The sequence below is a fragment of the Podarcis liolepis genome (assembly GCF_965112155.1).
Source record: "Podarcis liolepis genome assembly, chromosome: 7".
NCBI lineage: Eukaryota > Metazoa > Chordata > Lepidosauria > Squamata > Lacertidae > Podarcis > Podarcis liolepis.
In genome coordinates this window covers 46,647,192-46,930,625 of record NC_139561.1, presented here as the reverse complement: position 1 = coordinate 46,930,625, position 283,434 = coordinate 46,647,192, and the positions used below count along the sequence as shown (strand labels likewise).

General features: G+C 45.4%; 14 protein-coding genes and 1 long non-coding RNA gene across 32 annotated transcripts; 3 read left to right on the top strand and 12 right to left on the bottom strand.

Moving 5' to 3' along the window:
* Positions 1-6,654: 6,654 nt before the first annotated feature.
* On the bottom strand, positions 6,655-14,527 carry RRAD (RRAD, Ras related glycolysis inhibitor and calcium channel regulator). The gene is made up of 5 exons (XM_083515127.1): positions 14,398-14,527; positions 13,123-13,515; positions 10,251-10,324; positions 8,640-8,844; positions 6,655-7,571 (listed from the first exon to the last, which is right to left on the bottom strand). Exons 2-5 carry the CDS (start codon positions 13,505-13,507, stop codon positions 7,294-7,296), a joined length of 942 nt encoding a protein of 313 aa, XP_083371253.1. The 5' UTR covers positions 13,508-13,515; positions 14,398-14,527; the 3' UTR covers positions 6,655-7,293.
* An 18,732-nt stretch (positions 14,528-33,259) lies between these two features.
* Positions 33,260-48,582, bottom strand: TPPP3 (tubulin polymerization promoting protein family member 3). Of its 2 annotated transcripts, none has more exons than XM_083515153.1 (5): positions 48,466-48,582; positions 45,867-45,947; positions 39,362-39,555; positions 35,727-35,880; positions 33,260-34,018 (listed from the first exon to the last, which is right to left on the bottom strand). In XM_083515153.1, the coding sequence occupies exons 3-5, from the start codon at positions 39,547-39,549 to the stop codon at positions 33,830-33,832; spliced, it is 531 nt and encodes a 176-aa protein (XP_083371279.1). In that variant the 5' UTR covers positions 39,550-39,555; positions 45,867-45,947; positions 48,466-48,582; the 3' UTR covers positions 33,260-33,829. The 2 variants fall into 2 exon arrangements, with proteins under 2 accessions (XP_083371279.1, XP_083371278.1); XM_083515152.1 differs by lacking the exon at positions 48,466-48,582 and adding an exon at positions 47,299-47,358.
* A 16,393-nt stretch (positions 48,583-64,975) lies between these two features.
* ZDHHC1 (zDHHC palmitoyltransferase 1) lies at positions 64,976-81,194 on the bottom strand. Of its 3 annotated transcripts, none has more exons than XM_083515014.1 (12): positions 80,903-81,194; positions 76,089-76,187; positions 74,412-74,630; positions 73,776-73,951; positions 72,849-72,950; positions 71,763-71,887; positions 71,281-71,439; positions 70,091-70,203; positions 68,615-68,700; positions 67,669-67,762; positions 66,555-66,669; positions 64,976-65,588 (listed from the first exon to the last, which is right to left on the bottom strand). In XM_083515014.1, exons 3-12 carry the CDS (start codon positions 74,628-74,630, stop codon positions 65,053-65,055), a joined length of 1,725 nt encoding a protein of 574 aa, XP_083371140.1. In that variant the 5' UTR covers positions 76,089-76,187; positions 80,903-81,194; the 3' UTR covers positions 64,976-65,052. The 3 variants fall into 3 exon arrangements, with proteins under 3 accessions (XP_083371140.1, XP_083371139.1, XP_083371141.1); XM_083515013.1 differs by lacking the exon at positions 80,903-81,194 and adding an exon at positions 78,323-78,495 and having other exon boundaries at positions 76,089-76,185; XM_083515015.1 differs by lacking the exon at positions 80,903-81,194 and adding an exon at positions 78,323-78,495 and having other exon boundaries at positions 67,669-67,738; positions 76,089-76,185.
* Positions 81,195-83,455: 2,261 nt separating this feature from the next.
* On the bottom strand, positions 83,456-90,996 carry TMEM208 (transmembrane protein 208). Its single transcript, XM_083515156.1, has 6 exons — positions 90,840-90,996; positions 89,540-89,635; positions 87,090-87,149; positions 85,914-86,050; positions 84,848-84,932; positions 83,456-84,074 (listed from the first exon to the last, which is right to left on the bottom strand). Exons 1-6 carry the CDS (start codon positions 90,843-90,845, stop codon positions 83,937-83,939), a joined length of 522 nt encoding a protein of 173 aa, XP_083371282.1. The 5' UTR covers positions 90,846-90,996; the 3' UTR covers positions 83,456-83,936.
* Positions 90,997-91,036: 40 nt separating this feature from the next.
* Positions 91,037-104,761, top strand: LOC310712177 (putative RNA-binding protein EEED8.10). Of its 3 annotated transcripts, none has more exons than XM_083515003.1 (7): positions 91,037-91,182; positions 97,583-97,684; positions 98,531-99,514; positions 99,869-100,081; positions 101,915-102,127; positions 103,475-103,692; positions 103,854-104,761. In XM_083515003.1, exons 1-7 carry the CDS (start codon positions 91,156-91,158, stop codon positions 104,026-104,028), a joined length of 1,932 nt encoding a protein of 643 aa, XP_083371129.1. In that variant the 5' UTR covers positions 91,037-91,155; the 3' UTR covers positions 104,029-104,761. The 3 variants fall into 3 exon arrangements, with proteins under 3 accessions (XP_083371129.1, XP_083371131.1, XP_083371130.1); XM_083515005.1 differs by having other exon boundaries at positions 91,063-91,182; positions 101,981-102,127; XM_083515004.1 differs by having other exon boundaries at positions 91,063-91,182; positions 101,918-102,127.
* A 1,107-nt stretch (positions 104,762-105,868) lies between these two features.
* On the bottom strand, positions 105,869-129,302 carry ELMO3 (engulfment and cell motility 3). Of its 7 annotated transcripts, XM_083514978.1 has the most exons (23): positions 128,918-129,301; positions 128,435-128,485; positions 127,133-127,217; positions 126,809-126,909; positions 126,568-126,608; positions 124,957-125,029; positions 124,792-124,842; positions 123,557-123,726; positions 121,282-121,381; positions 120,270-120,421; positions 119,750-119,828; positions 117,232-117,282; positions 116,489-116,611; positions 115,725-115,856; positions 114,716-114,820; positions 114,167-114,275; positions 112,847-112,983; positions 111,838-112,001; positions 111,211-111,323; positions 110,911-111,015; positions 109,764-109,846; positions 109,020-109,097; positions 105,869-108,078 (listed from the first exon to the last, which is right to left on the bottom strand). In XM_083514978.1, exons 4-23 carry the CDS (start codon positions 126,884-126,886, stop codon positions 107,866-107,868), a joined length of 2,157 nt encoding a protein of 718 aa, XP_083371104.1. In that variant the 5' UTR covers positions 126,887-126,909; positions 127,133-127,217; positions 128,435-128,485; positions 128,918-129,301; the 3' UTR covers positions 105,869-107,865. The 7 variants fall into 7 exon arrangements, with proteins under 7 accessions (XP_083371104.1, XP_083371106.1, XP_083371103.1 ...); XM_083514980.1 differs by lacking the exon at positions 128,435-128,485 and having other exon boundaries at positions 127,087-127,216; positions 128,918-129,302; XM_083514977.1 differs by lacking the exon at positions 128,435-128,485 and having other exon boundaries at positions 127,133-127,777; positions 128,577-129,301.
* A 1,488-nt stretch (positions 129,303-130,790) lies between these two features.
* E2F4 (E2F transcription factor 4) lies at positions 130,791-147,641 on the bottom strand. Its single transcript, XM_083515092.1, has 10 exons — positions 147,307-147,641; positions 143,211-143,320; positions 141,994-142,155; positions 140,680-140,723; positions 139,814-139,875; positions 138,967-139,255; positions 135,999-136,190; positions 134,758-134,805; positions 134,035-134,079; positions 130,791-133,042 (listed from the first exon to the last, which is right to left on the bottom strand). Exons 1-10 carry the CDS (start codon positions 147,433-147,435, stop codon positions 132,927-132,929), a joined length of 1,197 nt encoding a protein of 398 aa, XP_083371218.1. The 5' UTR covers positions 147,436-147,641; the 3' UTR covers positions 130,791-132,926.
* A 118-nt stretch (positions 147,642-147,759) lies between these two features.
* On the top strand, positions 147,760-165,484 carry EXOC3L1 (exocyst complex component 3 like 1). 4 transcript variants are annotated; one of them, XM_083514939.1, is made up of 13 exons: positions 147,760-149,937; positions 152,592-152,849; positions 154,197-154,416; positions 154,962-155,640; positions 156,283-156,400; positions 158,343-158,468; positions 158,607-158,707; positions 160,126-160,236; positions 160,353-160,494; positions 161,417-161,542; positions 162,154-162,309; positions 163,561-163,685; positions 164,394-165,484. In XM_083514939.1, the coding sequence occupies exons 1-13, from the start codon at positions 149,386-149,388 to the stop codon at positions 164,485-164,487; spliced, it is 2,808 nt and encodes a 935-aa protein (XP_083371065.1). In that variant the 5' UTR covers positions 147,760-149,385; the 3' UTR covers positions 164,488-165,484. The 4 variants fall into 4 exon arrangements, with proteins under 4 accessions (XP_083371065.1, XP_083371064.1, XP_083371066.1 ...); XM_083514938.1 differs by having other exon boundaries at positions 148,073-149,937; positions 164,251-165,484; XM_083514940.1 differs by having other exon boundaries at positions 148,074-149,937; positions 152,694-152,849; positions 164,251-165,484.
* On the bottom strand, positions 163,392-171,912 carry LOC310712218 (leukotriene B4 receptor 1-like). 2 transcript variants are annotated; one of them, XR_014528800.1, is made up of 3 exons: positions 170,023-171,912; positions 168,272-168,395; positions 163,392-163,563 (listed from the first exon to the last, which is right to left on the bottom strand). XR_014528800.1 is itself a non-coding variant. In XM_083515110.1 (2 exons), exons 1-2 carry the CDS (start codon positions 171,018-171,020, stop codon positions 168,329-168,331), a joined length of 1,065 nt encoding a protein of 354 aa, XP_083371236.1. In that variant the 5' UTR covers positions 171,021-171,912; the 3' UTR covers positions 168,262-168,328. The 2 variants fall into 2 exon arrangements, 1 of the variants encoding a protein (XP_083371236.1); XM_083515110.1 differs by lacking the exon at positions 163,392-163,563 and having other exon boundaries at positions 168,262-168,395.
* Positions 171,913-173,834: 1,922 nt separating this feature from the next.
* On the bottom strand, positions 173,835-176,593 carry LOC310711745 (leukotriene B4 receptor 1-like). Its single transcript, XM_083513980.1, has one exon. The coding sequence runs from the start codon at positions 176,576-176,578 to the stop codon at positions 175,604-175,606; it is 975 nt and encodes a 324-aa protein (XP_083370106.1). The 5' UTR covers positions 176,579-176,593; the 3' UTR covers positions 173,835-175,603.
* Positions 176,594-177,141: 548 nt separating this feature from the next.
* On the bottom strand, positions 177,142-179,982 carry LOC310711744 (leukotriene B4 receptor 1-like). Its single transcript, XM_083513979.1, has one exon. The coding sequence runs from the start codon at positions 178,155-178,157 to the stop codon at positions 177,159-177,161; it is 999 nt and encodes a 332-aa protein (XP_083370105.1). The 5' UTR covers positions 178,158-179,982; the 3' UTR covers positions 177,142-177,158.
* Positions 179,983-180,518: 536 nt separating this feature from the next.
* Positions 180,519-214,334, bottom strand: PSKH1 (protein serine kinase H1). Of its 2 annotated transcripts, none has more exons than XM_083515080.1 (3): positions 214,208-214,334; positions 207,935-208,953; positions 180,519-187,611 (listed from the first exon to the last, which is right to left on the bottom strand). In XM_083515080.1, exons 2-3 carry the CDS (start codon positions 208,853-208,855, stop codon positions 187,294-187,296), a joined length of 1,239 nt encoding a protein of 412 aa, XP_083371206.1. In that variant the 5' UTR covers positions 208,856-208,953; positions 214,208-214,334; the 3' UTR covers positions 180,519-187,293. The 2 variants fall into 2 exon arrangements, with proteins under 2 accessions (XP_083371206.1, XP_083371207.1); XM_083515081.1 differs by lacking the exon at positions 214,208-214,334 and adding an exon at positions 213,732-214,059.
* Positions 214,335-229,166: 14,832 nt separating this feature from the next.
* Positions 229,167-244,326, bottom strand: NRN1L (neuritin 1 like). Its single transcript, XM_083515157.1, has 3 exons — positions 244,245-244,326; positions 232,174-232,345; positions 229,167-231,007 (listed from the first exon to the last, which is right to left on the bottom strand). The coding sequence occupies exons 1-3, from the start codon at positions 244,297-244,299 to the stop codon at positions 230,722-230,724; spliced, it is 513 nt and encodes a 170-aa protein (XP_083371283.1). The 5' UTR covers positions 244,300-244,326; the 3' UTR covers positions 229,167-230,721.
* A 126-nt stretch (positions 244,327-244,452) lies between these two features.
* Positions 244,453-247,776, top strand: LOC310712259. The gene is made up of 2 exons (XR_014528816.1): positions 244,453-244,607; positions 247,556-247,776. It is a non-coding gene; the product is annotated as an uncharacterized lncRNA (long non-coding RNA).
* Positions 247,777-248,522: 746 nt separating this feature from the next.
* Positions 248,523-280,335, bottom strand: EDC4 (enhancer of mRNA decapping 4). 2 transcript variants are annotated; one of them, XM_083514911.1, is made up of 29 exons: positions 280,157-280,335; positions 275,088-275,244; positions 274,464-274,575; positions 273,367-273,466; positions 273,019-273,208; positions 272,083-272,230; positions 271,582-271,686; positions 270,094-270,203; positions 269,636-269,719; positions 268,125-268,220; positions 267,645-267,747; positions 267,075-267,255; positions 265,773-265,845; positions 265,041-265,132; positions 264,217-264,413; positions 263,445-263,533; positions 262,497-262,650; positions 261,189-261,652; positions 259,378-259,476; positions 258,741-258,893; positions 258,032-258,068; positions 257,007-257,187; positions 255,399-255,554; positions 254,843-254,958; positions 254,430-254,595; positions 252,806-252,992; positions 252,165-252,384; positions 249,830-249,993; positions 248,523-249,366 (listed from the first exon to the last, which is right to left on the bottom strand). In XM_083514911.1, exons 1-29 carry the CDS (start codon positions 280,230-280,232, stop codon positions 249,174-249,176), a joined length of 4,203 nt encoding a protein of 1,400 aa, XP_083371037.1. In that variant the 5' UTR covers positions 280,233-280,335; the 3' UTR covers positions 248,523-249,173. The 2 variants fall into 2 exon arrangements, with proteins under 2 accessions (XP_083371037.1, XP_083371038.1); XM_083514912.1 differs by having other exon boundaries at positions 265,773-265,842; positions 280,157-280,332.
* Between the last annotated feature and the right edge of the window lie 3,099 nt (positions 280,336-283,434).

Here is a 283,434-nt window from a genome sequence, read left to right as displayed (position 1 = left end):
CTTGCCCTTCATTCACATGTCACCATATGACAACGTTAATGGTTAATAGCCTGCCAACATAGAACACCTCTGCTCAGAGATGGCACGGGGAACCCATTAGTATATAAAGCCCTTAGCATATTGAGACCAGCTAATGTGTGGGATTGTATTACCCCACTGCTACAGGTGCCAGATAATAATATTTTTGGGTGGCAGCACCTATGGAACTCCCTGCTTAGGCAGACCCCTTCACTGTTCTCTTTTCCGCTCTTGCTTAAAACATTTTTATTTAAGCAAACCCATACAGACATGCAGAAATTGCATGTGTCTTATTTCTTTTTACATGGTGTTGATTTTAAGCATCTTTTGATATATATATATATATTTAATACCAGTTTTCACCTCTTTTATTAGTCAATCATTTTAATGTTTTATTTTATATTTTGGTAAACTGCTTAGCAGTTTTCTTGCAATCAAGTGGTATATCAATGTCGTTAAATAAAATTAAAATAGAGGGAATTTTGAGGTGGCCATGAGAGACTTAAGCTGTCAAACCATCCCAAATGTGCTCCATGTTGCAGCTGGGGGTTAAAAGTGTGTCTGAAAACACTGAAGATAGTGGTTTCAGCTGGTAGGTGTTCTCAAAGGGGGAAATGGGGCAATTTTTTAAAAAAGAGAGAACAGCTACATGCAGCAGTTAATTAAAGCACCAGTATACCAGCAATGGAAACAGCCAATACTTCACTATCAGTCTTCTTTTATCTTTACAGCTGTCTGTATTGACGTTATAAAAGCCTAGTTAGTTACTGGGGTGGGGGTGCCAGAGAGAGAATGGAAGCCATATAATGGCAATGTTCTAAGCCCATGCTGGAAATTGATTCATGAGTCACAGAAAATACTTATTAAGTAACAGATGACAACTGCAACTGCCAATGGGGGGGAAATATTTGTCATTTTAACAGAAAACAATGAAGTCTATGTGGTTATTAGGAACTGAATTCATTTTTAAAATTTTTTTACCAGGAGTGTGCCTTATGCAATATAGTCTCTTGGCAGGGAACAGAACATTTTAAACATTTATTTGTTTATTGTTTCTTCTAAGTGCTGCATACCAGCAATATTTCTCTGTAGCTATTCACAATACAATTGCAGGACCTGCCCTACCATTAGGCATAGTGAGGTGACCGCCTCAGGCGGCAGTTTCTGGAGAATTGGGGTGATAGCTTCTCCCCGCCCTCAGTTATTCCTTCTGAGGAATACCCTCTGGAGTTATACCCTCTGGATGACAGAGCTGGCAGAACCTGAGACCTTTTGCATGGAGAGCACATGCTCAACACATGAGCTACAGCCGCCCCCCCCCAAAGTCCCCATGGTGATCTGCCACAAGGTGAGTATAATGCTCCTCCATGCAGTGGCATATAAGAAGCTACCTTGTACCGAATCAGACCAGTGGTCAGGCTAGCTCAGTATTGTCCACACTGAGTGGCAGCACTGAGTGGTAGCAGCTCTCTGGGGTTTCAAGCTGAGGTCTAGAGATGTCATGGACTGAACTTGGGACCTTCTGCATGCAAAGCAGATGCTTCACCACTGAGCTACGACCCTTCCCCAAAATTAAGTAAAGTTCTTTTTTAATGAGCAGCATCTTGTTGAAACCTGAATCAAAACCACAAGAAGCACTGAAGGTGATTCACAGAACAGCATCAGCTGTACACACAACAAAAGCCACTCATTTAGGTTTTTAACTAATGGGAGGCAAAGAAGAAGTGACAGAAGTAGTTGCGATGTCTGTTGTTGAAACAAAGGTTTTAATCATTGTAACCTGTGAGCAAACACACACACACACACACACACACACACACACCTCTAAGTGGGTCAATGGAATACAATAGTGATTTAATGACTGTTCTTTCACTGGGGAGGAAGGAGTGAGAGTTCTGACTGTGTGCCTGTGCTATCATCGGAGAGCCCTGCATGTGTCAACGCGTGTAGGCTGGTGTTTTGTAAGAGTGTTCAAGTGTTCCTGGGTGGGTTATGTGGGGAAAAGATTCCCCCCCCCGCGCAATATACACTTCATAAGCTTGTAATCAATAACTTCCTATTAAGTTACCTGCTTGCTTTTTCACTTTTACTTGGAAAGGGATTTTATGCAGTCCGTTGTCAATATATTGTTGTATTTCTATCTGCCAGGGCTGTGGTTTTGGCCCTGAGGCTTTGGGGTCATTTTCAGGGGCCCCAGGAGACATCAAGATGGCTTCCCCTAAGGGCACAGATGTGCTAGACCAGCAGTGTCACATGCCTACCTGTCACACATGGAACTTGCACGTGCAGCACCAACAGTGATATAAATAAGCTGTGCTTGGGAACAGAGGAGTGTTCTGGCCTCATTGTTCCGGACTGGCTGGACAGAGCAGCACACGGAGGCTGGAAACGTGCTTTGAACATGCTTTTGAAGACATATTTTTTTGTTGAAGAAGGCTTTCCCTGAATAAATGACAACAACAATGACAGGATAGTAATTGCATAACTCACAGAAGCCAACTCCAGGATGCTGTAGGTGCTTAGGCACCCAGAATAATATAAAGTCCATGAAAAAAGCCAACAGGAGGCAGAGAGAAGCAGTTTAGCTCCACCCTCTGCAGCAAGCAAGGGAGGCACCCTTTGGGGGGGGGGGCTTGGATGTGGAGGTATAGTCTCTCTGCCTCAAGTCCAAGCCCCTCCCACAGACAAGGGTGCCTCACTGGCTGTGGAGAGGAGGAAGAGCAGCTGCTGCTGGCCATTGTAACACGGACATGCGACGTCACACATACACGCCTGCATGTGATGCGTGTGACGTCCCATGCACTACATACAGGTGTGTGCGTGTGATGTTGCATGTCTTTGTTGCAGTGTCAGGCACCCACAATCCTGAGGATGAGATGGCACCCCTGGCATAACTATAGAACTGGTTTTCCTTTCTTTAATTCACTGTGTATGTACTCCTTTCAGTTTTATCTTACCTTATTGCGCCCCACTTCTGTAACTTTTTTTGCCATGAAGGAGATTATGAATCTGCATACAAGAAGAGGTCTTCAATTTTCTGCCCCAGAAAAAGAAAAAGAAAATAATGGAGGAAGAAGAAGCTTGATTGTCTTCATCCCATTTCCCAAATGAGATTTTCCTATATAAATTACCCTGATTTCTTCTTTTTAATTATAAGTGTGATGCCACTGTACAATAATTTGTGTAATCAGCCTGTTTTTTAAATATTTTACTTTATTAGTACTGAAGTGTTGTGAAGCTATAGCTTGCCTTTGAAACTAGCTCCCCCTTTTTTGCTATATGCAGTAACATTAATCCACCCTATCATATATTTGTAATGTCTTTGTTTTGCTCCCTGAATTTGAGAAAATGTCTTAGCTGAGTCATTATGACAAATTTCCATAATTTGTCAGCCCATTCTTGAATAGATGGTATTGTAGACAGTGTCTACTTTACAAAAAAAAAAAAAAGTTCTGGCAGCAGCCACTTAGTATGACAAACTGACTAGATATAAATAAGCTTTCCTGAATCTGACATGCTATAAAGTGCCATGTACAGTGATAGCCATATATAAACAACAGCAACAACAACACCACCACCACCGGGTGGCATTCAACTAAGTAGAAATTAATGGACATAACTTGGTCATGTCCATTAATTTCAGTGAGTCTGCTCTGAGAAATACTATCGAGAGCAGGGCAACAAAAATGGTGAAGAACCTGGAGATGGTCCCAACAGAAAATGTTGAAGGTTGACAGATTACAGTGGTACCTCGGGTTAAGAACTTAATTCATTCCAGAGGTCCGTTCTTAACTTGAAACTGTTCTTAACCTGAAGCACCACTTTAGCTAATGGGGCCTCCCGCTGCTGCTGTGCCGCCACTGGTAGATTTCTGTTCTCATCCTGAAGCAAAGTTCTTAACCTGAGATACTATTTCTGGGTTAGTGGAGTCTGTAGCCTGCAGTGTATGTAACTTGAAGTGCCTGTAACTTGAGGTACCACTGTACTTTGCCTGGAGAGGAGATGATGAAGAGATAGCAATCTTCCAGTGTTTGAAGGGCTGTCTCATAAATGATGAAACAAATTTGTTTTCTGCCACTCCAGAAGGTAGGAGCTGAAGAAAGGGGATTTCAACTACCCCTTTTGATTTAGGAAGAACCTCCTGCTTTGAGGGTCAAACAGATTGTCTTGAAAGGTGGTGAGTCATCCTTCATTAGAGATTCCTAAGTGGAGGGAGAATGGCCACCTCTCAGGGCGGGTGTGGCAGCAGGTCTCCTGCACTGGAAGAGGATTAAACTAGATGGCTTTTGGGGTTCCTTCCAATCCTATGATTCTGTAATCAGTTGTAAAGTACTTTGACCACCTGAAAGGTGCAACACTTGTATTGTTTGATTTCCATAGGAATATTTAGCTGATGACAGCCTCTGTTCCTGACAAATATTTTCAGCTCAAGAGAGTTTTTCAAGAGGCCTATCCATAAAAACCGAGTGTGATTTACAATGAGATGTATTCATGAGCGCAACCATTAACTGTGTCCTTGAGGAGATCCTGCGGTCACACGTGCTCTGCTGCATTATTGCAACTGACGCATCGTAATATATTGCACCATGAGAACAGCTGAGCTTTAAATAGTGGCTTTGCAGCATATGCTGCCTTATACTTATTTTTAAAATGCATTTTCAACTTATCACTTTGGAGGTGGTGGGAGCAGCTGGAGCTGGCTGTGTCTCCAAGAAGAACATAATCATGGCCTCCCCATTTTGCTCCCAAAAGCTTAACGGGAATGTAAAAGAGAGAGGGTTATAGCAGCTGAAACTTTATTTTCTAATCCTACCAATAGCTGAAATGAAAGAACAGGTTGAAATTGTGTGTAATAAATAAGAGTGAATGTCCAAAAAAATGTCAGGAGTATCATTTCTGTACAATCCATTGAGAGTCTCTGCTACATGGATGAGGCGGGCTAACTTGTTCCTTTTGCCTGAATTCATTTGAACATCAACAATGGCCATTAGGCTACCTGTGTAGGGCTAAATTCAGAAGGCCTCCCTGCCACTGCTGTATTTTACAGAGACATTCTATACATGCCAAGTCAGACGTAAGCCCTATAACTGGTCTAGAATTGTAAATGGAGGCTGCATACACACTAACCTGTTTGGATAGCAAAAGTGTAGTTTTTCTCCACCTGGAATTATTCGTTTTCACCCTCAACATGCCGCTTTCAATTGAGATTGATTCTAGTTCTTGCTAGTTGATTCTAGTTCTTGCTGCCTGCAGGGGTGGGTGTGGTTACTTGGAAAACTTTTAGAAACCCTCACTAGGTTAGATTAGGTTAGGTTAGAGAAAAGGCAAGTAAAAAAAAATTCTGCATGATATGGAGAAAATGATAGAGAAAAGCATTTCTCCTTCTCTCATAATGCTAGAGCTCATGGGCCCCCATTGAAGCCGAGTGTTGGAAGATTCAGGGCAGGGAAAAGAAAGGACTTCTTCATGCAGCACATAGTGAAAATATGGAACTCGTTCCCACTAGAGGATTAGACAAATTCATGGAGGAGAGGGCTATCGACTGGCTACTGGCCATGATGGCTGTGCTCTGCCTCCAGTCAGAGGCTTCTGAATACCTTGCTGGACCCACAGAAGGAGAGAGTTCTCTTGGGCTTACAGCTTTCCCACAGGCATCTGGTTGGCCTCTGTTGGCAGGATGCTGGACTAGATGGAGCGTTGGTCTGATCCAGCAGGATCTTATGTTCATATGTAATCCACGCTTCTCCCACCTTGTACATGCCCCAGGTGAATGAAGGAAGTGGTGGTTGTGATCTTGGTATGTGATCTTGGATGCCTCCTACATCACCAGGATCACTTAGGTCTGTTTGCAAATGGACACATTGCAGGATAACACAGACTCAATCTGCAATGAGTGTTCATTTTCAGAATGAAACTACTTTCTCAAGATGCGCTTTTCATGGGCAAAAAAAAATAGGTGCAATAGATCTTCTAGACTGTTCGTGAACTACGTGGGGAAAAACCAGTACTACTCTGTTTCTACTCAGTTTAAAGAGGAAAGCATCCTTAGGAAGCTGCAGTTTTGAATGGAAGAGTGGGAGAAAGAAATGAGAGTGCAACCCATACCTTGCCAACTTGCTGTTAATTTTCAGGCTCTTCCCTTGCTATCTCAGAGTTCCAAAGCTTGAGTACTGAATATCAGGCCCAGCATCACCATAGAACATCTGAGGCCCAAGCACCACAGCAGGTTCCACTACAGTGCTGGTGCCTGCTCACTCAAACTTGGAGTCAGCCTTGTTTGCAATCATATCTATCCATAGCCTTATTATGGGAGGAAGGCTGCTTGGGAAACCAATGGAGTATGAAGAAAATCAGCAGGGAAAGATTGCAATGGAGAGAGAGAGAGAGAGAGAGAGAGAGAGAGAGAGAGATCCTCTGTTCAAAATAGCAATTTATCAAGGTGTGCTTCGTTTAAAATCAACAATAATCCCTCTGAGGCTTACATGTATTTGCATACAACTGCTGGAGCTCCCCTAATTTAGGGGGCAAGCTACTGCATAAAGATTTGAATGCTATGATATGCTTTTTGGACACTTTTAAAATACCACTAGCTCTCCCAATGCCTTTACTATAAGAAAAAAGAAACATGATAACAGATTATAACCAGAAATACTTTATTATAAAATCTGCATGTAAACAATTTAACAAATTAAACAGTTAATGAAAGTGCAAATTAAAACTTCAAAAAACTATATTTATTCTGCATTTTTTCCCTTTCACTCATCCAAATGCGCTTTGAATGGCCTTATACCAGCCCACATTTAGTTTTTAAAAGATGATTGCTTTTTAATATATTTACCAAAGAGAAGAGTGTACGAGCCTGCGTACATGTATTCAAGTTTTGCTCTGCAAAGGAGACAAGTTGATGGTGATACATTTTGCATTTTGTGTGTGTGTACCATTGTCCATTCTTATCTTTGCATCCCTGGTGTCCACAGGGCAGCTGGCAAATATACACAGTGAGAATGCAGGCATACAAAGCCGCTGAATGAAAATTAGTTCAGTAGCTTGCACACACTGAAGCTTATAAACCGTTTTACCCATGAAGACACAGTATTCTTACTTCCGAGTCTTGCTTCGGAACTGTAAGGCATCAAGGAGCATATTTTTCCTCCCAACTGTGCAGCTTTGTGTTTTCAAAGTCCTTTCCCCCCCACACACACTTTCAACAGTCAAAGGCATGTTCACAACCCACGCTAAACACACACAGCATCTGGTCCTGCTGAAAGCCATTTTTTAAAGGACTGACAAGTCGTGGCAGGATTTGGATTTGGCCTTGAATGCCATCTTCTTGTTATTCTTGGCTACAATTCTCCCAAGGAATCGCTTGGCCTTCTTGCTGATGCTCTCCCGCCTTTTGGTGTTAGCCATCCGCCTGGCATTGTCTTCTTTGCTGTCTTTACGTAGCCGGATTTGCCGGATGATCCCCTCAAACAGGTCCTTGACGTTGTGATGCAAAGCAGCTGAAGTCTCGATGAATTTGCAGTCAAACACAACAGCGCAGGCACGTCCCTCTGGAGGGCAGAAGGAGGACATCGAATTATTTAAAACTGTGACGTGCCAGCAAAGCACATGCTCTCCTCCCAAATATTGGTGGAAAGGGTTGAAAATCATAGGGTGGGAGATTATCATTATTCAATTTGTTATCCACCAGTCCTAGGTTATGGCAAACTAAAATTCAATATTAAAAACAGTTAAAATGAATTACAGTCACTCACAGGAATAAGATACTAGAAACACTTATCTCAAGTGTCAAATGTTGGTGCAAGTGTGGGCACATACATACATAGGAAACTGCCTTATACTGAATCAGACAATTTAGCCATCTAGCTCAATACTGGTAAGCATGTCTTGTAGTGTTTCAGGAATCCGCTTGGTTAGATACATGGGTATGGGCTGTAGCTTAGTGATAGAGCATTTGCTTTGCATGCAGAAGGTCCCAGGTTCAATCCCCGACATCTCCATATAGGCCTGGGGATGTTCCCCCATCTGAAATATTGAGAGCCTCTGCCATTCAGTGTAGATTGTACTGAGCTAGATGGACCAATGGACTGAGTCAGTATAAGGCATTTTCCTATGTTCAAACTTGTAGTCAACCTCTATAGGGTCAGGCTGCCAGGATTACAGTGCCTAGGTTTAGACAACTTACTTCAGTGACAAATGGCTGGTTCACACACAAACACAAGCATCATTTGACTTCTTTACACTGGATTGGCACCAGAGTATGTGAACCGGCTCCATTTCCTAGATCTATATTGCTATATTTGCTATATATTGCTATGTTTTCAGGGATCCTGCTTGGGATTAGATCTACAGTGGTCCATTGGCACATGGAAGTCATCATTTGTATCTTGCAGTCAAACAGTAAACATGCATATGTGAAACCAGCCCCCACAAACGCAGTGTTGGGGCTTTCACATCTCCTGCATTCTGCCCCCCACCTCTCTGCAGCAGTGCAAGTTGAATTCTTGGTGAGCTCAGCGATTTAGGAAACTCTTCCCAAGAATCACTGTTAGAACTCCACCAACTCCCAACAACAAAGTGCCCAACACTTGAGTTTATATTAGAAGAAGGTAACTTACCATCTACGGAAACTTCTCGTGATCGGACCAGGTCACTTTTGTTTCCTACGAGAATTATCGGAATGTCCTCCGTTTGTCTTGCTCTTCGTAGCTGAATTCTCAGCTCAGAGGCCTTCTCAAAGCTAACTTTGTCTGTCACTGAGTAGACGATGATGTAAGCGTCCCCCATTTTCATACAGTGGTTCTGGAGCCATTGACTATCATCCTGCAGTTAAAAATAGGAATAGAGATGTTTGTACTGAACAAAGTAAACATTAGGTTAGACATTTTTTACTTGGTAACTATTTTAGTAACTTGAGTTAGGGGAGGAATCATCCCACTGTGGATCAAATTTTTAAAGTAAGCCACTAGACCTCATGGCCAGGGAAATGGATGTTGGACAATCAAAACACTTTTAAAAAATTAAACCTCTTCCAGAAAATCCCCACAAAAGGGCACTCCTATACCTGCCTGGTATATATGAGCCTTGGCCAAATCAAGGTGGCTATATGCCAGGGGTAGGCAACCTAAGGCCCAGGGGCTGGATACAGCCCAATTGCCTTCTCACTCCAGCCCGTGGACGGTCCAGGAATCAGTGTGTTTTTACATGAGTAGAATGTGTGCTTTTATTTAAAATGCATCTCTGGGTTATTTGTGGGGCCTGCCTGGTGTTTTTACATGAGTAGAATGTGTGTTTTTATTTAATCTGGGTTATTTGTGGGGCATAGGAATTTGTTCATATTTTTTTTTTATAATATAGTCCAGCCCACCACATGGTCTGAGGGACGGTGGACGAGCCCACGGCTGGACAAGGTTGCTGACCCTTGCATATGTTAAAGCTCTAAGTAAGAATGGTTACCGTACTTGGATTTAACGAACAAGCCAGCAGAATATGGGTGGAGAGTTTTTGGCCCTCCACATGTTGCTGAACTACAACTCCCATCAGCCCCAGGAAGCATAGCCAATGGTGATGGTCTTATAGTTCAGAAATATGCAGCAGCTCAAAGATTCCCCAGACCTGCACTGGAGGCAAGATATGGAAGGGACCAAGAAGGGGTAAGAAGGCACAGCAATGCAAGCATTTATAGTACTGTAGTATGGCAGGGTGCACACTGTGCCTTTAAAGTACATTCAAAACATATTCCCTCCCCAAATAACTCTGGACACTCTAGTTTGCTTTGAGTTGCTGGGAATTGTAACTCTGAGGGATAAACTACAGTGCCCATAATTTGTTGAGAGAAAGTGTGTTTTGAATGTGCTTTAAAGATATACAGTAGTGTACACACAGACTTAAGTTTGCTACATCCAGATCTTTGTGCTTTACTGCTTTATGAACTGGTTATCTGTTTAAAGATATTACTAATTTACACAGAATGCTGCTTAACTTGTTGCAAGCAAGCACTAGAACACATGAAAATAATTTGGGCCACAAAATGGGATACAAATCTATGCAGTGCTTTTTTTCTTCAAAAATGTTTAGGGGTACTCTCATTTTCCTACTCATATTGAAATACTGCCCCTCAATGAGGCCAAACTTAGATTCACAAAATGTTTAGGGGTATGCGTACCCCTGCCTCCCCCCAGGAAAAAAGCCCTGAATCTATGCAACATTTAAAGTAAATAAGACATTACCTGCTCCCAAATGTCGAACACCACCAGAGAAGCTTCCTCACCATCAACTATGATAGATCTGTCATATGTGTTGCCTATAAAGGAAATTAAAAAGACATTAGGATAACATAATCCCCCCCTCAAGATTCATAGAATTGTAGAGTTGGAAGGGACCACAAAATGTTTATTGTAAGATATTTGTTGGATTAAGAGCACCAGAGAGTCAGATCCAAAATCCAGTTAAGACAACTCCATGGGACTGTAACTCTTAAAATGCTTTTCAGCAAACATGCTTAATATTACATCTAGTGCAACATTACGCATGTTTACTGCAAAGTAAGACTACCAGGAGAGTAGCCATAGGGTGGTAGGATTTGGGAATTTAGCTCCATTTGAAAATCCTGGGACTCTAGTCAAAGCAGATGTGTTTTAAGACTGAGGTGCCAAATCAGTTGAAATATAAAACAGCAGCTTAACTGTGCAGTTAAGCTTAAGCACCTGAACAAACTAGATGGTGATACAACTCCTTATCTGGTGCATAAACAAAGCAGCCTCTGCCATCCTTGTACTGCTTCCAATTATCATCCCTTCTAAATTTATTGTTGTACAAACAGTTCCAGCACAGCACTTGATGGGAAAAGGACATTGAATGAATGCAATGCAAGCCATGTTTTAACATTTATTTTGCTTTATTCAGGTTTGATTGGGAAGAAGTGGTGGAGGTGGCTATTCAACTATTCAAGCAACAACAACCAAAGTATGGAAGATAAAACACACACAAGGCATATTTTTCAAATAACAAAATGCAACAGGCAGAATTTGAGCTTCCTTCAATCTACTTTTTTCAGTCAAACAACAGACACACCTGCCATAGCCACAGGTGTGATTATTTTTTTTAATCTGACTATATCCTTATGGTGTTAATTTAAAAAACCCTCTGGAATTTAGTCAATGCAGAACAAAAATAACACTCAAGCGACAGGAAGATCCAGATCATTTCTCTTCAGTATAGTGGGATTTTATTTCCTATAGTTTAATTTCAGGTTTACAAGCATCTCTGCCCATGCCATTCAGAGAAATATGGTAGTCATTATTTTAGACTGGGTGTTGTTAGTTAATATGCTTAGGTTTTGTATGTTTTGTCTTTAGTTGGATACAGTATTTTGGTTTGGTTGGTTACTTGTCTCTGTGGTTCCATAATAATTTGAAAACTAATAAAAATAAATTTCTAAAAGGCAACAGTTTTAATACAAAACTTTCTAAGTAATTCCAAGTTACTTTCACAGTAATTATACATGAATCCAACCCCCCTGAATATTCTCCAACAAGTTCCCCCTCCCCACCAAAGAATCATTTTAACTTATTCTACAGCAGGCATGGGGGATCAGTGACCCTCCAAAAGTTGCTGGCCTTCAATTGCCATCAGCCACAGCCAGCATGCCCAATGGTCAGGGTTGAAGGGAACTGAAATATCATAAAATCTTAGGGGGGGGGTCAAAGCTTCCTAGAAGCTGTGCCCCTTCAGTGTCCTCAGCACCATTGCTAGGGAAGCCCACAAGTATTGTACGGATGTCTGATGTTGTCAATGCTAGAGTTCTGTGTTGCCAAATGAAACAGAGTTGGCCTGAACGCAACTCTGTTTTACACACAAAGAGAATGGGGTGGAGACAGGAATTTGACATTTGATTTCTTTACACTGCACATGCTTCCCCCATTTTTCTGTTCTCTTTTTATTACTTCTCCCCAACTAAACCAGGGAGAAACCCCACTAGTGCATATCAAAATAAAACAAGGGACTAAGATCAGGTGTTTCACATGACACACATGTATGGACATTTCAGCATACTTGTAAACTTTGTGTCATTTTGAAAAACATTTTTTTTTTTTTGCAGTTTAATACTCTTTTTCTTCTGAATTACATATGGTGGAACCATAATCTTTGCAGTGCTTTGGGTCTCTAAAGATCTTAATCCACCCCCACACATAGTACAGTATTACCATGGGGAATTTGCTACTACAAAAGGGGAAGTGGCCACCAGCAGAGATGGCTTTAAAGAGAGGCAATAAAAAAACCATGATGAATGAAGAAAGCCTATCAGCTTGTGGGCTTTCCAGAGGCGCAATCTGGTTAGCCACTGTGGGGAAAAGGATGCTGAGCTCTGTGGACTACTGGACTGATCCAGGAGGGCTCTGCATGCAGAAGGTCCCAGGTTCAGTCTCTGGCCTCTCCTGGTAGGGCTGGGAGATACTCCCTATCTGAAACTCTCAGGAAGCACTGCCAGTCTGTGCAGACAATACTGAGCTAAATGGACCTATAGCTCTGGTGATTCTGTATGCTGCCATTCCCCATGCTCCTAATTCTTTGAGGAAGTTCCATCCCAGCACTGATGCTCAGCATCTCCTGGGAGGGCTGGGGAAGACTTCCTGCATGAAAACCCTGGAGAGCTGCTGTCAGTCAGTGTGGACAATAATAAGCCAGTAGGTGGTCAGGCTCAGTATAAAGCAGCTTCCTGTGTTCCTTGATTCGTGGACAGGCAGTGGTGGACTGATCCATACATTGCTCAGGCATACAGCCCTCTGCAGATCCAATTCCCCAGCAGATCTCCAGATCTGCTAGCTTTTGAATTTATTTATTATTAAACTATTTCTATCCTGTCTTTCCCCCAAGGAGCTGGACCTGGCACACAGGATTCTCCACTAACTTTTGATTTTGTCATCACAACAACCCTGTGAGGTCGGTGAGGCTGGCCCAAGGTGACCCAGGGAGCTCCATGGCTGAGTGGGGATTTGAACCCTGCGCTCCTGGGTCCTAGTCCAACACTCTAACCATTGCACCACGCTGTCCCCCGTCTGCGCCCCACCCCCGGAGTCTGCCCCTTTCCGCCGCACTCACCAGCTTCCTCGGCATCCGGGCAGTCTTCCACCCCTCCGAAGATCCTGGCCAGGCTGGTCTTGCCCACGCCGTGCTCGCCCAGCAGGATGACTTTGTAGAGGTTGCTGTCCGAGTCGCTGCCGGAGGAGATGACGGAGTCGGAGGAGTCGGACGCCCAGCCCTGGCGGTGCGCCTCCTCGTCGTCGGCGGGGCTGTAGGAGGTGCAGCGCATCAGCTGCGAGAGCTCGCCTCGAGGGGACGGCGGCAGCGACGCCTGCAGCTCGCGCTCGTCCACGGGCATGCTGCGCCGGTGCAGGTGCTGCTGCTGCAGGTGGTGCGCCGCGAAGGGCGTGCTGCCCCGCCGCTTGTCCAGGTACCTCAGCTTGTCGCCGCGGTTCAGGGTCATGGGGGCGCCTAGGCAGAGCGGAGGAAAGACGTTTCAGGGCGTTTACACGGCACTTGCACTAATCCGGTATAAGCGCGCGCCCACCCCCCTTCTTGGCTACGGTGCGCCTGCCTTCCACACTGGGCGAGAGGCACGCTTTTAACAGGAAAGAGGCAGGGGCGGACATCACAGCAACACTCTCTCTAGCTCCGAACTCAATCCGGAGTAAGCGGGAAACTCCAAATCCACACACTCACTGTCGCGAACAATGCATTGAGAGAGAGTGAAAGAAGCGACTTCTTGCTCGCTCTCTCCCCCAAAGGATATCAAGGGATACTAGTCACTATGTTCCGCCTCGCCGTCGGTGGCCCGAGGCGATGCCTCAGTGCTGGACGGGGCGAGAGAAGGGCTGCGCTCCTGCCCTCCTTGCGGGCTTCCCAGAGGCGTCTGGCTGGCCACTTTGAGATCAGGATGCTGGACTAGACGGACCACGTTAGCCTGATCCAGCAAGGGCTCCTTGTCCACAGGAGAACGAACGCCCCTTCCTGCGCGGTTCCATCCCTAATCCGGAGCAGAGTTGCCGACCCATGCATGACAGAGACGCAGAGCAAAGAAACGAGGAGAAAGTAGCTCTTCCACGACTCTCGCAACTGCCTGGTGTGATCGTCTCTCGAACGCACAACTGGGTGGGAGTCTCTGCCATGTCCAGCTCGGGACAGAGGCAGCAAAGCGGATTCCGCCCCCACCAAGTCCTCGCTCGACCCCTTCCGAAAGATCCTGGTGAGCTTGATCGCGGGATGCCGCCCCCCCCAATCCTCTGCCCAAATGCAGCGGGACTCTGCCGTCGAACAACCGCCCCCCGATTCCCCCCCCACGCCAAAAGTTACCCCGCCTTAACAGCCAGTCCTTACCTTGGAAGTGATGTAGCTAAGGGAACTGGGTCCGGAAAAGCGCCTTTCTCTCGTGCTCCCTGTCCCCACTTGCCGCTGCGTCCCCTCAGTCCTTCCCAGCACTGAGCGATGCTCCGCTTCGGTTCCCTTTCGGGGCTTCTTGGCGCCCATTTATGCAGCTCCCGAGAGCTCAGCCCCGCCCCGCGAGTGACGTCGCCACCAGCTAGACCCCAACCAGGTTCTGAATTAGAATTCCAGCGCGGCGTCTCCTTCCCGCCCCCGACGGCCCGGAGGGGGCGCGCAGAGGTGCCAGACGGGAGCTGGGTGAGTCACCGCCGTTTTTACCCCCAGCGGAATTGGGGATCGTCCCTGCTATTTTTAAAAAATGGATCGAAAGAAGCATATGCCCAACCATAAGCCGGCAGCAAGCAGCAACGAAATATTATTATTATTATTATTATTATTATTATTATTATTATTATTATTGAATATACAACCTTTCTGAGTTACACAGCTTGCTTGGCAGACAGAGTAGGTACCTACGATGTCCCTTGCAACTCTGTAATTCTTTTGTTGCTATGTTTAACTGCACAGAGCCCATTGGCAAGCAGATATAAATGACACTATTTTTTAGTTTTTTTTTAATTGGAAAACAAATATAAAATCTAAGGATGCAACAAAGTGTGTCGAATTCCATGACAAACAGCTTCTAAACAACAACATGTTAGGAATTCTGCCACTTAACCATTCATACCAGATAATATTTCCGATATTCCCTTAATTTCATTATAATTGCAATAACTGAGAATGAGGTAGCTTTAAAAGGCTGATGAAATCATAAGTCTTAATCACCATTTCATATTTATAAGGTGACTAGAAGTCTTTAGTCAGCATAGACAGATCACAAGATGCAAACCAGGTTAAGAATATATAACTGCTTCACCCTGGTGCCCAGCAACTGTTTAGGACTCCAACTCCCATCAGTCCTAGCAAGCATTGGGGCTGGTGGTAGTTGTAGTCCAAAGCAGCTGGAGGGCACTCGATTTGGGGGAAGCTGCAGGAGAGGAAGGAAGGCTGGCCCTTTATTTGTACCTGTCCTACTGCTGCAGATTGACCCCAGAATGAGAGAATACAAGTTGCGTTGCATACACACAAAGTAGTGTTTCTCAGCTGCCAGTGCAATCTCCTGTGAGTTTACTCAGAAGTAAGTCCCACTGTGTCCAAGCAAGGGGAGTCTGTGCATAGGATCGCAGCCTGAGCTTTTACAGCTCAGTTTTTCTCCCCCACTCATAATACTCAAACTCAGCTGAATTTTGGAAGATTCAGGACAGACAATAAGGTACTTCTTCACATACAGTGCATAGTTAAACTATGGAATTTGCTCCCACAAGATGTAGTGACGGAAACCAACTTGGATGACTTTAAAAGAGGAACAGAGGAGCAAAGGATGCTATTTTATATTGAGCCAGACCATTGGTCCACCTATCTCAATATTGTCTACCCTGTCAACAGTGGCTCTCCAGAATTTCAGACAGGATTCTCTCCTAGCTGCCTCCTCCCCCCCCCCGCCCCCCAAGTTGAGGATTGGGCCTGGAACCGGCATGCTCTGCCACTGAGCAATGGCCCTTGCCAGTTGGGATGGTACACATTCATTGAGATTAAGGCTATCAGTGGCTGGTAGTCGTGATGGTGATGTTCTCCCTCCACTGTGGAAGGCAGTGTTGAAGGGCTTCTGAATATCATTTGCTGGGAATCAGGTAGAGAAAGGACATAAGTCCTGCTTGTGGCCTTCCCAAATGCATCTGGCTTCCCAGTGTGACAGCAGGATGCTGGACTGGACGGGCCTTTGGCCTTGACCCAGCAGAGCTCTTCACATACGTGGCATGACTTGAGCATGACTTATAGTTATTTTTTAATCATCATAGGGTACTTTTGAATTGATTAGGAGAGTCAGTCTTATTTCCGTCTCAATGCAGGGTAAGAGCTAGAGACTTGGTCAGGGACACAGAAAGAATCTGATGGAGCAGTTTACCTTTAAGGAAACTCTAGGAAAAAGCGTTCCGATTTCCTTGACAGTTAGCTTGCAACATCACCATCTTTTTGCAACTTGACAACTAGCTGCTGTTGCTGAAGTCATTGACTCATCCCTGGTGCTGTTGATTCCAGAATACATCAGGCTGGAGCTGTTGTCGGGGACATTGCTCAGGGGCACAGCACCTGCTTGGCTTGCAGAAGGAACCAGGTTCAATCCCTGGCATTTCCAGGTGCGGCTGGGAGAGACTTCCTGTCTGAAACCCTGGAAAGCCACTGCCAGCCGGCATGGACAGTACTGAGGAAGATGGACCAATAGGCTTGACTCCATATAAGGCAGCTTCCCATGCCCCTATGTCAGGGCTTTGCAATCAGCTGGTTGTTGGCACTTCTGGTGCCACCCATCAGCTGATCAACAGTGCTTGCATAGCACCACCCCCTTTGGCCCGACTGCATCCAAGCCTGCCCCTGATGTCAGGTGTAGGACAGGTGGGTGCAGCTTGGCCAAAATGGCCTTGTGGGCTAAATAGGGAGGCCTGTGGGCCAAAGGTTCCCAGCCCCTACATTAGGACAAAGCAGCCCTGTGCCAACCCAAATGGTGGCACTCCACTGCTCTTTGACACAGGGTGGAACTAGGATAGCAGCAATGGTACAGGTGGGTGATTTAGTCTCTGGACTTAATGTTTCATGGGGAGATGGGGACTCTTTCAGCCCTGCTGTGTTTGGGGGCCCTGATGACACCTGTAGTTTCCACAGCCTTAAAAGAATGACTAGAGTGAGCCAGTGTGGTGTAGTGGTTAAGAGCGGTAGACTCCTAATCTGGGGAACCGGGTTCGCGTCTCCGCTCCTCCACATGCAGGTGCTGGGTGACCTTGGGCCAGTCACACTTCTCTGAAGTCTCTCAGCCCCACTCACCTCACAGAGTGTTTGTTGTGGGGGAGGAAGGGAAAGGAGAATGTTAGCCGCTTTGAGACTCCTTAAGGGGAGTGAAAGGCGGGATATCAAATCCAAACTCTTCTTCTTCTTCTAGATCTGGATCCAAACCTACATGCTCACATATTTACAGTATGGTATCTTCTAGCTATAACTGGAGTGGAGGACTACACCTTGGTAACCATCCACAAGCCCCTTTGACAGGTGGGCAGACATATGACACCAGGGGAACGTAACTTCAGTCTCTGGCTGCAAGTGCACTCTCAATTCCTGGCCCAGCCCACCCATGAGGCAGGGTAAAGCTGCCACCTTGGTCAGCGGAAGCCCTGAAGCAGCTTCATGCCCACCTCTGATGCCTCCGCTGGTGGTAGAGATGGCGCAGTGGGATGGCACTTTGTTCCGCCTCAAAAGCAGGGAAATGTGATGCTCTGACCCTGCCTGATTCTTTCTTCACAGCAGCTGCGGCTAAAACAGGCATGGGAAAGGTGGGCATGGCTCACAAAAATAGCCTGGTGGGCCAACCTTCTAGGCCTAGGAGGCCTAACTAAGCCTGTGGGCCAGAGGTTCCTCACCACAGATCTATAATAAGATCCCAGCTGCCTGAGAGACTGTCTGATTGCCCAGTGTCTTTACTGGCATGGAAGGGAGAGACAGTCTGAAAGCTGCATATACATTAACATATGCAATTTTTTATGCAAATGCACACCCCTTTGTTCTCCTTGCTGGCAACGCATTTCCTCTTATTTGGCAGTGCACAAGTAGCCATCTTGCCACAGCTACTCTCTGGGGAAACAGCTGAGCGCTGGACTATGAGGGCAAGGACACACTCTGCTAGGCCTGGGGCAGACAAACGCTTCTCATTTTTCAAGGACTCACCCACCTCTAGGCTACCTTTTCACCATTTGGTGGGCATGTTGCTATTTACTAGTATTTATTGCTTTGCTCCTTAGCTGCCTTATCGCAAACACTCCTACGAGGAGATTATAAATTGGCCCAGTGTGCCACGGTGGGATCATTTCAGTCCCGTTCGCCTGACTGATTACGGCGAGGAGTGTTAATGTGACAAGGAAAGGTCACAGGCTGCTCTCAGCAAGAGCCCCTCGGCCTATCTCTCAACAAAGAGATGGTCTTGTCAGTTAGAATTAGTCGGAGCCACTGGTAAAGTAGGTGAAGACGGCATTCGCTCCACTGAATCAACCAGGGATGTCACCTTGCCAAGCTGTTCACTTTTAACAGGCAGGGTAAATTTCACATGAACCAGCATACCTCCACATGTGCTTCTAACAGGGCCGTCCTACCCATAGGCGCTAGGGGTGCAGGGCACCTGGATGCTGGGCTCTCGGGGACGGCAGGCCGAGAGTCCGGGGCCCGAGAGTTGAGTTCGGGGAAGAGCCCGTCCGTCGGTCGGAGTGCCGCGTCGGGCTCTTCTGCTGTGGGCAGCTCTGTGCCGCGAGTTCGGGAGCGATGGAGCCAGTGAGACTCTGAGGCGGCTGGGCGGTCAGCTCCACCGTCCTGTGCACCTGGGACTGGGCAACCTGGGGGAGGGGGCACCAGGTGGATCTTTGTACCCTGGCGCTGCATAAACATACCCAGCCCTGGCTTCTAAACATACCCAGGATTCCCAGTTGGCTGCCAAGCGCGATTCAAGGTGCTGGATTGGTGGAGGGGGTGGGGCTTAGGTTTCTTAGGCAATGCCTCTTACCAAAGAACCTCCCTGCCTCGTGAGATCACCAGTTACAAATTCAAGTATAGCTTCATGGGCAGCAAGTTCAGGAATGTATGGAAGAAGTGGGACTTGCAAGAAAATATGGCAACAGTTCTTGTTTCTTGTTTATGGTGCCAGTCAGCCTGTCATGCCCTCCATTGAGCTACTCTGTTACATTCTTCCACCTTCCTGTTTTTCTGTTTTTATTCTTAACAATTAGCATTCTGGGCCCACTCTGCATGTTCATTCCAAATTAGGCTGCCTTGCAGATGTTCTCTTCCCACTCCATTAGGGTCATTTATCCCCACCCCTTTTTGGGGTACTTCTGCAAGCTTCAGGCCTAACTGATTCCTATGTGCACGCAATGCAGTTTGTCTAGATAAACATCAGAACTTATGAGTCTGCACCAGAAATCTATCATAACATACAGCACTGAGGGTTCAAATCCCCCCCTCCTGCCGCAGTTGATTAAGCAACTACAGCTTGTAGGTGGAGGTTTTTTAAAAAGTAATTTTTAAAATGGCATTAAATTAGGAGGTTGCCATTTGTGGGGGAGGGGGACTGTACCGAGGCAAGAGCTGAGATAATAAAGGCTGGAATTATTGGTTAAATGGGGAACATGAAAACAGAAAAGCATAAATTAGTCTTTCTTTTTAGCAATTACTGCTTTTGATTATTAAATTGTATTTTTGAATGTCTCCTAAAAGGCACATTTGTTACATTTTTACGAATGTGCAAATTTATTACATTTAGTCAGTGACTTATACCTTCAGTTAAAAAGAAGTGAATGAGTCAACCAACAAGAAGTCAATAATTTGTTCCCAGTTTTTCAAATTCCTAATGTTCTACATTTAAAAAAAAAAAAGACGCATGAAGTTCAATCACATGCATCATTATTCAGAAATAAATCACATTCAGGTTGCATAAAAATATACATGCAAACAAATCAGGATTTGTTGAAGATCTTTCTCCCATGAATTAAAATTAGCTTCTCCCTGCATTTGCAATACATTTTGCAGACTGATAAGTGAATCAAACATTCATTCAGTAGTTTATGTCACTCATTGCACATGAAGTATGCAGGTTATCCAGTTCTTTGTTTTTTAAATGATTCATGTATGTTTCTTCAACTAAATGTGCAACTTAGTATCCCATCTTAAAATATGTTGAAATGCTGCCTTGGAGAAGAAGGGGGGTGCAGGTTAGTGACAGCATCACTTCAAGCAAATCAGTGCTGTGCACAACCATCATCTGCTATAAATATGCCGTTTTAGGCAGCAGAGAAACTGTATATCTAAACTTAAGCTGGGGAGTGCACTTCCACTTCTGTATCTGTACATAGGCTGCATGTTATGATCTCTGTCCCAAGTCAGTGTGCTTAAGACTGCAGTCAGGGTGCTCTGTTTTAACAATGGATGCACTAACAAGGAGTGGGAGAAACTAAAATTGGAAGGAGTCTTCAGTTTGAACAGCTGTTCTCTTCAAGTCTGGTTTTACAGATGAAGGACCATAAGAAGGAAGAGCAGAGATCTTGCAGTTGCCCATCTGCAGTTAGCACCCGGACAGCAAACTGAGCAGGCACACTCATCGCCTGGTCACAGTCTTCTCCACCATACTGAGTTTTATTATACTTTCATTCAAATCACACTAATAATGTCTAAGCCTGCATCTATATATAGAAGTGAGCATATGCACAGGCATGTCCCCTTTTATCATTAGCCAACCAGATGCCCATGAGACGCCCACAACAAGGAGCAGAACGGCACTCTCTGCTCCTGCAACTGGTATTCAGAAGCCTCTGACTATGGAGGCAGAGACTAGACTCCAGAGCTCTGGTGGAAGCAACTGCTACCTGCCTCACCTTGCTGCTGCCTGTCCTGGTTGAGTAGCAGCAGTCATGGCTCCTGCAAAGGGAGATTGGGGCTGCCTTAAAGGGAAAGTCACAGCAAAAACTGTCCTGCCCAGAGTGATATAACTGCACAGTTTGAAGTGACTGAAAGCATAGGAACTGACTCCTTTTGGAAGAAACCATTGTCCAGACCCATAAAAATATTACGCAAAGTTAAATGCAGAGCTTTCTTCAATAACATAACAAAGTACATCAAATGATACATACAAACATCCAGACAATGTCTTGTGCAGTCCAGCACAGGCTCAGCATCTTAGAAATAAAAGATAACTCCCAAAATCAAAACGGTGTCTCCCCCATTCAAACCTTCCTTAGCCTGCCTAAGGCCTTGCAGCTTCTAGGAGAACTTCATTCACTCTCAGAAAGCTTTGAAAGCAAGAGAATTTAGACAACTCCCTTCAAAAGGGAGAGTTGCAACCAAATACCTTTGTCACCTTATCTAGCTGCTAGAGAACAATAACCAGTTAATTATCACCTAGTTAAAGCTCAGAGAGAGCTCTCCTTGCTGTTCTTCAATGGAATCTCCCTGTGTTAAACCTTTTCACCAACACACTTTTAGCCATTCCCACTTCAGTGTCAATTAAATAATTTATACTTAACAAGCAATCCCAGCAGCTCTTCACTGTGATATGCCAGTGGCCACCCTCTATTGTGTGCTCAGAACATGCAATGCCTTGCAACAGACTCACCACCTGGAATACACCTGCATGGACCTTCTGCCTTAAGGGTGGCAATTATGCAGTTGTTATTAAGCTCCCCCAAAGGCACTTATTTACCATTTCTGTTCCTCTAGCATGAATTGGCCTAGTATTTTCTTTATTAATTGCTTGTTTGTGCATCGGCCCCATTGTGAGATTTAACATAAGCTATTGGTTACACATTTCCTTGGAAACCAAGAGTTATATAACTGTTCATTTCTATAGATGGATCCTGCATCTTGAACCACTATGATGTAGCACCACATCATTCTCAGTGCAGTTGGACTTGCACTACAAGCAGTGGTGGCTGGTAACTGCCCCTGGTGGGACAGACAAGAGGGGGTCACTGGAGGCAGGACCACAGGGGCCACCAGAGGTGAGGTCAATTTGTTCTGGTTTTATCCCCATCCTCTTCCCTTGCGAAGGTAAAAAGGTAAAGGTAAAGGTACCCCTGACCATTAGGTGACCGACTGGGGTTGCGGCGCTCATCTCACTCTATGGGCCGAGGGAGCCAGCATTTGTCCGCAGACAGCTTCCGGGTCATGTGGCCAGCATGACTAAACCGCTTCTAGTGAACCAGAGCAGCGCACGGAAACGCTGTTTACCTTCCCGTCGGAGCGGTTCCTATTTATCTACTTGCACTTTGACGTGCTTTCGAACTGCTAGGTTGGCAGAAGCAGGGACCGAGCAACGGGAGCTCACCCTGTCTCAGGGATTAGAACCGCCGACCTTCTGATCAGCAAGTCCTAGGCTCTGTGGTTTAACCCACAGCGCCACCCGCGTCCCGTACAGTGCCACCCGCGTCCTGTTGCGAAGGTACCTTGCGAAGGTACTGGTGGCTATGTTCTGCCAATGGAGGCAGTAATGCTTCTGAATACCAGTGACTAGAAATCACAGAATTGCTCTAATGCTTGTTTCCTGCTTGAGGGTTTTTCATTGTAGTTTCTAGTTGGCCACTGAGAGAACAGGATGCTGGACTAAATGGGTCCATTGGTTTGATTCAATAAGCTATTCTTGTCTTGTTAGGTACCATGGGCATTGTCATAGAACAATTGCTTATCATCTAACTAAACTCAATCATGTGAAGGAGGCTAGGCTGACTCTGTTTTGACAAGACACCAGTTTTTTAATATTCCATTTGGTAGCAGAAAATAGCTTTACAAAAATCATTCAAAAAATAAACTTGCAGAAGCTGCCTCCCCACTCCCAAATGAGGATTGAGCACACTCCGTACCTGTTAGGGATGTGGAAGAAATTCTATTCAGTTCACATTTAAAAGCAAATCCATCATATTTACATTTCACGGAATGATATGAAAACTGAAACATAGCCACCCTTTGAAATTTTCACTTATTTGAATTTTGCAATTTGGTTCCCCAACCATAATAAAGTGTGAAAATAACTTACAAGCACGCATTAAACTTGGGGAAACTGCTTGCAAAAATATGTACATTATTCAAAAATTAGGAGACTTTCATACTAAAAGGCTGATGAATTCTCCTGAGGATTTTATTTTTAAAAGATCAGAAATTGCTGCAAAAATTGGAGAACTGAATTTAAGATTGGAAAAATTAGAAACCAAGAGAACTGTAACTGACAGAACTTTGTATGTCTAGTAGCCATGGAATGTTGAATGTCTGTTAGAAAAGAAAAATTAGGATAGGTTGGAGAGAGAAGGGAGTATCCAGAAGAAGAAGGCGGCAGACTGGAACTTTAAACAGGAGCCCTCTTATTAGGAGGTGATGATCTTCCAACATTTTGTTGCTGCTCCTTCTCCTTCTTTCTATTTACTACTCAAACACTTGCCTTGGGGGGCAGTGGTGGTGGTGATGGTGGGAACTGGATGCAAGCAATTGGCAAATTGCTTGGCTTCCAAAGTGTTTAAGAGGCGAGTGTGTCATAGTCTAATTTCAGATATCTGTTATTTTTAGCCTTTAGTCTGATTTATTTCTATTTGTTTATTCTGGCACATTGATCCTGATGAGATGCCGTGGTGTCAGAATTTGGGAAGCCTCTTGGTGCCGTGGAATTTGAGCAGCTGATTCATGAGCAATACTGGATGTGGTCATCCATCTGCTCCTATTAGATTTCACGTTTGGAATAAATTCAGAGCATGAGCTCAGGGTTGGGGTGGTTTTTCTCCCTGGCCCCTCCTCCATTACTTTCTCCTATACCATTTCAGGGTCAGGGCAAAGAGTGCAGCGTTCCTCATCAGTACTTTACGTATGGGTGGCATGCTAAGAATATTGTTGCAGTTACGTAAGGGTTGCATTCTGGATTGCGTGGACTGGGTGTGAAGACTGTGTTAGGGGATGTGCATCGGAATTGTACCTTTGAGGCCTGCTTGAAATCATGGGAGTCTGCATCATACCAAGTCAGACCCTTTTGGCCATCTAGCTCAGCACTTCCAGTCCAAGGGGAGCCCCATTGCACATCCCCTTGTGCGCAACCTCAGAGGGATGACATGCCAGTGGTGGGGGGGGGGCAGTGATAAAGGTGGACAGAGCAATGGATGTGACTCTTAACTTTGTACAGTTGGATAGATTTCAGCTGTACGAAGGTAGAGCTTTCTACACACTTATATCCATCACATGCACACATTGTCCATCCAGACAAGTAGGAGGTGGCATCAAAGTTCAAGGACACTTTGCAGCCATGCAAAAGCACTTCAGGAGGGTGTGGAGCAGGGCTAAGGAGCCATGTGGTCTGCAGAGGGTCTTCAGGGCCAGAAAGAAATGCCTGAAGGGCAACATTTGGCCTCCGAGCGTGAGGCTCTCCACTGATGAGCTACATGACCAGGAAGCAGCTCTTCAGGGTCTCAGAGGGGGTTTTTACTCAGATCTAGATGGAAATGCAGGTGATGGGATTTGGGACCTTATCATAGGTACCAACTCCCTGGGGCCCTGGGTGTCTGAGCACCCACAAAATCTCTTGTGAAGGGGCCAGGCACCCACAAATTTTGGCGCCAGGGCCATGCACACTGCATGGCACCCACGGCCCCAGGCATGCATGGTTGCGGGACCAAACTGGCACTCCTGGACCTTATTTCTCTTAGCTTAAACTCACATAATTGGTTCTGTGCCATCAAGGGAGAATTGGGCTCCGTTTTCTCAAACTGTAGCTGCTCCTGCTCCACTTTCTGAAAAGGAAGGGATCTGTGACAGTAGTTTGGTGGTGTTCGCTGTTCAAAGAAAGAAAAAGGCAGGATTGCCAATGAGCAAGCCCAAATCTTTAGTTCTGCCTTTTGGAGTCCTTTTGGTCCCAACCATTATTTTATTATATTTATTGGAATAATTATCCTCTCTGACCTTTTCAACTAGCTAATCCAGGGAGGGCTCTTAGCAACAATTCAGATTGTCCAGTGGTTTAAAATGAAACACTCTGTAGACATGTTCTGTGAACACATAGATTGGGGCAGAAGCTACAGCCACAACGATTTATTTATTGTTTTATTAGTTGCCTAATGCAGGGCAGCTTCTAAAAAAAAAAAATTAAATTCCAAATTTAAAATATCAAATCTCTCTCTCTCTCTCTCTCTCTCTCTCTCTCTCTCTGTGTGTGTGTGTGTGTGTGTGTGTGTGTGAATGATTCCATTTATGGCTTCCCATAAAATGTCTCAAAGCAATTTTGCTGTAAAAGCATCAACAATAAAATCAACTTAAAACAATTCCAGCTAGAGATGCTCCAGATACAGATTTGTAACAAATATGTTTATTAATTTGTGCATTGGCCCAGCTAAACAATTTCTAGACCTCATAATGAACATGAGGAGGCTGCCTTAGACAAAGTCAGACCAGTTGCTGATGTAACTCAGTACTGTCTACACTGACTGGCAGTATCCCTCCAGAGTTTCAGGTGGGAGCTATTCCCAGCCCTACCTGGAGATACCAGGGACTGAATCTTGAAGCTTCTGTATACAAGGAAGATGCTCTACTACTCAGCTGTGGTCCCCCACAAATCCCAGCAAGGATCTCAAATCCCATTCAGCAAAGTTCATGGTCAATGCGGAACCAAAACTTGAGTTCTCAAGCTTTAAACAAAATGTTAAGTTTGGGGTGTCACGGCTTATGTCAACCTCCAGAAACAAGGCATCGCCGTGAGTCAGCCCAGGGGGACTGATATTCTTTTTCCAATCAGCCTTCTGTGCTGTCAATCAAAAATGATTCCCAGATTCCAGAGGCATATGCCATTATGATCCAATGGAATCTTTCCCGCGGAGGTTTTTATTATCCTCGGTCAGGTGGGTGCCGCAGGAAATTCTTGTTCAGCATTCTCATGCGCTGCCTCCATTTGTCGTCCAGCTTGATGAGAGGGGCTTTCCAGCTGCTGCCCGCATTTTTAAAATACAGCAACATGTAAGCGCCTAGATATTTATACAGAGTTTTAGGGGGGAAATGAGGTGGTTGCAAGTGGGACATGAGAGCCCTTTATGGTTGCAAAAAGAATTACACTTCAAGATTGGAAGGCAGTGGCGTAGCGTGGGTTCTCAGCACCCGGGGCAAGGCAAGTAATTTGCGCCCCCTAACCCGTGGATTTTAGCACTCGAGTCTCTTCCGCGCCCCCCCCCAGATGTTGCACCAGGTGCGGCAGGCCCCCCCTGCACCCCCCACGCTACGCCACTGCTCCCACCACAAGTCTTCAGGACAGCCATCCAAAGGCTGGCGCGGGGAGAAGGTCTCTCCGCCCCACCGCCAGGCTTCGGAGCAGCCTTCCAAAGGCTGGCGGTGGGGTGGAGAGCCCTCCTCCCGCCGCCAGGCTTCGGAGCAGCCTTCCGAAGGCTGGCGGTGGGGCGGAGAGCCCTCCTCCCGCCGCCAGGCTTCGGAGCAGCCTTCCTAAGGATGGCGGCGGGAGGAGGGCTCTCCGCCCCACCGCCAGGCTTCGGAGCAGCCTTCCGAAGGCTGGCGGTGGGGCGGAGAGCCCTCCTCCCGCCGCCAGGCTTCGGAGCAGCCTTCCGAAGGCTGGCGGTGGGGCGGAGAGCCCTCCTCCCGCCGCCAGGCTTCGGAGCAGCCTTCCGAAGCCTGGCGGCGGGAGGAGGTCTCTCTGCCCCACCGCCAGGCTTCGGAGGAGGTCCGAGGACAGTGGGGAAGACGCGCTGCGCTTCCCTGCTGTCCCGGAGATTTCCCTATGGACTTTTGTCTTGCGAAGGGCCGGCCAAACGCGCCCCCCCCCCCAATGTTGCGCCCGGTGCGGCCGGCACCCCTGGCACCCCCCACGCTACGCCACTGTTGGAAGGATAAGCAGCCACCATCCATTATGCAATTTGAATGTATGGTATATCATATTGCTGTCAATCAAGCTTAGATATCTATCTGGACATCTGGATTGCCTATTTTAATGTTTATATTTATATCAGCAGGGAGTGCCTGGCACTGCCCAGGAATTTAAAACATAAAATGAACGCCCAAAATATTGTGATTTTAAAATAGATATTGTAATTTGTGGGTTTTAGGGCTCTGCACACATATGTACACATGCACAAACACCAACTCAGGGCTCTGACCTGACCTGGGGAACAATTTGTGTGTGGGGGGGAGCTAATTAGGGTTAATTTGGTCCACCATCTCGATTAAAAATGGCACCCAACATGCAAACATAGATGAAGACCGCCATCCCCACAGTGGGGAACCTTGTGCCGAGTTTGGCAGCGATATCCCCAGAAGCATCCAAATTGGCGCAGGTTAGAACCACCACGCCACATTTGGCAAAGAACCACCAAATGGGGCAACAGTGCCTTCAGGGGTGTTCCAGTTGGTGTGGTTTGGACTGAATATCATCAAGCAGGGATGAGAACGTCAGGCCCAGAGGCAAAATGTGGCCCTCTAGGCCTCTTTCTCTGGACTTTGAAGTCTCCCCATGTCGTAGCCCTTCTTGGCCCTGCTTTCTCCTAGCTGGAATGTGTTCTTGAACCCTGATCCTGCTTCTCATTTAACTGGATGGAGGATAGAGTGCCTGTAGAAACTAGCCAACTGTAGAAAGTTAAAATTCACATGTATTGTTCCCCCTACTTTTGCCACTAGCTCCGCCCACCACTGTCATGTGGACCCCAGGAGGTTGCCCAGAAGGCAATGTGGCCCTTGGGCTGGAACAGATTCCCAGCTACTATCATAAAGCAATGCTCTAGTTTGTAGTTTTAGGATCTATGTGCAGGGAGTGTGCAGCAGCTACTTTAGTCATAAATGTCTAAATAATTGCCTACAAAATAAGCACAGATTTTTTAAATTTTATATTAATGTGACTGCTCACATTCTACGTATTTGCTCCTGCTGTGAAATTTATGAGTAAAAGTTATTCAGAGGCAAGAGCGGCTATTGAATTCTGTGCATTCCCCGCCCCCCTTGTATTCAAGACAATTAACAGCTGAGCAACATGTCACCTGATTTTCTAGCCTTCTAAGGGTGATGGATGTCAGTATCTAGGCAACAACAAATAATGCCAGCTTTTGCCAGACAAGGCTGTTTGAACTGATCATGCTCACACACAGAGGACATGCCTTTGCCCATATAAGAGCATGCTCACGGAAATACGAAGATATCAGAATGACAACATTTGTCTTCACATTGCCTTTGGAAGAGACGGTTCATTTTAATGGTTGAGTTCTGGACCATACCATTTCAGGCTGAAGGTGCCTGACTGAGCTTTTAGAGTTCTTTTTAAGAGTGTCAAATAGCATGCAGCCTCCGTAGCACTTGGGAGTGATCTACCTAATTCATACTTTCCAAACAATACACAAATGGAAAACAGTCCTTCAAAATTCAGACTTCTCCGAATTTTGTAGTGCAGTTCTCTAGCCAAGTAACATGTACAAAAATGTATATACTAGGGTAAAGTGTTCATAGACATGCATATATTTTTATATATAAGCACACACACACACACACACACACACACACTGCATTGTATTCAGGTAAATTGCATTTCAAAAATGTGTGAATTAGGCGAAAATGTATATGTCTGGGGAAATTTGTATTTAAAAGCTGGTGAATTTTCACATCTTTTTTTTTAAAAAAATCACAAGCTGATGTGACAATGTGGAGAACTGAAGATGGAAAAATGAGAAACTGAGAGGAACACAACTGATGGCTTTGTCCATCCCCAGTCACAGATCTGGACTTGCATTGTTCTGTTTTTCTCCCTCTATAAGCAGAAAGGCTTATTTTTCCCCTGGCCCCTTTAGATTCTTTCACAGTCCCTCTGTTGTGCATAATGACAGAAATGAACATTAATTCTGATTCACATAAACCTCCAGCGCCATCTGTTGGTGGGAGAATCTGATAGGAATGGTAGGTTTCTTTCTACATGACCAGCTTATCCCTGCGCAAATTCTGCAGGGAGCACAGACAACACCAACTATTTACTGAGCATTCATTCTAGTTTGTTTAGAGGGAGGTCAGATGCTGTTTCATCAAGCCAATGTTAACCCACACCTTCCAGTGCATTTCCCCATCACTTTTCTGATCACAAAAAAGTCACATTTGGGGTGGGCCTCTTGTGAAAGAGCTCCAGATCAGCTGAATGCCTAAGACTCCACCAGCAGGCTTCCCTTCGTTTAGAGTTTGACCACCAGCCTCTTTTCCCCACTGACCTCCATCCTGCTGGGTCCAGTTGACCAGTCTGAAGGCTACTCACCTTGGTCAGGTAGTTTGCCTTTTTTTTTTTTAAAGGCTCAGACTGGTTTTGCTTCCTATGAACCAGAATCTCATGGTTCACTGAAACAGCAATTACAGGAGAGGGAGCCATTCTAGGCCAGAGCAAAGGCGGAGATTGCCTTTCCAAAGCTGTTTTTTTGCACCATACAATTATTACAGGGATAACAGTGGATGAATCTATTTCTCTCATTTTCTGATGAGCATATGGGATGGGTGTTAGGAGAGGAGTAGTCCCCCTGGTGAGGAATACATCGTGCTCTTTCTGGAGTAGTTTGTCCCAACGTTCATGGGGCATTAAACCTTTAACCCAGCAGGTGGTGCTGTTGTCTGTTCTGCTCCTTTGGCTGTATCCTCAATCTGCATCACACTTTTTCGCTAACAGATGAAAGTGCTATTCTCACTTTTTCAGCCTCTCTGCTTATGCAATTTAAAAAGCATGTTTTCCAGGCTGCTTGTATAAAAGAGGCAGGATAGCTCCCACCAAACTGGAACTGCCAGTAGCTGTCTCTCCCATATAATGCCGGCTGCAGGATATTGAAGAAGGGTGCTCTGATGTAGTATCCTTAATATCCTCAGGGCCTCCGTCAGCCAGGAAGACGCAGGACATTAAAACACAGGATTGTATTTGGCAGTATCCAGTCTTCTTTGATACACTGTCCCAAACCTGCCATCCTCAGACAATGACCCTTTTCTCACAAGGACCCTTAGAAATGCAGATGAGGCCTCCTTTTGCTATCTTGAAGGTCAGCAACCTTGTATGCAAGCGCTTCCTGAAAAGGGGCATCTCTCCCAACCAGCCATGAACGGTGGCAGCACCAGCCCTACTGTTAGGTATAGAGTGCAGCTGAGACATCAGGCAAAGATGGGAATGGAGGCAGATGTTGGATGATGGAGTAGTAGTGTGTGTGTGTGTGTGTAGGATGGTCATGTGTCCTACTTCACAGAGAACGGTCTTCTGTTTTCAAGCGTCATCAGGGGGCAGTCCTCTGCTTGAAGCTGTTCTCTGTTTGAGGGCTGTCCAGCCCAAGTCTGGTTTAAAGGTAAGAAAAGGGCAGCAGGAACACCTGGCTGGCAGTTAACAGCACCTGGCCAGCAGACTGAACCCACCTGTCAACTGGTACCTCCCCCATGCAAACTTTGTGCAAAGCGGTATCTTTTTTTGGTGATGCTATCCTCTTTTTTAGCAATGCATAACTGGCCCCCTTATCTGGCTGCAACATGGCTCAGAAGCTACCCTATTGCCCTCATATGTGTTGGTAAACACTACTCTGTTACCAGAAGTAGGATTCAAATCTGATTAGTTCTGTACATGGAATGGCAGAATGCCATCTAGGCCACCCTAGGCAGTCATGTATCTTGAGCCTGTCCTGAATTGTGTACTATCGAGTGCCTGAAACAAACCCACCCATTTTGTTTCTGCAATCCTAGGCAGGCAGCCTATGTGGGCAGTCATAGGTAGCCAGGAGGTCTACATTCAGATGCTAGTTCCCAAGTTTGCAACAAACTCTTATTCAAATTCTGTGTCCAAATTTGCTTCTGAAGGGGAGGCAGCAGCTAGCAAACAACTTAATTCCCTCTGGGAAAGGGGGTCTGGGCTGCTTGAGATGGGGCCATAGCTCTGCGGAAGAGGACCAGCTTGGCACACGAAAGCTCCTGCGTTCAATCCCCACCACCCCCAGGTATGTCTTGGAAAGATTCCCTTCCTGGAACCCTAGAGAGCTGCTGCCGGTCTGTGCAGACAACACTGAGCTCAATGTACCATGAACGGTCTGACAGCTTCTTATTTCATGTTGAACTGAGCAGGGATGGTGGGTCAGCCATCGCCTGACATTCCTCTCAGGAGCCTGCACTGGGAAAACTGATAAAGAGAGACAAATGTGAGGGAGAAAATAGCAGCAAGGCCATAAAAATCAGCGGCTGAGATATTGGCCCACACAGGCTCCAAGAGGCCTGGCAGGAAGCCATTTCCGTCGCAGGCAGAGAATTCCATGCTGGCTGTAAAACAACATCGCTACTCAGCTGGTGCGACTCTCCCAGCCCACAGAAATATCTGGACTCTGGGAGAGTGGGTGCCTGCAACACTCTTCCTGAAGAGACAGGACACTTAGGGGGGCTGTTTGCTTTCTCCCCCACCTCAAGGTGAGAGCACTGGGACCACTGGTCCATCTGGCTCCGTATTGTCTACTATAGTGGTTGGCAGAAGTTCTCCAGGATTTCAGACCAAGGGACATTCACAGGCCTCTCTTGAGATGCTGCAGATTGAACTCAAGGCCTTCTGCATCGTGCAGAGCAGATGCTCCAACACTGAGCCCAGTCAGACTGGGTTAAAGAATACGCATAGTGGAGCTACATTCTGGAGCCCAGCATAGGAAGAACATAGGAAGGTAGCTTTTACCAGTTCAGATAATTGGTCCATCTGGCTCAGTATTGTCTGCACTGACTGGCAGCAGCTCTCCAGGGTTTTAGCCACAGGTTCTTCCAGCCCCCATAAGGAGATGGAACCTAGGACTTTCTGCGTAGCCAAAGAATGTGTTCCACCATTGAGTAAAGATGCAGGATCTCTGGCCTTCGTGCCACTTTCCTCCCCCACCCTTACACGACCCCCAATTCTCTAACAGATGGGGCTGGGGGCTTTGGCACCCGACGGAAAAGGAGCCACTGAACACATACCTGGTCTAGCCTACAGCAGCTGGGAAGCCCCTCCCCAGATGCAAACTCAAAAGGAGGGATAGGGATGGGGTTCAATTCACACTGTAATGTGCACCAACCTAATTCACACTTCCTGAAGTGAAGCACAAACCAAAATACAACTCTCCTGTGACATTTTCAGGTCTCCAACCAAAGAACGGGAAGGAAAATTCATATATTTGAGGAATTTACGCACAATAATGCATGTACTGTATGAGCCAGCTTACAAAAATGCATTCTCTTAAGAAAAAATCGCTTACAAAGGATGCATGTATATTAGGCTGAATTGTGGACAAATTAAGAAAAATGTGCACTAAAATGCTTAAGAATTATTAAGGTGGCTTTAAAAAAAAATCCCAAAGGGATGCAGGAATGTGGCGAAACTTGGAAAAAGGAGAAAATAGGAGACATCAGAATTGACAGATTGGCCTATCCCTATCCAAGAGACAGGCATGAGGCAGCCTCCTTCAGCGGCTTGCCATCCTTGCTTCAACTGCAGGAGAAGACAACAAAAACCGTTCTATTGTGGTCTGGATCACATGCAATGGTATTCCAACACAGTTGGGATCCCAAGGGCATTATTTTATGTTGAGAAGCTCTGACTCAGTAGTCTCTTTACCCAGACCAAGAAGATCTCATACCACCACATCAGTTTGTGATATTTTTTTTAAGTCCACATGAAAATGCATTAACATTTTAGTGGAAATTTCTCCTGATACACTTTTGCAAGCACTTATGAAAGCTTGTGGCCAATGTTAATTCTACTCAGAGTAGACCCATTGAAATTAATGACTATCAACTAACTTTGTTGGAGGCAAATACATGCATTTTCCCATTAGTGCAAATTTCTCCTAATATAATGCATGTATGCCGTTTATCCTAATATGCAAATTTCTGCTGGGCAGTTTTCTCTAATACAATGCATTTTTAACATTATTTTCATGAATATATGCATTTATAGACATACTTCACAGCAGTGTATGTATTTATTGGCTGGAGAACTGCAAAATTCAGACAGGTGTGAAGTTTGAAGGACAGTTACTATTCAGTGTGGTATTAAACAGATTTGCCTTTACATGTTAAATGAATCAAACTTCCTCCCTGTCCTTCCTGCCCTTTCCTCCTGGGTTTAGCTGTGCCCACCAATGGCATGGTGCCCCCAGCAGATATCCCCCTGAGGGAATGTGATCCTCCACGGGGTGAGGAGTTTCCCCACACCTGCGTGCAGTGTTTAAAAGGGATCAGCTACCTTGTCAGTTGAGAAGCAAGATGATTGTGAGTAGTACTTTTATTTTATATACTGCTTTTCTGATACAATCAAAAGCGGTGAAATGATGCCGTCGGAAGCACTGGGGTCCCCTGCAAACAGGAAGTAGACATCATCATGGGTTGGAAGAGCAAGGGCTATGAGGAAATGCTGTTAGAAGCCTGGGAAGCCATCTTGTTGCCCTGACAGAAGCTTTGTGGCCCTAGAAGCTGCATGACAAATGAAGCTTTCCTTTTATTTTCTCTACGGTGCAGAAGACTCCCATTATTAGCACTAGTGAGGAAAGCAGTGGGGAGGGGGCTGGTTAGAGTGAGGTAAGGGAGACATTTGAGGTGTAGAGGCCTTTGGTAGGCTGCGCAGGCGGGTGCCGCAGATAAAAGTCTGAGTTTGTGTAACTTTGGGAAGCGAGGTGCGTGGCCGGGTCACACTGCAGCTGCGTAAACCATTCAAGGACAGGCACCCCTTCCAGCTATTGCTCTGGGGCTGGAGTGAGGCTGGGCAGAGCCAAACCCCCATAAGAGCAAGGGGGCGTGTCATTAGGGTGGCCCTTCCTTCAAACGGGTGCGGCAGCCACTCCTATTTCTTCACTTTGGCATCGTAAGTGCCGGCGTGCTTGTAGGCCGACACGTAGCCACTGTTGTCCACAATGTTCTCCCGTCCGCTCTTGCCTTTGCCCTTCCCGCTCTCGTCAAAACGTTCCTTGTGGGAGCCTGTGTACTTGGACGTGTCGGTGAGCCTCTCCACCGCGCCCACAGCCTTGGCTTTCTGCCAATCACAAAAACAAGGGAGGGGAGTCAGAACCATTCTTTGTTCAGCAACAACTACCATCACCCCTACTTCGGAACATGGCCTCCACATCACCTCCACCTTCTTTACTATCTACTGTGCAATAATATGAGGAGCTGCTTTGTACCAAGTCCAACCACTGGCACATAGAGTAAAGGTAAAGGGACCCCTGACCATTAGGTCCAGTCGTGACCGACTCTGGGGTTAAGGTGCTCATCTCGCTTTATTGGCTGAGGGAGCCAGCGTACAGCTTCCGGGTCATGTGGCCAGCATGACTAAGCCGCTTCTGTCGAACCTGAGCAGCGCACGGAAACGCCATTTACCTTCCCACCAAAGCGGTACCTATTTATCTACTTGCACTTTGACGTGCTTTCGAACTGCTAGGTTGGCAGGAGCAGGGACCGAGCAACGGGAGCTCACCCCGTCGCGGGGATTCAAACCGCCAACCTTCTGATCGGCAAGTCCTAGGCTCTGTGGTTTAACCCACAGCACCACCCGTGTCCCTGGCACATAGAGTACCACTGGCTTTACCAACAGCTCTCCAGCATTGCAGGTAGCGGTCTTCCCCAGTCTTGCTATTTGGAGGCTCCTTCAAGTGGCACATAAGAGCCCTCCAGGATCAGACCAAAGGCCTATCCAGCTCAGAGCCCTCTACTCACAATGGCCAACGTTATTTCTGTAGGAAGCCCACAAGCAGGACATGAGCCCAGTAGTGCTCTACTGGAGACTGGCCTTCAGAGGCACACTGGCTCTGATACCTGAGGGAACATAGCCATCATCATTGATAAGTCTTATTCTCAATGATTTTGTCAATCCTCCATGAGGGCTGCAGGTATTAAACCTGGGGCCTCCCATAGGAAAAAAGGAGGTGTATTGGATGTGGGGTGCTTACGGAATTCAATTTCTATGAGTTCCAAAGCAGACTGACTGGATCCATACCTGCTGTACTATCATAAAGACTGGATCATAGTTATCCACCCTATTTTACACTTCACTGAATTTTGTGATAAAGTTCCCGGCTCAGAAAACAAAACAAAATGCATTAAAATGCATATTAAAATGTGTACAATACTTTTCTTCTAGAAAAAAGGTGCTGGTACTGCATTCCCTTGAGTAACCCTCAGAAAAAAGCACTGGACTGTACATAAATACATACAGTGAGATAAAAGATGTATATAAATGTACAATTTATGATAAATTGTGTATTGAAATATTATTTATAAACAAAATTCCATACTGCTTTCTTTTTTGTTAGTTAATGGGATAGAAGAGGTTCATAAACGATCACTTGTGGAATTGGAAAAGGACTGATCTGTCCAGAAGTACTGAGAGTGAGTTAAGCCCTACCATACGAGAAAGCTGCAATTCACTACCAGAATGCACACTTTGAATACAGACATTTCCTGGTACAATTCACAGAATCTCCAGGAAAGGCTTGGGAAACCCTGGAGAGCTGCTCCTAGTCAGTGGAGTTCAGGTGGGGAACCTGTGGTCTTCAGATATTACTGGTTTACAACACACACCATCCCAGGCCATGCTGGCTGGCACTGATGGGAGTTGGAGTTCAGCAACACCTGGAAGGCCACAGGCTCCCCCATCCCTGTCCTAGGCCCAACCTGGCCTGCTTCTGGATTCCCACCAGGAGTCTGTTCTGCTTCTTCCTCCAGCACTGGCAGCAGCTACTCACAGTGACGCCCACGTTAGTCGGTTCTTTGCCTGCCACCAGCTGGCAGATGGATTCATACGCTTCCTCTTTGCTTTTGTCCTTAAACCTCTTTGGGGCCAGCTCCTCCAAGGCCTTCTTGAACTCCTCATAGTTTATGACTCTGGCCGTCTTCCCTCTGGAACAGAAAAGGCACAAGGGCCTCAGGAGCCAAATCGCAACCACCTTTGCCCCTCTGACTCATACACCGGGAGTGGGGAACCTTCTTCAGTCTGAGGGCCACATTTCCTTCTAGGCAACTTCTAAGGGGCCATAGGTTAGTGATAAGTGGGGCCAGACACAAAAGAGGGTAGGGAATGAATACAAATTCTACCTTCGTACAGTAGGCTTCTTTCAATACACATTCACACCCCTTAACCACCTCCTTCCAGGCAACCCCAAAGCATTATCAGAGTTCAAGAACACATTCCTGCCAAGCAAAAGCATGCAAGAAGGGTGTCCTGGCTCCCAGTTGTAGAAGGACAAGAACTTGCAAGTTCCTCCCATTGTTTAGCTGGGATTTGGTTCCGGGCAATTTCTACCACTCAATCTATTCCTGCTCTCTGAAGCAATAGAGCACAAGTCCGCTTCATCTTTTACATGACCTCCCTTCAGATATTTGAAGACTGCTATCATGTCTCCTCTTAATCTCCTCTTATCTGGGCTAAACATACCCAGCTCTATCCTGGGTGTCAACTTCTGGACAAGCTCTAGCTTGTCAACGTCCTTCTTAAGTTGTGCCATACAGAAGTGGACATGGTACTCCAGATGTGCTGTGACCATTGCAGACTAGAGTCCACTTCATCCGATGTAGTCAGGCCAGGCCAGACTGTAGTCCACAAAAGCTTATGCCATAATGAAACTGTTAGTCTTTAAGGTGCCACAAGAATCTTTGTTGCTTTTAAAGAAAGAGACTGTGTACACATTACCAGCTTAAAACACAGCTAGGTCATTCTCAATTCAGACTGAAGTTGGTTTGGCGTGTGTACACAACTTAAACATGGCTACATCTCTGAAAATCTTGCTATATACCAGCTAACTAGCTAGAATAACTGAAACATTTGTTTAAAAGTCCTAGAGACTGGGTAGCTGGTGGCAACACCTATTGGTGCTGAATGCTAACAGCTTCTGCAGCAAACTGGTAGAAATTGTCAAAAAGACCTCAACCCCCCAGAGAGGAAAGGTATGTTTGGAAGGACCACAACAAAGGTGCTTCCAAACCAGGCCCACTATCCTACAAGTACCTGTCTTCACTCTGATTTTTTACATGCAGGGAAATATTGGGTGTGTGAGAGAGCACTCAGATATGCAATTCCTCATTTGTGGCTTGAGGTGACGCCATCCAGAAAATAGCTTTACTTATTGATTCTGTTGCCTGCATAAACCAGAGGCAGGGGAACTTTTTCAAGCTGGAAGTCTACATTCCCTCCTAGGCAGCTTTTTGGGGGCCACATGCCAGTGGTGGCCAGAAGCAGAAGCAAAAGAGGGTGGAGCAACGGAGATTGATTTTACTTTTTGTACAACAGGCTTGTTTCTACACAGACTCACACACACAGTTCCCTGCCTCCATCCCCCATCCAGACAAGCATGAGTCGTCATCTGAGTTGCAGGACACATTCTAGACAAGCAAAAGCAGTCCAGGAGAGTGCAAAGCAAGGCTGGAGAGGGGTGTGGCCTGAGGAGAGTCCTGTGAGCCAGAGAGACTTGGAGGCCACATTCAACTTCCCCATCCCTGGTATAAGCTGAGTTTTGACCAGACTCAAGTTCAGAACAGGTGACACACATGCCAAGAGCTTTCCCCAAACCACTAACTGCAACCAGTCCACACACCTCTGAGATATGGGGCTTCTGGTGGTTAAGTCACATGTTAAGCTGAATGCACAGCAGGCATCTATGTCTCAGTTTCCTTCAGAAGCTGGGCCTGTCCTGGGGTCACAAGTCTACATATTACACTTGTGTGCCACTATGACTGTTGGTTTTTTTGTTGTTGTTGTTGTTAAATTAATTTATAGCTGCAGAGGGCCTTACTTGCTGTTGAGATCACTGCAAGCCCAGAAGTTAGGTCTATCACTTCTCTCCCCAACTGTGATCCCACCAATAATTTTTTTAAAAAAATCCCCTTCCCGGCATTGCTACAAAGAGGGAAAAGATATACCTGGTGGGCTGGCCCAGCTCATCTCTCTCTTTCTCTCTCCCCACATTAAACTGTAGCTGTCGCTGCTGCAGCCAAAGTGCTTTCCATTACAAGAGAGTTACACTAGCAGCAGTCAATAGCTGTTTGTTTTTTTTATTTTTGCCAGCACCAAAGGCTTAATTTCTCAAACAGCAGCTGACATGGAGCAGTTCAACAGTACAAACAAAAGTGTTCCTGCCAATATTGCTGAATCAAACCGGGACAGCACCATTGAGCAATGCATGCTCAGTCTCCCCAGAAGCACAGATGTGAAACACAACAATGCCAAACTGAAGCTGGCATTGAGCCAAAGAAGCTGTGTGTGTGTATCTTTTTAAGCTGGTGCTTGGCATTGACACAGAAAGCTAAGCCTCTTTTTTGTGGGTTGGACTGTTTTCTGCTAGGTTTGTAGTCTGGCTACAGACATGGTTTTTGAACATGTGCAGAGTTTCTGTCCCTTGTCACCAGTAATGCAAGTCATCTGGAAAATTATGTACTGGAGTAAAGAAAAAAAATTCACTGCCCTTAATCAGTTGAGATCTGGTTTATCTATTTTACTTATATTTAGTAAACAGATAAACATGTGCTGTGTTATTTTTACAAATGTGTTATAAAAATATCTCAAACATTTTTTCCAGAAGTCAAAAAATAGATTAGGAAGGTATTTGGTTAAAGTTGTAAATCTAAGCATGTTACCACTAGGGAATAAGCACCATTGAGCACAGTGGGATTTCCTTCCTAGTCAACATGCATAAAATTGTGCTGTAAGTATTTGACTTGAGGGGAGCGGGGTTCAACAGGGCATAAGAAGTTGCCTTATAACAAGTTAGACTATTGGTACACCTAGCTCAGTGTTGTCTATGAATTTTCCAGGGTGGGGGTGGTAATGCTCTTAAACTTGGCAAAAGCTTATATAGACACAGACACACACACACACACACAAAACAACATATCTATGCACATTCTGTATAGTATACATAGGATGTATATTTCTTTCTGGAGGTGGTTGAAATGACCACAATGGTTGTAACAGCAAATAAAATTGAAATTGACATAGCTTAGGGCCTCAGCGTGTCTTAATGAGGCCTTGCTTGGTAGGCATTTTTTGTGCCCTATATTAAAACAGAAAATATGAATGGAAGTCTGAGGAAGGGCTGTAGCTCTGTGGAAGAGCATCTGCTTTGAATGCAGAAGGTCGCAGGTTCAATCCCCAACATCTGAGGCAGGTATGGGAGGGAAACCTGCCTGTTAGGGTACCAAGGATCTGATTTAGTAGACTGTTCCTATGAATTAGTTCATTGGGCTCTTGCTTCCAGGGTCAGGACTTCAGCGCTGTGGCAAAGACTTGCCCACGGGTTTCCGTCCCATCCAAGTCTCCTCGTTTTTGTAAATTAAGAACTAACACGAAGCAGAAGCAGAAGGAAGTGAGATGGAAGCAGGCACTTACTTCACCTTGCTGAAGACAATGTCCACATCTGTGCTGGTGACCCCTTTGCCATCAGTTACTTTGCAATCCTTACACAGTTTGGCCCAGTTCTTGCCATTCATTTCTTGCCCTGTAGCTTTGGTGTCGCCGTAGATGGCAAACTTTCGGAAGCTCTCCTCCAATGAAGCCATGTCTGTGCTCTCAGCCATGATGTTCTGTAAAACACACAGGGGGCTGCTCAGATCCAAGTAACAGGCATTACGTGTGCCATCATGTACACCTTTCCTAAACCTCCTCTAGACATTTCCCCCTACCTAGGGATGGTGGAATCTGTCAGTTTCATTTTCCCCTCATTTATCATTTTTTCCCAAATTTTCACAGCAACAGTATGCAATTTTTGTTAAAAGTGGGGGCGGGAGGGGGAAGAGTCCTTAAGACAATTCATCAGCATCTTAGGGCAACTTTCTCCTTATACACATTTTTGCAAAGCAAATTCCCCATATATAATGCATTTTTATATCTTGCTTTCAGTAATGTATGTGTATATATGAACACTTTACTCTAGTATATGTATTATAGTACACAGTAATTGACTAGAGAGGTGTATGGGGTGCTAGGGGTGGGGCAGTGCCTCTGGTGGGGGATATATTGCACTCCTTTTGGAGTCGTTTGTTCACTTTTGGTCCCCTGTCTGCACTCAGCTCTAACCTGTGGCTCCTAAAAACTGTTAGCATGTAACAGCAGCCACACCCCAGGAAACGACTTTGACTGGCTGGCTAAACTAAGTGAGGGTAGCTGTCAAATGTTGCTGTGGTTGCTTGAGAGTAACCAGGCAGGACTCCGACCTGTCTTTTACAGGCTTTATTCTTGGTGCAAACTATTTACAGTGAAGAGCGTCGTAAGTTCATATCTGGCTCAATCGCTAGCAGAATCCGGGAGTGGTCTGTTTTTGTACCTCCCCCAGCATAAAGGTCGCGTCACCCCCAGCCTTTTCCGCCTCTCCCTGCGCCGAAGACTACTGTGCAGAATGGGCGCTGGCAAGGACGCGCTTCCCACCTCTCCAGCTTGCTCAGGCTCAGTGTTAAGGCTCTCCCTAGCATCCTCTGGCCCCTGCACTTCTTCTCCACTGGAGATGGGGCTTCCCCCCTCGCCGGAAGAGGAACTGCTTCGCAAGATTTTCGGAGGCTCCCTGTAACACAGCTGCCCTTCCATCTCTTGCCTCTGAGCTGATGGCAGTTCCCTGACAGTAGCCAATGTATCTCAAGCCCTTGGTGAGTTAGGGACTTTCCCTGCAAGTGAAGACAAGACTCCGGTAGATTGCGTGGATGAAACCAATACTGGGTCAAACAGTTAAGAAGCCAGTTTCTGCACATGCTGTAGAAGGAAGAGAGGGGCAGATGGGGCTTGTCAACCTAGGAAGATAACCTTTCTAGGAGAAGGAAAATCCTGGTCCTAAACCTCCACTTCCTTGTGGGATATCTTTGGGAGAAGAAAAGGCTAAGGAGTAAACCCTACACAAACCCAGAGTGGAGTCTCTAATACGGTTGGATGGCACCATGTACACCTCCTTCTGGAAACTGCTGCAGCCAAGCTGGTGCCAAACATATTCCTCTGCTTTCCTTTGGACCATATCAGTGAGGCTGAGAGGGGGGTCTTGTCATCTGGGTAGCCCAGGACCTCCATACACACTGCCCAGGCTTGTGCCCCAAGGAGGTCACTTCAGTGCTGCTAACTCAGCGGTTTGCCTTCATCCCTGGAGGCATGATCCATTGTCTCTCAAGACAGACAGATGCCAACCACTTGGCTAGAGAACTACATTGTAAAATCTGGATAACTGCAAATTCCCAAAGGATTGGCTGTGTTTCAGTTCACAAATTGTTTTAGAAAGTGTGAATTAGAAAAATCCACATTTAAATGCAAAGTAAATTGGATTTCTCCCTGAGCTCCATTGTTGGTCTTAGTGCACTGTCTGAACAGATTTCTTGGTTCCTGAGATAAATCAGGGCATCATAGATAGAGCACTTTTCTCAAACCTTCTGTAGAAGCTACTGGCTTTTTCAGATTTATCATAAACTTTCCCCCTACTTCTGAAGTTCAGTATGCGAACACCATTGTTGTCATAATCAAAAAAACCAGCACATGGACAAGAGGAAAGTGCAGTATGTTAAGGAAAATTGCTTTGCAAAAGTTGTGTGTTGTAGGCAAAAAGGTGTCTATTAGCAGAGATCTTCACAAAAACGCTGATGGATTTTCATGAGATTTTTTCCCAAGTTTTAAAATTTATTTTTGCAATCATCTATGCAAATGTGGAGAACTAAACTTAAGATTAGAAAAATGAGGAAACAAGGGAAACCAAAATGGACAGATCTGCCCATGCCTAGCAAGAGCAGACGTACCTTCCCAGCAAATGCCCTGGCTTGCCCTGTGTCAATGCCAGCACTAACTGGAATTTCCCTGCACAATTATGAACTCAATCCACTGCTGCTTTGGGGAAACACTGTCCATTTCTCACGGACATTTACCCTCAGCTATCCCCTTGCTCGGGCTCCCTGCCAAGATCCACCCATGCCCGGGGCAGGCTATTAGGGCACTAGCCAGCCTGGGGGGCCTGCCAGGTCCAGGATCTTAGTTACGGCCTGACATTAAACAAAAACAGGCATGTGGGCTTGGCTGCTGGGGCGGCCACAGTTTGTGTTGCCTGGCGATGGTTGCTAAGGGCGGGTTGTGCTACTTGGACGTGGTTGCTCTGGGGAGGATAGTGTGGATTAGCATATGTACTTAACTCCACACTAACGGACATAGACATGCGTGTGAACTTTTTTCCCTTTCTCTCTCTCTCCTTAAAATTTCTCCTCTGCTGGATGAAGGTATCTCCTGGAAAGGAGCAGTGGAGCTGCAGGCCCTACCCAACAGAAGTCACAGCCACACTTGGATGTACATGAATCTGCATGCACAGAAATATAGTGGTACCTCAGGTTAAGTACTTAATTCGTTCTGGAGGTCCATACTTAACCTGAAACTGTTCTTAACCTAAAGCACCACTTTAGCTAATGGGGCCTCCTGCTGCTGCCGTGCCGCCGGAGCACGATTTCTGTTCTTATCCTGAAGCAAAGTTCTTAACCTGAAGCACTTTTTCTGGGTTAGCGGAGTGTGTAACCTGAAGCGTATGTAACCTGAGGTACACTGTACACAGCAGCAGGTGTACTGGGTGCACAACTGCAAAAAAAAATAATGGGCACAAATTATGCAGGTTTGGCCATTTGGAAAACTGCAATAACATGTAGGCATATTAAACTATGGCTTTTTAAACTATGGCTTTTTTAAACAGATGAAGGGCAGTATAGAAATTTAATAAATAATAAATTAAAGAATGACGATAATGTACAGCTGTGTACTTATCCAATTGCAGAATCCTTGACTTTGCAAATGTGGAGAACTAAACTCAGTTAGTGTACCTTGGTCAGTGTGCTTTACCCCTCAGGCACACATGCGGTAACCCATGTGAATTTAACTTTTTAAAATTATTTGCTGCAGCCCTCATCCAAGAAGCTTGAAGCTCAAACCTACAGTGGTGCCCCGCAAGACGAATGCCTCGCAAGACGAAAAACTCGCTAGACGAAAGGGTTTTCCGGTTTTGCGTTGCTTCACTAGACGAATTTCCCTATGGGCTTGCTTCGCAAGACGAAAACGTCTTGCGCTTTTTTTTTAAAGCCGCTTGAAGAGGCGCAGTTGCGACGGACTGTGCTTTGCAAGACGAAAAACATCGCAAGACGAAAAGACTCGCAGAACGAATTCTTTTCGTCTTGCAAGGCACCACTGTATATGTGTTTTCCCCAAATGTGCATCATTTTATACTTTACTTACATTGAACCTTACACTCCTCAAAAAGATGGTTTAAAGGCTCCCTCTCCAGCAGAAGCTTTATGCATGTCTTACATTTTAATGTTGTAAATTTATTTTATGTTGTAAACGGCTACATTGTATGACTGAAAGTTTTCCTTTCATTCTCTGTTGTCCTTTGTAAAGGCCTTTGGCTATATACAGTAAAACTGACTGACAGACTTGCGGCATGTTCTATAACAGATGCCCCTTTGACTGAGATTTAGGTTGACCGCAACCTGTGGGCCCCACAATTTGCCTCCCTGGCATGCAAAGGTAGAGATATTTGCACAGGTGAGCAAGCAAACTGCAGGTTTTCTCACTTTTCACACAAAAATTGAGACGCATGCACCTAAGATTGGCTGAGACTCCCTTACTCACATAGGAGCCCTGATTGGTTGTGAGTCACAGTCGCAGCCAATCAGGGATCTTCTGCTAGACAGGGAGTCACAGCCTATCAGGACTCCCTGGTACACGTCCCTGTGTGTTTAGGGATAAATGCTCTATCTGCAGTTTGCTCTCAGAGGGCATCTGTCTACCCCCACAGTCAGAGACATAGCACACAAAGAGCTGCACTTTAGGGACACTCACTTGCCCTTCACACTTTACATGTTTACTATGGGTAACGTCAGTTGTAGCCACAGCAAACATGATTGACACATAAATCGTGAAGCACCCAGGTAGAGGGCAGCAGCTCTTAATCCTTGTATTTATTTAATGTATTTATTTAAAACCAACCCTGCCTTTCTACAGTTGCTCAAGGTATGTATGGATTCTTTCACCATTTGGCCAACGCCTAACTAAGTCAGTCATTATGCTTGGCTTGCTAGTTGCGTCTTCTTCAGAGATCTTAGCTACACAAATACACACATACACAACTTACGTGGGCAACACAGAACAACAATCTGGTTCAATTCAGACAAGATATCACATCCATAGTTTGTGCTGACTGTAGTTTAGAACCTAAACCACCATTTCTACTTCCAAAGCTACAACAATTAAACTATGGTTTAGAGCTGCTTGTCTGCTTTCATTTCAAGCATTCAATCCTGCCCAGAAGCTCCAGCAGACTCTCAAGGCAAGGCAAAGGATCAGGGATGATGGGAGTTGGTGTCTAATAATATCTGGAAAGCAAGAGCTTCCCCATCCCTGCTATAAAGTTCCTGGCACAGGAAGTACCTGGTACTACTCGAAGTGAAACCCTAAAGAAATTGCAACCTTTGGGGAAAAGGAAATATCTGTCATAGCAAAGCCCACCACTGATTCTTCTTCTGCATGGCTGCAAACTTAAGTGGCATCAACAGTCGGCATGATAGGGTCAGTTCAAGTTAAAGAAAGGACCCCACAGGGGCTGCAAAAGTCAAAGGTATATCAGAGCTCAACCAGTGAACATCTAACTCCTCAGCTGGGATGCTCAAGAATTTTATCCCGTCTGCATTTTTAAGGAAATTGGCCTGGCCTGCACTTCTTAGACAGAGGGTTCCTCCAAACTGGTGTTTTTCCCAGAGTGTATTTGCAACATGTCATTGATGCAGAAATAGTGCTGGCTTTATACTGGAATATCCAAACATTGTTCCTCTTATTTAGTTGCTCTGTGAATATTCCCCAATGTTAGCACATAGTGCATTGAAGGGCCTCTCCGTTGGGCCCTTGGAACTCTTGCCTGGCGCACCCCCTCCTCAACCACACCTCTGTCTCCAGGTCACACTCCTCACTAGTCCTACTTCACACCCTCCTTAACTTTCTGCCTGCCTGGAATGTGTACTTGACTGCCTCTTGCATGCCTGGATGGAAGTTAGAGGTGGCTGAGTAAGTGTGTTTAAAATTAGCCTAATGTACAAAGGTAAAGGGACGCGGATGGCACTGTGGGTTAAACCACAGAGCCTAGGGCTTGCCGATCAGAAGGTCGGTGGTTCAAATCCCCGTGACAGGGTGAGCTCCTGCTGCCTGGTCCCAGCTCCTGCCAACCTAGCAGTTCGAAAGCACACCAGTGCAAGTAGATAAATAGGAACTGCTCCGGCGGGAAGGTAAACGGCGTTTCCGTGTGCTGCTCTGGTTCACCAGAAGCGGCATAGTCATGCTGCCACATGACCCGGAAGCTGTACGCCGGCTCCCTCAGCCAATAAAGCGAGATGAGCGTCGCAACCCCAGAGTCATCCGCAACTGGACCTCACGGTCAGGGGTCCCTTTACCTTTACAAAGGTAAAATGCACATTCATTGCTCCATCCACATTTGCTTCTGGCCCCTCCCACCACTGGAATGGAACCTTCAGAAGGTTGCCCAGGTGAACATGTGGTCCTTGGTCTGAAAAAGATTCCCCATGCACCCTTTAACCCCTGCTGTGGTCGCAGCTGGAATCAGACCCCCGGCAGCTGCTATTTGCAATAGGAAGAAAGCTCCCACTGACTGAAACAGGAGTTTTCCTCTCATTCCAAACAACAGGGGATGCAGACAGAGGGTTAAAACTCGCTTCCCTCCACACCGTGGTTCCGATTTGGCTCCCTCTGCTCCGACCCCACACTGGGTACTTAGTGTAAAGCAGCCATCCCCAACCTGGTGCCCTTCAGATGTTTTGGACTACAATCCTTGTCCATTGGTGGGGATTGGGGAGAAATTTGATTTAGACTGTATTTAAAGCATACTTACCAAATCGCTTCAAAGCACTACGTGAACACAGCTATCCTTCAAAATTCACACTTCTACAAATTTCACAATGCAATTCTCCACCTATGTAATGTGTACAAAATGCATATACTGTAGTAAGCATGCATATAAATGCAAAGATCAGTGGAAATAGCAATCATAAAGGCATGTTAGGCAAAATTACGAACAAAAATGAGCATATTAGAATAAATTTGCACTAAAATGCTGATAAGCTGTTGCGGAAATGTGGAAAACTTGACTGTAAAAACGAGAAACCAAGAAAAACAGAAACTGACAAATTCACCCATCTCTCGGGGGTCTTCCCAAAGGGCACAGAAGATGGAGCAGCCTTGTGCACTGCTGCTTCAGAGTGCAGAGCACAAACTAATGGGTGGAAATTGCAGGAAAGCATATTCCCGATAAACCTCCGAGAAAGAGCTGTCCAGCAATGGGACAGGCTGCCTTGGGAGGTGATAGGCTCTCCTTTGCTGGGATCCATCCATCTCAGTGCTGTCTACACTGACTGGCAGTGGCTGTCTTTGGCTTCAGACCAGTCACTCCCTGTCCTACCTGGAGATACCAGGGAATGACCCAAAGACCTTCTGCATGCAAGATTCTATCACTGAACTACAGCCAGCTTGCCTGGTGCAGTTTTCTATTCTGCCAGTTCAGCTGAACTGCTAGAAGCAGAAGCCTGAGAAATGATATCACCAAGCCAGAACAATGCCAGCGGCACTCAAAGGAGAGCATCTTGCTGGCCGCTTTTCTGCAAGCACGTAAATCCAGACATACGCAAGAACAGAGGGCTAAAGGCACAGTTGTGCATGATGCCAAAAGCACCTCTGTAAAACATCTCTCAGGCTTTTTGCGTGCATATGTGCATTCTCAACATCCGAAACAAAAATCAGAAGAGTCGCTTTTAGAAGCTGTATACCAAGTCAGACAATTTGTCCATCCCGCCCACTATTGTTTACTACTTTGACTGGCAGGGGCTCTGCAGGATCTCAAGAGCTGTTTTTAAGTAAATTAATTTCATAATTTGAATGTTTTATATTTTTTTGGTAAACCACCTAGAGGTTTTTGTACAATCAAGCATTGCAGAAATGTTTTTAAATAAATAAATAAAATCCATGCAACCTGAACCTTTAACTGGAGACACCAGGGATTGATCCTGGGAAGCTGCTGGATGCATCCATTTGTGATTATCTCTAACGTTTAAACTGCACAGACGTTACAGTCCAAGATGAACAACTTGCCATTTTGTGCCTATTGGTCTGTGCTGGGATTCTCCCAGAGGTTACTGAACTAGATGAGGATCCAGTTTTAATCATGCTTAAAGAAGACCCATTGATTTTGATGTGTCTGCTCTAAGCACAACTAAGTCTGGATCCAACTCTGCATTTCTAAGCAAGAATGCACACACAAGATTCCTTACCACAGGTTAGTTATGTTTCAACAGTTAAGAGGTCCCGGGTTGCAAATTTTAAAATTCATCAGCAGATGATGGGCGAAGATTCTAGAAAAGAACAGAGCAAAAGGTAGACAAAGCAATGTCAACTCATCCATGTTCTATGCAAAAAGAGATGGGAGGGGGAATCAATTTAAAGCATGAGGTGGGGGGGGGGATCAAAAAGAAAAAAAGGCTGCAGTTCAAACACACTTTTCCAGGAATAAGTCCCACTGAACTCAGTGCAGCTTATTTCTGACATGCAAAATTATGTTATGCAAATAAATAAATTCCACTGGGGGGAAATAAACAGAGAGCGCTATCTTCTGCTTTCTATTCCACAATGCTATTAACAACATGCATACCCTGGAACAAATAAAGAGCACCTAAAAGAAGCTTTATAGAGAGTCATGGGTGGATCTGCCGACTCAGGGTATGTGGTGCAGATCTAGTGAGTCAAATATTCATCAAAGCACAGCTGATGCCAAGCTAATTCCTCCATTTCCAGGTTTGCAGACACAACACAAGGATTCCTAACAGAGATTGCTCCAGTTGACAAGCTGCCCATTATCACAATCTGGTTAGTTAAACAAGCAGGGGAAAGAGGGTGTACCCGGTATTTATATTATACATGCATAGGGAACTAGGGAAGAGAAGGAATTATTCCGAATTAGTTAGTCTGGAGCCAAGTGACATCATCGCCTCGGGTGCAATGAAGAAAAACAGAGGGAGACCCCTCCACAAACACCCGCCTGGAAGCGGCACCCCCTGATGACCCTGCGACCGCAAACATCAAGCAACAGCCTCGCGGCTGTTGTTTACGTGGAAGTAAATAAATCCCATTGAAGTCACTGGGACTCCCTCCCGAATATGCATGTAGAGAATCGGGATTGCAACCTTAGCATAGTGATGGGAATAAACGAAGAGATCGTCGGAGGTACATTGACTGAGAGGAAGGGAAGGAGCGGAATGCAAAGGTTTGGTCAGCATGCCTAGTGGGTGGATGCAGGGGGAACGGAGAGACAGGGGTTCCCCAAGCCTCCGGCTGCAAGAAGCCTGCATTGTCCACGGGGATGGGGATACCCCGGTTCCTCCTTACCCCACTCCGGATCCCCCTCGCCTGGCTACGCCTTACCCCCCGCGCGCGCTCCTTACCCGGCTTGCCTTCCACAACGCTGCGCCTTGCAAAAAAAAGGGGGGAGAAAACCACCCCTCTGGCTCTTGGAGACGCGCCGCTGCCGGCGGGGCGAGGCTCGGCTGTTGATTCCCGTCTCCATAGAGACCCCAGTGACACAGCGCGGGGAGGGAATAGGAAGCGGCGGGGGGGGGGGCGTGCAAAAGCGAGGAAGAGCCAAGACACCTCCCTCCGGGGAAGAGGGAGGCGCAGGCGCGCTGGGCAGCCCCTCCGCCCGCCCCAACGTGGGCCTGGCGCCAAATGGGCCATTAGTGCGACGGTGGATGATGCTGAGACCTTGGGATTGCTGCTGCTGCTGCTGCCTCCGGAACATTAGCGGGGAATAAATGGATGGCATCGCGGGAGGGGGGGGCAGCAGGAGAGAGAGATGCTTATGTCATCCTGAAGTTCTCAGCAACCTTTTCCTGCGCGCCCTTCTCTTTCCCCAAAGCGAGAGGCTTAGCCCAAAGACCGCCGCCCCCCGCCTGTGCCAAGACTCTGAGCCCTTGAATTGTAGAGTTGGAAGGGACCCCAAGGGTCATCTAGTCCAACCCCCTGCAATGCAGGAATCTCAACTAAAGCATCCGGGACAGAAAGCCACCCAACCTCTGCTTGAAATCCACCAAGGAAGGAGAGAGTTCACTTCGTGTGGGAGTCTGTTCCACTGTCAAACAGCTCTTACTGGCAGAAACCTCTTCCTCGTTTCTTGTAATTTGAAACCATTGGTTTGGGTCTTAGATTCCGGAGCAGGAGAAATCAAGTTTGCTCCATCTTCCATGTGACAGCCCTTTAAGATATTTGAAGATGGCTATCCTATCTCCTCTCAGTCTCCTCTTTACCAGGCGAAACATACCCAACTCCCTCTCATCTGGCTTGGTTTCCAGATTCTTGGTCATCTAACTCGGTGACTGACAGTGACCCTCCAGGGTTTCAGGTGGGAGAGACATTCCCAGGCCTACCTGGCGATGCTTGGGTTTCAACCTGGAGCCATGCTCTGCCACTGAGCTCTTAGGAGCTCTAAGCTCCTCTAAGGAAAGCAAGTGATTGCATGCATATCCTGCCCCCTCACCCAGCCATTTCGGTGCTTAGAAGTCACAGGGCAAGGTTTATAATGCAGTGGTAGAGCATCTCCTTTGCAGGCAAGAGGTCCGAGGTTTCATCCCAGGTAAGGCTGGCAGAGATCCCTGCTTGAAATCATGAAGAGCCACTACCAGTCTTGAGTGGATAAAACTGAGCTAAATAGACCAAAGCTCTGGATGAGCAAAGGACAGCTTTCTATGACATACAATTAAAGCCCATGGCTTCCAGTGACAAAGCACACACATACACCCCACTGTGACTAGTTGTAAGGGGGCAGGCAGGTGGGGGCAGGCTGAAGACAGGCAATATGCCACGTTTGCCCTGGTAGTGGGTCAGCCTCCATTAGACTTCGATGAGATTTTGACTCATCTGCCATTGTAAGCAGGAGACCTCTTTCAACCCAAGGGTTGCCCAGTAAGCAACCTCCTAGGGGCCATATACCAGTGGTGGGTGGGTGGGGCCAGGTAGAGCGACAGGTGTGGCTTCTTTGTTCAACAGTCACATTATAAAGTATAATAATAATTTATTACTTATACCCTGCCCATCTGGCCGGGCCTCCCCAGCCACTCTGGGTGGCTCCCAACAAAATATTAAAAACACGATAAAACATCAAACATTGAAAACATCCCTGAACAGGGCTGCCTTCAGATATCTTCTAAAAGTCAGGTAGTTGTTTATTTCTTTGACATCTGATGGGAGGGCATTCCACAGGGCGGGCGCCACTACTGAGAAAGCCCTCTGCTTCATTCCCTGTAACCTCACTTCTTGCAGTGAGGGAACCACCAGAAGGCCTTCGGCGCTGGACCTCAGTGTCCGGGCTGAACAATGGGGGTGGAGATGCTCCTTCAGGACAGACCCTGTGGCAGCAGAAGAGAACAGGGAACTCCAGAGGAACTGGTGGGGGGTTGTTGCTGCTGCCCCCTGGGGTGTTTGCTTCACTCTGCTTAATGGTAGGACCAGCTCTCAAAACAAAGACTTTAACAAAAATTGAAGTACTTTTGAGTCTAAGTACTTCAACAGCACAAGGCTTTTTACATGTCCAAATGAGTTCGGTGAGATTTATTTCCAGGTAAGTGTGCACAGGATAGCAGCCAAAGAGAAGACGTTTCCATCAACAGGAGATGTTTATCTTTGGCTCCCACAAAATGTGTTCTTGTCCCATTACAAATCCCACACAGGACTATTAAATCAACTGTGCCATCTAGCAATCAGAAATTAGACCAAATGGAGCAAACAGCACGCAAACCTAGTGGTGGGAGGAAAAAATCCTTAAATAAGAGGCACGGGGGAATGAGTAATGGACTTCAATGTCTATACACTAATGCGCAAAGCATGGGGAATAAACAAGATGAGCTTGAGCTCTTGGTACAGCAAACTAAATATGACATAATAGGCATCACTGAAACCTGGTGGGATAAGTCCCACGATTGGAATGTAATAATGCAGGGATACAATCTATTTCAGAGAAGCAGACCAGACAAGAAAGGAGGAGGAGTGGCGTTATATGTCAGGGATGTGTATACCTGTGAAGAGATCCAAGATTTAGAACCTCAAAGCCAAAGTGAGAGCATTTGGGTCAAAATTAAGGGAGAGAAGAATAACAGAGACCTCATTGTGGGAGTTTACTATAGATCCCCAAGCCAAACGGAGGACATAGATGATGCCTTCCTGGAACAGATGGCCAAGCATGCAAAAGGAAGGGAGATAGTAGTAATGGGGGACTTCAATTACCCGGATATTTGTTGGATGTCAAACTCAGCCAAGAGCATAAGGTCAAACAGATTCCTCACTGGCCTTGCAGACAACTTCATTGTCCAGAAAGTGGGAGAAGCAACAAGAGGAACAGCCATTTTAGATCTGGTCCTAACCAATGTTGATGACCTGGTTAGTGGGGTAGAAGTGGAAGGATCATTAGGCGCGAGTGATCATGCTCTTCTGAAGTTTACTATACAACGGAAAGGAGCAGCCAAGCATACTAGGACTCAATTTCTTGACTTTAAGAAAGCCGACTTCATAAAACTTAGGGAAGTGCTGGGTGAGATGCCATGGACAGTAATACTAAAAGGAAAGGGAGTTCATGATGGCTGGGAGTTTGTTAAGAGGGAGATAGTAAAAGCACAACGTCAGGCAATACCAATGAGACGGAAACATGGAAGGTGCCTAAAGAAGCCAGGGTGACTATCTAAAGAACTTTTAACTGAGTTAAGATTAAAAAAGGATGTGTACAAAAAATAGAAAAGGGGGGAAACCACCAAAGAGGAATTCAAACAAATAGCCAGCACATGTAGACACAAAGTCAGAAAAGCTAAAGCACAGAATGAACTCAGGCTTGCTAGAGAGGTTAAAAGCAACAAAAAAGGCTTTTATGGGTATGTCCGTAGCAAAAGGAAGAACAAAGAAACAGTGGGGTCACTCAGAGGAGAAGATGGTGAAATGCAAACAGGGGACACATTAAGGGCTGAACTCCTCAATGCCTTCTTTGCCTCAGTCTTCTCCGATAAAGAAAACAATGCCCGACCTGAAGAATTTGGAGCAAATGATTCAGCAGAGGAAACACAGCCCAGAATAACTAAGGAGATAGTACAAGAATACTTGGCTAGTTTAGATGTATTCAAGTCTCCAGGGCCAGACGAACTGCATCCAAGAATATTAAAAGAACTGGCAGATGTGATCTCAGAACCACTGGCAGTCATCTTTGAGAATTCCTGGAGAACAGGCGAAGTCCCGGCATACTGGAGGAGGGCAAATGTTGTCCCTATTTTCAAAAGGGGGAAAAGAGAGGACCCAAATAATTATCGCCCAGTCAGTCTGACATCAATACCAGGGAAGATTCTGGAGCAGATCATTAAGCAAACAGTCTGTGAGCACCTAGAAAGGAATGCTGTGATCACCAATAGTCAGCATGGATTTCTGAAAAATAAGTCATGTCAGACTAACCTGATCTCGTTTTTTGACAGAATTACAAGCCTGGTAGATGAAGGGAACGCAGTGGATGTAGCCTACGTTGATTTCAGCAAGGCATTCGACAAGGTGCCCCATGATATTCTTGTAAAGAAGCTGGTAAAATGCGGTCTTGACTATGCTACCACTCAGTGGATTTGTAACTGGCTGACTGACCGAACCCAAAGGGTGCTCATCAATGGTTCCTCTTCATCCTGGAGAAGAGTGACTAGTGGGGTGCCACAGGGTTCTGTCTTGGGCCCGGTCTTATTCAACATCTTTATCAACGACTTGGATGATGGACTCAAGGGCATCCTGATCAAATTTGCAGATGACACCAAACTGGGAGGGGTGGCTAACACCCCAGAGGACAGGATCACACTTCAAAACGACCTTGACAGATTAGAGAACTGGGCCAAAACAAACAGGATGAACTTTAACAGGGAGAAATGAAAAGTATTGCACTTGGGCAAAAAAAATGAGAGGCACAAATACAAGATGGGTGACACCTGGCTTGAGAGCAGTACATGTGAAAAGGATCTAGGAGTCTTGGTTGACCACAAACTTGACATGAGCCAACAGTGTGACGCGGCAGCTAAAAAAGCCAATGCAATTCTGGGCTGCATCAATAGGAGTATAGCATCTAGATCAAGGGAAGTAATAGTGCCACTGTATTCTGCTCTGGTCAGACCTCACCTGGAGTACTGTGTCCAGTTCTGGGCACCACAGTTCAAGAAGGACACTGACAAACTGGAACGTGTCCAGAGGAGGGCAACCAAAATGGTCAAAGGCCTGGAAACGATGCCTTATGAGGAACGGCTAAGGGAGCAGGGCATGTTTAGCCTGGAGAAGAGGAGGTTAAGGGGTGATATGATAGCCATGTTCAAATATATAAAAGGATGTCATATAGAGGAGGGAGAAAGGTTATTTTCTGCTGCTCCAGAGAAGCGGACACGGAGCAACGGATCCAAACTACAAGAAAGAAGATTCCACCTAAACATTAGGAAGAACTTCCTGACAGTAAGAGCTGTTTGACAGTGGAATTTGCTGCCAAGGAGTGTGGTGGAGTCTCCTACTTTGGAGGTCTTTAAGCAGAGGCTTGACAACCATATGTCAGGAGTGCTCTGATGGTGTTTCCTGCTTGGCAGGGGGTTGGACTCGATGGCCCTTGTGGTCTATTCCAACTCTATGATTCTATGATTCTAAAAGCACTGTGTTACAAGGAGAGAGCACTTTCTTTGAACAGTCAGGATCTATTCATTAGCTGGGCTATTTTTTATCTGTACATCAAGCTTTTAAATGTGTGATTTATGCCATCTTAAATAAAAACATTAGGTGAGTAAGCTATAGATCGTATCCAGGACTGTTTCTATTCCTCAAGTACAGAAAACATGCTACTGCTGACAATTCAGAATATGAATAACCTTAGATTCCTAAACATAACAAAAAACAGTCTTCCAGTCCTAAAAGTTCTGAAAATTACCTGCACATTTTTCAAGGCTGGTGAGCACATCAGAAATGTAGGGGGATTTTGAACAGGATTTCTAGTGTTGCAGTTACCTGCTTGGGACTCGGCAGTCAAACCACTGGCTATATGCCTGTTCCCCCACACACTGGGATCCAGTTCCCATTTGCCTATGCAGAGCAGACGTTCCAGTTGCCCTCCCACATATAACACAGAGAAAGAAAGCACTAAAAGAGGATGCCTAGGGTTCACCCCTTAAGAGGTTTGCCTTTGCATCCCAGAGAAAGAGAAGCTTGTTCAGAGTAGTAGAGGATCTAAGGGTGTCACACTGGATTTTGCAAAGAAAAATAATGGGGTACAACTAGAACTGAGAGAAGCAAAAGAAGGAAGATTTTGGCCTCCAAGTGGTTCTAAAAATCAAATGGCAGGCTTGTAAAATACCAAGAAACATATGCTCCAATGCATTTGGTTCAAAACTACCTTCAAGGGCACTGATTGCAAGTTAGGTTCTCTTCTCAAGCCAATACGATCTTTATTTTCAGTCACAGTTTCTGAAGAAGGTTGTTTTCAATCAAAACACATTTTATTATTATTATTATTATTTTACAAATACTGCCATTTATAATGGTCACTTCCATACAACCTGTTTATTGAACTTTCATCTTGATTTGTTTGTGGAAAATTAGATGAAGCTGTGTCAAACAAGTGTTATCCACACCTTTCATTGCATTTTCCTATACTTTCCTTATTGCAAAAAGCACAATATTTGGGGGAAGTGGGCTTGTTTTGCAAGAGCTCCAAATCAGCTCTAATGAAGCAGCCTGGGGGTGTTGTATGACAGGGTCACCAACCAGCACCCTCAGGTGCTATAGCACCCATGAAGTGTGTTGTGTGTGTGATCTCCATAATGAGGACATAGCTGATTTCCCATGGTAAGCACAAGGTTGTCCAGCGGTAGCTGTTGCTCTTTTAAAGCCATCCAGTTTGTTGGCCATCACTGCCTCTTTGTTGGCCATCACGGCAAGTTCCATAGTTTTAAATGTAAAGATGTGCTTTCTTTTTGTCTCTCCTGAATCTTCCAGCATTGGAAGGCCCTGAATTCTAGTACAGTGGTACCTTGGTTCTCAAATGAAATCCATTCTGGAAGCCCGTTCAGCTTCCAAAACATTTGAAAACCAAGGCACAGCTTCCCATTGGTTGCAAGAGCTTCTTGCACTCAGTGGAAGCTGCATCACACGTTCAGGTTCCAAAAAATGTTTGAAAACAGAAGCATTTACTTCCGGGTTTTTGGTGTTCAAGAACCGAAACGTACGACAACAGAGGCATTTGGGAACCAAGGGTCCACTGTATTATGAGAGAGAGATCTGGTTGACCTGTGTGGGAGCAGGATGCTGGCCTGATGGGCCTTTGGTCTGATCCAGCTGGGCTCTTTTGCGATGCAGTTTGAAAACTAAGGGAGGGGCCTAGTTGAAAATAGCACAGGCGGTTCTCACACTGCAAAGCTCAGATGAGCTGAGAAAGCGAACAGAAGTCAAAGGCTGCACACTGCCATTGCCATGGCTGGTTGACCACTGGGAGTGGTGGCCTGGCCTGGTTTCCAAACCCATGTGAGAGTTTTAACAGCTTCTATGCTATCCACAGAAGCACCCTAACTGAAGTCAAGGCTGCAGCTAAGTTCACAAGGGGCTGTGCTTAGGTGTTATGCCTCTGGCTACCCATTGTGTAACTGTTTTGTTTAGGGCACGACACCGTTGTTAGGCAAAACCTGCACAACAATCAGCAACTGAGGCTGAGGCAGAGGGAGATGAGGACACAGACCTCTCCATCAGGCCAGCTAGGGCCAATGGAGGCTGTTCCATTTGGGCAAATGGGGCTCTGCCCTCAGTCTGCCTCCACCTGCCTGCCTGCCTGCCTGCCTGCCTTTACACTTGCATCTAGTCCAGGGGGTGGCCCAGCCTATCAGCTTCCTCTTCCTCAGTGTTGCCCCTTGTAGAACTCAGCAGGGAGGTGGATGGGGACAAAACTAGAAAGAGCTGTCTCTACCTAACCTTGGCACTGACTTTACCTGCTGTTAGGCTCCCTCTCTCCTGACCCACTAGTCCAAATGGTGACCAACCACCAATTGATAGGACTTACTGCCATCTGGCTGCTCACTTAGAACTGTCTCCTCCTGGGCTGTTTGACCAAGTCATTCTGCAAGTAGAACATTTTTGGGTACCTGAATGTTCTGGTTTTCCTCTTCCCTCCTCACCCTCTTTTTCTCTTCTGCTGTTGGGAACCTGAGGGCAGGGCGTGTGTCATAATTTGCTCTTTCTGCCTGGAAAAAATGATTGTGCCTGGCAAATCTTTATGTTTCTCCTTTACAAACAACCTAATAAAGGAGTGCAGCACGTTTTATAGCCCTGTTCCCTTCTAAATGAGCACCCAAGAAGCAGAGGACTGGAACATTGACCAGAGGCGTTGGGAGTCTTTGTGATAGTGGCTGATGTCAGCAAGGAACAAAATGCACATTGGCTCATTCTTCTGTTCCCACAGTCAGGCAGAGGCTGAGCTGATGTGGCCGGAACTCCTAGTTCTGTGACCTCCTCAATTCCAGCTAATGGGATTCAGTCTCGAGCTTCAAGTCTGATGGTGTCGCATGAAGGCAGCTGAACAATTCCCAACTGTGGCTCTCTACTACTCTGGGACTTACAACACAACTTCTTCTTTCTCCTTGCCTTCTCTCCCTTGCTTATTCAGCCATGCAAGGGAAGAAGCTGCCCGCCCTCCTAGCCAGGCCTCCAAGCAGTTGTGGGAGCAGGGCAGGTCACTTGTGTGACACACACCATCAGGAATCCAGAGGCTCCTGCAGCGGGAGACCAAAAGGGACCAGAGATATCTGTTTGGCCCCCATAGAAGGGATCTCCATGGTGTCAGGGAACATCTAGATCAAAGCGTTGTTGCTGCTGCTGCTTCCGCTGTGGCCTCGCCTCTTGGACTGTGGGGGAGGGAAGCAAGCAGTAAGCTGGGGATGGGGTGGGAGAGGTCAATGGACGGTACAAGCCGTCACTGCCTTTCACATGCGGTATTGTTTCGCTCTGAATAGAGAGGATGCCAAGAACAGAACAAACAGGCTGCACAACAGAGGAGAGGAGAAATGTTTTCGGCTGTAGTGAAAGCAAAGGCGTCTCCACGGCAGCAGGCCCTGTGCAGCTAGCAACCGGGCAGGGCTGAGCCAACCCGCCCCAGCCCATCAGCTGCATCCCAGGGTCCCAGAGGTGTCACCTATGACTCTCAGCAGGAAGGGAAAGCAGGCATTCCCCATGCAAAAGGGCTCCCTTGGGAAATGACTCTCCAAGCTCATTCCCAGCTTAGAAATGGGCTGGCTCTGACCCTTAGGTGAACTCCCTAAGGCAGATCCATCTCGGCAGGACTGAAGGTTTTCTAATTGCCTAGTTCTGATCAGGGCTGTAGGGTCTCCTGTGAACCCCCACCATCAGATTAAGAAGGGATGCAAACGAACTCCATGTTGCGTGTTTAGCTTCGTGTCGTGTATACCAGTTACTGTATGTCATCCATTTAGAGCAAAAGAGGAAGAGTTTTCCTAAAGATTGAAGTTAGGTTGGAGAGTCAGAGAGGAATTTTCACGAAGTGAGGCAAAGGGGAGCTGTGCTAATGCCCCTTTCATCATTTGGACTGCCCACATCAACTAGCTTTCTGAGCTTTTCACTAGTTGCTGCCAAAAATATGTCTAAAGATGTGGACTAGTCACTTGCTTTTGAATAAAGAAAAGTTGAGAGGATCAGGTTGCCAACTATAGCACTAGAAATCCACAAAGACACAGACTCTCCAAGGCATTTGCCATGCGATTGGCAGACAGCAGTAACTTTGTTTAACCATTTTTGAGGTTCAAGTCACTGTTCACCCCTCTCAGACCCTGATTTTTCAAACGTGGAAGGAGTGGCAGGTAAATAAAAGATGTTGAGATTCTCAAATCAGCAAGACCTATGGTTCTTATTTTACAGAGGGCAATTTAAAGGTCTGTAAGTTGGCAGCATCCTATTTGAAAGACAGCTCTGTTTCAGGAGTGGGGGACCTGTGGCCCTCCAGATATTGTCGGATTCTATGTCCCATCAGCCTCAGGCAGCCGGTAAAATGGTCAGGAATGATGTGAGTTGTAGGCCAGCAATACTGGGAGTGCTCCATGTTCCCACCTCTGTTCTATTTGAAGGGCTGTCCAGCCCAACTCCAGTTTAAAGATGAACAACCCTATGAAGGGAGACCAGGCATCCTTGAAGGCGCTCATCAAAAGTTAGCACCTAGACAGCTATCTGTGCTGCCACACAGGTCACCTGGTCACAGTCTTCTCCCACTGTGGTGAGATGTGTTGCATTTGTCTTTAAAATGGTGACCTTTTTTAAAAAAATGCATCTATACATATAAATTAGCATGTGCCCATTTTATGCAAATCCATGCTCTCTTTCGTGACACTATATTCCCTCTTTTTTTGGCAGTGCATAAAGGTCCACCTTCCTTGCTGCACCTACCAGAATGAACCTCCCAAACCTCTCCTGCCTGAAAAGAACTGGTTGTGCAAGTCTAGGGAAGATTTGCTAGCTGCCCAGAGACCTTAGTAAATGCAGCCTTATGCAAACCACCCATCCAGGACTCAGATTCTGTACCCTAACTCAGCGGTGCCATCAAGTCCATACTTTCAAGCAGAAGTCCAGAGTCCCACTCCACACCAGAAGGAGCAAGAGGGTTGGGCAGACACAGTAAGGCTTGCACACCACATTTTGGATGAATACACATTACAGAGCCCCCTTGTAAGAGCATAGAATCTTAAACCTGAAGTTACCTAACTGCGCCTCTATCCTAACTGCACACCCACATATCATCAGAGGCAGCCCCCATATCCCTCAAGCTTGCCTCCTCCCAAACTGGTGGGTAGCTAAGCCAAGCCCACTTTCAGGGAGCTGGGCAGATCTTCCACTCCTGTCCTTGGCTGACAGCATAGCACTCTAAAGCAAAGCTTGCTGGTTTACACCGCCCTACAAACCAATTGCCTTAATTAGATTTCCCAGCAATGCCTTGGGCTTTGAGCCAGCCTGCGTCGATCGATCTGATGGCAGGGGAGGCCGGAAACAGGCAGATCTTAGGAGCTGCACTCAAAAGGTAGAACATACTGATGAGCAGATCAACAACCACAGCAGCATAGCTGGCTGGGGCTGATGGGAGCTGTAGCCCAGACAGCTGGAGGGCACCTGGTTGACAAAGGCTGATCCATGGGGTGCACATCTGTCCTTCCACACCCTGTTCTCTGGTGCTTGGCGTAGTGTGGCCAAGTCACTCCCTTCCTCCTGGCTTGCTCAGCACAAAATCTAAGAGAGGTCTGCAGTCCTTGGGTGTGGTCTGTCAGCTAGCATCATGTTATATCTGGGCTAATGGAGATTCTATTATTATGCAGCTCTGATCCTATTCATCATACTGGAACACCACGACTTTTGTTTCAGCAGCGGCAAAGGGAGGCTAATGCCAGAAGCCATCTGGAGAGCATGCCCTGCAACATTTGTGGAATGGAAATAGGGCCATGCTTGTAAACACCCTGCTTCTCATGCCGAAGATTGCTTTGCGGGCTCACCCCACCCACTGCTGTTACACCTTGTCAAAGGACTCCTCGCTGTATGTCCTTGCTCTTTGCAGTGGTCCCTCCTGCACAGATTTAAAAGAGGGGAGATTTTTCTGTGCATAGGTTTTCAAGGGTACAAAATGCTATAAGAGCAGCTGAAATGCATCCCGTTTGTATGCATGCACAACTGCATAACATTGCAAGCAGGGCCAGCTCTATCATTAGGCAAAGTGAGGTAATGGCCTGAGATTACAGATGCTGGGGGCAGCAGGCCCCTTGGTGTTCCTCCTAAGCTGTGTATGTTACATGACCTGTCCTACCCCCAGCCCCCCACTCTGCAACTAGCCTGCTGCCACAAATGTAGCGGAGGATGCTATCTCATCTTCGGTGGTGAAGTTGTATGTATCTTGCATTGCAGATCCTGGATTGAGCAGGTATTCGACTAAATGACCCTGAAGTTGTATTCTCACTCAATGATTCAGAATCTAAGTGTTTTGTAGGATTGCAGCCTTAACATCTATAGCCCTGTGGGAGAGCCTGCAACTTAAATAACGGCAAATTTAGCAATTCACGTTGAGAAAATAGGAACAAGGAACCACAAAGGAAACAAAAATAAGGACAGGGGCCAGAAAACGGACTTTTACCTGAGTAAATAGGGACCTTTGGAATTTACAAGCGTGTAAACAACATTTAATCTCTTTTTCTGGAAGCACTTCCCCCTTTTTAATATAGGTATGCATTTCTCCATAGCATTTTTAGCCCCCTCTTAAAACAACAATCTCCCAGAGCAACTTGCATAAGATATATGAAAAATGAATAGTATTATGAATAATGTATAATTAAATTAGTAAAAACAGGCCATTTAGAGACAGTCGGTGACAGCTGGCTCCATGTTCCTCTCTAGCTCACAGGGCAGCTGGTTCTAGAACTGGTTGAAATTATTCAATGGTAAAGGAAGGGCATTCTGCACATCCTCAGATGCTTTCTCTGGCATTCAAGTAAGTTCTGCTCATAGTGCCAGTAGGGAACCTTATTTTGCAGGGGAGGGAAGACATGAATTTGTGCAGGAAGCCCAGAGGGAGATGATTATTACACAGCACGCCTTCTATAACACCAGTTGCTACAAAACACTAGCACTGTCTACTGGGCTCTTATGCAATATATATACCTGGTATCCACAGCAACTCCACATGTAACATTGCAACATATATGGGGGAAGAGCTGCACCCCACCACCAGGAGGCAACATAACATTGCTTGGCTAAACCTAGTCATTACCTGAAGCCAGGTTCACTGTTGTGATGGAATGGTGAAAAGGGAGTGGTACAGAAGCAGCATCTTCCTGCAACCATAGCTGAGCATGCAGTTCCCTTCAACACACAGTGGTGTCATTCCTTTTATTTCCAATGTTCAGGCTACGAGTGCTGTTGCTTAAATTGCCAAAACAGCACTGCCCATGTAGAAGAGAGAGCTGGTAGCAGAGTTGGGAAAGGATCCTAAGATTTGCACAAATAAGCTGGTGAAAAACCCAGAACACAAAATGATGGCTGACTGTTGGGGAGGAAATGGGGAGGAAGTGGTGGTGGTTATGGTTGGAATTCTGAACGGGAAATGCTTTGTCCTACAAGAATTTCTTGGCAATCCCACTTGTGAATTCTGTTCTACCCCAGCTCAGAAGAGAATCAGTACAGTACAGTGGTTAATTTCAACCCAGGAGCAGCAGCTCACTGAGTAACTTTGGAGCAGTCACCATCTCGCAGTCTAATTGACCTCAAAGGGTTATTCTGAGGATAAAAATTAAAGTGGAAAGGAGCCATGATGGCTGCCTTGAACTCCTCAGCAGGAAAAGGATAGGGGTGCACTGATTAGGGTGGCAAACTTGCATATCACAAAGAGGAAATACATCACACACCCAAAAGAGGATGAAAGGAGAAACAGAATTGCATGTGCTATTTTAGACATGTAAATTGAAAAATAATTAGTACAATTTAATACTGTACCTCTCACCACCATAGATTGTGACTAGGCGACCTACATGCATGCACAGTGTGCTGTCCAGACACTAAATATGGATGGGCAAATTAAAGGCCCCTGATCTTCCTTCTTAGGATTCATCTTTAAACTAAACAGCAGCCCTTCAAACAGAGGAGTGTAAAGTGGAACACAAAGCAACCCCATTAATGACTAAATATTCTCATTGTTCCATGGGAATTAAGAATAAAGAGACTTCTACTTCCTTTTCAGCCTTTAAAAAAAATGGCCATGGAGTTCCCAAGGCTGTTCCACATTTAAATGTTCATTACTCAACAACTTGCTGCAGTTTCCATTAAGCTCAGTTGCCCCGTGGAGACCTACAATTGTGCCTGTGTAGTGGGGTGGATGGTCTTGAAAGGCCACAGGAGCAAGTAACTGCCAATATCTTCCTAAGGATGGCAGGAGGCCAGCAGGTAGTTTCTGCAAGCACCCACAACAGCCAAAGAGGGAGCATAAGCCCGGTTAAGTGTCACGGAAGAGAGTCACTGGAGCCAAGGTGGAGGGGGGCACCCTAGGGAGATCTGAAAGGAAATGAGCCGATACAAGTTAGACGGCAGGCATCCTGCAACCTTGTGGGGCAGCTGCTGGATTCCTCTTGGCAGCTGAGCACAGCAGGGGGAAGGAAATGAGACACTGAGCTGGCTGGCTGAGAGCAACTGCTCTCCAGGGGCAAGCCAAGGGCACACAGCAGGAGGGCAACCAGCAAACTCTAGCTAGGCCCCTGGCTTTCAGTGGGCACTTGCCCTGCTGTTTCATCCACACAGCACATTTTACAGGCTTCAAACAAGCTCTTTCCCCTTGATGCAAGGGATAGGACACCTCACTCCCATTGCGCTCATCTGCTTTGGTCAGCATGGCTAAGCCTGCTGCAGTGTGCAGCCTTTGTGAAGCTGGTGCCTTCCATGTTTTGAACTACAACTACAGTGGCTGTGCAGTCCAAAACATCTGGAGGCACCAGCTTCGCAAAGGCTGCCCTGTAGCGATGTTGGCAGAAATATAGGTGCTGCCACCACCTCCAGCATCAGAACAAGAGGAAGGGCACAGCCTCAAACGGATTTCTCCAAAGGGAGGGGGAAAGGAGGAATCTGGAGAACAAGAAGTCGTAACACACTGAAAGGTGGACGGGAAACCATCTCTGCTCTGGTCTTGGCTGTAGATGTTCCTATGAAGCCACCTGCACACAGCACATCTCAGGGAGAGATTGGCCAAGCAATCCACACACTACACAATCTGGCAGCAGCAACATGCAGTTTTTCATTCCAAACCCAGAAAGGACCACTTGCTTTTGTCTTAAATGTCTTCCAGATGCCTCTTAGGCGATTAGAGAAAGGGAAGAGTGCTGTGGCTGTCAGGTTTAATACATCAAGCAACCCAGCACACAGCAGCAGCAGATGTAGATGCAAGTCGTGTTCTGGGCTCTGGTGCACTTCTGTTCAGATTCTGCCCTCTAGAGGCCATTAGAGGTTTCGTTTTGTAAGAGCCAACAATGCACAACTAGATCTGACAGTGGGAGATCTGGGATTGTGAGGGAAAGGGAATCTGGCTGGGACTAAGGCATTGTGGGAGGAGGTTAAAAGTTCCCTTCCCTTCCATTTTCCAGATGAAAATCATCACCCAAATCACTTTAAAGCTGCTGTTTGGTCCTTAGAGACCACCTGATTAGAGAGCATGTAGGATTGGTAAAGATTACTCTAGATTCGTAATCCCTCAGTTTTGACTGCTGCAAGTATTGGCTGCTGTAGGACTTACAAGCCTACTCTGTGGATTACTTTAATTTGCAGATTTTGAAGACTGGTTATTCTTCAACACATCTAGAACCAGGACTTAGGTTGGATGTTGTGAGTTATTTCTAATATGCTGAGCATATAAAGATGCCTTATACCAACACAGACCATTAATCCATCTAGCTCAGCACTAACTCTGACTGGCAGTTCTCCAGAAACTCAGGCAAAGCAGAATCACTCCCATCCCTGACATTGATATCCTTTTATTCAAGATGCTAGGAACTGACCCCCAAGAGCTTGTGAATTGAAACAAATGTGCTATCCTACTTGAGCTGTCCTTTCAGAAGACAAATCTGATTTTCTTTCTACTGATAATAATTCCCAAATGTTCTCAGTAGAGATAAAAACAGATTTGTCATCTTAGTATTTAACCAGTTGAAAAGTGCAGCTATTTGAAGAGGTACTGAAGGGCTGACTGCACCCCCACCCAAAAAAAGGTTACAACATTTTCAGAGCGGAGGGGTGCTGCATTCAGGATCCAACCGAATCTGCACTGAAACATTTTGGGCCTCTAAAGAGGTAAAACTGCTGCTCATCCTCACCAAAGGCACAAAAGTCGAGGTGGTGGTGGAGAAAAATATTTAGCAAAGAGCATAGAATTTTTTTTTATTGTAAACAGAGCTGTTCAAGGAGCCCGAGAATATTGCTGCGTGAACATCAGAAGCTGCTTTGCAAGAGGCCAACCTATTCGTCACTCTAGACCAGTGTTGTCTTTCCTGGCTGGCAGTGGTTCTCCAGGGTCACAGGCACAGTCTCACGTACTGTTTACCTGTGCCTTTATAAACTAAAGATGCCAGGGATGGAACACGAGACTTCTAGGGCAGAAGTGGGGAAACTGCAGCCCACCACCTGGAAGGGATGACAGGTTCCCTGCCCTGCTCGAGTTGCAGAGCATGTGCTCCATCATGGTCCCTCTCCATAGCAAGCAGTGAAACACTGAGGAGGTTCACAAGCACCCAGGGACCTCGTCCTAGGACTTTATCTCCTTGCACGCCTTGCAAAGAGCCTTATTTTCCCCAGACAGCATTTTCAAGGGAAGCCACCCACTCAAAGTCCCTGGTTCTGGTCCTTGGGCATCGATGCAAGTCCTCCACTGTGAATCTGCATTACAAGGCAAGAATAAGCCATCACAGAAAGAGAAAACCCTTTCAGACAGAGAGATAGAAAAACAGGGAGCAGTTTCCAGAGGAGAGTGTAATCCATGCCACTGTAGGACGAGTGACTTTCCCACCCTGCTCCTTGCACTGTTGTGGTAGCTGCTTTTGGCACCCCATAGGAATATGCTGCGTTAAGCAAAGGGCACAGGCTTGCTTCTGTGGGATCTGTAAGAGAGCTTGAAATAAGATTCCAACCACCTATAAGGCTTAGCCTTAAACCTTCAAACCTCCTGGTACCCATCAGTGAGGAAAGACTGTTGCCCAGGCGCAGATTTCTACAATTCTGTTGGCCTTCAAAGGCAAAATGACTTCCCTGCAAAAGCTACAAAAATGATGGAATAAGCCCTCTCCCCTATCCACAAAAGGCAGGTTAACAAGGAGCCATGACCAGCCAGCTCCAGAGAGCAAGACAGATGACTCAAGATTAAATCCTTGAACATGAATATATTTGGAGAGTGAGCAGCCCACACATCCCTTCTTCTGCCTTGGCTCTTAGGATGTCTAAGCTGCAGTTGAACTGGTGGTTGAGTCCCATACGTGGCAGTCCTGATCATCCACGTGCCGTTTACTGGAGCATTTTCTGTGGGGGGGTTCAAATGATGTTTCACCAGACCAGGGTTTGGGGACAGGTGGCTCCCCACTGCTTTTGCTCACAAAGATGGTTGGGATCTTAGGAGACAGTTCCAGCTCTTCCACCCGCCGCCCTGCAGGTGGCTGAGAGTTCTTGTCTTTTGGGTTGTGCGTGGTGTTCTGGTGCTTCTCTCCTCCCCCTCTGGAGTGGACGGTGGGGAAGGGGAGATGCCGAGCGTTGCTCTGGGAAGCTGCATTTGGGGCACTGCTCCCCAGACGCGTCTGAGCCACGGGGATCTCATCCATGGACTCGGCTGACTCGGAATGGTAGTCAGCTGGAGGACCTGCGGCCTGGACGGGACCGTTGCTGCCTGTGGGTGTGACTATTTTGGGAGGGGCAGCCGGCATGGGAAGGCGAAGGCTGGAGGACGAGGATGTTGAGGAGGTGGCACCTGTGATGGAAAGTTCTGCAAACATAAGAGGAGGAAGAGGGTGTTAGGAAATGATATTTCCCTCCTTCAGCAGCAACGGCAGGGAACCTCCAGACCACAGACCAAATTAAGTCTGGAAGGGCTCCTAATATGCCCTGTGAAGACATCTTCCACAAACCACACATGACCTTATATGTGGTATCAGATGTGGGCAGGTAGAGATGTGGCTGCAAATCAATAATTGGAAACCTTAAAGTGTGCCCCTGATTGTTCCTTGGCAAGTGAGGCTTGCCATCAGCATCAATCACCTGATTGGTGGTGACAACAAGCCTTGCAGGGATTGGCTGTGCTTCTGAATTCCCAGCTGGCATGTTTCAATTAGGAACTCTACAGTGCAGCCAATCCCCACACAAAGAGGGGTTTGCTTTAAGTACTGACCAGCATTTACACTAGTAAGTTCTGCTGCATCATCTGATGACTGACAGGAACTGACAGGTAGGCCACCTTGCCCACCTAGCATACTCAGGGGAACTCAGGATCAGGCCCAGCAGCTGGATCCTATCCACCACCCCTGTTCCACAAGAAAGGCCAAGAGGCAAACAGAACAGAGCTCCAGTACATGTATGTTAGAGCATGTAGAAAGAAGTGATCAGGCCCAGCAGCTGGATCCTATCCACCACCCCTGTTCCACAAGAAAGGCCAAGAGGCAAACAGAACAGAGCTCCAGTACATGTATGTTAGAGCATGTAGAAAGAAGTGATCTAGAGAAAGGAGAGGTGGCAGCTCTGCAGTTAAATCTGGAATCTACTGATTGGTCAGCTAGTGGTCACATGTGATAATAAGAGTTATATGGTTTGTGCTGCTGAGAAGAAATGCTCCAATGTTTAGAGGCTGTGCAATGATGAAGGAAGAGAAAATGCCTGCCTTCATACACCATTCATGACCCCAAAAACTCTATTCAAATACTTTCTACTTCTGACTCTCTCCACCTTTTCCTTTTACCTGGTTGTAAAGCTGGAAGAGAGGACCATGGGCCATCAGCCATCTTGGATCTTTCTTCTGACACAGAAGAGGGGACCTTATGCAACTTCTTTCTCCTTTTCTTCTTCTTCTTTTTCTGAAGTTACACAACAAGACAAATCTGCTTAAAATCATTGCAATTTTAATGGTTAGAGGAGGGGTGGCTAATCTTTTAGTGGCCTGAAGCCCAGATTCACCCTTGGCCAGCCCACTGGGGTTGAATGCCAGTGGTGTGGCCAAAATACACTCTCATGCTACACTCATGGGAATAATCACACAGCCTCCTGCTTCAGCTGATCTGTGCCGATCAAATGAAGAGGGAGTGTTATCACTCCCTTCCTGCTCATAAAATGATTAATCTGATGACCAGGGAGGAAGTGAGTTGTGTTTCCAATAGGGAGTGGGCTGAGCAGAGAGAAACAAAAAACAACAATGGCTTTGCAACTGCCACAACAGATGGGGACTTGGAGGCAGGGAAAAATGCTTTGGGTGGTTAGCCAATCCCGGATTAGAGTGACAAAGAAGGACCTGGATGACCAGAGTTAAAATTCCCACTGAGCCTTGAAGCTTGCAGGGTGGCCTAGGAGCAATCTTGGGCCAGTCACTATTTTTCAGCCTCTCTCTCTCTCTCTCTGTGTGTGCGTGTGCGTGTGTGTGTGTGTGTGAACTGCCTAGAGGAGGGTTATTGTTTTTTACAGTTAAGTGGTATACTATTTTAAAAATAAAATAATAAATACCCTCAGAATGAGAGAGATGATTTTTCCATGAAAACATGGAAAAGAAGGAGAAAGTGCACATCTGATCCTTTTCATATTTAGCCTCAGTACAACAATGCTTTCAGTTTAAGAGCATTCAGAACCCCATTCCTCATACTACCATCAAAGTATGAACTTTGTAATTTTGCTTCAATGGAAGGATACAAGCAGATAAAGGGCCACTAACCACAGAAGGGTAGATGTCAAGGATACAAGTTCAGCTGTGAATGATAACAGCTGCAGATGAAAGAGGAAGTGTGGCATGATGTCTTATGCCCCAAGATCAGGCGCAGCAGCACAGCCCCAGCACAAAAGCTAGAATTCACAGCTCTATCTCTCACCTGTGGCTGGTCTCCATCTTGCACCTCTGATTGCTCAGGGGTGAGGATGAGCTTGGTGTCTGAGCCATCGCTGCGAATGCAGAACTTGGTTAGGCTGAAAACAGAACAGGCAGTGCTGATTTCTTACATACCAATCCATCTACATTGCAACAGATAAAAGCTTCACCTCCTTTGTCAGCCCATCAAGCCTTTGCTACTGGAGTTCTAGTCTGACCTCCCAGAATTTCTTCAGAAAGAAGAAATGCCTTCAGTTTTTGCTTTTTTAAAAATACAAAAACAAGTAACAAAATAAAAATGTTACAACATGTAAATTATACAGTGGTGCCCCGCAAGACGAATGCCTCGCAAGACAAAAAACTCGCTAGACGAAAGGTTTTTTCATTCGCGATTTGCCTCGCAAGACGAATTCCCCTATGGGCTTGCTTCGCAAGACGAAAACATCTTGCGACTTTGTTAAACCGTTTAAACCGTGCTTCGCAAGAAGAAAAATTCGTTAGACGGCAAAAATTGCGGAACGAATTAATTTCGTCTTGCGGGGCACCACTGTAATAGGTTAACATAATTTTCCTCTTCATGTGAAATCCATTTGCAACGTGGATAATTTCTGTATATTTCATCTTAATATTATGATTTGTATTTAATCTCTTTTCCATAATTTGAGGAAATGCTTTGATAAAAGTTGCTCCATGTGTCCCTTTAGTAACATTTATACACAGGGAAGCTTCTCTTATAGCCCATTCACACAAACAGCTAATCTCTCTACTTACACCTATGAGATTATGTACATTGAGAATGGTGTTATGACACCTCAGATGCCTGGAAAAACTGGAAGTGCTAATTTTTCCTCCCCTCAGAGTGACTTCATTAAATTACCTGCTGTGACTCTAGAACAGCTTCTAGATAAGCTCAGTTATATGAAAAGAAACTTGGCATCAGTTTTACTCACTCTTTCCCAGATGCTAATCCTGTAGAGTCTTCCACCTGGATCTCAGGATTGGTATATCCAAGGCTTCCTACATAAAACTGCATTTCCTGAAACGTGCAAGAGTTATTTTAAAACAGAGGCAAGTGAACAACCCAGGCATCCTGGCAAGTTAGTTTCCCTCTCTTTATTGTAAGTAAAAATTACTGTAAAGCCCTGTTTCTACAAATGCCTCCATACTGTGGGGCAAGGAAGGAACATTTGGTTATTTAGCTCAGGTACCTGTAGATTTCAACATCATCAATACTTTTTAAAAGCTTGGTCCTATATTTTCCCAGAAGGAGGTCCCAGTATGTTCCATGGGGTTTGTTCCCAAGTAAACATGCATAGATTGCAACATCTTAAAAAATCTCAACCAAAATAAAAATGAGAGCCACTTGCATATAGTTCATTTTTTCTAGTTGTATTTTAGATGATAAAAAGATGAAAGGCTTGGGCAATAGTTTATGAACTATATAAAATTATGCTGTGTTTAGTTGAGCACCAACACTATCAATCACTTCATTTAAATGTCACTAGCTCCCTATTAATGCCATGTTCAAATCATGGCTTGCACCTCCCTTTGACAGCTTGGTTTTAGTCTGCACAAGTTTCTGCATAAGTTTCTTGCATATCTGAAATTCAGCTCAAAGCTAGATTCGAGTATACAAGCTAAACTGTCTCTCACCATGCAGCACTGAGAGACTATGGAAGATCACTTTGTACCCAAAGTGAACAAAATCCACTTGGAATGGATGATTCCTTTAAATTGTACAACTGAATTTATTGTCAATATGAATACTGTCTATACATTCCAAGACAGGATTGATCAGGCATATGCTGCATGAGAATCATTTTTTTAAATTCTTTTTAAAATTCTTTTTAAAATTATTCTTTTTTAAAAAGTTGTAAATGCTGTGTTTCTCTTAAAAGAATAATTTGGTCAGTATTAAATGATCCAAATATAAGGATCATTTATATAAACCAAATCAATGCCCTCTGCTAGAAACATTGAGTTAAAGGAGATATGTCTATCTATATCAGGGTTGGGAAATCCCAGGACTATGGGTGCAACTTGGCTTGGCATGGGTCCCAATTGGGCCCACAAGGTCATTTCATCCAAACCTGATGCCAGGTGTGGGGCATCAATTGGATCAGCTGCCCAACTGATTTCCCCGATCCCTGCAGAAAGCAGCTTTGCCAGCTCTTGAGAGAAAGACCTTTTATGCTAAGATTTTAAATACATTCCCAGTGTAGGTTTTAAAACACCACCACCACCACAGTGCTGCCTTTTACACTTCACCTCTAAAGAGCAGGCAGAGCATTTTGACTCTCAATCTCAGTAATGGGTGCTACCATGCTGAGACTGGAAGATAAGCTGCAGGAGCCAGCAAACTACTCTGTGTGCCTTGTCAGGTCAGATCCAGCCCATAGGTCACAGGTTGGTCACCCCTGCAATACCTGAATAGGCCTCACTTGAGGAGGACAGGATTCTAGCTGCTTGACAGGATCCTTCATCTCATGAGGGGGGCGTTGCTGCACAATGTATTCGTAGGTGGTCAATCGATGCCACACTAATGAAACAGAAAAGAGAAGAATTAAATGATAGAAAATCTGCCAGCTCAGGCACTGCATGAATAAAGGTGGAAAAGCTCAAAATTATTAACTAACATTCTCCTTATTGGTTCTCAATAAATAATACATTTTTCATTGTTAAATCAAAGAGTTAAGTAAACACTGCATGCAAAATACTCCAATCCAAACAAAACAATCATGGGTGGTCCTTGGATAACTGTGTTGGGAGAGTACTATGAACTCCACTGTCTATCCAGACTTATCCAGATCATAAGTGAATGTATGCCCCAGCCACCTTCACCTTCAGCTGCATTCACACTTTAGAAAGATATTTGAATGGGAAGGTACAATTGCCATTCTGCTTATTACTACCCCACCATTTGAAATTCAGGATAGACACACACTCAACCACTGGGGAGTGGAAGCAGACAACTGCTGGAATAAAAATGCTAAGAAGAGTAAGATGGATCTGAGCAGAGAGAAGAGAGACCAACTATATCAGCTTAGCTGGGACCAACTGCTATTTAGCTTCTCTTCTCCCAAAACTGCCTCCTCAGTGGCCAGTTCAGCTGGTCACTTATAAGGGGAATTATGTAACTTTAAGAGCCAGTGTGGTGTAGTGGTTCAGAGCGGTAGTCTCGTAATCTGGTGAACCGGGTTCGAGTCTCCACTCCTCCACATGCAGCTGCTGGGTGACCTTGGGCCAGTCACATTTCTTTGAAGTCTCTCAGCCCCACTCACCTCACAGAGTGTTTGTTGTGGGGGAGGAAGGGAAAAGGAGATTGTTAGCCGCTTTGAGACTCCTGAAGGGGAGTGAAAGGCGGGATATCAAATCCAAACTCTTCTTCTAAGACTTAGTATCTGAATTTGCTTGTCTTTTCTCTTCTCTCATTTCCTTTTCCTTTTGTATTGTGCCTTAGATTGGAAGCCCGTGTGCAAATACTTACTTCTTTTTATAGTCTTGGCAGAGTATTTATATAGACAATAGAAAACATATCCCAGTTGCTCCTTACACAGCATGTGCACAGCGGGGGTTCCCAATTAACATGAACTGCAGGATAAAAAGTGATACCTACTGAGGTAAATGTGGAAGATCAGCAGGTGACCCAACAGGAACAGAGTCAGCAGGCCCAGGAGAATGAGAACCCCAGTCAAACCCAAAATGGCAGGTCCTTGTGTCTCAATGGGAGCAGCAGGAAGGAACACAAACCACACATCTGTCTGGTTCTTCAGGCCTAGAAAACAGAATTATGCAAATAAGGAAACTGAAGCCAAGTCTGGAGCCATGGAACATCTGAAGGGGAGTGATACTGAGAAAGTGCAAAATACCTTTGCTGCTCAGATCAAAGGGAACAATTTCTAAGAAACTTTGAGCTTGAGCATCTCTTTATAGATGTTAACTATTTAAGAAATTGCATCATGCCGCTCTTGATCATAGAATGCTGTAATAGCGTATGATAATTGGGATACTTAATCATTAGAGGTGCTCCGTGAGGGAACCTAGTTGAACAAAGTGTTCACATTGAGACAGTTCCTCATGCAGAGTGTGGGTTGATACCTTCAAAGTGCTGGTCTGTGCGCAGTCTCATGGGGTTAAGGAAGAACTCCACAAAAACGTAGCAAGCAATGAGTAGGATTAGGAGAAGGCCTAGGATGGCAGATATCACGCTGTTCAGAAAAAGCCTGCCAAGGAAATAGAAGGTCAGTTAGCACTACTCTGTCTGTTGAATGATCCGGGTTCTAGCATTATGAGAGGAAGAAGGTTCTTCCCATCTACTTTCTCCATACCATTCATAATTTTATACAACTTGCTTTTCTTTCTAAACTAAAAAGCCCCCAATGTTATGGTCTTTCCTCATAAGAGAGTTGCTCATGCAACTTTTTCCTGCTCTACAACATCCTTTTTGAAAGTCCATTCCCAGAACATGGCACTCCGAGAGGTCACACCATAGATTTGTATAACAGCATTATGATATGGCAGTTTTGTTTTCAATTCTGTTCCTAATGACCCCAAACATGGAATTTGTATTTTTATAGCTAATGCACACTGGGTTTGTGTTTTTATTGAACTATCCACCATGACCCTTAGATCCCTTTCCTGGTCAATCATTGTCTGCTCAGACCACATCAGTGTATAAGCGAAGTTGGGAATTTTTTTTTTTGCCTCAAAGGCCAGAGGGATGTGCATGTACTGTGGCACACACTACAGAACTCTATCCTAATTTAAGTTTGACTTGTGACACACATGCCAAAAAAGGTTGGCATCACCTACTTCAGAGCTACTAAAAGAGGACAAAGCTTAACCTTCAGTAGCCAGAAGGAACAGAGCAAGAAAGTGAGCTCTATGTCCAGCTGTTTGAGTTAGGATTCAAAATAAGCATTTGGACAGAGATCCCTAATATTTGGCTAAATAAGTTCTAATCTGTGCTCCCTTTTAAAAGCTACTGAAGAAGTAGGCATGCAATTCTGGCTGCAAACTTAAGGGTGCTCTCTGATTTGTATGGAGTATGCTGTAATTTTGAAAAGGAGAGAAACTAGGTATTTGGACAATAGTGGCTGAAGCACAAGGCACAGGGATGATTCAACAGTCTTGCACAGTAGCTTTGCTTGTGTGGATTAATGCTGTGAAAGACATGACCCATACCAATAGTTCCTCTCTCCCACACAGTTGTTGAGCCACATGCAGTGATGATCAAATCCACACACACACTTGTTGCAGGTCCCACAGTGCTTTGATCTGGAGCTCCTAACAATAAGAAAGGAATGTTCATGTTAGAGTGGATAAAACCTGCAAAACAGAACTAATTACAGTTTGTTGCTCATGCCTCTCACAGTCTGGGGTGCTACGTTAGATGCCTAAAACACAAAGAAAAGGGGAAGAATAGCACACCTAAGTCTACTAAAGACAACATTACACACTCTCTTTCTCCTCCTGTTTCTTTCTCTCAGGCTACAAACCCAATTGAGCCTACTTATATATTTTGCAACAATGCAACTCCCACTTAAATGCAATGAAGCAGCACGAGACCATTGCTCTTTTCTTAATTGCTGTTGACTTTTATGCTTCCTGCCAGCACACCTGAGCAAGATCATTCTAGCCTCTCTCTTAATGCTACAATAAAAATACTGAAAGACAAGTATGTTGGGCAAGCCAAAATCCCTACCTAACCACTGTGTCCAACACACAAACACAATGGTGCTGGTGGTTATTGCACTGTCCATGACTTCCTGCCACCAATGTAGCAGAGCCACTGGCTTCCAGTGAAATGAAGCAACAACAAAAACACAGGACCCTACCAACAGGAAAAATCATTGCCCTGGCAGTATTTGTTTCCATAACTTGAACTGAGGAAAAATTAAGGACTGAACTGCTTCTGGAACCACAAATGGGTATTTAGTTGACAGCCTTGTGCTCAATAAATCTCCAGTTCTCCAATGAAGGTAGAATATAACTCCACAACTATTACACATATGCTTCATCTGATATTTCCAATACTTGACTGCTGTCTGTGAGAGGATTCAATGCAATAAACTTACAGAAAACACAAGGAAGAGAAAGACTATTACTTACACATTGACATCACAGATGTGACAGTGGCGGTTTTCAATGACGTGAGCATGCTGGCTTCGATTGAAAGTAGTGAGTGGCCCCTGGTAATTCTTCTCTCGCACACCGTCATCAGCTGGGTCAATAGAAACTGCTGTAAGATGAACTACTAGATGGCAGAGAAAAAACACTCCGGGACACTGAAGTGGACACAGTTAAGGGTTGTCTCTACAAATATACTTCTCATTTCCAGGGTCCCATTTAAGCAGGCAAAATATCAGTTTTTAGTCTCTTCAGTTAAGAAAAAGGTCTCTTTTGTCACCAAGTGAGTCAAAGGGTTCAAATTACCATTCATTCACAAAGGCACAGGAGAAGTAAAATTAACAAGGGATGTGGGCAGCTTTGAGAGCAAAAGGACACAGCAAAAGGGCACGAGCCATTAGTGTACAGAAAATTGCATTTATTCTTTCAGAAAGCGGAAGATATTACTCAAATGCAACAATCCTACAAATTGCAGTAAAGTAAGGGTATAGTCTGAACGAGAGGAACACTCAGTGATTTTGCTCACTAAAGGTTTTCTACCATTCCTAAATAACCTCACCAGTAATTGTGACAGCTGTATTTGCTATACTATGCTGAAACATCAACATGTAAGGATACAATATACCCAGCAGGAACCCAGTGCGCAGGCAGGAGTGGCACAAGGACACCAAAGCCAACCACTGCAAAGAAGAGGTAGAGCAGCCAAGCAACAAACTGGAATGGATGTGGAGGCCAGCTCCAGCCATTTCTCCGGGCATGCTGGGACTGGACCTCATGAGCTGCTTCATCACTCTTCTCCGGTGCTGTCTTGTTAGGTGGTTTATTGCAGATGTTCATCTACCAGAAGCAGAAAAGAAAAATGAGAAAATGCTTTCTTTCTTTTTTTAAAGATTTTTATTGAAGTTTCACAGATTATATAATAACAAGACAAAACATTAATACAAACAAACAAAGAAACAAAAACAAGTATAATTTCAATCCCTTATTTTCTTGTAACTTACTTCCCTGACTTCCTCATACCTCCCCTTTCTGTATTCCAATTTCCAATTATTAATTCAGCAAATCCTCTCCCTTATTGTCCGTTTAAATTTTTAGCCTTTCTTTTCTTTTTACTTAGTCATTACAGCTAGAAACCACATAATTTCTAAACCGACGTCATTCTAACACCGACGTCATTCTAACAGAGAAAATGCTTTCTTGAAAGAGGCCCAGAAGACAAATTTTACAGGGATAAAACCTCTCTCAGTCAAAGCTTACTGTGCAGAAAAGGCCTGTCTAAACACCAGAGAGGTGGCAACATAATGTGCCACAGCTTGTGTAGCTTTATTTATCTGAAAGATCAATTGCATTGCCCAAATATACCCACTTGACTACTTTGATCTGCGGAACTGGCACTGTTGCAGGTGCCACATAATATAATTTGTTCTACATTTGTAGAAAATGGATCTTTAAGTCTGGCAGGACCCACACTTTGGAACCTCCTGCCTATTGACATCAGGCAGACATCTTCACTGTCCTCTTTTCAGTGCCTGCTAAACACAGTTTTCTTCAGACAAGCCCAACCTGATTTGTAGAATGTTCATGTGTTTTAATCTGGTTAGTTTATTGCTGATTTTTTTTAAAAAAAACACATTTCAAACAGTTGCTTTTAAAGGTTTCTACTGATAACGTTATTGTTCTGTAAACTACTTGGAGGTTTTTAAAAAGCAAGCAGTGTATAAAAATTATGAAATAAATAAATAATAAAAAGGCCACCCCATAAGACAATACTGCAGCTTGCCTTGTCTCTTTGGAGGTTTGCTTAGACCAGGTCTAAAGGTTACATCTGTTATACTGCTAGGCGTTGAGATAGGTGCAATGTTGCCAAGTGTGCTATTGCTCTAGGTGAGCACTGTGTAATGCTTTGCATCCCAACTCCCGTAGCTGAATGGGTATGTGTGTTTTAGTGCACTGTGGAAACATATCTCACCAAACATAAGTAGTTCTGAAGCAAAGTTTTCCCTCCCCTGTCCATATGTCTGCCTTTAACCAGTATGTATGTCTAATGACTTTCTGCACTTATGCTAAGTACTTTGGCAAGCAAACAGAGGGAAGAGGAGGACTGGATTATCTCCACAAGTTCAGCTACTTTGTCTTCTGCACAAATTTAATACAAGCACCCTTACTTGATATTTATTACAAACAAGCAAAGACATCACATGAAAACTCTAAGCTTCACAAGGGGTGTGTAACCTGGAGTAGGCCAAGGCCATGGAAGACTATAAAAGTTGCAGAAGTCATGGAGGCTTCCCTTACCCCAGCCGCAAGATGGTGGCCTCAGTTTCTCAGTGCAGGCTCCTTTAATCTGATCATGTAGCTCTTAAAATGTTCTCATAAGGCCCACAGTCCTTTTCTCTGTAGATAGTCAGAGTAAATTAGAAGGATTAAATAATATCAAAAACAATCTTTTGAAAAAATACGATACATAAAGGCTTCTGTGCCAAAGCCTTCAATACAAAAATGATACTTTACATTTTAAGTAATACTGTTTTTAAAAACAATTTTGTATCTTTTGCTGGGTACTTTTTGACCCATTTCAACTCTATCCAGTGAAGACAGGTGTGATGGAAAAGCCCACCAAATAGGTCATCCTTTATTGCAAAGCAAAGCCCACTTCATTCTCCAATATATGAAACTAGCTGAACTACAAAAGCTAAAAAGAGGCAAACTATCCACTGTCTGCTTTGGCTGGTGAAACTGGAACAAAACAGACACTTCTACAAGAGGTGAAAATTCATGATTCTCCTTTAACAGAGGTTTTTTGTTTTTTTTAAGCAGAGGCTAAAGCAACTGATTTTATGCATTGGCAGAGGAGTGAATTTTGATGCCACTCCCTAGGGAACACAACACTAGTGTATTGCCAGGTCTCCTAGACACTTTCTTATAAATACACACTACAACACAAGGACTGCACATGTGTGCTCACAATACTCAAATACACAACACCCAAATTTTCGTAGTCAGGGACTGCAAAAATTTTTTGAAAGAGAAAGAGTCTCAAGTGGCAACCACAGAAAGCTTGTGTAGTATGTAGTATTGTCTGGATGTCTCTAGTTAAAATCTGATCTCAATCATGTACGCACTAGATGGGTTTAGAGAAGCTATTTTTTTTCCTGATCCAGACTTCTTCATTTGGAAAACAGAGATAGTAATATTAGACTGTTTTACAGGATTGTTGTGAGGATTAAAAGAAAGTGTTGTAAACATTCATATTATTATGAATCACAGCAGATGATTAAGGAGACAAAAATATATAAATCTATAGCTCTGCTAGACAGCACTTAACAGAAGCACAGGTAGTAGTACTGTGCCCAGAGCTCAGAAACTGCTCACACTAATGAAATTCCCTGTCGCAAAATGTGCCTAGAACAATGAGAGTTTTGAACACTGTCTACCACCTTAGTAAGAACTAGCTGGTAAGTGGGTGTTTAAAAGTTATCAAAGGCTAATTGAGGAAGGAAATATAGTGATCTGGTTGGTTGGAACTGGAAGCAAACATATTGTCTCCAAGCTGGGAAGAAGGGGAGTTATTTTTCCACATGCCTTTCCGAGTTCTGAAAAGTGAAAACTGAGGCACCTTTCAGAGACACAGCAGCCCATGCCTTAGAAAATTAGGTGTAGTATATCAAGAGATGTTCAGAGGCTACTAGTATGGAGAAATTAAAGTGTCAGTTCATAAATCACAACTGTCCAAATGCCTCAAATAGGATTTAGGAAAAAGCCAGTCAGTGGAAGGAAAGCACAAATAATGGAAAACTTGCATTTTCAGTTCTCAACATGCTACGCGGTCCAGCCGTGCCCAGGAAGCTCAGTTAAACATCAAGAGAGCCGTGGACTCAAAAAGGTTGAAAACCTCTGGTCGAAAGTGTCTAGCCTCCTTGAAAATAAATCTGGATGTCTGAACACTGAATAATAAACAGGTTGTCTTGAAGCACCCAGTGTATAACTATACCTGTAACACAGGGTAACTAAGACTTCATCCATCTGATGAAGTGGACTGTAGTCCATGAAGGCTTATGGCCATAATAAATTTGTTAAGTCTTCAAAGTCCCACAAGCATTAAAAAAAATACTTATACTACTGTGTGTCCCAATCAAAGGGGCTCACTCCTAGGAAAGTGTGCACAGATAACTGCCTGCATAACTTCCGAGTAAACGTGTACAGGATCGTGCTTGCTATTCACTTCCGTAGAACTTTTATTATAATTCTAGCACTAATTAAACAGAAGTAGATTTTTAAAAAATTAAAATAGATTTAAACTCGACAGCCAGAGAGAGAGAGACCAGCTCTTCTCAAGCCAAGACGCCGGTGATGGCAGAGTCCCTTCCTCCATCCCAAAACATACTTCCATAGAGGTTCGTGGAAAACTACGAGCACCCCATAAGTCCACGATCCCCCCTCCCCCGGCCGGGAAAGGCCCCACTCCGGCGGCTGTATAAGTCCAACCCCTACCCACCGGGGGAAGAGGGGCCCGAGTCCGTCCTCCTCACCTTCCCCCCCCCCAGCTCAGTGGCGGTTCCGGCGGCCACGCACCCGCCTCATGCCCGGGATCGGGAGGGCGCTGAGGGGCCCCCTTCCTCAGGGCAGGCCCTGCTGGACCAAAGGCTCCTCGGCGCGGGTCAGGCCGCGGGGCCCGTCTCCATGGCGACAGCAAGAGCAGCGGCCCGACTCCTCCCCCATCCTTCCAAGCCCCGCCCCGCCTCTCTCTCCCTGCCGCTCGCAGTTTCCTCAGCTATCCCCCAGATAGCCCGCCCCCTCCTGGCAGGCACAGGGTACTGCAGCTCTCGCCGCGAAAACACGGGCGTATCCGGCGGCTTCATTTTTTTTGGCACCCGAAATGCTCGTCGAAGGACAACGGGCTCCTTATCACGCTGCTCGCTTCGAAAGAAGACTCGTTCGTTCCTCACAGCCCCTCACAAATCTCGTTTCAAATACAGAGGGGACCAACGCCTCCATCTTGAAGCAAGAGGCACACCAATTCCGGACCAAAAGTGCCAAAAGAGAAAAGTTTCTTCTCCTGCTCATAATATTAGAACTCCTGGACATGCAATAAAGCCGAGTGTCTGAAGATTCAGGAGAACCAAACGAAAATGCTTCCTCACACAGCACGTAGTTGTCAGTGGGGTGGGGGTTTTTTAAGTTGGAATGTATACTTTTGTTTATATTTTGTGTTATTATTTATTGCATTTGTATCCCACGTCTTCCTTCAAGGAGCTGAAGGTGGAATACAGTTTTCCTCCTCCAATTCCCACAACCCTGTGGGGTAGGTGAGGATGAGAGTGAGTGACTGGCCCAAGGTCACTCAGTGAGCTTCATGGTCAAGGACGGATTTGGTCTCCCAGGTCCTACTCTGACACTCAAACCCAGGCATCCCCAAACTTGGCCCTCAGCTGTTTTGGGACTATAACTCCCATCATCCCTAGCTAACAGGACCAGTGGTCAGGGATGATGGGAACTGTAGTCCCAAAACATCTGGAGGGCCGAGTTTGGGGGTGCCTGCTCTAACCACAATATTGCACTGATTGCCTACAAGGGAACTTCCATTTGTACTATTTCATTTCCTCATCTTTTAAGATTACTTTATTTGCTTTCTGCGTTGGCTGCGATTTCTCCTTGCACTTTTGTTGCTCCTTTTATGTTTATTTTGATACTAAAAAGAAAACGCTATTCAGTTGTTAATGGTGTTTTACAGAAAATGGTCTCTCTTTTTTGTATTTGCTATTTTATAAAGATGTTTTAACCCATGTTGAAAACTGTTTATTTTGTTTAGCTGGTATAGAAATTGATTAAATAAATGGGATTCACTAGCACAAGTTGTAGTGATGGTCTCCAACTTGGTTGGTTTAGAAGATAAGTCAAATTTATAGAGAATAATGGATACTAGCCACACAATGGTTGTGGTCTACCTCCATAATATTGGAGGCAGTATTTTGTTGGAGATATCAGTTGCTGGGAATCACAAGCAGACTTGCTTATGTCCTGCTTATGGCTTCCCATAGGGAACTAGTTAGCCACTGTGAGAACAAGATGCTGGAGTAGAGGGCCCATTGGCCTGATCCGGCAGGACTCTTGTTACGTAGTGACACTTTTTCTTCCATGTCACTCGTGTATCTCAGAATATCAAAGACACAGTTGCCTCTGAACTTATGTAGAAAGTCTTGCACCCTCTACAACCACCCACCTGAAATTAAATGACAGGACTTCTGTGGTCTAGCACAGGGGTGGTCAGCTTTAGAGTAACTCCCTAAGGGGGTTGCATCGGCAGTGGGCAAAGCCAGAGACAAAGAGTCTTCTGGATTAAGTAATCTGGAATAGAGATTCCTGATTCAGCTTTCACCAGATTAAAGTCCCAGTCTTGTGCTAGTCTACTCAGATGTAAGCCACACTGAGTTTGATGGTATTACTCTCAAATAGATATACAGAATATATTTGTTTGTTTGTTACAGCTATTGTTCTGGAAAGAAAGTGAAAGCTATTTCTTTTTTACTTTAGTGTGCTATACAAACAGGTATGGCAGAAGCATACCAGCTTGTTTTCAGATAGCTAAGGAAAATCATCTCTTCCCTACAACCAGGGGAAAAGTTGTTTAAAAAAATCAATTTATGTTTATCAAATAAAATGATGCAATTGTTCTCAAACTACATAGAAAAAAAAGGAGAGGGAACTCACTTAAACAAGAAAAATGAGGAACAGAACAGGAAGGAACTCTGATGAAGCAGAAGAATAGGGTAGTTTCAGGTGATGGACGCTGAATAAAATGAGATTGGGGGCCACTTGGAGTGCTGGTTGCTGACCTGTGCTCTAGCACTTCTTTTCTTACAAACTGAATACTTATTTGGTAAGAGTAGATATATGAATGTTATCCACATGTACACAACATGTGTGAATACTGTCTCAAAATACTTGTTTCTGTTCCTTTTGTACAAAATCAGAAAATGAGTTCAAAAACCTGGTATCTACAAACATGTTGAATTTAAACTTCTTTTTTAAAGAGCAATTTCCCTAGGCAATAAAAGTGGCTTTTAGAGTTCCATATTATCTCAACAATTTATTCTGAAAGTTGTACTTACATTAAATGACTAAAAAGCTTCCATTGTGGCTCCAGTAAGGCTATACACACAGACGCTTCGTTTTTGCCTGAAAACCAGGACACTCTGTCAAATGCAAAAGCTTGCATACCTTCACCAGAAAAGGCCCCAAATGAAGAAAAAACCCAACAACTTCCCTCTTGGATTACTGCATTTCTTTCACTTAGGCTGTACTGGACTCCATTCTCTCTCTTGAGGCAGCAGCACTGATGGAAACTGACTGGCTGGGAAACATGAAGAAATCTCTAAATAGAGCTACTGGAGTAAATCCAAAACACTGGAAGAAACCTAATGTGCAAAATATTTAAAAACAAGTGGGTTGCCACTCCCTTTCTGGCCTATGACGATGTGGAAGCAGTGCAAGACCACACCCTATCCAGCCTTCAAAATAAAAACCCCATTTAAAAGTTGAAATACACAGAGAGAAATAATGGAGTACGTATTTTCCTTGAAGAAGGGGAGGGTACCAAAGGGAAGACATTGAACGGGGCTAGCAAGCTTTAATCAGACGACAGACAAGGGAAGTTGTATTTTAAGGAACAGACGTCATCCTTCCTTTCTTCTTTATCTTCAATGTTCCCCTTTCCTTCTCTAACTAGATGCTACTTCCAATTTGGGTCATGGGGTGGATTAACCCCATTCCTAGTTTGTTTGTTTTTTAAGAGTGTTTCTAGCATATGTAAGATATGAGACAAAATGTTCAGGCAGTATTCTCATGTTTTGTGAGAAATCAGGCCACTCTCCCCTTTTCATTGTTTTACTTCTGCTCCACCACAACCCCAGAAAAATTCCTGTAGACCCCCATAATGTGAGAATGCACCCTCCCCAAATCTCTTCCTATTCCTTCTGATCATATTTTCAGGGTAATGGTGCACCTCAATGCTTTTCTCCCTCCTGTTCTCAGCATCTTATTTATTTATTTAACTAAATTGCATCCTGCCCTTCGGGATACAAATCTGTCCAAGGCCAAGGAATATTAAAAAGTCACCAGGATATTTCTCACAGGGCGGTTGATCATAGATCTTATTTGGCCGAGGATGGAAAAAGTTCAGTAAGAGCAGGCCATGAGGTGGTCTTTGCTGCCTCTCCTGAAATCCTTCCTGCAGGACAGCTGATGGAGATCACCTTGGGGAATGTCCAGCAGTTTGGCTGAGCGCAGGAAGCATCTGATGTCTCCAATGCCCTCAAGCAACTTGGCCTCACACTCCAGTCAACTGGGGCTGGGGGTGGAGCAGTGAGCTGGGGAGAGTGGGTCAACATGCCCTAGCATGGTTACTTCCAGTTGTTGTCTTCCAGATGCAGGGCTATGTGCTAATATTTCTGCTGTAGGAAGGCAGGGTGCTACTTAGAATCATAGAATCATAGAATCATAGAGTTGGAAGAGACCACAAGGGCCATCGAGTCCAACCCCCTGCCAAGCAGGAAACACCATCAGAGCACTCCTGACATATGGTTGTCAAGCCTCTGCTTAAAGACCTCCAAAGTAGGAGACGCCACCACACTCCTTGGCAGCAAATTCCACTGTCGAACAGCTCTTACTGTCAGGAAGTTCTTCCTAATGTTTAGGTGGAATCTTCTTTCTTGTAGTTTGGATCTTCTTTCTTGTAGTTTGGACTTCTGTGATGCTTTCACCCATCCTGCCCATGTCCTCTTGCAAAACAGCTCCCCTCACCACTCTGCCCTGAATTGGGGGCTAGATGCCACCAGTAAGGTATACTAAGCGCCTCTCCCTAAGCAAAGCCCCCTGAAGACATTCCTATGAAGCCAAAGTGGAGAACCAGCAGGAGGTCACCTCCACCTTCTGTTGTTGCTGGTTTATTTTAAGGGGGAGGCTGTCAGGCCCTCTGTCCCCTCCCACTGCAGGAAGCAGCTTCAACCCCAGGCCCAATCTTGCTCCCTCCAACCATCCTTCTTCTTCCTTGCTTGGAGATACCGCTGGTCCTTACCATTAGTTTAACTTGCCCCCCTGTCCCTGCTTCCAAGGAGGCTCTAATAGCGTTGTGCCAAAGAATAAATACATTTCCAGGAGTGCTACAAATCCACAACGCACAAAGATTTGAAAAAGGGATTTCCAGCTCCTTCATCAGATTCACAAGAAGCCAGTGCAGGGTCTTTCAGGTAGTGGTGCTAGGTTTCAGAAATTCACTACAAAGGGAGGCCCATCTAACCTCATCAATTCAGCTTTGTTGTTATAGAGGACAGGGAGGCATACAATTGTGTATGAAATACTTACACACCACCTTTCGGCCAGAGGTTCCTACCTGCCAGTTTAAAAATAAAAATACACCAGGATTTAAATGAGAGCGTCTTTCAAACACCTCAACTAGCCTCTTATTCTCTTTGCCTTAAATGGGATGCGATCTTCTCTGAACTCTGGCTTTAATTATTGTTTTGACTGTTGGAAGTTTATTGCTTGTTTTGTATTTTGGTTTTATTTACTGTGCCCACTTAGAAATGGGTCAACAAATGTGAAAGGTACAAGTTGTGATGATATAAAATCAACTTCAGCCACAAGCACTCTCATAGACTCTTACAGCCTTTTGGGTTTTTTTAATGAACCATTTCTTAAAACTCTGCAGTGCCTCCACCCTTAGATTCATATTACAGCATCACTTTATAAAGATATTTACACACCTCCAACATCCAAGAGGTCCCCTTCCCACTTGCCACAAAGCAGATGAAGGCCAAGTATCTGCCTGGCGACAGTTCCCCTGAAACAATTGAGCTTTACAGCGCAGATGGAGAACCTGTGACCCTCCAGGTGCTGTGAGACTCCAAAAACCATCAACCCCAGGGAGCAGCTGGCCGATGGTCAGGAATATGGGGAGATGGAGTTTGGCAGCAACTGGGGGAGACACAGATTCACTGCCTTATAGTGAACTGCTGTCACAGAAGGGGAGGGTCAGCAGAGAGAAGAAACCCCTGACGTTTCTGATTGGTTAAAAAGAAATCACATCCCTGATAAGCAGCCACATGGAGACAACAGGTGGCATCATATCTATTTCCATGAGCACAGCTAAAAACGCTTCATCTGACGGCGTTCCTGCCGACGCTGCTTCTTTTCGTTGGGCTCCTGGTTGGCGGCTGAAGAATCTGCAGTGAGCCAAGGCCCTAGGATGTTAACCCAGAGGAGATAGAGTGCTCGACCTGGAGCCTGCAAAAAAAGAGAGAGGAATTTATTTATTTTTTTACAGATCCTTCAGGTATGCAGCAACCCAAGTTACAAAAAATATATATACCAATAACTATTTTCATACCAGCATAGTATTCTATTAGTTGCTATAAATAATAGGTGGTCTGAAGCCATGTTCCTTTGTCATTGCATGCAAAAGGAAGTCTGACCAAACAAAGTAAAAGTTATTTATCGTTGTGTTTTTTCTTCTCACTCTTATTTCATAACCCAATTTTTCCATAAGCGTGAACTTCCAGGCCTGAACTTCTTTAACAAGATTGAGAAGCCTGACACCAATTCTCATTTCTCAAAGCTACCCCTTAATCTCTATAGGACAGCATTAGAAGGGCAGTTGATTCAACATTTCTCCTTGCACCTGGAATCTGGAGAAAAACTATGACTTTTATTCAAACATCATAAGATGTTGGATCAAGCCAAAGGCCCATCTAGTCCAGCATGCTGATCTCACAGGTGAACCAGACACCTGCACCAAAAATTCCCAGCAAACTGGTATTCTGAGCTTTATTGCCTCCAACAGCAGACATGGTATTTACAGACTACCTCTTTGCAGAAATGACCTTTTACAGTCCTCTCCCAGTTATTCGTTTCCAAAAAAGAAGAATAAAACGTTGTTTTGAACACAGATAAGAGTATAAGGTTGATCCAGGCAGGTAGTGGCTGGGATCTGCAGACACAGTGGAAAAGGAAAGTTAGAAGTTCATTATGTACCAAACAATGGAGCTAGAAAGACTCACCAAGAGCCAGAAGTACCACACATAGAGGGAAAAACAGCTGAGGACTTGGATTATGGCTGTAAGCAAGATCACATCCTTCAGATGCCTGAGGATAAACAAGAAGAAGCTGGTGTTTACGGGTTCAGAGCATAAAAGCCTTGCCTAGGCCTGTGGTCCCAAAACCTTTCACTAGCAGGAAGAGCTACAGAAAACCATCTCTGCCATAGAGTCTGGAGACTGGAGGAGAGGGGCTGCAGGCAGGGATGGCATGGGAGTGGTGTGGTCTCTGTGTGTGTGTTCCAGAAATAGCCTGGTTAAAAACAACAAGAAATATGACTGCTAGTTGATGCTGGCGCATAAGGTTCACTCGCCTAATCTATAGGGATAACAATTCAAAAACCTTATTGCTCACTAGGGAGCAAAATGCTGCTCCTCTTGGCTTCACCTCCCTAAACACAGCAAGATCCCTTAAGCGGCCACTGTGCTTTGCTGTCTTTCTCAGTCGCCTCTAGCGATGCCACTGATGCTGGAAGTACCAGAGCAACAAAGGCATCCGGTATAATATTTTCTGAGAACAGCCAAGGAAAATGTGAACTTTGAATCTGAATAAATCTATTATCCCACAGCTCATAAATCCCAGTTCCAAACGCATAACTGAGCTCCTTGGAGGAAATTCAAATCTTCATTGTTACAATCAATGACCATCATATACTTTTTAATCTATATTAAGCATTATCAAGTCCATTCAGATTTCTAAAGTTATTTGTAATTTGTTTGCACCAACTGGGATGACAAATGGCAGAAAGGACAAGGAGTGAGAACAGCAACGTGTTTTAGGGGACAGTGAGAAGGAAGGACTTAGGAACTTCATTCTTCTTAACCACTGGGTGTACACAAGGAGGAAGGGTCCCGTCCCCCCGCAGTTTCTCAGTGAAGGAGCTGGAGAACAAAGCTCTGAGAAGCAGCCAATGGCTCCCCAAAGACACCAGTACCTTTATATGCTTCCTGCTCAGGGGTGAAGGAGATCTGTGTATGCACTCAGGCAGCAGATCCTGCTCACCTGGACTTGTGTAGTGTAGACACTCACTCTGCCATCCCCTGCTCCATATTCAGGTCAATTCCACCATCTGCAAGGCTGCCGTCATCCGCAAAAGAAGGCTTTGCCATGGAGCTCATTGAGCGGTAACTGGCCCCGTAGATCATCAAACTGAACACAAATGCAATCTACAAGGAGAAGACAAAAATCAACAAGGTAAAGATACCCAGATGGTACTGGGCTCCAACTTTCATCATCCCTGACACCACTGGCTATGCTTGGTGTGACCGCTGGGAATTGGGAGTCCAAAAACATCTGTAGCCATTCCTGGACTAAAGCACTTGGAGCCTTTTAAAGTCATAGAACCACAGAATTGTAGAGACAAAAGGGACATTGTAGCACTCTTTCAACTATAGCACCTGTCCAGCTTTTGCTCAACTTAGGAATGTAGGACATGGTAGGGTGAGGAGAAGAGAATTATACACAGCATGGAGAAAGTGAAAAAACTGAATGGCAGAAGATTCTGGACAAACGGCCTCCTCACACATGCACACTTAACTTGCATCAGTGTCAAAAGATGCAGTGATTGCCACTGGCTTAAATGGCTTTTTATGGTCAAGAAGGTGGTTTGTGCACATGATGTAGTAGAGGGAAGTGAGGGGCAGATGGGGCTAGTCAACCTGGGAAGGTAGTCCATCTAAGTGAAGGAAAACTGATCCTAAACTTCTGCTGCCTTGTGGGGTATCTTTGGGAGAAGAAAAGGCTAAGGAGTAAACACTACACAAATCCAGAAGGAAGTCCCTAAGATGGTTGGATGGTGCCTTGTATGCCTCCTTCTGGCAACTCTTGCAGCCAAGCAGGCACCAAATGCATTGCTCTGCTTTCCTTTGGACCACATCAGCAAGGCTTGAGGTGGGGGTCTTGTCATCTGGGCAGCCGAAGCCCTCAATACACACTGACCAGGCTTGTAACTCAGAGAGGTCACATAGGTGCTGCTAACACAATACTGAGCTAGATGGGCTCAATATTCTAACTCAGTATATGGCTACATATGGTAATGATACAGTATTTTTACTGTTGGTATAAATGCCATTATTTTCAGGGATAAATGAAGGGGCTGGGAGACAACATGGTTTTGGATTGCACTTCCCTCAGGAGATGACAATTTACACCATCAGAGTATACCACCTTCACCAACACAGTTCCCGCCAGACGTTTTGGACTCACCCAACTCCAGGCAGTGGCTGTTGCATAGAAGACCACAAAGTTAACAATTCCATAAATTGCCTGAAATTAAGAGATGACACAAAGAATAGTTTTGAATCTTCTTGCATCAAAAACATGAATGTAGTATAAATAAGTTCTGGAGGCAAGTGCCATTGTAGCCCAAACAACACTGTGGACACACAAGAGAGAGGAGGCAGCAGACTAGGGGGGAACCCCAACTATTTCAGAAGCACACAAAAACCATTAGAAAAAAAAGCTGGGGTGGAAGGGAAACCCACAGAACACCCCAATGAGTGCTGTGTGAGCTATGGAATACTTTCTGACTGTTTGGGACAGGGAGGGAAAAACTGGGGTGGGGGAGTGGGAAAGGAGGGGGAATGAACTGGGAACACTCCACACTACAAAGTTTTATTGCAGGTTCCACTTGTGTGATCTAAATCTGAATGAAGCCACACTGGTGAAACCCAAACCCACCGTTCCATCTTCAGGCACAGCAGTTTATGAAGTGACAACTTCATACTAAGTTCCTTCCCTCCCAGACAGATATGGACACAGGCTGTCTTGTTGCTATTGATAGCTAAGGGTTGTTTTTGTTTTTTTAGAAAGAATGACGAGCAAAGGCCTATGGAGTAGCTACTTTAGAAGAACAGAATAGTTAAGACAGGATCTGAAAGGCCTCAGGACAGTGTATATCCATTCCACCTTCCTCTCCCTGGTTATTCCAATAAAAAGCAAACCAACCCTGTGAGATGGGCAAAGCATCATCTCCAACCTCCCCTCTGATCAGCCCAGTAATTAACTGTGTTAAAAACAAATGGTTTGGACATAATGTGCATTTTAAAAAGACTAATGTAAACAGCAGCTGCAGGATCGGGACTGTGGCATAAAAAAGCTTTTGGTTTCTGGTTTGCTTTTATTATTTACCCTTGTGCCATAGTCCCACCACAAGCCACCCTTCCAATGCTGTCCTTGCTCTGGCAGAAGATCTCCTATTGACACCAACAGCATGTGTAGTTTAATGAACTGAATAGAGTGAAAGATTATGAGTCATGGGGTGTGCAGTATGTGTATATGAAGTTAACAATGCCTAGCTTATCATTTTTAGTTGCTATTTTGTTAATGTTGTTAATATTGTTTTATAGATTCTAAATGCCATACTGATTTGTTAATCATATAACATGACTTTTGCTGCAATCATGATGTTTATCTTTTTAGTTCCGTCTGGTTAATAGTGTTTTACAGGTGGTAATTGTTTTATTAATGATTTGCTAATTAATATGATTTATGCTGTATTTGTGATGTTCTATTACAAAGGTCAGCAAACTTTTTCAACAGGGGGCTGGTCCACTGTCCCTCAGACTTTGTGGGGAGCCGGACTATATATTTGGGGGGTGGAATTGAACAAATTCCTATGCCCCACAAATAACCCAGGGATGCATTTTAAATAAAAGCACACATTCTACTCATGTAAAAACACGCTGACTCCCAGACCATCCGCTGGCCAGATTTAGAAGGTGTTTGGGCCAGATCCTGCCCCCGAGCCTTAGTTTGCCTATCCATGCTCTATTATGTTATTGTTATTTATTGTTTGTAAGGCGCTTTGAGATTCATTTGAATGAAAAGCAGGATAGAAATGCAACAAATCAAATATTCAACAGCTTCATTTCCATGGCAAACAGCAGCTTCAGGGCAGAGGGTAAGGTGGGGGGCAGAGAGGCAGTGACAGGAGGCTGGTTTGTTTGGACTGGAGCCTAAGACAAAATAGTTAAACCCCGTTGTCCCACAGTTCTGATCATGCACATCCCCTGCCCTCTGACTGCTTTTTGCAGTAATAAAAAGCTGCATGCTGAACATGTTGCTTGGCTCAGTTCAGGGATTGAATTCTGAATTTCCTAGGTTCTGGCCCTGATTATCACTAAATCACACTGCCTCCAACCATCACCTAGTCTCAAGCACCCCAGGTAGGCAGGATCTGCCGCATGCAAGCTTCACTAATGAATGGCTCACACTCAGACCAGAAGGGTTTTTTCGGGGGGGGGGGGCAGGCTGATAATCCTTTCCATGAAGAAACTGAACTGTCAATCAAAAAGAAAAGGAGACTGGCTTTTCAGCAGCAATGCAAGCTCTTGAACTCCATGTTACCTAGGGCAAGGATGGGCAGTAGTCCAAATCCAGTGCTCACCCATATAATATCTGTTCCCCTTATCTCTCCCACCCTGACATTTTAGTCTTAGAAGTGGTATCTCACAGCTTGCAGCATGCGAGGTATCAGTTCTTACTTCTTTGGGCCTTGCACAAAGTAAAAAGGGAGGGAAAGACACCCAGTAAGTAAGCTATTCAGAACTAAAGGTTGTTTGTTTTTTAGAACTGCAAATACTTTCTGCCCAAAATATCCAGGCTGGCCTTGTCCACTGTATAGAATCTATACACACAGAGCATCACACACTTACATTAGCTCCCAAGATGATCCGCAGGTAGAACTTGAGGGTATCCTTGTTTTCTTCAAATATCTGCTTTTTACCTTTGGTTCCCACCTTTCCCTTCGGCTGAAAAAATAGAAAAATGGTGATTGAGTCAAATGCTAAATGTGCTGAATAAGCCAGTATCAAGGAAGTTCATTAAAAAAAAAAAAGAATTACCCTTATTTTCTGATCTTTCACAAGAGCCTGTGTGAGTTATTTTCTCTCTTGCACAACAAGGTTGTGAAATAGTTCAATCTGTCCAGTTCATCTGAGATTTGAATCCAGGTGACTCCTACCCAAACCCAACACTCTGGACTTCTGAATTGCAGAGTAGAGTAGAACCAGCACAAAAGCTAAAACTGAAGTGGCAGTGTTCCGAAATGGAGACGGGGTAAACAAACGAAGAATATGCAATTATTACTGTTATGTATTGAAGTTCTCACCCTGGCCACCAGGAGTATCATGTATATAGTTTTCACTCAGGTCCACGTCAGTTACTTTAGGCGGGAAACCCTGGGTTGTTGTTGCTACAATGTTGACAGCCGGCTGCCTATAAAAGCAGGCCGGCTGAGCTGTTAGCTGTTCAGTTCAGTTCTATTCCAGTTTATGAATAAAGAGCTGCTTTGAAGAATCGCTGTGTCGTCTGATATGTTCACCCACAACTTAACAATTACAATTTACAGAATTGTAATATTAAAGTGGGAGAGAGTATTTACCTTAAGTAGTCTAGGTTCCAACAATTCCAAAAGGTTTCTCAGCAGCTTTATTTACTACACCTTGCTGCCCAGTTACAACCTTAAGCCCATTAAATTACTGTACATATAACAGGAGTAATCACATATTCTTCCTCTTCCTACTTATACCTCTATTCCCCCCCACCCCGTCTTCACTTGTTTCCATGTGTCTTTTAAAATTGCATGCAAATTTGGGGGCGGGCCTGTCACGCCAGTTCTTTGTGAAGTGCCACATAGCTGGCACCACGTTAAAAAATAAAAATAAAATAAAACTGCACAGGAAAGGGGGAAATATGCAGAGATGAAAGCTGATCCTGAATGGGGGTGTAAAAATATCGAGGGCTGCATCCGAATACGTCGCACATGACATACACCAGCTGACATAAATGGAGTCAACTCCATTGATTCCAACGGGTCTCCTCTAAGTATGATTTAGCCAGAGAGAACCCACAACCTTCTTCCGGCCCCGATCCGTGCCAGGCTTGGCCCCCCGCGCACAAAAATCCCCACCCCACACGCTCGAAAGCTTTCCACGCTCGGGCCCCTTCACTCACCGCCATGGTGGCTCTACGGCGAGTCCCAACGACAGGCAGGCAGAAAACCCACCAAGTCAGCACAGCAAGACTTCCGGCACAGGGATTACTACGTCATGGCTCGCGCCAGACGCGGACAACAAACGTCTGTCCTTGGAAGACTACAACTCCCGAAAAGCATCGCGCCGTCGTCATGGAGAGACGAGGAAGCTGAGGAGGGGGAAAGGGGCGTGGCTGAGAGAAGGGATGGGGGCGTGGCCTGGCCGTTGACCTGCCGGCTTTACTGTACAGTACTTTTGTTTTCTGCTTTTCCCGCAAGGTCGAGCTCCGGGGAGCTATGGAGGCATGCGAGCTGCCTATAGAGGTAAGGAGCAGGGGAAGAAAAGAGGCTGCTACTAACGATCGCCCCAGCTTTGCAAGGGGATTGGAGGGGGGCACAGGTCCTAACTCAACACGCGTTGGTGCGCGCAGACATGTCTACAAACACGTGTCGGCGGGTAATTGTTTTCCTCCTGCCTGGTACTCGGCTTCACACACGCCCTCTCATTTGTCATATGGAATACTTGCCTCTTTAATAGCTTCCCCTTTGCCCTGCGGTTTTATTTATTAGTGATCTGGGAGGCTGCCTTACGCCGAGTCAGAGAACTGCTCTCCAATACTGAGAACTGCTCAGTATTGTCTGCACAGACTGGCAGTAGTTCCCTAGGAGCAGAGGCGGATCTTTCCCAGCCCTCTCTGATGATGCCTGGACGTTAATCTGGCATCTTCTGCATGTTGTTCTTGTTGCTCTTCAGGTACCTAGCCCGCAGCTTATCTGTTGTAAACCTTTCTTCAGAAGCTTTAAAAGATACCACATGATTGTTTGATTTTTAATTAACGTAGAAAAGCTGCTCCAAGGAAGTGGTTTCAGGATGGTCACAAGTACCAGCCACTCAGTGCTGTGCAGGGTGCTGCAAAAGGAAAGAATTTGTTTCCCCCCTGAATTTTCCACTTGAACAGTATTCAAATAATGTGGTTCTGTGTGCGTGAGATACAGCCTGAATAAGGAACCAAAATTCCCCCAAAGTAAGATTTGAACCATCCTGAGTCATACATCCCTGCCACTTGGAGACTATTACCTCTGGGATACTCTAGTATTCTGCCTGGGCCACAAATTGCAGCACAGTACTCTCAACTATGATGCTCCTTTTCATGTCTTATCACAGGAGATATATGGCCTAGGGTGTCGCCCCATGGTTATTTTGAGGTGCAAATCCCACTTCATTTGTAGTGGCAAGAAAATAATTTACTTGGCATGGGGGCATCATATATTAATAACACAATGTGTGCAAGCAAAGCTTTGGACCGGGTTTGATGCTCCAGTATTTCCTACAGGTAGATTATGGTTGTGGAAGTGCATGATAGGGAATACACCCCACCCCCAGTCCTTTATTCATAGGTGTGGCTGCAAGAAAGACTGACTATTTTAACACACACCCCTTCTCAAATTCAATGTACTGTACATACCATATTTTTCGCTCTATAGGACGCACTTTTCCTCCTCCAAAAATTAAGGGGAAATGTGTGTGCGTCCTATAGAGTGAATGCAGGCTGCGCAGCTAAGCCCAAAGCCAGAACAGGGAGAAGGAGCGCTGCACAGCGCTCCGTCTCGCTGTTCTAGCTTGGGGTTAGCTGCGCAAAGCCTCCACAGGGCAGCGGGGCGAAGGCACCCTGCTGTCCTGCGGAGGCTTCAAAGGCCATCCCCGAAGCCAGAACAGCGAGGCAGAGCGCTGCGCAGTGCTCTGTCTCACTGTTCTAGCTTGGGGATGGCTGCGCAAAGCCTCCGCAGGGCAGCGGGGTGAAGGCACCCTGCTGCCCTGCGGAGGCTTCAAAGGCCGTCCCCAAAGCCAGAACAGCGAGGCGGAGCGCTGCGCAGTGCTCCGTCTCACTGTTCTAGCTTGGGGATGGCTGCGCAAAGCCTCCACAGGGCAGCGTGGTGCCTTCACCCCGCTGCTCTGTGGAGACTTCAAAGGCTGCACTCTGTTGGCTTCAGGCAGCTATCTGCAAGCTTTCGGAGCACAGCAGGAGTTCCCGCTGCGCTCCAAAGGCTTGCGGATAGCCGCCTGAAGCCTGAAGAGTGAGAGGGGTCAGTGCACACCGATCCCCTTTGCTCTCCAGGCTACGCTTCTCTGGAGAGGCGCTGCACAGTTTTCCCTCTCTGCGCAGCGCCCCTTCAGCAAAGCGGGAGGAGAAATGGAAGGGGCTCCGTTTCTCCTGCTGCTTCACTGAAGGGACACTGAGCAGAGAGGGGGAGAATTTTTTCCCCTCTGTTCTCCCCCTCCTATGGTCTGGTGCGTCCTATAGAGCGAAAAATACAGTACTTTTAGTAGACTGGGTTTGCCACCGATAGTAAAAAGCAGAAGCCCTTATCACCTATGCAAATTAGACGTGCTCCAGCAATTGGTATTCATAGTGAAAAACTAGTACCTAAACTTATTAAATGCCTATTAAATCAGTGTGGTTGGAAAGGGGAGGCGAATGATTGCCAGAGTCAGTTTTGTAGGGATCCTTGGTTTTAAGAAAATGAATTGTAGTGAACTGAGCTTAGATCAGGGAAAGGTTGTCAGATCAGTAGAGAGACTGAGAGACTCTAAAAGTAAGGGACAGCAAACCTAACTTAGGACAAGTTCATGCATTTGAGCAAGTCACTTATTTCTTACCCGCACTCCCTCCTGCATGTGAACTCATTTGGAAAAGCCTGGACAAGAAGATACAGATTGTATATAGATATAGCTCTCAATATCAAGGAGCCATTTCTGGGATAAATTCCAGAGGGGTAGTAATGCTATTCTGCTAGAAGCACAAAAAGGTGTCTTTGTGTGCCAGTTCTGGAACAAGATTAAAAGAGGTCTAAATCAGCAATCTCAAGGATACCTGGTGTCAAATGCTCACCACCTATTTGAGTACCGGGTACCTTGCCCAAGAAGGAGGTCCGTATTAGGGACTGGCTTATAGTTACTGCAGCCCTCAGGACCCAAGGATGACTTTTGCAGTAATATCCTCACAGCCACTTATTTCAAGGCGACTGGGGCTGCCCTTTCTTGAAAAAGCAATTCACCACTAGATGTTATTAGCCATAATGGGGAAGGAACCAGCCAACCAGCAGCTGTTCTATGTCTCACAGCACCATGTCCACAGCATGAGGTCTTAGTAACCAAAACTCATCCAATAAAACATGACCAGCTTCCCTAGATTCTACTACAGAATTAGCCGTGCTCAAGTAGAGAAATTTATGAGAAATTCTTTCCTTTAAATGTTTAGCAAACATGTCACGGCATGCGTTCAAGGGTTCCTTCCATATTGTCAAATACTCCATGAAACTATTACGAGAATTATAACATCTAAGATATAAAATAAATGTTCATAAATGTACCAGGCAAACACATACATAAATATATAAACCACATGTCTGAAACAGTACAGGAAAACAGTCCTAAAGCCATTTTGTCTCTTTCAGTGACCTCAAATATTCCTCTGCAGTTTGGATGGAAATGGGAAAAGCCTCCCCATTGTCTCTGTACTCACAAATCCTGCTTTAAGGGCACATTTGTGTATGAATAGGGTGAGTCTGTGACCTGGACTCAGGAATTAAGTATTTACAGTATCATCACAAAATAATGGCCAGGTAAACCCATTAACAGGTTTCCTGCCAGACATGATTCAGCTGTAGACTGCCCCTTCTGTGATAGGCTGCCCCTTCTGTGATGTATGTATGATGTATTGAGGGGGGTGGTCTTGAGCTACAGGGCTTGCACACCATTGCTCTGGGTTCCTCCTCCCTCCTGCATTGAGGGGTGAGCACCCTGTTGCAACCGTTTAATAAAGATCAGGCTTACTAGCTGCTTTGCTTCTCAATATTCTCTGGTTGGCCTCTGTTATTTTCTCCTACCAATAGAGAACCTACATAAGGACTCTATACGGGCTCTTGGGTACCCCATAAGGGGAAAGGAGCAGTTTTTCTTAAAATACAATGATGATGTTTGAAGGGCTGGCCTGTATGGTTTCCTTTAAAAACTGACTTAAGTGGGAGTTCACTTTTCCAGTGTGGTAAAAAATTTGAATGGTGGAAGTCGCTCTAAAGGGGATAGAAAGAGATGATGAAGAAAATAGCTCAAATAATAGGTAAAGACCCAAAATGGTGTCTTTTATCAATTTTTGATGAGTTGAATACAGACTTAATATGGGAACTACTTATATTTTTTCTGTTTGTAACTTCTCATTTGACCATATCCCAGGGCTGGAAGGAATCCTCACGTTTTTCATTAAATATTTGGTTTAGTAAAGTAATATTTACCCTTATTTCTGGAAAATTAGCTCATAAATTAAGGGTATTTCAGGATGTAACTAAACCTACTGATTTCACCTCCATTTGGTGGCCAGTTGGTATTTATATGACAAGTCAGTTAGGGGAAGGCAAGTCCGTATGAAATATGGTTTTATTTGGTATCCATAACTTTCATTTTGTATTATCTTTGCATCAGGCCAGTTTTTGTTTTAACATCTAATATATTGTGTAGTCTTTTGAGAATGTACATTATTTTACGTTATTACGGCTATGAACCCAGGGGTTCTTATGTACAGTTTTTCTTTTTGTTATTTTACTTTATTTTACATTTTTTACTGGACTATTATTTTAACTTCATTAAAAAGTTTTACTTTTAGTTTTTTAAATGCTGTCTAGAGGGCAATTACAATTGTTTAAAAAACATAATCTCTGTATACAAAAGCATACCAACAACACAGTTTCAAGGTGGAACAGGTTTTTAAAACACAGATTATAGCTTGGGTGGTTTTTCAGTTTGTTGTTGTTTCCACCTAGGAATCCTTTTGGGTCCAAACAAGCTTTGTCCAAGCAAATCTTGTGGTTGGAGGGAGAAGAGGGGCATGAACGAGAGACAAAAAGACAGACTGATAAAAACACAGAATAGTTTGGCTGCTTTAACATCTCTGTTTATCAGAGAAACCACCATGTCTCAGAAGTTGATTTTTCAATTTCCACCTCATTAAAGAGATTTTACTCCCTGGTCTGAAAATTATAAATCTTTTCTAAAAAGAAAAGGAGGGCAACCACAGCAACATCCAGAGAAGGGCAAAATATATGTTGGCTTCTCACTGGTACATAAAAGAGAATTTATAGACTCAAAAAGCCCAATGCATCCAGTCAAAATGCCTTCTTCAGGGATGGCAATTACAAGTTTTCCTGTTTCAATTTTGTACAATCAACTCCAAGTCAATCATTGACTGCTTTAATAGCCTTATAATATGCGACCTTGACAAGGGTCAGTAATGCCTGGGTTTTTATAGACGAGTTGAACTGAAAAAGCAGACATTGCCACTTGCAGAATACTTCCTTCACCCAAGCAGGCAAAAGAGTCTGCTCTTTCATGAGGAATACCTGCCCTCCTTCCCTTCTTCTTCTTTGGCGATCACTTGTAGCCCTTAACAGTGTGCCTGTAAGTGACTGTGGAGGCCTATTCTGGATCCACATGTCCTTCCACAGTGGGGAAATAGGTTTACGGATGGGAGTTGATCACAGTGAGGATTTGCCAAACGTGCCTTCCTCTTAGCTCGTTTCTCCCTTTTGCATCTTCAAAGTCCATGTCGGCTTTGTTAAAGGCTATTCTTGAATTGGAGCACTCGCAGGCCAGTGTTTCCCAATTATCAGTGCTTATACTTCATTTTTTAAGATTTACCTTGAGAGTGTCTTTAAACCTCTTTTGTGGTCCACTGGTATTCCGCTTTCCATTCTTAAGTTGGGAAGAGAGTAGTTGCTTTGGAAGACAATAATCAGGCATCCAAACAACATGACCAGTCCAACAAAGTTGATGTTGAAGAATCATTGCTCTGACACTGGTGATCTTTGCTTCTTCCACTGACATTAGTTCACCCGTCTTCCCAAGTGATACATAAACATTTTACTTTACCTACTAACTTTACCTCCCAACCTCTTCCTCAACTCAGTTTACCTCAGACTTCCCATATTCCTTAAGCCAATGAAATGATGTAATGCTTCATTTTCTGTGGTAAAAACACTGCTCATTTATCTCGCATATTGGAAGAAGGAGTAAGCTTGTTTTCTCCTACTCTGGAGGGTAGGACTCAAACTGAAGTTACAAGAAAGGAGATTCTGACTAAACACCAGGAAGAACTTTCTGACAGTATGAGCTGTTTGACAATGGAACGGCCTCCCCCAGGAGGTTGTGGACTCTCCTTCCTTGGAGGCTGGATGGCCATCTGTCATGGATGTTTTAGCTGAGATTTCTACACTGCAGAGGGTTGGACTAGATGACCCTTGGGATCCCTTCCAACTCTATGATTCTATGATTCTATCAGCCAAACAGCACAGATATTTTCTTCCCACATATTGTAGAAATGTTTTTGTTCCGCCCAGTAATTTGCCAGATCTTGCTCCATTAATTTCACAATTACATCCCCATTTCTTCTCTCTAATCAGATATAATTATGTTGCACAGAAAGGATATGAGCTGGATGGCCAGATATTTTTAATTAAGGTACTGGGGAGGCCAAAGGCTGCAAACCCATCTTAACCGTTTCAGTAGCTGAATTAGTATCCTCACGTGTCCACAAAAACACATGGGAATCTTGATTAAAATTGGCCTTTCTTATTCCTTGCAATTTAAATTGCCTTTTTAAAATTGGCGTGCCCTTTTGCTGAAAAACAAGCTTGCACTCATTGTCAAAGCTTTTCTCTTTCTTCCTTGCAGATTATCACTTATATCCTAAGCTTCCTGCCCATCGCAGATAGGAAAGAAGCCTCTCTAGTGAATCAAACATGGTATTTCGCAGCCCAGGACACCTTACGCCAGGTAACACCTTCTTGCTTTGGTGTCTTACCCATACTTCCTCTATTCTTACAGGGCTGCCCTGCGGGAGAGTCATAGCCCCATTTCAGACATAATGCTAAGCCACAAGTCACCTCCAGACTGTCGGTATTTTGCGGGAAGGATTCAAGCGCAATACCGGAAATTTAGGTTTGCGTCATTAAAGTGGATTCAAGCATTCTGTCACTGTACTGTAACTGATCCACTTTTAAAAAACAATGGCAGCAGACTTTTGTAGTTAGGAAGTGATGGAGAATTGCACGGAAAAGTGTAGGGTAAACAAATAATACACGCCGGGGGGGGGGGGGATGCTGTTGTGCTCAGGTTCTGCTTTCAGACTTCCCAGAGGAATCTGGCTGGCCTCTGTGAGAACAGGATGCTGGACCAGATGGACCTCAGGCCTAATCCAGCAGGGCTCTTCTTATGTTCTTAGGACATTGGGACTTTCTATATGCAAAGCAGGTGCTCTGCCACTAAGCCATGCTCCTTCCTCAAAGGCAGGCTCATCCATCCACAAGTCCCCTCAAGAGCAATATACACAACACAGGCTACACTGGAGCTGCTACAACAAAAGAACACAAACAAAAATAGATTGAGAGAGATTTGTCACTCTTTCTTTCCTCTGACCCTTACTCTAAGGAGCTCAGGGCAGTGAATGTTGGGTTTTTTTACCCTCACAATAGTCCTGCAAAGTAGATTAGGCCAAGAAAGAGCAGGTGTGTCTTGCCCTGGCCATCCCAGGGTACTTCTTTTGCTAACTGAAAAAAAAATGAAGCCATGTCTCTTGGTCCATATCTAAAAACTCACCATGTAGTCCCTCTCAAATTCCAGGAAAGCATATTGTATAACATCCCGGCTACCTCTGCCTCGCTCCGGACAATCCAGAATCTGTCCCGAAGGCACGTGTGCAGCGTCAGGATGACCAACTTGGACGGCTCCACCACTTCCCGGGACGTCATCAAGTCCGTTGCCAGCTTCCTTGGGCCTCACCTGCGCAGCTTGTGCCTGCACGGGAGCAGCCTTACGGAGGCCAACTTCAGTGAGCTCCTTCTTGCTTGCCCCCGCCTCACAGCCCTGGATCTGAGCGGCTGCAACAGCCTTTTCATGTCCGGGACCCTGCTCTCCAAAGAGGAGACCTTCCTGCAAGCCCAAGAAACATTGATCAACCTGCAGGAGCTGAACCTGTCCGGTGTGCGATACTTGTCTGACCTCACCTTCAACCGCTTGGCCAGCTGCTGTCCATCCCTGGCCAAGCTCTCCCTCGCCCGCTGCCACATTACCTTCGAGGTGGACACTTACTACGGCTCTAGTAACTACAACTCTTCGGCTTTGCTGTCTTTCCGCAACCTCCTGCACTTCGTCCGGGAGCGAGCCAGCAGCATGAAGGCCTTGAACTTGAGTGGCACCAGTATCTCAAGCCAGGCGATGAAGTCCCTGGTGCAGGTAGAGAACCTTTGCCTGCAGGAGATGGTGCTGCAGGCCTGTCGGGATCTAACCAATGAGGCTGTGAGCATCCTGTGTCAGCACCAGCCCCACCTGACCGTGCTGGACCTGAGTGGCTGCTCTGAGCTGTCTGACCGGGCTGTCCTTGTCATCACCTCCCGGCTCCTGTCCCTTCAGCACCTGTGTCTGGGAAAGCTGCCACGTGTCACCGATGCCGGCTTCCAGGGCATTTCACACCTGAAGCAGCTCCAAAGCTTGGATGTTTCTGAATGCAGCCTCATGAGGTGCAGTGAGCTGGTGAGAGCATTTGGGACTATGAAGGGACAGCCCAAATTGGTCTCGCTGAATGTTGCCTTCTGCTCTTTACTACGGGTAAGTTCTAAGGTGTTTGTTTGTTATTTAGCAGCCTTTTACCAGATGTTGCTCAATTCTCTACGATTCTCAGTGGTTTCACAATCAATTCCTCTTCCGGGGAACTCTGGGATGGGAACGAAGGGTCTCTTAATAACTCTCAGTACCTTTAACAAACCGCAGTTCCCAGGATTCTTTGGGGGAAGCCATGACTGTTTAAAGTGGTATGATACTGCTTTAAGAGTATAGTGCAAATGGAGCCTCTGTGAGGGGTAAACTAGTTCCCAGAATTCCTGGCTGGAAGTGGGGAGGTGCTTTAAACGTGTGGTGTGCATGCAGCCTTCAACTAAACATTTCCCACCCCCTCTTCCGCAGGACAACTTGGTCATTTCACTGGCTGAAGGCCTAAAGAGCCTTCGGGTTTTGGATCTCTCTTCCTGCGTGTCCATCACTAACAGAAGCATCCAAGCAATCACTTCACACCTCTTGCTTTTGAGAGTCCTGCGTTTGGCTTGGTGCAAGGAGCTGACGGATTGGGGCCTGCTGGGGGTTGAGGAGCCCAGAGAGGAGCGTGAACGTGCCAGAGAGGTTTGAGTAGACATTTTTCTGGTTATGTGACCTGGGAGTGGGGGAAAGGAGAAATATTGTGCAATGACAGTATCTTTGATACTCCGATTATTGGTGATGTGGTTTCCCTCCCTTTTTTCCCCAAAGAGGCCCATAATAAGAAGCTGTTTCCTCTTAATCCAGTGCTTAATTTGTTCTTTTAGCTGGGAGAAGGGCAGGGAAACTGGTCAGATCTGCTTCTTGCTGCCTCTCTGGAGGCCAGGAGCCCAACTTGTAACTCTCTTGTCTTTACTGGACTAATAAAGAGATAGCTGAGGTTGGGCATACTGGCAGGGGCAACCTTCTGTCCTGGAATAGGGGAGCACATTGTCTGTGGTGAACAGGGCTTCAGAGAAGAGACTGGTAGCTTGTCCAGAAGTTGCTCCTTTCCAGGGTGAAACCTTTGCCACAGTCCAGATGCTGCAGTCTACATACCCTGCCCTGTGCTGAGCTGCACAGCTTGCAGTGACTAGAAGCGACCCTGCAGTTTTATCTTCCTGTCATCACGGCAGGAGCCTTCCAAAGGAAAAGGTACCTGCTTTCTCAAAACCAGCATGGAAAACTTTGCCCAGTTCAGATGCGGAAAGTACTGGTGGCTGTAGTACTCAGCTGTTCCTAGGTATTGGCACTATTTTGGTTTAATCCCAAGAACAGCGATTCTGGCATGCTGGCTAGTTATGTGGCCACTGGGTACTCAGTGTCTGGTTTTGCAGAGGTGACAAGTGACACTCACTCACCCAAGATTAATCAAAAGTCTGTGATCTATTATTCATTTTGAATTTTTTTTATGGTCCCACGGCAACTGAAGCAGAGTGTTCTTTCTGGCAGGGAGGGCAGATAGAGATTCCTGCTGCTGCCACTTCTCTGGCCAATAGGTGGGGCCAGACTGATCTTCCAGATGGCCAGGATCCTGTTTCTGCAGAGCAGGGGATATAACCTCCCAGTGGCCAGGTAGTTTTTCCCTTGTGCTTTGCTGTCTCGGGGGCAATTCAAGGCAAAGAGAAGGAAGCCTTTCACAGAATGCAAAATATACAGTGTTCAGTGAAACTATTTACAGTGATGCCCACAATGATAGATTGCATTGGGGTGGGGTGAGTTTATCTGTCAAGGATTCAGTGGAGGCTGGTTCATCAGGGCAAAAGGGGGCACTGCCCCCCCCAACTCAATCTGCTCTCAGCCTTCAGTTCAGGTTTGTCAGCCTCCTCCTCCTTAGTCTCATTGTTGCCGTTATAGAGCTCTGCAGGCAAAACGAGAATTACTTGACTCTGCCTCCACCTATAGTTTGTTTATTTTTATTTAAGGCATTTATATACCACTTATTATCCGTTAGCATTTCTAAGTGGTGTTGGCCTTTCTGCCTTCCTCCCAACCAGCCACACTAGAAGGGCTATTAACTAGGACAGTAGAAATGGATTCCCCCAGGTTTGAAAGTAGTTTGCCTCTTATTCTTAGACAAACAGGAAATGACCTTCAGATTCATATCAAGCTTGTGTGCCTCCTTGGTGAATTATCGTAAGCAGAATGCTGGGATTAGTTGGCTCTTTGGTTCCTGTTGTCTCGTGGCCCCCTGCTGCTTATTGTGAATTACAGCACACAAGAAACTACAGGCGGCATGAGCCTTGGGAGGCTGTTTAAACAGAGGGGTCAGGAGCTACTTTCACACCACAGCCTTAGTCTTCACTGTGTAACATCTGTTGCATCTTAGTTTACTCAAATCCACAGCATTGGTTCTCACCTGTGTCACCCAGATAGGAAACAGAGAGTCTCAAGATGGTCCCAGCTTCCTTTTAATCCCTCATTCTGTTGCCTTGACAGAAGGATGCTGGCCCAAAGTTCAGCAGGAACTTTGGCAACATGGGATTTTTCCAACCACCTCCACAGGATTTGGAGCAGGACACCCAGATTCTTATTGACCTCAGCAAGCAGGATGCTCAGCAGAAGCACAAAGCCTCCTTGAATGCCCTGACTCGTCTTCAGGAACTTGACCTGACAGCCTGCACGAAACTCACAGATGCAAGCATAGCTAAGGTTTGGACACTGCAGCTTGCAAATACAGACAGCTATGGGGAGACCATTGCTTAGTGGCAGAGTAGGTGCTTTGTTAGATGGGACACATGATCCGGCCATAGACAAATTCCTATGAACCAGAGTGTTCTTGCAAAAGAAACCATCTACAGCCTTGGCTTCAGGGTAGCAGGAGTACCACCATAAAAACGTCAAAAGCCGCCTTACGCAAGAGTCAGACCATTTGTCCTTCTTGGTCAGTGTGGGGTGGGGAACTTGTGGTTCTTCAGATGTTCTTGGGCTACAAACTCCCATCAGCTCCAGCCAGCACACCATTTGGAGGGCCACAGGTTCCCATCCCTGGTCCACACTGACTGGCAGCAGCTCTCCAAGATTTCAGGCATGAGTCTTTCCCATCTCGAGAGTCTTTCTTATCTGACATAAGATTGTCAATGATTGCATCTGGGACCTTTGGAATGCAAAACAGATGCCCTAGTACTACTGAGCTGTGTGTCCTGCCCTTTCAGTGGCACCTGTTTAAATTAAACATCTATGGAGCACCAACAGCACAGCCATGGGAGGGATATAATGCTTCCAAGGTAGACTGACGTTAGACAAGCAAGAGCAAAATGTGTGGGTAGTGAGACGTCAGTGTGTAGAGGGACCGGCTACACAACCATGGAGAGAATGAGAGGCTTTAGAGAAGAGGGTTTAGAAAAGTGGGTCACGGAGGAAGAGGAAGTGGTTTGATACACAGATGGAGAGAAACTTGTCAAGGCATAAAAAAAGTGGGAGGATTAAACGGGTTGGCAACAGGTCACGTTCTGCAGAAAATCCAAAAAGGAATGCAAGGAACGTCACAGGATATGTAATCAATTTGCTTGGAGGGAGAGCTTTAAAGTTCAAGCTCCTACTTCCTTCTCTTATATGAGACCTGACCAAGCTACCCAAAACTCCCTGCCCATTAAAAACTAGCGTGTCAGGGAGAAGGGTTCCAAACAGTCGCCATCTTTCTGATGTGGTTGTTTTCTACACATAGAGAGGGCTTTGACCTGGGAGAGCATTTGTACACATGTGGTCCCATCCGCAGCTGCACTTTGAAGCGGTACACTCCAAGAAGCCTTTCTAAGCATCTTGTTCAGCCCCCAGAATGGCTCTGAAAGAAGCTCTCTTCCTCAGTTGCTACACACTGCAGTCCCCATGTTCACTTTCTTGGTGTGGCGCTCCACCCTGAATGGTTTTGGGCATGGCCAATGGCAGAGCAAAAGCTTTTACAGCCATTGGGCAAGGATGGTCTTTTGGGCACCCTTCATCACAGTGCCCAGGCAGGGCCACCCAACTTCCTGTCCTTGTTCTGTTATTCCTCCTCAGGTCATCGGCTTTCCTGAGCTGCAGCGCCTGTCCCTCAGCCTTGTGACCAACATCACAGACACCAGCCTCACAGCCATCGCTCAAAACTGCCGGAGCTTGGAGCACCTCACGCTAAGTCACTGCACAAACCTTACCGACAAAGGTTTCATGGAAGCAGCTGGCTCCCTGCACCGACTTCAGCATCTCATCCTTTCTGGTTGCAACCAGCTGACTCCCAGGTGAGTAGTGCTGCAGAGTGCAAAGATCACTGGCAGGTGGAGAGGAGAGGTAAAGGCAAGCCAGAGGCAGGCCTTTGAAAGCTCCTTCAAGGCCAGGTTGGCTGGGAGGAACCAAAAGAGAGGCAGAGACAAATCAACAACTGGTGAACTCTCCCTTGCAGGACGTTGAAGGCCATTGGGCAGGAGTGCCAGCAACTGAAGAGCTTGGACGTCTCCATGTGCAGCAAGATCAGCATGACAGACGTTGAGCATTTCCAGTCACAACTCCCGCTGCAGAGTCAGACTAGCATCCAGTCACGGTTTGTGGGTGGAGCAGACCTTTCCATCACTCTCTGATGGAAGCTTTGTAGGTTGAGTTTCCAGAGATAAATGGTGGTCCAGCTGGCTCTGCCTCCCCACGCTGCCTCAATGGCAATAGGGGACTTGTCTTGGGAAAGAGCTCCTGTCTTGGTAGTCCCACTGCCCCAGTGCAGCTGTGCCACTGCCGCTGCGTGTCCATAAAATGGACCGATTCTTCCTATAGAGGGTGCATCCTCACCCAAGCCTGCCTCAGTGGAGGAGCTGGCTGTTGCACAAGCCTTCCATCACCCCCATCCCGCAAGTAGAATGGGGAAGTGCACCTTGGGCTTTGGGAAGGATTGCCTGGAGCACGGCAGATCCCGCGCTAGCCAAGCACTTACTTTGCACCTTTGCTTTCAGCAGCTGCAACATCCCTGTCAGTGAAAGGGATTTTTTAAAAAATCAGCTGGGAAATTGCTCCTAGGGAGGCTTCTTCTTTCCAGATCCCCCTGGTACACAGCTGCTAGTTTTAGAGGCACACATGGAGACGGTGGGAGGTTACTCCCACAAAAGCAGTCCATGGCATATTCAGGCAGCAGTGAAGAGATGAGTCCGTAACCTGAACTTTTCCTCTTGCACATTCCTGCAAGCAATATAAAGGTGTGAAAGCCAGTGCCCTGCCAGCCTCCCACTCATCTTTTCAAAAAATGCACTATGCTTATGCACCAGGGTTTTTCCATAAACATTGCCAAAGCCACTGCACTAGTAAAGGACTTTAGTATCTGTTTTACACACTTTGGATCATAAATGAAGGGAGACAGCAGCCTGTAAAACTTTGACTTGCCCTCCTTGACTGAGACGGAGAAGGAAGAAGCTGCCAAGACAGTGCCACCCCCTGGACTGACTACAGGTAGGAAGGCAGGCAGGCAGGGGCTCACAGAGGTCAAACTCTGTTTGGTGGGCCATTTGCTCTAATGCATCAATCTCCATTGCCAGCACACAGTTTAGGATCTATAATGGCACTGAGTTCCAATCAGGACTCTAAAACCTATTGGGTGCTCCTTTTAATAGGTTGCACCTCCAGCTAAGCGTTGTGTGACAATGTTCTGCGATACAGTCACACACACCTTGCCCACAAGGCATTTCCTGCACCTCCACAGCGAGCAAAGCTGTTCTCTGTTCTACACATGTGCAAGTGTTGAATAACCTATTTTTGAAAGATTTAAATCTAGGCCCTCTGACCTCTTGAAAACCACTTCATGCTTTCGTGCAGACAGCCACGGCTGCAGTTTCCTTTCAGGGCTGAGCCCTCCTATTTTGAGCTTCAGACTGTGAGCCCCAAACCAGAGAAAGCTGAGTCATGCTCATGGCTCATCCCAATTAGAGCCCTACTGGGCTCTGGCTGCTGCCCAGGGATGCCACCATGCTGATACCAGGCCTGAAGAGAACCCACAACCAGGCCCACCATAAGGCAGCTGCATAATGTTCACTCACTTCCACGTACGCCATTAGGCTTCTCATGCAGGGGTTCCTCTGCAGAGTACTTCAGAAAAGCAGCTGCTGGTGTGGCCTGAAGAGTGCAGCTCACTTGCTTTAAAAGGGAGACAGGGAATCTATGGTCCTCTAGATGTTGCTGGACTACAGGTCTCATAATCCCTGACCATGGGCCATAATAGCTGGGGCTGATGGGAGCTGGAGTCCAACAACAACATGAGGGCCACAGGTTGGGCCATCCATTCACTGGGCTTTTTTTAATCCCAGTCACGACCTCCAAAGCATCACACAACAAGAGGAACGGCCTGCTTTCTCAATGGCAAGCAGAGAAACCAATTCCTCTGGTTTGTGCACAGTCATCGCAAAGCTTCAATCACTCACAGCAGTTACAAAAAAAACTCCATAAAGATAATTCCCTTTATTATTATTAATAATAATAATATTAAGGCCTCTGTGCCAGAGGCAGTACCACAGTGAACATGTTACAGTAGAAGCACCTGAGCAGGAAGGAATTCAAGGAATCTGGGAAGTCCTTTACAGGAGATACTGAATGTGGAAATTTTTCCTATGATAGTGGGCAGCTACAGTGCTGCAAGATTGATGAATAACACAGACAGGTAAGGGGGTCGGAGGCCAGGAAATAGCCGCTCCAGTGCAATTGGACTCAGTGTTTCTAAAGAGGCATAGTGCTGTGAAAATACATATATATGTGTATGTGTGTGTGTGTGACATCTAGAAAATTTCACAAGAAAACCAAATTCACATTTACTTACAAAATGACTTAACAGAAGAACAAAGGAATTGGCTGCCCATGGGAATGCCACCTGAGTGTCAGCTTCCTGGCCTTAGCCAACCTTTGGGGAAACTTTGGCTCTCCACATGTTGCTGAACTACAACTTCCCACCATCCCTGCCATTGGCGATGAATGCTGGGGCTCATGGGATATGTAGTTCAGCAACATCTGGAGGGCCAAAATTTCCCCACCATGGGACTTTAGTGTCTGCATAGGTATCTCCCTTTACCCCACCGCCACTGGGAGGCTAGCAAAAGAAAAAGAAAGAAAAAAGTATGTGGAATGGTAAGAAGCGCAAAATAAGAAGTTACTTAAAGCTGCTTAATTTGCATGATTGACATTGGCCATTGAATCCATCTTTTGTCAGTGCATAATTGAGGGAGATAGTTCAAAAGCAACAGATACACACACACCCCTGGCTTAACAAGTACCATGTCACATCTTGAAAATATTTTCAAGAAAACTTTGGATGCATTTTAAGAGCTTTTCTCTGAAACAGGCACTGATTCAAGAGCCTATGAAGAAAGGAAGCATTCTGGAAAGAGGGGATAAAGAAAGAAGAAACACCTCTCTCCACATGTTCCTCCCTTGCTACAGCTATGGGGAAAAGGTCCCTGAAAAGATAGTTATGCTACAGTTTTAGGCAGAGTGCCTCACCCTGTCACAGCTCTCCTGTTGCTCAGGCAGGTGACAAAACATACCTGATGCTGTTCTCATAGAGCAAGGGAGCCAGTTTTGTAAAGTGCTTGTTTCTGCCTTTCAAAATGTGGCAAAGAGAGATCCCGTAGGCAGTATTTAGCTAAACAGAGCTAGGAAAGAGGTGGCATTGCCACTCTCTGTGGAAGGAGTCAAAGTTTCTTAAGGTGGGAGATCTATTTATGTATTCCTCAGAAAAGCGAGGGAGGGGAGGACACTGTCCTCCCCCGATCATATTTCCCCAACTCCTTTAATTTTGCATAATATAGGTCATCTGCATAATTGAGGCAACCTCACTGTATAGCAAGGCTAAATGTGAAATACAATCCATTGGTAAAGCAGCAGTTTTGCTGACAGAATCAACGCCTCTGTGCGGTGGATTATCATCACATAGGAAAGTCTAAAATGGGATATCTAAAAATACAAGCCAGGATCCACAGAAGGCAAGCCTCTCTCTTCTTTCTTTTAAAGCAACTTTCTAGCACTCATTGTTGCAGGTGTTGGCTATAAAGACAAGAGAGCCCCGTGGGTGGGAATCAGTGGCTCATCCCCATTTCCCTTTCATAGTGTTCAGTTTTCAATCTTTAAGACCTGTTTCGTCCTCCAATACGTTCCCAAGTCCCTGGCAAAACAACCTGGAGGAAATTATTCAAAATTCTGAGAGGTCTCAAATGCTGTAGCTGGAAGAAAGCAAGTTAGGTCAGGTTGCATTAAGCTTAGTGTGTGTTTTTTTCAGTTTCAGCATCATGGGAAACAATGGTTACAGCAAACATGACATGGGGAAGTGAACTGGTACCTAAGCAGGGGTTGGGGGAGGGAAAATCTGCAGCGTGTTCCTGATCTGGTTTGGAGGATCATCCAAAACGAGCCAGCGGCTATGAGAAGCAGAGCATGCTAGGAAGAGGTAGCCTTTACTGTTCTATATGGGTGAAATCATAGCAGAAGTTTAAGTTGCTGGGGGGCTTTGGGATGGCTGGTGGAGCATCTGGGATGGGGATGTTCTCCAGATCCAGCAACCGCAGTTTGAGCTCCATAGACAGCAAGATGTCCAGGTCACTCTGCGTCCGTTCGCTCGCCATCTCTCGGCCCAGGAGCACATTCAAACCATCGGTCCATAAGCAGAACTGAAGAACAAGGAAAAGGGGGTTTGCTCGTCCCATCATCCATTAACTCCTAAGCTCCAGCCTGTGCGCTGAAGGAGGGGTTCACACAAGCACTTTCCGACAGGAAGCTGGTGTGATCCAGCAGAGCACTAATATTCTCACTGTGTTATTTTCACGTTGCTGCAAAAGGGCAAAGCAAGGATCAGAGGGTTGTAGCCAATGCTAGCCCTTCTCGAAGTAAACCCATGGGTATGACTGGCTTAGGTTCATTAATGGGCATACTCTGAGTAAAGCTTAGTTGGAGACAACCCACTGAGTTAACGGATATGTTTAACACACCGTAGACCACTTCAGAGTTCGTGCTGGGTCTGACTACTAGAGTACTACTGCTGTCCCTTCTCTGTGCCTAAGCATTCCCTCTCTTTCCAATTGTTCAGGTGTGCCTGCCATTGCTTTTGTAGCCAAAACAACACCCTCCTTGCAGCAGGCATGGGGGAATCCCCAAAGTTTGCATGAGTACACAAAGCCTTGGGGGGGGGGGCTCAAGTGGAGAGAAACCCCCAAACAGCCTGTTGAGGACTGAGTAGCCATTTAAGGGGAGAAGGGTCCTAGCTCAGTGGTAGAGCACCACCTTGCATGCAGAAGGTCCTCGGTTCAATCTCCAGCATCTCCAGGTAAGGCTGGGAGAAGACGCTGCCTGAAATCCAGGAGAGCCAATGCCAGGCAGTAGACATTAATAATAAGCTAGATGGCCCAGTACAAGGCAACTTCCTATGAGGATGCTATGCAGCTACAAAATGGGATAGTGCATAGATCACGGCTGAGCGGAACAGTGAACAAGAGCACTTCATGCATCAGCATGTTCTTGCAGTTTCCACTTGAACCCTGCTCTATTGCAGAGAGAGACAAATACTCCATTCTGTTAAGATACAGGAGATCCTCTGCAGCACGTAGCTACTCACCTCATAGCGCGTAGGAGCAATGAAATTCAAATGTTCCCCAACATCATAGCTGATGGAAAAGGCAAGGTCTAGGAGGTCCTGCAGGGAGGAAAGTGGGAAGAGATGCAAGGCGTTTTCAATGATGCGGTTCCATCAGACCTTGGGGCAGAAGTCCAGGTCCCCACTCAGCAGAATTACTTACTAAATTTCTATTCTGGCTTTCCAACCAAAGGAGCCCAAGACAAGAAGAAGTTAACTTCAAACTTCAAAAAGTTAACACAATGCAGTTTTAAAAGTTAAAATAAAAACAACTTTAAAACATTTCAAAACAATTTGAAAACCATCAGAAACCCATAGGCCACTTGAAAATTTCTAAGGGTCTTGGACCATTTTTCTGCCTAGTGTAGCAACTATAATGCACTATGCTAGATGCTGTATGTTTTTCAGTGTATTGTTACTGCTATTTTATTTTATTGTATTTTATTTTATTATATTGTATTACAATTTGAACTCCATTAAAAAATCAATATGCGTATTTAATGCTAACAGGCCTGAATGAAGCTGGTGGAGCACTGATGCTTTTCTGTTCAGGTCCTGCTTGTGGGTTTGCCACTGTGAGAACAGGATGCTGGACTAGATGGGCCACCGGTCTGATCCAGCAGGACTCTTAAGTAACAGTAGGGGGGAGAAGGTAGCTTGCATACATGTGCACAATTCCCCTATTTATATATGTGAGAGGAAAAGAAGAACAGAATGCAAACTGACCTTGTTCTGTTTGCCAGAGCTCTTCTCCTTGGTTTGTGGGCATTCCCGGCCAGTAAGCAATGCTTTCATATCTGCCACAGGAACTTTGGGCAAAGAAGCACACACAGTTTAATACACCACCAGGCAACAAGGACAGATGTGCAGAGCTCAAACCGGGAGAACCACAGGATTCGGGAGCAGGGATAAGAATGTGCCCAATCCATACTCTCTCACATGAGTTTCTTCAAGCCAAGGGTGCAGCAGTGCTGGTGCTCCAGTCGTCGTTGGACTCCAATTCCCATCAGCTCCAGCCAGCATGGCCAGGAATGATAGGAACTGGAGTCCAGCAACATTTGGAGAGCCACAAGTCCCCCACCCCTGCTTTGCAGGCACCTGGATGAGCACTTGGGGAGGATGCTTGACTAGATGGATCTTGGCAGGATGTCCTTGACCAGATGCCCCAAGGGAAGACTTGTTCCTCCTCTGGGAGGGTGGCAGCCTCTCCCTCCACCTCCAGGAGGGCTGCTTTTATATAATCCTTTAAGATCAACCTCGATGAGACCCTGCGTATAGGCCCACTATCAAGATGTATTAGGTTGATGGGCACTTTCAGACAAATGAACTATCATCTCAGCCCTTATATACTCAATTGAGCACTGTGCTCTGCAGGTGAGGTCCTCCTGCAGTTGCCATCTGAACAGGGAGTCTATTCCACACAATATAGGAATCGGACCTTTAGTGTTGTATCACCTGCCCTTTGGAATCCCTCCTGCCTTTGAATATTAGGAATCTACTGAAGACCTCGTTCAACCAGGCTTTTAAGTTGAGATGTTTCCTAGCCTGCATCTGTATTTGAATTGTTTTTATGATGTTTTTATCTCTTCATGTTTGCTGCCCTTTGGTAGCAAGGGCAGGATATAAATGGAAGGAAGGAAGGAAGGAAGGAAGGAAGGAAGGAAGGAAGGAAGGGTCAAAGGGTCTTTTCAGTGGTGGCCCCATATTTCTGAGATACCCACTTTAGGGATTCTCGGTTCTCATTCTTGCTTTGGTGGCTTCCCACCTTTGGTCTTGTGAGTGGCACAACAGAGGAAGCAAAGCAGCCTTGGAAGCCATAGTGGGAGCAGGAATATTGAAGGTCAGATGCGACACATGGGACAGGTCTGCATACCTTTCTCTGGCAGGCTCTCAATTGGCAGACTTTCTATGCCCTCTTCAACATCTCCGTAGTGCAGAAATTTGTGGTTGGGAGAAAGGCGGCAGAACCAGAGCTTATCTAGCAAAGAGAAAACAAGTCACAGCATGGAGATTATGGCTGCAAGAGCCCTTCCTGCAATAGATCCAGTATGAGCTCCTTGCCTTCCAACTTCCTGACTCACTTGTTTCCTAGTAGTCTCCTCTCCCATCAGAAGCCCAAGCTCCAGCTGCCCTTGCAATCCCTCAGTGGAGAACATGGCCTCCAGCCACTTACCCTGTCTCCGCCGGCTGCTAATTTTGCGGAAGAGCGTCCCTTCGCAGAGGTGGAGGAGTCTCTGCTGTTGGATCAGCTTGAGAAGCTCAGGTTTCAGGCGCTCTCTCAATTCCCTGGGCAAAAGCACAGTGGAAGGAAGAGTAACACTGCCTAATATCACAAGGCCCCATGACCTTTCAACAGTCCTCCAGCCTCATCCTTACTGCCGGAACGAGAACATTCTCTCTGTTCTGGCATTCCCAGAGAGCAGAACATCCTCCCATTCTGTTCCAGCACTGAACTGCAGGCAAAGCAGATCTCTCCCATTGAGCTATGGCCCTTCCCCTAGAGGCCGATGGGAGTTGTTGGACTACAACACCCATCAGCCCCTACTAGCACAGCCAATGGTTAAGGATGGTGGGGATTGTGATCCACAACTTCTGGAGAGTCACAGTTTCTCCACCCTTTGATTTAGGGCTGTAAGAATTAGAATCACAAAGCCTGTAAGCCACATAGTCCAACATCCCTCTTGAGCAGGAATTCCAAAGCTAGAGCAGAGATTGATACCTTGAGGTATCTCTTCAGGCACCAGATATACTAAAAGTATAGATACAAGGCACAAACATATAGCAAAGCCTCCTTACTCACAGGACGGGCGCAGCTAGGATCTCCTCCTGGTGCATCCGCTCCGTCTGCCGAAGACGCAGGATCTCGCTGTAGTTTAGGCTATTCACTCGACTCTTGAAGAGCTCCAGCGAAGTGGGCCTTAGGGTGAGGATTCTGGTGATCTGCTCCCGAACCACCTGCATCACCTGCAGGGCCAGAGATTCATGCAATGGGTAAACAAATGGATATGATGCCCTATCCCCATCACCACCAAATTCCTCTCTCCCCTAAACTCTTGAAAGCCCCCTCAAGCATGTTCATACAGCAAGTGCTCAAATTACAAAAGAAAGGCTGGGGGAGACGTAAACAGAATAAAGACACCACTTTTGTTCCCCGACTCCCATCTAGTTTGCTACAAAAATCATGTCAAATGTATCAATGTGCACAACTGCTGTGGCATTGTGAGTGGTTTTCGGCACATTTATGTGGAAAAGCAGCATGAAAATTGAAATAAATGAATAGTAGCCATCTAAAAACTATAGATAAGGAAGCCAGCCCCTCTCTGGCCTCCATGTAAGCACAGCACAGGATGGAGTATTTCAATTCAGTATCCAATAGCCCAAGACCAATATTTTGTCCTGGTTAACAGTCACCTATGAAAACTAAAACTGGAAATTTTTTTAATGGGATTTTAAAATTTAGGTATGTATCTGGTAGAGCAGGATATACTTAATTCATTTTTGTTGTTGTTTGGTCAATTACTGGATTTTATGTAAGATTTAAAAAATGGTATTCTAGTTCAATTAGTTTTGGTTTTCATCTTATTTATCATACAGTGCCAATGGGTATGCGTGGGACTGACGATGAAGCTTATTGGGTGACAGCAAGCCAGTTGCTCTCTATCAACCTAACTTGCCTCATAGAGCTGTTGTGAGGAAGATAAAATGGGTACATGGGAGAATAAAATGGGTATTCACCTATACATATCAATTAGCACATGCATATTTGCATCCTGAGCCTGTGCCCCAAAGTCCCTGCTGCTAGGCCTCACCTTGTCAAAGTCTTCCTGTGTCGCACGCATCTCCTTCCAGGTCTTGTTCAACAGCTGGATGCAGATGCAGAAGAATTCCTCAAAAAAGCTTTCTTGGCCGAAAAACATGGGATAGAAGGCCTGGGCTGTCTCAGAGCCTGTCATAAAAGAGAAACACAATCCCTGGGTCTGTTTTTTTAAAATCATCTCCTCCTCTCTCCTTTCTGCTCCTCCAAATTCGATAACCATCCAAGAACTTCCATGGAGAGCTTCTCTCCCCATAATACCATCTTCCCATTTCTCTCAGAGGTCTCGCAGAACAGGATGTGAGTGTCCTAAAGCAGAGCTTTCCTTTTCATGTTGGTGACACACTTTTTAGACCATGCATCATTTCGTGATACAGTAATTCAGTTTTACTAACAAACTAGAGATTGAACTAACCCCTTTCCAGCCCTAGAAGGAGCACGGGAAGCACATACACTGCAGCTGACACACTAACATGTTGCGATACACAGTTTGGAAAGCTCTGTCCTAAAGCATGGGAGGAGAGACTGGTGCTCTCCAGATACTGCTGAACTCCAACTCCCATCAGCCCTCGCCAGTGTGGCCCAATGGTCAGGGATGATAGGAGCTGGAGTCTGACAACATCTGAAAGGCCAGAAGTTCCTCACTGCTTCCCTAAGGGCTCTGGGGGGTAGGGGAGGAGAGCTCCCTCTGTCTTCCCAGAGCACCATATTTTTAAATGCCTACGCTCATTCTCTACAGCTGGACACCACCATAAATTCCTTTTCCATCCAGGGGGACTTGCTGGTTACAGCTATGCAACTTGGTTCCCCCCTCCCATTTTTTAGGCCTTCATTGTTCCTTTTGTTGTTTCCTTCTCAGATCTTCCACAGCACATGTGGGGGTGGGGGGTGGCAGACTTTAGACTTGTGGGATCTACTTTGTTTTTTTACTGTAACTCTAGGACCCACCAACCAGAACCAGGGCAAAATACTGTCTCAGGTTGGTGGACATAGGCCAAGAACTAAGGAACAGGACACACTTCCAAGCCCAGAAATATGTGACCAGGACCAGAACCACACTCACACATCCTTCCACTCAAATCCACTCCTTTTTGCCCACACCATATTCTTTTTCAGCAATCTAGTTTAGGAAAAGAAAGCACTTTATAAAGGGCTGTTAAACAACTGCAAATCAGAACGCCATGCCAATTTGCCTCACTACCAGCCCTGCCGGCTCATAAAGAAGGCCTCAATGGCAGTGTGTGAATGCCGGCAGAGGGACCAGAGTCACAAGGCATCTGGGGTTCAGAGAGAAAAGGGAAGTACTAATACTCACAAGGCTCCCCCACATGAAGGATCTCACAGAGCAGGAAGCAGAGCTGGATGCTACTCCGGGCAAATGGGCACTCGTGCTTATCTTCTCGGCTGCTGTTCTCAAGAATGAACTGAGAGGAAAAGGAAGAATGTCACAACCTCCTCAGGCCTGCAAGAGTCTGAAAAGCAAGCTCAGGGAGGCAGTATATTATATTATATTATATTATATTATATTATATTATATTATATTATATTAGTTGGAGAACAGTGTCATGAAATTCAGAGAAGTGCAAATTTGGAAGGATAGCTACGCTTCAGTTTGCCTATTGTTTTAGAAAGTGCAAATCAGGTATGTTTCTGTTAAGTTCTGAACCAAACCGGATTTATTCCCTATCAAAGAGGAAAGCCCACCAGAGGGACACTCTGCCCAGGGTGGGGGCATCTCAATCCTGGAGCCAGCCCCATTCCAAGCACATGGCTGCTACTGATTCCTGAAGTTCTGCTATAAGTTGGGGGGGGGGGGGGAGAGAGAAAGGACCAGCGTCACAAAGCAAACAAGCTCTTCCATTACCCTGCTGTAGGCACTTGGGAAGTGCCTGGAGAAATAGACCATGCTGTCTAGAGCAAGGAGCCCTGGAGGGCTGCGCTGCAAATCCAGGGCAGGGTTAGTGTTATTCTGAAAAAGAAAGACATAACGCAATATTAGGGCTGCTTAAATTGGTAAGGGAGGAGAGGAGGCACACACAAAACAACACAAAAGACACAATAAAGAGGCAGTGTCTCAAAATGCTGAGGGGCAGAGGGCTCTCCTTCACTGCCAGGCCCTGACAAGCTGCCTTAGAGATGAGTAGCAGTACTACAAGTCTGGCTGGGCCTAGCCACCATGGCAGAAAATAAAATGCCGGCATGACCCAGCTGCCCAGGGTTGTCTGAAGAGCTGGGCCAAATATTTATAAAAGCAGGGGCCGCGGAGGGCAATGAAGGTGTCAGCAGTCCCAGCCAAGGTGGAAGCCAAGAAGGTTTCTGAAGAGTCTGACGAAGACATGAAATTTGGTCTCTTTGACTGGCTTGCTGGGTCAGCAGTGGGCCCTGCTTTGGTTCTGGAACCCTGGCAGCTGTTAGGTGCCAACACAGGCGATGCCACCCTCTCAACAAAACTTGCCCTGAGGGTACTTTGAATACTTGCTGTGCTCTCTTCTTGTGGCATATAATCTATACCGAGCACAGAGGCCCAATGTGACCCTCTGGGCCTCTCTGTCAGGACATCTGAACTGTCACCCATCACCCAGGCCACAGCCCTTCCCTGGCCCTCCTTGAGCCCTTTTGCCAAGATGAACTGTGTTTCTGAACTGTGACAGTGCCTCCTGCTTGCCTCAAAGGAGTGTCTAGAAACCTCTGATTTCTGCAAAGCTGGCGTGTAGTCAGCTGTCCTGAAGTAAGAGCCACAGCTACTGCCCTCCTGTACATATTTGTCTCTGGCCCCGTCAACCCCTGGCATGAGGCCCCCAGAAGGTTCCCCACGAGGGAATGCAACCCTTGAGCTGAAAAGGGTCTTCCACCCCAGTCTATGAGGAACTTACCACAAAGCCCAGCTTCCGGAACTCCTTGGCACAAAGGGAGTGCCGGCGCTCGGTGTTAGAGCTGCTGGCATAGGATTCGTTCTCGGAGACAAAGGCCGCATGGCGCAGGGACTGGAGGAGCTCCCTCTGATCCTGCACAGAGAATATCAGCGGGGTTTGCCTTATGAGCTGGAGAGGCTGGGGAATGAGCCTGGCACCTTCTGCAAGCTTGCATTTAAACACTGGCCTGGCAGGCATAGGTGACAAAGTGACAGAGGCATACAGGAGAACGGAGCCCTTCTCAGCCAGCCCCCAAAAGGGTTACAATTTTTGTGGGACTTATTTACAAGGTGCTAAAACTCCACTGCACTGAGAGTTGAACTGTTTGTGTGACAATGAAGGTGTAGTTCTGCTGTGGAACAGTTTTTCCCTCCCACAAATTTCCAATCTGGGGTGGGCATTGGGGGTGGGGGAGGTGGCTAGTGGGAAGGTGCCGGAGTGCTGATCCAGGTTTGCACAACAAGCATGTTTTCAGCAGGCAACAAAATATCGGAACTGACAGATTTCAACAGGAAGAGTGTTCCAAAGTTCTGGGGTTGCTAAGCTAAAAGTCATGGAAAAGGCATGGAAAACTAAACTAAATACGCGGTAACTATGGGGCCAGTCAGGAGGGCTTCTCCAGATGATTGCAGCAATCTGGGACCAATGATCCGAGGCCATCAAACTTTGGGGCAATACAATGAAGTTGAGAGGCAAGCCACGAAAGTGAGGAAAAGGGAGCAGACCTGTAAATAGGGGTCCATAGGGGTCCTCATCTTCTGCTCCAGAAGGTTCAGCGTGAGAGACTGCAGTACATAGAGGTAGTGGGCCATCTCATCCCCAATGGGCTCAGAGGCATGGATGATGTTCTAAGGATGGAGAACAGCAGAGTCACCTGCATTGTCCACCTCCCTCCCTCCCATCTCCACCCCTTATCCCCTGATGCAATATTCCAACTCCTCACAGCAGAGCTCAGTGGGGACAAGGGGTACCATCCACCAAGGCAAAATGGGCAGAAGAGAAGCCACAGAAGAAGGGGAGAAAGCTAGAGTGAGGACCCAGAGAAATCAGGCCAGTCAGTCAAAATGTAAGAGCAGAGATGGGAAGCCTCAGGCCTAGGGGCCTCTCTATCCAGCCCTTAGGACTCTCCCGGGCTTTCCCAGCTGCACCATCACCGGCCCAGCTCCTAACCCTCCTTATCCGGCTGAACTATGTCTTCAAGCTCTTGCTGGCCTGTGGTGGGGGCTAGAGAGGGGTGTGCATAGAAAGCACGTACAAAGGTAACAATTCCTGTTTGTTGCCCCACCCACTTTTGCCTCTGGCCCTGCCCACCACTGGCACGCGGCCCCTGGGAGGTTGCAGCCCTCAGGCCAAAAAAGCTTCTCCATCCCCATGCCTGAGAAGTGGGCACACAGGTGAGAAAGCACAACGCTTACGGCGAGGAAATCTATGCCACACACCCCACCGCAAGCCACTTGCATGCTTTCACCTTGTGGATAAATTGCCGGAGGTTCTTCCTCCCCAGATACTCCATCATGCCCTGGAAGGAGAAAGGAGTCAGGGAGCCAGTTCCAAAACAAACCTCCCGCCCCACCTTTCTTTCAGCTATGTGCACAGGTCCCCAACACATCTGTGCAAGCATGCAAGTTCCAGTTTCTTGCATCAGGTGGCAAAGTTTCCCACCCACAGACTACTTGGCACCCTTGTCAATTCACAAGCTCCCCATGCTTGCCCTAAGCAGGCTGCAGGACAAGGGTGGTGACTCATGGCCTGCTAGCCCTCTGCCAAGACCAGGCACCTCTTTGCTCTCCAGCCTGACACCAATGCAAAGAGGTTCTAAGAGGCTCAGGAAAGGAGGAGCTCTCTTTCCTGAACCTTGGAGACCTTCTTGGAATTGTGCTGCACCAAAGGGAGAAGAGGCCCTTTCCTCTCCCTTTTTCCATCTAACACCCGTGCTGGGCTAAGAAGAGAGGCTCCAAGACCAGTGATGCCACAGGGAAGTAAAATGATGTGGAAGGTAACATTGCCCCCCACTCTCTGCTGATCAGCAAAAGAACAACGGGCTGTCTCCGCCTGTCTGAATGTCTGTGTGCATCTACTGTATGTATGGGAAGTAGCATGTTTGGTGTGTGTGTGTGTGTGTGTGTGTATGCATGCCCAGATGAACAAATAAGTGAGCAAGCATCAGTCACTTTGGCCAAGCCCACCATGGGCATGCAAATCTCACGGGGCGATGGACAATCTTCAATGAGGCCCTTGGGTTTCAAAAGGTTAGTCACACCTGCTCTAACCGCCTCACCTCCCTCCCCACTAATGGTCCAGAATTTAGCACATCCACAATAGCTGTACACCTAGGAGAAAGCACACATGCACTGGCTAAAGGTCTGCTTGAGAGAGGCTGGGAATGAGGGTGTTACCTTTCCACCCCCACCCCCAATATTTGTTGTCACCGCTAGAGGGGGCTCTACCATCTCCTACAGGAAGTGAATCTCCTACACCAACACCACTGGCTAAGGCAGTGTTTCCCAACCACTGTTCCGCGGCACACTAGTGTGCCGCGAGATGTTGCCTGGTGTGCCGCGGGAAAAATTAAAAAATTCGAAAGATTTTTTTTTTAAGTCAAATTTTCGATTGGGGCGCCGTCACTAGATGACCCCTGGGGTTCCCTCCCTCCCTCCCGCTCTGTGCCTCCCTCCTCCTCCTCCTCCAGGGAGGCCCTTCCTGGCTCTCGGCCAAGGCTTGGCGGCTGCCACTCACTCACTCACTCGCTCGCCCACCCGTCCCTCCATCCCTGCACCCGGCCTCTCCCCCTCCGTCCCTGGCGCGGGGGCTGCCGGGATCCGTAGTCCCCTCGCCCTTGGGCTCCGCACCCGCGCGGGGTGCACGAACTACGTTTCCCAGCGTGGCCTGGCGGGCCGGGCGTTTTGTTTGAAGCGCTCTTCTCCCGGCCATGGAATGAGCGCAGCGGCGGCGGCCGGGCGGGCAGGGGCTCTTCTGCGCAGACCCCGCGCAGCCTGCCTGCGCCCCCGCGGAGATCAGGCGGCAGGATGGAGCCCGGGGATCCCCGCGGAGGCGGAGCGGCGGAGGCGGAGGCTGCCCCCCAGGTAGGGCTGCGTCGGGGGGGGTTGTTTATTTTTGCAATGCTGCATCCGCGCCGGAGGGGACGCATCGGACCGCGGGGAGACCCCTTGGCGGGCGTGCAAGGCAATGCATGCGTGCAGGCGTTGCATGGAGTGCAGTGCAATGCAATGGCAACGCGGCGCCCTGCATGCATGCATGCAACTTCCACCAGCGCTCCGGACTTGGCAGGTGAGGGGGGTCCCCAGTGGGCGGCAGAGAGAGCCGGGAGGGCGAAGGGGAGCCGGGGGGAGCAGCGCTGCTCCCCGAGCCGAGCCCGGGGGGAAACTTCGCCGTCGTTGCGCCGGGTGTTGGAAGCGGAGGCTGGCGGGGGCCCCTCACCTGCAAAACCTGGTTGCCTCTCATATATTTCGTGCATTGCATTCATCGCCCGCTTTCTCCTCCAAGGAGCTCCCGGGGGCACGCGTGGTTCTCCCCGTGTTATCCTCACAACAACAGCCCTGCGAGGTGGGTCAGGCGAGTGGCCCAAGGGAGCACCCAGGGATTGTCCTGGCCAGGTGGGGTGATTTGAACCCTGCTCTCTGCCCGGTCTTCGTCCTCATTTAGCCCCCACATGTGCATGACTGTGCATGACTGAGGTTTCCCCCCCTCGTCTTGGCTATGGTGTGAGTCTGTGCTGTTAATTAATGGGGTTCTGCCTTCGGAGAAGATGAGCCAGCCCTCAAGAAGGTGATTATGTAATTTGCTAGCAATTCATGTCCCTCCCGGCGTGACGCTGCGCGCTGAGGTCACGGGGCTGTATTGGTGGTGTGCCTCGAGATTTTTTTCATGAAACAAGTGTGCCTTTGCCCAAAAAAGGTTGGGAAACACTGGGCTAAGGACTACCTGCTCCTCCTCTTGCCCTTCTGGGGCCAACAGATCTCCCTTACCCTCCTGTCGGGCTCTTTGGCATTGAGGAGCAGAGCAATAAGAAGAGCCATGGCTTTCAGCTGCAGCTGCTGGTTCGTTCTAGAGGAAAAGCAAAAGATTTGTATTGTTTGAATGCTGGAGGAGACTGGATCTCACCCGCACCCCGTGTGCCGTACCAAAGGTCCCTCATGTATATTCATGCATGAGGGTACTAAAACCTACAGATGAATGCTTGTCATACTGTTAACTAGGCACACAAGGACAGACTTCCTAAAGCTGCCTCTGGCAACCTGGCACCTTCCAGGTGTTCTGGACTCCCAGCTTCCATCATCCCCAGCCAGCACAGCTTGTATGGGAGTCCCAAACATCTGGAGGATAACCAGGTTGGGGAAGGCTGTGCTTAAAGAGCGGGCAATGGAGGCCTTGATGGGAAGAATGCTTTAATACCGACACCTGAGCAGTAAAACCGAGAAGAGTAGAAATAGAAGAAAAAAATGGCACCTGTAGGGAGGAAAACTAAATTGGCGGTGGTTTGCTTACACTTGCAAAAGGCCAATGAGACGATCCAGAGTCACTTGTTGCTTGACCAGCTCAAAGAGAGAATGGCTGGTTGGCACCATGTTCTCCAAGATGGCCAATGAAATCTGCTGGATTGAGGCATCCATCGGGACTATGTTGACATAGCTTACGATCTGCAGCCAAGGAACAGGAATGGACAGAATCATAAGTCTGGGAGGGGCCAAAGCCCCAGCCTCACCTACGTTTTTCCTGGCATCTCCCACTGAATCCTGGAAACTGTACTTTTCCAAAGGTGAAGATAATTGATTTTATTTATTTATTTAGATCCCAATTATTTCCAGAACCAGGACTCAAAATTTAAAACAAACACAAATTGTATGGTAGAATATCCTGGTAAGATTCACAGTTCCTAGGATGTATTGGAGCAGGGCCAACCCACTCCCCAAGGCAGCACCCCACCACCTCCACTGACAGAAACAATAGCAGCATCAGTGCTGACTTCCTATGAGATCTCATGAGATCTCAACGAAATCTCATGAGATCTCGCCAGAACCTGCCATCATCACCACCACCACTTTGCACCATGCAACCTAGATAAGGGATGCGTTGGTGTGAGTGGTGCAGCGGCAGGGCAAGGCAGCACTTCTCATTTCGTCTCGAGTGGAAAATGGGATGCACCACACTTGCACTGAAGGCACTCTTTTCTTTAAAAAGGAAACATATCCTGTGTGGGGACTTGCATAGAGGTGCTATATAGCAGAACACCCTAGGTTCAGTCCTTAACATCAGAGCCAGCTCCAGGTGTGCACAGGTCCTTGGCTTGCCACCTCGACTACAGTTAAGGATACTGTGAGTTATAGCTCTGTGAGTGGGGAACTACAGTCCCCAGGATTCTTTGGCAGAAGTCATGTGCTTTAAATGTGTGTTGGATGTGCTTTAAAAGTATGGTGTGGATATGCCCAAAGCCCTTGAGCTTGTTTCCAATGGGTTGCAAAAACAAGATGAGCTGCCATTAACGGATAGGTAACCTTGCCTTTTTGATGAATGCCGGACTGAGAGTCTCCCAGGAAACGAAATCGTGCTCCATCAGCTCCACGAAGGCCTTCAGAGCATAGGCTAGAATCTCCCCTATACTGGAGCAACAGACAGCAAACAGGGTAAGAGAGCCCCAGAGAGGCCACCCAGGAGGACCAAAGTGCAGCTGGAACAGAGACACCCAGAAACGACAGGAAGGATGCATGAGAGACACCTAGAAAGGAAGAGAGAGGGGGAGAAAGAGAAAGGAAGACAAAGGAGAAAAAGAGAGAGAAGGAGAGCGAGAGGTGACGAGAAGGAAGTTCTGTATAAGCTCAAATTCCTAGAAAAGGCCAAGGGAGAACTTCAGAAACCACAAGCAGGAGGTGAAGAGTTCAGAAAACCTCAACTTCTGCCCCCAGAAACTCCAAATTTGGCAAATGGAATATGGAAAGAAAATTTACTTCAAACATTAAAAAATTACTTGATTAATTCTGGAGCGTTTATGGGTGAGAGTCAACCAAGTTTTACTAAGGATAGACGCAGTGCAATGAACAAACATGACTAGGTCCATTAATTTCAATAGATCTGCTCTGAGTACTATGTACAGTTGCTGCCTTCCACCCCCTCCCTTACTATAGTTTCTCTCTCTCAACCTACCCTACCTCACAGGTTTTACTTACCGTATTTTTCGCCCTATAGGACGCACTTTTTCCCCTCCAAAAATGAAGGGGAAATCTGTGTGCATCCTATGGGGCGAATGCAGGCTTTCACTGAAGCGTGGAGAGCGAGAGGGGTCGGTGCGCACCGACCCCTCTCGCTCTCCAAGCTTCAGGAAGCTATCAGCAAGCCTGGGGTGCCCGCGGGAGTTCCCTCAAGGCTCCCTAGGCTGCGGATAGCAGCCTGCTTGCCCGGAGCGTGGGGCGCGCCGAAGCAGAGCGCCCCGTGCTTCGGGCAGATATCCGTGGCTGGGGGGGAAATAATTTTCCCCCCTTTATTTCCCCCCAAAAAAACTAGGTGCGTCCTATGGGCCGGTGCGTCCTATAGGGTGAAAAATACGGTATTTATTTCATAACATTTATATACCACTTGATTTTTTGATGATGTTGTTGTTGTTGTCTGTGTGTGTTTTCAAAAAAAACACCCTGTCAAAGCAGTTATTTGTAAGGTTGTTGCAAGGATCACATGGCTATGGAGAAAAAAGAAAATGGGGGGAGAACCATGTACAACGGGACGAATGAAAAAACCCAGATCTGGTGTTGGGGGCTGGTTCTGCAATGGGCAGTTACTATGGAATAGACACACTGCCTTTAGCCACTTTTTATGGGAAATCCTGTGTCACAACTTAATCCTAACATGCTCCCCCTATCTTTTCCATGGTAGGCTTCCTTTTTTGTTTTTAACATAACTTCTCCAGGTGTAGACACAGCTATCTTGACTAGCTGCAGCCTGTACAGAGTTCTCTAGCCGGCTGTGTCTGTCAACTCTACGGCTTTAATCTTTCCTGTTTCCAAACTGCATCGTCTCCCTAGGTCTGTTCTTTTATTCCTCCATTGCCCCAAACTGCAGCTGGGTGGGGAGTTGGGGAATCCCGATTGCGAGTGCAGTTGAAGGAATGCTACTTTAACCCTTCCCCAAACACAATCATCCCAATGAAAATCCACCCCACCTCCTCCACCAAGCTACATTTGGGGTTGAAAAAAAGGACTTCCCAGTTGACTATAAAATGCAACTTGGATTTCAGAAGTCTGAAAGCACAGCTGGATGCTGCTACATCATCTACTGGTTTCTGGGTTACAAGATATAGTCCTCAATACATGAGATCTGCCAGCTGCAAACCAAACCACCGACTGCTGAGAAGGATTCCCCTCAGCCTAGCTATAGAAATGGAGATATGACAGGCATGGGGAACCCGAGGCCCTAGGATTCCATCTCCTATCAGCCTCAGCCTGCATGGCCAATGTTCAGGGATGGATGGGGGTTGGAGTCCTAGAAAATCTGGAAGACCACAGGTCCCTCATCCATGTGTTATAAACTGGCAAATCCTTTATGAAGGTATTCCGCATAAAAGATCCTCAGAGTTGGCCAGAAAGAAGCATCAGCTGCAGCCAAAGTGCATGGGGAAAGCCCTGGCTCAGAGACAGCATCTGCTTTGCACGCAGAAGGTCCCAGGGGTCCTGGAGAGCCACTGCCAGTCAGTGAAGACAGTACTGACTTGGTACCACGCAGCTTCCTATGTTCCCCTATGAAATTTGGGGGTCTCTGAAGCTTCCTCCCCCACCTGGGATACTCACTTGTTATCTTCTTCCACAATGAGGAAGAGCTGGTTGAGGCCGTTTCTGCTAATGAACTCCTGGGCAAAGGCGACGTCTCGGGAGAGGCCTGCCAGCTTCTTCAAAGACTCAGACTTCACGTCCACATTGTTGCTTTGAATCCCACCATGTAACTTTGCTGCCTCTTGGTCCTGCCAAGCAGAATTTTTGGCTTTTTAATTTTAGACAAATCCAAGCAGCAGACACATTTGGAATACCACGCACCATTCCAGGTCCCCCATCTCAGTGTGAAAAAAGAAGAAGAAAGAAAAACAGAGACGGCAAACTAATAAAGGGCTTTCCTTACAGAAGAGGCAAAAATATTTGTGGCCCTTGCTATTGTCTTGTTTTTATTGACTTGTGTTGAAGAACACAAGTCAATAAAAACAAGACAATAGCAAGGACCACAAATATTTTTGCCTTTTGTCGCAGTTACATACTATATTTTGGTATTTCTAGGGCTGGATGTTTGTGGGGCTTTTCTGCTGACCTTTAAATGTTTTATTGCATTCTGACCATGTTTTAATTCTAAATCTCATCGGGAGGAGTTTTCTTCTGTTATAATGGCAGTATAAAAATGTTTTTAAATAGAAGAAATGAACAAAATAGATTTAGGAAAGGGTAAAAATCACACCTCAGGCAAGAAGGGGACATCTGAAAAATGCTTTTAAAAATCATGCAAGATAAAAAGCAGATATGCAGAACAAGTGAGAACTGCAACAAAATGTTGAAGCATGAAACACTCCTGTTGAGTGTGCCAGCCAGACATCCATGCCGTACTCTACAGTATGTCGGTATATTTCCCTTTCCACTTGCTCTTCCATTCTCACACACCACCAACCAGCAATTCAGTCCATCAGCATTCTAGGGCTCAATCCTGACTTGCTTGCAGCTATTCCTCCTACAGATCTTTGGTCCTTCTGCAAATCTAAGTGACACCTCCCTTGGGTGTGGGTGGCTGGATGGTGACACTTGGTTATTCTGTAAGAAACATCACTCACAGCCTGAACATCAGAAACAGATGGAAGTATTGCACTTCCTTCTTTATACCAGAGTTGGCGTAAAGGATCAGTTAACCTTTTTCAGGTAAGGGCCACATGGATGCATGGTCAACCCTCTGAGAGCTGCCCATCAAAGTGGGCATGGCACAGTTATCTAGGGACCACAGTTGTCTCATTGTGCATTTTTCATCTTAACAACTGCATAACTGAGCCTACCGGAGCGGTGGTCAGTTGCAGGATGCTCCCATTCTTAATCTCCCCGCGATTCTGGCAAAAACAAGAAAAGAAAATGGTTGCACAATCAAAATTTGGCACAGAATACAGGATCAAGCAGGGGGCAACCCCTAGGAAAGATCAATGATATAAGCCAAATGTACTCACCGATTCTGTGATGTACGCTTGCTGCCCATCCACATACTGCAGAGCGTAGCGCTCCGAATTATTCAAGTTCCACCTGTATTAGAGACCACCCGTCAGAGTTCTGCCACAGCAGGGATCACAAAAGCATCTGCATCTCCTCAGGCAAATGCGACCAGCTCTAAAGGACATATTCCCATCCCACAAGGAGGCAAAATGCTTGTGATGGGCAGGTAAATTTCTACAGTATTCAACATGGGGGACAGGAGGCAGAATGGCCTAAGCTTGTTTTGTTTTTTTAAGAGCAACAACACTGTTTGCTTTTTTGAATGTCAATAAAAATGGTCCCTGATTCTTTTTAATTTAAATACTTTTTAAAACTGTAGTTGTCAATCACTATTTCAGGAGCCACCACAAAGAAGAGGGAACAACACCATTTCAGGAGCCACCTAGGACAAATGCAGGCATCACCAAAAACCTAAAAATGTAAGCTTCTTGCTTCAGACTTCATAAGAAGAGCCTTGCTGGGTCAGGCCAAGGACCCATCGGGTCCAGCATCCTGTTCTCGCGATGGCCAACCTGGTGCCTATGGGAAGCCCCCAAAAAGGGACCTGAGTGCCCCACTGCTCTCCTCACTTACGATTTCCAAGCCACTAACATCCAAAGGCATACTGTCTCTAACAACAAAGGTAGTACTGTTTTTACCTATATGCAAATTGATGAAAAGGTAGATTGATAGACTAATACTCAAACCATTAAACAGAGAACAGCCCTTTAAAAGGAAAAGAAAACTACTATTTATTCACACTTTTAAGAAGTGTTTAAGGCTTGTGTGAACTGCCCTAAAATGAATTCAATCCTATGCCAAAACCAGTTGAATTCTGAAGCTTCCATAGATCATACACATGAAAAATCATTGTGCAATTTTGTAAAACATATGTTTTGCTCCGTTTATTCTGCAATGTTTATACATATATTCTGATTTTGCTAATCATGAACAAAGCCAAAGAGCTTTGTAAAGCACCACTCCCAGCATGGTAGCAAAAATTACCTGTCTTGTGGCACCTTAGCAGATTTATTATGGTATACGTTTTGCAGACTAGAGTCCAAACTGAAAGGTTACTCCATCATAAGTTTGGCAGCCTTTAAGGAGCAACAAGATTCTATTTTGCTTACACAGGTCCATCATTGGACTCTGGAAATCTTATTCAGTTACCACTCCAGCAACAGACATCATGCTTTGTTCACAAACACACTTTCAAGCATATCTTTGCAACCATCTCTAGCACAATAAGTTATTTGAAAGTAAAAGGGAATGCCTGCAGCCAGAGACTGAGGAAGCCGAATTCTGCAGCAATGTCACATTTTGGGCTTAGAGAGAATTGTGCTGCATGTGCACACATGTAATCTTGGGCGTATCACAACAGAGTTGAAGATATTACTCATGCATAAAGCTGGAAAGAGTAAACAAAGTTAAAGCTCAACATGTTCATAGAAAACTATGGTAGATTTTTGCTGACATTTATGGAGTGTGGCTTTCTAGCTGGAAAGGGGCTGTGGAACAGTTGGCAGTTCACTCCTTGCCCTCTAAGCTGCTCTAATTCAAGGTGAAGGTGGAAAGCAAAGGCTACTCACGCGTCGCAGACCTCTTTCACAACTGCCGACAGCGGCTTGGCCTGCAATTAAAAGCACATGGCACATGGAGACCAGATTCCGTACACAGGGGAAACAAAACCATTTCCATTCTAGATAAAATATGCCCAGAAGGATTCCAACCTGGAAGTGGTCCTGCTTTGTAGAGCACTTAGGGTAACAGTTAAGCCAGGAACCCCTTCCTAGGACAAAGCACAGGACGGTAAGGCAGCAAGGCATTCACCTGATTAAGCTCAATGAGCTGGGGGATGGCGCCCATCATCTGGACAGCAATTTTCACAACATCTTTGGAGGGCGGCATGGTGCTGCCTCACCTGCTCCCACCTGAGAAGAACACAGGATTTAAGAAGGCCATTAGAGAAGTAGCCACAAGAGGAATCCTCTGGAATCCCCTGCCACTGAGGAAGCCCACTTAGGAACCAGAAGCTTGTTTTGCGTATTAACTGCTGGGTTCTCAAAGCTTTGTAACAGGGGAGGGGAATTGCAGGCCCAGATCCACACCTTTCAGTCTGGCCCATGGGACTCTCCCCAGGCCACAAACCCTCACCGGTTTTGTTCACACCCTCCTTGAGTGTGTGAGCCAGCGCTTGGCTGAAATGTGTCCTTGAACTCTGATAATGGCTCTTGCTTGCTTGCCTGGATGGAGGATAGAGACGGGTGGGTTAATAGGTGTAGATACTAGCCTACTTCACAAAGGCAAAAATTCACATCAATTGCTCCGCCCACTTTTGCCTGTGGCTCCACCTACCAAAGGTGGCTTGGAAGGAAATGCATCCCTTGGACTGAAGGAAGTTTCCAACCCCTGGTTTATAACACCCAGGGCAGAACAAGGCAGACGTCCAGGGATCCACTGAGCACAACAGGAACACGAAGCTGCCTTAAAATGAGTTGGACTCTTGGTCCATCCAGCTTAGTATTGTCTACACTGATTGGTAGCAGCTCTCCAGTGTTTCAGGCAGGGGTCTCTCTCCCAGCCCCACCAGAGATGCCAAGGATTGAGCTTGGAACCTTCTGCATGCAAAGCAGATGCTCTACCATTGAGCTAAGGCCCTTTCCCAATGAACAAGAGGACCTCCAAACACAGCAAGGTTGTCTTCCCACATTTTAAAGCTGGTGAAGTAAAACCACAAGGCACTTTGCACTTGCTCAGGCTCCAAAAAAAATACCCCAACTCCCAGGCTATCCCTTGATTCTCCCAGTGTTTTGACTCTGCACCATTCCTAATATAAGTGGGGGCAAAACGTTGCACCATTCACTGGCTACATATCAACAGCACTATAATCAGCTAATGGAACCCAGTTAGTCTGATGGCTATCAGCCTAGGACAATGCAAAGGTGGGATTTTTCACTGGGACCACCAGTGTTGTGGAATGCCCTTATTGCTGAAATTTGAGAGGCCCAATCAGTGTTGGCATTCCACTAGATCCTGAAGACATGCCTCTTTCAACAAGTATTACCCCTGAACTGAACTTGTGATTTAAGTGTTTTAACTGGAATGCTTTTATAATTGTTTCATTGTGTATTAAGGATGTTTTAATGCTGCAACAGATTTGTCCTTGTACATTTTAATCGTGTCCTGATCTTATACTTGTAAACCGCTCTGAGGCCATTGTTGCATATAAGCGGCATATAAATTAATAAGAAATAAACCATCATTAAATCCAGTGGCGTAGCGTGGGGGTGCAGGGGGGGCCGGGCACACCGGGCGCAACATCTGGGGGTTAGGGTTAGGGGGCACAAATCCACGGGTTAGGGGGGCGCAAATTACTTGCCTTGCCCCGGGTGCTGACAACCCACGCTACGCCACTGATTGAATCCATCATTTTGTAGACATATCTGCAACACTTACCAGATAGCATGAAAACCGCTACAGCTTAATCTATGTCCTTAGATAGAGATCCTTACCTCAGGAGGAGAAGAAGAGAGAAAATATTCCTTGAAGGATAGTGGACAAAAATATATAACGAACATAGGGGCTAGTCCCTAAATACAACTTTTTTGGAGCGGATATCATAAGGAGAAATAAATTACGAAATGGAACCAAATCACCCCTGACTCCGGAAACCAGTAATTAGCCTCTTAACCCTTTTTGTCCCAAAGTCAAAATTCCTCTCTCTGGAACTTTGAACACGACATGCAGCTACTCTGATCTGGAAGAATTTTGCAAAGCTTCCCCCGCACCGTCCCGCCGCCTGCAGATCCCCCAATTCTTCCCCCCGTCCGTCGACCCCTGCGGGGGTACGATGGATCCTCCCCCCTGCTTCGCTTTCAGCCTCTGCCCTCCAAACTGTGGCTGCCTCCCTTCGTCCCCAAACGAGGGGTGGAGACATACCCGCCGCGGGAGAGTGGAAAGGGGACGGCGGCCCGGATGAACCACGCCGCCCGCCTGCTCCGGGAAAAGAAGGCGCCCTGCAGAGAGCAGCCCCAGCCTGGCTCCTGCAAGGGACCGGCGCGCACCTCTGCAAGCAGGTGCCCTTGATGGGGTCCCCGGAGGACACGCCAAGGAAGGCTCGTCCGGGCGCTCGCCGTCTCCTTCGCCTCCTCCTCCCGCCTCGTCTTCCGATCTTCGCCGCCAGAACGCGCTGGCCCGGCCTCCTCCTGCTCAACTCTCGGTAGTTCCGGGGCGGTGGCTGGGCTCCCCCCCCCCCAACCACGGGTGCGGAGGAGGAAGGCGAGCGTCCCCGCCCCTGGGGAGGGCTAGGAAGTCCGGATCCCTCCAGCGCCGTCCAACACGCCGGGGCGCCCCCGGCCGGCGGCGCGTAGCCCATCGCCGGATCCTCAGGCCCCCAGACGCCTCGCTTCCCGGCCCCTCTCCGGCAAATGCCGTCGCGGCACTGGCTTCGTGTGAAAGTGGGGAAGCTTCTCCCCGTTTCCAGCAAAAGGGTCCAGGGTGCCGCATTTCTGCACGTCAAGGGTGCGGGCGCGAAGAGGTTGCCGTCGAAAGGGGAGCGGGGCTTGGCAAAATCAAAAAGGTGGTGGCCATGATCCCAGCCTCCATCAGTGGTTAAGTGGCTCCTCTCCTGCCGGGCTTGGTGGTCCGGGATTTCTAAAAGTCAGTATGGTTTGGGATGGGTGGTACCCAGAGCAAGATACTCCCTAACCGTTTGGTCTCTCCTTCTGAGCAGCAATCTGCCATCAGGATAAGGCTCTGTGGGCAGCAGGAGCCTCAGGGCAAGAGTCCCCAAACCCACTGAGCAAGGCAATGCACAATACCTTTGGGGTAGTCACAGTGGAGTAGGGGGGAGTGGCCCTGGGCACTACATGGGGGGCATGGACCAGGCACACAATGCTGCCATCCACTCTCCCGGACTGGGGCGCATGAATGTGTCCCTGCCGCAGCAGGCTCCCTCTGTGCCATGCCATCTTCGGGGGCACCCCCCACATGGCTGACCCAGGTGCTATTTGATAAGTTCCACCACTGAGTAGCCAGCATGTTCACTCTCTTGTCTCAGCGACGTCTACACTGCCTTGGTCACATCCACAGAACGGAAGACAGCAGAATGCTCAAGGATGTGCTCTAGGGGAGCTGGCTCCCGGTACCAGACCCACTGACATATCAACTCTGTGTTACAAAGATGTCTGCAAACGTGGCATGAAGGCTGGCAACCCCAACCCCATGATGCAGGCAACCACAGCACCTGGAGACCATCAGTTAGGTTGTGCATCCATAGCAGTGACCAGAGGAGGAATGGCTGCTGGGAGGAGCGCAGAGAGAAGAAATGCCATAGTGCAGCAGCAGCACAACCAGACGCCTTCATCTGCCCCAGCTGCAACTAAACATCTCTCCTGTATCAGTCTCTACAGCCACAGAAGGCACTGCAACTTTCCAGCAGTTTGACTGCCTAGACTGACAGATGCAACCAGAGCCAGCATGGTGCCCTCAGATGCTAATGGGGTTCACCTCTCATGAGCTCCAGAGAGCATGGCTGATGACCAGGGTTGATGGGAGGTGTAAACCAACATCTGGAGGGGCAAATATTAGCCACACATGATTTATAGCCTAATCTGAGACTGGAGGAGACTATTTGAAAAAGAAACCAAGAGAGGCAGTTGTTGCTTCTTTTCCAGACGCTCCGTGCAATGGAAATCCTTCTTTAGCATTAGAATCTCTTTAAACTCTGCCTTGCAATACGATTGCCTCACAGCATCAGCCAGGCTGCAGAGGGCATGAAATGGCTTGTTCCAACATGCTGACAGGAGACAGCTTTGGAAAGGTTTTGTTTATTCACTCAAAAAAACAAAAACTGTACAAATATTACAGGCAAGTCTCTTGCTGCAAAAAGTATAAAAATAATCTTTATATATGAATCAAAGTTCATTTCCACCCCCCTTCCCATTGTACATTTTCTTTAGGTATCTTTTCCAGGACGTCATCTAAAGAGAAGGCAAGAAATTTATAGCAAAGGGAAGTGACGGTTCAGCTGCTAAACAGATCCCTCCCAAAGACACAGAGAAGCCCCTGAGCCTATTGGAGAGGAAGAAATGGGACACACCTCTGGGCTTCCTAGAGCATCTGTGCAATGCAGGAACTGCTCTGGAAACAGAGACATGCAGGCCAGGAAGGTGTCCTCACAGGTGCCTAAGCACATGGGTAGCCCTCCAGGTGTGGCTAGACTACAACTCCCAAAGCTCCCTGACCATGTGGGCTGGGACTGATGGGAGTTGGAGTACAACATCTGGAGGACACCACGTTGCCCATCCCTGCTAAACAGGACACCAGAGGCTTCTCTAAACACTAAGCATCTGGAAGCAGAGTATTAACAAGTTCCCACTCTGGAAAGGATGCCGAGGAATTGTAGGGCTGTATATTCCATACAGAGGGAAGTATCGGCTGCACCACTTACACCCTTGTGGCCACTCTTAGGAAGCAGGACAGGGCAGCCAGCTTAAACTAGCTCTTGCTGGCCAAAAGCTACCACATGACAACACAAACATTCCCTGATTTAATATGGGCGGCTTAGTGGTGAGTGTGCTTAGGGCTGCAGGTCTAAATCCCACTGAAATCAAACTCTTCACCCAAGCAGCAGTTTTTAAGGTTAGGGTGCAAGGCAGCACCACCTTCATATTCAGTGCCTGCGGCCAAGAACTGTGCAAAGGTTACGGGCCAGGGAGCGTGAGTTAGGGGCTGGCATCTGGTGAAAGCACAGCTGCAGACTGGAGAGCAACACTGCGGTTACGGGAAAGAGGTCGAGAAGTGCAAAGGAGTCATAGGAGGAGGTTCACCAACCCAGATCCTCACGGGTGCAGGTGGGGAGGTGAGCAATACTCAGTGTTGGAAGGTGGGGAAGATGTGTCGCGTACAGACTCTGGGAGAGAAGATAAGCTGCACGGATGGGCATCCAAATGAAAGCAGCAATTTGGAAAGGGAAAAATGCAGTAGCTCGAATGCACTCAAAAAAAGCCCACCTTCAGCACTGACCGAGGTTATTGAAATAAATCACCCAGACTTGGCCCCTTCCCTCAATCCAAGCCCCTCCATCTTGGGCTCTCACTGTCGAGCTCAGGGCCTTGCATTGCAGGCAATCCCAGCCAAGCTTCCCCATCCCTAAACAACTTGGCTGTTGGGGAGGGGGCAATTTGTTTCTCCATCCTGACTCTTTGGAGGAAAAGTGACTGTGCAAAACTGGCACCTCTACACGGCTAAAGGAGAAGAACTGGACATGTTTCGGCTTGCAAGACCGAGTGATCGTCGTGCTCTCAAAGTGAAACAGAAGCGGCTGAAACTCGGGAAGAAGTTTCTGAGCACCTTCCATACATAAAATGGATCCAAGGCAGGGTTGACAAGGCGTCGCTTCCCCCTCTCCCCCTCGTTCCTTGTGTCAAAGTGTGTAGTTGCCAGAGAGAGAAAAGGAAATGAGCACCTCTGAAATACATAGAGACAAGCTATAAAGACAAGGCAGCATGAGCCTTCCCTGCCCCTGTTGTTCAGCCCTCCTATTCTCTCCAGAAAGTGCCACCAGGAGTGTAGGGGAGCCAAGCCAGGCTTGCAGACCCAAGGAAGCTCTTCTGCTGTTCAGGAAGAATTGACCGCAGGCCGCTGGGAAGGAGGCCTCAGATCTAGTGAAAGGACAGCCAAAAATGGAGCAAGAGGGAAACCAGGGGACTGCCTTGTGCAACATAGGAAAGGAAGAAAAGAAGCCAGGAAAGGGAGCTGCTGCTCCTGCTGCTGCTTGGTCCGCAAGTCCATCCCTGTTGATCTTCAGTCAAGACCAGAGCAGCCAAGTGTGTCACTCGAGCACTATAGCAGAAAAGGAATCCAAAAAAACACCAGGTTTTTCCAAGGACTGGTTTGTTTGTTTTTTAAAAAACACGTATCCTAAAGTCCATCCATATGCCAGGAGTCAGAGGTTGAGGATAGGCACATCGAAAAGGTCGCACACCCCTTCGCTCTCATCCAGGTTGTAGATGTAGTCGTGGTCACCAGGAGGCGGGGAGAGACGGAGCAAAGGAGCAAATACTGTTGAAGGGAAAGGAGTACAGTCAGGCTGTGTCTGGCTCACTGTGCTTGTATGCTGGCCCTTTGGCAACAAAAACCAGGGTAAGGCCCCTCCCACATGCCTCCCTGCCCTGCATGCTTTACCAAAAGAAGAAGATCTTAGAAGACCCAAGGAACAGATTGCCCATGTCAAGTTGTAGCTTGACCCTCAGGACTCACCATTAAACCCAACCTTGAAACATGGGACCCTGCTTTAACTTTAGAACCTATAAGCTCCTTTGCTCTTCTATGCCTCTTTTAGGGCACACAAAAAAACTGCAGATATACCAATGCCACATTTACTCCTTCTCTCTGAGGAAGTGTAGCTGCAGGGTGGGGAAAGAAGAGCAACTGGTGGGGTTAAGGACCCACAACAGGAAGTGCTTAGTATCTTCAACCATCTACAAATCCCCGGATTTTGGGGGATGGAGGAACAACCATGGCAATTAAACTACTACAGAACCAACATGTGTGTTGTTGTTGTTATTTTTAAAAAGGGGGGCAGCAAAGATAAACATATGCTTTATGTTTTGTGGCGGGTGGAGGGGACAGTTAAAACAAAAATAAGAAGTGCAACTTTAGGTCACTTCTTGTGGATCTCAACCACTTAGCTTGTGGATCCTAACCAGTTAGTCCAGATATGGAGAACCTTTGGCCCTCTAGATGTTGTTGTACTACAACTCCCATCAGCCCCAGTAAGCATGGCCGATGGCCAGTGATGATGGGAGTTGTAATTCAGCAACATCAGGAGTACAAGAGGTCCAAATGATGTCCTGCTTGTAAACAGACCCACACCTGTGTTAGTTTGAGACCAGTGTGCATTAGCCTACTCAGTTGATTACAGTTCAGCTGAGCTTTACCATTTGCTTACAGTTCAACTGGACCAACTCAATTTCCTATACCCTAACTTTCTAGCCTTACCCAAACCCATCTCCACCCCAAAACTGGGAAATAGCAAAAGGCTTAATCCTTACCATCAGATGACATTAGTTCTTCGAGCAGCTCAGAATTCATGCATTCTGTGTGAAGAAAGAGTTGCATTACAACCACACACTCTGCTTTGGGATTCTACAGTAGAATATTCTGTATCATTTCAAACAAAGGCTCAGGTATGTCAGTTTCGAATACACTCCCATGATAAAGAAGCCAGCTTTGGCTTTGATGGATGTTAACTACCTGGATGTTAACTGTAAAAAGAAGCAGTCAGTTGCACACCCCAACTGTGTATTTATAATACATTCAACACATGACTTTCCCCCAAAGAATCATGGGAACTATAGTTCACCCCTACAGATCTACAATTCCCATTATTCTTGGGGTAAGTGTTGGATGCCCAGGGAGAAATGTTATATTCCAGATGACCCAAACAGATCAATGAGGCCTAAAGGAACTGCTTATGAACAGATGCCAGCTTGCGCTGCAGCAAGTAATGCTGTACAAGATAAAGCGATAGCCACAGGCACCCTAGTTTCACAGCAAGGGCAGTGTCACTACCACAGCATGAATATCCCTGAGCTAGCTGTTATCTCACATGTATCCAGCAGAGGGCCACTCTGCCATGATATTTGCTTTCTCCAAACTGAGTATAGTAAGGGCCTCTGAAAACATGGGAGAAAATGCGAGATCAAGCAGGTTCAGAGGTCCCTCACGTTGCCCCAGAAAAGTGAAACAAATATGGTTCTGCTGAAGCAACGCACCTCTTGTTGGATCAAACATCTCCGAAAGCTCTTTGGGAAGTTCCGGTACTGAAAAACAGAAGAGACGGCTCTGGTTTCCATGCTGCTCCAGTAATGTCCAAAGTGCAGTAACCTATACAGGATGCTCTCCCCTGTTTGATAGCCTCTGTTCACAAGCAGAGTCCCCCCCCCCCACACACACTACCAACACCTGCCATAATATTTGGTGGAAGCCCACTGTTGCTAGACAGTTCCACTATAGATGGTTGTGAAGCTTGATGGTACATCTACACTGTGGGCTTAAGGAGGGCTCAGTTTGGAAGCAATGCTAAAGGGCTGCCTATGCAAATCCATCTGCTCCAACCTCAGGTGCATGATCTCCTGCAACACACACCAGGAAGAGGGGCTCAGAAGCACCAGATCTTACTTGTCCAGAGTATGTTGCTACTTACAACCCAGGAACAAATGTTAATTTAAGCTATGGTTTTATTTGTACAGTACAAGCCAGGATCAGAAGCTAGGGCTTTAGCTTTGCTCATTTAAATAAACAATATTTTAAACCAGCCACAGTTTGTCCTTGCTGGATGCAGCAACTGAAAGTTAGCTTCAGCCAGAAAACTGATGCTTCCCATTTGCCCTTCGCAACCACTCCAAAAAGCTACAGTTGAGCGTTGTCTGTGAACCAGGCCTCAAAGAATCATGGAAACTGTAGTAGCTAGTAATGTCTGAAAACACTCATTCCCACACAACTAAAGATCCTAGGATTCCTTGTAGGAAGCCACGAACATGAAAAAAGTACAAAAACCAACATAAATATCCTGCCCACAACCCTGCCTACCAGTATTTTAGAAATCCCATTTCATTGCCCGCTCCGATACAGCATTATGTTGGGGTTTTCTTTAATATGCACTGCATGCTCCCAAAGAGAGACTTGTGACATCAGCTGATTGAAAGGTGAGGAGCTCCACCCACCTTGCAAAAGTGGCCTGTGACAGGGGGAGGGGAGGTCAATCTGGCCTGCTGGCCACATCCAGTTCTCCACCCTTGTTGCACATGGCAAAGCAGATGCTTTGCTATTCAATAATAATTTTTAAAAAACCACAGGCACACAAACATTGTGTCACCACAGACTTTTAACCAGAATATGGCCTAGCAACCTTACAAAGCTGCTCCAGTTTCTGGAAAAAGAGGGACTTGGCACCATGCCCATTTGGGAACACAGGAACCCCCAACCCAAAAGGTAGCAACCAAAGAATTCTCACTTTCTGTGGGGTCTGGCTTGATTGGCTCAAAGGAGGTGGAGGGACTGGGCAGGATGGAGCTGCTGTCCAGCAAGGCCGAGGATTGGAGGGGCTGCGTGTCCAGCCCAGTAGGAGGGCTGGCTGGTGCTGTTGAGGGGGCAAGTGGGTCCAGCTCCCCACTGCTTCTCGATTCTGCCGTTGAGACACCACTATCTGCAAAGGTGTAAGACATAGATGGCGACAATTTTGCAACATTTCATGGATTGCACACTGAATAGGACATGACACTCATCCACCAAACTTCAGGGCAGTACGGTGTTGCATTAAATGCCCACAGGCACCCCCTAAGCCTTATAAATACGCCACAGAAAAGTTACTAGCCTTCATAGGTCATTGATTAGAACTTTTCTCCTCAACATGCCTTTTCCCACATGAAGGGGGTGAATTTTCAAATATCCAAAAGCATTCTGTTACGCCATCCGCCATTCTCCAGACAGATGCACTACAGGCCAGATGCAACTTAGCCAACATGAACAGTATCGCAATGATGTAAGAATTAGAGGCCCAGGGTGTAGATTTTTAAAACATTCCAATATTAATTGTATGGCTAGCATGTACTAGACTTGATTCTCTGTGTTTGCATTTTATGACTCCCATGCTGCATTCCTTTTCTATCTGACCCTGAAAGTGGCACAAATGGCCCTCCAGGATGTTATTCTAAATCTATCATGAGTTAGGACCAGAATGTAAAATCAGCTATCCTTGAAGCTTCCCCAAGGAAAGTGAGATAAAGGAAGGAATGTCAACAACCTGATGAAGGGCTGCTTGCCAGGGGAACAGTGATAGAAATGCTACATTTGAGACCATATGGCCTGGGCACTCTTGGGGCACCCCAAGCTGATTGTGGGGGTCAAGGTACCGGTATGGAGCCATGCGTGTTTTGCTTCTCATGATCTGCAACTTTTCCTGATGTATGTAGAAGGATGTTGATGTTTTAAGAACGTTTAGGTGTGTTATGACTCTTTTGTGTCCTGTGTGTATAAAACCCTTGTTCTAATTCTCTTAGTGGCAGGTGACTTCTTAACTAACTAGTGGTTCAGCTAGAGAACAACCACTTAAGTTGAGCTCTGTCTTATTGCTACAGTAAATGCTGACTTCCTAACTGGGTGCTGGGCTTGAATTATTTCCTTGGTTCCGTGTTTTATTTACCCTCGCCTGGCTGAGAGCAAGGTGGTGTAGAAGTAAATTCTTACCACAGTAAAAACCTATTATGCAACTTTTTAAAAAAACAAAACAGCTATACTTTTTATTAAAACCTAACTGGGAAGATACAGCTTTCCCAAAGAGTCAACCTGTAAACAGTTATCAAAGTTAGGTGCGAGGTTAGACAAAAAAAACCAAGCCACTGCCTTAACAATTCAACACACATTCCAGGAGTGAAGAGTGGTAGACCGCAATATAATCCTCGAGAGAGAACACACATACACACAAACAAATGCACAAGGCAAAGCAAATATTTGTCTCAGGCAGACCTGCCACAGAAAAAACTTGCCCTTTTCTGATGCACTTGCAGGAGGCAGATTGTTAAACTGGTATGTAAGCCATATATGGGGAACCTGTGGCCTTTCAGGTATTTTTGTAGTACTATCGGGCATGCTGGCTGTGGCTGTGTCCAACAACTTCTCTTTTGGAGGGCCACAGGTTCCCCATCCCTGATACATGGAGTATGTACACACACGATATCAAGTTTAAGGAAGGAAGGATGTGTAGAAGGGAAACTTGGGAGTGTAGTGGGGGGGAAGGACTGGTTTTCTCTCTTTCCCAACAATGGAATAGTAGAGAAAACAGCTGTCAATACTTGATTGGGTTTCTGAATGTATAAGAAGTGTTGTAGATCCAGTTCTCCTGAATCAATTACGAGCCAGGCACCTAACATGAGGATGTTTAGTCGCCTACTGAATACGGGCTTTTTAAAAGGAAATCTTACCCCAAGGTGTAAGCCAGACGTTTATGGAAGATCAATTTTATATTTGATAAAATAGTACTGTTGTTTTTCAGAGTCTGTATGGATGGTTTTATTGTTTGAGTTTGCTAAATTGATTTTACTGTTCTTTGAGCTTGTGTTTCTGTGTTTCATTCTCAGTGTACACCACTTTAATGGCAGCCTATTTAATAATTTGTTTAATGAAATAAATACATTAAGACTAGTGATGATTACAACGAATGGATGTTATATGCTTTCCATATCTTAATTTGGGATAAGAAATATAGTAACTACATATATGAAAGAAAGTGCTGTTTCAGAACTAGAAAAAAGGAATGTGTTACTGGCTTACAATAATTGTATGTACTGAAAATTATGTAAGATAATTTACATACAACTATAACTTTTAAACATGATGGGAAAAGCTGGTACAGTCCACTGTAAATATATTATTCCAGTTTGAGACCCAAGCACTTTGCAGCTGACTGGCTGTACTGCTTTCCAGAGTTCAAACTAATTTACACTAAAGCAAATAAACAAAAAGCCAAACAATTATAAAATCACAAGGAGGCTATACATATGACGGAAAAGACTCAGAAAATTTAAATTCTCCTTTAAGGTTTGATGAAATAGGAAGGTTTTACAGCATTTGTGGGAAACCTGTGGCCCTCCAAATGTTGCTGAACTCCAGCTCCTATCAGCTCCAACCAGTGTGGCCCATGGTTAGGGAAGATGAGAGCTGCAGCCTGACTATATCTGGAGGGCTACAGGACCCCCAGTCCAGTTTGGGTGCCGTTTTGAAAAGGGACAGTGATGTTGGAGGTTTCCTAACCTTGCCTAGGCCAGGTTCCAAAGTTCTCAGGTGACTGCTGAAGAAGGCAGGCCTCTGGCCATGTCTGCCCACGCCTTTCATCTGGAAGAGGCTGACAGCAAGGCCAAGTGACTCGACTTCAGTGTCATATTCGAGAGAGGTTACCGAGAAGGGAAAGCTCCTCTGCGACTCACCTGTGGCGCTGGCTGCTTTCTGCCCAGCAGAGACCTGGTCTTGTGTGCTGTTGGGAACGGGCGCAGAAGGGTGTGTACCACTGGGAAGAGATGCTTCTTGGAAGTGGGCAACAGGTGGTCTCTGTGCCTTAGAGAGTGTGACTGGCTGACACTGAATGAGGTCTTCCGGGGGAGGCACAGGTAGTACCACTGGAGGAGAGCTCCAGGCGTCTTTATTTACGAGCAGGACATCAATTGGACCGCTTGTGCTTTTCAGGTGGATCTGGTATTTCTTCTGACCATTTAAGCCCTAAAGAAAGGGAGAGAGATTGCTGCAAGGTAAGGCACCCAAGCCAGCGCAGTGATGCATCTATGTGTGTAAAGGACTGTATCCAATATAGCATTAAGTTACTTAGACTCATAGAACTGTAGGTGGAAGGCACTCCGGGGGTCATCTAGTTCAACCCCCTGCAGCGCAGGAATCTCAACAATCTTAGCAGGATACTTGTTTCACTGGTAAAATGTTTTGTGCCAGATGAATGTTGTTGTGCAAGAAAATGTGAAATGAAAGCGCCTTCACAACTTGCAGCCAGCATCAACCTGCAATGCGAGATGCTGCTGACTGTTCCAAGGGCCACCAGCTCCTTGAGGTTTCAGCCACAGGTTTTCCCCTGCCCAACCACATTTTAACTGGAAATGCTCGGGATTAAACCTGGGAGCTCCTGCAGGCAAAACATGAGCTATGGTGGCACCAACAGGAGCCCAACACCACCAGGAGGGCCAAAGTCTAGCAATCCCTCATATAAGGCTTCCACCGTTGCCTCTTTGCAACCAGGGACCATTCCTTTGTTACCCACATGCCACCTACCTCAGGGACAGGAACCTCTAACTGAGTACCCGATGGGGCTCGGATGGCTAGCAGTGTGTCACCTGGAACAAGAGAGCAAACACAGCATTTACTAATCTGATCTAGGTGCAGAATGGAGCAGCGGGCCGTTGCAAGCCAAGACGCACACTCTTTCTTTCCCTTTCCTCTTTTTTCACCTCTTCCCTCAAGAGATGGGAGACCTGTGGCCCTCCAGATGTTGCTAGATTCCAACTCCCATCAGCCTCACAAGGTTGGCCAATGGCCAGGGATGATGGAAGTCATAGTTCAGCCACATCAGCAGGGACAACACTTCCCCATCCATGCTTTACATGGTCTGCAAACCTTTAACGCAGCCAGTAATATTGGCAGGAAAAAAGGACATCTCCCAGACTTCCGTACAGTTCTTAGATACAGAAGGGCAGTGCGAGTATTTGTGTGTTGCTTTTTTTAAAGGGTGCTTGTATTTTTTCAGAGCAAAAGGCCATTTCATTCACAATATTTATCTGGCTAATGCTAGTAGACCTAAGTGACTAAAGCAAGGTAATGGCAAAACAGAGTATACATGAATGGAATCCAGCCTGGGTAGTAAGACAAGGGCTACTGCACTTTCTGAGAGCTGTGAAAGTTTGCCTGATTTCTAAGAAAAACAGGCTCTAAACTCTGGAACTCTTGCCCAACTCAGTTCATTTGTTCCTTGAGCAAGGAGTGGGGTCCCCAACGTTGCTGTGCTCCCCCACCCACCGGCATAGTCAATGATCAGAGATGATCGGCGTTGTAGCCCAATAACACCTGGAGAGCACCAGGCCAAGGAAAAGATGCAGCATACAGGAGGGGAATCTAGCTAGGATACACCACCACATCCTCACCTGGAAAGCACTTGCAGAGGTCCTCATCAGTCACATAGGCTAACGTTCCTGAAGTTAAGGGAAAAACCCAGATGCATCCAGAAACAATGAGATCATTGGACAAAGGAACACTTCAAGATGTTTAGGGGAATTGGAAGAAACAAGTGAACAACAGATCTAGTGATCAGTCGGTGCTGCAGAAAACGCTGGTCAGAATGTGTCCTATGTGCCCCACCTACTGGGTGCATCTCTACAAAAGCAGCAGCAGAGGACGACATTTTAGATCTGATACATTTTCTTAAGAAGTCAACACTTTTTAAGCTCCACCCACCCACCTGTACTATAAAGTAGTTTCACACAACAGTGAATAGTTATGGCTTTCCCCCGAAGAATCCTGGGAACTGTAGTTTGTTAAGGGTGATTAGAACTGCAAGGGAACCCATATTCCCCTCACACAGCTACAGTTCCCAGAGGTCCTAGGGAAGAGGGACTAAACCACTCTGGAAATTATAGCTCTGTAGGAGGGAAAGAGGTCTCTTAATAATTCTCAGCACCCTTTACAAAATACAGTTCCAAGATTCTTTTGGGAAACCAGTAACTGTTAGAAGGGGTATGAAACTGCTTTAAATGTGTAGTGCAGGTGGAGCCTTAGTAGAGTCTTGTGGCAGCTTAAAGACTTAACAAATGAACTGTGGCACATGAGCCTTTGTGGACCACAGTCTACTTCATTAAGTGGATTTCATGAAAGTTTATGACACAATAAGTTTCAAGGAGCCAAAAGACTCTGTTGCTTTTGCAGCTGTATTTCTGCAAAAAGAACAAAACAAAACCCACTCCCAAGAAAGGAATATGATAGATTAAAGAAAAGTGATATCAACGCGATGATGGCAGGGGAGTGGGGATGAATGATGTGGAGAGAGAAATTATTTCCATTTTCTCAAAAAGAGATCTGGGATAAGGCAGTTGAGTTGTTGGTGCTGTTTTGGTATTCTTAGCATTTCATCCAGGGACAGATAGATGCAAACACACACACACACACACACACACACACACACACACAGTCACTATCTCACCATAGATGTCTCGCTGGCCAATGCTGTGGACATGACCCAGCAAGAAGACTGAAATTTCTGTATCCTGCACAGGGTGGCAAGTGATTTGAAATTAAAGAGTTGTGCCAGCACTACAGGATTGGTGTCACTGCCTTCAAGTCCTGGAAAGTAATGTTTTCCTTCCGCCATCCTAGAAGGATCATCTTGGAACAAGCATTGGAAACTCGAAATGAAAGGGGGAGGAGAAGGAGGAAAAAGGACTACGGTGCACTCAGAAGGATATCGGCTGTTTTGTACATCGTCCGTCACATTTTTGATGCTTTGCTGCACCCACATCTTTTGCTGCTCCAGCTCCCGCTCCCGCTGCTCCAGGTCCTCAATCTCTGCCTTCAGCTCTATCAGCTTGTGGGCAATTTCACGGGTGTTGCAGCCAGGACCTACTCCTCTGGAGGGAAGGAGAATTGGAAGCAAGAAAAATGAGAGAGGCCACCTCTTGCAGAGCTTCCCTAGATGGCATGAGCTATCAGAGACATTGCCATCGCAACTGCAAAATACCGCCCCAAACCCACAGGATTGTTCAGTCGCGCTGAGCACAAACTATTCCTCCCTTTGTTTCCAAGCCCAAACCTTCCAGAGAGGAATTGACAGCCCTTCAGATATTATGTCACTATCCAGTATGGTGCTGTGGTTAGTGTGCAGGACTAGGATCTGGGAGACCAGGGTTCAAATCGCCACAGGGCCATGAATCTCACTGTCTGACCTGGGGCCAGTCACTGCCTCTCAGCCTAACCAACCTCACAGGGTTGTTGTAGGGATTAAATGAAGAATGGGGAGAAACCTTGTGCACCATCTTCAGCTCCTTGGAGAAAAAGGTGGGCTATAAATGCAATAAATAATAATAATAAAATATTCAAAGATCTCCTTCCACCAACACAGTTCCCTTGGAAGAAGGTTCCTCCAAACTTCAGTCATGTTTTTATTCCCAAATAGTATATCATGTCATTAGGTTTTAGGTGAGGTACATTTTTATAAGTTTGAACCTATAAATGCTATACTGCCAACATCAAGGGGGAAATATCATGGCAGCAAACAGCATAAAATAAATTTATATTCATAAAACAATTATAAAACACATCCCAAATTAGTGTATCTGCTTAATACATCAAACATAACTGGATCACTGCTCAGGAAAAGCAAATGCAAACAGATGAGTTTAAGCAGGCACCTAAATCCCAATACTGTGGGTGCTTGCAACTCCCCTTACAACTCAATTTCATAAGCTATTTCCCTGCTATTTGTGACCACTCAGCAAACAGGAGAACAGCATGACCATTGGTGAAGCTTATTCAAAACTGCCTTAAATGCTGCACTCAGGACACAGTCAACTACTCAAATGCAAGCTGTGACTGTGCCACACTCCTCAAATGCAACTGCCCCCCATGCATCACTGAGAACAGAGCCTAGTTTCACCAATCCTTGCTCCAATTCACGGGCACTTACTTCCACTGTATGCTGTTCTTGGACTTCTTCTCAATCAGCCCTATGCCCTCAAGGACATTTGTGATGTCATAAATGCGCCGCTTCTGCCGCACTGCCAAGGTATCTGCTGCCTGTGTAGGAAACCCAAAACATTATCATGCCCTGTTCACAAAGGCCTGAGCCACTCAGAGAATAGCAGGAAGCTGGCAAAACAAAGAAAACCTCCAGCCACTTTGTCAGTTATACATAGGAACATGCATGGACTCAGTTTTTTCTGTCTTGGGTTTGGGAGAGGAACCATTAATTAAATCTCTTTGCCTCCCACATGTTCCATTTCAGGGGGTTAGTTTATAAACAAAACAGAAGTTCAGCATGAGAAGCTGCAACCCATCTGCGATCCTGGGGTTCCTTCCAAGTGGCCCCAAAGACTGCCTGATGTCATGGCACATCCGAGGGAACAAATCCCACCTTTCATGGCAGAGAAGCGTATATGTGTGGCATTGCTTTCTCTGATACACTGCCACACACAGAGACAACATGGTGTAGTGGCTAGAGAACTGGGTGAGGAATCCAAATCTGCACTCAGCCATAAAGCCTTGCTTGGAGCAGTCACTCTCTCAACCTAATCCTATCTAGCCAAGTTATTGTGAATGGGAGACGGGAGAGGGAAACATGTAAATTGTCTTGGGCTCCCTGCAGGAAGAACAGGATAATGTAATATCATCATCATCATGATAATAATATTGCAAACCCAAAATCTGTAACATATAAAAGATGATTTCCTATTTATTACATGAAAGGGTTTATATATATCCACTGTTCAGAACATCAATGAACAGTGATGTGGATTATCAGTACCCAGTGTAAGAACCAAACTCTCTATATCCTGTTTAGGCAGTATCGCTGCAGGGCAGCTGGGTTGTATTCTGTGACTTTTCTGGATCCTCAGCTTCACCAAATGTATAGCATGCATAAACAGGTAATGCCTGGAAGCATATCCAGCAGTAAGATGCAATAGAGGGGGAAAATCAAAATCCCCCATATTATTCTTGCATAAAATGTGTTAACAAATGCCTGATGTGTTAACAAAGATTTTGTAGATACCAAGATGCCCTTTTCTCAAGGTAAAGGTGAAAAGGTTTAGAGAGATTAGAGCACTTACTATTAGAAAGCAGGTTCTAGAGAAATTAAGGGGACTCGTAACTTCACCCAGATATAAAAATATTCAGATGTCTTTCAGTCACACAATGCTGGGAGCACAAATGGATCAAAGGGAGTTGTGTAAGAGCAGCTTATGCTATGTGTCCATGTAATCTGGTATTGTCTGCTCTCATTGGCAGCAGCTCACATTACCTGCCGTTAGATTTTATTTTAATCTTCAAATGCCAGCGATTGAACTCTGAACCTTCTGCACACAAAACATGTGCTCTACCACTGAGCTATGGTCAGCAACATGCAGCACAGTTCATGTTTGTTAGATATATAAGTGCAACTTTGTCATTCGCAAGAACAGTATGACTACTACATAAGAACAACCCTGCTGGGTAAGACCAAAAGCCCACCATCCTGTTCTCACAGCAGCCAGCCAGATGGTCATGGGAAGCCTGCAGGGAGGCCATGAGTGCAATAACACTCTGTTCCCCAGCAACTGGTATTCAGAGAAATACAATTCTTCAATACTGGAGGTAGTACACATCCATCATGACTAATAGCCATTGATTGGTACATGCCAGGAATAAGCTAGAGACAGATATAATCATTACACCTTTCTTATGGACTTCCCCAGGGTATCCATCTTGCTTAACCATCTGGATTACAAGTCCAGCTAAATCTTCCCATACATTCTGCAGCAGACCTTAAAGCCTTCAAGAAGTTGGAAAGGATGACTCTGGCATGAAGTTGCCAAATTAGATTTCACTGCCAAACTTGACACTAGGGAACTTGGCCTCAATAAACCACCTGGGAAGAGAAAGCCACTGTCCCTTGCAGTGTTTACCGAGACGATCAATTCAGCTATGCCTATTCATCACAAGTAACTTCTAACTAAGAGTGGGTCACAAGGATGCTTCTTGTACCTGATCTTTGTTGACCAGAGCCTGTTTTCACTTGTGTTGTGCAAATTATGACACTTACCACAATCTCTTCCATTTCTCAACTTCATAGAAACATCGTTATCTCCTTACTCAGGGTATGCATATCCACCCATTTACCTGACTATTTCATACTTCTAATAGACTCTGACTCAGAAAAGCTTCCAACACAGTAAATAAGCCTTTAAAGTGACCATGGACATATGCTGCTGCTAGCATACTCTGCATGAAAAAGAAGTCAGGTTCAATCTCCAAGTAGGGATAGGAAAGACCCTGGATTGTACACAAGTTCTACTCAGAGTAGACCCACTGAAATTAATGGACCTATATTAATAATGCCCATTAATTTCAATGGATCTACTCTGTGTGGTGCTAAACTGTATACAACCCTCTGATCTTAAACCCTGGCAAGCTTTTGCCAGTAATTTAAAGTTTAGATAATATTGAGCTAGGGGGAACAAGGCAGCTTCTTATGTCTGCTCCTCTGGAGTTAGCAAAATACAAGAGCTGCCTTGATGAAAAGTCTCAAGCTGCAACCCTCCTTGCACTTCCGTAGGAGTAAGCACCACCTGAACAGAGGGGGGTTTGCTTTGGTGCAAAGATACACAGACCTATGCTGTCAAAGCCTTCATCAATCACCTTAGACAGGGCTCCAGCAGGGCTCCTTCCCACTGCTGTTCCCTTCCAAACCAAAGGCCCTTAGATGGCCCTGCAGCTTACTGGCCTAGTTCACATAAGAAGCCACATCTGGATTCAGTAACACTACACTAATGCTTTTTTGTTGTTGTTTAAACAGTTTGTGGTTCATAGCATTAAAAGCTTCTTCCTGCCCACTTTTTCTACTCTAGATTTCCCATGTTTGGTCCTAAACCGTTTTGAACTGCAGAGGCATCTGCCTGTTTCCCCATCTGCCTGCATTGCAGTGGAACCAAAAGCAGATTTCAGTTAAGGTTAAGCACTTCAGGCAAGGTTGCGAACACCTGCAGTCCCTTTCACACAGAAGCGACTGTTGCGGTAAAGCAGAAGCTCCTGCAACTGCTGGAGTTCTGCACTGGCAACAAACTGGTCACACCTGTGACTAAGTTATACATATGCAACCAGCTCAGTGTAACACCCCCACCCGCAGAGATCCCTTCATGCACTCCTGCAGTTCATACCCAACATGCAACTCAGCATTATCTCCCCATTTGGCGGATGCTGCACCTTAACGGTCATGCTTCCTTGATATGAGGTGAGGGAGGTCAGAGGAAGAGCTAGCAAACAGGTGGGGAAGCAGTTTGCCCCTAGGGTTTGCTAATTTGGTCTGAGGACCGAGAGAGAGAGAGAGAGAGAGAGAGAGAGAGAGAGAGAGAGAGAAAAGCCCAATTCAAGGCAGAATGTATTAACTGGGATTTTTCCTAACACACACACACACACACACATATCCAATCCTGCATGGGAAGATGGAACGGAGTCAAGAGATCCCAAATGTGGACACACAGCAACAGACTCAAGGTCCAGACAAAAGGAGGTGGTCGGAACAGATACCTAATAGGGCCCTGATCCTTACTTTTCGTGAGCCCGATCCGGCCCCAAGAGGCAAATCCTGCCACCGCCACTCCACGCTGCCTCCTTTCCCTTGTCTATACCATCGGGTGGGCAGAAAGAAATTGAGATCTACCGGTAAGGGTTTCTTAACACAACCCCCCCCCAAAAAAAAACCCACACTAATGGGGCTGTTGTTGAAATAAAGAAAGCTAATCTAAGCGTGAATGGGCTGTGATATCAATACCGCTGTGGTACAGGGAACCCATCCCAGATCCTGGCACCTTGTTCTTACTAGCTGTGTGTGTGTTCAGCTGCCTCTGGCTGGTGAATGGGGGGATTTTGGGGGGAGGAGGGGGAACAAAGTAGATCCAAGAAGCCCTAAGTCTGCCCAGCTGGAGTGCTTCTTGCCCTGATGGGAGCTAGCCATAGCCCACCCCCAGCCATGTTGTGGAAGCAGGACCCCCCCGGCACCCCGTTTCCCCCGCTCTCCTCCTCCTCACCAGCTTGAGGTCGAGCACGCCGTCCTTGGCCTCCTGCAGCAGAGACACGAACTTGGTGGTGAGCAGCCCCAGGCTCTTCTCGTGCCGGCTCGGGGCGCCCCCCGGTGGCTGCGCCGCGGACTCCGCCATCCACGTCCGCCTCAGGCCCTCCGCCGCCGAGGCCGGTGCAGATCCCGGGTCTCCGGTACGGCCCCCGCGCGCTGACCCCTCTGCCGCTTCCGGCCGCCGCAGGGCATGACGGGAGGAGGGAGGCGGAGGGAAGGCTCCATCTTGGGAGAGAGGGCGGAGCGGCGCCACGCTCCCTCCCGCCTCCTTCTGCTCGGCTCCGCCCACCACCACTACTACCACCGGCTTCCCCTCTCGTGCCGTTGTAGCGACCCCTGCTGGCCAATGGCGTGTAAACACTGGTGGCGCCTTGAGGATTCCAAAGGGTTGCGCCTGTGGGGTGTTCGGAAAATGAACGTCCCCCCCCCCCTTGTCTTCTTGTCCATAAGAGCAGAATATAGCTCGGCCCGGTGGGCTTGTTATGATCTCCTCTTTATGAGTGGTGGACTTCTGTTGCCAAATGCTTAAATCAGTGCACACTCAATAATGCAACATTTTGTTGCGGGTTCCACTTGTAGGCTGCCGAGTTTGCTACTACAGGGCAGAAACTTTTTATTTATTTAAGTCAAATCTTTTGCAGAACTGAAAGAAATCACATGACTAGAAACATCCAATTAGGGACTTGTGTTTAGCGATTTAATCCTTATTTTTCAGGAGCCAAATCCATACAACACCTCTCATGCGGGAGCCACTCCCCCATAATGGGTAGAGAGCTGATCTTCAGCTCCTGGCACTGATGGCCTAAGCTTGAAACAAGTCACTCCTTTCCCATTTGCAAAGTGTAAACGGTGATGATCTATCTCAGTGTAGTTGTGAGAGCAAACAAAATAAGAATTATGCGCAAAGTGTTATTCCATAATAGTCATCTTTGTCCCAAAAAGATTTATAAAGTGCAGCAATAACTTACAAATCTAGGACCTTGCTGCCATAAGGCACTTATGACACCCCCCTATTCCAAAGTCTCTTGCTTTTCACCTATCTCAACATCTGTATATATGTCCTTCTGGTCTCTTGTTGTGTGTCCCAGTTATCACTGTCCTCAGACACAAACTGTTTCCTGCTGATTTGATAATCTATGGTTGCAACTGGTTGGATGGATGGGTTATCTTACCAGATAACACTTAATTGAAATACTTCTTTGGCATGTAGATCACAGTTGAATGGTGGGTGTAGCAACCCACTTTAGAAATATCTGGTCTTGCAGTGCAGGGGTGGGAACTGGATTTCTTGCAGCTTGAGATCCCCCTATAAGCTGTGCCACCACATTAATGCACACCCAGTGGAAACCATACTAATAGCTGTCAGGCAAAAGTTTTCCTCCGTGTTATTTAACTCTATCTGAGCTCAGCTACACCAGTGTAAGTCTGAATGCAAGTTCAGCTAGGAATACGCTGGCATAGTTGGCTCACCCCAGCTCACGCAGGGCTCAGCTGGATGAGCCAAAGCTTGCTGGGGCTGCAGGGCAGGACTTAAGCTGAATACTATCTCCATTCATTTCAGTCATGTGACCTGGTGCTGTGCTGTTTTTATTGTAATTATTGGTATGTTTTTAACATATTGTATATATTATATATTTTTAATTCTATCAATGTTTCATTGTATTTTAATGATTGATTTTTCTCTGTTTCTAGTGGTTCTTGTTTTACCTGTAAGCCACCTTGAGCCCTTTCAGAGGAAAGGAGATAATGTAAAATAAACAAAGAAGCAATAACTATCCAGGGTGGGGCACACTGACTAACTTGAGCAATTGATTAGATAATCCTTTCATTGAGAAAAGAAGCACTTCATATTATTTGTCTATTCAGCCACATTATATGTGTGTGTTTTAACATGCTGTGTTAGGTTCCAAAAAAGGAACTCAGTATATTGGTTGTCAGTTTATTTATGGGCCCAATTCAAGGTGCATTAGTGTTTAAATCCCTATATGACTTGGGCCCCAAATATCTGAAAGAACATGTCCTCATTTGGTAGAACATGAGAGTCTTAATCTTAGGGTTGTGGGTTCGAGTCTCACATTGGGCAAAAGATTCCTGCATGGCGGGGGTTGGACTAGATGACCCTTGTGGACCTGTCTTCCTCCTTACTTACAACAAGCTAGGGGTTGATTCTGCTTGTCATTCTGCCTGCCTGTCTGCACCTATTGCTGATCTCCCTGCCTTCTGCCTTACTAGTCCCAAACACCAGTTAGCTACCGCTGAAGGCAGAGGGACATTCAGGAATCCTGGTGACCACAACCCAGGCATGCATATATACCAGAGTTGTTCTGTGCTGCTTAATCTGCATTCCCTAAGAATTAAACTTTCGAGTGCATTTTCTGTTTCCTCCGCCCTCCTGTTCCTACATCCTGAGTGTATCTGCAGTGTTACAGAACAAGCCCCTGAGGAGCTGGAAGTAGTATCACTGACGGAAACTGCTATTGCTGGCTCTGCTTCCTCTGCTCAGCCCAGCCCTAAGCTCTGGACCTGTGCACTGCAGCTGAATCTATGGGCATGTCTGCAGAGGAGGACGATTCCACCAGATCCAAAGGTAACGGGAAATGCAGCTACAGGATCCCAGTGACCGTACCATTCAGTGGGGTGGGGTGAGGCATATGGGGCCCTTCCTAGATGGGCTTTGGGTAAAGCAAGTCTCCTAGCTGTGTTGATTTCTTTCTTTCTCCCTACTTGAGAAAGAACTCCCTGTTCTTGCAATTGATGAGGAAAGAAATACTGTACCTGACATCTCAGCACACGTACAATGAATGAGGTTATGATTTTAAAGTGCTTTCCTTAAGGAGGAAGGTGCCAGACAATTTTAGCCTAACCATCACTATATGGGTTCCAGGCACCTTCTACTTTAAGAAAAGCACTTAAACTTTATCCACCTGGGCTGTGAGATGTCACAGATACTTTTTCCTAGATAATATTGCATTCTTGGGGTCATGCAGGAAGGGAGAGGTCTCAGAGAGAGACTTACATGTCATAGTAACTGTCCTTTTTGGAAATAAATGGGCTAGAAAAATCAGAGCCAGAGATTGGTTTGTCTGTCTATTGTCTGTCCTCACTGGGAGCAATACCATAGATGCTTTAAAACTTTACTGTGTGGTGCTCTGGTAGAGGACACTTTTAAATAAAGGACTGGCCCCTGGCAGCCCTTCGAGTAGAGAAGTGTCCTCTGAAAGCAGGACACACGGCCACCCTAGTGTATGCTGCTATGTCAGGTGCTGTCTGTCTAGAGTCAATGTGGAGCAGTGGTTAGAGTGTCAGAGTAGGCTCTGGGGGGCCAGGGTTCAAATCCCACTCAACCATGATGTTTACTGGGTAACCTTGGACCAATCACTGGCTCTCAGCCTAATGAACCTCACAGGGTTATTGTTGGCATTACATGTGGGGTATGGAAGAACCATGTATGTCAGCTTGAGCTCCTTGGAGAAAAAGGTGGGATATAAACGAAATAAATAAAGTAGTGCAGGATTAGACAACATGGTGCCTCTAGATGTTGTTGGACTCCAACTCCCATCAGCCACAAGCCAGCATGGGCAATAGTCAAGGATAATAGGAGCTGTAGTCCAACAATATCTGGAGGGGACACAGTGGGCTACTTCTGGTCTGTAGGCCTCTTATCACAAGGTGAAGCCTGGTGTTACAACACCTTCATGCTTTGGATGGAGAGGAGTGGCAATGTTGGGTTTCTTTATATCAGCCTTCCAGACATTTTGGATTGCAATTCCCAGTGGACCCACCCAGCACAACTAATGGGCAGTGTATTTCAAAACATCTGGAGGGCATCATATTGGGGAAGGTTGATCCTACATGGTACAGATTTTCCCAGTCATTTGAATTCACCCTTTGTTTATTTCTTTAATGAGTTTCAAACCACTTCCAAACTAAAGTTTCCAAAGCAGTGTACAACAGAAATACGTGGTACCTCGGTTTAAGAACAGCCCTGTTTACGAACTATTTGGTTTACGAACTCCGCAAAACCAGAAGTAGTGTCCCGGTTTGCGAACTTTACCTCAGTCTAGGAACGTAAGCCAAATGGTAGAAGGGCACCGGCGGCAGGAGGCCTCATTAGGGAAAGCGCTTCAGTTTAAGAACGGGCTTCTGGAATAGATTAAGTTCATAAACCGAGGTACCACTGTATGTAACATTTAAAAAAGCAAATCTTAAAAGTCTTAAATTACAAGATGCCATTAAAAAATGGCTGAGTCACTCCTGAGTATAAAACGGCTGAGTCACTCCTCAGGGTAAGTCCTCTTTGAAAGCTTTCAATAGCTGCCTAAAAGCCCAAGTGCTTGTCTAATTTCACCAGGGAGCAGATTCCATAGAGCTGAAGCCACAACAACACTTAAGTCCTGGGTTTTAGTTGACCTCATGCATACATCTGCAGCATGCAGAACTCTTAACAATGCCCCCCCCCCTTGAGGAACACAATTGCAGTGGAGGCTGGTTCACTAGGGCAAATGGGGCACTGCCCCACCAAGTTAGATCTCCCCGCAGCCACCTGCCAACTCCTTACTAATAACCAGTTCAAGGGGTGGCCCTGGCTATTGGAACTCGGGGAATTGCAGGACTGTGAGGGCAATAGAGCGTTCCTAACAACTCTCAGCACCCTTAACAAACTACAGCTCCCAGAATTTTGGGGGGGAAGCTGTGGCTGTTTATAGTGGAATAATCCATTTGCCTTTGCAAAATTTCCTATCTTCCAGCCTCCACTGCAAAGTTGCTGGATGATGCCTCAGGTAACCTGACCCCAAATTGTACAGGGCTTTGAATGCTAAAAGCAAAAGCTTGAACTAACTCTGGTAGCATGCTAGCAGCCTCATAATTGCCCTTATGCCTATTATAAATAGAACAGATATTATTTAGTAGAGGGAACAAAATAAAAAAAAATTCCTTCCAGTAGCACCTTGGAGACCAACTAAATTTGTTACTGGTATGAGCTTTCGTGTGCATGCACACTTCTTCAGATACAGTAGAGGGAATTAGTTATCAGACTCCAGGCGCCCTTCTAACGCCCCCTCTCCTGCCTTGTCTCTTGTCTCTGAAGCCAGACGTCTGACAATACAAGTGTGCCTCCTTTCCCAGGTCATTGTGTCTCCAAGCCCCAGAAGCTTCCCCTCCACCAATATTCCACCTCTCCCCATAGGCTATCTAGATCGTGGGTAGGTGGTCACATCCTGTTTCCTTCCTGCATTCCAGGGAAGCAGCTGGGGATGGAAGAGCAATTCCTGTCTTGCAAAGACTTACAGCTGTATGTGTGGTTTTTCTTCTCCTCCCTCTTCCTTCTCTGTTTTAGACCAGGAATGGCCAGAAGTGGAGAAGGCTGAAAAATTAGCCAGAGGAGCTGCCTTAAAATGGGCATCTGGGGTCTTTTACCGACCTGACAAATTGGAGGGCCTTGAGGAGTATCGGATCCGAGAGATACAACGCAACAGTTCCATCCAATCCCGCATAAAGGTTGGTAGTTGCAGCGTTGGAACCAGTGCTGGCCGGTGCCCATTGGGATTGGGAGGGCAGAAGTCAGGGAACCCAACATGAAGTGGAGCCAAACGCCAATGACAAGCAGACACAACTGATTCTAGCTTTGTCTCCATCCTCCTCCCTGCTGAGTTCTGCAGTGGCCACACTGAGTAAGGAAGAGGAAGGGGACAGGCAATGCCACCTCCTGAACCCATTGTAAGTATGGAGGCAGGCAGTTGGGGGATGGGTGACAGCAGACTAAGGCTGGTGGAGCAGTGCCCCACTTGCCCTAATGTACCAGCCTCCACTGACTGTTCCCTGAACACCTGGGTTGGCTCTTCCAGCTTTTGGATGGCTATTGGATGGGTTCACCAGAAGGGTCATGTGACCAAAGGCAGCTGCACCTTCTCCCTACCCCTATCACTTGCGGCGTGCTCAAAGCGGGCAAGGGCTGTTGTTGTTTATAAAAAAGAGAACCAGCAGGATCAGGGAGTTTCAGGGCTTGATGCTGAGTTATGGGCCTTGGCAAGTGCCCATCAGTAGCAATCCCAGATGCCAGGCCTTGGCTATGCCTAGGTTTATTTATAAACCACCCAATAACAAAGGTTCTAGGGACGCGGGTGGTGCTGTGGTCTAAACCACTGAGCCTCTTGGGCTTGCCGATCGTAAGGTCTGTGGTTTGAATTCCCATGACAGGGTGAGCTCCCATTGCTCTGTCCCAGGATAAAACTAGGCTAACACTAGCAGCCTTGAATAACCTTGGCAAAAAAGGAATTAAATCCAAAATCACCCAACACCAATGCCAGTGGGGTCCCAAAGGTCCAAGTGGAGAGGTGTGGCTTTATGACAACTGATATACTAAAGATGCCTGGCACACCTACAGAGGCAAGTGATACCACATCCAGGACAACACAACAGAAAAGACCCTATATCAGGTCATTGTCTGTTGGGCATTGCCCAAAACGTTAGCTGTCAGGTTGGCATATACAAGGAGAGCCACTCTTTCAAGTATTAATGCAGCTTGATCCTGAAATCTCACTGGTTTAAGCAGCCTTGATTATGAATTTAATAGAACAAGGGTTTGGAGTTCCAGACATGAGCTTTTCACATAGGAAGCCGCATTATACTGAGTCAGAGCTAGCTAGCACAGTATTGTCTACACTGACTGGCAGCGGCTCTCCAGGTTTCAAGTAGGGCTCCATCCCAGCCTTAGTTGGAGATGCTGGGGGTTGAATTTAGGACTTTCGGCATGGAAAGCAGATGTTTTATCACTGAGCCAAGACCCTTTGTCCTGCCTGTGAAGTCTCTGTGTCCTCTTTGCCACTTGATTCTCTCTGTCCCTAGTCAACTGTGCAGTCCTACCTAGAGGGCGTGAGCACAGGCCTGGAGCAGTTGCACTCAGCCACTGCAGATGTTCAACATGTGCGGCAAGCATTGAGAAACATATGCCAGTCCTTGGCATCCAGCACCGACTCTTTTCAGAGCCTGCAGCGACTACGGGAGGTGGCAGTGGAACATGCCCAGCTGGGTTCAGTTGCCCAGACATTGCCCCAACTTTTCTCAGGTGAGCCTCAGTTTGTATATGTGTTATTTATTATTATATCCCCTTGTAACCAGAGTGGGTTACAAAAACCACACTATTAGAATGAGTGCAATGAACAACTAAAATTATGAAATTAAACTGCAAAACAATCATATCAGAATAACAAAACACCAGCCCAGAGCACTCAGCCAAGGGCTTGGGTAAAGAGGCTATTCAAAACCTCAAATACCTAAATGCCACTGCATCCTGAAAACTGCATGCATGCAATTCCAAAATACATGGAACAACCTTCTAAATATCTGCAAGCAACGCGCCTACCTTTCAGCTGAAACATTTCCCTCTCTGGCTTGATCGTCTTGCAGCAGATAATCTTGTAGAGGAGCTACATACTTTGTACAGCACCCCTTTCCCCCTCATCTGCCCAGCCACTGAGTGCCCTTGGACAGAGGGTTCCACACCCCTGCTCTAACCACTACTCTAACCACACTGGATATCATTCCTCTTTCTTCCCCAGGTTACGCTTTTGAAGCCCTGAACTTCTTCTCCCTTTCTTCTTTCCCACACAGTACACAAACTCCTTTCCGAGACCTTTGACCTCCTGCAGAGTCACCACCTGCTGGAAGCCCACGCAGTATTCATGGACCTAGAGAGTTTACGGGACAACATCCTGTTCCAGCTGCATCACCACAACCTGCTCAGCTCCTCGCACCTGGCCAGTGTAGAGTCCTACTTCAGGGGCCTCCTGGAACTGAATGATTCCCTTGCCCAGCACCTGTGGCACATTGTGGCCCACAGCACAAGACTGGTGTCTGAGGACCCCTCCCTCTTTGTCTCCACACTACGCATTATTGAGCGTGAGGAGAGCATTGATGCTGCCCTGCTGCTGAGATCTCAGCTTCCTTCTGGCTTCCTCCCGCCAGGGCGCCCCAAGTGCTGGAGGCAGAAGTTCTTCCAGGTTATACAGGACACCATAGTCGCTTCCCACTTCCAGGCCATGCCAAGCAATGCCCAAGGCCAGCACCTTGCTCAGCATTTGGCCTCCTTGCAGAACAGCATCCTGGCTGAACTGTGTGTTGTGAAAGACCTGATGGCCCAGTGCTGCCCACCTCACTACAATATCGTCGCAGCCTTCGCTGCCATGTATCATCAAGGCCTTGCCAAACACCTCCATCACATCCTCACTCGGGATCTGGAGAAGCAGGAGCTCTTTACTCTTCTCCAGTGGGCACTCCATGTCTACCCAAGGTCAGTGCTCCTAATGTTGGGGTTCATAGGAGAAGTGAGGGGTCATTATTTTTTTTATAAAAAGAAGTGCTGGGGCTTACATTTGCCTACCACCCATAACTCTGACTTGGAATTCCAAACACCATCCATCTGAAGCACTCGTAGGCCACTTTAACAGTCATAGCTCCCCCCAAAGAATTCTGGGAACTGTCGTTTGTGAAAGGTCTACTGCAGTGGTGGCCAAGTTTGGCCCTCCAGCGGTTTTTGGGCTACAACTCCCATAATCCCTAGCTAACAGGACCATTGGTCAGGGATGATGGGATTTGTAGTCCCAAAACAGCTGGAGGGCCAAGTTTGGCCACTACTTGTCTACTGAGAACTCTCACCACAAAGTAGAGTTCCCAGGAGGCTTTGGGGAAGCTGTGACTGTTAAAGTGGTAGGATAATGCTTTAAACAGGTGGGTGTTTATCCAATCATGTTCTCTGTTGTACCAGCAGGCAACTGATGGGTGGAATTTGCAAAGAAGCAGATTTGGCAATGGGCTGCATTTCCCTGTACAAGAATACTAGAAATATGCACATATAATCCTGCTTCAGGTGTACTGACAGTGGACAGTTGAACTTAGGTACCTTTTGCTCCTGACCCTTCTTGTTGTTCCACAGCTCAGAAATGATGACCCACCCAAGCCTTCTACCTGAAGTGGACATCACAGTCTTGGGTCCTCTGCTTCCTGTGGATACAGTAGACTATTTGGAGGAGACCTATGTGGGGAAAGTACAGGTGAGTCGTGGAGACCATGGGGAACAAAATGATCATGGATACTGAAGCACTCATATATTTAGATTTGCTTGTTGGCCTAGAAACCTGGGTACTGGAGAGTGTTAATAGGAAGTTCTCCAAATATTCAGGCAGCGATCTTTTCTTACCAGTGAATGTGGAAATATTCCATCTGAAAATCTAGAGAGCTGTTGTGGGCTGAGCTAAAGGAACCAATTGTTTAACTCAGTATCTAGCATATTCCTGTGAATAAGGGACAAATGGCATATTACTGGATGCCGTGCTATGCTATACACAAGTTGTGCAAAGCGTCCTTGTCGTCTCCTCTTTCTGAAGAAAAGCACCTTCAGGAGATGCCCATTTTGAACAGATAGGGGGTAGATGAGGCAGTGGTGCTTCACCCTTTTCCCACCACCCATTTTCCTGGTCCAGATTGTCTCCCCAACTGATTTGGCTCTGAAACTCAGGCAACCACACACTTTGGGACTCTGAGGGTCAAGAGGGCGATTTGGAGCAGATGGGGAAATGGCTGGTGAAGAAAGGGCTAAGCATTCCTCCTCCGTCTGCTACTTCTCTGTTCAAAATAGGTCTCTACCCCAAACTGCTTTTATTCAGAATAAACAGCCTTCAGCCAAAACGTGTTACTTCTGTGCAGTTTGCCTCTTAAGCCCCTCTAGTCTCTGGAGTTTTCATCGGGCACTTCCAGATCACCTGTTTATTGAGCATTCATCCTGATTTGTTTGCTGGGGAGCTTAGAAGGCGTTGGCTATTTAACAAACATTCATCCTGATTTGGAAGACAGGTTTGCTGCATGAGATCGAATCCCACCCAAAAATAGCACAAAAAGTGCTACCTTTCAGGGAAACAGGTTTGTTGTGCAAGACCTCCTAATCAAGTATAATTGAGCAAACCTGAATCTGCTGGCCTGTGGCTGAATTCCACCTGAAAATAGTGGCAGTCTGGAAGCATCCATTGTTTCACAGCAGTGGAGAGAAATAGGGATAGAAATAGGAGGTGGCAGGTTTTCAGGGAGACCAGAGGTGGAGGTAGAACACATACTGCAGGTCATATCCACACAGAGCTATATTTCCCAGCACCCTTAACAAACTGTAGCTCTCTGAATTCTTCGGGGGAAGCAATGTGCATTAACTGTACTGTGAATGTGTGGTGTGGATCTGAGCCGTATGTACTGTATGTCAGCTGCCCCACTAAAGAGATGTTTCTCATCCGCAGGAGAAAGGAGCTAGGCAAATGAATATGAACACTGCTGGGGTTGTGAGTGGCTTGTGTGCAGTGGAGGGTCCCTAAAGGTAAAGGTAAAGGGACCCCTGACCATTAGGTTCAGTCGTGACCGACTCTGGGGTTGTGCGCTCATCTCGCTTTATTGGCCGAGGGAGCCGGCGTTTGTCTGCAGACAGCTTCCGGGTCATGTGGCCAGCATGACTAAGCCGCTTCTGGCGAACCAGAGCAGTGCACGGAAATGCCGTTTACCTTCCCACCGGAGCGGTACCTATTTATCTAATTGCACTTGACATGCTTTTGAACTGCTAGGTTGGCAGAAGAGGGTCCCTGATCTTCACTTAAAAAGAGAATAGTTACTCAGGTCTGAGAGCCAAATTTGTCCACCCCACCCCGCCCAGGCCTCTCTATCTGGCCCTGGGAACTTTCCCCAGGCTATACCCACGAGTGCTTTTTCTTGGCTGGAATGTGTTGTTGAATTCAGAACATGCTTCCTGTTTGTCTGGATGGAAGATAGCTGCATGTGGAGAAATTAGCATATGCAAAGGTGACATTCACATTTGTTGCTCCGCCTACTTTTGTCTCCAGCCACACCCACCATAGGCACATGGCCCTTAGAAGGTTGTCCAGACAAAAATGCGGCCCTCAAGGTGAATAAGGTTCCCCAACCTCTGTTGCCATAAACCATCTCTGCTTGTTCTTCTAGGCCAGCTTTGCTCAGTGGATGCAGAAGACGATGGAGATGGAGTTTAAAGAGTGGTTCAGTGAAGAGGAGCCTGAATCAGACTATCAAGGCTGCTTCCAGACCAGCCTTCCCATGATTGTCATGAAGGTCAGAGAAGAAAGACAATGCACTGTGGGGAAGCCTACCTGATTCCTATACAGCGTGTCCTATTGGCTGCAGAAGCAAAGCCATGTGTTTGATCCCTACTCACCCAATCACATTCCTCTCTTTCTTTGCCTGCCCCAGATGCTGGATGAAAATATCCGAGTGGCATCCCTCATCTCAGATACTCTGCAGCAGAAGTTGTGCAACATGGCCCTGGAGGAGCTTGAGGTCTTTCTGGGCAGGTCAGTTCTCTCTCCATGCTGCTGATGCAGAGTAGGGACTGAGAGGCAAGAAAAGGATGCTCATCACAGCACAGCTCAGTAGGGAAACCACCATAACTCAGCAGTAAATCACCTGCTTTGCATGCCAAAGGTCCCAAGTAGGGCATCTGCAGGTAGGACTGGGAGAGACTGCTGTCTTAAACCCTTGAGAATTGCTGCCCATCAGTGATGACAATACATTGATGGACCAATGATCTGACTCAGTATAAGGCAGCTTCCCATGTCCCTAACATTAATTCACCAGCAGTAGGACCTTCAGGCCCAGCCCAATGAGACATCTTGGGTTCTTACTTGAGTTTGGTTATCATTCCTGCTAAGGATCCCTGCTCCTTTCCCCTTTCTTTCACTGGAGGCTGTGGAGGTTCATTTCCCTAATCCTGCTCCAACTGAGGCACCTTTTTCTTTACAGAAAACCTTTAGTGAGCTTGAAATGAGGTATGTTATTTCTGCGCCATAAGAACACCCCTGAAGGATCAGACCAAAGGCCTGTCTAGTCCAGTATCTTGCTTCCCATACATAGCTCTGTGGGAATCCTGCAAACAGGACATGAGTGCAATAGCTCTCTCTCTCTCCCTCTGCTCTTCCCCAGAAGAGGCATTACTTCCAGATCTGTCAATATTATGCAAAAAGAATTTAAGCCCATACCAGAAATGAAGGTGGATTAAAGCTCTCTGTTGACCTAGCACAACAAATCCAGTTTAAAACAAAATCCTTTTTGCAGTTAGGAAAGTGATAGAGAAATGCACTAAAAAGTGTAGGATGGGCAAATGACTAATAGAAAGAGGTAAAATCAACTCGCAAGCAAATCAGGATGAATCCTCATTGTTGTATAATCACCCCACAAACAAATCAGAAAAAAGCTCAGTAAAGACCAGATGTGGTCTAACCTCCTCATAAGCTCAATAAACAAGTTGTCTGCCTCTGATCCTGGAGGCAGTATTTAACAATAGTGGTTAGTAGCCATTGTCCCTTCATGAATTTGTCTAATTCTTCTAAAGCCATCAGAGGGCGCTTCAAGATTACACATTCATTCATCCCAAACTGTAGTTTGTTAAAGACACATTTTCCTTACTGATCTATGATTCCTGTGAAGAGGCACTGACTGTTAAGCCATGCTGAAAATTGTAGCTCTGTGAGGGGGAAAACAGTTTCCTAACAACTCTCAGCACCCTTAACAAACTACAATTCTCAGGATTCTGTGGGAGAAACCGCTGTTAAAGTGGCAAAAGTGCTTTAAATGTCTACTGAAGATGGGGTGTAGGTCTGCTTATTCTTCATCATATGTGGAACTCTGCACTGTTTCACTCTCAAGACACATGGGATGGGGGGGTTGGCTACTGGTGTGCAAGATGCCATGACAACTGCTGTGCTCTCTACAGCCTGTATGAAGACCTGGTGGGATTTGGCAAGGAGCATCAACGAGAACCTGCAACCTCCAAGTGCTATGTGCCTTACTTGCTATCAACCCTCAACAACTGCCAGGCTCTCAGGTATTCCCAACTCCTGTGGTTGATTCCTTCCACATGCCTGCTGTATCTGGGCTTCTCTTGCTAGCAGGCTACATGCAAGCCCGCTTCCCAGCTATTCCTCTTCCCTCCACTGGCAGCACCTCCATTGCAGCCCTGTGTGAAGGCAGATCAACATCCTCAGAGGCCAGCAAGATGTCATCAACCCTTCACGTTGCCCTGGAGAAAGCCCAGAAGAAGGCATGCCAGCTGCTGCTGGAGGAGATGCTGAAAGATCTGCAGGTACCCATTGTTATTAAGAAAGCCTATGGTAGAGGTGGGGACCCGCAACCCTAGGGGCCAAATGTGGCCCTCAGGCCTCTCTGTCTGGCCCTTGGAACTCTCCCAAGGCCATGTCCCTTGCTGACCCTGTTTCACACCCACACACGAGTTTTTCCCAGGCTAGAATATACCCCTGAACTTCAACAATGCTTCCTGCTTGCCTGGATGAAAGATAAGAGAGTGTTGTGTGAGATTGTGAAAACTAACCTACTGTGTGAAGGTAAAGTCAACATGCATTGCTCTGCCCACTTTTGCCTCTGGCCCTGCCCACCAGTGGCATGTGGCCCTCAAAAGCTTGCCCAGAAGGGAATGTGGCCCTCGGACTGAAAAAGGTTCCCCACCTCCGAAACATAGTAAACGGATTAGAGATTCCCACTTACAACTGCCCTAATACCACCATGAGCACAAATAATGAAGAATGCAGTTTTTTAAAAAGATGTCTGGAGGGGTCCTGAGTGCCTGTGCTTGCAAGTAAGCACAAAGAAGCTTGTGGAGCCCTAGTTTGCAAGCAGCCAAGCTCCTGATGAGGGTGAATTGGTGGAAGCCAGGCTAACTATCAGCTCTGCCTTCACAGCTATAGATCTTCTGCTCAAAGGAGATACACCAGAGCTTGACCCTGCAAGAGGCAACCCAAAACTCCTTGAGTGGGTCTTTTAAAGGCAACGTAACATGTAGTATTTGCAGAGGAGTTCTATGCCATTTTGTAGGTTTGCCTGTATTTTTTGTTGCTGTAAACCACTCTGGACTTCCTTCTGGAAGGCGGTGTGTGTGTGTGTGTGTGTGTGTGTGTGTGTGTGTGTGTGAGAGAGAGAGAGAGAGAGAGAGAGAGAGAGAGAGAGAGACCTTTTTAAAACAACTTGGTACATCCCTTGTTCTGTCCCAGTCTCCGTTTGCTCAGATGCCCTCCCGTCAATGGCTGTCTGGTGAATCCCAGGTGCTGAGCAGCATATGCGAGGTGGTAGAAATGAACATGAAATTCTTCTGCAGAACTCACAGGCCAATCAGCACGGTAAGATCCCTCCATAGCTGGGGGCTGACAGCGGTGGGAAGATCTGTGCACTGCTGGTTGGCTAGCTTCAGGGAGGGTGGTCTACCATTTGAGTATTGCCTCTAGATTCTATAAGTGGGGGATCTGCAGCCTGAGGTTTACATGTGGCCTTTGGGCTTTGGATTTCAAGTGGGTGAGGGGGGCCTGGCAAGAAAAGGGAGGGAGCCAAGACTGATGGAATGACAGAAAGCGAGGGTAAGCTCTTTGCAGACTTAGCAGAAAGAGAAAGAAAATGGGGTGGAAGAAAGAGACGGGGGGAGAGGGGAGAGAGAGAAAGAGAGAGAGTGTGTGTCAAAGGGAGGTCCTTCCCACTTTTTGCTCTGGCCATGCTCATTGCCAGCTTCAGCGCCACCCATCACCAGCAAGATGGGGACAAACCTAGAATTAGTTATCTCTGCCTGCCATTGGCTCTGGCTCCCCCTACTGTTGACCTCCCTGCCTCCTGCCCTACCAGGCCCAGTGGGCACCAGCCACCGCTGCAGGAAACACACACACTGCATTTCAGCCTTTTGTCTCAGTGCAGCTCCCATTAACTAGAATGACCATGGCAATTTCCCCCCCTTGATGTCCAGCACCTCCTGTCAGAGACTGAGCGCTTGGTCATGAGCCAGTACGTGAGGGCTCTCTTGCAGAAAAGGCTAGTCTGCCGGAACGCTGAGGAGAGAAGCCGGATGGCCAGGCAGATGGTGCAAGATGCCTCTCAGCTGATGGAGCTCTTTTGCAGCCTGGTGAGAGAAAGGAACAGCTAACAGCTATCATGTTTTGACAAACACATTCCAAGGATGGGGCTGGCAGCTGCTGGTGATCACAGAGGAAAGGGAGATTGACTTTGCTCACCAAGCTGAATACAGAGTTGTGTGCGTGGCCAGCAAAGATCAAATATGCATCCAATAGGGATGAATAGATCATTCTATTTCCAGATTGTGTCAGTTTTGCATGTGTTCATAAGTTAGTTATTTCCTATTTCCACATCCACCAGCTATTTGTTTCGTTTTAAACTGGGGGGAATTCACATTTTTTATATGCAGTTTAACCCGAAGTACACATTTTTGCATATTTTTGAGCCATGAACTATATTGCAAAATTTTAAGATATTCAACAACTGAAGGATAACTGCATTCTAGTTCCTGTATTAGTCTGGGAAGTAAGAATGGAATAAATTCACTTAAAATGTGAACTGAGCAAAATTTTCAACATCCCTAGCATCTAGTTGCATGACTTCCGGCTTCCAAAGAAACCTGTGCAGGTTTCTACTAGGGCCAAACTATTGGGAGATCAACTTTGTTGGATAGCAAGTCTGGCCGATAATACCAGCTAGAGTTGCTGCTTACTCCTGAGGTGTCTTTGCATTTCAGTACCCGCATGAAAATGTCACATCAGGCAATCATCCTTTTGGTCAGGAGGTGGCAACCCAAGCCAGTTTGGTGCAGCAAGGCGGGTTGGGGTTGGGGAATAAACAACTGTGCAGAACACCTAGTCATGAGGCTGGCTCTGCCAACAGCTGCTGGTTGTTACCTAGTTGAACTTCGTTCAAGGATGCTGTGGAAGGTAGTCTAGCGATGACTAGGCTACTCTCTGCCTTAATGTCTATGGTACAGTATTAGGTAGGTAGCTGTGTTGGTCTGACACAATCAGAATAAAAAAATAAAAATATTGTCTAGTAGCACCTTATAGACCAACTAAGTTTGTTCTGGTATAAGCTTTTGTGTGCATACTCTTCAAGTACAGTATGATATGGTATTCTTTTATCTATTGAACTTGTATACCATGTTATATTTATTTTAAAAAATCTCCAAGAGGTTTACCCATCTCAACAAAAATCAATGTATAAAAATGCAAAACCCACATGCAGTATAACTGCAACTGCTAACAGTAGTAATAGTCACTCGGCAATCATAACTCATCTTGCAGCCTCCACATCGGTCCATCTGTTCTGTCCTCGTGGTATGATATAGTTTGTCTCCTGCTTCCTTTCCCAGGGCCTGGAGGAGAATGAACAGACTCTCAGAGTGATTGCTGACCTGCAGGAGCTCGTCAGTCTCAAGGACACCTCCATGCTGAGCCTGGAAGTACTGGGATTCGTGACAAAATATCCTGATATCAGGTAGGGCACTCAAAGCAAATACACTTTCCCCTCTTCCAGCACTGCTGCCCCCAGCACTGGATTTGCATTTTGCCCCTAAACAGGAAGCACGGGAAATACAACACAGAGAGTATTTCCAGCACTGTGAGACCTGGAATTCCTTTGCTTGGAGATTTCAGGTCTTGGATCTGAGGCCTTAGGCATCCCTTCCATTCTCCAAATTCAAGGCCAAAAACATTTTCTGGCAGTCGCCCCAGCAATGATGCAAGGGTAATATATCTCCAACCTGCAGGCTAATCTTGGCCTGCCAGGGGGTTCACGTTGGCCCACAAGGCCATTTCCACCAAAGCAATCTTCCTTCAGCACTGGCATCAGGTACCTTTCCTCCAGTGTACCTGAGAACAGCAGCCTAGCTAAGGGATTGGAGGGTAGGCCACATTGGAGAACATACAGCTCTGTTCTCCAACTCTCCACTCCATCTGCTTGTGGAGTGGCTGCCTCACTCTTTCTAAAAGTAGGGCCAGTCCTGGTTGGCAGCAGGAGGCCAGGGGAGAGGTAACACGTTTTGTGCCTGTTGTTTCATCAGCGAAGACCACGTTTCCATGCTCCTCCACTTGCGTGGCGACATCTCTAAAGAAATCCACAACAACGTGCTGGAGATCATGGTGCAGAATCCTCAAGTACTGCCTGAGAACTATCGCCCAGTTTTTAGCAACATTTTTGTTCCAGCTCCGGAGCCACCCTTCTGCCTTGGGAAGTCCAAATGTGCCTGATACATCCACAGATGCTGCTAGGCTGCTCATCTCTACAGCTGCATTGCTGACTTTGCCAGGATGGTAGCTGGTGACCTCTGGCAAGGTGGAACTTTAGTGGGGATTGAGCCTGTTGATGTTGTTGGGTTTTTTTTACATTCCAGTGATCCAAAACACATGGTGCCATTTTGTGGAGGCGGGGCAGTGGGAGCAGGGGCAGGGCTAAATTTAGTCAGTTTTGTGTGCTCTCTCCCAGATTCACAGCCAGGCACAACCACATGCAGTCTCCTTATCATGTGTGAGGAACCTTTGCCCTCCAGATGTTGCTGAACTACAATTTCCATCATCCCTAGCCATTGGCCATGTTTGCTATGACAGTTGGGAGTTCAGCAGCATCTGCAGGCCAAAGGCTCTCCACACCTGCTCTATATTCTATGCAAGATTATACACAGGAATGGTTGTCTATTACGCACCAGTTGCACTAGTTTTCTGTGGGTTGTGTGGTTTTGGGTGTTAATATATGCTCAGATCACATCCACGCCCAAACCCGCTTATGAATTCTACACAGTATATGAGTGCAACACTTGTGCAGACCAACTAGTACACTGAAGCCCGTAACTTGTAACGTTTAGAAAAGATGAATATGATTGCCAAATGGCACCAAAGCCAGTTCCAGCCTGTACTCCCAAAAGAGCACTGCTTATTGCATTGTCATTACAAATTATGCAGACAGGGTAATGTGCTATTATCCTAGAACTATGCAAATCATGGGGCACAATCATGGAGCACAAGAACAACATATTTATCAATTAATACTTAAGAATCGAATATGCTTGCTAGATAATGTTTTCTAGATAAATAGCATTCAGTTTTTCTTTTCTAAATTAAAGGCATGTAGCCCTTATGGGGAACACGGCACTTAGGGAAGACAGGCTTATCCTTTTTTTTTCTTCCCAGTGCAATGGGAACCAACCACTCCAGCATATCTTGGGCCCTAAACTCCTGGCCAATCAGGAAGGGAAGAGATAAGCTGCCATCTCTTTGCATGTTAGGTTCGCTGTGGGAATTTCGGGGGGGGGGAGGGAGGGATTTGAATCAGTTCACATTTAGAAGAAGAGTTTGGATTTGATATCCTGCTTTATCACTACCCTAGGGAGTCTCAAAGCGGCTAACATTCTCCTTTCCCTTCCTCCCCCACAACAAACACTCTGTGAGGTGAGTGGGGCTGAGAGACTTCAAAGAAGTGTGACTAGCCCGAGGTCACCCAGCAGCTGCATGTGGAGGAGTGGGGAATCGAACCCGGTTCACCAGATTACGAGACTACCGCTCTTAACCACTACACCACACTGGCTCTCACACTGGTAGATTTAAAGGTGAATCTACCTAATTCGCTCCTTCGCTATCAATATGGGAACCAAAACACAACCATTCATCAAAATTAGCACTTCTCTGAATCTTGCACTGCATTTCTCCAGCCAAGTAATGTGTCAAAAATGCATATACTGAGGTAAAGTGTGCATAAATAAATACATATGCTGGTGAAAATAACATACCAAAGTGCAATATATTAGCAGAAATTGCTTTGCAAAAATGTGTGTATTTGGCAAAATTTCATGCAAGAGAAATTCACACTAAAATGCTGGTGAATTTTCACGAGAACTTTTTTTATCTTTTTAAATTGCAAAACTGATATGGAAATCTGGACAGCTGAACTTAAGACTGGAATGCAAAACTGTGGAAAACCAAAATTAACAGATTCACCCATCTCTAGTCCCCTGCAAGGCTAGAGATAGAGTCTTTCTTCAAATAGAAGATTGTTCTCTGTAAGGTAGTACACATGGTTACCCAACCCAACCCTGGTGTAAGGGCTGGTTGCATGGTGGGGTAAGTGTGGATGCAAAACAATTCATTTCAAAATCTGTTGAGTACGCATCTAGAAATCATTTCTGCTGACCCTGCAGGGAAAAACAGAAGTTCTTTCCCCCACCACAACCCACACATTTTCAAAACTACAACAGGAAGTGATGTTCTTTCCCCTCTCTTAACAGGTATAAAACATAAACTTGCATTTCTTTTCTCAAAAACACACTTTCTCATGGGGCCTTTTTCAAGCAAAGGGTTTCATCAGCTACCTGCTCACAACACCTGCTCTTCAGGGATTTACCACTACCAGATTCATGAGCAATAATAAGAAATAAAGGTTTGCCTCTGAGCATCTACAGAGTGCATTTCCCTTAACCCCAGCTAACCACAATTGCCTGCCATGTTCCATGTACACCATGTGAACGTCACAGAACAATGCCACTCCAAAAACAATAGAATGCAGCAAAATGAAAGCCCCATCCTTGGTCGACCCCTTTCTCCTTTCACCACTGGTATATGACCAGTATGGTGAGGGCTCTGGAAACCAAATCCTATAAGAAATGTTTGAAGGAGATAAGTGTGTTTAGATTGGAGAATAAAAGATGACAGGGTGACATGATAGTTGTCTTCAAATTCCTGAAGGGCTGTCAAGAAGAAAATAGAGCTGATGTGTTGCTTTAAGTTATAGTCACACCATCCATTTAAAGCTCCCATATACACACATGACTTCTCCCAAAAAAATTGGGGACCTGTAGTTTGTTAAGGGTCTCCTCACAACTCCCAGCACCCTTAAATAGTTCCCATGTGGGTGCTAAGGATTGTTAAGAGGCCCACTATTCCTGTCACAAAGCTACAATTCTCAGAGTTCCCTAAGAAAAAGTATTGTTCAACCACTGTGGAAACAGTAGCTCTGTGAGGAGAATATGGCTCTCCTAACAACTTTCAGCAACTTTAACAAATCACAGTTCCCAGGATTCTTTGGGGGATGACATGACTTTTAAAAAGTGGCATAATGCCACTTCAAATGTATTGCACATATGGTGCCTAAATCTGGAATTACAAATGCTACATTGCACCAGTAGTATCCTTAGCAGATTTATCATCCACAAATAACTTGGCAAAATTGGCCTTTTGTAGTCCCCCATGGAAGTGCCACATAGCACTTCAGAGAGCAGCTTAAAAAGGCTACGGTCCCTTGAATGTCTGTTATAAGCACACTGATTTCTAATAAAGCCTTTGGATTCTCTTTCTAGAAAACATCGCATATTCATATTGGAGACTTTTTCAACCAGAAATGTTTCTTATGTTATGTCATTTAATAACCTGTTGTATTTTCAATAATATTTTTTTGATCATACACAATACATAGTTTTATTTACACTGGATGGATGCAAAAGGAACAAACCCAAGTCCCAAAAGAGAAAAAAGAAAATGGTATAACTGTCTCAAGAAATGTGATTCAAATGATGTTATTTCTTCATATCCAGTGAGGATCGTCTTCTTATGTTTTAATTCTTTTTCAATATATTGAAAGATATGTCTAGCTTTCAATAAGTTTACTGTTGACTTTTATCTCCTATGTTCCCTTAAAGTGAGTTAACATCTGTTTATGCATTCTTAGTATGATGTTGTTCAATTAAAAGTTCTGAGCGGATTAGATAGTACAAGGTGGCTAACAAAAAAATTGATTTAAAGCTTGGTCTCTGGCTGACAAAGCCTGCTTTTGAGAGCACCTGTCCTCTGGAACATACCTGGCAGCAGAATAAATATCAAACTCTGGCCTGGAACTTCAGAAACAATCCTGCCAAAAAGTTATTCCCCCAAATGGGCTTGGTGGCAGTTGCCCCCTCATGACAACTACTGTTTACTTCTTCCAGGAATGTAGCACTGCCAGGCTTAAGAGAAGTTATAAGAAAGAAAAGTTTGCCTCTGAACATGCACAGAGTATACTTCACTGAATACCAAGCACCCACAAGCACTAGTTATTCCCACCTTCATTTTATATGCTGTATGCAAATGATGAGAGTTCATGCACAAGGCAATGCTGCTTCATGTTTCATCTTGGGTGACTTCATGCCTACATTCAACAGGAGTTTCCCCAGCTGGGATGTTCCACCTGCAAACATAATGCCACACAACAGAGACTGGGTCCATTTATTTTATTTCACGATATTTTAAAGGCACTTTTCTGGAGAAGCCTATTGAAAGCGGTTTATAACATTTAAAAGCCTCACAATGAGTGAACAATAAATAGACTATTTATAAGCAAGCCTGTAAGAAGCCACCCAGAGTGACTGGGGCAACCCAGGCTGAGGGGCGGGGTATTAACAACAACAACATCTTAGACCAGTGCTATCTCAAAGTGGTGGTCCACAGACTGGTGCCATCCATAAGCCATTGCTAGTCCATACTGAACTCCACCACAGCCCAGGTTGGGTGGGACACTTCAGAGATCAAATGTACTGATGCCTGGGACATTGGGTGGGCAGGAATTGCTGGATGACTACATCAGATAGTTTAATAAGTCCTACTCTCAACAATAATACATCAAACCAACGTCATACCTGTAAGGCTAATATCAAAACAAGGGCTTTTAATATCTTATATTCATATTATCTTAGATATCTTATAAAATACAGTATTATATTATACCAGGTTCCATCCCCCACCCACCTGCTCTTTTAGTAGTAGTAATAATAATCAGTGCTTTTATTTTAAAAAAATGTTTAGGGGTACTCTCATTTTCCTACTCATATTGAAATACTGCCCTTCGATGAGGCCAAACTTAGATTCACAAAATGTTTAGGGGTATGTGTACCCCTGCGTATGTCTCCCCTGAAAAAAGCACTGGTAATAATAATAATAAATTTATTTATACCCCACCCATCTGGCTGGGTTTCCCCAGACACTCTGGGCAGCTCCCAACAGAATATTAAAAATACAATAAAAATCAAACATTAAAAACTTCCCTAAACAGGGCTGCCTTCAGATGTCTTCTAAAAGTCAGATAGTTGTTTTTTCCTTAACATCTGATGGGAGGGCGTTTCACAGGGCAGGTGCCACTACCGAGAAGGCCCTCTGCCTGGTACTCTGTAACCTCACTTCTTGCAGGGAGGGAATCGCCAGAAGGCCCTCGGCGCTGGACCTCAGTGTCCAGGCTGAATGATGGGAGTGGAGACGCTCCTTCAAGTATATTGGGCCAAGACAGTTTAGCTTCAGATATACCGTTGTCACTGGAAATGAATATCAGAACCGTTGGAAACTAGAGGCTTCCATTTTTCTGTTTAGCATCAGTAGGACTTTGACAAAAAGGCTGCTGCATTCACCTTCTGCCCTCGGTACCCAAGTGCCAAGCAGGATGGAGTAAAGGAAAGACACCCCAGGCCTGCTAAGGCACATTGCTCTTTACAGATGCATGTTCTGAGGAGGGCTGGAAGGGACTGGGACAAAATGAATATTTTACAGACTTTAATAAGAAGCAGGTAACAGACTGGGGGCAGGCAGGAGAGTTTATGGGCTGCAGTAGACAGGCGGAGTTTTCCACATGGGATAGTTGTGAGCAAACCAGAAATGTGGTTGCTATGGACATAGAAACTTGACAGGTCCAAGACAAGACCCCGAGGGAATCTTTCCCTGCTGCTACGACTCCTATTACCCCCAGAGCTGTTGAAATCCATGATCATGTGCTTACATGGATGAAACTCAGTTCAAACCAAGAAGTTTTTGTTATGAATCTGCCCTACCTCTTGGTGGTTGTAGTGTTAGCAGATGTTTCATCAGTGTCTTCATGCAGCTTGAAAAATAACTTGGCAAAACTGGTCCCCTGTAGCTCCCCACGGAAACTCTGTGCAGCAAAGGCATACAGGATGGGGTTGACAGTGCTGCTTAAAAAGGCTACAGCCCAGTGAATGTTTGAGACAACCTTGTCGGCATGATCCAGAGTTTTTGCCACACCTGGGAAGGTGCTTTGCAGCAACAGTGCACAGACTGTGAGGAGGCTGAAGATGTGGTAAGGGAGCCAGCACACAAAGAAGCCCCCAACCACAGCAATAATCAGCTTCTTGGTCTTCATCTTCCGATGGAATTTCAGAGTCCCAACCTTCCTTGCCACGCAGGAATAGCAGATGGCAATCACAGCAAAGGGGATCACAAAGCTGAACAAAGTCTCCACCACATTATCCACAATCTGCTGCCATTGGGCCCCATACATGTCATCTGAGCAATCTCCTTCCACATTCTGGCTCGATGTGAATATCAGAGTTGGAGATGCAAAGGCAACTGCTAACAACCAAACTGCCACTAATGTTATGTATACCACATGCGGTCTCTGCCACCTTTTGGAAGCAACTGGAAGAACCACCACAGCAAAGCGATGCAGGCTCATCAGGGTGATTAAAAAGATACTGGCGTACATAGTTAAATAGTTAAAGTACACAAGGAGCTTGCAAGAAGCCTCTCCCAAGTTCCAGCTGGTCGCAAAGTCATAAATCCAAAATGGCACTGTGAGCAATGCCATTAAGTCAGCCATGGCTAAGTTCAGGATGAGTGCAATGGTGAATGATCTCCGGGGAAACTTGGTTAGGATGATCCAGAGCACAAAGCTATTCCCAGGTATGCCAGTCAGGAAGCAAGCACTAAGAATCAGGTTTGGAAGCAAAGTGTGCTGCACCCACAAAGTGTCCATCCCTGTGTTGTTCAATCCAGTCTCTGTAGAACTATTGAGAGCCATTGTGGATCTCATTCGGGGATTAGCAGTTGCAAAGAGTGAGTGAGCACCATCTTATATAGAGGTTCATGGTAAATGCAGAGGAAATGGCCGTGGGTGATGCAGTAACACAGCTTCTCAAGAAATTCATGCAATCCATCATATCCTTCAGCTTTCACCTTCTGGCTCTATGTGAATATCAGAGTTGGAATGCAAAGACAATCACCACAAATCCTGAATTCTTATGATGTCGAACTTCACTTTCATACACAAATTCCCATGCCTATTAACCTAGTTATTTAAATAATGATTCATTACTGCCTTTGATAGCTTTATCCTCTGCAAATCTATCTAATCTCCTTTTAAAGCCTTCCAAGCTAATGGCCATCACCACATTCAGTGGTAGTGAAGTCAGACAAAAGGAAGTACTTCTTTCACACATCACATAATTAAACTCTTCCTACACAAATCCAGAGTGGAGTTTCTAAGGTGGTTGGATGGCATCTTGTATGCCTCCTTCCGGCAACTCCTGCTGCCAAGCTGATGCCAAATGTCTTGTCTTGCTTTCCTTTCCTCTATACCACATCAGTGGGGTCAAGAGCCAGGGTGGTTCTTGTTGTCTGGGCAGCCCAGGACCTCCATACACACTGCCCAGGCTTGCATCCCATAGACTCCACTCCCAAAGACGCACTCCTCCATCTCTTGAAGACCAACTGGTCCTGGAAGGGATGAGTAAATATCCTGAGTTCCTATTACTTCATGCAAAGATCAGCATACTAATCATGTGTTACCAGCAAAGTTCAATTATCAATTCCTGTAAGAAAGCTTCAGACTCTGTACAATAAAATCTTATTCTAGGAGTGAACTCATGATTCAGAAACATACAGAAAGCCAGTCAGTCATTTCTAACTTGGGCTATGTCCTTTCAACTTCAAACTTGTCAGAGTAAACGAAATGATAAATAGGCAGGAACTTGCATGTAACAAACAATGGTTCAAAGTCATAATGGTGTTACAACATTCACTTACTCATAGTTAACACTGACCAGTTTGTCATGTTCAGATGGCATGACAAGTCAAGAGCAGAAGCAATGAAGGAGGGAAGGGGGGAAAGAAACCACATAACCTCACTACTTTGTTCCTATAACTGTGGTTTAATGTTCCTAGAACATTAAACCACAGTTGAAGGTTCTGTTTGGCTGAGGCCACTCTCTTCTTACCTAACACAGATGAAGTGAGAGGGCCCTATTTAAGCAAACATGTGCTCAGGAACCAAAGCAACCTAATTTTACCCAGGTAGAGCTTAGAGTCATGCTCTCCTCATTGTCGGAAGGCTGCAACAGCCAGTCACATAAAGTTTGTTTCCAGTCTCTGAACTTGAGGCTATTTGCTTCATTTCCAGGTATGTCTATAATGTTTTTAAAAAGCAAGTCTGCAGGAAATTTATTAGGTATTTTTATGTGCATTTCTCCCAATAAACAAACTTATATACAGTTGTGCTAAGTACCGGTATTTGCATTTTTGCAAGTTATTTTGTCCTAATAGAACACATTTTTGTATCTTGTTTTGACCAATATACACATTTTTGTATGCATTCTGGAGTTGCAAAATTGCATTGCAAAATATGGAGAAGTGTGACATCTGAAAGAGATCTGTTTTAGTTTGTATAGGTTTTAGAAGTGCAAATTTTGTAGGTTTGAATTATGAATTGAACTAATTTCTTCCCTGGGCTGACCCTGAGGTGAGGAAATGTCAAAAGTGTAAACACTTTGGTGACACTGGAAATTCCTTAACTCCTTGGTTCAGGATTTGCTGTGCAAATCCGAAACCTAGTTTTTTTTTATTTTCAGAAGGAGGGATAGGAAACAAAACAACTCATTCCAAATTGTTAACTACAAATATCATACACAACTGGAAGTCTTCCCTCATTCATTCACACACACACACACACACACACACACAAGGCAACCACCCTGATTCCATGTCTGAAAATGTAAGAGGAAATTATGCTCTTTCGCCAGCTTCAACAAAAACAGGAACTTGCATTTCCAAAAATTGCCACACAAACCACACTTCCTCACAGTGCCTTTTAGGGCCAAAGTGTTCCCTTAATTATCTCCATGTGGTCCCTTCTCTTCAGGGATTTAGCACTACCAGCCTCATGAAAAATGATAAGGAAAAGTGCCCCCAAGTGCAGCATGCACAGATAACAGCTTCCTTGAATAGGAGTTGTGGGGGTTTCAGGGATGGGGAAACAAAGCAGGTAAAGCACATTGGGTGAAGACATCCCATTTACTTTCTGGTGGGTACAGAAAGTACAAATGCAACTTGAAACACAGCGGGGGGGAGGGGGAGGAAATGCCCTTGCTGCACTTTAAGGCACTAATGTGTACATAGCCCTAATCTGGGGTAGCAAAGAAATGTCAGATCTTCAAGTATTTTAAGACGGCTAGTATGTCCCTGGTAGGTAGTGCTTTTCTTCTTAAAAAAAAAAAGTGCCAGTACTGTGTACCCTTGAGAAGCTTCAGGGGGGAAAGCACTGCTGGTAGGTCTTTTCCATGCTAAATATACCAAGTTCCTTCAACTTTTACTCAAACAACCTGTTTCCCGTCTCATGGATAATCTGCACTGCCCTCCTCTAAACCTATTCTGTTTTTTAAATAAATACTTCTAAAAGCATCCAAAACTAGACATAGTATTCCAGGTAGGGCCCAGCTAGTGCAAAATAAAGTGGAATTTACCTGAACATGGCATCATATCATCTCAGCTGCTATCATCATCATCATAATTTATATACCACCCTATACCCAGAGGTCTACCCAAGATGAGAAAATAAGTTGTCAGCCATTCCCATGTGTCATCATTGTTTATTTGTATGCTGTTTTTTCATCATAGATCATGCTCAAAGCAGCTTACAATTTCAAAAAGTTTACATAATTCACGAGCATTTACAAGACAGAACAACATGTAAATAGTTATATAGGCTAATGAAAACATCTCTTATTAATAAATATACAATAAGATGAAACAATCCACTGATAATTTTTAATGAGGACTAATAACACCCAAAATAATACATCTTCAAAATTAAATCTTGACCCTAGCAACAATCACCAAGCAATAATACCACATCTGGAGGACTTTCGGCAGCAGCAGAAGCCGTTGATGCTCAGGGGTCACATAATTAGTTAGTTATAACTAGGTGTCTCATGCTGCCCTCCCTGTACCATGTATTTGTGTATCTATGTGACATATAGATAGATAGACACAAACTGCAAACATTTTAACACCAACCATTTAACTTCTGAATGATAACTTTATCATGCATTAGTTTCCATTCCATCCCCACCCCCTGCTGGGGCATTCAAATTCTTGTTGCAATCAACAATGATAAATTAGCACGATAACCAGAAAGTTGATGTTTGTCTTTTCACAGTTTGAAAATAAATTTTAAAAACTATATATATATATATATATATATATATATATATATATATATATGAGAATTAACTCAACATAAGTATTGTAAGAGTATTGCTGCTAGCTGTGCCCTTATTCAAAATACTTTCAAAGTTTGGGCTTTAGCAAAGGAATGCTGGGATAGCAGGATAGCCAAAACAGATTCCCACCAGACACAATAATATTTCAAGGTGATATCTCTGGTTAGCAATTACAGTTCTGCAGCAATTTCTACAGGTAGAAGTTTGACTTGATTATTGTAAGCACTGGAAAACTTCGGGAAAGAACCTGCCATGAGCATCTTCTATCTTGGGTACCCAAGTAGCCAGCAGAACTAGGGATGGGGGGTAAATTCAATTCATTCATATTTAAAGATGAACCTACCTAATTTGTATTTTTCTTTAAAAATACATGAAGTGCAATGAAGCCATTTAAATCTGCACTTCTTCCAGTTTTGCAATGCAGTTCTTCAGCCATGCAATAGGTACAAAAATGCAAGTGCTAGATGAAAATGTGCATATCATTGCTTATATTTGTGAAAATAAAACACCAGTCTGCATTTTATTGGTGAAAATAGCTTTGCAAAAATGTGTATATCAGGTTAAAATGCATACAAAATGCATACTAAAAGAAATCCACGCTAAAATGCTGATGAATATTCCTGAAGACTTAAGAAAAAAAAACTGATGTCGAAATGTGAAGAACTGAACTTAAGATTGAAAAAATGGGAAAGTGGGAGAAACTGAAATTGATAGATTTGTCCATCCCTAAGAAGGACTGAGTAGAGGTAGCACATCTTAATGCAGCCAGGGACCACGGTTCTTTCATGGAGATATTGTGAGGTGTCCTGCGCAAAGCAAAAATGTAAGCAGGTAATAGCCTGGATACAGGTAGGAAAGTTTTTTTGATAGAATAGACGTCAAGAGTTCTCCACATTCCAAAGTTGCTAATGAACCACAGATAAGGTTGTTGCTGCACACAAAAACTCTCTGGGTCTCCCTCAGATTGCCAGGTGCCACAACAGCATTGTGTTGGTCTCACATCCATTATTTTACCCCAGCAACCTCTGAGGTTCTTCCTTTGTTTATTAATATATACAGAAAATGCTCGTATCAGAGGAGGAATATTTTAGTCTAAAGTTACCCCCTTACTCCCCTGGAGTTACAGAGCCTGCACTGAAGCAGTACCTTCTCTAGTAAGTTTCTGCTCTGTGTCTTCCTGCATTTTGGCAAATAACTTGGCAAAATTGGTCTCTCGTAGTCCCCCACGGAAGCTCCGGGCAGCAAAAGCATAGAGGATGGGGTTCAGGACGCTGCTTAAAAAGCATACGGACCCATGAAGGTTGTTTAGCGCTTCAGTTGTCTCTAGCAAGGCCTTTGCCTTCTCCGGTTGAGCATATTTCAGCAACAATGCAGAGATTATGACGAGATTTAAGATGTGGTAAGGCAGCCAGCACACAAAGAAGGCGCCCACCACAGCTGCAACCAGCTTCCCAGTTTTCATTTCCTTGCAGCGTCTCAGTGTCCGAATCCTTCTCATCATGCAGGAGTAGCAGATGGAGAGAATAGACAACGGGATCACGAAGGCAAACAAGATCTCCAGAACATTGACTGCAAGGCGGTGCTCATCCGAGAAATACATGTCATCCGTACACTCTCCAACCTTGTTCTTGGTCGATGCAGATATCAAAGTTGGGCATGCAAAGACACCTGCCAGCAACCAAACTGCCAGCAACATCCTGCACACCACATGTGGCCTCCGCCACATTTGGGAGGCGAACGGAAAGACCACAACAGCAAAGCGGTGCAGGCTCATCAGGGTGATGAAGAAGATGCTGGCATACACAGTTAAGTAGACGAGGTAGATGAGAAGTCTGCACATGACATTTCCAAAGACCCAGCTGTTGAGAAAATAGTAGATCCAGAATGGTGCTGTCAACATGACCATTAAGTCAGCCAAGGCCAAGTTCAAGATGACATTAATGGTGAAGGAGCGCTGGGGGAACTTGGTAAGAACTGTCCAGACCACAAGACCATTCCCAGGCATGCCAACCAGGAAGCAAGCCCCAAGGAAGAGGCTTGGAAGCAAGCTGGCCTTCACCCATGACACCTCTGCCACCGTGTTGTTCCCATACATTATTGTAATATTGGGGGGAGCCAATGCAGAGCTCAGCCTTTGCAAACAGGTGTCAGAAAATGAGTGAAACTACAACACCAGTGCAGAAAGGAAATGACTGGGGCTGATGCACATGATGTAGGTACATTACCACATTTTCTCAAAATGTTGGTAAAAGCCAAACATTGCTTTTGAAGGGGGGCTTCCCCTTTCTGTTCTTGTACTCAAACTAGGACTACTCAACTGGTTTGCAACATATGTTTATGCTAAGTACGGAAGCTCTGTCATTGCAACCTACATGCTCCCGGAATATGTTTACCTGGGTACAAGGAGGAAAGTTGCTTGGCTAGGATAGACATAAAGAGTTCTCCACATTAGAAAGTAGCTAATGAATCACAGATAAGGTTGTTGCTGCACACAAAAACTCTCTGGCTCTCCCTCAGATTGCCAGGTGCCACAATAGCATTGCCTTGGTCTTATATCCATTTATTTTACCCCAGCAACCTCTGAGGTTCTTCCTTTGTTTATTAATATATACAGAAAATGCTCATATCAGAGGAGGAATATTTTATTCTAAAGTTACTCCCTTACTCCCCTGGAGTTACAGAGCCTGCATTGAAGCAGTAATGTCCTTAGTAGATTTCTCCTCCGTGTCTTCATGCATTTTGCCAAATAACTTGGCAAAATTGGTCTCTCGTAGTCCCCCACGGAAGCTCCGGGCAGCAAAAGCATAGAGGATGGGGTTCAGGCAGCTGCTTAAAAAAGCTACAGACCCATGAAGGTTTGTTAGAGCTTCAGCTGTCTCTAGCAAGGCCTTTGCCTTCTCCGGTTGAGAATATTTCAGCAACAATGCAGAGATTATGATGAGATTTAAGATGTGGTAAGGAAGACAGCACACAAAGAAGGCACCCACCACAGCTGCAACCAGCTTCCCAGTTTTCATTTCCTTGTGGCGTCTCAGTGTCCGAATCCTTCTCATCATGCAGGTGTAGCAGATGGAGAGAACAGAAAACGGGATCACGAAGGCAAATAAGGTCTCCAGAATGTTGACCACAAGGCGATGCTCATCTGAGAAATATATTTCATCCGTACACTCTCCAACCTTGTTCAGGCTTGATGCAGATATCAAAGTTGGGCATGCAAAGACACCTGCCAGCAACCAAACTGCCAGCAAAGTCCTGCACACCACATGTGGCCTCCGCCACATTTGGGAGGTGAACGGAAAGACCACAACAGCAAAGCGGTGCAGGCTCATCAGGGTGATGAAGAAGATGCTGGCATACACAGTTAAGTAGACGAGGTAGATGAGAAGTCTGCACATGACATCTCCAAAGACCCAGCTGTTGAGAAAATAGTAGATCCAGAATGGTGCTGTCAACATGACCATTAAGTCAGCCAAGGCCATGTTAAAGATGAGCATAATGGTGAAGGAGCGCTGGGGGAACTTTGTAAGAACCGTCCAGACTACAAGACAATTCCCAGGCATGCCAACCAGGAAGCAAGCCCCGAGGAAGAGGCTTGGAAGCAAGCTGGCCTTCACCCATGACACCTCTGCCACCGCGTTGTTCAAGTGTGTGTCTGTGATGTTGAGAAGAGCCATCCTGTGCCTCCTGCAGAGCTCAGCCTTTGCAAATAGGTGTCAGAGAACGAGTGTAAGTAGAGCTCTAGTGCAAAAGGGAAATGACTGAAACTGATGCAGTTTGTACATAAATTACCACATTTTCAAAAATGGTAAGAACCCAACATTTCTTTTGAGGTGGCTTCCTCTTTTCTCTCTCTTTTGCTCAAACTAGGACTTCCCAACTGTTTTGCAATAGACAAATATGGAAAAACTCTGTTATTCCAAGTCACACGCCAACAGAGAATGCATGCCTATTACACTCAATTGCTAAAGTGTTGAGAAGGAACTACAGTATGCTTTGATGTCCTGGCCGTGGTCACACTGCACTGTTACATGCAATGGCTTTTTAGGGTGAAAAGAGCTGCTTTGGAGTGACACCTTTGGCTACACCTTCACCTTACATTTAAAGCAGTGATATATCACTTAACAGCCATGGCTCTCAGCAAAAACTCCTGGGAACTGTCATTTGTTAAGGGTACTGACTTGTTAGAAGAACCCTTTCTTTTCACTTAACTGCAGTCTTAAAAGTGTTTTAATAATCAATCTCTCTTCCCAGTGCTTGCAAACTCTCACCACTTGGACACGTGTGGAGCACAGAACACCATGTTTCTTCAGATAGTTCTATAGCTGAGCCATTAAGCACGGGAATTAAAAACCACATACCTAATTCTGAATGTTGTGTTTCCCATTCATAAAGAGACAGTTATGAGGAATAGATACTGTTGGAGGCTTTGTGGGTCTTGGTGAGGAAGCGTTTTGGTCCAGCACCTGCACTTAACACAAGGCTAAATTGGGCCTTCTGCTATTATCAGCTCAAGGACACACAGAGAAGTGCAGCTGCCAATAAGCTGCTTAGTGCAGATGAGGAGCCCATATAGAATGAGGGGTACCAGGAGATCTGATGTTCCCTTGGGGCACTAACTGAAATGGCTTTCCTGTGGACAGCTGCTGCCTACCTAGACCTGCTTGGCACTATCTGTGGTGAGTAATGCCAGTGTGTCGCCAAATCAGGTCTGTGCCACCCGTGGTTTTTGCTTCCTTCCTCTCCTTGGGTAGTGACTGATGGAGAGACAAGATAAGCAGCTGCAGTCAGGTCACAGTTGCAAGAGAAAGGTGCCTGAGGGAGCTTGTATTGGAGCAGAGCCAGTGGAATGGCCCTGCTTCCAGGGGTGCCAACATGAATAAAATGGGGGGGGGGGGGAGAGGTGAGCCCCGCCCTACATAAGAGTGGATGGCACTTTGTGTTTTTCTTGTAGAATTCAGCAGGCAGGAGAATATGGACAAAGCCAGTGAGTTGTCTCTGCTTGCCATTAGCTCTGGATCCACCTACGGTTGAGTCTTCCTGCTCTCCACCCTATCAGTCTGAATGGGCACCAGGCACCACTTTGCCTAACCTTTCCCTACCTGAGGTTGACTTGTTTCAGTAGCAAGTGGCTCAGCTGCCAATCTACAGCAGGTGGATCTACCCCTGGTGATAGTAAGCTAGTGCCAGCAATACTGGGGCAACCGTATCGCCACATCTATTATCTATATTCTGCAGGGACTGGCGCTTCCTCCTGCCAGGTAAGAGTGCTAACTCAAAGAGAGTCAGAGATACTAAGGAAGCACTATGCTGAAAGTGTCTTTCTCCAAAAGCATGTGTTAAGCATTTTTTTCAGATGAAGCACCCATCCATGTAGCTTAGCTTCTCACACAACACAGCACCTACAAAGATCCTAATTGCCTCCATGTGCAGATACGGAATACAACAGTCTGAACTCTGGTGGCATAGATTCACATGAAAATGTGATGAGGACACAATAAATCTTGGATTACAACACCTATTTTCTCAGGCATAACTTCTCACACTTTCAGTTTGTGGCTATGTATTGGAACTCTACTGAGGAGTGGTAAGCTCATGTGATTTCTGCTGGATTGAACCAAGGTTCCATTTTCAACAATGAGTTAGGCAGATGCCGCTGGGAAGCTGACCAATTTAATATATAATAATAGTAATAATAATAACTCTCCAGTCTTTCATTGCCAGTAAAAATACCTTTGAAATACACATCATGCAAACCACTTTGCTCCGGTCTCCATCGGGGGGGGGGCACATACAGTACTCCATCCTGTGCTCAGCAAGTAATTGATATCCCAAGAGAAATATCAAACAGATGCAGGTGGAAGAAAAGCAGAGGAAAGATTAGGAACGTTTGCTATCCTGAGAGGGCTCCCTTCATAAAGCATGCCTGAGCATCCACTAAAATGCACATAAAGGAACCAATATGAGGACATTGACAATGTATTCAATAAAGCAGTCACCACACCACATCCCCCAAATGAAATACACTGACCACTAAGTGAGGATCAACACTTTACTGAATAAACAGAATACTTTTACAAATTTAAAAACAGACGGAATACACAAAATAAATAATTCTATACACTAATTTCAACATTACAGGTTAATTGCCATGTATCAAATCACACTCTAAAAAAGTAGAGATTCCATAGTGTAAAAAATAAAAGAGGCACCTAAGGCAAAAATCACAGACATGAATACTTGAGACAAAAAGTAAAATCTCACTGTCCCATTGAGAACAGGGAGAGAGAGATAGGAACAATCTTTTTTGGCAACTTGAGTGTGATGAGCAGGGGGTGGGGGAGAACGTCTGAAAATTGAAAGCGAGTTCCTTAAGACCTGTAGTGGAGGACTTCCAAAAAGCACTGCAGGGTCAAAAGTGAACCATTCACAGGACAGGGGAGAAGATAAGGGCAGGTGGAGGCCAAGAGGTGGTGCGCCCCCAGTCCAAATGCCACCAGACTGCAGGTGGCTTGGAAAGTGGCTTGCTACTAGCCAGAGACAGTGTGTCTTACACAGTGCAGTCCTGTGCATGTCTACTCAGAAATAAGTCCCACTGAGTTCAATGGTGCTGACTCCCAGGTAAGTGGCTATAGAACTGCAGCCTTGTTTATTTAAAACAGTGGTTTTCAAAGTGTACTCCAAGAACCCAGAGGTTCTTTGAATACTTATTAGTGAGAAAAATCAGTAGTGGCAAACGAGCTTTCCCAATAGGCAGCTTGCCCATCACTACCAATCTTTCCCAGCAATGCATAGCCAGTAGTAGGTGTGTTGTGTTCTAAGGCATTCTACTTTAGTACAGGTCAAATGGCAATACCCAACAAGGCCTAACCAGCAGCCATTGCTCAGGGCATGCCCTACAAACCCCAGAATCCTCTGCAGTGTGCTGGGGTTCTCTGATGGGCAAGCAGGGAAGGGTTCCTTTGCAGACGAGTTGGGCTAGAATGTACACTGCAAGTGGAAAGCTTGAAATCCACAACTTTATAAACAACCTTTCATTACATGCCACAGAGGCAGACGAGCAAAGATGAAGCAGAAGAGAAGACTGAGTGATGGAAAAGCAGAGACAAATGGATTTTTCAACACAGGGGCTGCCCAACCAGAAAGCAGGGCACCTGGTTGTTTCGGATAGCCACCCTCAGTCAATTAATGCACTTCACATTCTTTGCTATGTCTCTGTTAGTGGGGGACAAATGCTACAGCTGAGATCCACAGAACAGTGACAGGCTAGAAAGTGCCCAGTGGGAGAGTTTTTTATTTTATTGCTCCTCCCTTTGAACCGGAGGCCCTTGTGTCATAGCAGACTCCCAAGTTCAAAAACTGTCTGTAGCAGAGCATGGGGGAAAGGGGGAAACAGAAGTACGACAAACACAAACATGGAAGACTAGTTGATGTGCATTACTAATTGTGCAGTTCTTTGGATCTTGACTCAGGGCTGCAAATGAACCCTGGATTTCTGAGGGCACAGACTGATTGCTTTAGATAAGGCACTGGTTGGCAAATGCAGCATGAAAATTGCATAAGGCATGCAGAACAGGCAACTTTTCAAAAGGTATGGAAAAGCTGCATAGGCAGAATGATACAACCGAGCCACCCTCCTTTCTACCTTCCTTCCTCTCTCCACACACACCTTTTTCTAGTGCTCCCCACGGGCATTTGCTACTGACAGATTTTTCAGAGGACCATCTCAGCTGTCTCATTCATATTTGGATTAAACAACATGGTTGACAAACACGTTTCACTCAACTGCAATGAAGACAATCCCATACTTTTGGTGTTAGTGTCAGAGAAGTATGCAGCCTCAGCCAGGGCATCCCAGGCCACTGCTTGGCCACCAAACCAGAGACTCATGTAATGGCAGGTTCAGCTGTCTGTCTGGTTAGCCGAGGGTCAAAATACATATTATGGCAGCTAAAAAGTGCCATGTTGCCTTCGCTATCTCCCTCACATGCCATCACATCAGGGACTTCCCCACCAGACTGCTTTCCTTATAAGGTAGCAATTAGATGAGGACAAAGGACAGCTCATGCAGAAGTCTGTGCTTCAGTCACAGTATATTTCAGTAGCAGTGGCATCTGCACTCTAAGAAAGGGACCATATAACTCTTCAACAGATGAATAAAGTAATCAGCACATCAGAAATAAAGACCAAGGGAGCTTCCAGATGGGGGTTTAAAACTGCTCCACAGCATCAGAGAAGGAAGAAAGGAGGACGTGGAATGGGGGGGGGAGACATTTATTCCTGCAGATTGTGCTACCTGTAGCAACTCTATTATTATTTCATAAAGTTTATAAATCACTCAATTGTAGGGGGGAAAACCTCAAAGTGGCTGCATTACACATGTTGCTGTCTCCCCAACTTGGTATCAGCACAGGGTTGACATATCTTCCATCTGGCTTACCAGTTTCAGGCATGCTCCATGGCCAGGACCAGTGGGGCTTTTTCTGGGGGGATGTAGGAGTATGCATACCCCTAAACATTTTGTGAATCTAACGGGAGAAAAAATTAAAATAAAAATAAAAATTTTAGTTTCTTCTCTAGCACGGTGAATCGTCAGTTCTGTTGCTACCTCCGATGGCGGCCTCATTTCCTGTCATGGTGTTTCCTGAGTCTCAGACAGAATGAGAGTGCCCCCAAACATTTTTTTTCAGAAAAAAGCACTGGCTAGGACCCAAAATGACCATGCAATGAATTATCGTGCAAACTTTGGGAGGCTCTCCTTTATGACTGAAGACCTCTGTGCTGGCTCAACAAGCTGCTCCCCAAAATTCTTGGGGATAGTCTTCAATGCTGTACAAGGAGTGGAGGACACAGGAAAAGTTGAAGAGGGAGGGAACACCATCTGACATGCATGTGGAAATGGTTTTGTAAGCCTAAGGACCTCTTGAATCCCACTCATGTAGGAGCATACATGAGTCCAGAAAAAGAAAAGGAAAAAACTCCATTTGGAAGCATCCCAATGCACCTCAAAACAGAAGCACCGCAGCTTAGAAGGACCAAGCCCTTGGAAGACCCAGCTCTTCCAGATTGTTACAGCTGGCCATCAGAGTTTGCTTAGTAAGGCTATGAGGGCAAGGAAGCCTCTATCCACTGTGAGTGTGGGCTTGGTCCCATATGGAGTGGGGGACTTCAAAGAACTAGGCATTAATGATTGGGGCACTGCCTTTATAGCAACAGAAACTAACTTTCCCAACACTAAGATGAGACATAGCAGATGCTAGCCTGCCCCCTTTCTGATTAAACTACCCCAAGGCCCTTTGTCCCAGCAGAATACACCTCCTTATCCCTGCTGGCTGGTGTTAAGGCAGAATTACACTTCAAGGTACTATCCAAAGGGGCAAGGGGAATTTTGGAAACAGTAGGATGAAGTCATCATGAAGAATCTGCTGATACAGAAGGGGAACTCCTGTACACGGAGTACTTGGAAACCAGTAGGAGGAAGTAATCATGAAGAATCTCCAGGCTCAAAAACGTGAGACATTTCAAATGGCACAACCCAGTTAGAAGCTGCCTCTTGTCCATGATACCCCTATCCCCATTCCCAGTTATGTCTCTGGGGTGAGTCCTCTCTTATCAACAAAAACGTAACATAATCTGAAGCTGGCATTCTCTGAAGTGGCAATCATTGACCTTATCCCATTCCACAGTGGATAGGTGGATTTTGCACCACTAGATCCGAGATGCTGTATGGGTTGGTTTGTTTTTTACACAGTATTGCTAAGTTCCAATATATTTACAATATTTACTGTTCCAACAGGGAGGGAAGGGGTGGTATAAGATAGAGACCAACGTCAACATCTAGAGACAATTCAGTACCCAAGTGTTGCCATCTTGTTGCTTTTTGTTTTTAAGCAAATGCACACAATAAATCCGGTTCACTGGCATGAACTCTGAGCAGAAGCAAAAGCATGGACTTGGAGTTCTGCAATCCAGGACAGAACAACAGTGAGGTCATGTTGTCATTTTCTTTTGACCTACAAACTTAATAATTCCTTAACACAGAAATTTCTCACTGCCAGGGCTGTTGAACATAGGCACCTCACATTTGGCAATTTCCCCATCGCGTAACAGAAATAACTGTGGGGGAAAGTGTGAGTGAGTCTAAAGGAATAACCCTCTAAGAAATTGGTGTCCTATCCAGAATAGACAACTGGAAATAGAGAGACAAGGCAGAGACCTTTGCCACTACCACCCATGCTGGGGTGTCTCCTGAAGCAGTCACATACACACCACAAAAGTCAATGGAAAGACCAGTGTGCCACCAATAGGGGGCAATACTCACTGGTGACACATAAATAGCAGGTGCATCTCCAACTGCAAAGTAACCTAAGTGAAACCACTGTATGAGATAAAGCCAAGCATCAATAGGAGCCTGGTTACTGACAGAGAGAGTATGTTGGACCACTAGATGTCACCCTGGGCTGAGAAACTGGTTCTGCATAATGTACCTCTAGAACTACTGCAGGAACACATGGACATGAATCAATCCCACTGTAGTGGATTAAAGCTTCTTAAGCACACAAGCTGTGTGTTACATTACTTTTCCTATGTAATGCTGATGTCTCAACAAGGTGAGGACAAGGCAGACTCACATCCTTACTAATGAGCGATTCAACATCACAGCTACTATAGCACCATCACTCCCTCCCTCTCTGCATTGGGGAAATGCACACTTGGGAGCACCCAAGGGCTACCCCACTGCAATGGTATCACTCCCAGACACTTCGTATACCTTTACTCTTAACACCTCCACTGAGTCACTGTTCATTGGGACAGGAAGTGCCTTTGTAGACGTCAATAAAATTTAACTGCCCAAAATGATATGGCCACCTGCCTACCATGACTGACGCAATGTCCTTAAGCTGATGTCTGACAATGTATCCTGACACATTAACCAGCACAAGAGAGTTGCTCTCAGAAACAGGATGTGCCACCAGAGGCTGGAAGTAGCTGGTTTCCAGAGGCTGGAAGCAGCTGATGTGAGGGCACAATGCCAATCATGAACAGGACAGAGAAATATTGATTTAAGGTTGGAAACTCCAATAGCTGCCCTTTTTTCTTGACCTTATCTACTGGGGTGAATGAAAGGGCAGAATAACAAGACTTGCTCCTATATCCCAAATAAATTTATCCCACCCCCAGGCCATCCTATTATTTCAGGACTCTGGTACCTCATTACATCATTTTGCTGCACTTTTAGATAAAAGTCTAACTGGAGACAGACAATCCCTACAGAAACATGTTGTCTCTCTGCTCAGACTGGCTACTGACTCTGGCAATTTGCTGCTGTAATAAGCACCAAGCTTGCTGTCTAGATTTTTTTCATATTACTTAATTCAGGAGGCAGCTCTGGTGCGAGCACCTGATTTGCTCTCTGGCTCTTTATTTGCAGCACACTAAAACCAAGGGAAAGTGGGTTAATCCGGGGGGGGGGGCATGCAGCGTAGATTATCTTTGGGTCCCTTTAAGCTATGTGATTTTATGATTCTAAGCTGCATTGCCTGCACCCCAGTGTGCCAGCTGTAGAGGCAAGCACAGCAGTTGTTTGAACCCACTCAAGCCTTTAATGAGAGAAAGACTTTTGATGTCACCCCTGTGATGAGAGACACCCCCCCGGTGTGTGTACAGGAGGTCAGAAGAGGGAAGAAAGCTGTCTGATGTCTCCTCAGTCACTTGCAATGTTGCAGTACTGAGTCACACATCTGAGCACTGATTGAGTCAGAATGATGACCGGGTTTCCTATAATTCATTCCAGCGTTAAGTGGAAAGATACAACAGAGAGCAAGATAAGGCTCAAAAAAAGTGGAAGGAAAAGCCATTCCCAGCCAACAAAATTAGTGTAGTTAAGGCACAGCCATTTCTCCGGCCTTCAACACACAGGACAGTGAGAGAAGCAGCACTAATTCTGATTTCCTCCAACAAGTATCAAAGGAGAATTTGGTCCCCATTTCACAGCTGTATGGATGGAAAGCAGCCATTTAAGTGTAAAACCAAGTGAAAACTGAAACTGTGAAAGTGCATAGCCCAAGATTCAGAGAGCTGTGCAAGGTGTTCCACCTATGCACTGGGACTTATAGGCTCCCCTTCCCCCTCTCTTGGGTGCAGAAAACCCCCAACTGATGTCACAAAAACTTCTGGGGCAATGTCTGATGCAGTGCAAAAGGCTGCAGCCAGAAGAGGAACTCAGTAATCTCCTTCTGCACCTGTGGACCCATGGGGTTCCATGATCCTGATTTTAACCAACAGCCTAAGTCAGCAATAGCCAATGTGGTGCCTTTCAGTTATTGCTGGACTCCAACTCCCATAAGCCACAGTCAGCATGGCCAGTCAACAGAGATGACAAGCTGTAGTACAATGTTTGGGTGGTACCATATTAGCTACCCTGGCCTAAATCATCCCCTCCCAGACCCTGTAGCAACAGAGGCTGGCTAGATAAAACTTGGGAGTCAATAAATAGGAGTAGCAACGATTCTTGGCTAGGGAAGGACTCTTCTGCGTGGCTCCAGTATTTCAGGCAACTAACTGTAGACTTTTTTTCCAGGGCTGGGCCAAGAAGCAGGATTTTCTAATCCCCTGACCCTACACAGGTGAGATGTGCTCCCAGGGGCAGCAGCATCCCTAAAGCTGCATCTCCCAAGGCAGGAAGATGGACATAGGAAGTTGGGCTTTGAGAGAAGAGGGCTGGAGCTTGGGGCCCCCTCACTTAGTGAACACAGTGCAGAACATGTCCCAATGACAAAGAAAGAACAAGCCAGGCAGCCTCCTGCTGAATTGTCAGCCATTGTACTGCTGCTGGTAGCGCAAGTTCAGCTCTCGCAGTTCCCGCTCCCGTACCCGCCGGGACTTATTGGATTTAGTGGAGCGGCTGGAGCGGGTGGACTGGGCTGACTTGGTGCTTTGGCAACGAGATGATGCCCTCTTGAGGAGGTTCTGAGATATGGAGCGGTGCAGGTTCTTCATGGAAGAAGAGGCAGCCATGCTGACCACCCAGGGGTGCTTTAAGGCTTGAAGAGCTGTCATCCGGTCACTAGGATCCACTGTGAGCAGACGGTCAATGAAATCCTTAGCAAGATTGGACACGCTGGGCCATGGCTGAAAATTATAAAGAAACAGGGGGTGGGGAGAGAAGAAAGCATTAATTCTAATGTTGGTAACAAACAGACCATCCCACATTGGAGCAAGAGTGACAATGTGCAAGCAGTCTTGTTTTAAATAAGTGTGCATTCCTACCACACTTGCTCTGGCAAGTGGAAAGAACCACATCACTTGCCTTGCCCTTGTTATTCCTTCACCCAGAGCAGTGTGAGAAGCCACAGATGCTGATGTACATTGGCAGGTACATGGCTGGAGACTAATGGATTTCAGGGCAGCAGAACTACAGGGGCAGCAAACGTATGATTAATGAGCAACCATACTGCTACATCTCTTAATTAAGTTTTGTGTGAAAAGTCAAAAGGCATTTACTAATACTTGGGTTTTCAGTATCTGCACTCTGACAGAACTTCAGAAAAGTTCTAAACATGCTAAATCAATAGTTTTAAAAATCAGTTTTGGTGTGTGTGAACACTTTCACATGTATTAAGAATCTTGCTGGATTATCTCCCATTTCTCCTGAAATGGGTTTTCACTGTTTTCATTATGCTTTTTTAATTGTTTGTTTTATTGTATATTTTAATTATGGATCTTTTAATGTTATTGTGTATTTTGATTCTGATTTTATAGTTGCAAACCACTTAGAAGCCATTTTGGCATGTAAGCAGCATATACGGTAGATTAAATAACAACAAAAACAACAGTAATAATAATATTATTTGATTCTCCATGCAATAAATCCTAGATATTATACAACAATACAGAATATACAGTATTTCTATAGGTTCACAAATTGGAGGATAATTTCCCCTTCAGTGCTGCTTACAGTTATTTATTTATTTATTATTTAGCTTTCATTCTCTTTTTGATACAGGAAGCAGGAAGTCTGGGGCACATGTGTGCTTTTAGGCAGATATAAATAAATACACACACATATATATATACTTTAATGTGCTAGTGCACAGTGTATTGAAACCTCTAAAAATAAACTCCTACTAAAAAATTTAAGCAACTCTTGAATAAGGAACTAGGATCCCAAGTAGACAACTGGAAATAAATTACCACCTTCAGCCTCGACAGACGAGTCAGCATTACCAGTCCAGTTAAGTGGAGCTAAACAGAAACAAACTCCCAAACAAGAGGGAATTGGATTTCTTATGCTTTCAATTACTCCCACGCCATCAGAAATGGGGAGTACAGAGCACTAGTAATTAGAAATCTCTTCTGGTCAGCAAACACAAATCGGTTTATTGATCTGTTTATGCTGCTGCAGGTTTCACCTGCTGTACTGTATGTATCTTTGGCTTGATTTAATTAAGCTACCCTCCTGAAGAAAAAAGAAAAAAAAGAGTATATCCTGCTGAGGTTATAGCCAAGATGAGTTTACCAGCTTCTTTGTCAAGTTCCTGACAAAGTTGATCCATTTCACAGTACCACATCAGCAGGGTGGAACTTTGATGGAAGAACGACATCAATGGAAGCGGGGGGGGGGGGAGAAATCATTTTTACAGTATAATCTTTCACTTTTCCCTTTCAGATTAATAGAAATTGAGCCTTAAAGTAACTTGCCCAAAGAGGGTCAAAGTATACATGATATTCACCACATCTTTGAAGCCCTATGATTGGGATTCTCTACCACTTAAAAAAAAAAATCAAAACAGTAAATAGCAGATTCTGAGGGGTGTGTGAGGGATTTTCAACACAAAACAGTGATGGATAAAATGTTAAGGTAATCCTCCCCCAACCAAAGTCTCAACCTGGATCAAGACTCTTGCTGTTCTGCAAACCTTATGAGGAATGATTGAGGGTGCTGTTGGGTATGTTTAGTCCCGAGTAGAGGACACTGGGAGGAGATAAGACAGCCATTTTCAAATGTCTTAAGGGCTGTCACAAAGAAGATAGTGCAAGCTTGTTTTCTGTTGCTCCAAAGGGTAGGCCCTCAATGGATTCAAATTACAAGCAAGGAGATTCCAACTAAACATTAGGAAGAACTTTCTGATGGTAAAAGTTGTTTGGCAGAGAGGCAGACTAGCTCGGAATGTGGTGGACTTCCTTTCATTGGAGGTTTTTAAGCAGAGGTTGGTTGGGCACTTTGCAGAGGGTTGGACTAGTTTACCCTTGGAAATCCCTCCAATTCTGTAATTACAGTATATGAAAGGAAAATCCCAAGCAGAGAATTCAAATAATATTTTTTTCCTTCCAAATTTCAAATGATCAACTAGGACATGTTATGCTTATAGAAGAAAGTCATATTTCAATATCATATATTCCAGAAACAAATAATGATACAGCATTAATGTAGCAAACAACGCAGGGCTACTGTGCGTTTCATCCACATTTTTTTTATCACGCAGCAAGTAAAGGCCGCTTGTTGATGCAGAGAGAATGCAAGAAGGTATATCTGGAGCTCCTGAACATTAAGTGTCTTCCTCCATCAGCCTGGAAAACACTACAGCATGAAAAGGGTTTAGCTGATCAAGGTGCCCATTACTGTGTTTGGTTTGTAACTTGTGGCCGCTTATGTGAGTCAACTGATATCACTCTTTACTATATATGTGTATGATAAGACACAAAGAGTGCTAGAAGAGAGCAGTTTGGTAAAATTACAAACCATTCTCATACAGGATCAGTGGTTACTTTCCCAGCATGAACTTTCACTGAAATTACCGTATATTTGAAACCTGCTTCTACTTCTTAGAGGTCCAATATTGCTCTATTTGCAATCCTTGTTTTGCTGATTTCATTTAATATTCTAATTTTCTGAGATTGTTAATTTGGGATTTTCATCAGCCTGTTAATTTGGGATTTTCATCACAATTATAACAAATAAAGGCTTGACATATCTCACTTTGCATGTCATGAGTCTATCTCATATATTAGTTTCACATTTTAAGTTGAATTACTGAAATAAATGAACTTTTCCACGATATTCTAATTTTCCGAGTTTCACCTGTATTAATAAATCGGAGGTAGCATTTCCATGTAGCACAGTATTTCAGTAAATATTAACAGAAGGGACAAAATGGACCCCTTTTCTATGCTGCTGGAGGGTGGTGGTGGGGAAATGCTTCCAGTCTGCAAATTCTACTAGCCACTTGGTATTTATTTATTTTGTGCAAGTTAAGATAATTCTGGGAGTTAAGTAACAAGGCTGTATGACATGCTTTCTTATGCTCACCTTAAGAGCTAATCACGTGAGTCCTTCTTATAGGTAAACCAGTATTAAGGGAAGGACTATAGCTCAAATGGAAAGCATAAGCTTGGCATGCTGAAATTCTGAGATTCATCCCCTAACATCTCCAGGGAGAGCTGGGGAAAGACTCTTGAAATTACAAAGAGCTACTTGTTACTAGTCAGTCTAGCTCAAGGGTAGTCAACCTTTTTATACCTACTGCCCACTAATACATCTTTCTTGATGGTAAATTTTTCCTACCGCCCACCAGTGCTCAATGGAAGGAGCTTGTGCCATAGAACCCCCTACTGCTCACCTAGAATCCTGAAACGCCCACTAGTGGGCGGTACGGACCAGGCTGACGATACGATACGATACAATACATCTTTATTGTCATTGTCCCATAGAGAACAACGAAATTGAAAAATCTACATAAGACAACTCCTGGTCTAGCTGATACTGAGCTAGATGTACAGTTGTACCTTGTTTTGTGACCGGGATCTGTTCCGGAGCCCCGGCCGCTAGCTGAAAAGGACGCAGGGCAAAGTGCCATGTCTGCGCACGCAAGCGGAGCGGTTTGTGCTTCTGCGCATGTGCAAAGAGCAATTTAACGCTTCTGCACATGCGGCAAGCCCAGAAGTACTTTGTTCCGGTACTTCCGGGTTTGCCGTGGACGTTCACCGGAATGGACGCTAGACGAGGCGGACGTTCATGGAGGTTTTACTGTATCCTATGTTCCTATGACAGCTCAAAGCTGCCCTCAAGTACATGTTTAGATGAGCACATGGATTCTGCGTCTCTGTATTTCATTGAACAAAGCCAGTCTGTGTCTTCCTCCTGTATTTCCTTTCTCCTATAATACATTTTTATTTGGGGCCATACTCTTTATAAGTCCAACAGCAAGCTCCCCTGAGCTAGGCTGAACTACAAGTTCTCTAGTTGCTGATAACTATTGAAGTAAGAACATAAGAAGAGCCTGCTGGATCAGACCAACAGGCTATCTAATTGGGCTCTCCAATTTCAGTGGCACCCTGCCTCTCATGCTCTGCTCTACAGCATTGTTGTGGTGCCCCCTCCAGCATGGTACCCAGTGTGGCTGCACCAGTCCCGTTACCCTAAAACCGCCTCTGTTACAGTGGCCAATCAGATGCCAATGGGAAGCCTACATGAATGACCTCAGCACAAGAATATTCTCCCCTCCTGCAGTTTCCAGCAACTGGAATTCAGAAGCATACTGTCCCCCAACAAAGCCATTGTGGTTAGTAGCCATTGATAGCCTTATCCTCTGCATATCTGTCTAATCCTCTTTTGGAGCTATCCAAGTTGGTGGCCATCACTGCCTTCGTTGGAGTGAATCCCATAGTTTAATTGTATGCTGTTGTGAAACATGTCTATTTCCTTTGGCTCAGTATTAAAGGCTTTATTGTGCAACACCAAGTCTGTAGTGCAGACAGAACCACAGCCTAGTATAGAGTGAAAGCTTGTGAGGAAGGAAACTTTTGTAATGCCACACTCTCTCGGATTTCTTGAGGAGGCAGTTTGATTCATCACTAAGCCCTGCTGTGAACTAAATGCTAGGGTTACTTTACTGGAAAGTGGATTATAATCTTCCACAGTGAGACAAATGAGTTAATGTCTGTTGTAGCACAAGGGAGCTTTCTGGATAGCAAGAAGAAATACACTTCTAATCCTGCAATAAGCTTCCAAGGAGCTGGTCTTGCCACCAGAACTTTCTAATCTTCTTTTTAATCTTACATTAAGAAAGATTAAATAAAATCTGAACCACTCATCTAGCTTAAAAACATGACCAAAGGTTCTTGGTCCATAAGGAGCTTTCAGCGCCAAGCAAGCAGTTACTCTCCATACTTAAAAATAAATAAATCATAGAGGCCATTTCAATACATAGCTACTGTGCACGTGATGGGCTGACCAGCAACTTAATATAAGATAAATTAAAATCTGAACTTTACTCACAAAAAGAAAATTATCTAGAATGTTCATCTCAATCACAAATCAGAGCTAGGCACACTGCTGTCAGCCTTTTCAAAGTAGGTGACAAAATGGGCACTGCAAACTGTGCTGACATTTGCATTTTAGTGCAGTTTAGGGGTGTTAGTCCAAAACCCCAAGTCAAAAGAAATGGCCCACACTTCCTCATAAGCTCTTCTCATGGCAAGGGCAGACATCGGGAGTGGGCATGTTTATTTTGATCTGAGATGAGGAGACCCATTAAAGAGTTGGGGATCCAGGTGACTTCTGTCTGTGATGCACCTTAAAGGTTTCCAAGCAAAGAATTCAAAGAAGCAAAATAAAAATAGAGCTACTGGATTCCCAATAAATTGCAGCAAGCAATTACTTCCTTCACCCTCTTGGACCAGCAGAAGCAAGAAAGCAAGCATTACTGCCATAGGAAGGGTGAGCAGCCACAATGAGACAGGACTGAGGGGGGCTCTCTGCAACTGGCTGTAGTAGCTGTTGGAATCCTTAGTTGCTGCTACAGACACCCAGAGCCTTGTTTACAGGTTCCTGTGTGAACTAGGACAATATTTTCCCTGTAGCCAGCACTAATAGCAGGAGAAGCTTGAATACTTTATCCTTTATCTGGGCCTCTTAAGAGAAAAAAGTAGAAACTACCACTGCCCCTCTCTGACCCATCCCCATACTCAGAAGTATTGCTTGTTTTAATGTTCAGCTTAAAAATTCTTTCAGATGTAATCTGGGCTGGAAAGAATTATATCACAGTACTTTTGGCCTCGCAGTGTTAGCCCCCAACAACAGTGACCTTAGGGCAGGCTTCCAAGGACATGCTTCTAATTCCTGAACAAGAAGGATAAAACTGGGATCAGGAGCTGATCGGCTAGATGAATCAGGACTGCCTGTGCAACAACAGGCATCTCCCAGCCTAGAAGAAGCACAACTCTATCATCTTATGATGATGTGTGACCAGGCTTTCAACAGGGACAGCAATGTAGAGGTTTTTTCCCTTCCACAATTATAAGCCTTCCTCACCAAAACTGTGGGATCAGCTGTATACATAGCAAGATGAATAAGACATTGAGAAGAATTGCCAGTACTCCTTCCAATAGATTCTTGTGCCATTGATGAGGGGCCTACCAACATCTAACAGGAAAGTATGGGTACCTCAGAGTTCTTAAGTCAGACCAGGGTGTGTTGAGGCCCTGAACTGTACAGCCTCTAAAGCAGGAATGGGGAACCTGTTTTCTGTTGAAAGTTGCATTCACTTGGGGATAATCTGTCCAGGCACACATGGTAGAGTTGGGCTTTTTAATTTCTGCCACCTCTTCTTCTTCTCCTCTCCTATAGGATCACTCTGCCAGAGATCTGATCACTTCCAGAGAGCTTTTGAAATTAAGCCCACCCCTGCTCTTAGATGACACAACTCATGACAAATCTTAAGCAATGGGCACTTGACAGTATCGGGAGGGAGGAAAAAAGGATAAGAGCATGACAAACCCTTTAATAATCCACAGCACTCTAAGGATATGCGGCCATCTGGTGCCATCATCTCCTATAACCTAGTTTTCTCAAATGAAAATAGCCAACGTGGTCTCCCTTGCACAAACACCTTGTTAAAAAGAGGTCATTGGATAACATGCAACAGACACACATCATCCTAAGAAACAGAGTCTTAAGACACAGGCATACACTATGCACAACTAAAGGCAGCCACATTTAAGACCAAGCACTAGGCAAGCTTAAATGTATCAACCCACTCAAGCAAGAAATACTTTTTTCCTACACACCAGAGAAAAGAAGTTAATGAATCCTGAGAAACAGATTGCCAGGCAGTTGGTGGTAGTCAGCAAAAGCCTGAGCAAGCCAAGCAGTCAGAAACCCTGTAAAACACTGCTCAAATGAAAAAGTAAAGCCGCCGTAAACAATTGCTGCATCTTTGGTGGGTACCATCCTCAACAGGCACCACCCTTATTTTGTACTGTCTGGGTCACTTGCGTTTCTTAACAACACAGAAGTACAGAAACAGATGGCAGCCCGGTACTCTTGAAGGGCTGTAGATCAGTGGTAGAGCACTGGCTTTGAGTGCCATAGGATTCAATACCCGATGTCTCCAGATAAGGCTGGGAAACTGAAACCCTGGAGAGCTTCTGCCAGCCAGCATTGACAAAACTGAGCTAGAAGGACCCATGGTTATACCAACCCAAAAGCAGGTATAATTCTTGTCTAAGGTAGATCAAATTCAACACCAAGAAATACTGGATACTGCAATATGCATAGACTATGCAAATTTAGAAGATTTATAGAAGTTATTCAGCTAGTCATGGGGAAAGGCAAGAAGTTATGTAGGCCACAGAAACCCTGCTGACAGCAAATCCTCTTCCATTTGCTCCCCACAATTTCTTTTGATAGTATACAGGCATTACCAACACACTTTCAAGCTTCTCTTTGCTACCTTGAGGGCTGGAAAAAGGCATTTAAAGAAAAAGGGAGAGGAGATTCTCAGGATTCTAAGTCATGCAATCAAAATTTGTGGAGACACAAACGTACACCTCCCAGCCTAAAATGCTATAATAGACTCTCTGCTGCAAGAGTACCAGAGTGGCCCATTTCTCAAATCAGGGCAAGGATAACTATATATAAATTTGCCAGAGACTGGACTGGCTCAGCCAAACTAAATGTTTGGTTTCTGAAGCAGTTATTAAGCAACACCAATATCATAAATAGTGAAAACAGCAATATAGGAAGGAATGGGATGGGGTGGGGAGTACAGAACCACAAGGGAAGAAGGGGAACAGAAACACTGGCCTTGGCTAGGTTGGCCCTAGCCCTAATGGGTTTATTCAGCTGATTGCCTACACATAGTCACTTGCTCTGCTATTAATAATATTGCTCCCCTGGCTTCCCAAAACTGTACTCCACTACTGATTCCTAAGAGTGAGGGGCAAGGCAGCAGGAAGCTCAGAATAGTGCAGGAGTAGCATCAGGTTGGTTCCACCACTGTGCCTGCACTGCATCAAAGCTCCCAATGCCTTGCCCCTCTTCCTCTCAGTAACTGGCAGTGACATGCAGTGTTGGGAAGCCAGGAGAGCAACATATCACTGCTAACAACTACTGCTTGATGGCACAGAGGGTTTCCCTGGTGCATGGTTAAGGTCCCATCCTACCACTGAAATTACATCTGGCTAATAAGACTCCTTTTTGGAAACCTAATTGTGACATTTGGACAATTTTAGAGGCCCTACAGTCGGGGAGGAAGAGTTGTGGCATGTGTGTGGTGCCCTCAAGCATTTTTCTGGTTTGCTAATGTGCCCACAGGCTCAAAGAGGTTGGCAAATCCAGGTCTACAGGAAGAGTCTGGTGACTTGACACATCATGCAAAAATAGACCATGAAGGGCTCCAGATGTATCCACTGATGTTCCTTGATAAATGAACAATATAAAGGAAATTTTGTGCTGCCTTGTTTTAAGTAAGTACTGGCAAGCAGTTAAGCCATTATCAGATCTGGATGTCACTAGGAATGTCACTCCATATATCTCAGAAAGTTCAAGATGACAGACACGTAACTAGACAAATCTCTTGAATTGTACTCATCATGCAATCTCTACAAGATTTGAACCCCCTTTGGTCTAGGATAATACAGCTGTAAGTTAGTTTCCCAATCATTCTGGAAATCAATCTCCTGAAATATCTCAAAATAAAGGCTCCCCCAGGAGAGACGTTCCTCATGTGCAGCATGCCACAGTATGGGAACTCTGCAAGCTACAAGCCACTGGGCATGAATCTATATAGCTGGGCCGGCAAATCCAGTATCAGCAGGTGCTACAAACAGCTGACAGCGGGAAGCTTCCTTCCCATAACCAACTGTCTGAACAGCTTACCATTTAACCAATCAATGCTTGATTGGTTGCTTGAGCTGATTCTCAGGTTTTAGCAGAACCACACAATTCTTCCAGAAAAGAATTTAGGTCCAAACAAATAACTAATTGGGAAGCATGTTTGGGGACTCCAGACTGGCACTCTCCCAGAACTGCAGGAGGGAAAGGAGGAGAGGGACAGACAAAGCTACCAATTCTCAGAAAGACTGGACCACACAAGGGGTGGTGGGAATAAAGTAAACATAAACCAGAGCTTGGACAGAATGATAAGAGACATATTTGAGCAAGCAGGGCGGGAAGGTCTGCTTGGTTTTTGGAAGAGTTCAATAAACCTTCTTGTCTTTACAGTAACAGTTGCTCTTAGTTTGTGTTAAATGTAGGAAAATGTAGGTTCTCAACTTACAGTGCATATAGTTATGGCAGCTACAATAAATTATTATGAATGCTGGAGATTAAATAAGGTTTCAACTATAAAAGAGTTGAAAAATAAACTGATTGGGTTTGTTATGTCTATATCAATACAAAGACTAATAGATTTGTTGAAAATGGCTTTGCTTTTAGTAGCTTTCCGAAGAGTTGGATTTCTCCAGCTGGGATAGCTTGTCAGAACAAAAAAGTCTTCAGTTGTTTCTGGGAAGGGCAGATAATGGGCACCTGCCATATCTTGACAAGGAATGCTATTCCACAGAAAAGGAGCAGCCTTCATCTAGCCCACCACATTCTACTCATGTAAAAACACACTGATTCCTGGACCACCCGCGGGCCAGATTTAGAAGGCAATTGGGCTGCATCCGGCCCCTGGGCCTTAGGTTGCCTACCCCTACTCTAAAACTCCTAATGAATGCTCCCAATGGTTTAATGTAGATGTTAAATAGCACCGGAGACATTATTATGTCCTGTGGCACCCTATAGCTCAAAATCCAAGGGGCTAAGGAGCACTCATCCAATGCTACCTTCTGGAACCAGCCGTGGAGATAAGCTTGAAAGCATGGCGGAACAGTGCCCCTGAAGCCCATCTCCCAGGTGGATGCCATGATTGATGATATCAAAAGCTGAGGAGAGAAGAGGAGTTTGGACTTGATATCTTGCCTTTCACTCCCCTTAAGGAGTCTCAAAGTGGCTAACAGTCTCATTTCCCTTCCTCGCCCCACAACAAACACTCTGTGGGGTGAGTGAGGCTGAGAGACTTCAGAGAAGTGTGACTAGCCCAAGGTCACCCAGCAGCTGCATGTGGAGGAGCGGGGAAGCAAACCTGGTTCACCGGATTATGAGTCCACCGCTCTTAACCACTACACCATGTTGGCTCCCAGAAATAGAAGGCACAGTTGCAACATTTTTCTGAGAATGTATAAATCTTTAGAAATTTTAATATTAATGTAACAACAGTTTTATACATGATTTTATGAGGAGCAGAATATTTGTAATAATTTACAGATGTTGAGTCTTTTGGATACTTCCATCAGTTTATATTCATGACAAATGTATCAAGATAATCTATTGTATATTTACTTATTTATGATAAGATTTTGTGTATTTTATAAGATAAAAATATTGTATTAGAAAAGGAAGAAATTTTCCTTCTGGTGTAAATGGCAAGAAAAAGCCTCTAGGTCACCAAAGAATTGCACTATATGTGTGGACTTAGTATGGCAGAACGAAAAGGCTCTTCTGCTGGCTCCATATGCAGCTGAATAGATTCACCATATTGCCTGGTGGGTTCAGTGGGTTCCCATTGTGACCAAAAGAAATATGCATTATTAATTAAACTAGTTTGGTTTCTTTTTTTTCTTTTTTTAGTTTTCCAGGAATGTTTACTTGGGTTATTCACAAGGTTTTGCAATGCCCTGTGACCGGGGGGGGGGGGGATGGGGATGGAATTATTTGCATTATAGCCCAACTTTGCTGTCCTCTACTTATACAACTTGCCAGTCAGTTGTGACGTAAGGCCAACATATTTTGCTCTCACTTTAAGCATGGCAAATCAGGTTTGTGTCAAAAGGGACCCAAGCCCAAAATATTTTAACGGTCTGTTGAAACTATGTATTTATGATGTCAAGACGGTGAACAAATAAGTCTAAAAGGGATGCAACAACTGAGATAGCCTCTTTACTCTTCAGGGGATTCATGCTGCAGAAGAAGTCTTCACTCTATTCTGATGGGAGACTATCCCTCTCATTTTATTAAATGGACTGAGCACCTTCAGAAGGCAAATAAACTACAATGCGTACTGTGCATTCTGTCACATTTAAATCAGAGCTAGAAGCTTTGTGAGTGTGTGCATTTGTATGCTTGATTTGATATTCTCCACGTTCTCTAAATAATCATATTTATTTTAACAAATGCAATACTAGTTTTGTCCCAGTATTATTCAAGGAACTCACTTCCATCTCAAAGAAGTGTTTGATGTGTGATTTTCAAACTATTTCACTTTAGAGTGGTACCTCGGGCTACAGATTCTTCAGGTTACAGACTCCGCTAACCCAGAAATAGTACCTTGGGTTAAGAACTTTGTTTCAGGATGAGAACAGAAATCGCACTAGCGGCGCAGCGGCAGCAGGAGGCCCCATTAGCTAAAGTGGTGCTTCAGGTTAAGAACAGTTTCAGGTTAGGAACGGAACTCCAGAACAAATTAAGTGCTTAACCCGAGGTACCAATGTTTTTTGAGAAAAATACTCTCCTGGAGACTCAAAGAAGTTTATAATTAATGCACCATAATGGAAAGTGGACATTTTACAGAAAACAATACAGCTGCTTAGTAATTCACAGAAACTGACAATGAGAAGTGTCAAATTCAACTTGCAATACAGGTCCAAATATAGGTCCATTCTCCCCTTCCCCAAAGAAACATATTTACTACAGGATATCTGGTTACTTCGAGCAGATTTGCACTCACCCTAGGTAACCAAGCAGGATGTTGGCATGAGTTCCTAATTCTGCAAAAGTTTCTACCACTGTTCCAGTTAGTTAGCCACACAGCTCAGCACAAAACCACGTCAACTACATCAGCACTGCAGATAGACAATATGATGCCCTTCAGATGTTGCTGGATCCCCAACTCCCATCAGCCCCAGCCAGCATGGCCAATGGTCAGGGATAATGGCAGTTGTAACCCAACAGCAACTGAAGGGCACCACGTTGGCTACCTCTGCCTGAGATGAACAGCTGCATTAAGGTCAGGTGTAGCAGATAAGAAAAAGAGGCAGAGCAAAAAAGGCTTCTGAGCCTCATCATAGAGTGTGCATTTGTCAGGCTGACCTCAACGTTCCACCTCAGGCATGGAGACAGCCTATTTCAGGCTCTTTTCAATGTTCCTCCGTCTTGAAAGAAAAAAAATGAAAGAAAGAAAGGGGGGAGAGAGAGAGAGACCAGAACACTCTGTCTCTTAAGTAGAGGCCCCTCAGGTCACATGCAGCCTTCACCCACACTCGCTCAATGCTCTCTTCATCTGGGACGCAAGAGCACATTCCTCTGTAAATGGATTTCTCTTCTCTTCCAGGAGACAGAACTCTCAGGTGCACTTAAAAACAGTTCCTCTTCTCAGTAAAAGCTGGATTTTCTAGCCTCTATTTATTCCAGTCAGAATTTTCATTGATTTGTTTGTTCATTCTTGTACATACGCACAATTTTAGGCCTCTGTGGGAAATATGTGCAACATTTAATGCATCTCACACATGGTGGGGGTGGGGGTGGTTCTAATAAGACCATTAGGAAGACAATCGTAAAAATCCAAAAGTTGCTTCCAAAGCACCATCCAAGGAGACAGCCAAATCTTCACATCCAGCCAAAAAAGCACAAAGTGGACCAAGGAAAGTGAAACACCTCTTTCAAAGGGCCCTCTAATTTGTGCTGTCTTTGAATGTATTTCATTCAGTGTGATATTTTACTGTATTTTTGGTTTTTATGGAAGCCGCCCAGAGTGGCTGGGGAGGCCCAGCCAGATGGGTGGGGTATAAATAACAAATTATTATTATTATTATTATTATTATTATTATTATTATTATTATTATTATTAATGTTATGTTTGAAGCAGCCAGTGTGGCCAAGCATGGAAAACATCAGATTGAATTTTACCTTCCGAGCACCCTTTCTACAGGTAAGGAGGGAGTTGGAATGAATAATCCTTTGAAACAGGCATTCAGACCTTTCAAATTTCAAAAAGAAAATCAAATACTGTACATCAGTCAATGGAAAGAAAGAAACAACCTTACAGTCTCAGTTGGGTTAGTTTCCTGCTGGGAACATTCTTCTGTAACTATTGCAGGAAAGTCAAATCCTCAGAAGCCTCAGAAGAACTGTGCAGTCATTTATAGGGATGTATGGAGAAAAAGCATTAACCAAAAGACCTCCTGCTCCCTCGCTGTTACGATCAGCCACCTCTTGAATGCCCCTACTATCAAAGTGTGGTGGAAGTCTACCAAAGTCAGGACCGTTTTTGTAACAGTGCCAAATGTGATGGAGGGGGTCAAAGAAAAATCACTTTCAATTTTCTGGGCTCTTACTGGCATTGATAGTTCAATCCTACTCAAAAGAAAACGCAGTGGAGTTCAGTGGAGCTTATTGCCAGGTAAGTCAATACAGGATTGCAGCACTTTATTATTATGGCTATATTTTCTTGTTATATGCTATGAATATGTTGTAGTAAGCCATCCAGGGAGTTATGGATTGACAAGTGGGTACAAAAGTTAAAGTGGCAAACTGCCTGCCTAAAGTTGATGTTTAAAGTATAAATATTTTTAGCACCAAAATATGTGACTGCACAATATTTTATCTGTAAGCTGCCTTGAATCCCTGTCAGGGGAAAAACAGTAAGTAAGTAAGTAAGTAAGTAAGTAAGTAAGTAAGTAAATAAATAAATAAATGTGGTAATAATAATAATAATAATACCATAACATCATAAACACACATCCCTGCTAGTAAAGGCAAGCCAAATTTCCATTGAGATCAATGCACATGCACTGAATTCCTGCTTGCTTTTAGATGAGACTTGGGAATGTTTAGTTTTCTTTTAGGGCTGTGCACAAGAACACAGGAAGCTGCCATACACTGATATACCATTGGTCCATCCAGCTCAATATTGCATGTGTGGACCAGATCTCCAGGGCTTCAGAAAGGGGTTTCTCCCAGTCCTACATGGAGATACTGGAAACTGAAACTGAGGCCTTCTGCATGCAAAGCAGATGCTCTCCCACTGGCATCAGCAAAAACTGTCCCTTTATTTGCACTGCTCCTCCTGCATCCCCACATGGCACACAGCCCTTACATGTTTGGGATACCAATTCCCATGAGTAAACATGTTTTTGCATTGAGGAGCGGAGGAAAAATCACACATATTTACGATATCCCAATTTTATTTGGACTGTGTCCCGTGAAGCTGACTTGGTGAAGTCATAGCAAAAAGCTAAGCTTGAGTGTCAAATGGGAAGAAGGCAGATGCTATGGTGTTAGGAGGAGCTTAAATACAAAGGCAGTCTTTGAATATTTATGTTATGTTCCTTTCCCTTTCCCTTTTATAATTCTGTATGCCTCCGTTTCACACTAACCCAAGCTAATGTCAACCAGAAACTGTTATGCACCACATCGTGTTCCAGGCTAAATATGCAACGCGACCCTTCAAAGTGCATTGTGCGTCAAGGTGTTTAAGCCTCATCCCATCTGAAGGTGGTATTCATCAGAGAATAAAAGCTGGTGTGAGTCACAAAGCAAAAGGAAGGGGGGGTGTGACGTTGGTGGACCATTTACTCAAGCGAGTCAACAAATATCCATGACAATATATTTCAGCCACTCTTTCAAGACAGATAATGCAGCCTACACTTTTTAAATTATGATCAGGAAAGTTTACAAAGTATGTTTTCAGGATTCTTACTTTGCTTCCAGTAACTCTAGACATGTCCTCTAAAACATTCCCCACAGATTCCACTGGGCTTCTTTAGTAAGTAAAAGTAGATCTTGAAGTAAAAGCCAAGGCAAAGAGGATTTGTTAAATTTTTATCCTGCCTTCCTCCATGTTGCTCAGCATGGCATGTATGGTTCTCCCCTTCCCCTGTGAGGTAGGTGAGGCTGACAGACCGACTGGCCCACATTTACTCAGTGAACTGCACTGTCATAGTCCAACACTTTTAATCACTGCACCACACTGGTTTTCTCCCCGACCCTTTATCTCCCCTCTTGTGGAATGCTCTCTGCAGGGAGCCTTGCCTGGCACCTTTGTTACTATCTTTAGGTGTCAGGCAAAAACATCCCTCTTCTCCTAAACAATCTAGGGTCTTTTAAACCATCGATGGCAGGCATTGTTTTATTTTCTTTTTATGGTATGTGTTTTTGTGTTTTTATAATGTAAACTGCCCTGCGATATTCAGATGAAGGGCAGTATAAAAATTTAATAATAATCTTTGTAATGCTCTTCAGATGTCAGCTAGGTTCAAAAGAAATACCGTATTTTTCACTCTATAAGACGCACCAGACCACAAGACGCACCTAGTTTTTGGAGGAGGAAAACAAGAAAAAAAATATTCTGAATCTCAGAAGCCAGAACAGCAAGAGGGATAGCTGCGCAGTGAAAGCAGCAATCCCTCTTGCTGTTCTGGCTTCTGGGATAGCTGCGCAGCCTGCATTCGCTCCATAAGACGCACACACATTTCCCCTTACTTTTTAGGAGGGAAAAAGTGAGTCTTATAGAGCAAAAAATGCTCAAGGGCACTCAGTGAGCTTCATGGCTCAGTGAGAATTTCAACTCCATTCTCCCCACTCCTAGCCTGACACTCTAACCACTACAATGTTCTGGATCTAAGACAACAAGCACAGAGACAGAGCAGCCAGGAAACACAAACAATATACGGAAGAATTTGAGAATGCAGCAGTTCAAGCGAAAGGCACCAAAGAACGTGGGGGCAAGTAGAAATGAAGATACAAAATGAACTTCCAAGTTGTTCTATGCAAAAATTATTTGCCAGAGTACCAGTCAACTCTTATGATGCCTTCTAGGAGGGGCTGCTGAAAGGCTGAGCCACTGAGGCCAGACTGACAGTATTTAAGATGCATGGCAGCATAGTTGGAGAAATTGGATAGAGATAACTTTTTCTCCCTCTCTCATAATGGAAGCTGAATGTTGTATGATTCAGCACAGGAAAAGCAATGTACTTCTTCACACTGGGCATAGTTCAACTATGGAATTCACTCCCACAATTATGTATTGGTGGCCATCAACTTTCATGGCTTTAAAACAAGATTAGATAAATTAATAAGTGATTATTGGCCATGATAGGTATGTTCTGTCTTCATTGTTGAAGGCTCTAAATACAGCTTGCTAGGTCACAAGTAGGGAGAGTGATGTTGCACTCATATCCTGCTTCTGGGATAATAGGACGCTAGACTAAATGAGCCTTTGGCCTTATCCAACAGGACTCTTTCCTCTTCTTATGACATGCAGCTAGTGGCTTCCATTATGGGTGAACATAATAGTAAAACAACTAACTGTTTGCCTGCCACTCTGTCAAACGTAGGCTCCATGCACTATTGCAAATATTACTCAGAGCTTGCCAGGACTGTAACTCTCTACAGCACTACACTGTCTGTTTCAAGACAAACGGTAGGAAGAGAGGGAATCATTCCAGATGATATGAATAGTGATCTGAGCTTGGGGAACAGGATGGCAGTGGTATGGGGAACTGTGGTGATGCATGACATGGTAGCATTCAACTAGAAACAGAAACAGACTCTGGCCTGAGCATTGCCACTGTTGTGACCAAAGGACATCTTGATCTTGACTCGGCAGGGGCACTAACAGCAGCAAAGATTCTGCAGAGATAACCTCCTGCCCAAAAAGATGGAAAATCAAGGTGGAAGACATGGCTGATTGGAACCTTGAAGAGGAGCACTCCTCTACAAAGGTGATGATACACTGCAACATTTTGTTGCAAGTCTTAGTACTTTAACATTGGCAAAGTGCTTTCAAGAAGAAGTAGGCATAACTCAGAGGTAGATCATTTGTTTTGCATGCAGAAGGTTCCCAGGTTCAATACCCAGCATCTCCAGGTCGAGCTGGGAACAAATCCTGCCTGAGACTGCCTGCCAATCATTGTGAACAATACTGAGTAAAACAACCACCTGACTTGGTATAAGGTCCTTGGTTCCATGTATATTTTCCAGTAATTTTTACAACAATCCTAAGTCTGCGTTTTTATCCCCCATACTGTAGATGGGAGAACCAGGGCCGTGAGAAAGTAACTTGCCTAAAGGAGCTTAATGAGTTCAAGGTAGAGGTGACATTTGAAGCTGGGACTTCCTGATTTATACATCAGCCTCTACACTACACCAGCTCCCAAGCACTAAGTTTCCCCACAGGCCAACAGCCTCCAGTACCTGTACTCCACATATTATGCCAAGTTGCAAATAGCTACTTCTCCCTTGAATTCCAACTTTTAAGTAGTTGGAAGCCTTCTAGTTTGTTAGCATCAAATCAGAAATGCAAAAGAGTGACAGGATACATTTCTGAAAAGCATGTGAACTCTCCTCTCTAATGGAAACACTAGAACAGTAGAATAAGTTTTCTGCTATGTTACCTGTAGGATTTTTGACAGTAAAACTAGCCCCTTCAGCTTATTTAGCAAAGCCCTGATAAAGCAAAGAAAGAGCAGCAGGGAGCAGGGTAGCAGGGGAGAACACAATTAGTTCCTGATGCATAGGCTGTACTGATCCAGCTTCGATAAGCATTGTAACCCTTACCCAGGGAGCTAACATCATCAAAAGGGCTTGCCAAGTCACTTATCCCCAGACTGCCTTAAACGCCATGCGCCTTTGCCATCAACTCTATACCATCAGGAGCCAGAGAATGATAATTAGAGTAGTTGAGGTCAGCAGGACCTAAATGAGCTATTAAGGTATAGCTTTCCCATCAATTGCCTACTAGCCTCTTGAAAACAGACACTGCTCCAGGAAAGGAACCCAAATTGTAAGCTCTCTTCATTTCTCATCAAGAAAATGGAAATACTTCACAAGTCAGCCTGAATATCAGCTTTCACATCTCTCTCTCTCAATAGGACTCCACAATCTCAGTTCAGCATTTGAGGCAAGCCTTGTCTTGGAAAGTACACCTTTTCTTTTGGGGATAGGAAGAGAAGGAAAAACATCTAACCTTTTTTGGATTCTTCTATGATGCAAGTTCTCTGCCTGTGAAATTCTATGAGAGCCTATGTTAGCAGACACTCTCCTCCCTGGTTCAAAAGCACATTTCTTATGCTTTAGCCCAGAGGGTCACTGCAGGCGAATCTATAACTCTATGATCGGATCTCCACAGACATGCCTCTTGGGAGTGCCACTGTCAGATAAAAGTGTGTTCATTTCACAGAGTTAAAGCTAAAAGGGGGGGGGGGTAGGGGCCTTTTTGTAGCAGCCTTTTTCTTCCGCATTCTCAATCTTACACTCAGTTTGCCACAGCTGCATCCAGTGCAGTTTTAAAGGATTTCTGTGTAATAAAAGTTCTCTTAATTTGTTTTTGGAAGGCCAGTGACAAAACAAGCTTATGGCTGATTTCTTCCCATTACACCAGAAAAGATAAGAAGAAGAAAACTGATTCTCCAAGATTTATCAGGTTAGCAGAAGCATGGTTTCTTCAAGACACCCATTATTGGGGGGGGGTGTTGTTGGAGCTTGGGAGCCTACCACCCGCTATCAGCTCTTTGACCTACTTCTCCATTGATTATCACTCATTCCTAAACACTGTGAAACATGTTGCTTAAATCAGTGCCAGGACATAGCAGCTGTCAGATTCATTCACAATTCACAAATAGGGAAACTAGTTGGATCATCTGGAGTCACTGGCTGTGGTCTACAGGAAGCAAAACAGGCATGGCAAAATAACCAACAACAACAACTACTACTACTACTCTACAGAATATAAATGGGGTGCCTACTTACTGTAGGTTAACTACTTGCTTGTGAAATCTGACTGCCTGACACAACCCAGCCACAAACATACAGAAGCTACAAGTCAAATCAAAGAGTGACCAACTGCACATTATTTGGAAGACTTATCAAAACCTGCACAGCCATGAAAATTGCCTCAATGTTTTCAAAAGCAACTTATATCCTGATTTAGCATCTAGAACATTACACCCCAAATAATATAAAAAGGACTCTTCATCCATTACTGAAATGTCATCACAGCCTGAGAACTAGCAAGTACCTCGTTTGTTTTTCAGTGAGTTATTTTACTGTCACTTCTCAACCCCCGACTGAAAAATTGCTCTCTTATAAAACATTTGGCTCAGTTCTTGCTGAGATGCCACTAGGGGCAATAGTTGAATTATTTCTATTTCTGAGTGTAACTTGTTGAAGGAAGTATAGAACTTATCTCCACATTCATATATTCTTCTTTCTATAATCATAAGACACACAATGAAGCAGACCAAAGCAGTACAATGACAGATTTAATTGATACATGCCAGCACCCCCTAGAAATAGCCTCTAAAGCATTGCCTCTCCAGAGAATGTGTGCCTCTCCAAATATTACTAAACAACAGCTCCCATTCGCCCTGGCCATTGGCCATGCTAGCCAGAGCTGATGCAAGCTGGTGTCCAACAACTTCTGGAGGGTCCACTGGTCTTTTGAACAGCACCAGACAAGACTCAGAAGTTAGATTTAGCTCCAACTTTCCTGAGGACAGGCAGACTCCTAGAGGGGAATGGCTTTTCAACTCATCCCATCTGAAGCTGTTGTAAAGACTTGGCAGAGTTCCCATGCATTCTTCTATCTTCCAGAGGAGTGAGGCCTCCCAAACTGCTTAAAAGCCAACCATTCCAATGCTAAAATGTTAAATAATGTTAATTTATGTAAGAAAAATAAGAATTTTTGTATTAGTTTAATACTTCTTTTACATTTTTCTTCTTTGCAAACCATTTTGAGAGGGTTTATTTTTTTCTTTAGAGGAAATGCAATACATCTCCAAAAAATGGATAAATGACTCTCAATTCCATTTCTGAAAAAGCCTGGCCTTACCACCTCCCATTAGCAGGGGCAGAGATTCCCACTGCTTGGAAATCACTTGTTACTTTTGCTTTCACCCAGACAACCTCATTGTTGTTGTTTCTTGTAAGACATTTTGTGCAAAAGGGGGCCTAATTTCTGAAACAAAAAAACATACACTATATATTCTGAAAGCAGTAGCTTTTAAAGGACCAGGGTTGCAGTAGGCTTCAAGATTTAAGGATGAGGGTGTTTCCTGTAGAGACCAGAGATTTCAGACCATCACAGAATACACTGGCACAACAGGCACTCCCTTGCTGGAACCTTGACACACTCACCTCCCCTGAGTAACTGTACTTTCCTTTCAGAATTTGCCGATACAAGCGGGTGCGGTTGTCATCTTCAAAAGGCATCGTCCCACTTAGTAGGATGTATGAGATCACACCCAGTGCCCACATGTCTACTGAGTTTGTGTAGGGCTTTCTGACCAAGATCTCTGGGGCAATATACTCTGGTGTCCCACAGGTAGTCTTCATTAAGCAGTCGTCTCCCTTCTTTCGAGCACTCGCCAGCCCAAAGTCTGTGATCATTATTTTAGAATCCATGCCTGGGTGGTAATAGAGCAAGTTCTCTGGCTTTAAGTCCCTGTGAGTTATGCCCAATGTATGTAAGTATTTAACTCCATCCAACACCATTTGCAGCACTCGGGTAGCATCCCTTTCCGTGAAGGAACCTTTGGCAATGATTCGGTCAAACAACTCCCCTCCAGTGGCCAATTCCATCACCATGTAGACACGCTCCTGAGTCTCAAACACTTCAATGAGCTGGATGATATTGGTGTGCCGAACACGACGCAACACACACAGCTCTGACTCACACACTTCCCTTCCTTCACGATACTTAGTCTCTATTAACTTGATTGCATACGGCTGCTTGGTAGCCTTGTGCTCCACCCGTACTACACGACTAAAGCTGCCTCGGCCAATCAGGGCTTTGATATCATACTTGGCTGTCACTCTGGGATCAAATTTTGCACGGTACTTTGCCACTCTGTTCTTGCGAGGCTCTGCCTGTTCCACATGTGGGTTAGTGTGACGAGGAGGAGAAGGGATAGCAGATTTGATGGCATCTCCATCACCCTTGATGAAGTGCTTATATATGTCAGTTTTATAACCAGTATATGGCTCCACCTTTTTAACGAGATCCAAATGAACATCCTTGGGAGGCTCAGGAAGTACTTTGCTAGTCCCACAGCCCATCACTGAATGGTACTAATCATCCATCAAGGTGTTCTCCCAGAGCAACACCAGAGCAAGCATGTCTGGAACAATTCCAATCTCCACGACATCCCAGGAAGCTGGAGCGGAAAGAGAGAGAGAGAGAGAGAGAGAGAGAGAGATGAGCATACTATATTTATTCAATAAATGCCCCCTTCCTTTCTGCACATAAGCTTAATTCAGGTTTTAGTGCAATATTTGAATTCTTAAACCACAGTTTGTGATCACCAACAAGTCAGAATCAATAACTACAGTTTGAAGTAGATTTGCAAACCATGGTTTGCACAGCCTGGCACCCATTAGAATACAACTTCCACCATCCCTGGAGTTGATGGGAATTGTAGTCCAAAACATCTGGAAGACACCAGCTTGGAGGAAGACTGACACAAACCATACCTCTGTGTGATGTCTGAGTTGAACCATATTAATAACCTCAATTCTTTCTCCTGCTTATTGAATCACTTGGAAATTATCTCTACTATGACTCAGGAGACTTGGCTTCCCAGAAAATATAATTAGGAAGGGGGAGTGTAAGTGTGCTTTAAACCACAGTTCTGTCATGAAACCAAAGGAAGAAATGCCACAACATCAGTACTTCCACTGATAAGCCAAGACTCGGACATTCTTAGTTCTGTGCTAACTCCATCAAGTTAAAAATAAAATGATCCAACAATTCTGAGCATCTCAAGATAACTTTTAGTACATATACAGTTCAAACTGTTTCAATATATCAACCCAAGTCCTCCCAAAACCAGTTGGCTAGAGCTTCCTTAATACAATCTTCAGTAGAGGAAAACCTGTAAGTTAATTAATTGCATCCAAAAATGTGCAGATATATTGTGAGAAAGGGAGAAAGTCACCAGAATCACTTCACAGGTATGAAGTGCTCACATTTCATGAGCATCTGCACCCAAATTATAGGTTACCTATGAAGCTGAAGACAGGAAATTGATGCTGGAACAGCGAATGTTTTCTGCAAAAAGAATATGGGAATGCAATGGAGTCTAGCAGCTGTATAACTAGCAGGCATTAAGGCTTCTAGCTTAGCATAGTTACTAAAAGTAAATTTCACAGAAGTCAAGAGATTTCCAAGTAAACTCAGTATTTGTCTATTTGTTTGGCTGATCAGCATATTGACCTACAGTTTGGTTTGGCACCTTCTTTTCTCTATTGTTCCTTCTAGCAGCTGGAGCTAGGGTTGCAGATGCTGAATGCTGAAACTGTTGACTCTCAAACAATACTATCAACATTATCATACAGATTACACAGGTACAAAATTCCATTACAAGCTTTAGCATTTTCTGCTGCTGGGCTAATATTAAATTGCCAAATAACCTTCCTTATCAGGGTTTTAAAATATTTCAGATTCCTAGGAATTAAGCATCAAATGTTTCAAATAGAATAATAAATTCTTAGGTGCCAGAATTACATTTTACCAGTCTCATCATTTTTTCAGACAGATCCTTGAATTGGCTCGCTTTTTGGAAAATGAGGACCTTCCATTCATTTTATCAAAAGAGAAAAGCACCCCTATATCCCAACACACCACAGAAGGTTGCTTGATTTTACAGTGTTTGAAGATTATTATTCTTTAAAAAAAAATGCTGGACAGGAGTTTGGTAAGTTGCCTACATTATGTCACTTTCTCAGTCTGAGTTCCCATTCTGGTCCACGAGAGAGGAAAAGATGTCTAAACTCAAGCTACTCAATGGAAAGTACTAGAAAGCTGCTGGATCTTCTCAAACATCTTTTGCCATTGTATATTTTACCTTTCCTCAAACGTACATGAAACCTGAGCAACCGTAAGAGAATCCCATCTACTAAGAGTAGATCATATCATCATATTTAATTTTTATTCCTCCTTCAAATGTCTTTCTAAAAAATCTACGATATTATACAAAAAGATTTATTGTGCAAACCCTTCACAGACTGCAATAGAATTTCAACAAGAAAATGTTTTGAGAACAGTACTTTCAGAAGAGTTCAGATGTACTTCCTTCCAATCCTACACAAATCTCAAGGGTGGAAGCGGGGGGAAACAATGCTCGTCAGTGCAATCAGATATTGTCCCAGAACCTACCAAGGATGTAAAATATTTCTCAATATTCGCCTAGAAGGCCGTTATAAGGAAGTGATTGGAATGCAAACAGAATAGCCTGGTCTTCATCTGGAGTTGATGCCTCTCCTATTAAAACTATCAAGGCATTGAGAGATATTGCAGTAGCTGCACCATTAGCCACCATCTCTCATATCTAAAGTCAACCTTGCTACTGCAGGCAGGAATGAAGGTAGGTAACAGACTGGTAGAGTAACAACTGCATCCTCTTAGTAAATCAGAGCTTTGAAAGGGGCAGTCACCATCTTGGGGTGGGGGGAACTAGCAATACTACACTTATTTTGTTAATTTATTAATCACCTTCCATATGTATCCCAAGGTAATTTACAAAAACAACAACACCCTACTTAAAATAGCTTTTAAAATAGTACAAACGATGAAAACTATAGGTGTTTATTCTGTAGTGTTACTAAAACTAAGGCAGATACCTTTTCACCCAGTTGGAAATGCCTGTCAAAACAAAATGGTCTGCAGTCGATCACAGAAAAATGAAATAGGCACTTTTCATATCTCAACAGGAATGCTGTTCCACAGAAGAGGAGCATCCATGCTGAAAGCCCAGCTTTAAGCTATTGTGGAGTAGGCTTCTGATATTCTACTGACTTCAAGGAGAAAACTAGTGGGTATATAAGCAAAAAGGTTGTCTCCCTAGTAAGCTGATTGAAGCAGTGGTTCTTTCTGTAAAGAGGTCCTGTGGTTTTAAAACTGTATAACGTCACTCACAGACCCTGGATCAATTTCACTCAAATTCCATGGAAACCAGGCTTTGTCCAGGCCTCTCTTACTTCTTCAAGAACAGGTAATTCTTGTGCGTCAGCACTTATTACAAAAGCCAATAATGCATAATTTTAAGGTTTAAAGATCAGGTGTACAATTACTTTACCAGTGCAACTTTACTATACCGTAACCATGCAGAAAACACCCTTCATATTTATTCAGCACATGTGCCTCCCAAATCTTGCTTGCCACAGGACAGTCTAAGAGATGGCCACTGCCCTGCTCCTCTGAGAGAGACTATTTTTGAAAGGGCAGTTTACAAGAGTACCACAGGAGTCAGGTGTTGACCATGTGTACCATGAAATTTTAGCATGTTTCAAACTGCTATGAGAACACAAGAAAATGAAGTGCCCATTAAAACCCTTGTTCTCTGTAAACAGTCTTAACAAGTTTTATTCCACGGCACATATTTTTAAAGCTTTCAAGACAAGATTAGACAAGGAGTGATCATGTAGGAAGAAAACTTCAGTCACAAGTAACAAGCTGTTTTTCACCCTTGTTTTTCTGTTTTATACATTGACAACCTATTCTTCCTCTTGCATGTTGAAGAAAACCGATGTGCACCCACACAACACTGAAGCCTATACTTAATCCTCCTCCACCTTTTTTTCTACAAGCATAAACAGGGCAGCAATTCTGTATATGATGCATGTATAGAAGCCCACTTGATTTCCTGTGAGGGCCAGATATGTTAAGAAACAGTAGCAAGCCATATTTACTCCCATTCATTCTCTCTCACTGCACTCAAGAGTTTTCAGGTAACAGTCAACCAGAGCTAAATTCTACCAGCATCAAGCTATAGAAGTGAATAATACTCCCAAATTACTTAATGGCAGACCAATCAGAGAGGAACCAAAACTCCAGCACATGCTTTGCAGGAAGGTGATCCATGACGGAGTACTTGAAATCTTCAGGTAAAAGGATCAGGGAGCAGGTGATTTGAAAGACCTATGCCTCACATCCTGAAGCTCTGGGAGGAAGACCTTTCATTGCCTACAGACAACCACCCAATCTTAAACAACTCCTAACCCACAATAATACTACAACCAGACTTAACACAGACACTGGCACCAGAGCCTGCAATAAACCCAGATGCCAACTTTGCTGCCACATACACCCGGACAACACCATTACTGGCCCCAACAACATCACACATACCATCTCGGGACTATTTAATTGCTCATCGTCTAACATTGTGTATGCCATCAAATGCCAACAGTGTCCTTCAGCTCTCTATATTGGACAAACAGGCCAAACCTTACGCCAAAGAATAAACGGACATAAATCTGACATCAAGAATCACAGAACAGAGAAACCAGTAGGAGAACACTTCAATCTCCCAGGACATTCTATACAAGATCTCAAAGTAGCTGTTTTACTACAAAGGAATTTCAGAAATAGACTGGAAAGAGAAGCTGCTGAATTACAACTCATTACCAAACTTAAAACCATGAAAAGACCTGGGCTGAACAAAGACATTGGATTCTTATCTCACTATACATAACTAAACCATTTCTCACCTTCCCACCCCTTGCCTTTTCCTGTAAGACCTATTACAGTCGTTAAGAGTCGTCAAGAGGCTCTCTCAGCTATCTGCCTATCTCCCATTCCCACCACCCTTCTCAGTAACACCCCTCCCCACCTTCTCACTATATAGAAGGATCTGGCAACTTCTGTTTCAGTGTATCTGAAGAAGTGTGCATGCACACGAAAGCTCATACCAAGAACTAACTTAGTTGGTCTTTAAGGTGCTACTGGAAGGAATTTTTTTATCCTGAAGAACAACTGCTACAAGCGATGGAGAACATGTGTGCTTACGCATGCTGTAGGGCAACTCCCATCATGTCTCACCATTGGCTAAGCTGGTTGTGGGTGATGAACTGGGAGCTCAAAACAGTTAAGAGGACACTAGGTTGGGAAATGCTGGAGTAGCCAATGCTGGACTAAACGGACAAATGGTCTTACCTGGCACAACGCAGCTTCCTTTATTTAAGAGATAAACAATTCCCTTTCCTTGACCTTATGGTGACACCAACTTAACGGGACTAAGCACAGTCGGCACCAAAGCATCTTCCTTCTTTGCTTACTCGAATTCTAAGGACAGGCGCTGCCCTACTAGAGCTTTGAGGCTGACGGGGGAAAGAGCTACGAATGCCAAAGAGGAGCATCCTGAAGTGCTACTTTGGGCAAACGGAAGGACTACAGAGGCTCACTCCGAAAGCCCTCAAGCTCCGCGCCAGGCCGGGGCGGGGGGACGGACCTGCAAAGCAGGCCTCGGATACAGCACGAGCAAGGGAGAAATGCAGGCCCCTCTATGGTCTGGTGTGCGCCCAAGACATCCCCCCCCCCGAGTCAAGGCCCCGCCAAGACCACGCCGAATAGCAAGAAGACCATGTCGAGCTCAGTGCCTTCTGCGGCCAAGTCGCCCCACACCGACTCACCTCAGCCCGCGGCGGGGTGGGCGCCGGGTCCAGCCCAAGCCCAAATGGGGGGTTATGGCCTGGCGCTCGCGTCATTGCGTCATCAGTGAGCGCTCGGGATAACAACACACATGGCGCGCGGCCGCTTTCCCCGGCTGTGATTGGCGGAGGCGAGTCGTGGGCCGCGCTTAACGCAGAGGGGCGGGAGCGGGGGAAAGAGGTGGCCGTGGTTGTCATAGAAACCGAGGTGAGGCCAGGAAGGAAGGAAGCGAGTGCCAAGAGCGGAGCTGGAGCCCTTTACAGGCCCGTGCGGGCTGCCTTTGAGAACAGGAGGCGGCGACTGGCGCGCCCCTTGGTCTCTCTCCCCTCACGGTTGTTTTCTTCTCTGTTTTTGCTTGCCTTCATACGAATACATTGTACACATGCGCCTCTTTTAATATGCGTTTGTTTGCTTAATGCGTTTTTAAAATCTCGTCTCACCAAACCGTGACAGTTAAAAAAAACCAACCATCACCGTTTAAGTTCTTTGAGGTTTATATTCGAGGCTACAGCAAACGCAGGGCACGTAAATTATAAGAACGACACAAAACCCCTCCATATTCCGTGACTTTTTGGAAATACTTGCATTTTTTCCAAGCTGGGTGTGTTAGAATTACCAAGCAGCAAAAAAAAAAAAAACAGCAGCTGAGACGTCCCTTGCCACATCTGGAGGTCCGAGCAATAAGGAATAATGAATAGCAGTAAGAGAACAAAAACACAACCGAATCGAGACAATTTGCTCCCCACCCCCACCAAATCAAGGCACCTATAGCAGAAATTCTAAGCACTTCTTCTGCCCTTCCCTGGCACTAAAAATACAGTAATAATAAATCCAATAACTATTTACTGCCCTTCCATGCCACCCAAAACTAACCGCCTCTGCCTAAAAAATACTAAATAAAGCATATGCACACTCATCAAAATAAGTACAGCTTAAAGGCTGCGATCCTATACAGGTTTACCTGAGTGTAGATCCTATTGACTGAAGCTGTATATCTGAATAGATGTGTACAGGATTGTGCAGAAAAATGCCAGAAAGCTCCCTGACAACTCAACATGGGATGCAGCAGTTGGTTTTATTTAAGCGGGCTCTTTAGGGATTTTTTAATGTGTTGTCTACTGCTGCATTTTTGCTTTAGCTTGCAAATTTAGTTGCACACGCATCTAAATTTCTTATTTACCATCTAGCCTGACAAAGAGTTGAAAACAGCCAGTTGTACTAGATGACCCTCTTAGTCCCTTCCAACACTACAATTCTATGATTCTATTTGATGATATTTCCCTAATATGGATTTTGGTGTTACAGTGTAATCTCACCTTTTGGCAGTATTGCTCTTCTTTTCTAGAGTTTCTGTCAGCAAGCTATGCCCTCCTGTATGAGAGCATAAAGAGTTCAAGCAGAGTAATCAATTTCCCATAATCCCCAGTTTTCTGGTTTCCCCCTTCCATTAATACTCAACATTCTTTGGTACGATCCTCACTCAGCTGGTTTTTGTCGGTTCCCCTTTAATGTTTTGTACTTCGGATTCCCCTGAGGATGCTCATACCACTCCATCTTATTTTCTAATGCCCTTGTTTTAGCTCAATCTCTGTCGGCACTTACCACCTGAGTTTGCTATTAGAAAGAACAATAAATAATAAATAGAATCCATCACCGTAATCCAGATCCTAGCATGGCAAAGAAGTTAGGGTTCACCATGGAGACTTCTGTGACAACTAATAAATACATGAGATTGGATAAGAAAGAAACATACTAGACTGCTTCTTGAGTGGCCAGTTCTAGGACTATTAACTCACTGAAGTTTGTTCCCAGAGTTACTATCCTCTTATTGCTCAAAATTGGTACAGTTTATTTTAATGGGGCTACTTTAGTATAAGAGGATTGTGGCTTTATGTCTGGATTAACACATTCTCTTCCAATTTAACAAAGCTGAAAGTGGAACGGCATGGGACAACATTTAAATCAGAGATGAGGTTAACTGAAAGCTTGGATGCACAAGCAATAAATTATTATACTGTCCTTCAGCTGAAGATCACAGGGCTATTTACAAAAATTGTTGGGCACCTCTTGTGGCCAATACCCCTGCAAATGGCCCACTGCCATTCCCTGGAGACTGCTGGTCTTGCTCCTCATCCTTACTGCTGTCAATGCCTGTGTTCACTTGTCATTTCTAACATGCAAACAATCAGAAGAGTGAGGTGATACAGCAACATCCTCTGCCTGCTTTATTCTCTCTCTCTCTCTCTCTCCTTCTCTCTCTCTATCTGAATGGTTGCATGGATTGGTTCCAGAAGAGAAAAGCAAACAAGTTTGCAGATGTGCATTGCAGAATAGGAGTGCTAAGGTTGAGGCCTGCTGAGAGCACCTGACTGACCCGCAAAACTGGAGCCGGCTGCACTACATTTATCAAATTAATTGCAGTAAATGAGACTGAGTCACATGCATTCAATAAGCCCAAAGATGGAGATGGGTCCGGACTACCTAGGAAGTTTGTGCTCAATTTGTCTGTTGTCATATGTGAGAGCTGCTCACTGTTTGTGCCAACTGAACCAACCTAAAAATCACAATACAGGTCAAAAGAAATTGTGTCAAATCAATCAACAAACTCCAGGTTAGCAGCTCTACTAGCCTTGAAAACATTCAGGGTTTTTGTGTGTGTTTAGTATAAAGTCTTTAAATTTAGAAAAAGACCACCTCAGAGACAGGAATGTTCACTCTGGTTTCTATGAATTGTCATTTCTAAGACCCAATTAGTATTCATTAATTCTTTTGCAGAAATACTATCCTGTTTGTCCTTTGGAAATTGTAAACAGACACTGACATCATGTTGTGTGATGTGGAGGCAAGAGTTGGCAAGCTTCTACTTGACTCAAATGCAAGCTTCTCTCATCTGTACTCCCCGATTCTTTGGATACTTCTCTTAACAAAACCACTTGTTTTCTTGTGGAAAAAATTGTCTATTGTGTGACAGCAGTAGAAAAATAATGCTGTCTGCAAACACCATTCTTTTGAAAACGAATACAATCCAGTTCATTATCCCATTGATACTAGGTCACCTAAATATTGTGTGATAATGTTTCTGTGTGCTGCAGAGATATTTTGTTGTCTGCATTTATAAAATTGTTAGTTATAAAAACTTTATGTCAAACAAATAGTGTTTGGGTATTTTTGAGTTTTTGAAAACTCTCATTTGGAAAATCAGTTCCCTCCCCCTGTTCAGATCTATTGTTGGGATGGGGACTCAGGTCACTTCAAGACAAATTGCTTATTGATTTATCCTGATTTATTCGCACAAAGTTTTCAGGGAGGTTAAACAATGCTGTGTCAAGCAAATGTTACCCCAAATTTCCCAGGGCATTTCCCCATCACTTTCCTTGTCACAAAAAGTCAAATTAGGGGAGTGAATTCATTATGCAAGAGCTCCAAATCAGTTTTAATTATGTGACCTGAATTTACCAATATGTGAATGAATCCTACCCCAAAATAGCAAAACTCTGGAAGTGCTCAAAGTCTACTACTTAGTCACAAACTATTACAGTGGTGCCCCGCAAGACGAAAAACTCACTAGACGAAAGGGTTTTTCGGTTTTGCGTTGCTTCGATAGACGAATTTCCCTATGGGCTTGCTTCGCAAGACGAAAACATCTTGCGCTTTTTTTTTAAAAGCCGCTTGAAGAGGCGCAGTTGCGACGGACCGTGCTTTGCAAGACGAAAAACATTGCAAGACGAAAAGACTCACGGAACGAATTCTTTTCGACTTGCGAGGCACCGCTGTATTCCAAGGAATCCCAAGGTAAGAGGAATGAATGACTGTTGCCCAGTGAGCATGTTTTTTAGAATTCCTGAGTAACACCACATATGAAGCTGCTAGTACAGTATTCTGTGTTTTAATTACTGACATATACAAGTGGAGCTGCTTTCCCTCACCAGAACTTAGTTCTTTGCCAGTAACAAGGGCAGGCTACATGAGGCACCTGATTTTGCCAGATGCCTGGGGCAAGGAGAACACATGGCAAAGAAGGTGCCCTTCCCAGAGTGCAAAAAAGGCCACTATCAGTATCTGCAAATCTGGATGGAGGCCAAAAGGAATGGATTCGTGTTCAGTTAATTCTATTTAAATCTCACTTCACACTGAATGGGGGCAGGGGTCTTCTAGAACTGAGCTTATTTTGGTAACAGCTTGAGGAAATAGCAACTTGATCCCTTGCAGAGTTAGGTGCACCGAAGCACGTTGAAATCAAAAGCTTGTGTGGTGTGCCTACATTGAGTTAGGATCAGACCTGCAGCCAGTACTTCTGTGTTTGTGAGGAAAGATGACTCTAGATCAGCTGTGGCCCCTCACCAATCTGCAAGCTACTGCTTGCCGGTATGTTTTGTATAAAACCTCCATGCACACGATGCATTTAAAGCGCCCAGAATACTGGGAACTGCAGTTTGCCCCTCATAGAACTATTGCCAGCAGCCTTAACAAACTATAGTTCCCAGGATTCATGTTATGTATTGAAGTTCTCACCCTGGCCACCAGGAGTATTGTGTATGTAGTTTTCACTCAGGTCCATGTCAGTTATTTTAGGCGGGAAACCCTGGGTTGTTGTTGCTACATTGTTGACAGCTGGCTGCCTATAAAAGCAGGCCGGCTGAGCTGTTTGCTGTTTAGTTCTGTTCCAGCTTACAAAATAAAGAGCTGCTTTGGAGAAATCACTGTGTCGTCTGCTATGTCAACCCACAACTTAACAATTCACATGCACATGGACGTATACAAATGAACATTCACACAGTTTCTCTCCTAAAAACAAAATAGGAATTCTATTTTACCAGGGACTAGTATTCAAAAGTAGGAACTACCCCTGCTATAAAGAGATATATGAATCACATGGAAAACTACCGCTTCCTGGAGGTTTTCCTGGATTACGGCTTGCTTAAATCATATGACATGATAGAGGGAAGTTTTGAAAAAAGCTTGTTATTTACCAAACTGAAATGCCAGAAACTATGATGATGTTGGGACCTATGGCGGTGTAACCATAAGATCCCATTCATTTTTCTCCCCATTGTCCTGAGAAAGAAGGTTCTATTTTTCTCATTGAGGTAACACATCCAGGGACATTGCAGGAAACTAATTGCAGGAAGTCCTAGCCCTTGGAGAATGAATTACCTGGTAACCATTAGCAGGACAAAACAGAGTAGGGCTCTCCTTGGCTCAAGGGATTTGTAAAGATTCAAATATTGCTTAAGATGGTGTTCGACAAGCAGTGGTTTCACCTTGTAACAACACCTGCTCAGATCTTGGACTCTTTGTGCAAGACCTCTGTGTTGTTGTTGTTTAAGGGGGGGGAGTGTGATGTATTTACTACAGTTTCACAGAGTTCATTAAGTTGATTGTTAAACCACACTAGGAATTGTAGCTCTGTGAGAATGGAAGTCTCCTAACAGCTCTCAGCACCCTTAACAAACTACAGTTCCCATGATTCTTTGGGGGAAGTCATGACGGTTTAAAGTGGTATAATAGTGCTTTAAATGTATGGTATGGATGTGGCCCCAGTATGCTAAAGTGAGAGAGGATTTAATGTTTCACATAGAGAACCATACCGCTCTAAGCCAACTCTGACTTTCGGTCAAGCTATCCTCTCGGTGCAGGCCCTGTAAGGATCATCAATATTCCAGCATGATCTTAAGAGGGCACTGTCATAGGCATGGTCTTGGCCCCCACAGCTCTACTCCACGTCTGCCCATTGCTGTCACACAGCTGCCCAGAATAGTCTCACCATCTGGTGCCCGGCTTCTCAACAATGGCTGCAGCGCAGCATCTTCCCCCCACCCCCGCTTCACAATTACAAAGAGTGAATTTAAACATCATCTCCTTTTAACTCTCCCTTCTTTTATCCTTTTCCCCCACCCGCCTGTTCCTCCCAATTCGGGGAGGTTTGTCCCTTAGCAGAGAGAGAGAGAGAGAGAGAGAGGAAGAGAGAGGAAGAGGAGGAGGATAATGTCTGCAAAGCATTTAATCTTCTGGCCATAGAACAGCAGAGAGCAAATTAGGATTGACTCCAATTAATTTGCCTTGATGGGCAAAATCTGGAGCGCAGCCATTTCTAGGAATTAAGAACAAAGGCAGGGAGGGTAAAGTAGGTCGCTGGAGAGTTTTGTAATGGGCAAGAGGGGTGCACTGTGCCCATTTCCCTTGACGAAGGAATCAATCACCCACCAGTTCAAACTAGCTTTCAAATAGCTGTACAAATTGCAGGCTGAGTCTCACCTGCAACTGGGAGACAAGAGAATGCATTCAAGAGTCTCTGTTGGGTGGATTCATTTGCATGTGCACACAGGTAACAAATGATGGCTGAGAATGGAAGCTAAATCCAGGCTGGGAATTTCCTAAGCTTGAGCCTCTGTCTATATTGCTTTTGCTGCCCTCTTAGCCCAGTTGCCTCCACCACATTCTCTTTCACCCCCTGATGGTGTCTCTAGAAAGGTAATTTCAGATTGAGGATGTCCTCAATATACCTTTAAAGCACATTTGAAATGCATTCTTTCCCTCAAAGAATTATGGGCGCTGAAGCTTACCCCTCACAGAATTACAGTTCCCAGCAACCCTTAACACGCTACAATACCCAGAATTCTTTGAGGGAAATAATGTGTTCAAAGTGTTCTTTAAAAATATACCATGCACACAGTCTAAGTGTCAGAAGAAAAGGAGAGAGTGGGAGAATAGTATTTCCCACAAGCCACAAGGTGGCTGTTCAAACATGTGCTAGTCCACATAGTTGACTGGGCAATATGAGGATTACTGTGAGTGGCACAGGCCAAAGCAAACAGGCTTGAGCCCAAAACCCTGCTTGAGCCCCACAACACCCTTGCCCTGAAGTTTCCTCCTCTGCTAATTCTGCTAGTCCGTGTGAACTATTCCGTCCTGGCTACAGGTGGGACAGGGCATGAGAGGTGGCTAAGACTGGCAATAGTCCAGAGGTGGGCAGACTTCAGATTTGGCAGGTCTACTTTAAGATCAAGGGCAAATGGATGGTTTTCATGCTTTTAGTTAAGGATGGAGAACTTGCAGTTTGAATTTGTGTCTGAAAGCAGAAAGGCCATAGCTCAGCGGCAGAGCACATGCTTCCACGGGAGAAGACCAGAGGTCTGTCAGCCAGAGTATTCTGAGCCTAGAAGTTTTTTTTCAGTATCATAACTGAATTGAGCTCACAAGATTGTAGTCATTGTGCCCACTAACTTACATTTATTATGTAACTAACTTACATTTATGAATGTTAATGTGTCTACTCTAACTAAAAGTTGGCTACAAACCACAGTCCTTTTACACAGCAGTCTATTCCTGGTTACTCACACCACCTAATTTAAGTGGGAAAAGTCATTTTGTTGAGAACAATTTTGTTAGCAGCAACTGAAACTCAGAAACACTTGCTATAGTCTAGTTGCAAATCACCCAGAGATCTACAAGCAAAAGCTGATGTACCTTCTGTCCACCTCTGGAATAGTCAGCCCAGGTAGGGCTCAAATCACAGGACCTTGGACAGCTCCAAGCCAGAAACTTGCTCCTTCCAGGTCTTTGAATGTATTTATTCATTCATTCATTCATTCATTCATTCATTCATTGTTTAAAAATCATATACCCTTCCCAATGCATCTAAATTGCTTATAGCAATTAAAAATGAAGCAATCCCATGAACACAATAAAACAAGAGCATATAAATAGAAATAGACTCAGCAGATAGGAACATTATAAAAATGAGGGTCAACCTTAAAATGATCATCTGCCCACCAAGATAAACAGCATTTATTTATTTATTTATTTGATTAATTTAATTTATGGATTGCCTTTTATCCAGTTACAGGGTGGTTCACAAGACAATAATATAATGCAATTTTTAAATTGTACATAAAGTGTTAAATGAAACCCAGAGTTTACAACTTTTCATATTGACCCAGAATCTTAATTCTGGCAGAACTCAAGGACTCTCCTGGTTTGCAGCCTAGCCTCTTAAGCTTAGTTCTCTCTCGCTGGTCAGCCTGTGCCTGGACTGTACCATGGCTCACGGAAGAGAGGAGGATCCTGTGTCTGAAGGCTCATCCAGACAAAAAAAATAATGGAGTCTGAATTGATGGTGGCTGACCAGAAATGAGCTTGTAGTGGATAGCGCAATGAAGACGTTAACCCAGCTATATACAGTGGTACCTCGGGTTACATATGCTTCAGGTTACAGACGCTTCAGGTTACAGACTCCGCTGACCCAGAAATATTACCTCGGGTTAAGAACTTTGCTTCAGGATGAGAACAGAAATTGTGCTCCAGTGGTGTGGCAGCAGCAGGAGGCCCCATTAGCTAAAGTGGTGCTTCAGGTTAAGAACAGTTTCAGGTTAAGAACGGACCTCCGGAACGAATTAAGTTCTTAACCCGAGAAACCACTGTAAAAAAGAGGCAACTTTCTTGCTGGAGATCATAAGGAAAGGAATTGAAAACAAAACTGCCAGTATCCTAATGCTGTTATACAAAACTATGATGCAACTGCACTTGGAATATTCTGTGTTGTTCTGGTCTCCTCAGCTGAGAAAAGATATTGCAGAGCTAGAAAAGGGCAAGTAAGAATGATCAAGGGTAACTTCCCTGTGAGGAAAGGTTGCAGCGTCTGAACCCATTTAGAGAAAAAGCGAGGAAGAGGCAAAACAATAGAGGTGTATAAAATGATGTGTGGCGTGGAGAAAGTGGGCAGTGGAAAGTTTTCCTTCCTCTCTCGCAACCCTTGAAATTGTGGACATGCAATGAAGCTGAATGCTGAAGTACTCAGGGCAGTTGAAAGAAAATGCTTCTTCCCACAGTGCAAAGTTACACTGTGGAACTCACTCCCACAGGAGGCAGTGGTGGGCACCAGCTTGGGTGGCTTTAAAAAAGGATTGGGAGGCAAATGGTATCAATGGCTGCTGGCCATGATGGTCACACTCGGCTTCCAAGGTTCTATGCTTCTGATCACCATTTGTGGGAAACCACAGGAGGGAGAGGGCTCTTGTGCTTGGGTTCTGCTTGTGGGCTTCTCCTAGGCACCTGTGACCACAGGATGCTGGACTAAATGGACTGTTGGCCTGATCCAGCAGGCTCTTCTTCAGTTCTTCTGCATGTTAGTGAAGTAATAATGAGTTGTTTTCAGAAGCTCCAGAGAGCTGAACCTGAACCAAGGGGTTCAAATGACAAGAAAGGATATTTTGACTGAACATGAGGAAGAACTTTATTGACATCTCAGAAGACACTTACAAAACGCCCTTTTACCCTATCAGGGATGTTGTACAGTGTTGTCATCATGGCTGGACTTTGGGGCAAGAAGCCCAGGGCCCCATTCAGCAGAATGAGCAGGAGGACCCCTCACCACAAACATAGCAGGGGCGGCTTACTACATTTTGAAGTGATAAAATACACATTACCATCTAAACAGCAGCCTCCCATCAACCCATGTAAGATCATATACAGTAGTTCAAAGTCTAAAATTGTATAACTGCTACACTGTGGATAGAGTAGTGGATCTCCTACACCAGCAACAGTGCAGATGCAGTGATGGATGGTCCATAAGGATAAATGGGGCATTGCCCCCCCAACTTCGGCTTGCTCCCACTTGCCTGCTTTCTTAGTTACATCTTGTCTAGGGGTGACACTGGATATCAGATTCCTCAGCCGAGAAGAGGATGCTGGAAGTACTTGGCTCTGTCTGTCACTGTCTCTGGTGCCACCGACTGATGGGCCCTGTCTTCTGCCTCTCCAGTCTCAATGGGCACCAGTCACTACTGACTAGATGACAGTCGAGGTGCTTCCCAAATCTACAATTAAGGCTGCGATCCTATATACACTTAGCTGGGAGCAAGACCCACTGAACAAAGAAGGATGTAATTTAGAGTATTAGTACACACATAGGGCTGGACTGTTATCAGAGTCACGCTTCCATGTGCCTGAGCTGCCCTTTCACAGCAAGTTTCTAATACTGATAGTTTGGTTAGCTGCTTGCTTGCTTGTTATCTGAATGTTGGAGAGAACCTTGTATCTGTTCCATCTTGCTGCCTTTATGGATTCCCAACTTTTTCCTTCAGAAGTGTAGTTGGTATTCAGTGCACCAGGCACATATTTCTTTGTATTGTTCAGTCAAGCACCATCTAGGGGCAGAATGCATTGTCCACACCCAGCCGCAGCCTCTTCCCAGCACAGTCCCTCTTACCTCCTACGCAGTGCATTCTCACTACGTCAATATAAAATCAAACCCAAATGAAATAAAACAAGAACAGCTAATGTGAGAGGGCTCTTGGTTCACCTATGAATAGTGACTGATGGGGATGCAGAGAGTGCAGCCAAACAGGTCGAAGAACGAGCAGCAGAGAGTACAGTTTGTGTAGGTTGTCACAGCTCCAAAAGAAAATTTGGTTTGTCTATTATAGGCAAAAACAGGGTCAGCTAATTGGTCTGTAGCAGTAGTTCAGCTCCTGGGATTTTGGATCCCAGTCTAATAATAAAAACAACTATAATAAATGTAAAACACTTTTCTGTTTACATGCGCAAAGCGTTACCAGTATAGTCCAGAAATTTATCAGAACAAAATTCAGGCACCTGAGAAAGTCACCAGTGTTTCCTAGGGCCTGTGTAGCATTAGAAACTTACACCTGCTATATCAAGATAGATAATATTTTCTGTTTTCCGATCAGAGAAAAAAGGTTTTTGACACAAAATGCATACCTGTCAGTTTTGGATACAGGTATAATTTTCTGATAACCAAGTCTTTAATTCCATCCAGCATCATAAACACACCTGCCAGCTTTGTAATGCAGCAGTATACAGTTGTAACTTCCAGAGACATGTTAGGCTGTTGCATCAAAAAGTAACACATTTCTTAAGGCATAAGCTAAACCTTTCTTCAATACTGAGGACAGGATAATATCTTCCATTGCACCTGAGGGCAGGAGGCTAATTTAGGAGGGCCAGGACAGACTGTGTGGCATGCACAGCTCTGTCCTCCATCAGAGGGTAATGGCTGGGAGGCTCAGAGGGATGCTACTGCTGTCTCCCCAGCATCTGCCACCAGAAGAAGTCACCCCATTCTGCCTAGTGTTAGGGCTGGCTCTGGCATATAGAAAGATTTTTTTAAAAAATCCAGCAAAACTACATAAATGCTTGACTATGAATAAACTGGTGGTTAATTCATGTTAAGTGATCTAGAGTGTGCCCTGGATAAGTGATTCATCTAGTAACTACTCAGGCTGAGCTGGGTATCCTCTGTTGTTCACACATACTATCAGCCTGGCTTATCCTCTTAGCTGAATCCTGCAGATATCCAGCACTAATTCACCCTTAAACACAGGCTTGTTGAAATTCTAAATGAAGAATAGGCAGATTATCTGCCCTGCTGGCTGCTTTTAAATGCTGTGGGACCTTGCAGAGGACTGCTGAATGTGCACATTTACAAAGGGCAGCCCTTTTCCTGTCCTACCCCCTGGCTATGCACAGGGCAGTTAAAAAATTTGTTGGTCAAATTGCTTTATTTTGATTTTGGCCTTTCTCCCTGCTCGACAGATTTCATCACACCAATTGTGGATTTTAGATCAGTAGGACTTTGTGTGCTCCCTCCCCTGACCAAAAAAAGACAGTTTAAAACTAAAAGTAAAAGCTTAGGATATACATTTGATCCTGGCTGCAAAGGGAGGACCCTTAAAATAACCAGATCATCTTGTTATTGCCATGTATCTCCTGGTCTCTGCACTTGGTTTCTTTACATCTCAGTGCCTTGTATGCCACTTGGGAAAAGATGGGCGCAAGGCAGTGGAATGTGGAAGAAGAAAAAGAATCAAGCACTGCAATCAAAAGTTGCTTTCCCCCTCTAATGTGGTCTAGCATGATTGTGATACCAAGACAATGTCCCTGTTTGTCTGGGCATATAGCAACATAGCAGCCTATGCCTGGACCTTAAGGATGGTTGCAGAGGTCCTGCTCGTACAATCAAAGTCAGATGAGGCACAAGTGATAAGGTCTTTTCAGTGGTAGCCCCACATTTGTGGTACTTCATCCATTTCTCTCTGATTTTAAGAGAGCGCTGCTATATCAGGTCTCAGTCCCATCTAGTTCAGCACTCTGTTCTCTCAGTGGCCAACCAGCTGCCCATGAGCCTTAAAGGCCTTTTTATTTAGATTTAAATAAGTTAGACCTGATATCTAGATCCACTTAAAGATGTTGTGCTGGGTTTTAAATTGTTGCTGGTTTGTTTGATAATTTTTTTCCTAGATTGCTGCACTGAACTAGGGTGTGTTTTATGCTTCTAGATTCCCATTTGCCGGGGTCCTGTTCTGGACATGGAACAGATGGGGTAAGGGGAACTGGCAATTTGCCTTCCCATTTCCATTGGAATACTCAAACATCCCTAGCAGGAGATGGGGAGAGCTGCTATCTGAGATCCTGGACAGCTACTGTCAGTCAGACTAAACAATACAGACTAAATGGATGAATAGTCTGCTCAGGTATAAAGCAGCTTCCAGCGTCTAGTTTGCATCAAAGGACCTGGAGAAATTGCTGCAGGATTTAAGTAGAGTGTGGAATTTCAAGTGGGATACCTGATGAAGGGACATAGGAGATTAGAAGAAGACACTTTACCTGCCTTAGCCCATTTTTCCATTCAGTGAGATATAGCCTGGTGAACAGAGCATCTTTCCTCCCCTGCTTGTCCCAGTGCACACCTGCTGCTATATTAGGCCTTAACAGGGAAGAGACCGTTTCTCCCTGAAGCGTGCCAGCACAGAGTGTGGAATGGAAATAAGCAGGGGGCCTTTGGGGGCAGAGGCTCTCTGGAGGCACCAGACTCTTGTTTGTGCCTTTCAGAAAATGCTGAGCTCATTGCCCCAGAGACAGCAGCTCGCAAGCCCAGATTTCTGTCATGTTCAGGTACTAGAAGCACAGGCTAATGAAAGCCAAAGATTTAGGGTTGCTTTGTACAGGCCAACAACCACCCCCAGGTCACTCCCCACCTATCCCTGAGTACCAGGTAAAGGTAAAGGACCCCTGGACAGTTAAGTCCAGTTGAATTGGACTATAGGGAATGGTGCTCATCTCCGCTTTCAGGCCGAAGGAACCAGCATTTGTCTGCAGACAGTTTTTCCAGGTCATGTGGCCAGCATGACTAAACCGCTCCTGGCACACGGAACACCTTGACAAGTGTCGGGGCACAGCACTGCACTGGCACACTCCTGCTACAACTCAGCAACCACTGCAGCTCTTAAAAACCTTCAACCAACATTGTGGAAAGCACAGGGATTTAGCTTTGGAGCCTTGACGTTATGCAACCCATTTATCCAGCAGAATATAGGAGCCCTGCTGGATCAGGCCAAAGACCCATCTTGTCCTGCTTCCTGTTCTTGCATTGACCAATCTGAGGCCTCTGGGAAACCTTAAAAAGCAGGACAAAATGCAATAGCACTTTCCTCACTTGTGAATCTCCAGCCACTGACAGTCACAGGCACCTTGCCTCCGACAGTGGAGGTAAAACACAGTCATCATAGCTAGTAGCCGATAGCCGTTGACATTAATATGCCTAATCCTTTTTAAAAGTAACCCACACCAATTACACTGGTGGCCAACGTTGCTTCCTGTAAGGAGCCATTTCCAGTTTAACTATGTGCTGTTACTGTCTTTTGTCTGCCTTAATCTTCAGCTTCATTTGATGCCCATAAGTTCTAGCGTTAGGGGAGAGGGAGAAAAACTTGCCTCTATTCACTGCCATGCATACCTTTCTCCTCTTCTGTCATGGGCTACTGGACTTTATTTCAGTGCACAGTCCTGTATCTGAAATGCAGGAACCAAGTAGTGGAAGCGTCTGACGTGGACTGAAGTTTCCTCCCTCATTCTAACCATAACATTTAACTTCTGTTTCCCACCTCCTCAACATAGCCCAACCATCTTTAGGTATCATCAACAGAGGAAAGGCCCAGGGGGGTAAAACAGCAACAATTTCCAGTGCAGAATCTGTGCCTCAAGTGATTAAAGTAGTTTAGAGGATCTGGCCTGAGCAGAAGCTGACTGTCCAATCCAGCTAGGATTTGGCCCATTCAAGAAAAATAACAAAAGAACGAGACATTTGAAAACTGAATAACGAGCAAGATCTGTGCCATAGCGGCGGATGTTTGCCCCAAGGTTGGAAGCAGCCATTGTACCTGCATGCGCTGGGCATGCGGCAAATGCGTAGAGGGTGCCAGGAGATGTATCAGAACTGCAGCCACGCTATGGAAGGGCTTAATTGGGCTAGAAAGAGAGGTGGGTGTCGAGGGCTCAGGAGAGGCTTTAAGCAAAAAGGCAGATTAATTACATTATGGGCAAGCAGCGCTGGGAACACAGAGCTGAAATCCAAGCAAAGCCGTTAATACCCTTAATGGGGGGAAACATGTGCCAGTTAGCACACCCTCTCTCCTCCTCTCCCACTCTCCCCATCCAACACCAGAATGCATATATCCAGTGTCCCATAGCTGCAGACACACCACAGAGTTAAAGCACACACCTGGATCCAACAACCCTGGGCACTGGAGTTTCTTAAAGGGCGCTGGGAATTGCAGGTAAACTGTGAAGGGTACACTACGGTTCCCAGGATTCTTGGGAAGAAGCCGCATACTTTATAAAGGACTGGCACTCAGAAGCAAGATTGCTACTAGCATGTATAAAGAGGATGGTGTGCCTGAACAATAAAAACTTTTGGAGGTTTGATATCCTTGTAACAAAAATGTATTTTTAAAAAAATGCCAAGGAAGACAGCTCTCACTCCAGGAGGCATGGGATCCGCTTATGTTGCAGTTCTCTGAGCCCTAAACGCTGACTTCTTCCAGGTTAAGTGCGATCTGGATCACGAGACACGACAGGCAGAAAGGCTCCCGGCAGCAGCACCCTGCAGGAACGGCAAAAGCCACCACACAGGACAAGGCAAGAGAAATGTAAAAGTGCCTTTTAATATAAATATATAGATACATTTGAACAGCTGACACCAGCAAAAAGGGAGGCCCAGGACTTCCATTGCTTACACATTTGTCGTTCCACGTCTTGGCCAACAGATACCTGTGTGCTGGGAACAGAGGGGATCTCTGAACTGAGACTGGGCTGCACAGGCAAGGCAGCCCTGGACACCCCCTTTAGGAAAGTGCTACCTCCCAAAAGCCCATCTCCACAAGGAAAAGAATAGTGCAGAAGTATATTCAGGATATGACCTTGTGAATGGTAAGAGCATATACCACCCCTTCCCCATCCTGGTGCCCTCTGGCTGTTTTGGACCACAACTCCCATCAGGGCTGATGGCATCATCACCCCTAAACATCTGGATAGCACCAGATTGAGGAAGGCTGCCACAGACCCCCTCTCACTGGCAAAATAGTTGGTGGAGGGTGCTCCGTTTATCATCAGGTCCAAACCAGCTCTCCTGCCAGCTGATCCTGGTGGGTGGAAAGCATGTCTGGAAGGGCACTGGGCTGGGAAATGACCTACCCATGGGGAAATGCTGTACTTTGGAGGCTTAAGATGTCAAAAACCCTGCAGAGAAGTAGACAGCAGATGAAACTTAAGTGACTGCTGTTATCCAATGCAAAGGGTAACCTGGAGGGCTTGAACTTCTAGGGCAGAGAATTATATAATTGCCAGATAAATATACTGCAGCACCCACCTGCAGCCAGTATAGATCCCTAAGGTGTCCCAGCTCACAGGCGACAGCTGTGCTCCCACTCCATCAGGTACACAGAGTGCTGCAGGACGGGGGAAGGCTAGGACAAGAGTGCTGATGTCATGTCACATCCACACACACTACCTTTGGCACTCTCGGGGACACTAGTCACTCAGCAAGGATGCTGTAAGCAGCTGGATGTACTGATGCCTTTCTTACTGGAATAAGGAAGCAGGGAGGCGGTGGCTTTGAGATATTACCCCTAGGCAGAGTTTCTTGGGTGGTACAGGATGGGGAAGGACCCAGATTCCATTAGAGGGCAAACATCTGCTTTGCATGCAGAAGGTCCCAGGTTCCATCCTCAGCATCTCCAGTGAGGGCTGAGGGAGTCTTCCTAGCAGAAACCCCGGAGAGCTGCTGCCAGTCAGTGTGGGCAATAATGAGCTAGATGGACCAATAGTACAAGGCAGTTTCCTATGTTCCTAGCATGAGGCTGGGTAGCAATGGAGACGGACACAAGGGGCAGTGTAGGCAGGAGGACAGGGCACTAGAGCTGCCGCAAAGTGCCGGCTGGTAAAAGTAGGGCACACGGGGACAGGAAGAGCACCATTAGCCCAACCCAGCCTCTTTGAGCAGGGCAAGACACAAGGCAGGCAAGCCCATGGCATCCTGCCTCTTCCACCCAGCGGGCCTTGTGCCCCCGTCATCAGGACACGCGGAGCACCGCTGCCGACTGCCAGGCCTGATCCCAATTTCCCTGGCAGGCAGCGGTGCTGGGCCACTGGTCTGCACTGTGGTGGACAGGAGGGAGGGAGGCCTCCCACTGCTCCCTGGCTAGGCAAAGGGCACCAAAGCCAAGAGAGCCACAAGAGTCAGGCTGCCCACAAAGCTGGGCCGAGGCAGCCAGGCTTCCCCCCGCAAGGTCTCCTTGTTGGTCTCATCCATATCCGAAGCCCTCCCGCTGCCGGCCAGCTGGGCCCGTGAGCTGCAGAGGTCGTGAAGGTTGCCTTGGAACTGGATCTTCCGGGACTCCTGCCGAAGCGACTCCCAGATTTTCGCTGCCTCCTCGGGGCACCTGGACAGAACCTGGGTGGCACAGGTGTGGAAGTCATCCCAGGACCTGCAAGAAGAGGAATCTGCATGAGGAGCAAGCAAGGCACCCCAGAGAAGCAGAAGTAGCAGTAGGGGAGCTTCAGCTAGGCCTGAGGTGGGGAAGCGGTGGGCCTCCGGGTGTGGCTGGGACTCCAACCCCAATCAGCACCAGCCAGAATGGCATCCTTTGCCAACCTGGTGGACTCCAGGTGTTCTGGATGACAACTCTCATCAGCCCAGCCTGGCTGTTGGGCACCTGGTTGGCTTAACCACATAGCTGATGGCTGCAGACCTGCCCCTATGACTATAGTCACTCTGCAGCAATCTTTAAGAACCACTGAGAGTCTGTGTGGGGTAGTGATTAGACTGCCGGGCTAAGACTGAGAGGAGCCAGGTTCAAACCCCACTGAGCCATGATGTTGATTGGGTGGTCCTGCTTGCGTATTTCCAATGGGCATCTAGCTGGCTACTGTAGGAACAGGATGCTGAACTAGATGGGTCTTTGGTCTGATCCAGCAGGGGACTTCTCATGTTCTTATCCTAAATCAGTCCCATTCTCTTAGCCCAATGTAGCTCAGAGGGTTGTTCTGAGAATAAAATGGGTAGGCAGGGAATGTAAGGGGACTTTGTCCGGTGCTATGAACGCTTTGGAGGAAGAGCAAGGCAAAGATGTAAGAACATAAGAAGAGCCATAATGGATCAAAGCAAAGGCCTACCTGGTCCAGCAGGCAACCAGATGCCTATGAGAAGCCCACAAGCAGGGCAAGAGGGCAACAGTTGTCTCCTGCTGCTGTTTCCCAGTAACTGGTGTTCTTCCTCAGAGGTTCTATATACCCACCGCCATAGCCTAGCTGTGATATCAAGTGGCTGCAGTGTGGCATCCAGCCTCAGAGAGCTACAATTCCCAGAGTGGCTTAACAATCCATCCCTCTTCCCAGGGAACTCTGGGAATTGTAGCTCTGAGAGGAGAACAGAGGGGCTCCTATCAGCTCTCAGCACCCTTAGCAAACTACCGTTCCCAGGATTCTTTGCAGGGTGGGGTGGGAACCATGACTCTTAAAGGCGCCATGATACAGCTTTAAATGAATTGTGTAGATGTGGCCATAGTATTATGTTCTATAAGGCAGCTGTCTGCCGTGACCCACTATGGGCATTCTTATCTACAGATATTTGGGAGAAGGATCCTGTACTCACTTGCAGATGATGTCCAGCTCCTGCTGCTCCTGGATGCTATCATCATCCGGCTGCTGCTCCTGCTGTGCACTTTGAGCCATGCTGTCCCCAAGGCTGATGAGGCACTCAGCAAAACCTTTGTAGATGGTGTTACACTTACTGCCGGCCACACTCACCGGCTCCTCGGACAGAACTGTAGAGGGAAACAAGCAACACTCAGCTTGTATCATCTCCAACACAGGTGGGCAACCTGTGTCCCCAAGGGTCACGTACAGCTCATACTTCGGTTCATGTGGCCTTCAGCATAGCCTGAAGCCACCTTGTTCCATCTCATCAGGCTTCCTCCCTTCCTTGCTATGCATTTCCTCCTTATTTTTTTCTGGCTTTTAAAAACATTTCCCGATATTTCTATGTACTTTTGGAACAAGTGGGAAGGGTGGCATGTTCCTTAGTACAAAATAATTAGACATTTTGTTTTGGATTCTGCCCCTCAGTTTCATTGGTTTTCTCCCCAAACTGTGAGAAAACAAATTTGCAGACTTTAGTCACGTTAAGTGTGCACATCTGTGCATTTTACATATAGCACTAAAGTGAGAGAGGAGTTCTTGTAATAACAATAAGAAAATGTTAAAGACTACCTGTTATAACAAGGATTGGTTAACTTTACAATATAGTCAGCAAATGCTCATCTTAGAAAACCTCCTAAATATGGAAAGTCTGAAAAACAGGCAAATCTAATTAAATTGGTCTGGTCAAATTGATTCAAAGCCAGATGACAAATCAGCTTTAAAAACCTTCTTTAAATCACTAGACAGACCTCATAGTGCACCCATACTGGTTTAAAATATATATAGGTGCCAGTACCAGCAGTCACAGTAATTCTGACATTGCTGCCGTCGGGACCTCTTGTTAAGATGCTAGTCTGATGGCACCCACACAGACATCCTCCATTAAAGCTGACTTGGACCAGTCTTGGCTGGGAGACACTTACCTACTCAAGGCTGACAGAGAAAACACAGTAAGATGTCCGCAAAGTAGAAAAATGATTAATATTTTAAGTGAGCTGGCCTAGTTCAGTCTGATCAAAACACATCCTTAGGCTGCCTCACTCCTCTGAACACACCAGCAGGAAAAGGAACAGCCAGAAGATTTGAACAGCAAAGCTGACGAAGATGGGATTCCCCTCGGAACTGGCAGGGGAGCCCCCAAGAAGCTGATTAGCAAACTCTGAAACTGCTCTCATCTCTGATGACCTCTGGCCTAGGCAGATGTAATGGGAACAGGCTGAATCAGGTCCAGAATGACAAAGGCCTCCAGTCCCCATCTGCACTATACATTTTTAAGCAGTATCGTACCACTTTGAACAGTTGTGGCTTCCCCAAAGGAATCCTGGGAACTGTAGTTTGTTAAGGGTGCTGAGGGTGGTTAGGAGATATATATTCCCCTCACAGAGCTATAATTCCTAGAGTTCCTTGGGAAGGGGGACCGATTGTTAAACCACCCTAAGAATTATTCAGAACTTTATTTTTTTGTTTGTGTGCAAGTACTAGGAGTGTGCTATCTGCCTATAGAAGGGCAGTAGGTTAAAGGACAGAGGGCAGTTGTTTGGGGCAAAGTGCAGAAAATCAATAGAAGGTTCATCACCCCAAGGATCTCCACTTTCATTTTAACAAAAGAAGTTTCTAGTCCTTAAGTTGTGGAGTTATGCTCAGGAGTGTGGGGGCCATGCCTCATGAAGCCTGAAAAGCCAGAAAGAGAAGCAAGCCACCTGTACAGTGGTACCTCAGGTTACATACGCTTCAGGTTACATACGCTTCAGGTTACATATGCTTCAGGTTACAGACTCCGCTAACCCAGAAATAGTACCTCGGGTTAAGAACTTTGCTTCAGGATGAGAACAGAAATCGTGCTCTGGCGGCGCAGCGGCAGCAGGAGGCCCCATTAGCTAAAGTGGTGCTTCAGGTTAAGAACAGTTTCAGGTTAAGAATGGACCTCCAAAACTAATTAAGTACTTAACCCGAGGTACCACTGTATTTGCAATAACAAAGAACTGGGATCTAGTACCCTGCATACATTCTTGCCCTCCTGCCATTACCGCTATGTCACCAGTAGTGCAACAACTACAGGCACATCTCAGCCAAACAGCAGCCAGGCATCTTCCCATGCTGCCCAATGGGACCAAGCACAGGGATGTAGGTGAAGAGCATATTTCAGACAAAAAGCAATTCACATGCAACGTTATATCACTTGTACAGAGTGATAGAAACCTCAAGGGCTAGTAACCCATGTCTTTGTTTTAAATGCAAGATGCTCATGTCATGATTCTTAAAAGATGCTGCTGTAAGAATTCAAACTTCCCCAGATTGCACATTAGAAGATAAAAAGAGCCTGCTGGATCAGGACAACAGCTCATCTCCCAGTGGCCAACCAGATGCCTATGAAAAGCCCAAAAGCGTAACCTGAGTGCACTAGCACTCTCCCCACTAAGGGGGACATTGCCACGATGGCTATCACTGCATGCAGATGATAGGGTATTTGCCACGCACGTTTACTGTTGAGTAACCTTGCAAGAAGCTGTGCAACAACCTTTGCTGGTCACCCAGGGCAACCCGCCAATTCAGGATGGGAAGTCTGTCACACCCGCAGGTGGCAAGCCATATGTCAGCTTGAGCCCATAGTCCCACCATGAGATTAGCATTAATCAAATGAAAGTCACATTGCAACTCAAGGACTCTAATTATTTATTTAAAGATGTTTTAACCTCTACGTCCATGAGGTTGGCACAGAGCTACCAGTGTCACTCCAGATTTTTAGGGTCCCTTGGGCAAGATACTCTCTGTGAGCCCATCACTTTGCTGCTGTCAATTCTGTCATTTGCCTGCCCATACTCTTGCCCAGAAAGAGAGAGCAAAGCAAGGAGGAGGAGAGAAGGTGGAACAGAGGAGTCCGAACCCAAATGGTTGCAGAGGAAGTCACTGGTGGAGCGCGGAAGATGACGACTAGCAAACTTTTAAAGTTTCTGTTCCATGGTCTCACCCAGATTCGGAGGCGCTGATACATCTCCTTGCCAACTGTGCAAGGGACCAGGTACATGTGCACTGGTATAGCTCCCTGTCAAGGGCGCAAGGGAGCCTAGGTATACCTCTGCCCATCCCTACTCTAGGGATTAGTCAAATGTGGGATAAGCAGCCTCATATAACTAACATTTTTAAGTCTAATTAATGCATGAAGGGGTTAAGACCACAGAGTAAGCTGTCCTGCCAGGCTTAACTCATCTTGGGAGGGACAATCAAGACTTTGTTCCTCTTCAGTCTACTGGATGAACTCAGCATGTGAAGAGGCCAAGATGGTTGTTCCAGATTAGCTGCATGGCTCTCACAAGCCATTCTTGGGTTCCTATACCAATAATTTATGAACTTCCACCTTCTTGGAACTAAACTAAGTCTTACTGCCTGTGCAACTTTTCTGACTGATGTATGGAAAAAGCACATGAACCTGACCTTTGAAGAGTGTAAGTAAACCAATTTTAAACTTACCAAATGTGTGGTCTTTTCCTATGCTGGGTGAAGAGGGAAAATTTGGAACTCAGAAAGGCATATTTAAAAGGTCTAACAACCTATACTTCCATGTTTTACTTTGCTGCATATTTTGTGATTTTAAATCTCTGCTGGGGTTCTTTGATCAAAAAGTACTTGCCCCAAACTTGGATCTTGGCATCCAGGAATTCTTCTTTATACTGCCCCTTGAGCCTTCATAATACGGCTGATGATCATGATGATTATAAATGGTAACACCTAGTTTTAGCCTGTTTTGTGGCTGTGTTGATAGGAAGTGCAGAGATCTAAATTCTAATCCTGCTTTCTCTCCCCCTCCACCTCCCAACCTTTGCATGAAGCTTGTAACTTAAAAAAAAGGTGGGGGGGAGAGGGAGTTCAGAGCATATACTGTGAATGCAGAAGGTCTCAAGTTCAATCTAAGCATCTTTAGCTCAAAGCCTTTTAGGTAACAGAACTACCTTCTGCTTCTAAAGCATGTGGTTTGCCACTGAGTTATGACTCATTGGCTAGAAGGCTCAGTGGCCTCACGGTAGAAGGCAGTGCCATAAGCTCCTTTTACTGTTCTTCTCTGTGAAGAACTGAAAACCTAAATATTCCAGTGCCCATAATATTCAAAGGAATAAAATAATTATTTGGAACCCACAGATGTGCAGTGACCTGAAGCAAGTAGAGGCTGCTGCTTTAGGTGGCAGGTTTTGGATGCCACTTGGTGGGGGGGGGTGAGGAGAAATCTGATTTGTGGCAGAGTCTGCTGTGACATTCTCTCAATTGAGCCACATACAGACAAACAGGAGCTGAGTAGGGGCACAGTTGTGGATGAATGCACAGGTCCCATTTAAACCAATGATGGTTGTACAGGGGAGCATTTAAGAAGGTTGTGGCCCATGTTAATTAAAGAAAGAGAGTGGGGCTTGTCATGGGATTATTCATGCTGGGTATCAAAATATCTGATGCTGGCTCTTTGGGGATTTCTTGTGAAACTCAAGTAACATGCCAACACTTATCTGTATCAAGTTGCTACTGAAACTATGTGGACTGAGTTTTCTGCTTTCCAAGCAACGAAAAGGACGACTGACTTTGGGACTTAGGCTAAAATCCTACACCCATATACTTGGGTATAAGCCCCATAGGATTAACTTTTGAGTATAGGCCTGCACTGTTATTTACTTAGCAATCCACTGTCAATATCTCATTGAAATGAATGAAGCTAGGCTGTGTCCATTAGCTATAATTAACAGCCTATTGAAACCTATTTCTAGCACCAGGATTCTGTAATGGAAAATTTCAAGCAAAGTCTAGAATCAACCAAAAGGATGGTAAACAGGATAAAACATAAAAATAAAAAGCAACAGAAGCATATTTAAACACATAACACAGATGGGCATAAATGCATAATGGATTTCCAGTTACAGAACTTGGGATCCTGGTTGAAATTTAGTACAGGATTATTATGCTTGATCCTGCAAGCATCTGGGGGTGGGAAGGAGACTCATTTGACACAATTTAAACCTTTTGCACCAAATCTGGAAGCCAAATTTCAGTGACTGAAATTCAATAAAACTAGTTAATTTATGTTTCTCTAAATCAGGAAGAGGTTCAATATGAGAAATAATATGTTATGTGCCATGTACTTTGATTTTATGTAGTTTTTTGCATTATTATTAAGGAATTTTCTTTTGTAATTTTGGTTGTCTATATTTATGTATATTTGTTTAAAGCAAAATAAAAGTCTTAAAAAAACAACATGTAAGGATCTGAAGTTGATGCTACAAGTATAGGTTGCAAATGTAAACACACTGCTCCAACCCCTAGTGGGGGGGAGGGGGTTGGAGATTAAAGAAAATGAACTCCCTCCCAACCATTAGCATCCAAAGAAAAGTTTGCTGTGGGGCGGGAGATGCCATCCATAGAACATTCTGTGGGCATACAAATACACAACAGGGATTTAGAACTATTCCAAATCCAGCTAAAGAAGGCACTTTACATGAAGGAATACTCCATGTTTCCATACCCAAATGTTCTGGTACTTAATGGCTGAATTCTGCCATTTAACTTCCCAGAACATTGTGTTTTATCCAATAATTTCCCCAAATGTGTATTTCAATTAGGATAAGCGGCTGCAGCTTCCTGAAGCCACAAAAATTTCTACCCAACACTTTCTGAAGAAATCTTTTTTAAACAAATTGCAACTTTCATATGCTTCACAGCAATGAGAACTTCTACTTCAGCAATCATTCATCCATAATAAATGCCCTGAATTTTTCTAGAGAGGACCTGGCTCTTCTCAACTGACACCAGGGAGGGGAAATCCATGGCCTTCCAGAGATTATTGAGACTGCACCTCCTGCAAGACCCAGCGAGCTAGCATGATGATGGTAGTGGTGCAATATATAGAGGGCCACAGGTTGCCCACCCCTGTCTCAGAATCACAGGGTCAGAAGGCCTGTACAGTCAACACTGATGAATAAATATTCCATCTCTCTCTCTCTCTCTCTCTCTCTCTCTCTCTCTCTCTCTCTAAAACACACACACACACACCACAAACAATGTCAGCTTGTAGAATGGGGAGTCTGTGGCCCTCCAGGCACTGTTGGATTCCAATTCCCATTAACCCCAGTGGGTAGAGTCCAACAACATCTGGAGAGCCACAGGCTCCCCATCCCCTGTTTCAAAACTTCTTGGTATAGTGCAGTGCATGAGTATCTTCTTCTATATGGGTTTACCGTCTATGGACCATGCACTGACTTCTAGGGTGTCTGTCTGCACAGCAAATCCCAAAGATGATGGTTCCTTAGCATTGTACCACATTAATTGTATATGGAAAGGAAGGATGAGCTTGAAGTGTGTGTTACCTTTGTGGTCTGAAGCATACGGATAGCAGAGAAAGAGATGGGACCCCTCTGTGGGCAACAGGAAAAAGAGAAAGCTGTACAAATTCCCCCCTTAAAATATAGGTCCCTCTCCAATCAAGAGACAGGCATAGAAAGGGGGGCAGAAAAATCGTAAATAGCCAAAGGTGGACGAAGACAATTGTTGCTGAGATTGCATTCATGTCTGCTTCTTTCTTTGTTGCCACCAATTTATTAATACCAGTTCCTGAGCAACACTTGGAAGAAAAGTCCCTTATTAGATATCTCAGAGGCTGCTGACTCTATAAAGGGCTGAGAGAGCTCCTTCATGGCTTGTCCAGATCTTATTAGGTGGAATAATGAAAGAAAAGACGACCCAGTGGCCCCATAATAGAATAGATAGATACTTCATGCTCACGAGCATAATATTAAAATGTCTTTTTTAAAAAGGGAGGATGGAACTACAGAATACTCCTTCTCTAACACACACACACAATTATGGCATAGCTACAGCACAGACTTGACACTGATTTAATTGTCATTTCCTCTCCTGATTTTTAACTTCTGGGAGGAGAGAGGCTAGGTATCTCAACCTGGGAATTTTCTGTGCTCTCACCAAAACTACAGTTCCCAGGATTTTTCGGAGGGAACCATGACATTTAAAACTGGTGTACAACACACCAGTGTACACCACAGTGTACATTTAAATCTGGTGTACACACACACACACTTACAGAGAGAGAGAGAGATTTGAGGTGTAGATAGAGGTGGACAGATCTGTCAATTTTTTGTTTCTCTTATTTTCTCCTTTTTTCCTAATCTTAAATTCAACTCTCTGTACTTCGGCATCAGTTTGTGAATTTTGTTTAAGCCCTCATGAAAAGTCACCAGTATTTTAGTGCACATTATCCTGATTTGTTTATACAATTTCCCCTAGAAACACATTTTTGCAAGCAATTTCCCCATTTGTATTCGTTTTTCACTTGTTTATACATTTTATGCACATTTTACTCTAGAATATAGAGTTCTGTGGACACTACTTGGCCAGAGGGCTGCATCACAAAAATTGGAGAAGTGCAATTTTAGAAGGATGGCTATGTTGCAGTTTGCGTATTATTTCAGAAAGTGTGAATTAAGAAGAAGAAGAAGAGTTTGGATTTGATATCCCGCCTTTCACTCCCCTTCAGGAGTCTTAAAGCGGCTAACATTCTCCTTTCCCTTCCTCCCCCACAACAAACACTCTGTGAGGTGAGTGGGGCTGAGAGACTTCAAAGAAGTGTGACTGGCCCAAGGTCACCCAGCAGCTGCAGGTGGAGGAGCGGAGACGCGAACCCGGTTTCCCAGATTACGAGACTACCGCTCTTAACCACTACACCACACTAGCTCCTAATTTCTCCCCCTTCCAATGTGTACTACTACTACTACTACTACTACTTTATTATTTGTACCCTGCCCATCTGACAGGCTTGCCCCAGCCACTCTGGGTGGCTTACACATAATAAAACATTAAACCTTAAAAAGCTTCCCTATACAGGGCTGCCTTCAGATGTTTCCTAAATGTTATATAATTACTCATCTCCTTAACATCTAATGGGAGGGCATTCCACAAGGTGGGCGCCACTACCAAGAAGGCCCTCTTCCTGGTTCCCTGTAACCTCACTTCTCACAGTGTGGAAACTGCCAGAAGGCCCTCGGTGCTGGATCTCAGTGTCCGGGCTGAACGATGGGGGTGGAGACGCTCCTTCGGATATACTGGGCTGAGGCTGTTTAGGGCTTTAAAGGTCAGCACCACCAACACTTTGAATTGTGCTTGGAAACGTACTGGGAGCCAATGTAGGTCTTTCAGAACCTGTGTTATGTGTTATATGCCCACATATTAACCAACTGGAACAAGGTGAGTCAACAAATCACAGATTTGTAAAGCTTCCTAATTACTTCATTGCCTGTTGGTCACTGGGAACATTACCCTGACGTTGGAGAGGGGGGCAGAACAAGAGTGTACTCAGTCTCAAATGTCAGCTGCACTGCAAATCCTCATTCATTCTTGTCCTTTCCAAACTGATACTGCCACACCCCAGGCTGGGCAAAAACCAGAGAGTGCCACTATGGCAGGGCCATAAAACAGATTGACAGCACAACCCTAGGCATATACACTCAGAAGCAAGTACTGTTGAACTCAGGTAAATGTCTACAGGATCACAGCTTAAGAGGATAACCAAAACAAGGTGTGAAATATTCCATGAATAGTTATGCCAACTTTTGCCAACTATTTCTGATTATCACAGAACTACAACAGATGTTCTGGAGATGATCTTGCAATTTATGCTTGAATGTGAGGGATCACAGCTCAGGGGCATATCACATGCTTTGCATGCTGAAGGCCTGACATTCAATCCCTTAGCAGATCTCCAGGTAAAAGGGTCAGGTAGAACAGACAACCAGCCTGAGATCCTGAAGATCAGCTACCAGAATACACAACAAAGCAGCTAGATTAACAGACTTGAGGCCAGGAGATCTGGGTTCAAACCTTTGCTCAGTCATGAAGTCTCCTGGGTGATGTTGAACTAGCCACACTCTCAGTTTAGCCCACTTCACAGGGTTGTTGTGATGATAAAATGGGAAGAAAGGGTGGAACAAAAATAGTACATCATAATATGGCAACTTCCTGTATTCCTAGTAAGACCATCAGTCCATCTAACTCAGAATTTTGTGCACCAGGGATTCCCAATCTCTTCCCCACATGGACCACCTGAAAATTGCAGAGGACCTTGGCAGACCACTTAAGGGTTTTTCTGACAATTGTAGCAACTATAATGTGCTGTGCTGAAGTCTGAATACAACTGGTAGTCCATGGACCAGCTTGGGAACCCCTGAACTACACTCAGGGTTTCACTCTGAGGTCTCTCTCAGCCCCACCTGGGGATGCCAAGGAGTCAGCCTGAGACCTTCTAGATGCAAAGCAGATGTTCTAACCACTGAGCTACAGCCTTTCCCCTAATGATAAATAATTCATGCTAGGCTAGAGGAACAAACAAAGGATTGTAATTAACTAACTTTTGCTCAGGGTAGATGCACTGAAACAAACAGTCCTACATCAGTAATGCTCATTAATTTTAACAGGTCTAGACGGGTGGAATGCAACATACTTTGCAATACAATCAGAAGCAACAATTGCTGGAACTGTTGCCTCCCCCCCCCCCCATCCACAGATACATCACTGCAACTGAGGGCACAATGGGGTCACTGGTCGTCTTTTCAGCGTCAGGAAATAACTCTATGCCAGTTATGCCAAGCTCAACTGAAACGCCACGATTCAAGCCACAATGAAAACTCCATCCGTCTGAAAAGACGTTGCCAAGCTGAGCTAAAGACAGCTCCAACTCCACCGGTAAACCCCCCGGGGATCCATTCTGGGCAATTGCATGGCAATGTGGTGCCCTCTTGCTCCAGATTCCAGATTAACAAGGACACCCTGCTTCTCTCTCACACACACACTCATTAAAAGAGCTGCCACAACAAACCTGTTAGTCTTTTAAGGGGCCATTAGACTTTCTGTTATGCTTGCTGTAGCAGGCTGGCACAGCTACCACCCCCACCCCAGAACAAATTTAAAATACCAGTCCACCCATAGGAAGGCATTTGAAAAGGGGGGGAGGAAATAAATTCAACCCCTTTTTCTCCACCTTGATCATGCCAAAAAAAGGGGGGGAGAGAGTGCTTTCAACATGTGAAGCAATCTGTTAGAAATATTGGATTGTATCCAAGCAAGTTATACTCCTAGTAGACACATTGAGATTGATGGACCTAAGTCATGTCAGTTAATTCCAGTAAGTCTACTCTGCGTAGGGGTAACACTGGATACAACCCACAATGTACGATTCCACATCCTTTGTTTGCCAACGTGATGGAGGATGCAGCTGTGCCAAACTTCTCCAACCTGCTGCTCCCCCCGATGTTCATTGGACTCCAACTCCCACCTGCCCCTACATGCCGCATGGTCAGAGATGATGGGAGTTGTAGTCCAACAACATCTGAAAGGCACTAGGTTAGAGAAGGCTGATCCATACCACCAGAAAACGGACCGGTTGTTGGAGACCGTGGTGCTGAAGAAAAGGCACCCGGGAGATGGCTTCCTTCCATACCAGCGCGCAGGGTTTCTAAGGAGCCGAAGAACAAACTGGCGAGCCAGAGGTCTCCCCTGCTGGCCTGGCAACGCACCCGGGGTTTGAGGGGAGGATCGGAACGCTGGTCTCCGGTGTTCACACACTTAGGAGAAGGCGCGCACGGCGCCTCCATTCACAACATGCAGACCGCAGACAGGAAGCAGGGAGATCCTCCCGGCGCGGAGCCCTGGGCGAGGGGAGGGAGAGAGCCAGTCTAAAGCGCTCCGAGCTTTGCAGGGCAGGACTTGGAGGCCGATGTTCTGGGTCCTATTTAGCAGGATGATCTGAGGGTCCCTTACATCCTTAAGGGACCCTTAAGCCCCTTAAATGGGGCTTACATCCTTAAGTAATGCACTTTTGCCATTAGATCACAAAAATAGATGCACCGGCGCGCGGCTGCAGAACCAAGCAGCAGCATCTTCACGAACACTTGCCACAGAATTGTAGAGTTGGAAGGGACTCCAAGGGTCATCCAGTCCAACCCCCTGCAATGCAGAAATCTCTACAAAACCATACAAGACAGAGGGCCATCCAATCTCTGCTTAGAAACCCCCGAGGAAGGAGAGTCTGCCGCCTCTCATGGGAGTCTGCTCCACTGTCAAACAGCTCATACTGTCAGGAAGTTCTTCCTGATGTTCAGTCGGGATTCCCTTTCTTGTAACTTGAATCCATTGCTTTGGGTCCTAGCCTCCGGAGCAGCAAAAAGCAAGCTTGCTCCATCCTCCCTGTGGCAGCCCTTTAAATATTTGAAAATGGCTATCTTATCTCCTTTCAATCTCCTCTTCTCCAGGCTAAACATACCCAACTCCCACAACCGTTCCTCATAAGGCTTGGTCTCCAGGCCCATTATCATCTTGGTCACCCTCCCTTGCACATGTTCCAGCTTGTCAATCTTCTTAAATTGCGGTGCCCAGAACTGAACACAGTATTCCAGGTGTGGACTGACCAAGGCAGAATAGAGCGGTCCTATGACTTCCCTTGTTCGGGACGCTATACTTCTGTTGATACAGCCTAGAATAGCATTAGCCTTTTCTGCTGCCGCATCACACTGGGGACTCATGCTCAGCTTGTGGTCTACTAAGATCCCTAGTTCCTTTCCACATGTCCTACTGGCAATCCAGGTGTCCCCCGCCTTATAACTGTGTAACTGGTTCTTCCTGGCTAAGTGTAGAACCTGACATTTGTCCCTATGGAAAATCATTTTGCTCGTTTTGGCCCCGTTCTTTCATCGCGAGCATCACACACACGTGCAGCCCAAGCCGATCCGCGCCCCCTGGGACACAAGCCCCGCTCCCGAGATACCAAGCAGGCGCAGCGAGGCTCGCGGTCTTCCTTTGCTCGAAAGACTTTGCACGCCTCTCTCCTGTCCCCTTTGCACGCTCCTCCAAGCGCCGGGCTGCCCTCTCCCCCAACCCCTTACACTGCTGGCAGCTTGCACACTCCAGTCCCTCGCCTTGCCTCTTGCACTCCCGTTGCACACTCGCCGCCCTGCTTAGACACGAGCGCACATCTCGGATACTCACCCAGGTGCAGCGGGAGCAACAGCGCCAAGGACCCCAGCAGCGCCCCGCAGCCCATGGTGGTGCCGGCGCCCAGTTCCAGCGGCATCAGATCAGTGCGGAGCCAGGCGGGAGAGCAAGAAGCCGAGCGGCGCCAGGCGCCTCCCCTCTCGGCCCCGCCCCCGCGCCCCGCCCCTCGGATCCGGCCCGCGGAGCTTCGCCTCGCGGCCTCTAGGAGCGGGCCGAGGTGGAACTGCTCCGCGCACCCGCCTTTTGCCCAGCGCCCTGTTGGTCTGCTGCCGCGCGCGCGGAGACCTGGAGCAAACTATTCTCAAAAGGCACAGGATCCGTGCAAGTTCCTGGGGTCGTCGTCCTGCACTGCAGCTCGTAAGGAACTGAAGTTTTCTCTCTCTCTCTCTCTCTTGCCTCGTCTTAACGTCTCTAGCCCCGCCGGATCCGCAGTGCGGTGGCTGCCCGGGCGGCAAGCTTGTAAAAAGTTGCTCTTTCCTCAACTCTCGAAGCGGCTGGCAGCAGATGGAGGGGAGAAAGAGGAGGAGGCGGCGGCGGCGGCAGCGGCAGCGGCAACGACAACTAGGGCGCTGGCGTTGCTTAGATCAGGGAGCAGCAAATAGCCCGACGACCTAGCACCACCAAAATCACGGCCAAATCCAGCCAACTTATTTTAACACTTGGAGCAGAAAACCCTGCAAGCACCTCTCCCCTTCTTGGCCATAAAAACCGTTTTAGGTTCTACTCCGAATAGACCTGTTGAAATTAATGGGTCTGAATTAGTCGTGTCTATTAACTTCAATGTATTCCTCTGAGTAGAACTTAGTTGGTTACAATATTATTAACAAATAAAATAGCTAACAATTAGTTGCCTAGGCAGCCACCCTACACAGTAGGGTTAGTCGGATTTAGGCAAGACGAAAAACTCGCTAGACGAAAGGGTTTTCCGTTTTTGCGTTGCTTCGCTAGACGAATTTCCCTATGGGCTTGCTTCGCAAGACAAAAACGTCTTGCGCTTTTTTAAAAAAGCCGCTTGAAGAGGCGCAGTTGCGACGGACCATGCTTCGCAAGACGAAAAACATCGCAAGACAAAAAGACTCGCGGAACGAATTCTTTTTGTCTTGCGAGGCACCACTGTAGCTGCAGCTGCAGCAATGCTTCTGAATACCAGTTGCTTGAAACCACAGGAGGGTAGAGTGCTCTTGGGTTCAAATCCTGCTTGCTTGGTTCCCAGAGGCAACTATTCAACCACTGTGAACAGGATGCTGGACTAGATGGGCCATTGGCCTGGTCCAGCAGACTCTTCCTTGTTCTTAGGCAGAGCCAACTCATCCTAGTTTTGTCTACACCTGTTTCCCTACTGTCTTATCCAATGGCAACACTGAGATTGAGGGAGAGGAAGCTGACCGTGAGTGCCGCCCCATGGACCGGAGGATGCAAGTGAGCAGGCAGGCAGGCAGGCAGGCAGGTGTGGGCTGGAAGAGGGCAGCTTGCGGTTGATGGGGCTTGCCTCAATAAGGAAGACGGATGCATGAGAGAATTGCCCTTCTTTGCTAGCCTGCACCCCACTTGCTATCAGATCTGAGCAAGCCGGCCAGCCTCTGAGAGGCAGGCATCTCAGCCCTTCCCCACCCCCAGCCCTGGCACAGAAGCCAGCTGGGAAAGGGATATTTCCCTTCAGAATATACTTTAATCCCTAAAGCCCTCATTCCCAACTGCTATCTGGCTCCAGCCTCTTCACACACACAAACACGCACACACAATTGTTTTTATTGTTAAATCACTTCAAGATGTTTTAGGAATGAGTCATAAATGTAATGGAAGTGGTATTGAAATGGGAGGTTAAATGGTCTTCTACAATGAGGGATTTTTATATAAAAAACCCCAAGCCTGTTACTCAGGAACAACTCCTTGTGAAGACTGGAGACCTGGGCATGGGTGGGTTGCATTTACGTCAAGTATCTCATTTGTTGTCAAACCCTCAGATCCGTGCCCAGACTCCCTGGCTTCTTACACAAGTTCAGAGGGTATTATATTGAATAGGGTTTATTCCGGGAAAGGATTGGCTGCTGAACTTTATGCAGAATTATTTAATGTTATTTTGGGCCCAAGGACAGGACTGGAAACTATTTCGTAGACAAATCTGAAAGCGAGATTAGGGGGGGGGGGAATCAGGTTGGAGAAGCCAGTAATATCTATATTGGCAAATATTAGGAAAACCTAAATATTTAACATAGATGATATAGGACCCCCAGTTCAGATCTCAATAATATGAAATCTTGTTTGACACTGCTGACTGATTAGTATTCTACAACCTTTAAATGTGTTCGTGGGAGGCGGTTATTGCTTTGTTGTTTAGGTTTTAACTATTTATTTGTGCTTTTATTTTGTGTGATCTTTTAGATATAATATATAAATCTAATAAATTACACATATACACATGCATGTAAATAACTACTAGTTGCTGTGCATTTATCTATTGTACAAAAATGGAAAATGTTACAGGAGTCAGATGTGATGCTCTGGTATAAAAACAAATGGAATAATCCTATATATGAGATTACATACTATCTTAAGGCCTTACAAGGATTGGCTTAACTTTCAGGATGTATAGTGGAATTTTATTGTGTATGTAAACATGCATCATCTACATCAACAGCTCCCAAGAGTTTGTTTTGAACTTTGGAATTACTGATCTATTGGGTTTATATGATGACTTCTAGGTTTTCCCAGGTTGCAGAGGAAACCATAAGAAACTCATAGCAAGTATTGCTTCAGAGTACACTGCATGTGCGCAGGTGGAAAAGCAGACTTACAAAGTGGTCCCAAGCACATTTTAGACAGTGGTAGGAAGAACAAGGAAAAAAGCATGCTCCAGCATTCAAACAGCACCATGTGTTCTGGTGAAAGAAAAACCCTCTCCACAGCAGCTTTCTTGTTCTACTTGTGATTAAAAAAAATGTATCCCAGGGATGTTGGATGCTGCAACATCTGCCTTAGCCCACAAAAAGCTTGATGCCCTGGCAACAGGAATAATCTCATTGGTTTGTCACAGCTATAAAGCCTGTTAAATGGCTTTCTTGCTTCTTGGATTGGGAGCAATTGGGGGCTCTGGAGAGTCACAAAAAAGGGGAGGTGCATTATACTGAGGAAGGAGCCAACAGCTGGTGACCTGCAGTTGTTTACTTTAATTTTGGGGGTGCAGTTGAATTAATTAAATTTCAGCCATTGACACTGTGCATCCCCTCTCAGTCTGGGCCATCAGCTTGATGTTCCAGTGTCGGCAAAAGTGTACATTACATTCTAGCTGTGATTTTTTGTATCAGGTTTGTGTCCGTAAAGAACAACACCGACAAGGATAGAGACGGATTTAAAAGGAGGGCTGGGGTAAGAAGACTGCTGAAGGTTTACTCCAGAAAATGCATGTCAGATGTCACAGAGGCTCCCCACCGTGGGACTGATAGCAATGTAATGAGGGATGCCATGAGGAAGAGGCAACAGGAATAGCTGAGGCTGTGGTTAAATAAACATGGCATGATGAAGCTTCTCTTTGAATGAATGATTTGTACATTCAACAGGGTTCATGGAGACGGGCCCTCTGGCTGTGATAACTGGGAGAGGGGGAGGAAATGCCCCTTCAACAAGCAGTCTTGCTAAAAAAAAAAAAGCCTTTCCAATTTACCTATCACTCTGGTTTGGCAGCTTCAGGCATAACAAGGGAGTCAGAATCCTCCCTGAGGATGGGTGATAGTGGGGATTAAATCTCTAGGCCAAAGGGTCACATTTCTTCAAAGCTAACCTTCCAGGGGCTGCTTGCCAATAAGTACATTTGTTTATACATATCAATGCCCCACTAATTCTCTTTTACACATGCACACTCACACCCAGTAGCAACGATCAAACTTGGAGACTATCCCCTAAGGAGAAGCAATTAGGCTTCAAGTCCCCACCCTGGATTTGAGAACAGCCTCTCGGACAATGAAATTTACTTTCCAAGACTACTTGGGGAGGATTTTGGCAGAGGCACAGCACACAGAGAGGGTTAACCCTTACCTACCTAAAGGTAACCCCACAAGGTTCCTTCCCAAAGCAATTAGGCTTGAAAACAGCTTCCTATTGGCTCAAAGGCTGCTTTCAGGCCTAATTGCAGCATGCAGGCGTGAGGGGGAGGAGGAGTGCTGTAGGCCATATCGGGTCAGTGGCCTCAAAGTTTCTTACCCACCAGTTGCACTGTGACCAGCGCTGACTAAGAGAGTGAGCTCCTCCACCAGGCCCAGAACGAAACAGAAGCAGTTTTTTTTCCTCCAAAAAAGTCATTTATTGAACTTGTTAAACATTATTCAAAAATGAAAGATTAAGAGTCTAGATAAAAAGGAAAAAAGTGGTGTAAAAGCAAAATAATAATAATGATGAAAGGAATTGTCTAACTCATGAACATGCTCCACCACACAAAGAACCAACGCTGCTTCCCAGGACGGGTGGGCTTCATGAACTTTTCATCCCTCACCCACAAGCCGCGCAGGTGGAGGCAATACTTCACTATGGCTGCTGTGACTCACAACCCGCTGGCACCTTTGACCTTTGACTACCTTGGCAGGGTACTCCTGAAACAAAAGGGCAAAGCTTGCCAAGCTCTGTCAAACCCCTCAAATTCTTGGGGAGGGGCTCCAAGCTAGAAAATAGGAGGAAGATGGGATTAGTGTCTGCGCATCTAACTTGTACAGTACAAAGAGAGGCAGGTGGTGGGTAGGGCCATGGTCTGCTCACACAGGAAAGAACTGGATTATACGGGGCTAACACAGCTGGGGCTCAGACCCTTCTATCCATCCCACACATCTGTAGCGCGGACGTATTTTCCCAGCAAGAGCATTAGAAAAAGAAAAGAAAAAGCCACATTTGGTTAGCAATGATGGACGCCCGTGTGGAGAGGCTGCTCGAGCCTTGTTAGGACATGCTGGGTGTGGCCAGGCCTTGAAGCATGATCATGAGTCGGCGGGCCGGCTTGCTCAGGCTGTTGTGAGGCTCTGCCTGCAGGAACTGGAAGAGCTTCTGCCGCACTTGGTTCATCACAGAGCCCATGTGGTCGCGGGTGATGGGGTCGCTGTGGTCTAGATGCATCACTGCCTCCTCCAGGTAACTGCAAAGGAGAGAGAGAGAGAGAGAGCACGGTTGTGATCCTGAATGCAAAACTGCAGGCATGTGTATACAATGACATTCCATGAATGTATAGGGAATGGGCAGAATTGAGCTCCCCAAGTTTCTCAGTTTTATGTGCGAAGAAAGCAAGTTTCCAGACCTTATGGATGCAAAGGTGCACTTGAAGGTATGTGTACAACATCTGTTAAACTCAGAAATAAGAAATAGCTGAATAAGATGTCTAGCAGGTACAGCTGGGCCTTTAGTGTCCCGCACGGCATCCTTCCATGGCCAGCAAAAACAGACTCGTACAAAGTAAGATAAATAACGCAAGTTTTTCCCAGATGCAGGAATTTTGTCTGCATTTTAAAGGGTGGAACATACCCTGGTGCAGGAAGCACTTGCCACTTCCCTGTGGAAGGAAAGGATGCATCTACTGTTAGGCACCACTGGGCGATACTCACTTCAGTTTCAGTTCTGTCCGAGCTCCCAAATCTGAGGAGAGCTGCTGAATGAGAGACAAGAGGACAGGCTGGGACAGGGGGCAAGGATGCTGCCCAAACACTTGCTGAGGGTCAACTGTCTCACAGACGTAGAGGACTAGGTTCAAATCAGCTGCAGTGAGAGCCTGTAGAAAGAGGAGAGTGCCCTGGTTAGAAATCTACATTTCTAGAGAAACTCAATAAGGCTGAATAAGGCTTTGAGCACAATAGTGCAGTACTCTTGGCCATTCTCTCCACCTGTCTGTCTCCACTTTGCTAGGACACTGGGAAAAGAGAGCTTCTGTTTCTAAGTGCATGTGACCATCCCATACCCATGGCCCATGGTCTTGTGAGGATAGCCAGGGATTAAAGCAGAATTGGAGCAATGGAAGGATTTTAGGACCAGAGCATAACAAAAGCTGCACACAGTCCACCAGCACAGACCTGAACTCACACCTTGTAAGAAAGTAAGAGCAGCCAGGTTCTTCCAGGTAGCCTACAAAGCCAAGGCATGAAGGCAATACCTGACTTTTTGCCCCCAGGTACAATCAGGCCCACCACGTCTCTCCACTTGGCCAGCCAGGCTGTTTTGGTTAAGCCACGACTACCTGTTCTACATATGATGTCAGGTGTGGGGCAGGTAAAGATGCAGCTGAGCCAAAGTGCAATTGTAGGTACTGCCAATTGGTGGCACCTGCAAAGCTGTATGTGAAGCCCAGTGTGTGGCACTTGGCAAGTGCTGACCATCAGCTGCTGCTGCTGTTGGGGCTTCCCTGCACTGAACTACGGATAGCAGGTCACACAGTGTCATTTTTGCAGGTGGGCAACTCCACCTACCTATCAAACTTGGGTCGGGGGAGATAAGGATCTGATTTACCAACCAGATCTAGTTTCCCACCCCTTGGTGCTGGGAGTAACATCAACAGGCTGGGCTTTTCCACTTGCCTTGCCCCACACCTTTCACCATGGAGCCTGCTAAAGTCTGCTGCCTTGCAGACACTGCTGGAAGGGGTGTTTGGTAGAGAAAAAGCACCCAACATAAAAACTGTGAGCATATGTGAGGCTTGAAAGAGAAGCAGCAATATTAACCTCCCCAGATGAGGGCTGGGGAAAAGACAAAGATAGACCCAGATGAGAGCTGGAAGAAAGACTTCCTTTAAGTGAAAGGTGTGGCTGCCAACTAGTGTGTGTAGGATGGAGAACAGATATCTATTTGGACTTATACATAGTGTATTTTTATTTCTTGGTCCAGGTTCATTTTTTCTCATGTTTAGTGTTAAGCAGATATGTTAGGTAAATTTATTTGCACTGCTTTACATTAAGCTGTTATGAATTGACTGTTGTTTTTATTATGTATTTAGACACTGACACTGCCGTTATTGGCAACTATGATTTTTGTTTTAATGTTCTTCATACATTGCTGAAAGCAGCTTTGGATACCATCTTGTGGAAAAGCAGGACACAAACAAATGAGTGACTGATGTTAAATAGCCTACTATTGCTGTTGGCACACATACCACCATCCAACTGTGTGCATGTATATATAGCGGCCAATTTAGGATTACACTTTGTGCAACTGATGAAGTGGAGTCTGGTCCACTATAACATATGGCGTCATAAATGTGTCAGGTCTCTAAAAAGGTGCCACAAGCCTCTGCTGTATTTGCTGCGATGGATTAACACAGCAATCCGTCTGAATACTGCCAGTCAGTTTCACTGGGAGATCGCAAGTTCTACTATAATGAGAGAAGAATAAAAAATATCTCTATCCACTTTCTCCACACCATACCCTATCTTATAAACCTCACAGACTTAAAAACACTGATGGAAAACAACCCTTTCCTCAAACTTGAATGGAAGTATGAAAGAGACAGCAAAAGTTAATCCATGCTAAACTGCCTTGAACACACAACATATAGATTGGTTATATATGCACCAGCAGGGCTACGCAGTCACGCTTAAATGATACACTTTGAACTATAAGACAGCTGCTCTGGGCGCCCCCTGCTGGTTCTAAGGCAGACCACCAGCTGCCCCTTCGTGACTCCCAGAAAGATGCCTCCAAAAAGGATGGGGAACCTGTGACCCATCAGAAGCTGTTGGGACTACAACTCCCAGTATCCCAGCCCACTGACTATCTGGTCGGGGCTGATGGGAGTTGGAGTCCAGCAACAGCTGGGTTTCTTCTCTTTAAAAACCTCATGGTTCTCTCTCTACTGAGCTTTGTGCCTGCTTCCTTGAGGATGAGGCCATCTGGGTCCTTCAGAGAGCAGTTGTGTAGCCAGTGTGTTGCCTCTATGGTTGGAGAGATGCGTACCTGCTGGAAGGCTTGATTCAGGTGCCCCTGCTGCAACAGCTGTAACACGTGAGCCTGCTGGGACTGGAAGTCGAGGTGAGTGGCAGGGATCGGAGTGCCTGCAGCAGAGCGCATGGCCTGCATGATGCTGGAGGTGACAGCAGCCTGCTGCTCCTTCATGGCCATGCTCACCTCCCCTTTGATCACCCGCTGGACTTGGGCCAGGATGGACTCCTGCATGCTGGAGAGAAGAGAAAAAAGGGAACTTGGAGGGGCTGTGTAGATACAGGGGGGCATTGGTGGGGGGACAGAAGTGGGAAGATTGCAGGAGCAAGAGACTGGTTGTACATAATTCCAGATAACGTTCCCATTTCGTTCTCTGAACATTGTGCCCATTCCCAAGACAGAGCAGAGAAGACCCTGGACGTAGGGAAGCTTCCAATACTGATATTGCCCAGCTGGTAGAAAACTGCACTGCTTATGACAAGTGTGGCAGGGCAGGGGAATTTCAAAGGGTGTGTGTGCCCTGTTTTCTCATATGTGAAGGATCAGATGAGTCAGTTTCATGCAGATCTCAGGACCCACTGCTATTAATCTGGTGCAAGACTCTCTGTTTTGCCCTTCTTTCTATGGGAGATGCCCCCATCTGCTCTGCCACTCACTTGCCCACGATGACGTGAAGCTGATGCTGCACCTCGGAGTGCATGCTGGCCGTAATGGTGGCTGCCAGCTGATCAGTTGTGCTCTGGAAGTTGTTGACCAGCTGCCGGAGCTGGCTCACCACAGAGTCCCGGGCATCCTGCTCTCGCGCTTTCTTACTCTTCATGTGGGTCTCCAGCTGCTGAATATCTACAAGAGAAGATTTACAATTACTCAAAAGCCAGCTGGCTACCATTGGAGTCCATTCCCACGGCCTCTGGCCTCTCACCCACATCACCCTCAAATCCAACTCCCCTTCATGTTCCCAAAGCCTTCATACTGTAAACTCTTCAGCAAGGCACGAAAAAACACACAGGAGTTTTGTCTAATGCAGGGGTGGGCCTCACCTGTGGCCCTCTGGGTGTTGCTGGACTATGAACCCCATCATTATGATTTTATATGTGCTGGAAGCTGCCCAGAGTGGCTGCAGAAACCCAGCCGGATGGGTGGGGTATAAATAATAAAATCATCATCATCCCTGGCCATTGGGCCATGCAGGCAGGAAATGATGGGAGTTATAGTCCAGTAACATCTGAAGGGATGCAGGTTCCCACCCCTGATCAAAGGCACCTTTTTTATTTCTGCTGAGGAACAGGGGTTTTCTGAATGCACAATGTGAAAATGCTCAAGAGGGATTTGGGCCATTGCCTAAACTGCTGGTTGTTTATACAATGGCGACCACAAGACTGTTTACCAGGAGCATTGCCCCATTCTCAAAGGTTCTGGGCAGTAAGAAAGGAGAAAGCATCTCACTAACAATTCCATTTGAACCCCATTCAAGAACCTTAAAGATTTAACAAGTATTAGGTATCCTGACCTACCAGCTGAACCCTGACTCCGAAAAGCTGACCTGAAGAGGAAGACCTTCTCAAGGGATGCTCAGGCATATTTTTCAAATGGAGAGGGCACTAGTGTCTTGAAGCAACTACTGAGAATGCCTCCTGGCTCACCCTTTTTGTCATAAAAGGTACTGCTAAGAAGGCACTTGTAGTTTAGGAGAACGAGAAGGGATCTCGTGGAGCCAGCAGGTTCCAAAATATACTGCTATTCAAGTCAAGGAGGGGCTTCATCAGTCAAAATCTGAACCATGAATTGTACCCTAAAATCAACAGGAAAATAGTCAGTAGGACTGGAGTGATGTGCCACTCCTGTGTTCTGCACCAGCTGCTGAGGCCTGAGCTTGACAAAAGGTGTTGCAGCTTTATCACCTTAAGAGCAGTCCCAGCTAGCAGCCATCACTGGACTATAAGTCTACATAGCCCAGAATTCTGTTCCCACACTACTTAGCTGCTTCAAGGAAGCCGACATGCTGGAGAAAGAGGTATGAGTCTTTCTACATAGCCTTCTGGTAGCCTCCAAGCATGAGATGTTCCATTTAACCATAGTGGCTGGTAGCCTTAAGAAACATACCCCTCCAGATTCATAAAAGAGAACCCTATCAAGGCTATTGGATATGATGACGGCTTTTCAAAAGGGCATTCCTGCTTTCTGGAGGCTCTTCTTTGCCCCACAGTTCTGTAAACCAGTGTTTCCCACGACTGACAGTATACAAAGCTGAAAAGGAGAGAAGCAGAGAGTGGGGCATACATTCTTGTGTGCCTTGCTTGAAGGTGTCATTGATCTGCTGGAACATTGATTGACAGCTCTTCTCAAAAGCAGGAAGCACCACACTCTGGAACGCCTCCCTGTATGCCGACTGCATGGGGCCCTGCAAGGCATCGGCAGCCGCCCGGGCAATGGCATCTGTAAGGTTCTGCAATCAAAACACAATCACAGCTCCGTTCACTGAGGTTTCTGGTCTAAAAAGGTGTCACAGCCATCAAAAATATGAGGCAATGTCTGGCCTAGCACATCAACACCTTGAAAAGGCGCTAGGAGGCAGCAGTGTTGCAGCTAAATGGACAGCCTGACCAGAACTCGCTACCCCAGCACCACAAACCACCTTCCCTCCCTGTCAAACTGGCAGAGATCTGCTCCCAGCAGGCAACCCCACCCATTACCTTTGATTTCACCAGTTTGGTGACGTTCTCCTTCAGTGTCCCCTCAATGGCTGTAAGCTTGGTGGCAATGGTGTTATTCAGCTGCCCAGTGATGGGATCCAAAGTCTTGGAAACGCCTTGTTAGCAGAGAGACAGCAAAACAAAAGTCATGCCCCCATTTTATCCCTCTTAAATAAATGAAGAAATATATGAGGACCTGGGGAGAGGTCCATGCATGGACCATCCCTTGAAACAATGGCATCAACCCTTCCTGCTTTGTTAACTCTCCAGGGAGAAAGAAACTGGGTCGCTTATCTGTAGCAGAGAAAACTCTTGGGCTCTGCTCTCAGAAAATCCTGGGAACCCAGATCTTCACTGGGCACCACAGGATAACCGCTTACTGCCGCCTTTGTCAGCTTGGTGCCCTATAGATGGACCAACACTCCCAGCCAGCACCGATGGGAGTTGTAGTCTAAAGCATGGAGGGGAGGCAGGAAGGAGAAGGCTGCTCTACTTCCAAAGAAGCACCTCCTTTGTTGTTTTGCAAACTGATCAGAATCCAATATGCGGGGCTTACATGGGGGCACCGTCTTTTTCATCTCCTCGCGGATGGTCCTTTCCAGCCGGTTGCAGGCAGCCGTGGAGAGGGACTGGGAAAGCTGCTGGGACAGATGCTCCTGCAGTTGCCCACTGCGCTGCTGTCCCTCAGCTAAGGCCTGGTCCAGCCTCCGCTCTGAAACCACAAGAGTTAAGGAAAGCAAAGGGAGAGACATGCATGGCATACGAATGGTCTCTGCCACCTTCGGCTACAAAGGAAGACGCAGCAGGTGCTGGGAGAGGCCTCGGCCCTCAACTCTGTGGACAGCCGCTGCTGAGCTAGATGATCAACAGCCTGACCTAGCATGGGGCAGCTTCCTCCCAAACCATCAGGTGGGATCCTCATTCCTCATATCTTACCAGCACTGCTGCCACCAACACCAGCAAAAAATAAATGAAAAAAATGTTTTTATATACACCTATCTGCATATATTGCCTTTGGAGTATAAACCCTACTTCACAGGGCTTTTGCAAGGAAAAAAATAGAAGAGTGCTTGGAAGAAAAGCAGGATACAAATGTAAGAACATAAGAAGAGCTCTGCTGGATCAAGCCAAAAGCCCATCTAAGTCCAGCTTCCTGCTCTCACAGTGGCCAACCAGAAGCTTATAGCAAGCTGGACCTGAATGTTTTTCATTAAAAAAACTTTTTATAATGAAGGTTAACAGTATATATTTAGTTTTATTTTCTACAAGTGGTATTTCACGCCTTTTCTTTCAGGACTGGAACTTAAGGGGCTCTTCTCACGGAAGGGGACCCAAGCACTAAGGCAGTTGTTTAGCCTTACCTACAAAGAGAGTGAAGGCAGAAATAACCATTCCTGGATAACCTCCACCACTGAAGGAAGAGAGGAAACTATGGAATAAATTCTATGGAGACATATAACAAAGGTCTTAAAAGGTGTGCACGATCAACACATTATATTGCACTCATTGTTCCAATGCATTCTAAAATTAATCATGATTTAATATTAAGAATATCACGTATTTTCTTTGTTAGACTGGTATGGGTTTTTGTTTGCTGGATATTTTCTCCTCTGTCACTCTTTTTATTTCAGGGGCGGGGAAGCCTTGTCAGCCCAAGGGCCACATTTCCTTGGCAGCCATCTCCTGGGGGCCAAATGGTGGTGGTGGGTGTGGCCAGAGAGAAAAAAGTGGGTGGAGCAATGGATACAACTCCTGCCTTTGGACAGCAGGCAACATTCCAGCCTTGCAAAAGTTAAGAGGTTTTACACACACACATCCCCTGCCCCCAATTTCTCCGCTGTTCACCCAGAGAAGCAGGAGGCCAGTGTCTTTATTCCAGCTAAGCAAAAGCATTCAAAAGCATGGAGTAGGACTGATGAGAGGCGTGGCTTGGGAATGGGGTTCCCCACTCCAGGACAGAGTAATGGCTAAAGTAGACACAATAAAATTTAATGGACATTTCCCTTCACTCCAGAAGGTAGTCAGCTATATTTAAACATGTGGTTTTAAAAAAGGATCAGGGATTCCAACAGAAACTGGCCACAGTCCTCATAAGCGCTCAGCTTTGAATGGGACAAACCCATGACAGAGAAGGGCCCAGAAGGCACTTTTCTGGGAAGGATACGCTCCTGCTCTTGCTGGGAATCCACCACTCGCTCAATGTGGCCCATGAGGGAGCTCTGCACAGCATCCAGGTGGTCGGTGAGCCTCTGCATGAGTTCCATCTGGTTCTGTCTCAGTTCAACAATCTCCCTCTGCTGGGTCCTCAGAAGAGACAACAGCTCATCCTGGTACTCAGGAGCAACCTATTAGAAGAGGAGGCAGGGGAAATGTCAGCACTCCAAGCACTCTCAGTGGATCCTCTCTGTGTTACATGGGAGGCAGCAACATAAAGAGTTCAACCCAATGATAGGGAGCCACTTCAGAGAAGGCCAACAAAGCAAATGTAGCAAATCTCAAGGTGCAGAAAGTCCCAGGCTCAGATGAGTATCCTAGTGGAAGAATATGGTAACATAATCCTTCATTTTTGGATTCCCAAAAGGAATTTAGACAATGGATGAGGACAATCTATAACAGCTGTAATTGACTTGGTGTACCCCAAAACATCTGGATGGCACTAGGTTGGCGATGGGTGAACTATATATAAAAAAGCAGTGGCCAGATTCTTAGCAAAAGGCGTCAGACCAGAACATAATAATGTTAAAATGGGGCATAAGACATGGGGGTGTCCATTTACCCACTTCTCCACCTTTTAAAAATTGAGTCTTTGAACCCTAAATCTGTACAATTCCATAGGAGGAAGAGATGCAGGGCATCCCCCATGGCAGGAATGTGGAACTGGTACGCCTTGTCCTGATTTCATGTGGGGAGTGAGGGGAGCATGGAGAGAGAGAGAGAGAGAAAAGAGAGCTGAAATGAACTATAGAAGGAAGGGAAGCTCATGGCAAGAAGTGAGTTGGAATCTCTGGTAAAAGTGACTTTTCCCTCTCCTGCAGCCTGCTAGACTAGGAGGAAGAGGGTTGAGGAGGGAGAGAGAGAAGAGTCCTATTTTTGATCCCTGACACAAGAAAAAGTTCCCCACCCCACCTTTTGGGAAGGAAGAACTGAAAGCTTTGCTGTATATGGAATTTCTAAAAGAAAAATACTCACCTGCTGATCAAAGGCTCTTGGGGACTGTTGCACATCCCTGAAAATGAAGGGAAGATGTTAATGCGACGACTGCGTGAATTGCACATCACAAGCACTGCATGCATAACCAGGGGGATTATACCAGAAATGTGGCCTGCTACAAATGTCCTGATTGCTTCAAAAAAATAAAGCGTGTCTTTTCTGACTTGGAAATGGCTCTGCTACAGGGTGGTGATCTCTACACACACCCACACCCACACGCCAATTGAAAAGTACAGAGAGCTGAATGAAGACTTAAGAACAAATTTTCTACACTTCTGCTCATCTCCTCCTCCCTAATGACCAAGAGGAGGAACAAACGCAGGATTCATTTCTAATTTCACCAGTTCCGGGCTCGCTGATACGTGCAAAACAGGGATCATGGTTTAAAATTAATTCCAATCAGCTTCAAAACAAGCCGCCTTCAAGCCATCCGTGGGTTATGAAGCTGGCTTGTTTTGCGAACTAGGTTTTACTTTAAATCCTGATTCCTGGTTTGTATGTAATGACAAGCCAGGAATCAGGGAAGAAGCACAGAATCCTGATTTATTCCTCCTCCTGGCTGAGGAGGAGCAGAAGAGGGGAAAGCTAGAGCCTTGGTCACTTAATACAAGCCCTACCACCATTTCCAGCCTTATAAGGAGGCTCCACTTTGCCGTCATTCCCAACCTTCCGAGCAGCATATGCTCACCCATCATCTTTCTTCCCCTTCCTCTTTAGCTTTGGAGATGCTCGAGGCGACACTTTGGCTTTCCAGTCCTTCACAGGCAGGCGCTGTGCAGCTGCTTTGGCACTAAATCCACCAGACGTAGAAGCCAAGCTTGCAACTTCATCATCATGGTCACTGCAGAGGGAAGCCAGTCCTGATGAGTACTTGCCCCAACACAGCAGTCTTAAGGCAGACCTTGTGGCCAGCAACAGAAAAGGGGCAGAAGCCACCTAAGTGGGACTGGGGTAATGCGCCAATTGACGCTGCCACAAACTTCTACAAGAAAGCTGCCTCTAGTTTCAAAATTTAACAAAGATAGCTCCGCTCTTATCTAAGGGACCCAGCTTTGCACCGTCATGATTAGCCGGCCTGTGGCACTAGTGTCACAGGCAGAAGGAGCCTGAGGTATTGCACATGCCAGTATGCTTGCATCTGCTACATCCAAAATCCTAGTTATGAGCAGCCAGTTGTTGCATGCAGAAGGTCAGAGGGCAGCATGTGTCCTCAGTGAGCAAAACAAGGTGAATATTCAACTGATTCACTGTGCCCAGAAACATCCACTGAGCACATCAGAAAACTGCAAAGGGGAAAAGAGAGGGGGATTGGCACCTGCCAATACCTTTGTTCAGCGCTGGCATCCTGGCTGTCATGCTGCAGGAGGTGGTAGCTGTGCCTGTGGTAGGAGCTCTTGTGTTTCTCTTCCACTTCATTCCTGGGGCTAAGGGCAGGGGAGACCGGGGAAGAGGAGGAAACAATTCCATCACACTGAATTTATTCTGCCTCATTTTATTTATCTAACTTTCTTATATGCCCCTTTATGTTAGACAGACTTCAAAGTGAGCTTCCATAGAAATATACACCTATAGTAAGAAAGGGTTGTACAGTGGTAACTCGCAAGACGAATGCCTCGCAAGACGAAAAACGCGCAAGACGAAAGAGTTTTCCGTTTTTTGAGTCATTCCGCAAGATGAATTTCCCTATGGGCTTGCTTCACAAGACGAAACATCTTGCGAGTTTGTTTCCTTTTTCTTAAAGCCGCTAAGCCGTTAATAGCCGCTAAGCCGCTAATAGCTGCTAATAGCCGTGCTTCACAAGACGAAAAAACCGCAAGACGAAGAGACTCGCGGAACGGATTAATTTCGTCTTGCGAGGCACCACTGTATAAGTACTCAGAGGAGACCCACTGAAATCCATGGGCTTATGCTAGTTGTCCATCTACTCTGAGCAGAACTAACATTGGCTAGAAATCAAAACAAACTAAGTATCATACCATTCAAAGTATACAAAATAATTCTTAGCAGTTTTCATGCCACTCAACAACGGAACAAGAAAGAGGGCTGAATTGGAGAAAACAGAGTCGGCTCCAAAGACTTTTATAATAAGCAAACGGGTCTGGCAAAACCCATTAACGTTGTGGCAATCCATGCTTATGAGTGGAGGACGTTCCATAGCTGGGGTGCCACCACATATAAGGCCCTCTTCCAGGCCCCTGCATAATGAGCAGCACTCACAGGCAGGACCACTAGTAGCACCCCTACTGCTGGCTTCAGGGCTCGAGACAGTTGGTATAGTGGGGTACTCTGGCAAGTACTGAAGTCTCAGATCTCATCCATGCAAAGGATGGGAGCTGAGCACTCAGGTGCAGAGTAAGTGCTGAAGCTTTCATTTCTGTGCGAAACACCCAGAGCAAGTATGATTTTCCTTCAGGCTGGCCTGTGGGCTCAAACCAAACACAGCCATTAAAAGAAAGGGCCAAACAGTAGAGCTGGGGTTAGGCAGCAATTGAGTCAAAGGAGACTTATTATCTCTTATTTTATTTATAGCCTCCAAGGCAAGGCACATCACTCTCCTCCTCCTCCATTTTAGCCCTACAACCTTCTGAATTAGGTTAAGCAGAGAGATAACAAGGCCACCCAGTGAGCCTCGTGGCCAAGAAGGGATTTGAACCTGGGTCTCTACAACTTTAACTTGACAATCTAATAAATACTATGGAACACTAGACATGACTGCAATAGGTGGAGGGGAAGTGGAAGAGCACAGGCTTTGCATGCAGAAATCCCCAGGTACAATTCCATTTTAAAAGAATCATGTGACAGGGCTGGCATAGGCCTCTCTATCCCTGACACTCCTGGAGAGCCACTGTCACCACTGCCTACTCTCAATGGCCCAGATGGACAAAGAGGCTGACCTGGAATAAGGCAGCTGCTGATCTTCCAGTGTAGAAAGGAGATGGGAGTTCAAGACAACATGTGATGGCCCATATCAGCAGTAGGGAACTTGTGACCCTGGACATCATCTTGCTGGACTACAACTCCCAACATCCAAAGCCATTGGCTGTGCTGGCTGTGGATGATGGAAAGAGGACTCCAAAAACATCTGGGGGCCCAAGATTGGTGCGTCCCCAAAAGAAAGGAAGGAGATAGCGGGTACCTGTCTGCCATGCTGTTCCTGGTCTCCCTGGTGATGTCAGGGGCAGCTGGCCACGGTTGGCTCACGCCAGCGTCAGAAGCCACGTTTTCCTGAGGTAAGGCCGCCTCCAGCAGCGAAGGCGCAGTCAGCATGTCCACTTCATTGGGGGCCATGTCCAAGGAGTGATGGCTGTGCTCCGAGCTGTGACGATTCCGCGGGGAGAGCAAGTGCAAGGCTGATGCTGCGGAAGCCATACTGTCCGCGTGATGGTTGGAATCCAGGATCTCTGTGGGGAGCCCAGGGGGGCCGCCTCCAAAGCTGCGCTGCAGGGTCTCAGAGGCAATCTCTGGGATGTCCTGAGACATGGCGGTAGAGGCAGAGGAAATGACGTCTGGGGAGCGCTCACGAGTAGGCGAAGACTGGGGCACCACCAGAGGCTCCACTTCCTGCCGCTCTAGCGCAAGAGGGGCATTCCCTGGGGAAACCTTGACCAGAGAAGGGAACAAGTTAACCTTTTCCCTTTCATTCTCCACACTATCTAGGAAGTTTACTTAGATGCCCAATTGTCTTGACAACCTTCCTTCCTAATCCCATTTTTTCTTTCTTACATTTTAAGTATATATAGACTGCTTTTTGGAAGATGTCCCCAAAGCAGTGTACAATTAACACAGCAAATCGAAAACATGATGATGATTTGTACATAGTGAGGAAACAGATTAAAAGTTTTGCAATATTTACTGATCATTTTATTACTTTGTTTTTAGTAGGCCTTTCCCTTATAGAGATTAGGGCAGCATATATGATTACCCCAGTTTTATCCTCACAACATGAGATAAGCCACAATTCTATGATTCTAGGTGGCACAGGAAACTCAGGACTGAAAAGAGGTCATGGGGAATACCTGTATATTTGTAACACACAGCTTGATACAACTATATGTCTTGGGGCAGCTTACATAAGCAAAGATATTTTTTCTACATGCAATGACCACGTTGGGGCACCCCCTTTTCCTATTTATGGGGAAGAACACATGCGTTGAACTCAGTATGCCAGAAATCAGACAGTATACCCGAGACCAGTGCACTCTAGTGCAGGCGTGAGGAACCTTTGGGCCTCAAGATGCTGGCTGGACTCCAACTCCCATCAGCCCTAGCCAGCATGGCCAATGGTTAAGGTTGATGGGAGTTGTAGTCAGTAACATCTAGGGAGGGGGACTGGTTCCCCACCCACTGCTCCAGTGGCTTTGGGCACCCATACCACATGCACACAGTGTGGACGATGACACAGTCAGGGAGAAAGGTAAATCTTTGCATAGAAAATCCACCTTACCGGGATGGGGGCTTTTGGGGTCAGTTTGTCAGGAAGGCCAGGGAGGAGGACCGAATGACTTCGAGGGCTTGTCTGCAGACTTCCACTGCTGCCGCTTAGGGTAAGGCTACTATCCAGCTGCATCTTTGGGCTCAGAGACACTTCTTCAGCTGGCCTGCAGCGGGGAAAAGGCAAATTTGTCCATAGAGGTTACAAAAGAGAGTGGTCTTGCAAACCCCAATTAAAAATCAGCCCAGGGAGAAGGGTTCCGACAACAGCATGCTTAAGGAACTGTGCCATTGACTTTACTGTCCTATGGGACTGTCACCCAAGCAACGCTCTCATAAAGAAGACTTCCTTGGGGGACACTGTATGGGAGAAGCTGAAACAATGAATGCTACAAAGCTAGAAGGGGACCTACAAGAGGTGGTCATCCATTCCCTCAAGTAATTCAGAGCTGTGGTGAGAAGCTAGTGGGAGAGCAGCGACTGCAGTCTTACTTGTCTCACAATCTGTTAGTACATGAGAAATCTGAAGCCTGATGGCCCCTCGTGGGTTCTTGCCTGGTAAACAATGCTGAACTGGCCTCTGTGCTCTTCTATATCCTACAGCTATATTCCAAGGAACAGGGGTTCCTCCCCTGTCCTGCAACTCCACTATCTGCCTACAAGGTCACTTCATTACCAGCCTCTGCTATCTATTCCAATTATATGAAGCAAAACCTACAAATCTCAGGAAATGTTCTGGGGAATTGAGCTGAAGAACAAAGGGGATGCCTCTCCTTGGGAATAGGGATAGCGCATTTGACAGCTGCAACCCTGAAGATGACAGAAGCGCCGCCTTAAAAAAAGGTCCCTGAGATATCCGTGTGAGCCATTTCATTTTCATGCCTGATTCTGAAGGGAGTCTCCTTGCCCTTGAAAGTACTCAGTGGGTAGCACTGGGAAGGAGTCCTTGCCTAGGGCTTACCTGGGAATGGAGGGGTCACTGACGGAAGAAGTGCTCATGGTTGTGACAGCTGTGAGGGAACTAATGCTGCTTCCAGGTGACACCGTGACCTGGCACAGAAAATTCAATGGTGTTAGAAAACTCTGCCAGCAAGCATTTTAATTGAATACATACACAGTATTGTCTGCTAGCAAACACTCCTCGTGTACTACATTATATACATATATTTATATATATATGGAGTAAATTAACTCTGCACCACCCAAAAACTATTTTGCCATTATAAGAAGCACCATACTTCTCCTTACGTCTGCTTACAATTCTGATTTTCTTAAAGATTGCTTTTAACTTTTACTGACATTTTTAATGTATATTTTATATTCTTTTAAACAGCTCAGAGGTTTTACTTACAATTAAGTGGTATACAAAGTGGTATACAAATTGGGTCAAATAGTTAATTCCAATTAGTGCTTAGAACAGATTTGAATAACTGCTGGCTTAGAAATATATACAAGGAACAGTGGAAATTGCTTCTCTGTTCTTTGTTGTCCTGAGACCATCTAATCCAGATTTCCCCAACATGGTGCTCTCTAGATATTTTGGATGACAACTCTCATCAGCCCTGGCCAGTAGAGCCAGTAGTCTAGAAGTCCCATCATTCCAAGCAACATCTGAAGGGCCACAGGTTCTCCACTCTTGCTATAAGCAATCCCAAGTCTTTTACGTTATAATATCCAAATTGAAGGCAGCAAAGGAATTTGCTCCCATCTGAAACGCACTCTAAGGAGGTTACCTGCTGCAGAGATGTGCTGGGAGTCATGAATGCATCTGGAGTCATGAGCTTGGGTTTTGTGTCATTGGAAGAGGAGAGGAAATCCACGGGAACAGATAGCTCTGAAATGCGGCGCAAGTCAGGCTGTGAGCCATGCACGGATCCCTTCTCTGATCCAAGCCCTTCTGCGCCCAGGTCAGCAAGGTGATCTGGGAATGCTTCAAAACACACCAGACAGTTTAAAAGCAACTTGTACAAAGAGAGAAAACAGACATTTAAAACCACACAGCCTCCTTCGACCAGCCACTCAGTTAAATTAATATTAACACACACAGGTTGGGGAGGGGTGGGGGTACAGATTGCAAGACAAACCAAAATCCCTGGCTATTCTCAGAGACTCGGCAGCAAAAGTCAGGGTCAGGCAAGATTTTGTCCAGAGGCAGAGAAACCTAGGCTATGCAAAGGTGCCTTATACCAGATCAGACTCTTTGTTCATATAGCCCAGTATGGACTACTCTGCCTGGCAGCAACTGAAAATGCCAGGGACTAAAACTAGTTATAAATAAATGTAATAAACAAGCCAATACATCTTCTGATGTACTCTACCACTGAATTAAGGTCCCTTTCCTGAAATGAAGTACCACAATTGACAAAAGGATTACGCACAGTCCAAAAATAACCCAGCAACTACAACAGACTTGGGATCCAGAATTCTCAAGCACTAGCAAGAATTTCCATTGTCAGCTTTGAGACATAGCAAACTTTCAAATTAAGGTACCTTGATATCAGATGGAATAGTCAAATTAACAAGGAAACACAAACATTTTTTAGAACAGAGGACTCACCAAAATCCTCATGGGAGCCATGGGGAGGAATTGGAGCAGCTGTGTCTGGACTATGGAGAGGCTGGAATCTGATCTGCACATCCTGAAGGGCCCTGCAACATCCAGATAGATTGTTTTGGTTTACAAACTTGGCCTCGATAGGCAGACACCATGCTAAACAAGCAACGTTGCTTTGTGCAAAAGAAAACTAGTAGCAGACAGAGATTCTATTAAAACAGTGTACTCCGCTGTCACTTCTCATTTGCATCTGACACTTGTAGCTTGTTTGCTAAAGCTTCATGCACAGGTGCAATTGGGTCCCCACTGCTCCCCTGCACACGCATGCCTTGTGATCCTGCAATCCACAACATCCCCCATTAAAGAGATGTTCATAATCCCAACAACAAAATGTTTGCATTATCTGCACCTAATATTTGCATTGCATTCCAAGTGCAGAATGAGGGTTTATTTGGTACATAACTGGAATTATTTTGGTGAGAACCACTTGCATTATGATGTAACCCTTTGGTCACAAAGCCCAGGACTGCTGTTTTGGGAGCAGCAAGCAAAAGTTATCTCTGTTTGGAGGAAATGCATGAAAGGTCACTCCAGGGCAGTTAAGAGGCAGTTAGTTACCTATGGTACCATCCCATCTTGTGGGTTGGCAAAAACTGAGCCTGTATTAAGTCAGTAAAGTCTTGTGACAAAATTAAAAGGCAGGCCTGGAGAACAGCTGTCCTACAAAATACTCACTTGGTGTGGACACAAAAGAGTTTGATAAGCACCCCCGCTGCTGATTCTACCGCTCCAGTACCTTGAGTACCTTCTAGGAAGAAGAAAAAAATGGATGAAATTTTATTTTTCTTTATAACAATATATATATACTGCTTGGTTGTAATAAAACTTCTAAGTGGTTTACAAGACATATTAAAATAATCACTAAAACCAGAAACATTTTAAAATATTTTTTTAAAAACATGTTTTCTTCCTGTTTAGCAGGTAAAGCCTCCTTGCTCACCTTCTGAGTAAAGTAGGATAAGGCTGCTCACAGTGTAAGAAAATGCTCAGGATGGTTGCTCTGGCACAAAAGTACAAGCCTTACCTGCTCTCAGGCAGAAGGAGCCAAGGGGGTATGTACCATTCTAACACTCAACACTTGAGAAGAAAGACTATGACAGAATTCCAGTATCCCACAAAACCATGGTTCGTGCTAACAGCAGTTTTAAAACAAACAATGAAACCATCATTTATACTGTGTGTTTTCTCGCCTACTTCCCGTGGAATCCCTGGGGTGCTGTCCCTTAAATGCTCTGCTTTGGCCTATTGTAAAAAACTGACAGTCATTAACAGTCATCAACAGGTTTACCATACCCACTGAGTCAATCACCCATCTCCTACTACCCTCCTGAGAAAAACCCCACCCCACCCTCCCACTATATATAAAGGTCTGGTGACTTCTGTTTCAGTGTATCTGAAGAAGTGTGCGTGCACACGAAAGCTTATACCAAGAACAAACTTAGTTGGTCTCCAAGGTGCTGCTGGACAATTTTTTATTTTTAAAAATATATTTCGACTGCATCAGACCAACACGGCTACCTACCTGAATCTAGCATCATCTGTTGTTTGCTTCTGTTTTGGCATCTTTGTCTTACGCTGTTGATATATTGGCATCAGATTAACAGCCGAGACCAAAGCAGTGGGCAAACTGTTAGCTAGGTGGCCACCGGGAACCCAAACTGAGAGCCACTCAAGTACTTCTGTTTCCATCCAATCAGGCATGGCAGACTCCCAAACCAACAATTCAGACTTCAGTCCAAATGGCAGGTTTCAAGTCAGCTTCAAACTATGGGTTTCACATTATAGTTTGTGGGCCAATGACCAATCATGATTTACAGGTTTGGACACCATGACAAACCAGTTAAACTTTGTAAACCATGGTTTTGTGTGACTAGAGAGGCAAAGCTTGCATAGCATTTGGAGAATCAGGCTAGCTACCAGAGAGACAGTCATCTTTCTCTTCCTTACTTTTGATGAGACACATCTTTTACCACTCACCTGCACTAAGGCCATCGGTCTCCTCTTCTGCTGGCAGGACCTCTGTGTGTCTCAGCCGGCAGCGGCTGACCACCTGGATGCCAAAACTCAGGACTGGATGGGTCAGCAGAAACTCTGAGATGGAGCTGAAATAAGCTTTGCCCTCCTCCTGGTTCTGCACAAGTTCCATCACATACAAGACCTAAGAGGAAAGCATCAGGTAGATACCCTGTAGTAACGTAAGCAATAAGGGGCTCTTGTACCAGGAAGGACACAAGTGCACCTGCCCCTTGGGCCACGGAACAGGCTAGGCACAATGGGAGAAGCCAACACACCGCCTCTCCGCAAACCCAGCATGAAAGTTGGTCAGCAGTACTGAACTAATTCTGGATTCACAGACTTTTCTGAAAATAAGAACTTTTAAAAGTTTACACCCACTAAAAGGAACCAAATGCTTTGCTTAATCAAACAGCTGCTCCTAGCCCCAACCATCTCTTTTATATGTTAACAACAGACCCCACACTCCCAAGCCTAGCAGTATTGCAGATGCCTTTTCCTCTTGCACCCAACCTCTCAACAGAACTTGCCTACCTTTCTCTGCACATCACTCAAAATCAGGTATTCAGCTGAGAGATCCAGGCAGGCCTTCAAACTAGGAAGGACACTCATGGAGCTGAATATATCCGGAGAAAACCTAAAAATGACACAGTGAAAACAGTTTCCCTCAGATCTCTACTAATAATCTTTCTCTTTAGCAACATGTTGTGTGCATTGCTGAAACCTGCCTTTTTAGGTACATAGAGAGCTGCCTTATACAGAATCAGACCATTAGTTCAGCATGGTCTACTCCGATTCTCCAGAATTTCAACCAGAAGCATTCCCCAATCCTACCTAGAAACACCAGGGACGGAATCTTGGAACTTCTACATGCAAGACAGATGCTCTAACACAGAGCTAAATCACTGGCAGGGGAACGAAGACTGTTAGTTGCCCTTCTCAGTTATCCTTCCACACATACACATTCATTACAGGCTCCTACCGTGCACAACTGATGACTAGGGCAATACTTACCGGACAGTCTGTAGGCAGGTCCATGATACAGTGCACCACATCTTCAGCTCTCGATTCTGTTCTGCTCCTGTGATGAGAAACCTCCAGAAGGGAACTCTGCAGAAATGAAAGGATGGATGAGAAGGAACGAGTGATGACTAGAAACGGTCATTTTGCTTGCTCCATAGCTTTATTAATTTGTTTGCCTTCACATTATTCTGGCCATGTGAGTGGGGAGTCGGGATGTGGGGAGATGTTAGCTGTGCTCTGTCACGTTCCCAACAGGCCATCTCTCCAAGTCCTCCACACATTCAGGCTCCACTTCTGCCATGGGACGCCTCCTCTATCTATGTAGGCTTCCTGTGCCATACAGAACTCTCAACACGCAGGGACCTAAATCATGTGGGGTGCCTATAGAAGTAGAAAAGGCTCCCCACTTCAAGACCTCAGCCAAAACCCATAGAAGTCAAGATAGCTATGAGCCCTCAGGAACATAATGAAGGTGGTGGGGCCAATGAGCACACCCCTACTTTCCTTCTCCAATTGTGTAGAGGGGTGAAAGTCTGAACAGCAAGCCTCTGAAAATTCTTAACTGGCAGATTTTCTCTCATTCAAGTTGATGCCTCTCCTCAAAAACAACTAGATACCAGACTCTCTTAACTGGCTGGTTATCTTTGCTGAAACCAAAGCATTACAAGATTGTGGTACAGAGACTGGACCTACAGGACATGTGAATTGTACTCATGTGTGCATAGGGAATCCAGAAGCACACCATCAGCTGCTGGGAGCATTCACCCATTCTCCTGTGGGTCTGCTCCCCTGTCTTTTAACTTCTTGCAAGGAGGGGGGAGGAAGAGGAAAGAGGAAAGAGGGGTTGTTCTTTCTGCGGGGCACATGGGTAGAACTGGCACTCAGCATCTGCTCCTCATTCCATGCTATTCTTGGGAATGAGGGGCAGGTAGGTAAGTATATCAACATTTTCTGGCACAGCAGCAGTGCTAAGTCATATTATGCCACACTCTACTCTTACTGCAAACACAGGGGGAGTTCGTTTTCCAGTAACTTGTACCCTATAATTTACACAATCTTAAAAAGAGTACAGAACTCAGGAACCTTAATAAAGCTTACGGATCAACAGGCAGCCAGAACTGATGCCAAATTTGAAGCCAGAGACTAGGTTCCCAGTTCATGGCAGGCTCATAGATACTCCAGCCACAAGTGTTCAAGAAATGAGCGTAACACTACAAGGCATGCCTATGTTGCATCCCACAATGCTTCTGAAATAATATTTAAGTTAAATTTACAGACATAAAGGCTCCTCCTTGCCAGCACTTACACCTGGAGGAATAGAGGAACTAGACTAGAAAGTTGTAAATGACTGATCTGTAGGGTCCTGTTACTTTATTATAGCAATGAATCTTTGTGGGGTAAATACAGAGCAAATGTATTTATTTTTCCATACAGTCCTGCTTCCCACCGGAAATGGGACATCCTTAGCAAAAAAACAAAACAAAAACAGAATCATGTCTTACTCTGGATCTTGTTTTTTATGGTTGTCACAGAACAGCAAGCAGGAGAGGGGTCTACCATCATGAGGCTTCCATTCATGCAGGCACCTAGGTAGGAAATCAAAGAAATGATGACTGAGAGCCCGCTCCTTCATAACTGCAGGTGTGAAATGGCTCCTTTAGGCAGCAACTTGCTCTCAAGAATCCAAACATTATTTACATGTGGACAGTCAGACAATAGAGCACAAGAACTTTAATAAAGCTTGGAGGTCAGATGCTTTGGACTACAATTTCAGTCAGTATGGTCAGAATGGGAAAGAGGATGATGTGAGTTGTAACCCAAAATATCTGGAGAGCATCAGGAATATTGTTGTAGAACAACAAAGTCATGCCAAATTAAGACTATATTTGGAGCAAGGGACTGGGCATGTAAGTAGGCTTGAGGCACATCAAATCAAGAGACACTGAGCTTCTGAAGTTACCTTGGTTCATCCTGTCCTTCTATGTAAATCTGCCAGAATTTGACAAAGCCATCATGACTTGCGGTAGCCAAGACAGTTCCATCTGGGGAAAGGGCTCCCTCACTCAGACGCTAGACAGAGACAGGGGAAAAAATCAGCTTTCACTCAGCAAATACAACTTCAATGAAATACAAAGCAATGACCTGGTTTGCACCCAATGCTAAGATGTGGTTTATTTAGCTTAAATGTGCTTGCTTGTATGCCGGAACCCAACCTGGTCAACTGTGGTTTGTTTGTGGCCAAGAAACCAGAATACTGTATGTAATCATGGTTTAAAACTGGCTTATGAATCGTGGCTTGCAATAACCATGGCTTCTTATTACACCTGAACTTAATCCTGGTTTGTTTTGGTACCCCACCCCAGACCATGACCCAGCTACAGATGCACAAGTGTTTAGAAAATGCAACCAATGTAAGGTGAAATAAGCTGTGGTCACTTTGCTCATCTGTCATCCTGGTTTGTTCAACAAAGCAAAGTTACGAGTTAGTGTTACATGTGAAAAAAACCAACATGGTTGTGATATACATGCGAATCACATTAATAACCTGATGTTTCTTTCCTTCTTTCTTTTTATACAGTGAATGCTTATCAACTTTTATATCAGCAGCAGCACATATTGCCAATTTGAGCCAAAGTACTTTCGATTTCCCGGGTGTTCAGTATGTTAAGTTGATAAAAAATTAAGACATTTGGGGGAATATATGTTACAGTACTTTTTCATTCTGTATTCTCCAGGTGACAGCCTCCATCACCATCTTGTGCTCAGCTGCCATCAATGCACTGACTCCCTCTGGCTCTGACTATTTTAACTTCTCCCACTACCTCATGCATCTTTGGATCAGTGAAGTGTCAAGCACCTTTCCATTCACAGCAGGACTCTTACCCAGTCATGCTCTCAAACATCACGCTGTGCCCTCTCACCTCACTTCCCATTTTAAAGAGGCTTCTTTTGTCCCCAGTGCTGTTAAAGCAAGACATAAAGCTGTGCCATACAAAGAGCCCCCTTAAGAAGAGGCTGGAAGTTTTCCACCCATAACCTTAACAAGAGTGCTTTGAGGGAGGGGGAGGGGAAAACTGTCACAAAACCACACAATGGAAAGGTGAAAAAGATGCCATCTTTACTTGTCCAGTCATAAAGGCCTGTTCTTTGCCATATGGGAAAAGCAGGAACTCAGCAACAGTCTAATAAGCCCCAGCAAACATGTCTATGATCAGGGATGATAGGAGTAGTAGTTCAGCAAAATCTGCAGAGCCAAAGGTCCTCTGCTTCTGGTCTAATAGCTCACACACTCAGACCCTTTTGCCATTGATCCCATAAACTAAGTGGATAAAGCCACAGGCCTCTTCAGAATATTGAAAACTGTTGGATTAAGGAATTAAACATACGTAACAGATGGCTCAGCTCTGTAACAGGAGACAGACACCAATGACAGCAGCAGAACTCTTACCGTGCTGTGACCTTTTACCACAATAAAGCCTTCTTTGATGCTGGTCACTTCCACTGGCCATGAATTATGATTGGCTCGGATTATATCAAGATCCCAAACCTCTGCCTGCAAAACAAAGAGAAGAAGGAAGCCCATAAACTGCATACTGAAGCTCTGCCAGGAGTGAACATAAAAGTCACCTGCCATTCCAGTTACCACCTCGCTCTGCATTCACTATCTTCCCATGAACTCTGCACCATCTCCTGTGTTTATTCCTCACAAGTACCACACCCAAAAATAGCACAACACAACCACACTTGCCAGACTTACTTAAATAAAAGCAGAGGCTGACTTGATAAACTTGTACCAGTTTACCTGCTGTGAGGTGCTTTGTGCATGGATGTATAGGAACCTGGAAAATTGACCTAACCATGGGGCACATCTTTCTAATTCCTTATCTACAACTTATTAGTACCTCAATACAAACAACCGCCTTACGAAAGAAAAAAAATCAAAACTTACCCTATCCTCATGTAAGAGTGCCAGGGTCTGACTGCCTTCCTCACAGCTCTCCTCGTTCTCATCTGGGATGAAGGGACACCATATGATCCTCCGGGAGCTGTTCAGAGGAGTCCCATCAGGTCGCTTGATGTTTACCAGGATCTCCTCTCTGATCACAAAGTTAAGGAACAGCTACAAATCACTTTCCTTTGTAGTATCAACTGCTTTGTGATTTATCCCAGATGTAGTAGAAACAAACACAGAGCCTTGCATAGTCGGCTTTGGGAAGGCAGTGTGAGGGCTGAGTGGGGGGTGCGGGCATCAGATGTTGGTCTCACTCCACCCACTATGCAACAATGCAGTGTGTGGCCCGCAGGATCCGTTCTGAAGTACTCTGCGGCCCACTTGATATGAAAAGTTGGGCCGCCCTGTGCTAGGTAGTAAACTAGGATTAAACCACAGCTTCCTGGTTTGGATGTAATGGGTAACTGTAGTTTAAGCACAACAATAATAATAACAGTAATAATTTATTATTCTCATCTTAATGAGCTATAGTTTATTAAGCTACAATTGTTACTGCTGAAGGGGTCCTTTGACTCACAATACAAGGAGTCAGAGTCTTGTTTCCTGAGTGGATAACTTGCAAGAAGAAAATATGTATAATGCCTGGATGCTGGCTGGCAGAAATAAATACTAGTACATAAATACTAGTACATCTCTTTAAGGCAGGGATGGGGAAACTTTGGCCTTCCAGATTTTCTCAGTTGTCAACACCCATCAGCCCCAGGCACCATGGTCAGTGGCTAAGAATGACAATATCCGGAAGGTCACAGGTTCCCTGCCTAAGATACAGAAATAAACAGTGCCCACTTCCTATCTTGTAGTTACAAAGTTGCCTCAGTATCTAACAACAGTGCAGCTATTTCCTACGAAGAACAGTACTGAGAGATAAGATACTGGATTTTTCCATTCTCCATGGCCAGGCGCCAGACAAAGAGGTTGCCAGCTTCATCCAGGCAAGCGAGCTGGTTGGAGTTGAGGTGAGCAAAAGCCAGGTCTGCCACTCCACCTGTGAAGCCCTTCAGCAGGGTTCGCTCTGCCGTGCTAACGCTCAGGACCCGAACCATTGCAGAGCCATTGCTGGCACCTGTCAAAGAACAGCAACAAGAAAATGACAGTTAAGATGGCTTAGGCAATGCCAGTGCACTCTCTACAGCTGTGGGGAAAGCAAGAGGACCCAACACAAGGCCACTGCAAGAAACCTAGCCTAGCCAAAAGAACCAAGTTGATGGAGAGATGCCTCACCTCTAATGGCATATGCCAGGTAGGCATTTGACACAGCAATCAGGTTACCATAGTAATATTTCTGCTCCCAGTCATACCTGGCCACTGGCTGGATTTTTACCTGGAGGGCAAAAAGGAAAACAAAGACCAGCTGAAGTGTGGAATTAAATTCAACATTTGCCAAAATAGGGACAAGGCATCCATTGCTGAACATAAAACTGTAATATCATCTATATATGCTGAGGAGAGAGGAAACAGCCAACACCTAGTTCAGGAGTCACCAATCCTGTTCCCTTCTTCAGCAGATGCTGGGGACTGAACTGGAGACCTTCTGCATGGAAAGTATGTGCTCTATGTGGCACTATGTGAACGAGTCTTTAGGGACCTTTGGGCTCTTACACCATAATCCTTCTTCCCAGGTACCACAATTCCCACTGCCCTCTCTGGTTTGCAGAAACTGTTTCAGATGAAATTGCAAGCTACAGTTTGTCATAAACCAGGAGAAGACAGGGAGGGAATCATGGCATGTGAAAGGAAGGTGACTGGAAAGGAACTCAGGGATGTGGGAATTCTTAAGGACTTTTTCATATATCAACAAGTGGTTAAAGGCTACAACTGAACCAGCCCAAGACAGCAGTTTGAAGCTAGTGCCTCAATCCCCAACCTCACACAACCATTTTCTTGTGAACAAAGGCTTCCCATGGCACTTAGGTTTCCCCAGGCCTATCACCACTGAACATTAGGGGGAATGCTAATAAGCACAGAAAACAGGCTATTCCAAGGCTGAGGCGTGAATGCCTGCTTTTAAAAAAAGTCTAAGAGAAGCACCACAATACTCAATCCACCCCTCCAACTTATTACGCTCTTCAGCCTCATTCACCAGCAATCCAGGCACTGACTCCTTAAATCGGGGATAAGGAACCAGGTCTCCAGATGTTGGACTCCATCTCCCATCAGCTCCATTCAGCATGGCCAATGGTAAGAGATGGTGAGAGTTGTAGTCCCATGACATCTGGAAGATCTCAGGTTCCCCATCCCTGCTTTACATGCTTGAAAAGATGGCAAGTGCTGCCCCAACTGGTTTTGTACATTGTCCAGATGAATCTTTCCCCTTTTACCTTGTTGCTCCCTCTAGCTTTACTGGTGATGCTAGAGTCACTGCTGGCTACTATCTCGACATCTTTAGCAGTTATCACCATACAGGTAGAGCTATCATCTCCAGAGAGGCAGCTAAAAGAAAAGGAGAAGTAGTCAAAACAAAAGGCCTCAAGGACAAACAGCTTTTGTTATGGAGAGCTAGGGAAAAGTTAGGGATAAGACTACTGAAGGCCCCCAATTAAAACAAACATGCCTGTTACTATGAAGTAGTAGTTTTACCACTTGTCTTTCCTGCTGCAAATGATCTTGCATGGACAAACGAGTGTTTTACTGGAAGCAACACAAGACAGAAAACAATGCAAACCACAAGTTTCAAACCTCAATCCCAGTCACTGTCAATGAAGCCTCCATTACTGTACAAAATGTATCCCCATTAAGCTATGTATGAATGTAGTCCCTCAACTGTGGAGACAACACACCATCTTAAATTTGAGTCTCTCTGGAACAGAAGCTACAATGTTACACAACTTTAAAGCAGTAATCAAGAAAGCTGGAAGCCCAGTCTTTGTAGGAGCAATTACTGAGCTGAAATTTTTCAGCAGACCCATAACAAGCTCTCCACTTTCTCCCACCAAGATACCTACATGACTTGCTTCTCCTGAAGTGCTCCCAGAGGAACTGCTTGGGGTACTGGCTTCGTCAAGGAAGCTCCATCTCCAGATGCTATGGGATCTGGCACCAGCAAACCATTCAGGTCTCCATTGTATGAAGTGGATGATCTCTGGTTTTCGTTGACTGAACCTAAATGGGGGGAAGGGGGGGAACAGAGCCAATGTTCACATTCACGCAGCCATTTAAAGGGTCATGAAAGTTTCTGAACCATACAGTCTCCCTTTGATGGTCCCCTGTCCCAGATGAAACGAACATAACATGGGAGAGTGGTTTCATTCAAAAGAAATGCCAAACTCTCTCTCTTTCTCCTGAAACAGGAAACAAGGAGCCCATCAAGATAGTAATGTTCTAGAGAAGATATGAAAAACATTGTGTCCAAGGACAGAAAATCTGAATCGGTGGTTCTCCTCTACGATAAAAAGGCAAGTGCTTTGTTCAAGGAAAGACGGCTTGAGGATATAACGCAAATCTTGGCCTGACTGCACTGGCTACCGATTAGTTTCTGGGCCCAATTCAAAGTGGTGGTTTTGACCTATAAAGCCTTAAACAGCTCAGGACCACAATACCTCAAGGACTGCCTCTCCCCATATGAGCCGATAATCATCATCTGCAATCATCATCCGAGGCCTTTCTTTGTGTGCCTCCTTCGTGAAAGGTCCAGAGCAGGGGTTAGCAAACTTTTTCAGCAGGGGGGCAGTCCACTGTCCATCACACCTTGTGGGGGGCTGGACTATATATATATATTTAAAAATGAACAAATTCCTATGCCCCGCAAATAACCCAGAGCTGCATTTTACTCATGTAAAAACATACTGATTTCCTGACCGTCCGTGGGCCAGATCCGGCCCCCGGGCCTTACTTTGCCTACCCATGGTCCAGAGTGTGCCAACACAGGAAGGGGATATTTCTGCAGTGGCTCCCTGTTGGTGGAATGCTCTCTCCAGGAAGACTTGCCTGGAGCCTGTGTTACATATCTTTAGGCACCAGGCAAAAATATATCCCTCTTCTCCCAGGCCTTTGGCTAATTAAACAAACTACTGCCTTTTAAACTGTGTGTTGGGGTTTGTTTTTTGGTATTGTTAGTATACTACATATTTTTGTGATTTTGTATTGTAAACCACCCTATGATCCTTGGATGAAGGGTGGTATAGAATTATTTATTATTATTTATTATTATTATTATTATTATTATTATTATTATTATTATTATTAATCAATAAAAGCATGATGGATGATGACATAACTACACACAAAGACTATTTTAGAATAGTCTTTGTGTGTAGTTTTAGAATCGCTATGAAAGCTCAATGGAGAGGTAGTTCCTCTAACCACTCTAGTTCAGTGAGAAGCCTCCATACTATGAGAATAGAGGAGAATGGAAGGGTGGGCAGGGAAAATGAAAATTGTGGCCTGCTTCTCTTCTGGTTTCCAAGTTTGGAAGTCATAACTGAGAAGGCTTGCCTTCTAGCCTATCCTAATGAGCTGTAAGGATGGAGCCAGCAACACCACTTGATGACTAGGCTTCAACTGGGGAGGATTGTGTGGGGAAAGGTGGTCCCCAAACTCTTGATGAGGCTATATGATTTTGCCAGGACGCTTAAAAATCTCTGGATAACTGCAATTTCAGATGCTGACTTCTGTTTTTTCCTGAAGGCTAGAATAGACCTGGGAAGGGAGTTAGAAACAAACAGGCCGCGGAATTAGAGAAAAGACAAAAAACAACTTTTTTAGGCAGGTTTACCAGTAGCAAAACAGGACATATGGGACAGAACCTATTTCTACTGTTTCATGTGCTGTCAGAAGTTGGGGCTCAGCAATCCTGCTGGGCAGATGTTAGAAGGTCAAAATTAATGGCTTCAGCCATCTTGAGCCAGGGGATTATTGTGAAGAATCCAAAAACCCAGGGCCAGAGAAGTCAGCTGATGATCCTGGGTAAAATTCCTACCCAGTCCCCTTAACTGATGGCTAATGCTAGTTTCATACTAGAGTGCGGCATGGCTCAATGCCATAAAGTAACACCGTGAGAAGAGGAAAGGTGGGTGGGTGGCACGTAGGCAGAGCACACAATGGTTAGTTCTGTACAGACAGTGAATGGACCACAGGGGGAAAGTTCCCTCTCTGCCCTCCTCAGGCCAAGTCCCCCCCCCCCCCTTGCCAAGCCGTAATCTTGAGGAAAGGCAGAGCTGGCCGTTGTCAGCTGCCTGCCTCACATACGATGTAAGTTCCACCCAACCAGAACACAGGACCCTCTGTGAAAATGGGGTCCCAGCCTTGTATGAAAATGTACATGCCTGTGGTCATAAGCTCAGGGGCAGAGCACATGCTTCGCATGTGAATGGTCCCAGGTTCAATTCCTTGCATCTTCAGGTAGGGCTGGGAAAGATTCTCAATTGAGGATCCTGCCTGAAGTCTGACTGGAAAGCAGCTGCCAATTTGGGTAGGCTCAAAACTGAGTGAGATGGATCAATGCTCTGGCTTGGTAATAAGCAGTGAACAGCAGTGAACGATGTCTATATATTCCTATGCTGATCAGTGAATGACACAGAATACTAAGAAAAAACTTTCACTTTCATTTCACTTAGTTTCACATGGTTTCTTGTGGTTACAGGGACAGTTGAATAACAAAGATAACGCCTACTGGAGGAATCAAAATCCAGAGCAAGTTCAAGGAAAGGAAAGTAATAGTAGCAAAGGCATTTCCTATTTTCCACTAGAATAAAGAAATTGCCTACTGCAAATTGAGTTATTATCCATATCATTGCCCTCCACCCCCAGTAATTCTGCAATCAATCCACACTCTGCCCTGGGATATGTCAGTGATCTGAATATAGTAAGTCCTTCCTACAAATAATTAAGAGATTGGTGAATACTTTACAGCAGAGCCTTTGCTCAAAAGCCTGAATATACATGCAGCACAGTAGGAACTAAACGCCACCATTTAGCCCAACAGAGCTGGGTGAGGTTATGGCAGGAAATGTCAACAGGCACAGTACGCTGCTCACATGAAATGGTTACTGCTGCAAGCACCATGGAAACAGTATCTCACAAAAGACAAAAAGGGAGGGATCTGGCTGGCACAGGAGAAGTTCAGATAAAAATCTAGGATGCATCCTGCACCTAAGTATATTAGTATTATAACATGTGCAGATAGGTATATCATATTCATACTAGCCATTCAGCTGTTTTTACACCAATGGAGAAAGACAACATTGCCCCCATACACCAATGTCCTTGTTCAAGACTTATGAGGCTAATGCAGTTTCCAAGGCAGAAATGTTGTGATTTCCTCCTCAAATAACGTACAGCACAGCATGCTAATTAGACACACTTTACTAAAGCAACAGGTGCATTCCAAACTATCCCTTTAAAGACAAACCTCTCCCATACTCTGCACTGCAGATATTTCCAAATTTATGAAGATTCCACAACTAGAAAGCTACTCACTCAACTTTGTCCATCACTCCATCCGCACATCATTCTTACCACAATACTAACCAGGTAGACCACCTATTGGTGGGGAGATAGTGTCTCAGCAAGGGCACTATTTGATTTGGCTGCCTTGTCATGTCCAGCGCTGGATACATCCTGGAGCACTGCCCAGACCTCCCTCTGGATAGGTAAGGAAGCTGCTCAGGCATGACTCTGGCATGTGCCACAGTCTTAACCCTACCTTCATCTTTGCCTTGTCTGGATTCAATATCAAGTGTTTTGTTTATATCATCCACTTGCCTGTGGCCTCCTCACACTGTTCAGATCTGAGGCAGCCATTGCTGGAAACTTACGTAATGAACTAGAAACCTGGGTGTCACCTTCTTGTTAATTATATCCAACTCCAAAGCCCTGATAATATTTCCCAGCACCTTCATGTAGTTGTTGAGAAACACAACTTGTGGAGTACCACAACTAACTGTGCCCCCTCCAAAAAAAATTCTGAATGCAGCTGGGTAGAAAAAAAAACAAGACATAGGAGTGGGAGACCAGGCATACCAGATGTATGTTCAGTATACAAAAATGTTATGATCTACAGCAGGAGTGGCTAACTCCTGATTTAGTAAGTCAGATAAGGCCACCATTTTTTTCTGGCCCTACAAGATCCTACCAAGTCGTAAAATAGGGTTTAGATCTGACAACACTATTGCTCAGTCCTCCTTCCAACTTAAGAAATGTAGCAAAAGCAACTATTAATACAGAGAATTGCAACCGGAATATGACTACAAAAACAAAGAAACCAAAGAACATACATTAAGGAAAGGTCAAGTCATCCAGTATTTGTTAAAGAGCCATAGAATAACAGTACTGAATCGCTAGTTGTTCATTCTCAGCGCCAGCTTGAGCGGCCTGGCCAACCACACCTTGCCTAGAGTGCCTTCACAAGCATCTGCAGATATATGACACCAGACTCTGGGCTGCAGGCTTAAGCTGCACGGGGAAATGGCCTTTGAAAAAACAAGCAGTCAAAGTCAAACCAAGTGCCTGCTCCATTAAAGAAGGGGGCGGGGCAGAAGCAGAACATGAAGGGGGTGGGGTAGAAAGAGGTAGCCACGTTTGAAAGAAAGCTGAGCACCACACTCCACCAAAAAGAGCAGAAAGTACTGATGCCGGAGCCACAGTTGCAGAGGACCTTTTTGGTCAGATGGGACTTTTTGGCCCCAAACGGGAAGCCCCATGCTTGAGTTCTGGTTACTCAGAAGTAGGTCTCCACTGTGCTCAAGGAGGCTCACTTCCAAACAAGTAGACGCAGGATTGCAACCCCCCACCGTAACCCGGCACAACCAGACAACAAATCCCATCATGCTCCGTTGGGTTTACTCCCAAATAAGCGTGTATATAGGATCGCGACCCCCTAGGCTCTTCTCCCGCCCGTCGCCTCCCGCTCTCCTGCCAGCGCCGTTGGCGCCTTCCCGCTCACGCGGGATGGGCTGAGCAAAGGGGAGCACCGCCGCCCGAGACCACGAGCCTCATTTCAGCCGCTCACTCCCCAAAGGAGCTGCTTCCAAGGAACCCCCGCCTTCTTTTTAGGGTCCCGGCCCGAGAGCCTCACCGCTCGGCCGATCCAGCTTGAGGATGTCTCGGAGATGCTGAGTCGCGTCCTCGATATCGATGCTCGCGGAGGCCATTGGGCCCCGCCAAGTCCGCCAGCAGTACCACAGCTACCGCGGCTTCCACCGCCCGGGCAGGCCAAACCCCGCTTCTCCGCCCCCACTTCCGCTTCCGGTCCGGTCATTGCTTTCCTTCCCCCAGGCAAATGGTATCCAGACGTCCGGGTTCCGCCTCTCCCAGCAGAGAATAAATACAGATAGTGTACGAGGCAGGCAGAAGCGTGCAGCAAGGAGAACGAGGGCCGGGAAGAGGGCGCCCCCTCGCACGTACAACCTGTGGCCTTTTAAACTGTGGGTAGCTGGGGGGTATTGTTTTTATATGTTCATTTATTATGTATGTTTGTATTTTTACTTTGGCCACCTCATGAGAAGAGAAGACTCCCTGGAAAAGACCCTGATGCTGGGAAAGATGGAGGGCACAAGGAGAAGGGGACGACAGAGGACGAGATGGTTGGATAGTGTTCTCGAAGCTACCAGCATGAGTTTGACCAAACTGCGGGAGGCAGTGGAAGACAGAAGTGCCTGGCGTGCTCTGGTCCATGGGGTCACAAAGAGTCGGACACGACTAAACAATAACAACATTATGTATGTTTGTATTTTTATATTGTAAACCGCACTGTGATCCTCGGATAAAGGGCAGTATAGAATTTAAATAAACATAATAAATAAAATTAGTCTGGGGTTCATTTTGGGCCCTAAAAAATAAAGATACAGAAAGGCGGGACAGTTCTCTGCAGCAGGAGAGGCTACAGCTTGAGCTGCAGACATACATATCCTGGACGTTAAGCCCCAAATGAACACACAGCGTCACTTCCAAGTAGTATGTTAGGTGGTGCTGCCAAATTATTATTTTTTAGCAGAATTTATACACTGCTTAACCTTAAAAACCACAGAGCTGTGTGTGTGTGTGTGTGTGTATGTATGTATGTATGTATGTATGTAGGATCGCCCCAATGAGTGTCACTATGTTTGGGTCACAAAGTCCCAGTGAATGTAATATTTGAGTGGAGTAGACCTGATGTGTTGACTCCAAAACCCCCAAACCATATGAAATAAAGATGGACGACACCACTTGTGGAAGCAAGTTGAGAGGCAGCGTCACCTAAGATACAAAGGGAGTTTGCATTGCAATATCGTAGGATGCGCTTCTTACAATTCAGCAGTTTTTTAGTCCCCACTGTTTAGTTTTTTTTCTCTCTCTCTCTCTTAACTCACGCATATCCGTTTGTGTAGTGCGTGCGTACACTCAGACAGACACGCTAGTCTAGAATAATCTGGCCATTCAAAAGTTTTCCAGTTATGCAAAATCCTTATCAGAGAAAGAAGCACGTTGAAAATACTTACCGAGACAGGAAGATGATTTGCATACAAATGCAGGCATTTTCAGTCATTTCAAGTATATTAGGCTGCGCTCTGTTACTTAAAAACACCCTGCATGTCAAGCAGACAAAGCTGTAGGGACAGCTTCTGTACCATCATTTTCAGCACTGCCTTTGTCTGTTGACTTTGGCCTGTTACACAGAGCCTCTGTCAATTTAAAAATACACCAACCCTATTAATATAGAGAATAGCCTGTAGCATACAGAAAATGAAATACTGTCAGCAGCTGCTATACATAAGTAACTTGTCCACTGCTCTTGATAAATTACTTGAAATTTTTTAACTTTATGGAATTAGAATTTCACCATCCCTCTCACTTCCTTAGTTTTGCATTAACATGTGCAATAACCTGTTAAACCCCTCCCCCAACCCACAAGACAATTTAAGGCAAGTTCTGCACAAAGCAGTGGAAATAATCTCTTTTATATTTCCCAACATTGTTTTAAGGTTCCATATCAAGCTTGTTTGACCTAGAACATCTGCTTTGCATGCATTAGACCTTAGGATCAATTCTTTGCATATTTAGGTAAAAGGCTCTTGGGTAGTAAAACCTGGAAAACCTCCTATCCCAGCCTGGAAGAATTGCTGCCAATCAGAATAGAGGCAATGCTAGAAGCTTCTTATCCACATACTAAATTATTCTGTCAAGAACAGCAACTTTCCTTTATCCCTACCCACCTCTACAAGGAAAATTACACTAGATTTCTAAATGGAAAAGCTTTCCCGGGATACCAAGCCTAGAAATGCACTAGTGTTGCTATTGTTCCCCAAACCCACAAACCACATCTAAGGTGGTAGTACCTTTCAGGCTGTGCCTCCACTAACCTTTGGCTTGTTCTGGTTCAAAACCTTTGCAACATCATTGCAACAGACAATTCACAACCAGAAATAATGCCCGTGTTATTTTCTTTCCTCCTCAGTCCCTTTCCCTTGAATGTCATGCATTTTAGATTGTAAGCCTAAAGGGAAGGACTGTCTTATGACTGACATTTGTAAGCCATTTTGGCAGCCCTTTTTGGCTGAAGAGATACATATTTTAAATAAAATAATTTTTATAACACATGATGAATACATACATGAACCGCAAAGATTGCATAGGATGATGTAGTTATCCCCATATTGTGCACTGCAGTGTACATAACATGAAAATTTGCCTTAATAACTTATAGAGGCAAGTATGCGTGCCTCACATTTCATGTATCGTTATCTGTAGACTGCACGTCAATAACAAAACAGAAAGTTTACCCTTCACCAGCTTATTGCCTTCTTATCAGCCCCAGCCAGCATCACCGATGATGGGAGTTGCAGTCCAGGGAAATGGAGGGCACTATGTTGGGAAAAGCTATTCTACAAGTAGGCATGTTATCACACATTTTGTTCTTTCAGAATTCACTAAGTGGTCAGGATAACTATTCTCTTTGGGGCTGATCATCAAGTCCTCTCCAGGGTGGGTGGGACATGGGAAATTACATGGGAAGGAAAAGGGGCTGCCACTATTAAACAAATGCTGACAATATTAGGCTTGTTCACATAAAGTGCTGTCCCTTCCCTTTTATCGCTAGATAACAGGGAAATTGGCCACAAGATTATTATTTCAGAGATGAGAGATGTCCTCACACAACAATCTAAACACAGATGAGTTATGCTGGCCCCCTATTCTTATGCTGCCTCATGAAGCAAGACAGCACACACTTCCTCACTCTTTTTCTGGTTTCTAGTCTTAAAGCAACAGTATTTGTTAAAGAGCCTTTATTTAAACATTTGCTGCTGGTACAATCTTAATAAGTCAAGATTATACAGTAGATATGGTATAGGTAGGTAGTGCTGTTCTGCAATTGAA

Coding starts and splice junctions, on each gene's coding strand:
- RRAD (XM_083515127.1), bottom strand. CDS start 13,507: ATGACCCTGAACCGCGGCGACAAGCTGAGGTACCTGGACAAGCGGCGG. Junction 10,325..13,122: donor CCCGGATGCCGAGGAAGCTG/GTGAGTGCGGCG, acceptor TTTCCTTTATAG/GCAACACATATGACAGATCT. Junction 8,845..10,250: donor TGTTCGACATTTGGGAGCAG/GTAATGTCTTAT, acceptor TTTTAACTGCAG/GATGATAGTCAATGGCTCCA.
- TPPP3 (XM_083515153.1), bottom strand. CDS start 39,549: ATGGCTGAGAGCACAGACATGGCTTCATTGGAGGAGAGCTTCCGAAAG. Junction 35,881..39,361: donor ATTGTCTTCAGCAAGGTGAA/GTAAGTGCCTGC, acceptor TTTCTGTTCCAG/AGGGAAGACGGCCAGAGTCA. Junction 34,019..35,726: donor CGACTAACGTGGGCGTCACT/GTGAGTAGCTGC, acceptor TGTGATTGGCAG/AAAGCCAAGGCTGTGGGCGC.
- ZDHHC1 (XM_083515014.1), bottom strand. CDS start 74,630: ATGAACATCTGCAATAAACCACCTAACAAGACAGCACCGGAGAAGAGT. Junction 70,204..71,280: donor GATCTTCCACATTTACCTCA/GTAGGTATCACT, acceptor CTGTTTCATTAG/TGTGGCATCGATTGACCACC. Junction 68,701..70,090: donor CTCAAGTGAGGCCTATTCAG/GTATTGCAGGGG, acceptor TGCACGTTTCAG/GAAATGCAGTTTTATGTAGG.
- TMEM208 (XM_083515156.1), bottom strand. Junction 87,150..89,539: donor GGATCATCTTGGGAGCTAAT/GTAAGTGTGTGA, acceptor TCTTAATTTCAG/GCAATTTATGGAATTGTTAA. Junction 84,075..84,847: donor TGTGGTACTTCTGGCTCTTG/GTGAGTCTTTCT, acceptor CTTTTTTTGCAG/GCTCCAGGTCGAGCACTCTA.
- LOC310712177 (XM_083515003.1), top strand. CDS start 91,156: ATGGAGGCATGCGAGCTGCCTATAGAG. Junction 102,128..103,474: donor CAGATGCAAGCATAGCTAAG/GTTTGGACACTG, acceptor ATTCCTCCTCAG/GTCATCGGCTTTCCTGAGCT. Junction 103,693..103,853: donor TGCAACCAGCTGACTCCCAG/GTGAGTAGTGCT, acceptor TCTCCCTTGCAG/GACGTTGAAGGCCATTGGGC.
- ELMO3 (XM_083514980.1), bottom strand. CDS start 126,886: ATGCCGCCCTCCAAAGATGTTGTGAAAATTGCTGTCCAGATGATGGGC. Junction 126,609..126,808: donor AGCTCATTGAGCTTAATCAG/GTGAATGCCTTG, acceptor TTTTAATTGCAG/GCCAAGCCGCTGTCGGCAGT. Junction 111,324..111,837: donor ATCCTAGCTGCGCCCGTCCT/GTGAGTAAGGAG, acceptor GCTTTTGCCCAG/GGAATTGAGAGAGCGCCTGA.
- E2F4 (XM_083515092.1), bottom strand. CDS start 147,435: ATGGCGGAGTCCGCGGCGCAGCCACCGGGGGGCGCCCCGAGCCGGCAC. Junction 139,256..139,813: donor TAGAGGTTCCTGTCCCTGAG/GTAGGTGGCATG, acceptor CCCTTTCTTTAG/GGCTTAAATGGTCAGAAGAA. Junction 136,191..138,966: donor GAAAGCAGCCAGCGCCACAG/GTGAGTCGCAGA, acceptor ACACCTTTGCAG/ATAGTGGTGTCTCAACGGCA.
- EXOC3L1 (XM_083514938.1), top strand. CDS start 149,386: ATGAGAGTCTTAATCTTAGGGTTGTGGGTTCGAGTCTCACATTGGGCA. Junction 149,938..152,591: donor CGATTCCACCAGATCCAAAG/GTAACGGGAAAT, acceptor CCTGCATTCCAG/GGAAGCAGCTGGGGATGGAA. Junction 163,686..164,250: donor ACAAAATATCCTGATATCAG/GTAGGGCACTCA, acceptor TTGTTTCATCAG/CGAAGACCACGTTTCCATGC.
- LOC310712218 (XM_083515110.1), bottom strand. CDS start 171,020: ATGAGATCCACAATGGCTCTCAATAGTTCTACAGAGACTGGATTGAAC. Junction 168,396..170,022: donor AACACTACAACCACCAAGAG/GTAGGGCAGATT, acceptor TTATGTTTGCAG/GTGGAACATCCCAGCTGGGG.
- LOC310711745 (XM_083513980.1), bottom strand. CDS start 176,578: ATGTATGGGAACAACACGGTGGCAGAGGTGTCATGGGTGAAGGCCAGC.
- LOC310711744 (XM_083513979.1), bottom strand. CDS start 178,157: ATGGCTCTTCTCAACATCACAGACACACACTTGAACAACGCGGTGGCA.
- PSKH1 (XM_083515080.1), bottom strand. CDS start 208,855: ATGGGCTGTGGGACTAGCAAAGTACTTCCTGAGCCTCCCAAGGATGTT. Junction 187,612..207,934: donor AGTACAGTTACTCAGGGGAG/GTGAGTGTGTCA, acceptor TATAATTTTCAG/CCATGGCCCAGCGTGTCCAA.
- NRN1L (XM_083515157.1), bottom strand. CDS start 244,299: ATGGGCTGCGGGGCGCTGCTGGGGTCCTTGGCGCTGTTGCTCCCGCTG. Junction 232,346..244,244: donor GTTGCTCCCGCTGCACCTGG/GTGAGTATCCGA, acceptor TTCCCTCTACAG/TTCTGTCCGAGGAGCCGGTG. Junction 231,008..232,173: donor GAGCTGGACATCATCTGCAA/GTGAGTACAGGA, acceptor CTCTTCTTGCAG/GTCCTGGGATGACTTCCACA.
- EDC4 (XM_083514911.1), bottom strand. CDS start 280,232: ATGGCCTCCGCGAGCATCGATATCGAGGACGCGACTCAGCATCTCCGA. Junction 270,204..271,581: donor TGGTAAAAGGTCACAGCACG/GTAAGAGTTCTG, acceptor GTCTCTGTCTAG/CGTCTGAGTGAGGGAGCCCT. Junction 268,221..269,635: donor CATAAAAAACAAGATCCAGA/GTAAGACATGAT, acceptor TCATTTCTGCAG/AGTTCCCTTCTGGAGGTTTC.